Consider the following 288,358-nt stretch of genomic DNA (forward strand, 5'->3'; position numbering starts at 1 on the left):
TAAGTTAAGGGCCAGTGTTGGCACAAGAACAAATGGGTATAAACTGGCCATCATTAAATTTAGGCTTGAAATTAGATGAAGATTTCTAACCATCAAAGGACTGATGTTCTGGAACAGGGAAGTAGTGGGGGCAAAAAACCTGATTTATGAGCTTGATAAGTTTATGGAGGGGATGTTATAATGATGTTGCCTACAATGGCACATGACCCATCCACATCTGCTATTAGCAAATAGTTCCATGGCCAGAGATGAGACCCTAGAGGGGGAGGGCTTGGAGTTAGTACAGTGAATGGTTTGCCAGGTGTCTGGCTGGCAGGTCTTGCTCACATGCTCAGGGTCTTACTGATCACCATGACTGGGGTTGGGAAGGAATTTTTTTCCAGGTCAGATTGGCAGAGACCCCTAAGGGTTTTTTCACCTTCTTCTGCAGTGTGCAGCATGGGTCACTTGCTGGATTGAACTAGAGTCCATGGTGGATTCTCTGTAACTTGAAGTCTATAAATAAAGAGCTGAGGACTTCAATAATTCAGCCAGAGGTTATGGTCTTATTATGAGAGTGGCTGGCCCGAATATGCAGCAGATCAGACTAGATGATCATGATGGTCCCTTCTGGCCTTTATGGGTATGTCTACACTACAATTAGACTCCTGTGGTCGGCCTGGGTCAGCAGACTTGGGCTTATCGGGCTGTTTAATTGTGGTATAGACGTTTGGGCTCTGCTCTGGGGCCCTTCCCCCGTCTGTGAAGTCCCAGGGCTTAGGCTCCAGCTCTAGCCCAAACGTCTACATTGCAGTTAAACAGCCGCTTAGCCTGAGCCCCAGGCGACCACGTCAGCTGACTTGGACCAGCCCCTGGTTTTTAATTGCAGTGTAGACATGCCCGAAGTCTATGAGTCTATGAGAGTGGGCTAACGCCATTAAGGCTTCTTGCTCTGGCATTGTCTCTTAACGATCCTTAACTATATGCTGTTGGGTGCTCTTCCCTTAGGATAAATAGACCCCCTTTGGGTGAAATATCATTTCATTATATGGTACAAACACACCACACTAGTGACAGACCCAGATACAATATTAATAATTATTAAAGAGCAACCCCACGGTATCCCAAATTCCAGGTGACCTCCGTGACCATTCAACATTCAAAGAACATTCAAAGAAAAGAACCAGTGAGATTGGAAGTTATTTATAGACTGCTTCAGCAAATCCTTAGGAGTCATGAACACATTCACAACCATCAGGATTAGTTCAACATAATTCTTTAACCAAAAATGAAGCTACATTTTAATGAACATTACCTGAAAGAAACCGATCAGCCCGCAGTCTAAGTAGCTGATCCCTTTCATTAGATTATTTATAACTAAAAATAATTTATAAGTAGAGGTAGCTGAACACTGGAATTTCCATCATTTCTATTTTGACATTTGGTTTTGTCCCAAATTGCCTGAAACAGACACGTGACTCCCATGATGCACACTGTCAGTTCAACCAGTGGAGATACTAAAGTGTGTTATGGGAGATGTAGTCAAGCCAGGCAGCCCAGCCCACTGAGAACAATAGGGGCACAAGACATCCAAATTACAACTCACATGGGGCATCACAACAGCTCAAGCAAATGTCAAACTGAACTGGAAAACAATATTTCTATTTGATTTAACAAACTAAAACGTTTCAATTTTTCCAAAGGAACAATAAAAAATAATCGTTTTATAGAAACTGCATTGTCTGTTGAAAAATATTTCAGTGGAAAATTCCTCTGTTTAAAAGTTTCACATTTTACTTTTAAAGTGAAGTATTGCCATAAAAGGTAGTGTCTAAAACTTTAGGGTTTTTTATCAAAGAGGACAGGAATCAAAAATTTGTTGGCTGCTATTTTAATATGACATATATTTATGAATGACATTTGTGATTCTTTTTTACAGGGGGAAAAAAAGCAAATAGCTTTTTCTTTTATGCTGCTCTGAGCTGAAATGTGGTTTGAGAGACAAATTTTTGTTTTTGTTTATGCAGGTGCAGTTTTGTACTGAAAATTTAGGTCATTGTACATGAAGGACTTACACAGCTAAGTAATGCTAAATTTCAGGCAAAGATAATCGTAGGTCAAAACTGCACCCTAAAAGATGCAGGCTAGCATCAGAAAATCTGGTATGTGTCAAAGATATGTAACAAGTCAAAAATTGACAAGCATCACAAGTGAAAATGATGTGAAATTTACTGAGATCTACTAGAAAACTGGCAAGCAGATTTCTTTACCAATAGGATCAAACATGCGAGATACACACTGGGGATTTACACAATAGCACTTCAGAGTCTCAGTGTTTATTACAGGTGACAGGTGCAAGGACTGCGGAGATAGAAAGCTGCACGATGAAATCCGGTGCACTGCCTGTGACCTTAGTTTGAAGAACAGCTGTTAAAATGAGTATGCTTAAAAATGATAATGCAACTAGTGTTATTTAGGGTGCAATTGATACTTGCAGGGGGAAAGCAATTACCATTTTAAAATTACTTTAGAGAGAGAGAAAAAAAATCCCAGCAAGGGCAGATGTGGCTTTCAGAAGAGTCAGTGTCATCCAATTGCATTTTTGCAAAGCATTCAGCAAGACTGAAAATTCTCCATTTTATTCCACAGAGTAGATCTCAGAGCTGGTGTTCTGGGTCTGACTACTTGCACAGGACTCCCACGGGTTGACATGTTATGTAGTAGGTGGAACCTTGAGGAGCTCTATGATGCGAGAGAGCGGAACAGTGGAACTGAGATCTGTCATGTGGATCAAAGATAAGGGTTTTAAAATTGTTTTCTACCTTCTGTTTTAAAGTAACTTGGCTATTTTGGGCACAAATTTCAATTGGTACTTTGAGGCACCTTATTAATTAGGGACTCCTATACATCTAAGCCTACACTGCTCCCAGCCCCATTAAAATTAAATTTACCATAAATAAAACCCCATAAATATAACAAAAGTTGTTTGTGTGACCCTCTATCCCAGTGCATTAGCTTCCCATGTGGCTGCATTTGCTCTGCCTTACTTCTTGTTTTTCTAATCTTATCACCTCCACCTGCTGTTCTTGTTTCAACTTAGGCCCTGATCCAGACATTGACTCTGTGGCCCAAATCCTCACCTGGTACAAATCGGCATATTTCTACCAACTTTAGCAGAGCTATGTCAGTTCACCCAGCTGAGACTATGTTAGTCCCCTACATCCGGTCAAAGCCCCAATGACTTCGGTGCATGTGGGTACCAGGGTCTGTCCGCACAGCCAGCTGCACGACCGGGGCCTTAGAGCGTCAACTCCGCAGGCAGGGAATCAGTCTGTATTTGTGCTGCCATGCACGTCTAGAGCAGTATCTGAGTAGTAAATAAAGCATAATGATGATGCTGGTTACTCCTGGGAAAGTGCCTGCAATTCATGCGCTGCTTTATGGACCTTGCGGAGAAAAAGAGGTCCCTGCTCTAAATACGTTACTCATCTGGGTAGGAGACAGCGATGGCATCATCCTAGAAAATTCCAAGTGGATCAATCTCTGGCAAGGTGCGTAAAGTCGTTTGCTTGCATATTCACTTTATATCCATCACTGGTACCATCACGAGCCATCGCTGTTGCCACCAACGCACAGGATACCAGAATGACTCTTTTGCAAGGTTTCATTGGTCATTTTCACCTTGGTGACAAAGAAACTCTTGGGCATTTGAGCTACATGGATGGACAGCTGACCAGATTGTTGCTGGGGGTTGGCTTTGGTATAAACACCCTCACCGCAACTGAACCGGACAGCTCCAGAAGGCAGGGGGATGGAATGCACAGGAGTAATAAACCGTAGTGACTGAAAAGCAAGGGTTCGCCCCTGCCAGGCTTGCTCCATTTTAAAATTTATTTTTCTTCAAATGATCTCAAATAACTTGTTTTACTAACATGCGTCTAGGAAGTACAAATAAAGTGCAACCTTTACAGGATGTACACAAGCAGAAGGCTTTAAAAAATGGAAATCTTTAATATAGTGTTTTTAGTAAATACATTACTCTTTAAGGAGCAGAATTATGACACTTCATGAGAAGTAATAATTAAGGCAATAAAAATTACACATAAAATTAACCAAGGAAATAATAATAAAAAATTGCATAGTATCTGTAGAAAATAAAATGCACAGGGAAAAAAAGGCCTAATTGATGGGTTTTTTAATGTAATTTGAAGTAGATTGATTTATAGTTCACTTGAGAAAATAATAAAACAAACTGAACGGTGCTGAAACTTGTTGCATAAATATAATTACAAACTTTTTACCCTATGAATAGAATCATAGAATCATAGAATATCAGGGTTGGAAGGGACCCCTGAAGGTCATCTAGTCCAACCCCCTGCTTGAAGCAGGACCAATTCCCAGTTAAATCATCCCAGCCAGGGCTTTGTCAAGCCTGACCTTAAAAACTTCCAAGGAAGGAGATTCCACCACCTCCCTAGGCAACGCATTCCAGTGTTTCACCACCCTCTTAGTGAAAAAGTTTTTCCTAATATCCAATCTAAACCTCCCCCACTGCAACTTGAGACCATTACTCCTCGTTCTGTCATCTGCTACCATTGAGAACAGTCTAGAGCCATCCTCTTTGGAACCCCCTTTCAGGTAGTTGAAAGCAAATATCAAATCCCCCCTCATTCTTCTCTTCTGCAGGCTAAACAATCCCAGCTCCCTCAGCCTCTCCTCATAAGTCATGTGTTCTAGACCCCTAATCATTTTTGTTGCCCTTCGCTGGACTCTCTCCAATTTATCCACATCCTTCTTGTAGTGTGGGGCCCAAAACTGGACACAGTACTCCAGATGAGGCCTCACCAATGTCGAATAGAGGGGGACGATCACATCCCTCGATCTGCTCGCTATGCCCCTACTTATACATCCCAAAATGCCATTGGCCTTCTTGGCAACAAGGGCACACTGCTGACTCATATCCAGCTTCTCGTCTACTGTCACCCCTAGGTCCTTTTCCGCAGAACTGCTGCCTAGCCATTCGGTCCCTAGTCTGTAGCGGTGCATTGGATTCTTCCGTCCTAAGTGCAGGACCCTGCACTTATCCTTATTGAACCTCATCAGATTTCTTTTGGCCCAATCCTCCAATTTGTCTAGGTCCTTCTGTATCCTATCCCTCCCCTCCAGCGTATCTACCACTCCTCCCAGTTTAGTATCGTCCGCAAATTTGCTGAGAGTGCAATCCACACCATCCTCCAGATCATTTATGAAGATTTATCCCTTTATGCAGTGCATTTACATCTTTAAACTAAGCCTCAGAACATCCTATTATTCCCATTTTACAGATGGGCAGCCTCAAGCTCTTGCAGGTAGTCAGTGACAAAGTTATGCTTGTATTAGGCTAAGCAGAGACAGAGGAAGGCGATCTCGAGTTCCTAAATCCCAAGGTTTGGATCACACTTACAGTATCAGTATAATTTCCTGGTGTAGCTAAACCTATTGAAACTAACTAGCAGATAGCATACAATGAAAACACCGCTCTGCAACTGCAAATGGCTGCTGCCATCTATAGGTCAAAACCAGTAGTGCACATAGATTTGGAAATCCCATAGAAGCAATAAGAAAAGGAGTACTTGTGGCACCTTAGAGACTATCCAATTTATTTGAGCATGAGCTTTCGTGAGCTACTCACTTCATCGGATGCATAACATGGAAACTGCAGCAGACTTTATATACATACAGAGATCATAAAACAATACCTCCTCCCACCCCACTGTCCTGCTGATAATAGCTTATCTAAAGTGATCATCAAGTTGGGCCATTTCCAGCACAAATCCAGGTTTTCTCACCCTCCAACCCCCCCCACACAAACTCACTCTCCTGCTGGTAATAGCCCATCCAAAGTGACAACTCTCTACACAATGTGCATGATAATCAAGGTGGGCCATTTCCTGCACAAATCCAGGTTCTCTCACCCCCTCACCCCCCTCCAAAAAACACACATACAAACTCACTATCCTGCTGGTAATAGCTCATCCAAAGTGACCAGGTGGTCACTTTGGATGAGCTATTACCAGCAGGATAGTGAGTTTGTATGTGTGTTTTTTGGAGGGGGGTGACATTGTAGGGAGAGTGGTCACTTTGGATGAGCTATTACCAGCAGGATAGTGAGTCTGTATGTGTGTTTTTTGGAGGGGGGTGAGGGGATGAGAGAACCTGGATTTGTGCAGGAAATGGCCCACCTTGATTATCATGCACATTGTGTAGAGAGTTGTCACTTTGGATGGGCTATTACCAGCAGGAGAGTGAGTTTGTGTGTGGGGGGGTGGAGGGTGAGAAAACCTGGATTTGTGCTGGAAATGGCCCAACTTGATGATCACTTTAGATAAGCTATTATCAGCAGGAGAGTGGGGTGGGAGGAGGTATTGTTTTATGATCTCTGTATGTATATAAAGTCTGCTGCAGTTTCCATGTTATGCATCCGATGAAGTGAGCTGTAGCTCACGAAAGCTCATGCTCAAATAAATTGGTTAGTCTCTAAGGTGCCACAAGTACTCCTTTTCTTTTTGCGAATACAGACTAACACGGCTGTTACTCTGAAACCTGTCATCATAGAAGCAATGAGGCTCTATCATACGTAGTAAGGGACTGTATGCAGTTTACTAGCTTGTATTTTAAGTGAATTTAGTGCTGGCAAAAGGTGGAAGGCTAACAGCTCTGGAGGTTGGAATCCTCTATTGATCTGGAAAGCAGGCAGTGGAAGTATAAGCTTTCCTCATATTGTTTCACTCCAGCTTCAAACCTGACCTAGAGGGACTATTTGTAGGGATGAGAGGATAATTCAATTCCTCTGACACACTCATTCCTTGCTCTTTTTGCTAAGGTAGCCAAACAAGACTGCCAGTTGTTGGGGTTTGTGATGTGAACATCTGCCCACTAGGAACTGGAGTGAGCCCGTCAACCCATTTTCTTTAGGCCCCTGAAGACCCAACAGATGGCAAAAACTTTCTGTGACCACTGACCAGGCCAGACCAGACAAGTCAGCAGGCTGCATGTAAGAGGCCCCATTACCAACACCCTAAGCAGTCTGCAATGCACCAGTTCCCCTCCCCATTTAACCATGTAAAATACCCACAGAAAATACTCAGGGTAGTTAAGCAGTTAGGTCCAACTGGCCAAGTTTAGTTCCCTTTGGCACTAATATTCATAGCCCAGCAGTACACATTGTTCTAGTTCTGGCCACAGTTACTAAAAACTACAGTAGGTGGAAAAGAATTGAAGAAATTAGTTTAGAAACAACAGTTCTGTATTAACCTTTGAATTCTAAAGGTCTTGTCTACACTGGGAAATCCAGGAAAATTAATCCAAATTAACTAAAGGAGTGAATTTGAAGTGGATTATTTAACCTGCACTAAATCTCTGTGAGGATGCTGTTATTCACAATTAAAGAGGACATAATTCAGTTTAGTATAATTCACTTTGGAAGTTAATTAAGATAAACCAAACTAAGGCCATTTTAATTCTGAATGAGGATGTTCACACCAAGATTTAATGTGTTTTCACTAATCCGCTTCAAATTCACACCTTTAGTTAATTCAGATTAACTTTCTGGATGCATGTAGACAAATCCTCTAACTGTAGCTTGCATTCAGGAGTTAAGCTGCTTCAGGGAAGAGCCATTGGTTTGAATGGGGCAGAATAATGTATGAATAGGCTTCCGTGGCACCTCTTTGGAGAGGGACCATGTGCCGTGTTCCTATAGCCTGCTGAATGAATTAAATAGCCAGGGACAGAAAACTTATTTTTTAATGGTTATAAAATCAGTAATTTTGCTTAGGGAGCCTATGCTATATAAAGTGTACCTGCGTAAATCAGACTTAATAGGAGCTTAATGCACAGCCCATGCGGAGAAGAGATCCTAGTTTGGCTAGTTACAACAGCATTCAGCTATTCACTTATATAGTTAGTGTAGAAGACCTTATCACCATAAAAAGAGACAAAAAGACCTCTACTACTTAGCAGTTTATTGGCTGTTCCTGCATATTCTTCATACAGCTGGATGGGACCTGCGAGGTATCTTCTGTGTTCTGCTACCTTCTAGATCACCAGAAGCCTGATACTAACATACTGTTCTAAGCTTCATGGAAATGACTCCTTGCCAATGTTCGGGTGAGCAACTAGCAGCTATATTGAATAGATCTAGTTTTGCTTCCCCTTCTCTCCCTGCTCCCAAGGGATTCCTAAAGACCCACTTGTTCTATGAGGCACTCAGGCTATAGAACCCCTTCTGCACTCAGAGAGTTGCATATTGCTCTGTATCACGCCCGCTTATGGGGCCAGACTATACGCTATAAGGGGTAGGGCCTCTTCTTTATCCAGCACATTCACACTTGGTCTAATGCCAGGCATCATTAATAGCACTGTATAAATAATTAATGGTATTTGGCACTGGCTAACTCTTAAAGGGTATGAAAACCTAGGCCGGCTTCTTAATGGAGAGATCTTCACTTCGGATATTCAAGTCCAGGTCCTAGAGTATCTAAGGGCCCTGAATTATTGATGAACATCATCACCACAAATTATAAATACCACAGGTGTTTGCCAGTGTATGAATGTGTGACAGTGCACTCATCTCATGAGCACCTCCTGTCAGCTGGGTGTGGTGCTGCGATCTTCTTTTTCTCCTGGCACCACCTATAGACTGCCGACCTGACTCAGCGGGTCTTCGGTGGCTCAGCCCTCCGTCCAAGTCACACACAGACAGTAGACACAAATGAACCCCTTCTGGGGGTACTCAAGTTCAAAACAAAACACAAAGATCTTCCAATTCCCTGGCTCAAACTGGACTCAGCCCCTCCTGCCTGAAGGTGCCTTCTCTCTTCAGCTCCTCTTGGGCTCCTTTAAATCTAGCCCCTTTTCTTGGGTTTTTAGTAAAGAGTCTTGTCACCTCTTTGGGATTTAGGGCAACTCCTCACTGGCCAGGTCGGAGCAGACCCCGGCCCACTCCACTACTCCAGGTCCCACTACTCTAGGGACCTTGTAAACGGCAGCCCTGGACTACTTCCCTTAATATTTGTTGCTGCATTCCCAGGGCTGTTTCCCTCTTGGTCATAGAATATCAGGGTTGGAAGGGACCTCAGGAGGTCATCTAGTCCAAGCCCCTGCTCAAAGCAGGACCAGTCCCCAACTAAATCATCCCAGCCAGGGCTTTGTCAAGCCTGACCTTAAAAACTTCTAAGGAAGGAGATTCTACCACCTCCCTAGGTAACGCATTCCAGTGCTTCACCACCCTCCTAGTGAAAAAGTTTTTCCTAATATCCAACCTAAACCTCCCCCACTGCAACTTGAGACCATTACTCCTCGTTCTGTCATCTGTTACCACTGAGTATAGTCTAGATCCATCCTCTTTGGAACCCCCTTTCAGGGGTCCCATCACCTTCACCCGTTACCTTAGGGTTACAGTCCTTGGGTTCTCGCTGTCTGTTCCGTTTGAGCAGAGTCTCTCCCAAGCTTCCACGCCTGGAGAGTTTCTCTGTCCTATCCCTGCTTGAGCATGGTCTCACCCAGTATTCCTTGCCAGGAGAGTTTCAGTCTTCCAGCCCTACATCACCCTTCTGGTTCCAGCCAGGAACAGACCTGCTCAGACCCTGTAGCTCCTTTTATCTGAGTCTGTTATGCTCTGATTGGCTGCTTCCTTGCAGCCTTTCTAGGTGGTGCTGGAGGACCCACCTTTATTGCTCCTCTCCTGGGGCAGGGTATGGTAGGACTGCAAGGTCTCCAGGAGGGGCCTCAAAGGGCCTGGTACACCCCTTCACAGAATGCAACATGGACTTGTATACCAATTTCAGGAACAGAAAAACAGTCACTTAGCACCCAAACAGTCCAAAGAAAATAAAATGTTTATTTGTAGATTAAAAACATCTATAAATATAATCATAACATTTATTAAAGTTCATGAAATCTGATTTAATTTAATAAACAAGGCAAAAATCAATCATATTGAAAACCACAGCATTGCAATTATTGTTTAAAAACAGGAATAAAAACTTTACTGAACCCAGGAAAATCCACTGGAGAACAAGTTCTCATTTACAATGGTGGTCTAACCAAGGAAAAAAGGGTGCCCAATCCTGCAAACACTTCTGCACACAACTAAATTTTCTCAAGTGTTTGAAAGACTGGGCCCAATTAACTCATTGTTAATTAAGAGACAGAGACTCAAAGGAGATACAATCATAAGAACATAAGCCATACTGGGTCAGAGCAATGGTCCATCTATCCCAGTATCCTGTCTTCTGACAGTGACCAGTGCCAGGTGCTTCAGAGGGAATGAACAGAACAAGGCAATTTAATCGAGTGATCCATCCCCTGTCCACCAGCCCCAGCTTCTGGCAGTCGGAGGTTTAGGGATAGCCAGAGCATTGGGTTGCATTCCTGACCATCTTGGCTAATAGCCATTGATGGACCTATCCTTCAGGAACTTATCTAATTCTTTTCTGCATCCAGTTATACTTTTGGCCTTCACAACATCCCCTGGCAACGAGTTCCACAGGTTGACTGCATTGTGTGAAGAAATACTTCCTTATGTTTGTTTTAAACCTGGTGCCTATTAATTTCAATGGGTGACCTCTGGTTCTTTTGTTATGTGAAGGGGTAGATAACACTTCCCCATTCACTTTCTCCACACCAGGCATGATTTAATAGACCTCCTTCATATCCCACCCCTTGGTCATCTCTTTTCTAAGATCAACGGTGCCAGTATTTTTAATCTCTCCTCATAGGGAAGCTGTTCCATACCCTTACTCATTTTTGTTGCCCTTCTCTGTAACTTTGCCAAGTCTAATATATCTTTTTTGAGATGGGGTGACCAGAACTGCACGCAGTACTAAAGATTTGAGTCTACCATGTATTTATATGGTGGCATTATGATATTTTCTGTCTGATTACCTATCCCTTTCCTAATGGTTCCTAATATTCTGTTAGTTTTTTTGATGGCTGCTGCACACTGAGCAGATGTTTTCAGAGAATTATCCATGACATCGCCAAGATCTTTCTTGAGTGGTAACAGCTAATTTAGAATCTATCATTTTGTATGTATAATTGGGATTGATTTTTACAGTGTGCATTACATTATAATAAAAATATTCAGAATACCAGACAAATGTTTCTAAGCAACTTTTTAACACTTTAATGTACAATGAATGTTAGTAGTTATATTTGGCTCTTATACAGCACTTGTCATCTGTAGATCTCAAAAGTGCATTAGAAAGACAGGTACGTATCCATATCTCAGTTTTACAGATTGGAAAAATTCAAGGGGACAGAAATGACCAGTTATGATCATCTAGTCTGACCGCCCGCATAACAGGCCAGCGAACTCACCCAGTAGTTTGTGCATCAAGCCCATAGCAAGTCTGAGCTATAGCATACCTTTTCGAAAGAAAACCAGGCTTGATTTAAAGACTTCAAGTGATGGAGGATCCATCAAACCTCTAAATAAGTTGTTCCAATAGTGACCTACTCTCACTCTTAAAAAACTGCGTCTTATTTTTAGTCTAAATTTGTCTACTTCAGCTTCCAACTACTAGATCTTCTCATGCCACCTTCTGCTAGATTAAAGAGGTGTTTACAGTCACAAATCTCTTCCCCACATATGTACTTGTACACCATGATCAAGTCATTTAACTAGAGCTGACTGGAACATTTTGGACTAAATGAAATTTAAATGACATTTTGAGAGATTCATTCTTTCTTTCTATCTATCTATCTATCTATCGCACCTCTATAGCCCGGTGGTGAGGTCACTCGGATGTAGGAGGTCCGGGTTCAAGTCTCTTCCCTGCCTGACTCAGAGAGAACTGGGATGAAAATCTCTTCTGTCAATCAGAGCAGAGACTTGAATGGTAGTCTCCCTCATCCCAGGTCCTCCCCACCATGCTATAGAATGTGTCACACACCTTCTAGGATCAAAAAGCTCAGGGTTTTAATTGAAAATGGACATTTGGACACAATTCTGTTTTCACGAAATCATTCCGAAAAGTTTTGGTTTTGTTCTAATGGGGAACAAAGATAAATTCTAAATGCTTAAAAGTTGCCACAAAATGCAATTATCACCTTCCAGCCATCTCTAGTCTTAACCTCCACTAGGATAAACTAACCTGGGTCAAGGTTAGTCAGCAGGTGAGTAACAGAAACACTACCACCACTGATTTTAAACAAGTAATTTCAATGAATTTTCTACATCGTTGAAGATAATTTTTAGTATCAAGAAAACATTTGAATAGGGGATTCTTTTGCTGATGTGGTTGCTTGGTTTCTTCTCTGCCATCACTTTGAGCTCAGCCTTCCAGTTCACCTTGAAACCTTTAGACTGATTTCACTTCCTGTTTGAATTTCTCATCCTCAAACTTCAAGGCTTTGCAAGAGCTCTCACATTTTTCATCCTCTCTAGATCCTTAGGCTCTTCTCTTTCCTCTCTCCTCATGGATCCTTTTATCTACTTCTCCCATTCTTAACTTTATGCCTTTTTTTAAACAGGCCCCTATGCCTGAACCAGCCTTCTGCATCCCACATGCCAAAACAACTTAATCTCCTCCTTCAAATCTTCCACTGCCCAAAAGTCATTGCTTTGGTGAGGACCTTCCTATGCTTCCACCCCCACAAGGACAAGGTCTCTTTGCCTTTCTAGGCCTGAACTGCCCAGCATTTTATATTTGTCTGGGTTAGATTATAACTTGAGCCAGGAACCTTTTGTCCTTACACATTTTGTAAAGCAGTGCACATTTAAGGCATTCTATAAAATAAATAATCATGATGATAAAAGCTTCTGCCTAAAAGTTGCTGCAGTTCCACCTTTTGTCCACCGGAGGGCGATGTGGCACAAGAACAGCAGCAGCTCCCAGCCAGATAGGGAAGAGAAAGCCATATCAAGATACATGGGGTATGGGAAGACAGACAGCGTCCAGTGCTGCGGAGCGTCAGACAGGGGCTCATAAGGTTAGTGGGGGAGGACAGACTGGGGCAGGGGCTGAATGGGAGTGGAGGCACAGGGCCACAGGGGGGAGAGAGGTGCAAGGACACATGGTGATGGGGGAGGGGCTGCTGAGCTACATAGGGACAGGGGGTGGCTGAGTGGGGACACAGACACATGGGGACAGGGGAGGGAGTACAGGGACACAGGGACAGGGGAGTGGCCGGGTGGGGGCACAGAGACACATGGGGTTGAGGTACAGAGCCACAAAGGAATGGGGGAGGGGTGCAGGGCCACATGGGGATGGAGGAGTGGCCATCTGAGTGGGGGTGGAGGGACACACATGGACGGGGGGGAGGTGCAAGGACACACTGGGGTGCAGGAACACATGGGGACGGGGCAGAAGTGCCTGACTGAATGGCAGAGGCGAGGGGTCAGCCAGGGTCTGCAGGGGGGAAGCTCCCTAAAAATCCCTTCATGCGCCACCAAAAAAACGGTTCCATACGTTTCCCACCCATATCCAACCATACCCTCCACGTTCACACCCAGGCTCCTTCCCAGCAATTTACTTCACTCTCCCTCAGCTCCGCTGTTACCCCTGACTCCCCAAAGCCTTTGCACTGCTTCTGGGAGGTACGGGAAATACAGTTCTGTATTGTAGTTTAAATGAATTATTACTCAGAGTTCTGTATTAATATGCCTAGTTAGGAATCAATTTGTCAAAAAACATTTCCTGAATCTTTTTTGTTGTCTGTATTGTTACAGACATACTTGCTGACTGGTATTTTGAAATAAATGACCAAAAATAATTGAAACTGGTGTGATTATATTGTGCTAGTTTGACAAATAAAATATGCAGAATTTTGAAGAATTTTAAAATATTGTGCACAGAATTTTTAATTTTTTGTTGCAGAATTTTTGATTTTTTGGCACAGAATTCCCCCTGAATAAAAATATTAGGTATTCCCCCTACAGTGATGGGCACTCAACTCCAACAGGAATTTACTGGTGCGCAAAAGCCACAATGAACTAGAAGCAGAAAGTGAAATCAACAAAGCCACTCTCCCTGTCCAAGCTGAATGAAGCATAAAGAGAGTACAATTGGTAGCAAGGTAATTAGATTTCAATATGAAAACTGAGTTTACCAGGCTGGTAATACAGAGATTTTAAAATATTTTTTTAAATTACCTTATATTTTCCTTGCAATAATGACAGAATTAAACATAAATCAACAGGGCTGGGGGGAGGTAAGTGATGTTTGCACCTTACTCTCTTGAGTCCAGCCTACACAGAGATTTGAGATCAGGCACTAATCTTACATAGAGTGGCCCTGATCCGCCAATCTGATCCATGCTGGCAGATCTCACACTTGTGCAGTATCCTATGGACATCAGTCCATGTGAATCAGACTGCAGGATCGGGGCCAATCTGTGGTCACCAATATTCACAGGAGTGTGAATCGAGGATGGAGTCATCTATTTACTGTAAATATACCAGGCATTCTAAGATTAAAGCATGGACGAAGGCCTCTCCAGCACTGCTTCTGCAACCACGATGAAGGTTGTGGCTGATATCAGCAGGACGTGGAGAGATAGGGAGGAAGCCTTCATTCTGAATATCCTTGACTTTGGCTATATTCACTCAGAACTGTAATGTTAATTTAACAGGTTTCTTTTGCGTTTATTTTTTAAATGCTCGTGCAGAGCATTAGCCCCTTGTAAATGCATTCAAAGGACACACATACAGATTAGAATGGCAATAGAATCAGTCTGATTATATATGACTGCATGAGCCATCATTTGTACTGTGTATCAGAACAACAGGAAGAGTTATGTACTTTATACAGCTAGTCACCAAAACCTAATACAAATACACTTCTCTGTGTGTATCAGATTAAAACAAACATTATCAGAGACCTGCAACCACCACACAATATGGGGTGGGAGGACAGGGGGAAAATCAACAGACTTACCTTACCTCTATAGGCAGGCACCAGCATTATTCAATGGTGAATGTGACAAGACAAGCCAGCTAGCATAGCACAGCAAGTGGTGGGAAGCTCATTTTCGTAGGCCCACTAGACAAATAAACACACATAGGAAAGAATGAGTGAGTTTAAGAAGTCATGTTTGCAGCATTTCACAACTATCCTTGATTTTATTAAGATCAGAATGTTCAAATTTTTTCAAATTCATTTTTAGGCACCTAAATAGGTAGCCTTTGATTTTCAGAAGTGCTGAGCATCCACAATTTCCAGTGAAGTCAACTGGAGCTGCACATGATCAGCACTTCTGAAAACCAAGACACTGATTTAGGCGCTTAAATTTTTACTTATTATTATTATTTAAACACAAGGGTTAGAACATTTGGGGCTCAGGTTATATTTCTCCTGTGATCCATCAAATGTAACACAGGCACATTCTGGATCATACTTGAGATGCATACATCTTGCTGTTGTGATCACATTGAACTACCCTAGCTCTGCACTTGTGGGAACTGCGATAACACCAGAGCCCCACAATGTGAGCAAAGACACGTAAGTCATTTACCTGTGTAACGGTTGCTCTTTGTACGCAACAGGGTTACTGTATACAGCTTTATAAAAAGATGTTTGTTACAGTTATGCTACCACTGGTAGAACATATTATATTGTTAAATATATATGCCTCCATCCTGCCGTCTTTTGTGCCCTTCCATAAAACAGAACTAGTGGTTTCAATCGGGTTGCCAGTGGGATACGGGCAAGGCTAGAAGCAGTCCCTGCTACTAAATCATCACAGATATTAGAGTAAAATAATACTCTAGTATAAAAGCTACAGCAGACCAAACAGTCATCATAAAGAAGATAGAGACTGGACATCAGCACAAAAGTATATCTGGATTTCTTATTCCCCACTGACATTAGCTTTCCTGTTTTGTCACATATGAAGAGAAGCAGGACAATGTGAAAGGGAAGAGCAGGAGGGGTTATGGCATCGTGACTACTTCTGCACCCAATACTGTACGTACCTGATGCTGTGCCAGCACCCACTGCTTACAGCCAAGCTGCACACTGTGTGCATGGCTTTGCACGCATTAGCCTACATAACACTTTCGCCACATGAATGGCTGAGACAGCAGAGAGAGAGGAGTGTGGTTGATGTGTGTGGTCTGCCCAGAGCTCTCCTCTTTCCTTAGGATGAGAGATTGTTTTCTTTCATCTGCTAATCTAAAAAAGAGAGAGGCAGAGACAAAAAACATAGAGCAGCCAGTTAAAGATCTAGGGTGACATTCTCCCTCAGATTTGAGAGCCTGAATCTCATTTACAATAGAGCACTTTTACATCACTCTGGGAGTCAAAGCACCTTAAAATGATATACATGTAAACTATGCCCGCTTTAAGGCATATTACCTACATACCGTGCCAGAGTGCATAAAGGGGCCTTAGCGTAAATGAGAATCATGCCCAAGAGTTTTCATCTAATAATTCAGAACTGTACTGAACGCTCTAGTTCATAAAACTGCATGACAGTGAATAATGGATATGGATTTCACAGACTAATGCATGGATCTTTATTCCTGATTTGGCCTTGTATGGCATATTACACCAAGAGAGAGACATGCGAAGATTATGCATCCCTATCCCTTAAATATTTAGGGCCTGATCCTAATCCAGGTGAACTCAGCAAAACTTCTATTGACTTCAAAGGGAGCAGGGTTGGGTATAAGGGCCTAATCTTTCAAGGTGCTGAGCAACCTTACCTCTCGTTGGAATAGTCCTGTACTCGGGTGAAGACTTCAGGCAGAATTGTAGTCACTCAGCACCTTGTGGGAGTGGGGCCTTAATGAGATAATGTGAATGAAGCCACAACCAGTTTGGCCGTATGTGGAGGGGATCGTGTATCAGGTGACTTGTTAAGCATACTGGTTAAAAATAGTGTAGAAGTTGAAAGCGGGCTAAGCAAGCACAGGAAAGCACTATGCATTCGCAGAAAGGCATGGTACAAGTTTCATGTCATGGGTCTGGCAATTACTTCAGTCCGGACATGCAATACTCCCTCTTTTCCCTCTTTAGAGAAGGCGGCATGTGTGTGCAGCAGAGAATTTCACATTCTAAGATCAGATCAGCAAGTTCACTTTGACTTGGGACACAAGTAGGGGAGCCCACATCTCCAGAGGTGAAAGAGTTGGCACACGAAGCCCTACGTTTTCCAAAAGCGAGTAGTGATTCTGGGTGGCCAACTTGAGACACCTTAACAGAGCTTAATTTTGAGAGAGCAAGTCCTCAGCATTTTCTGAAAATCAGGGGGCCCTTTAAGAGATCTCTAAGTTTGACACCCCAAAATCACAAGTTGAGAATTTAGGCCTAAATTGCTGCTCCAATTTCTCACATGCAGCTCATCATGCATGAAACAGCAGCCTTATGTGCTTTTCCTGTAGCCTTCTGAAATTAAGACACTCTGCATTTATTGAAAATATATCATATGGTGTTTAGGCCCAACTTTTGATCTGACAAGAGTGATTGCTAAAATGAGTTCATTTTTCTTTTGAAGGTTGAACCCTCTTTAGAAGGAATAGTTCTGTTTGTTTTTAAGACTTTCTGTAGAAAGTGAAAAAATTGTGGCATTTATGCTCATTTTTGGTCATCACTGTACATTTATATCTTTATTTATAAGCATTTTTATAAGCCTAACACTATAGTATCTGCACGCCTCACAAAAATTAATGGATTAATCCTCACAATACCATGAAACTATTATCAGCCCATTTTTACAAATGGGGAAACTAAGGCACAGAGAAATTAAGAGAGTTGCCCAAGGTCATACAGGAAGTCTGTGGAACAGCTGGGAAGATAACAGAGATCTCTTGAATCACAGCCGGATGCTTTCACCTCAGTATCTGATGGATAAACACATTTTTTTAAACCAACAGTCACTAACTTTTAGAGGGATCCGAATACAGATGGTGGGCTCCGTTTCATGACTCAGAGGTTCAGGACATTTAGAATGATACTCTCCCCACTCTAAAGAGGTATTACGAAAAGCAACAGGGCATAAAATAAATGAGATATAGAGAAAACCCTAAACTAATTGACAACGATCATTTAGCTACTTCACTGCAATTTGGTCCCATTTTTAAAAATACTGCTAAGCATTTTACCACAGTAACATGAGTAATAGCCCAAATGCTACTTACAAGAATTTTAGGAATGCTTAATTATCAAATTAATGTCTTATTCCAATATTTAAAACACTCTGAACATTTGTTCACCTGATATATTTTTATATCTATGGTAATATCCCTATGCAATTACACTAACCCAGAAATAAAAATAATATATTGTACTTTTATAATAAATTTGAACTACAGTTACAGGAGCTAGTTGAAGGGCATTGTATTCAGACCATATACTACATTTAAAATAGAATACCTCTTAATCTTCACTTTATAGAGATGCTGCTAGGAGAGATTTTAAAGGCCTAAATCCGGACTCAGCAAGGTAGGTTAAGTGCATGACTACGTTTAAGATGTGAATAGTCACAATGTACCTTGCTGAGCTGGGGGCATATAGGGTATATTCAGAAGTTCACATTTATCTTTAAAAATTGTACCCTGTACAGCTTTCAGATGACATCATTCGGCTACATATTCTATTTCACAGTCAACCAGACTTTTCTCCTGCTTTTGAAAGTGCAGGAGAAAGGTCCTATTTAGTCATAACCTTTTTCAAACATATCTGTAATGGATATCACAACGGATATTTTAATGTACCACATACCAGGGAGAAAAAGACAGGTGTGCACAGGAAATTCTAAAATCCTCCCTTAAGATACACACTCGTTGCACTCACACAGCACATTTTAGCTGAAGATCACCACACTCTTTACAAACAGTATAGCTTACAATCTCTCTCTTAGAGGTAATTATTATTATACCTAATTTACGGATGGAGAAACTGAAGCACAAGGTGAAGTGACTTCGGCAAGGTCATGTGGCAAGCCAGTGGAAGAACTGGGAATGGAGTCCAGGAGTCCTGATTCCCAGTCCCTCATTCTAACCGTTAGATTATCCTGTCTCACATTGAGCCTACATTCAAGCAGTCTTAATGCAACAATGAAGTTCACAGTTAAGACTGAAAATCTGCCCATAGCTCATTCTTATTGTGCTGATATACAGCAGTTGTCTGTTTAAAGACCCTCACAATATACAAATTTAGAAAAGAATGTGTTACAGATTAAGTCCCCGATTCTGCAATCGCATCTGTGCAGATAGAGCCTTGAGCCTGCATGGAGCACCACAGACTTGAATAGGTCTCCATGCAGATGACATTGTCCATCCATGCAGATCTGATTGTAGAATCGGGGCCTTCATCTGTGCCTCAACTCAAAATTCCCATGCTTCTGTGGGTTCAATTAGATTAATAACCTAAAATTGGCACACTTTCCTTTAGTTATCAACAGTATCTAGATGCTTTTGCAACTAGGGAGGAAAAAAGTGTATGATAGTTGACAGTTAAAAACAGTATATATAGTAAACATGTACTCGCAATACATGGTAAGTATTTTTTTTAAATGGGCTTGGTAAGTGTTTTAAAAATGGACTGTCGTATAAATACCTATTGACACAAATTTGCAAATACAGGCAAATAAATATTTGGAAAAAATATGAACCACATTATTTATATAATATGAATGGCTAGAAAATTATAACCTCTCAATATAAAATAGAGGTCCATATCACATATGTTGGATGAGAACGTTTGATAAGTAGCATGTGCAGCATTTACATGACAGACCAATCATTCTTTTGGTGAGTAGAACAGCATTTCAGAGTCAATTTAACACTCCTAAGGTGAAAGAATGACAGCAAGGGAAACTCCTATCCTCCTTTAGCCAAAGACCTTAGACATCACAGGCCAGTGGTTTTCAACCTTTCTTTGTTGTTGTATGGATCCCTAAAAATGTCAATTGAAGGTGCGGACCCCTTTGGAAATCTTAGACATAGCCTGCAGACCCCCAGGGGTCCGTGGACCACAGATTGAAAACCACTGCCATATGCAGGCACTGTGCATTATCCCCCCAACTCCTTTGCTCATGTGACTCAACCCTGCCATAGAAGGACCATCTGTAAGGGTGCAAAGGTAGTTCCAGTCTCAATGGCCCATTAAGCCCAGGACCTGATAGTAGCACAAAGGCAGCCTGAGAACACCAACTCATTTCATGTACTATAGGACACCAAATATTACATTAGTTCTCTATCAAAAGGATCTAGTTTCATATTGTGAATGAAGAGCTAGTAAAATTTTATTTCTAACCCTCCCCCCAACAAAGTTGTTCTTTTATTTTTCAAGCATTGTTTGTTTGTTTGTTTTTCAAATCAAGCTCTATTCCACCACTGATAGTTGCAGATTTTAAGTAAATTATCTTGAATCAGAGTGGCAATTACCAACTGAAATTGATTTTGCATATGGTACTTTATCAGTATTTTTTAAACTAAAAATTTGGATCACAGCTATGAGAAAAATATACTGGACAACATATGTCTGACAATCAGTTACATGTTTAATAGACTCTCTTTTCACTCAGAACTGAGGGAAAAATAACAGTTGTAAATAATTGGAACCAAAAAACCTAAATATTTTTCACATTCCCCTTAAAAGCCTTTAGTGAAACTGGAACAGGGAGGGTTGGGAATACTGTGTACTTATTTATTTTACAAGATTCTGTATACTAATGGAAGAATAATCAAATTCTCCACATTAATGCCAGTAATATGATTTGGAAGAGACACTGTGATAAAACTCCAAAAGGAATGGTATAGCTACTGACCCATATTTGAAGTACATTCCAGAACAGATTATAGGCTTTCAATTCATGTTGTTGTAGGACTGTTGTGTGTATGAGATTATTAAAAGCTGATTCATACCTACTACCCAATACTTTCAGAAGTCAGGCTTTTTCTTGCTTCCACAGAGTGGGACAAAAATTATTGAGTCATAACATAGTACATCATGGTTAAGAGAGACTACAAAAAATACCGACTTCATAAAGTTAATCAAAACCTCTATTAGAATCCCAGGATAGATTCATCCCAAAGTATCTCTTCTTCTGTTTTGCCATCAGGCTGTAGTTTCCTTTTATCCTTTTTGTGCTTTCTACTCTCTTTCTCAGTGGGTATTTCTTTAATTCTTTTGTCTTTACTGTGCTTTGATTTTTTCTCGTGAGTTGAATCTAGATCAATCTTTCTTCGCTTTTGCATTTCTCTGTCCTTTCCAGAATCTGTGTCTTCACTGTTTTCCTTTCTCTTCTGCTTTGTGGCTTCTTTGTTGTGTTTCTCTTCTCCTTCCCCAGTATGTTTTTCCCCCTCTTCATGCTTCCTTCGAAGCTTTCGGCCTTTCCTATAGGAGCGGGTGCTATTATCAGAAGAGATGTGTTTGTAGCAGTCACTGGATTCTGCAGATGATACGCCATAGCTGTCATCTTTGAAAGAGGTCACCTGAGATGTTTGCATTTCTGAATAATATTCCTTGCTGTCATGACATTTAGCCATGTTTTCTAGTCTTAGCCTATTCTCATGAGCTGGTGACCAGCACAGAGACCTGTTTTCAACAGCATGTGATGACATGTATGTTTCTGAGAAGAGGATGGAATGCTGTCCTTGTTCAAATGTAACATTGGAAGATACAATATTATCAGAATCATTTACAGCTTCTAACTCATAGTTTACAAACTCTTCCTCCTCTGCTTTTCTGAAATATGTTTTTGGTTCCAGTCCTCTAGCTTTTTGCACTTTAATGTAATCTTCTAATTCATCTTGAAAGGAGTCATATGTTTTCTTTGAATTCTTTATGAGGTTGACAACCATGGTTTCTCTGCAAGAATCAGATATAAAATCTTAGTTACTAAAACGAATCTACTTTTTGGCCTGTTTCCTTTTTGAACTATGGTAGAATGTCAGGTAAAGACTTTTATGTCTTCCTGGTTTAGATGTGGCATGTTACATAGTACATTTACACCTAAGCGGAGAAGATGCCTTGAAAAGCACACATAAGTGCTAAGTATTATTATGACCAGCAGTTTTGTCTTGTTTTTTAAAAAGATGCGACTAGGGGAAAGGAAAGGAAAAAATGGTGTGGGGGGGAAGGCAGGAGAGAAGGGGGAAAAAAAAACATCCTGTCTTCCCAGCTTTCTGTGGTACAGAATCCAGATAGTAAAGTATTATACCATTTGTGAATGTAGAGAGAGATTAAAGCCACAAACTGTTAAACTAGCTGGACACAGAGATTTAAAGACTTTCCTCTATCTAGATTGTAAATAAACTAGTTTACTATATTATTTATATAGGTTGTTTAATATTAACAGGGTCTGTTTCCAACAGGTGTTGGGTGTGCAGCAACTTTCATGGAGGCCAATGAGAGTTGCAGGCTCTCCACACTGTTTGGGATCAGGTCCTAAATCGCCACGGCAATGGTAACCTTACATTACAGGCCATTCCCTCCAACGGTGATTGAGCACAGAAGGCTCCATACCGAAGTATGTGGTGCTGCCTCCATCTGGCAAAATTAGTAAGGAAAAACTGTGCAGGCCTTTTCCGCAGGCAAGGAACATCCAGAATTGAGTGTGTGTGTGTGAGAGAGAAAGCTCCGTGAGCTGATCTGGGGAGTGGGGAAGGGAGGGAGATGATGTTATCATCCAGTGGTAGACACATTTTTGATCTGAGTGTGATTTTTAAATTGTTGGTGTCTATTTAAGTCAGCAGAATAAATGTGCAACGTCAAAGCCAATTAACAGAGCAGCCACCAGAGGCTGCGGCACAAGATGGGCACCCCCTCCAATCCTCCTACTCTTTAACAGAAACTTGAACCAGCAGTGCAGTGGTGCAGCCAGAGATGTACAGTAAAAACATAAAAACGGCCATACTGGGTCAGACCAAAGGTCCAGCTAGCCCAGTCTCCTGTCTTCTGACAGTGGCCAATGCAAGTTGCCCCAGTGACAAAAGACTTACTTAATCTGATGTTTATTTCCTTGCATATGGGACTGGTACATTTCTATAGACGTAAGAGTGATGTTACATATAGGACATATGTAGTTACCAACTCCAACTGCTGAAAGAACAGAGAGCTGCAGGTTAAAGAGATTGCAAACAAACAGCAAAACACAAAGCACATTTTGTCTACTCCCTTAAGCAACTGCCATTTTATAGAGACAGCGTCCTCCTAAAATCTTCTACAGACAGATGCAAAGTTTCTGCAGTAAACAGATTTTGTTTTGTTCTAGTTACATGAGAATTTGGGTCTGTGATAGTAAACCTTAAAGCATATAGTATATTATGGGCATGATCTAAATAATGAGATTATTATTTATGGACATTGATAATGAGCTCTCCGTCTATATTTCTAGAGGGTCTATTACCTTGGTACCCAAGTGCTGACAAGAAGGATAACTGTGCTGGAAATTGAAGTATTACTGTAAATACACAGTGTGGATAAAGTATAAAGCATTCACAATATAAACCGGACCATCCAGTCTAAATACAGTAGTATTAGCTTAGACAAGGGCATCTCCTGAGTAGAGAATGCTGGATGATGCCTAGAGAAATTTCAACATGGTACATAATGGATGTAACACATGTAGCCTCAAGTGAATACATGGTAAGGTCTGAGAAGGAAAGGCTTGTGCTTTACTAAGTCACGTCATTCCCCCCCCCCCGCACCGCCCTTTAGAAGCTGAAGCATCAATATTTCCAAACACAGCAAAATCAGTAAATAAATGCCCCACCTCAAAAGCCAACAACCTTATCTATCAGACAAATTCAGCAAATACACCCAATCCCAACAGGCTATTGTTTGGCATCAAAGTGTATTCCTCGAGTTTATTTATGATCAACAGCCTGATTCATCTAATGAGATCTGAAATATATAAACAGCAACATTTGAATACGGAGTCAGATCCAGATCTTGAGTTCTAGTATAGGAAGGGTTGGCAGTTCATTGAGGGCCAGATCCGGTTCCCATTAAAGTCAATGAGAGTTTTGCTGCCAAAGTTCAATGAGAACTGGATTTGGATCTCAGGGCCATCTGGAAATATTTTCCAAAGCAAAGGTGTTCAGAGACCATAAAATCTAACAGTGACAGCGCAAAGGAAAAGGTGAAAACAAACTGAGTCCAAAACAGAAGAATGAGCCCTCACTTCCTTGCACAAATCAGGCACCATCCAACACCCAGCTATAATCAGTGAAGACCCTGGAATAATTCCCCATAGCTCACTTACCATTTGCACTGGATTCCGCAGGAACAGCTTCCTCTCCCATCTCCGCCATCATCTTCTTCCGTGCTTCGTTCCTTTTGTGCTTCTTGCCAACATAATGTTGATGGGCCATCAATGGATTATTGAAGGGAGCTGAGCAGAGCTTGCAATACTTGTCTGGATCATTTAAATCCAAAGCAATGCTAGAGGATGACGTGGACTCTTCAACATTCAGCTCCTGGGGGAGCTTCTCAGCTGAGGGCTGCTGGAGTGCCAGAGATGTAGAAGGCCCAGCGGGGGAACCTGTTAACAGCACAACAAAGGAAAGTCTGGAACAGTTCTTTAGAACCAAGTATTGAACTACTGGAGTTGAAAAGCGAGAGCAGCAGAATGGCAACCCTGGGGCCTCCAGACAACACTGTTCAAGAGAGAAAATAATCCTCAGTCTCTCTCATCTCACAGAGGAGAATGGGCTCACCAGGCATGTGAGCTTCTGTCACCACCAAGTCACCTTCTTCCAGCTCCTGCAGGTATACTGAATGCGTGGCACGAGAACACGAAAGATACTTTAGGTTTCAACCCTAGGACTTGCACAAGATGCTAGTCTCAGTTGTGTGATTTTCTTAATAATCAGTAATACTAATTTAGCAATTAGTATCATGCCTGCTAAGGGCTGCAATCAACCCTCACAATACCCCAAGAGTAGAAGTGGTGTTAGTTGCATTTCAGATGGAAAAATGGAGACATTTGCTTACAGCCACAGTCAGTGGTAGAAGAGGGATTATAACGCAAGGGTCCCTGACTCCCAGTCCTTTGCTATGGACTTGCTGACTCTGATTAAGCAACAGTGTCTTCATTCTTTCACTTGATGGTTGCATCTTGAGTCATCATACCTTCTGCCACACTTCAATAAAAGCACAGTGAAGTAGTAGTGCTGGGAAGATGGTCAATGCTTCACTTTATCTGTTTCAGAGAAGTGACAATAAAATACCTGCACCACGTAGGACACAAAGCCCATTTAGTTCTCACCTGTTTGTGGTTGAGTGTTCTGTGCAGGCACTTGAGGTTGGTCTCCTGATAATTGCTTCAGCTTTTTGGCATGTATTTTTCCCAGGTAATGAGACTGAGCAACAACTGGAGAAGTAAAAACCATGTTGCAAAGATTGCAATATTTGTTTTTGTCCACCACTCCACTCCCATCCACCTGAAACCAAAGACAAGCTCAGTTACAAGGGTTCAACAACAAAGAGCTCATTTAACATCTTAGCCAGAGATCTGAAGAGGAAATGTTACCTGAAAGTTCACATGATCTGGTCTCTTCTGTTTGCCAGGCTCTTGTCCGTCATCTTGTTCACTGCGCATTTGGAAATAAAGGCGAACTTTCTGAGCATGCTTTTTGCCCTGGAAAGAGAAAAATTATTCCTACTCCATTAACAAGGACCCATGTGTTGATTTACCCAGAAATTAAGATTTGTTTTGTCAAAATCTGAGAATCCCCCTGTTCATTCCCTTCCTTCATGGTACACAGAGAGAACAGGAAGCTCTGCACTGCCCTCAGCACACTCATAACACTTGCAGCTCTGCATTAAGACAATGACTATAATCTAAATCTCATGCTTCTAGGCTTCAGCTGGTTACCTGAAGGGGTCAGGAAGGAATCCTCCTCCCCTTCATCCCTGTATCACAATTGGCCAGACGTATTCTGGGTTGGGGGCTTTTTTTGTTTGTTTTGTGTTCCTCTGAAGCATGAGGGATGGGCCACAGCTGGAGACAAGACACCGATACTCTGAGGTGGTTCAGATAATCCCCTTAGATGTTTGGCGGGTAGGTCTTGTTCACACGCTCAGGATCAAACTGGTTGCCAGATCTGTCAGATAATCGTAATAAACGTACTGGTCCATTACTAGATGGAAATGGTAGAATTATCAATAACGATGCAGAAAAGACTGAAACATCCCATAAATATCGGTTCCATATTTGGGAAAAAACAGATGATGTAGTCATATCATACAATAACACTTGTTCCATTCCACTAGTATCTCAGGAGGATGTCGAACAGCAGCTTCTAAAGCCAGACATTTTTAAATCAGCAGGCTCAGATACCTTGCATCTAAGAGTTTTAGAAGAGCTCGCTGAGGAGCTCACTGAACTGTTAGTGTTGATTTTTAATAATTCTTGGAACACTGAGGAAGAAGTTCCAGAAGAAAGCAAATACTGGGTCAATATTTAAAAAGAGAAAATGCGATAACCTGGGTAATTACAGGCCGGTCAATCTGACACTGATCCCTGGCAAGATAATGGAGCTACTCATATGGGACTCTATTAATAAAGAATTACCAGAGGGTAAATAATTAATGCCAACCAACACAGTGTTATGGAAAGTACATACTGTAAAACTAACTAACTTTTTTAGATGAGATTACAAATTTGGCTGATAAAGATAATAATGTTGATAGACTTCTACAACATTTTGATTAAAAAACTAGAATATAAAATTAACATGGCACTTATTAAATAGGTTAAAAGCTAGCTAACTGATAGGTCTCAACATGTAATTGTAAGTGAGGCATCAACATACAGGCATTGGTTCGCTGATTCATGCTATTTAATATTTTTATCAATGACCCGGAAGAGAACATAAAATAACTGCTGATAAAATTTGCAGATGACACAACGATTTGGTGAGCGGTGAATGAAGAAGAGAACAGGTCACTGAAATAGAGCAATCTGGATTGCTTGGTAAAGTGGATGCAAGAAAACAATATGCATTTTAATCTGACAAATGTAAATGTATACATTTAAGAACAAAGAATGCAGGCCATACTTATAGGATGGGGGACTATCCTGGGAAGCAGTGACTCTGAAAAAGACTTGGGGATCATGGTGGATAATCAGATGAATGCGAGTCCCAGTGTGATGCTGTGGCCAAAAAGGCTGACATGATCCTTGGATGCATAAACAGGGGACCCTAAAGTAGGAGCAGAGATGTTGTTTTACCTCTGTACTGGCACGGGTGCAATCACAGCTGAAATACTGTATCTGCTGCTGGGTTCACAATTCAAGAAGAATAGTGATAAATTGTAGAGTTCAGAGAAGAGCCATGAGAATGATTAAAGGATTAGATAACATGCCTTACAGGGATAAGCTAAATATCATAAGCTCCTTGTGTCTAACAGAGAGAAGTTTAAGGGGTGACTTGATCACTGTCTAGAAGTATCTACATGGGGATCAAATATTTGACAATTTGCTCTTCAATCTAGCAGAGAAAAGTATAACATGATCCATTGGCTGGAAGTTGAAGCTAGACAAATTAAGACTGAAAATAAATTTTTAACAGTGAGGGTAATTAACCATTGGAACAATTTATCAAGAGTTGTGGTGGATTATCCACTACTGGCAGTTTTTAAATCAAGATTGGATGTTTTTCTAAAAGATCTGCTCTAGGAATTATTTTAAGGAAGTTTATGGGGTGTGTTATACAGGAAGTCAGACTAGATGGTCACAGTGGTCCCTCCAGACTTTGTAATCTATGAATCTGTCTGTGGTTGGGAAGGATTTTTTCCCCAGGTAGACTGGCAGGGACCTTTGTGGGTTTTCACCTTCTTCTGCATCATGGGGCCTGGTTCTCCTGGTAGGATCTTCTGGGCATATCGCAACTAATCAATTCCGTTATTGCATTGGTCATGTCACCTCAGTCTCTCCTGTTCTCTGCTTAGGGCACATAACTGTTCAGTCTCCTGAGGACTGAAATGCTTTGGTCTAAACCAAATTATTGGGCTCAATATAGGAGTCAGACTAGATGATCTAATGGTCCTTTCTGGCCTTAAACTCTATGAAACTATGAAAAGCTGCTTTCACACTTACAGATTGCATTGATATAGCAAGAGAGCCACAACTGTATAAAGATTGTATAATAATATTTATTAATCATAGAATCATAGGACTGGAAGGGACCTCAAGAGGTCATGTAGTCCTAGTCCTGCCATGAGTGCAGGGAACAAGCATTATCTAGACCAGAGGCTCTCAAAGCCGGTCCGCCGCTTGTTCAGGGAAAGCCCCTGGCGGGCCGGGCCGGTTTGTTTACCTGCCACATCAGCAAGTTTGGCTGACTGCAGCTCCCACTGGCAGCGGTTCGCCACTCCAGGCCAACGGGGGCTGCGGAAAGGGCAGCCAGCACATCCCTCGGCCTGCGTCACTTCCCACAGCCTCCATTGGCCTAGAGTGGCGAACCACGGCCAGTGGGAGCCACGATTGGCCGAACCTGCTGACATGGCCGGTAAACAAACCGGCCCGGCCTGCCAGGAGCTTTCCCTGAATAAGCGGCGGACTGGCTTTGAGAACTACTGATCTAAACCATCCCTGACAGGTGTTTGCCTAACCTGCTGTCAAGGTTCCTTCCCCACTCTCAACTCTAGCGTACAGATGTGGGGACCTGCACGAAAACCTCCTAAGCTTACTCTTACCAGCTTAGCTTAAAACTTCCCCAAGGTACAAACTATTTTACCTTTTGCCCTTGGACTTTATCGTTGCTACCACCAAATGTCTAACCGGTATATTACTGGGAAAGAGCCCATTTGGAAACATCTTTCCCCTCAAAATCCTCCCTTACCTTTACACCCCCTTTTCTGGGGAAGGCTTGATAAAAATCCTCACCAATTTGCATAGGTGAACACAGACCCAAACCCTTGGATCTTAAGAACAATGAAAAAGCATTCAGATTCTTAAAAGAAGAATTTTAACAGAAGTAAAAAGAATCACCTCTGTAAAATCAGGATGGTAAATACCTTACAGGGTAATCAGATTCAAAACATAGAGAATCCCTTTAGGCAAAACCTTAAGTTACAAAAAGACACAAAAACAGGAATCTACATTCCATTCAGCACAGCTTATTTTCTCAGCCATTTAAAGGAATCAGAATCTAATGCATATCTAGCTAGATTACTTACTAAGTTCTAAAACTCCATTCCTGTTCTGTCTCCAGCAAAAGCATCACACAGAGAGAGAGAGAGAGAGAGGCTTTGTTTCTCCCTCCCCCCAGCTTCTGAAAGTATCTTGTCTCCTCATTGGTCATTTTGGTCAGGTGCCAGCGAGGTTATCCTAGCTTCTTAACCCTTTACAGGTGAAAGGGTTTTTCCTCTGGTCAGGAGGGATTTTAAAGGTGTTTACCCTTCTCTTTATATTTATGACACCTGCTCTTAAAAATCTCCAATGATGGAGATTCCACAACCTCCCTAGGCAATTTATTCCAGTGCTTAACCACCCTGACAGTTAGGAAGTTTTTCCTAATGTCCAACCTAAACCACCCTTGCTGCAATTTAAAGCCCATTGCTTCTTGTCCTATCCTCAGAGGTTAAGAACAACATTTTTTCTTCCTCCTCCTTGTAACAACCTTTTAGGTACTTGAAAACTGTTATCAAGTCCCCTCTCAGTCTTCTCTTTTCCAGACTAAACAAACCCATTTTTTTCAATCCTCCCTCATAGGTCATGTTTTCTAGACCTTTAATAATTTCTGTTGATCTTCTCTGGACTTTCTCCAATTTGTCCACATCTTTCCTGAAATGTGGTGCCCAGAACTGGACACAATACTCCAGCAGAGGCCTAATCAGCACAGAGTAGAGTGTAAGAATTACTTCTCGTGTCTTGCTTACAACACTCCTGCTAATACATCCCAGAATGATGTTTTCTTTTTTTGCCACAGTGTAACACTGTTGACTCATATTTGGCTTATGGTCCACTATGATCCCCAGATCCCTTTCCGCAGTACTCTTTCCTAGGCAGTCATTTCCCATCTTCTATGTGTGCAACTGATTGTTTCTTCTTAAATGGAGTACTTTGCATTTGTCCTTATTGAATTTCATCCTATTTATTTCAGACCATGTCTCCAGTTTGTCCAGATCATTTTGAATTTTAATCCTATCCTTCAAATTACTTGCAACCCCTCCCAGCTTGGTATCATCCGCAAACTTTATAAGTGTACTCTCTATGCCATTATCTAAATAATTGATAAAGATATTGAACAGAACCAGACCCACAACTGATCCCTGCGGGACCCCACTTGTTATGCACTTCCAGCTTGACTGTGAACCACTGATAACTACTCTCTGGGAGCAGTTTTCCAACCAGTTTTGCACCCACCTTATAGTAGCTCCATCAGGGTTGCATTTCCCTAGTTTGTTTATGAGAAAGTCATGTGAGACAGTATCTAAACTCAAGATATACCACATCTACCGCTCCCCCCCATCCACAAGGCTTGTTACCCTGTCAAAGAGAGCTATCAGGGTGGTTTGACACTATTTATTCTTGACAAATCCATGTCGACTGTTACTTATCACCTTACTTTCTTCTAGATGCTTGCAAATTGATTGCTTAATTATTTGCTCCATTATCTTTTTGGGTACAGAAGTTAAGTTAATCAATAATGCTAATATGTAGTGCTTTTATAGGGGTTTCTGTTCAAGGATCTAAAAGCAGTCTTTACCGTCACGAGTTAATCCTCACCTTAGTGAAACAACTATCCGTTCCATCTCTCTCTAACAGATGGAGACACTGAAGCCTGGACAGGCTAAGAAACATACACAAGATCTCAGAGAAAGTCTATTGCAGAATGAAGACGAGAACCCAGCTCTCCTGCTTCCCACTCTTGTGCCTTAACCACAAGGCCATTCTGCCTCCCAGTAGGAAGGATCCTACATTTTTCAGTTCCTTTTTAATTCTGGAGGTGCCATCTCATACCACACCCTATCCTGGTAAAACACAGCTGCACATATGTTCCAGGATATGGTAGTCACCTGTTGGCCAACATGTCATTTGCCTGCTCTGAGCGGATACTATCCAAACAGATGCCATGGCTTCAGAGGAGCAATCCCAGGCTGCCCATACAAAGCCACCAAAGAGAACGAGATCCTGCTACACACGAGTTTGATGCTGGCTAAAACATTGACTCAGAAAACATTACCAGTATGGAAAATAGCCTTTCCCCCTGTAATGGTGAAGTCATTAGGATATTATCTGCATCCTCAGTTGAGGTCAGATTCAACAAAGGGTATGTCTACACCGCAAAAAACAAAATGGTGTGTTCTTAGCTCAGGTTAACTATCTGGGTTAAAACAACAGTGAAGACACAGCACCTCTGTTTTTAACTCAGGTTAGTAGCTCAAGTTCAACCTCAAGCTCCCCTAAAGGCTTTAAGTTGAGTTGCTAACTCAAGTGAAAAGCTGACTTGCCATGTCTTCATTGCTATTTTAACCCAAGTTAGCTAACCTGAGTTAAGAATGCACCTTTTTTTTTTTTTTTTCCAGTGAAGACATATCCCAAAAGAGAGAAACTCATGCTGAAGCCTGATCCCTATGAGATACTGAGTGTCTTTGACTCCAACTGAAGTGAACAAGAGTTAAGGGCACTCAGCACCTTGCTGGAGCAAGTCCTCAGTTTCTACTGTAGATAACAATAATGAACTCCCAAGGTAGAAGACATTCTGAACTTCTTTAACTTGTGAAGATTGAGAGTGAAGAGATTATATTGCTTTGGCTGAAACTGGAAGAAAGACTAGTGCCTGGGAACGTCTGTACAGACAAAGGATCCCATGTAAAGGCAAAGTACACTTTATAACAAAAAAGTATTCACCCAAGATATTTATTAGTTCCAAGACTAAAAGCCTTCAGCATGATTTATAGTTCACTGTGTCCTATGTAATCTACTTAGAACAGGGATTCTCAAACTGGGGGTTGGGACCCTTCACGGGTCGTGGGGAGGAGGGGATGTGAGCTGTCAGCCTCCACCCCAAACCCCGCTTTGCCTCCAGCATTTATAATGGTGTTAAATATATTAAAAAGTGTTTTTAAATTTATAAGGGGGGGGTCACACTCAGAGGCTTGCTATGTGAAAGGGGTCACCAGTACAAAAGTTTGAGAACCAAACCAAACTGACTTAGAACATGTGTACAACCCTTCAGCTGCGGTAACTGTAACTGATCCTGGTAGTCATAGTATGCAACTCTGGTCACCATCCAACCATGATGAGGAGTCTTGGATAAGTCACTACAAAAAGCCATAAGTGACCCATATGCAATGCAATTGTCACTGGAAAAAAAACAGGTAGCATTATGTAGGAGGATACTGACATACCCTTATGGCTTACCTCGTAATGTGAAATTCTTTGCGACTCAAACTGCAGCACAGCCCCGCACACTTTACAGAAGGTGTCTGTGAAAAGATCTTTTCTCGTCGCCTCGTCCAACGTACCACCTAAAATCAAAGGTTAAAGAGAGGAACAGTCAGTAGCTAGGACAAGAAAGATTTTCATTTCTTTACTTAAGAGACATACCAGCTGCTGTTGATGTTCACATATTTACATCCAATGCAATAGGATGAAACAAAGGTCCATTCACTGAATTGTGATGTATTAAAGCAAGAAATCACATAGAGCCTGGTTATGTTTTCAAAGGACTATTGCAAAGCTACCTAAACCATCTCACCCACAAAACTGCTGCTCTAGTGAATCATCAAGGTATTAGTTATAGAAAACCATAAGTGTACCTGGCCCTTATAAAAATAAAGAGACAGCAAAGATTCTGCCCCAAGGACTTAGAGTCCAGTTCAGATGGATTGGAAACTGTTTGAAAGGAATGGGATGGGAACAGGCCCTTAAATAGGACTGAAGTAGTACACAGGTCCTGTGCTAGTCCTCTGCACAGGAGTGAATTTCACCATGAGCGTGGGAAGGCTTGGCAAAAGAAGTGCGTTTTAAAGGACAGATTTGAAGGAAGATGAGAAAACAAGATGAGAAAAAATACAACTAAGAGGAAGGCACTGAAGTCTCGTCAAAAAAAGTTGCACTCGTTTACCTTAAACTGGTTTTTAAATGGATTTACTTAAACTGGAGCAAACCCCTACGTGAAGGCTTTTTTCAGTTTAAGAGTGGTTTGCTCTGGTTTAGTTTAACTCTGCTCCTGGTTGATTTAGGATGGCCTACACTTGAAAGTAAACTTGGATCAAGGTATGGTATGAATTTAAAGCACAGTAGCTGGTCCATGTGTGGACACTCTTGTCCCAGAATAAGAGCATTTTATTCCCACTTAGCTTAATCCAAGGTTGACTGTGCTTTAAATTCACACTTTCGCTTAATCCGAATTAATTTTCAAGTGTAGATAAATTCTTAAACTAATCCCAAAAAAGCCACTCTTAAAATAAAGGAAGAGCGTCCACATAGGGGTGTGCATTGGTTTAACTAAATGGTCTTAAATTCACACCTCAATTTAAACCCAGGCAACTTTCTTGTGTCAACAAGCCCTTAAAGGGCAGCATGGAAGTGGAAGTGTAGTTAGGAGAGATGTTTGGGAAGAGGAGACGAGGAAACGAGAGGAAACACAGCCAGGCACTGAACTGGCAGGGCCTTGAAGATCCCGGTGAGGAGACTGAAGCAAAGAAGAAGAGCAAGTTTTAATGTCTCCACTAAGGGGGGCTCTTATAAAGGTTGGAGGAGGAAACGGCCCTTGGCGATTGGATTCACCAGTGGAACTGCAGCTCCCATTCAGGAACAGGAAAGGAACATCCAGAGGAGCATCAGAGAGGAATGCGCCAGGTAATATGTCCAGGAGCACAGGGGATGAAAAAGACCATGTGGGTAGCCAGATGGCCTGTATGACCACAAATTATAGGGGAGGTGTCAGGTCTATGAGATGCTCTCTGTTAAGTGGTGGTCCACACTATGAAAAAGTTTGGGACCCCCTGGCTACCAATGTTTTATTGCTCTGAATCAGAGGTGGGCAAATTACGGCCAATGGGCCACATCCATCCCGTGGGACCATCCTGCTCAGCCCCTGAGCTCCCGGCAGGGGAGGCTTGCCCCCAGCCCCTCTCCCGCTGTTCCCCTTCCACCGCAGCCACGCTGCCGCACGGGCAGTGCAGCTTGCACCCGCTCACCTCCCAGGCTTTCCAATAAGCCTGTCCTGCCGCTCTGAGTGGCAAGGTAAGGGGAGGGGGTGGGAGTTGGATAAGGGGAAAGAGGTCCTGGGGGGCAGACAGGGAGCAGGGTGGGTTGGATAGGGGGTGGGGTCCGGGGGGGGGTGCAGTTAGGGACGGGGTCAGGAGGGGGCGGTCAGGGGACAAGGAGCAGGAGGGGTTGGATGGGTCAGGAGTTCTGAGGGGGGCAGTCAGGGAGCGGGAAGTGGGAGGGGGCCAGGCTGTTTGGGGAGGCACAGCCTTCCCTACCCAGCCCTCCATACCGTTTCGCAATCCCGATGCGGCCCTCGGGCCAAAAAGTTTGCCCACCCCTGCTCTGAATGATATTTCCTCTGCTAACACTAGGGAGAACACAGTCATCAGCTTATCAGTGACGTCAAAATACCCCTGTTATAAAGGAGTGTTTTTAGACATACTCAAACACTTCTACTAATCAAGCATGCATTTAATACAAGCAGTACAACCTAGGAATGAACTGACACAGTTGCAATCATCTCACTGAAAAGGGACACCATTTGTGGCTCCTACAGAATGGAAGACTGAAGCATAGGACTATAAAACCACTTTGCATGTTGCTTTCATATCAGTTTAACAATCCAAAGAAAAGCTTCTACCACAAAGTCTTGATGCACTTGCACAACGTGGGGATTTGCAGACGCACAAATCTTTATTATTGTATCTATGCATATGTACAGTCCTGACTTGCACATAACTACTGGTTGATCTATAACTGCAATTCATAAGCAGAGACATTTAAAAATGTGGTCCTTACAGTCTTCTGTGTTGGGTTCCCACATTGATTGTGTGACAAATGTTGTTTTTCAGCAAGATGTCCACCGCCAGTCACTGGCTCAAAAATATTATTTCCAAATGCAAACTTTATTTTCAAACACTTTTCATGAGTTACATTGGCCAGATGCTTAATTCTAATCATGCTTTTCATTTCTCTAGCACTATCCATCCAATAACTGTAAAACAATTGGAGATTCATGATGTATTTAGTCTCATCCCTGTCAAATGGAGAGAGTAAAATGACTTGCTCTGAGCCACACAAGAAGTCCATCTCAGAGCTGGGAAGAGAGCCAAGATTTCATGATTCTCAGCTCTGTGCTTTAGTACAAGCCTACCTAAGTTTCCAAAAGTTACGAACTTTCTACAAAACTGGATCAGTTTGCTTAAAGGAAGGCCCCTTATCCTGCATAATTAGCAAGAGCATTGAACAGCAAGGGGATGTCTACACTAGGGAAATATACATGAAGGAGATCTCTTTTTTAAAAAAACTGAATTGGAATGTAAGTGAATACATGTGATAATATTACCATGGGCAATGGCTGCCTTATTTACCATTGGAAAACGTTTGTAATATTTCTTTGTTTTGAACAGGGAAACTCGGACAATCTTTCCTGTACCACTCAAGAACATTAATTGTAAATATGGTCTCCTGACCGTAGATCCACATTGCACAGCTTTCTTAGCAGAGGAAAAAGTATGTGCGGTCAGACATTTCTATAGCACACCTAAGAATCCTGACATGGAATGCGAAAGCAAAAAGAAGTTATAGCGTTAGCAGCAGGGAATATGGATCTGGTGGTTTCAAGGAACTGAGCTGAAACAACTAACTGGATGCCATAAAGTTATGTTTTATCATTGTATGCCTACAGAAAACAGACACCGATTTGATATTTGGTTTTATAAGGAATAGCAGGTCTCCTGAACTTCCAGTCCAACAAGAAGTTGCACTATTAATAGGCAGTCACTTCTTAAAGATATGTGTTTAGATTCTCAAGTCAGTGCAAGGGATTGTGACACAATTCTTCCACAACTTTTAGTGGAAAATTTGTCTAAATCCCCCAGGCTGCTTTGGAAATCTTAACCATAGTACTTAAACTATGCATCACCTGAACCGAACAGATGCTGGTGTACAGTGGGCATTTTTTATTTCTTGTCAATGCAATTCGGGGCGGGGTCTGTGTAAAAGTAGAATTTTGTTACCATAGCTTTTCTTATTCTAGAGTCTCATTTTTTCCTATCATTTCAAAGCATACCGACTACATAACAAGGTCTGACTGTGAGCCATCATTAGTATAGTAAGAACACCTAAAAAAGACTAGCCAAAATTTTCAAAAAATGGATGCTGAAGTTCCCATATCCACATTCGAGAATAAATGGCCTGTTTTTCCAAGAGCGCTGAGTGCCCAGCAGCTTCAATTGACTTCAGTGGGATAAAAAAGTCAAAAGGACTTCTGCTTGAGTTCTAAACTTCAATCCAGAGTTTATGAGCAATTCAACGATCTTGTAAAAGTCTTTATCAGTACATCAAACTCAATGTATCTGTTAGATTTTTATGATATGCCTACAGTCATGGTATCTAAGTGCTGCACAAAATTAATGGACATTATTACATGACACTAACATGGATTTTTTCTCTCCATTCCTCTGGGAGCATAAGATGACAGCCACCCTTTTCATAAAGATTGGAGATCAGTGAGGTATGATTTTTTTATGTGCAAAAGACTATCGTAGTCATGTTTCAAGAAACTAGAGTTTGAACTATTGGTATTTTTCCATTTATAATTTCTATGGCTCTGCTTATTCCTAGATTGTCCTTTCCAGCTAAACACAGAAATGAGTGTATGATTTTTAAGCTTCTCAGTCCTAAAAATACTCACACGGAAGACAGGTTTACACCTAAACTTTAGGTTGACCTAGCTACGTCATTCAGGGGTATGAAAAATTCATACCCGTGTAATGTAGTTAAGTCAGCCTAAGCCATGGTGTAGACACAGCTAGGCTGACAGAAAAATTCTTCCATCAGCTTAGCTACTTTCTCTCACAAGGGTGGATTATCTACAGCGATGGAAAGACGATAGCTGTGTTGCTGTAGCGTAGACATAACCTAAGAGTCACCTGAGAAAAGTAACTGCATATCAGGTACACTGTATGCTTCCCACTTCTTGTGCTGGCAAACAGCTAACACCTGCTGGCTGGCTACTCTGGGTCAAGCAACTTTAATTTTACATTATAAGCACTCTGGGGAACAGCAGATAAACATTTCCCTCTGGTGATTGCCAAGAACTGTTGCACTATAAATGGCATTCTTAAACACATGTACTTTTTATTTATCAGAGAATGAATGGAGTGCTGCAAATCAAAGTCAACATTTAGACAGGTCCATTTGCAGCCATTATCTCACAGATAACAAAAATTAAAGGTGGAGGAGGGCTATTAATTGATCTAGTTCATTCCCCTTTAAGAGCGGCTTGGGAGGGGTCAACACAATTTACTGATGCTTCTTGCTAGTCACCCTACCACTCAGCTGTATGCACACAACAAGCAATGATGTGCTATTATGATGTGTTGTTAATTTCACTTTGCTATTAAAATGCTGCAAAGAGAAACTGACTAAACCTACTCAGTTTTTCTCTGTAGCAGTGTCAAACCGTGTCAAACTTCCAAAAGGACACAGACTAGACTAGTCAGCTTCCCCTCTTCATTAAACTCGGATATTGTTTCAAGAAAAAAATGACTAGGACACAGGAATTGCCATACCAGATCAGAATAGTGGTTGATCTAGTCTGGTACCCTGTTTCTGACAGTGGCCAAACCAGATACCTCAGAGGAAGGTGCAAGAAACATTGTAATGGCCAATTACGAAATAACCTACCATAGAAGATTTTTTCTAGCTCTAGTCACTTGTTTATCCCTGAAGCCCGAGGGTTTGTGTGTTTCAGGACAAAAAAAATTCCATAAACTAATGAAGATCAGGAAGCTTTCTATACGGGTAGGTTATACCACAACTGCTCATTGCAGAGTTTCTTGCATCTTCCTCTAACGCAGCTAGTACCAGCCATTGTCAGAAATAAATACTGGATTAGAGAAACCACTGGTCTGATCTGGCATTGTAATTCCTATGTTTTCTCTTAGACCATTTATAATCCTTTTCTGAATCCTGCTATGCTCTTGTCCTCAATGACATCTCGTGGTAATGACTTCCTCTGGTTAACTGCCTTAAATTAAAAAAGAAAAAATCTTACTAGTTTTAAATGTTGCCTTTCATTTTCAATGAGTGTCCCCCTGTTCTTTTATTATACAAAAGGATAAATAGTAAGACATGATTCACCTAGACAATACCATTTTTTATTTTCTATACCTCTATCATGTCACATCTTAGATCCCTCCTTTCTTAGTAGTTCCTATCTTTCCAATCTCTCCGTAGAAGCTTCCATACTTTTGATCAATTTTGTCTTTGCTCTCCAGACATCTCCTCCCTCTCCTATTTTAGCTCTATCTTTTCTCTAATAGGGTAATCAGAATCCAGGTGAGAATACATTGAGGAAGTGGTATAATGTTCTCTGCATTATTTTCTATTCTGTTATTTGCACATATTAACATTTCTAGTATTGCCAACCCCAAGAGTCCAAAAAAGAGTTGAGCTCAAAGAGACTGATATAAATATTATTTTTTTTAAAAAAATAATTAATTCAGGATTGTTGTTTTTTGGAGCCTTTAGGGTTCACATTCTTCACACCATGACGGCTAGAAACTCCCTTCCCGCCCCCCCATAGAAGTTGAGATTTTCAACTAATAACATGACAAGGAACCAAGGCTTTTGGAGAGACACTTAATATGATGAGTGACAATCATAAGAACTGGCAACATTTGTTTACTCTTTACTCTTTTGACTGCTGCTGCACAGTGAGCAGAGATTTATACTGAGTTGCCCACAGTGACAAAGAGGTCTTGTTTTTGACTAGTCATAGTTAATTTAGAAACCAGCCATGTACATACATAGTTCAAATGATGCTTTCCCATGCGCATGACCTTGCATTTGTCAAATTCCCATGATCAGCATTTTGCATTCTGTTACAAAAAGAAACTGAATAGCACTAGTCATCATCATCCCTCTACAAGCTTCTGATATGTGAAGCATGGCAAAAAGGCAGGAATTTAAAAACAAAACAAGAGGAAAAGAGGATATATAGCATGCAAAGTTGCAAGTAATATTTTTAATGGGATTTTTTTAAATATTATCTATATGGTAAATCTGGGTGAGTAGGTTTGCAAATCCGGCTGGCAAATTGTCATGCTCATGTTGCCAGAGAGCTGAATAGTTTGATTGTTTAGTAGAATTAGGCCAACAACTTTTTTTTTTTAACCTAGTTGCCTAAAGTTTGGCTCCTAAATAAGCTTTGTCTGGAGAGGAAAGGTTAAGTTTAGGTCCAACTTAGCTGGTATGAGCTTGCTAAGTCTGACAAACTCAACTGCCCCCCCCTTTTATACACACTGTAGATACACAGAAACACTTTTAGCTTAGTAACCTGACCTGCTGAAATTGAGTTGAAGGCATTAACATGTGTCTGCATTAGGAAATGTGATAGCTAAGCCCAACATAACTGTACCCACTTTTCCTAACCCAGGCAAGGCCTTAAGTGGCCTGATTTTCAAAGGTACTGAGCACCTGCAGCTCCTACTGAAGCTAGTCAGAGCTGTAGATGCTCATCACGTCTGGAAAAACATTGAGCCGTTTCCTGGCGCTTGACTTTAGGAACTTAAATCTGAAAGTTTTGGCTTTAGGCATGTGAAATATATCTTACCTTTGTGTCAACACAGATTTTAAAGCAAAATATTTACCCAGTAATACACCCCATTATCCAGTGTGTAACATGATCACGCAATAGAAACATACAGACCAAAATTCAGGCATGGATGCAGCTCCTATTGAAATCTAATCCAGCTAGTACATCACGAAGGCTCTTCAGGGTGGCCTATGCAATCTGAGTCCAGTTCTTTGTGGGCAAGTGTGCACATCACAAAGCCAATGCACTGTCATTCGTTTTGGCATTCCCAGCAGAAATGGCAAGAACTGGAGAATGAATTTACCCTCATCTCCTTTCAGCAATCCCTCAAGAAGGCTACTGACGCACTGTGGCAGCAGAATGGGGAACCATGCCTTGCCACTGCCTATGATGAACCTGAGAGTACACAGAGGACTTCTGTAGACAGCACCTTTTATGACAACTAAATATACTTTAAAAAACCCAAACTGCCCACCTTTGAATCCAACAGCACCGTTAAGGAGAAACATTACAGAGATACTGAATTCAAAGTGGCAGCCTTGCATGATCGCCATTTTGAACTCAGTATTCTGTCCATGACTACAAAAACTTTGTGAAGCATTCCAGGGCATGGGCTCAGATCGCTCTGAACTAACATTTTGTCATTTAAAGAAGATTCACCCTCACAAAATAGACAAATGATTTTTTCCTACAAAACGATTGGTCCTCATTTATTGGACATTTATATTGATAATGAGAACATCCAAATTTACATTAGATAGGATGAAAAAAAAAGTGTAGGAGTGATATAAATCCTCCTGCTTTCGGGCACAAGTCAAGCAGTAGGTGACTGGGGTTACAAAGAAACTTCCCTCTGGATAGGTTATTCCATAATGGTCCATTATAAAGTTTCTTACACATTTCTCTGAAGCACTCGCCATTGTTAGAAGCAGGACGCTGGGCTAGCGGGACAGTTGGCCTGATCTGGCACAGCACTTCCTATCTGCTCTGTTACTGACTTGTCATGTGACCTTGGATAGGTCATTTAAGTTTCTGCCTCAGTTTCACCATCTGTAAAATGGAGATTGTAATGTTTACTCATCTATCCCTCAAACAGGGGCTGTGAGACTCAGTGTTTTGTAAAGTCCACTGAGATGCTCACAAAGGAAGTGCTATAGAAGTGGAAATATTAATGATCAGAAATATTGGGAGTAAGGAACAAAATAAAGAAGGGTAAGTTTCTCCCAATCATCATCTTCCTATCCCAGGGTGATTTCCTGACCCTGCTGAAATCAGTGGGAGTTTTGCCATTGACTTCAATGGAGCTAGAATTTCACTCCATGTGTTTATATGTGATATTTAATGAGTAGATTTGGAGATTCTCATGGTCATTAACCAATTTATCCTCAGTACCCTTGGGAAATACAGACCATTGATTTTGTTCTGATCTTAGTGATATTGTGCAGTAGTCTTAGGAGACAAAGCAATAATTCTTGCCTGTGATTTCAGGGCTTACTATATTTGGTCACTACAGAACTCAGCCTATCTCCAATAATGTCCCTTCACAAATGAATCAGAAGTATATCTGTATAACTTCACTGTAACTCCTGAATATGTAGCTGAACAAATATTTCCTGACACTGCAGTTACAGCTGGTAAGATCAGTCACCATTGCCACTAGAAGTCACAGGATCTGGAGTGTCAGGTTAGAATGACAGTATTTAGGGGCTTCAGAAAAGATGTTTAGATGAGCCTCTTTGGCTAATGCCTGAGAAAAAGTTTTGACTGCCTCAATATATGTGCCCACACGAAGGCAGAGTTAACAATCCAGTGTGTGATTTGTATTACAGCAATCCTAGTGACACCAACCAAGATTACAGCCTCTTTGTGCAGGGTACCGTACAAACAAAAGAAATAGTCCTTTCTCCTGTTTAAAACACACCTCACGGTGTACAACACAATGGAAGGAGCATGAAGACAAAGGTGATCGTTACAGAACACAAGATTGCATAAGGTAACTGTGGGTCTACCTTCCCACCGGCAGCGAGATTCAGAGTCTGGGTCAACGGACTTGGGCTTGTGCTACAGGGCTAAAAATAGCATTGTAGACATTTGGGCTTGTACTGGAGCCCAGGCTCTGAGACCACCCACTTTGCTGGGTTTCAGAGCCCAGAGCAGTAGGGGGAAGGAAGCCTTCCCTGCTCTTAGCCATGCCATACTCGTTCTGTTGATATAGAATACTTCAATTGGGCAGTAATTACAGAATCCACCCGTTTTGCTGGAAGCGGTGGCTGGTGGGAGAAATGAGGGAATAATTGAGAGTTTTGATTCTCTTGCTTTATGCAAATAGATTTAGATAGATTGCCCAAACCTATCTAGTGACTGCTTTTGCTGTTATGCATTTGAATTCATCATAAGGAGATCTAAAAGCACTAGATGGGTGCTCACTCGTATTATTTTATATATCAAAATGAATATAGCTGTGTCAAAAGAATTGAAATTCACACGCAGGAAGAAAAAATATTCAAGTATTGGTTCAATTATGTAAAGACTAATTGTTGGATATTTGTGCATTTCAGCAGAACAGCGGAAACTAATCAAATGCTATAAATTCAAACCCCAAGTCCTCCAAATAAGTTATTACAGAGGGTTGGGGCCCTAAAGCAGAGAGAAGAGCTGAATCTAGAGATGGATTCAGAAGAGGCAGAGCAGTGAGAAACCTGTTCCAGAAGGTGGAAATAGCAGGGGAAAAGCACGCAACCCCCCCACCCCAAAGAGTAGGGACAGCGAAGTCAAGCAATCCAGGAGCACAGGATCGAGCCAGCTTGTTACAATTCATTATTACTGAAAGTCTGCTCTGTATTTCCCTGTTATTGTTGAATAATCCACAGAACAGATACATTAATAAAGCCCTTTAAAAATGGGCCCAGCAGAGAAACAGAACCATAGGAGAAGGGAAGGAACAGAACAGCTGTCCTCCAACAGTGACCACTTGGCAATGGGCCCCAGAGAACTGGCTAACTGCACATTGCTAACCTTCTTCCATAGTTTCCAGGTGCTACATCACATTAAAGGCAACTAAGTTATACATAATATTTTTGTAACACTACTTATGCATATAATTAATTGCTGTACTTGCCACAGTGATGATGTGCAATTGCAAATGGGAGAGGATGTGGTTTAGGTGACAGGGAATGGGAGTGTTCATGTTCCTAAAGCCTATTAAGATGTGACTGTGCTCCACGCTATGAAAAAGTATTAGAACTCCTGAATGAGGACAATTTAATCACATCCTGAACCTCAGCACTACTTGATTGATCACTGCCTTTGGCATCGTGCCCTGCATGCCATTTATGTACAGCAACGTTCCTGAGTACACACATTGCTGTGCTTCTAATGTAGATATAACTATAGACATTGCCTATTCACCAGAAATATTTACTGCCTTTTTACACCCTTATTATTGAAGTTTACCAGGCATCCGTGTCAATCAGGTTTCAATTCAGGTCATTGTATTTGGCCACAACACCCACAGACAATAACAACACCTTTCCCTCTTATGACCAGTTATGGGAAAAGACTTGCACCGATAGTGTAATAATGGTAGATATGAACATCTTAACGCTAAGCGCAAGAAAGTGCTCTTAAAAGGCTGACACGCCACAGTGGTGCTGTGATGATTCCAGAGAAACACAATGCTGCCATGGCTCAATTAATATATAGTCCCAGGCTCAGAATTTTGGCATGCAAGACAGTTATTTATTACTCTGAAAAATGCAACTCTGCATTAATAAGGAGAACCCATTGGGCCAAACCCTGCTGTGCTTCCTAAGACAAAGCTTGCAGTGAAGCGAGTTTAACTGGACCTTACTGGGGCCAGCTGTAAGGGTATGCTGCTTTGAAGCATATATTCTATGGGCAGTTTACATTTTGAAAACTTTTAAGCACTTGTGATAGATACCAAAGAGGCAGCTCAGGAAAGCAGAGTCCTCTATTGATCAGCAGAAGATACACAGACACTATAATTTCCCTATACAGTCCTGCCATTCTATGTTAGAGGGTCCACCATTAGGAACGTGGGCTGAGAGTCACTACTAGGTCTCTTTAGTGCGTGACTTCTCTCTGCTGGGAATGCTAACAAACAGTGTCTGTTACAATGTAAACTCCTGGTACTGAGACCAGAGTAATTGTGGACCATAAACAACTCATTTCACACAGGCCTCTGAACAGTCCTCAACTGAAGAGATTTTTGTCCATTCTGACCATATTTTGAACTATGATCTGAAGGTGAAATGCTCCAGATTTCATTACCAATCACACCATCCAAATTACTACAGTGACTACTAACTGTATTAATAATGGATTACTGAATGTGTGTATAAACATCAGTATATGTTAGTGGATAGTGTTTAAATAGAAATTTTAGTGTGTTAATGCTGTTCTGCACATTAGTGACAACAGAATAAAAGCAAGACATTTCATACCTGAGTGTGATATACTATACAATACATATGCAAAAGAGGACACAACAGGGTAAATTAAACCAGAACTCAGTTGTATTTAAAAAGGAGAAACAATTGTCTTGTGGTTAAACCACAGGACTTTCATCAGGACAACTTGGTTCTAGTCTAAGCTCCACAATACGCTTGTTACCTTGGAAAAAGAAAAGGAGGACTTGTGGCACCTTAGAGACTAACAAATTTATCTGAGCATCCAATGAAGTGAGCTGTAGCTCACAAAAGCTTATGCTCAAATAAATTTGTTAGTCTCTAAGGTGCCACAAATCCTCCTTTTCTTTTTGCGGATTCAGACTAACACAGCTGCTACTCTGAAACTTGTTACCTTGGGTGAATCACCCTTTATCTGGGCAAAGCTTTTCAAATGCAACTAATTTTATCTAAATTCATACTATATTTAGGTGCCTCACTTTAAGCTTAAAAATGTGTTTCCTCATCTGTACTATGAGGAAAATAGTTACCGACCTCATGAGGGTGAGATCAGACTAATTCATATTAATTTGAAAGATTTCTTTGAGATCTTCAACCAGATGAATGCTAAGAGAAAATAATTAACCTAGTTTTCAGAAAAAAGAAAAGGAGTACTTGTGGCACCCTAGAGACTAACCAATTTATTTGAGCATGAGCTTTCGTGAGCTACAGCTCACTTCATCAGATGCATATCGTGGAAACTGCAGCAGACTTTATATATACACAGAGAATATGAAACAATACCTCCTCCCACCCCACTGTCCTGGACAGTGGGGTGGGAGGAGGTATTGTTTCATATTCTCTGTGTATATATAAAGTCTGCTGCAGTTTCCACGATATGCATCTGATGAAGTGAGCTGTAGCTCACGAAAGCTCATGCTCAAATAAATTGGTTAGTCTCTAGGGTGCCACAAGTACTCCTTTTCTTTTTGCGAATACAGACTAACACGGCTGTTACTCTGAAACCTAGTTTTCAGAGTGAATGTAACTCAAATTCCTTGCATTATTCTTCTCAGTCCAAATCTTAACATTCTCACTGATTAAATGCCTTCATTGTCTTAAAAACCAATGAGTAAGTGTTTTGAAGATCAGAAGTGTTCTGTAATCTCTTCCAAATTCAAATATACATACCAGTTGTTGCACACTAGCACTGCTTGACTACTCAAGAATGTCAATACATAAGTGAAAGAACTGAAAGCTCCATTTCTTCCAGCCTAAGAACTCATGAGATGAAACTCAGCTGGTTTAGAGACCTACACATAAAGATGCCTATTTGACTTCCCTGATGGTTGTGAGAAGATGGAGACTTCCCTGCTAGGAAATGGACTAAAACCAAACTTTTCAGAAAGATCAGAGAGCATCCACATGAGCCCTTATATATTTTATACTTTTAAAAAACAGCTTTTTTTTTTTTTTTTTTTATAAATTACAGATGATTTTTTAAAAATGTGCTGGATGTGCTATTGGCAACGAAGTGTCTCATGTACAAATGATGACCACACTGGCAGATTTATTGGCATGAAATACAGCAGATTGTAGCCATCCTCATCTTTAATATGGGCTGTGGCGACTACAAGTTCCATCATGCAATGCTCTAGTTTGACACAAGCAAAGGCCACTTGGATCAACAAGGAGTATCATAGAATATCAGGGCTGGAAGGGACCTCAGGAGGTCATCTAGTCCAACTCCCTGCTCAAAGCAGGACCAATCCCCAACTAAATCTTCCCAGACAGGGCTTTGTCAAGCCTGACCTTAAAAACTTCTAAGGAAGGAGATTCCACCACCTCCCTAGGTAACGCATTCCAGTGCTTCACCACCCTCCTAGTGAAAAAGTTTTTCCTAATATCCAACCTAAACCTCCCCCACTGCAGCTTGAGACCATTACTCCTTGTTCTGTCATCTGCTACCACTGAGAACAGTCTAGATCCATCCTCTTTGGAACCCTCTTTCAAGTAGTTGAAAGCAGCTATCAAATCCCCCCTCATTCTTCTCTTCTGCAGACTAAACAATCCCAGTTCCCTCAGCCTCTCCTCATAAGTCATGTTTTCCAGTCCCCCAATCATTTTTGTCACCCTCTGCTGGACACTTTCCAATTTTTCCACATCCTTCTTGTAGTGTGGGGCCCAAAATTGGACACAGTAGTCCAGATGAGCCCTCACCAATGTCGAATAGAGGGGTAATGAACACGTCCCTCGATCTGCTGTCAATGCCCCTACTTATACAGCCCAAATGCCGTTAGCCCTGTTGGCAACAAGGGCACACTCTTGACTCATATCCAGCTTCCCGTCCACTATAACCTCTCGGTCCTTTTCTGCAGGACTGCTGCCCAGCCATTTGATCCCTAGTGTGTAGCAGTGCATGGGATTCTTCTGTTCTAAGTGCAGGACTCTGCACTTGTCCTTGTTGAACCTCATCAGTATCCTATGCTGGAACTTTTAAACTCAGTGGGCCACATCTCTAAAACAGGGAAATATGTCCAGCACTTGTCATATGCTTAGCAAGGACATTTGCTTATTTAGTACATCCCTTAGAATCAATTAAAATAGTCTGAGTTTTCGCTAGCTAAGAGATATTCCCAGGACAGAAGGTACAAAGTCAATATAGTTTTTACTTGATGCACAGTTAGGGATAATTGATAATGAATGGCAGCTGAGGTAAAATTAGGCAAATTTACAAGGCTGGAGTTTGCAAAGAAAAGAAGTGAGCAATGTGGAAAAAATAAAAACACACACTCTTCTTCTTAATACCATTTCCCAAGAACTGTAATCTTGAAAGAATATCAAGATACATTCTCTTTGTATCTATTGAACAAAACACCACCCCCTAATTCAGTGCTCTTCTGCTCTCTGGTGCAGAACCTGTCTGTATTACCTTGGAGTCTACTGTTTCCCTTTATTTGCATTTATGGTCTTCTCTCTCTGAGTTAGGCTCAGAAGGTAAGTCTAATAATCTGAACCCAGGACTGGGACACAAAGTATTCACATTCTAAACTTGCTCTGAGCCAAATCTTATGCTTTGATAATCATTACAGAGCTGCTGAAAATGTATTAACTTAATTACTAAAGCATTTTGGAAGCTTTTTGAAGATTCCTTTTACAGCAAAAACAGGCTTCTTAAACTCTTTACCTATGCTTACATCAGTGATTGTTCTCTGATCCTTAAAGGTGACTGCACATCCATATCTCAGATGAGCTTGGATTTAAAAAATATGACTATATGAAAGCTCTACTATACTTATTGCTATCTTATCCTTATGCTTTACCATATTAAAGACCCAGCATAAATGTAATTAATTTATATGCCAAAATTCTAAGCATTGTTCTTTATTAAAAGACATTCACTATGAAAGTCTTTAAATAACCATTCATTCCCTAATGTTTATCTTTATAGAAAGCCCATTCCACAGCAAGCAACGATCTATTATTCACCACTTGAATCTATTATCCTTAGTTTGCGGTAGTATAATTATTAACCACAGCTAAGTGTGGTATCACAAACAAATCATCATGTGAGAAACAAATTCAGATGAAAAAGAGAGACCCAATTGTACCTGAACAGATACATACTCATATAAACCAATCATTCTTGGGAGCAGTATCTCTTGTACATACACCAGCAGCACTGTGCCCAAAGCGATCAATGAGGTACACTAGTTAATGGCAGACTGTCAGCCAGCAGAGCAAACAACACTTTTTGGGGGAACCTCCATAAGAAGTGTCTTAATTTTTCAAAATGATCAGTTAAAAAAAGAAGAAATTTTCTATCTGATTGTAATACCAAGTACAAATATCACCGGTGCCTCTTTATAAGGCCATAATCGACACATTTTTATCATTTAAATTTGTTTTTACTTTTCCACTGTCTGAAAATAGCATTCTTAAGTTTTAAAATAAACGTCTTTGTCCAACAAAGCAAATATCCTGTTATGACTGCTTGAAATAACCATTTAATTTACTTCCTTGTTCTATTTTTATTCATGTTCTTAAACTGCACCCAGTAGATTCAACATGAGCAGTGCAGGAGTCCTGTATGTTAACTGCTCAACAGCCAAAACTGGCAATACAAAGCAGCTTTGGTGTAGAACCTAGTGAATTATAACAATTTAAAGGCAGCTTGAGCCACTTGACTGTAGCTCTTTGAGAGCATTTAGAAACAGTGCAGAAGACTCTAAAGGTTAATATGAAGTGGATTAAAAAGTAATCTGACAACTACTAGTGATGAGACGTCGTGGAATCATAATGGAGAACATCAATTAGTACCAGAATGGAGACACTCGATGAGGGTGGGAATGCAACATCCAAAAGAAGAGGAATTCACACTAATGTACTCATAGACTCAGCATTTATATACTGCTTTTCATCTACAGAACTCCCAATGCTTTTTGATTTAGCTTTATCACCACCCCTATCATACAGGGAGGGTAAGAGGTGAGGAGATGTTAAGGCCCACATTTTCATGAGCAGAGTAATTTTAGGTGCCTCCATTTTCCATTGTCCAAATTTAGACATTTTAGAAAACAATGGAAGCTGGAGGTCCTCACCATCTTCTAAAATCAGGACCAGGGAAGCTTAAATTGGGCATCTCCACCACTTCTCCCCAAAAAAACCAAATGGACAGTTTTGAAAGTTTGGGCCCAGTTGAGTAGTCTATTGCTGCACACTAAGTCTGCAGCAGAATTAAGAGACAAGGATTCAATTCCTGACACTCTGTTCTTAGCTACCCCACTGTAGGAGCATGCTTTGCTGCATTTGTTTTAGCCTTGTAACTATTTGTCTGTTCCTCCTTTGGCACAGTGCTTTGATACAGCAATTAAAGCACTTTATGAAATATTACTGTACTAATTTATTTTTGCTACATGCTAAAAGTTCTCAGACATTTTCTCTTAACTTTGTCCTTACAAAAGTGTAGGGACAGATACTGGAGGTTAAAATTTAGAGAAAACTTTTGGTGATCCCCATGAAAGTTCTGATTGTGTCATTTAATAAGCATCTTCAAGATGATTTTAAAATTTCTCTTTGCACACAGTCTATTTCCACTCCCTTCAGGCTATGTCTACACTACTGCGGTAAGCTGACCTACGCTACACAACTCCAGCTATGTGAATAACGTAGCGGGAGTTGTCTTACCTTAGGTCAAGTTACCACAGGGTCTACACCGTGGGGGGTCGAAGGGAGAAAAATCTCCCATCGACTTACCTTACTCTTCTCGTCAAGGGTAGAATACAGGGGTCAATTTGGCAGGTCTTTACTAGACCCGCTAAATCGACCGCCAGTGGATCGATCTGAGCATTGATCCCCCGCGGTAGTGTAGACCTGCCCTCAGTCTTCAACCTCTAAGAAGTGTAAGATTAAGGGTGGTAGGAGAGTATGTTGTTAAAACATTAGAAAAGTGATATTGTAGACATGCTATAGTTTTATGCAGATGCTTTTTGATCAGAGGGTCAAGGAAAAGGCCCACCTTGATTATCACTACAAAAGGTTTTTTTTCTGTCCTGCTGGCAATAGCTCACCTTACCTGATCCCTCTCGTTACAGTGTGTATGGTAACAGCCATTGTTTCATGTTCTCTGTGTATATAAAATCCCCCTACTGTATTTTCTACTGCATGCATCTGATGAAGTGAGCTGTAGCTCACGAAAGCTTATGCTCAAATAAATTTGTTAGTCTCTAAGGTGCCACAAGTACTCCTTTTCTTTTTAAGGAAAAGGTAGTGTGCTCAACCTCACTATTTCTAACAGCTCTTCTTCCCTGATTCTCAAGGATAACTTGCAAGAGTACAGAAATCTAGAAGAGTGCAAAGAAAAATCCTGGGCCAAATACAGCCCTTGGGCAGGAGGGGGCAATGGGGTTTCAGTTTGAAGGCACCAATAAAACACGATACCATCAAATTCTTCCCTCAAATACCACAGAGACAGGTATAGCATTAAAAGTCAGGAACACAACATTAACATATATACACATTGACTTCAACAAATATATAGAGCAGATGTTGACCCCAAAAGTGATTTTCTTATTTCACAAGCATTTTTAAAGGATTTTCTGTTTGCAGCCTCATAGTAACTGCAAGAACGAAAGGCAGAGGTGCTATTGTAGAAAATACTGGAAAACAAACTCTTTGGCAAGCAGTCTCTTTCTTGCTAATTGTTTTTGGGGAGGCAGAAGGGAAAGCAATGACAGCCATACATAAAAACACACTCACTAGAAGTGCTAGAAAAATCAAATTATGTTTTCTTAACACCTTTCATTCCAAACTACAGGCATACAACACTACAGAAATACCACCACCACTGGGATGCAATGGAGCAGCCAAACATACACACAAGCCACAGCACAGCTGGTTAAAAGGGAACTCTTAAAGGCACATCAGGACAAATGCCCTATTCATGTGAAAAATGCCAAAGGTTTATTTTATTTATTTGTAAACCATGGAGAGCAGAGAGGACCTCAATTTTTAAGGTCTCATTCTGGTGACCAATTTGAAAGATGGCTGCAAGCTCAAGTGTGGAGTCAAAGAGAAAACTGTGTACCTCACAGACAAGACAAATCAGAACTAGACAGATGTGGGCTTCAGCAGCTGGCTGATGAAAGGATGTGCCCCCATGAGGAAAAATCTGAAACTGTTAATATATTTCAGTTTTCTTAAATAATGTAGTCAGTGGAAGTTTGTCAAAACCCAAGAGATTATAAAAAAGTGGAATGTTACAACTGTACTTTGTTGCTTGGAACAGCATAGTATAAAACTGAAATGGCTATACTTGAAATTTCAGTAAGTTGCCTTCATTTTCGAAGCTATGAGATAATTCGGCTGAGAGTTTCAACAGACCTCAGCACTGGCCTGTCTGCTTCCACTGAAGTCAATGGTAAAGATTCAGTTGACTTCAATAGGAGCAGACTTAGGCCAATGCAGAGTGCTTCTGAAAAATCCCATTCTATATTTTCAAAGTGAACCACAGAGAAATCTTTTGTGGTAGTTGTGTAGATAGGATGCTGCACAAAATTAGGCCCAATCCTGCAAACACTTTTGCATGTGCTTAACTTGACTCCTAGGCATAGTTTCGTTGACTTTAATGGGACTACATGTACAAGTTAAGTATAAGCATTTGCAGGTTAAGGGCCTAAAATCCGCTATATACTGATAAAACAAGAGTTCAGTGGGGATTGTTAGAATTGGTGCTGGCCAAGCTAGATCATAACATGGTTTGGTCTTGACTGCACAAACCCTGTTATAACTCGTGGCTGAAGGTGGGCCTAAGACCTGTTCACTTAATACACAGAGCAGTGAAAAGGTATTATACTTGACTTAACATATAAAGGACAGGCTTTTGGCAAGACTTGTCCTAGACAGGGTGTGCATCAATAAGTCTCTTCTCCTCCATACCCACCTCTGAAATGTTTGTAAGTGATGCACAACTTAGACACAAAAAGTTCAATATTGGATTTTAAAGAAAATTAAGATGAAAGCCCACAAAATGAAGTAGTCTACTCTTACCCACAAAGTTATTCTGATTGACGCCGCAGTTTCCATTTCTCTTCCTCTATTTTCCTTAGTCTCATCATTTCAATCCATGTTCTTTTGTTTCCATTTCTCTGGCTCTTGTGCACACTGTTCCAAGTCAAAGTGAACTCTGCTCATTATATTCTATCAAACCAATGACATCTTGATCAGTGCATTACAGCTGAAGCAAATTGAAATGAACAAGATTTTTTTTTTTTTTTTTAAAGTTGGCACAGCAATGAAATTTCTAGGTCTTGTCAGCTTCTAGCCACTTCCACTGTAACACACTGCTCAGGATCACAGGAATCACGCAAAGTCTCTTGGACATCTGCCTAGCAAGTAGTTATGCAGTTTCTGGTAAATGGGACATATAGCATGGTTCGTCCCAGCAAAAATTAACTTCTTAAAGGAACAATGAACTCTAAATGTTATATCCTAGCATTGCACATGAGGCTGCCCAAAACAGGTTTAAAGAATCAACAGCACAGATCAGTGTTTAAAAAATTGCAGGATAATAGACCATGTTACTTCTCTTGCTGAAAGTGTCACTTTATTTTCTTTGGATGGCAGAACCATTTTGCTTTGTGGTTCTCATATCCTAAGAAGGTATGACAATACTAGAAAAACAAACATGGAGTATCTCCTGTTCATATCAAACATTTAACAAAGATGAAAGTCAATGTGCATGTTGTTAGATAGTTTTCTGCTCTTCTGGCATGTAAGAATTCCTGTAAGATGATTGATATTGTATTCACTAGCATTATACTCAGTGCTCCTTGAAGATTGGCTTGTAAAACACTGTGTAATAGCTCTCATTTTATGCCCATTACATGTTTTGGTGGAAGGAGGGGAGATGAATTGTTCAGAGCAAAGACATTAATATACTGACGTAAGTCACACATTCTCTCTCTGTACAGGGGTCATGGTTGTGATCCCAGAAATGGTAAGCTGTTTAGAGTTCATTATGTTTTGTTTAATTAGCAACTAACAGTATGGTCTGGAACCTTAAAATGCCATGAAAGACCTCAGGCTTAGGCTGTGCAAGGATAGATGCCAGAATAGGTCCCCAAAGCTAACAACTGCTGTTAATTTAAAAATAAATAAATAAAATAAAATACACATGAAGAACCCTTTTCCTATACAAATAAATTGTGTCATCACAAGTGACATTCATACATACAGTTGTATACATTTACTTTGACATAGCTATTAATTAGGGCTGTCGATTAATCACAGTTAACTCATGCAATTAACCCAAAAAAATTGTGATTAAAAAAATTAATCACAATTAATCTCAGTTTTAATTGCACTGATAAGCAATAGAATACCAATTGAAATTTAATAAATATTTTGGATTTTTCTACATTTTCATATATAATGTATTGTGTTGTAATTGAAATCAAAGTGTATATTATTTTTTATTCTAAATATTTGCACTGTGAAAACAACAAATTAGTATTTTTCAATTCACCTCACACAAGTACTGTAGTGCAATCTCTTTGTTGTGAAAGTGCAATTTAGAAATGTAGATTTTTGTTACATAACTGCACTCAAAAAAACCAATACAGTGTAAAACTTCAGAGCCTACAAGTCCACTCAGTCCTACTTCTTGTTCAGCCAATCGCTAAGAAACAAGTTTGTTTACATTTACAGGCGATAATGCTGCCCTCTTCTTATTTACAATGTCACTAGAAAGTGAGAACAGCATTTGCATGGCACTTTTGTAGCCGGCATTGCAAGGTATTTATGTGCCAGATATGCTAAACATTTGTATGCCCCTTCATGCTTCAGCCACCATTCCAGAGGACATGCTTTCATGTTGATGATGCTTGTTAAAAAAATAAATGCGGTTTATTAAATTTGTGATTGAACTCCTTGGGGGAGAATTGTATGTGCTCTGCTCTGTTTTACCTGCATTCTGCCATATATTTTATGTTATAGCAGTCTTGGCACATGTTGTTCATTTTAAGAACAATTTCACTGCAGATTTGACAAAACACAAAGAAGGTACCAATGTGTGATTTCTAAAGATAGCTACAGCTTTCGATCCAAGGTTTAAGAATCCTAAGTGTCTTCCAAAATCTGAGAGGGACAAGGTGTGGAGCATGCTTTCAGAATTCTTAAAAGAGCAACACTCTGATGTGGAAACTACAGAACCCAAACCACCAAAAAAGAAAATTAACCTTATGCTGGTGGTATCTGACTCAGATAATTAAAATGAACATGCGTTGGTCCACATTGCTTTCGATGTTATTGAGCAGATCCCATCATCAGCATGGACACATGTCCCCTGGAATGGTGGTTGAAGCATGAAGGGACATATGACTCTTTTAGTGCATGTGGCATGTAAATCTCTTGCGATGCTGGCTACAACAGTGCCATGCGAACGCCTGTTCTCACTTTCAAGGGACATTGTAAACAAGAAGCAAGCAGCATTATCTCCTGCAAAAGTAGACAAACTTGTTTGTCTGAGTGATTGGCTGAAGAAGTAGGACAGAGTGGACTTGCAGGCTGTAAAATTTTACACTGTTTTATTTTTGAATGCAGTTTTTTTGTATATAATTCTATATTTGTAAGTTCAACTTTCATGGTAAAGAGACTGCACTACAGTACTTGCATTAGGTGAATTGAAATACACTATTTCTTTTGTTTTTTTACAGTGCAAATATTTGTAATCAAAAATATAAAGTGAACACTGTACACTTTGTATTTTGTGTTAATTAAAATATATTTGAACATGTAGAAAACATCCAAAAATATTGAAATAAATGGTATTCTATTATTATTTAACTGTATGATTTTTTTCATCGCTTCACAGCTCTACTATTAACATTCGCCCTTCAGGCTAGTTCATGTCCAAACACATAACTAGCAGCCCCTACTATATATGCTGACAAGAACAGATAGTTATGTACGTCATGAATCTAGTTCTTATTGTTACCAGCTAACAGAGATATTTTAATGGTGTGAGAATGTATTGTTTGCAAAATTAACATCTTAAAGGGACATTAGTGAATTGAGGGCCCTTAAACACTCTACTCCCTAGTTCATATGAATGAGTTCTCTTTCACCAGAGAAGTAACCGCTAGCAATTTAAAAATACTTCTTACAGTAGCTGGTGCAGAAGGCTATTGCAAATGAGGACTACCTTCAAGACAACAGTTTCACCCTGAGAGCTTTGGTGTTAATGAGTTTATAAAATGCCAAGTTTCAATTGAAGTTGTGTGGTTACCAAAAAATCTAAAAATGTGAGAAAACAAGACTTTGTACCACTTTTCCCAAACTTACTTCATCTTCAAGAATTTGATTGTTAAAAAAGGCTTAGTGTCAGTTTATCACCCATACTTTAAGCAGTTCTGTTACTCATAAGGAATCATTTTGTCACTATTATTTCTGTTCATCATTGCAGCAGACCTGTACTAATTTGCACTAGCAATGGGGTGATCCATTGTTAATTTAATCACGAATACAAGTTTCAGAAATAACAATAAAACAATTATAGACCACTAACTTAATTCCATTTTAATTTGTAGTATTCAGTGTCCTACCAAGTATTTTGTAGATAAATACATAAATGAATTCTAAGATGGCAGGCTTATTTACTATCTCTGCTACTGAACTTCTGGCAAGATGAGGTAGTAAGTTATGTGTGATTAGCTACATTTTACCACACATGATGCTCTCTACAGGAGACTCTCTCCACGATCACATGATAAGAGGAGGTGAAGTTTTTTTTGTTTTTTTTTACACTTACTGTTTTCACCCTGAGCCACAACCTCAAGATTAAGTTCAGGACTCTATTTCACAGGTCTGATGTATAAAATTTGGTTCATATTTGTTGTTGAGATTTAAAGAAAATTCCAGAAGATTTAGGACAGTGACATGCACTGCTTGACGAACTCTCTACACCTGGCAGGTAGTCTCCCTTCTGTCATTTTTAAGAACTCAAGGTCAAGTAATTTAGATCTCTTTCCATAGCATACCTGTTCTTCAGTGCTGCTTCAAGAAAGGACAGCATCTTTCCACTTACAGCAAAACATATCCAAGTCAGCCTCCTGTTCACATCTTGTTTGTTATTAGTTTCTCTCTTAGGTTTTTAATGCTACTTGCTTTTAGACACTGTCAGGGTGGAAAACATTTTATTTCACAGGGGGAACTGCACTGCCACATTCCTGCCATTTTCTTAATCTTAGTAAGATTTTTTTTCACCCCCATGTGTGGCAATGGATATCATAGCATGTATGGGAAAATTGTCTACAGGGAGGCAAATGCACAGGGTGCATCAGGATCAGTATGTAGATCTCACTGCAAGATAGATTAGGCATCACCAAAAAGTATATAAAATATAGATATGAGTCTCGAACTGTGAGAATTTGAATGAGTGAGATTTTAAATGTCTCACTGAAACATACAGCAAAATCCAGCCTCACAAAGGGGAGACTTCAAACTCTGGCTTAAAATGCATCACAGAGAAGAGAGTCACCCTTACCCCAATGAATGAGACTTGGCAGGCCTGACAGGGTATATATTTACATACACACTAGCTGCACTACAGGTTCGCTATGCTCCAGAGCCAAAAAGCACACCCGTTGCCAAGACTTGCGCACGTGGGAGGGAGGGAGACACCCAGGTTAAAAGGAATGGATTTCAAGGCGGTGTTTGAAATTTCTCTCTCCTGTGACACAGGGTTTTGCTGTGCATGTTTCACTGAGATTTAAAATCTCACGCATTATTTTCTGAAATCTCCCTCATTTAAATTCTCGCAGCCCAAGAGGCCTGGTATACCATTGTTAGGTGTAGTTACTGTCTCCCCACAGGAGAGTCTGAGAGCCCCCAGCCCTTCAGCCTCTGCTTAGTAGTTCCAGCTACTACTCCCATGGCTGTCCCGTGTCCCCTTTTACACCCATCCCCAACCAGCCTCTTCCTCCCTCCAACCCCTACACCTTCCCTTTAACACTGCCCACCAGCGTCTCCCACTACCGCTCCCAACACCTCCCACCCCCAGCCACCTCTTCCTTCCCACAACACTCCCTACCTTCCCTCTCCCTTTCCACCCCGCCCCTCTCCCACCCCAAAAACTAACAGCAACTTTTTTTTTTTTTTTTTTTGAAAAGTACATCAGAAGCAGGAAGCCTGTCAATCAGTGGGGTCACTGGACAATCAAGGTGCTGAAGGAGCCCTCCAGGAAGACAAGGCTGTTGTGGACAAGACAAGTCAAATGAGTTCTTTGCATGGGTCTTCACTGCAGAGGATGTGAGGGAGATTCCCACACCTGAGCCATTCATTTTAGGTGACAAATCTGATTAATTGTCCCAGATTCAGAGATCAATAGAGTAGGTGTTGGAACAAACTGGCAAATTAAACAGTAATAAGTCACCAGAATCAGATGGGATTCACTCAAGAGTTCTGAAGGAACTCAAATATGAAACTGCAGAACCACTAACTGCAGCAGGTAACATTGCTTAAATCAGCCTCTGTATTAGATGACTAATGGATACAAATGTGATGTTGATTTAAAAAAAAAAACAAACTGCAGAGGTGATCCTGGCAATTACAGGCCAGTAAGCCTAATTTCAATACCAGGCAAATTGGTTGAAACTACAGTAAAGAACAGAATTATCAGACACACAGATGAACACAATATGTTGGGAAAGAGTCAATACAACTTTTATAAAGGGAAATTATGCCTCTCATAATGGGTGTCAACAAACAAGTGGACAAGGGTTAGCTAGTGCATATAGTATACTTGGACATTAAGAAAACTTTTGACAGGGCTGCTCACAAGATTCTTAAGCAAAATAAATAGTTATGGGATAAGAGGGAAGCTCCTCTCATGGATCAGTAACTGGTTAAAAGATAGGAAACAAAGGATAACAATAAATAGTCAGTTTTCACAGTGGAGAGAGTAAATAGTGGGGTCCTCCAAGGATCTGTATTGGGACCAGTGCTCTTGAACGTATCCATAAATGATCCAGCAAAAGGGGTAAACAGTGATGTGGCAAACTCTGCACATGATACAAAATTATTCAAGATGGTGAGTCCAAAACAGACTGAAGAGTTACAAAAGGATCTCACTAAACTGGGTGACTGGACAACAAAATGGCAGATGAAAATCAATGTTGATGAATGCAAAGTAATGCACATTAGAAAACATAACCCCAACTATCCTTACAAAATGATGGGTGTAAATTAGCTGTTACCACTCACAAAAGAGATCTTGGAGTCACTGCAGATAGTTGTCTGAAAACATCTGTTCAATGTATCATAATGCCACTAAATAAATGCATGCTATGCCCACACCTTGAATACTACATGCCGTTCTGGTCATCCCATCTCAAAAGAGATATATTAGAATTGGAAGAAGTACAGAGGAGGGCAACAAAAATGATGAGGGGTATGGAACAGCATCCATATGAGAGGTTAAAAAGACTGGGACTGTTCAGCTTAGAAAAGAGACTACTAAAGGGAGGACATGATAGCGGTCTATAAAATCATGACCGGTGTGGAGAAAGTGAATAGGGAAGTGTTATTTACCCCTTCACATAACACAAGTTAACAGGCAGCCCGTTTAAAACAAATATAAGGAAGTACTTCTTCAGAAAACACACAGCGAACCTGTGGAACTCATCACCACAGCATGTTGTGAAGGCCAGAACTATAACTGGATTAAAAAAAAGATTGAGATAAGTTGATGGAAGATGGGTCCACGAATGGGTTTTAGCTAAGATGGTCCGAGGGACACAACCCCATATGCTGGGTGTCCCTAGCCTCCGGGTGGACAATAGGGGACGACAGATCACTGTACACTGCCAGGTTCGGTTCACTCCCTCTGAAGCCTCTGGAACCAGCTGCTGTCAGAAGACAGGAGACGGCCAGAGAGACCATTGGTGGGACCCTGTCCGGCTGTTCTTATGTTCAAGGGGAGGCTGGGGCAGGGGTGTTGATCCCTCCTCCTTTCCCCTGCCCTCTGCCAGCTCCTTCCCGAGCCCAGCACCCCCACCACTTCATTATTACTCCTCTTATTCCTGGTATTACTGCAGGATCCAGGAGCGTCAGCCCCATAGACTGCCCCAAGTGTAGCCCCCCCAGCTCCCCCTCCACCCCCTCCCCAGTGAGCCTCCCCACCCCCTCCCCAGTGAGCCCCCTCCCCGTCTCCTCTTCCTTCCCCCAGTGCAGCCCCCCCAGGTCCCCTGCAGCCCCCCACTCCCTCTTGCCTCCTCACCCTCTTCCCAGTGAGCCCCCTCCCCGTCTCCTCTTCCCCCTCCCAGTGCAGCCCCCCCGTGAACCCCACACCCCGCCCCCTCTCCCTTTCTCACGTCCGGGCCCCACCACGCCTCAGCCCCGGGCCCGGCTCCCCGTCCCCGCTCTGCCTAGCCCGGCTGCTCCCCGCCAGGCTCCGGCCCCGCCCTGTGGGGAGCGGGGGAGGGGCGCCCGCCCGGCCCCTCACTCACTCACTCACCTTCTCTCTGGACACTGGGCACGGGGCGCGGGGCCCCGTCCCTACCCCCCGCCTCCCCCCCCACGGGGGCCGCCGCCATGGGGGAGCCCGTGGGGCGGGCGCTCCCCTCTAGCTGCGCAGGGATGGCGGCGCCCCGCCCGGCCATCTTACAGCGAGCGCGCCTGCGCCAAGCCCAGAGACCCGCCGGCGGGCGGGGCCTCGAGCTCGCGCGGCTTCCCCGCCAGGCCACCTTAAAAAACGAACCTCCGCCCGCGCCCGGCCCGCTTAACGGGAGCCGGATCCGCCCGCCTCAACAGAGCCTGGGCCCCTCCAGGGGAGCCTGGGCCGCCTGAACCAGCGCTCAGCCCCGCCCCGCCCCCTTAAGGGGGACCAGGCCACCTGAACCAGCGCCCTGTCCCCTTCAAAGGGCTAGTCCTCCTTAAATCCTGGAGCACATGGCAGTTACAGGTGCCATGCCGTGATAGCCCGTCTCCGGCTGCACTCTGGCCCCAGGGCCGGCAGGCCCCAGCGTGCCAGGCAGCGGCGCCATCCTGCGGGCCACTGGGCTCAAGCTCACGCTCTGGGTCCCCCCAGCCCCTGCAGCGCCTTCAGCATCCGGGCTGTGCTGGCAGACGGGAGAGGGGTGGTCGCAGACCGTGCTGTGGAGCTCTGGGGTCTGCCTCAGGGCATCACAGGTGGCCTCGGGCTGCTCTGTGAGGTCTTTGGTCCTCTCTTGGTGACATGGAGGGCCCCCAGGACTCTCCATCCAACTTGCCTCTTGATAGATGGGTGCATGCCAGAGCTGCAGTATTGCAAACCCCAAGTGCGCAAATATCATGAGTGCCACCGGCATGCCGGGTTGCATTGCCACTGACTGAAACAGGCCATCAGGCTCGTCCGGCAGTGAGGATTCTGGAAGATGAAGGAAATTAAAAATTGCTTCAGATTAAATTATATTTAAGGTGAGGTCTGTACTAGAGATGGGTCTGACCTACAAAATGGAGACCTATGCTTGGGTCTGGATTTTGAACACTACAAAGGTCAAGGGTTTTGGCTGGGTTCCTGACAGAGGTAGGTGATCAACCTCAAATGTCAGGTTTCAGAGTAACAGCTGTGTTAGTCTGTATTCGCAAAAAGAAAAGGAGTACTTGTGGCACCTTAGAGACTAACCAATTTATTTGAGCATGAGCTTTCGTGAGCTCCAGCTCGCTTCATCGGATGCATACCGTGGAAACTGCAGCAGACTTTATATACACACAGAGAATATGAAACAATACCTCCTCCCACCCCACTGTCCTGCTGGTAATAGCTTATCTAAAGTGATCATCAAGTTGGGCCATTTCCAGCACAAATCCAGGTTTTCTCACCCTCCACCCCTCCACACAAATTCACTCTCCTGCTGGTGATAGCTCAAGCAGGAGAGTGAGTTTGTGTATGGGGGTGGGGGGGTGAGAAAACCTGGATTTGTGCTGGAAATGGCCCACCTTGATTATCATGCACATTGTAGGGAGAGTGGTCACTTTGGATGAGCTATTACCAGCAGGATAGTGAGTTTGTGTGTGTGGTTTTTGGGAGGGGGGTGAGAGAACCTGGATTTGTGCAGGAAATGGCCCAACTTGATTATCATGCACATTGTGTAGAGAGTTGTCACTTTGGATGGGCTATCACCAGCAGGAGAGTGAATTTGTGTGGGGGGGTGGAGGGTGAGAAAACCTGGATTTGTGCTGGAAATGGCCCAACTTGATGATCACTTTAGATAAGCTATTACCAGCAGGACAGTGGGGTGGGAGGAGGTATTGTTTCATATTCTCTGTGTATATAAAGTCTGCTGCAGTTTCCACGGTATGCATCCGATGAAGTGAGCTGGAGCTCACGAAAGCTCATGCTCAAATAAATTGGTTAGTCTCTAAGGTGCCACAAGTACTCCTTTTCTTTTAACCTCAAATGTGGATCTGGATACAGATTTGGATTCCTCACTCCCAGCCTGTCCGCTTTCCTCTAGGACAGTGGTTGTCAAACTTTTGCGTTGGTGACCTCTTTCAGACAGCAAACCTCTAAGGGTAAACCCTCCCTATAAATTAAAAACACATTTAAAAATTTTTAACACTATTATAAAAGCTGGAGGCAAAGTGGGGATTGGGGGTGGAGGCTGATGACGGCATAAGAGTCACGACCATCATTTTGAGAACCCCTGCTCTAGGACATGTTGCCTCCGTGAGATTCAAAGAGTCTCAGGGCTGTTGTAATGAGGCCCCTGAGATTATTCTTTGCCATTTGTTCGCTCATAATTAGAGAATCAAATTCCATAATTAATTATAAGTTAATTATAAATTCTATGAGCCACTTAAACATTGAGGATTCAGCTGTTATGTTGGTGAGCTACTAGCATGTAGTTCATGAAATTATGGACAGCAGATAGTGCTATTTGTTTTATTGTTATAAGGGCAAGAGATAGAGGAAATTTTCCATCAGAACATGCCAGTTAGTTGAAAGCAAAATGTTTCAATGGAAACATGTTGATTTTGCCAAGAGTTCATTTAGAAAGAAAAACTGAAATAAAGCATTTCAAATCTTCCATTTCAACCTTTTTGTAATGGAATGTTTTCTGATTTTCCATTTCAAAATAACTTTTTGTGTCCATTTGTAAAAAAAATGATAGTATGTAATATAAAATGAAAAAGTTGAAATTGGAATGAAACATTTTGATTTTATCAAAGCAAAATGTTTCAATCAACCTGAAATGATTTTTTTTTTTTATTTTTTTTCCACTGGAAATATGAAATATTTGCTTTCATTTCATTTTGGAATGGGAAACAATTTCCCAGTTATAAGGTCAGAGCTATCTGAAGCTTCAGAAAAGCTGAATCTTACATAGGTATCTTATTATTAATATTGGAATTTTAATGATATATTGTGGTACTACAGTATCATGGCCTACCAGTTCACTGAGTGGTAAACTTGTGCAACCTCTGATGAGCAGCAGAGAAATCTCGCTGCTCCCACAAACTCAAGAGCAGATCTTTCTAAAGCTATGCAGAATTCATGCTTGCTATCTGAGGACCCAAAAAGGCTAACAGACTGCTGTTTACTTTCCGTGACCAAGGAAATGGTGCCACAGGTGGCGGTACAAACACTCTAGTAGACACTGTGTTGAGGGTGAGAGGTCCCGAGCATCGGAGGCAGGAGTGGAAAAAGACCACAGTTTTGAGGAGATCAGTTTGAAGTGGAACAAAATCATTTTCGAAATGTTAGAATTTCCCACAGAACTGGAATTCCAACTCTAGAAGTCACTTCCTCTTTTACCCTTTTCTTCTATTTTATATGCTTTATGTGTATAATTTGGAAATATAGTCACAGTAGCCTTGCCCAGGCTTTGGAAATAGGGAGAAATGCCTGGGCAACAGAGCAGGCCTCCTTGCTACTAGGGTCAGCTATCGCACCCCCAACAAAATACCAAGAGTTTTCAGATGTATTCAAAAGGTGAAACATGGACACACTGTCCCTCACTGGGAATATGACTGCCTGATCAACTTACAGTCTGGGCAACAATTCTGTTTGGCGGAATATATTCCATATCAGAACCCAAATGAGCCACCCTTAAGGACTACATCCATGAGACTACATCCCCTGTAAAAAAGAAAGATGGCTCCCTAAGACTCTGTGTGGACTATTGTGTTCTAAACAAGATCACCGTGTGGAACTCATACTCTCTACCCTGATCCCAGAGTTCCTGGATCAGGTAAGAGCAGCCTGGATATTTACCAAGTTAGACCTCAGAAGGGCATTCAGCCTAATCAGAATCTGGTCAGGGGATGAATAGAAAACTGCTTTTTGCACTCAATAGGGACACTTAAAATATCTTATGATGCCTTAGGACTTACTAATGCACCCATGACCTTTCAGCATGTAATTAAAGATGTCTTTTGAGATATGATAGACCACTATCTGGTTGCCTGCTTAGGTGACATCCAAATTTACTCTGAAGACCAGCCTATGCACAACCAGCATGCGCACGAGGTCCAAAAAGGCTCTGCCAACAAAGTCTCTGTGCTAAGCTGGAGAAATGCATCTACAGTCAGCCCACTGTGGAAATTCTTAGGTTACATTCTCTCTGCCGAGGGAGTCTTTATGAATCTGCAGAAGGTAGAAGCGGTTTGAAAGTGGGCAACACCATGAAGCAGTTGGGAAATTCAGCGCTTCATTGGGTTTGCGAATTTCTATAAACTCTGTATACGAGACTACCCCCAAATCCTGGCCCTTATAACTTCTCTGTGGGAAAACCCACCCAGGTCTCTTGGACACAAGAAGCCCAAGAAGCCTTCACTCATCTAAAGGCAGGGTTCGCCTTCATGCCCATCCTCACGCATCCTGACCCAAGTCAGCTGTTTATCCTGGAAACCAATACTTCCACCATCGCCATTAGGGTAGTGCGGTCCCAAAATCAGGGCCTCAACAAAGAAGTTCATCCCTGTGCATATTCCCGCAAGCTCACTCCTGCCAAGTACAATTATGAAATTTCAGACAAGGAGCTACTTGCCGTCAAAGTGGCTTTTGAGACCTGGAGGCATTATCTTGAAGGAGCCAGCCACCCAGTTCAGGTGTTCACTGATCACAAAACTCTAGATTATCTGTGCTCTGCGAAAGCTTTAACCCAATAACAGCTACACTGGGTTCTCTTTAAAAGGAGTCTTAAAAAATCTAGTTTGGATAACACAGATGCCTATTTTAGCCTGTTGGACTATCGGAATACACTGATGGGAGATATGTTATCATCTGCCCAACTCCTCATGAGAAGATGTCTAAAAGCCAGATTGCAGACTTCATCATAGTTGTTGCAACCTAAGCGGATTCAAGGAGACACACAAACTAGCCTAAAATTGAGACAAGCAAAGCTATTTCTTTGATAAAGGTGCAAAGCCTTTATCACCAGTGGAAAATCCAGAGACTGTTTGTATTTGGCATAAAGGAGCATGGAAACCAGCAAAGGTGACAGACCAACACACTGCTCCAAGATCTTATCTTGTTGAGACAAAGGAAGGAGATCTCTGTAGGAAAAACAGAAAGGATTTGATGAGCACTAAAAGAAATAAAAGAAACGTGCAGAAAGGGAATGGAAACATGGAACAAATAGAAACTGTGTCAACATCCAACTCAGAAATGCAAGCAATGCCAGACCAGTTTACTGAATCTCTGAGTCTCAAGTGGTCAGATCAAATTCAGGAAGAAGAAAAAAAAGGGGGGGGAGGAAACACACTGATACTATTATCTCTAAATGCAGAGTGATAGGAAAACCTGCTAGATAAAGAGACTAATTGTTCTAGACTCTTTAAGGATTCAGAGTAGAGTTATGGATGCTAAATTAAATTGATATATTTAAGTAAAAAAGTTGAAGTTCAGTTAAATTGTATGTTTTTATTTAAAAATAAAGGAAGATGTAACGATATTAGGAACTTTGGAGTAGGAACCAAAGTTACCCACAGTGTTGTTGGGGGCGGAATCGTAGTGAGCATTATTAGCAGAAGCATGTGGCTAAGGCACTTGGAGCCAGGCAGGTAGCTGTATGGTTTGACTAGGTAAGTAAATTGTTTACTGTTACTTAAAAAATCTCCAGTATCTTTTTGTATGTTATAATAGTAACTTGGCAGTAGCTCTTACACAAGCTGTTAGTGAACCTGAGTAATCACAGTAGGCTTCCCACCTCATTTGGGCTTTTATCAGTATGTCTGAAGTAGATGACCCAGTACAATTTCTAAAGAACTTTTACAGCACTTCTAGAGAGGGAGAGAAAAACTTTCAAGGAATCCTAAAGTGAGGGGGTTTTCTGTCTTTATCTCCATTAACTGCAATGGGAATGGAGGATGTTCAGTTTCACACAGGATCAGGTCTTATGCTTTCTGTAAATCCTGGCAAGTCCTTGCTTGGTTCCCGAGTCACTCTTTTTCATGTGTTAATGAATATTGTAGTTTATTACTGATTGATATAATAAATCATGCAGTGACCAAGTAGAGGATGCTTTTGAAATGGAGTCAGAGGGGTTGCATGTGTCTTAAGTGAAAGCAAAATGTGGCTCAGTTACTACAAACTTGTGTTTCTCCCAGGCCCTCTGAAACCACAGTGATGGGCATGGTATAAGAACATGAATAGAAGTGTGATTGGGGGTGCTGCAGGGTTCTCCTGCCTAGTGGTCACAGTTCACTACAGTGGCCGTTATGCCTAGTAGTGGTAGTCCAAGGAGGCGTCAGTCCCGCCTAGTGGCACTAGTTCAAGGTGGTGGCAGTCCCGCCTTGTGGCTGCCGTTTGGGTGGGAGCAGGGGAGCCCAGGCCTGCCTTTCTCCACCGGATTCCAACCCATGGCCCTGTGAGGCTGACTCAGCTGCTCACCTGTGTCCGTGTGATGTGCAGCTTCCTGTCAGCTTCCCTGGGTCACTTTGTGCTCCAGTTCACCTCCCATCTGGCTGCTTCCGGACTCTGGAGGATGTCGCCTTCAGGCTTTTGGTCCTTGTCTCCTCCAATGGGTGCTGTGGCTCCCTTCGCTTACCGTCTCGATACTGGCTCGACTCTGGTCCCTCCTGAGAGCTCCCAGGTATGTCCTGCTTCCTGGGTCACCAGCTCCAGATTGAGCTGCCTGACTGGCTTTTAGACCCCAAATCCCCCCCAGCCTCCGCAACACAGCCTTCACAACGTCTTCTGGCAAAGAGTTCCACAGGTTGACTGTGCGTTATGTGAAAAAATACTTCCTTTTGTTTGTTTTAAACCTGCTGCCCATTAATTTCATTTGGTGATCCTTAGTTCTTATGTTCTGAGAAGGAGTAAATAACACTTCCTTATTTACTTTCTCCACACCAGTCATGCTTTTATAGACTTCGATCATATCCCCCCTTAGTTGTCTCTTTTCCAAGCTGAAAAGTCCCAGGCTTATTAATCTCTCCTCATATGGAAGCCGTTCCATATCCCTAACCATTTTTGTTGCCCTTTTCTCAATCTTTTCCAATTCCAATATATCTTTTTTGAGATGGGACGACCAGAACTACACACAGTATTCAAGATGTGGGTGTACCATGGATTTATGTAGAGGCAATATAATATTTTCTGTGTTATTGTCTATCCCTTTCATAATGATTCCCAACATTTTGTTCGCTTTTTTGATTGCCGCTATACATTGAGTGGATGTTTTCAGAGAACTATCCACAATGACTCCAAGATCTCTTTCTTGAGTGGTAATAGCTAATTTAGACCCCATCATTTTATATGGATAGTTGGGATTATGTTTTCCAATGTGCATTACTTTGCATTTATCAACATTGAATTTCATCTGCCATTTTGTTGCCCAGTCACCCAACCATACAACACAATTTCATAACTTCATATGCACTAATGATATACATATTTAGATAGAACAGTGACTTTCAGCAGATCCTAATCTTTCCTGATACTTTACATGGCATGCTTTATATGCAAGATCACAGTTATATATAAATGAGGAATATGGGGGTTACAGAGCAGTCCCCCAAGGAATAGAGTGTCACAGTAGGTCTCTATCCTGCTACAAGGGGGCACTAGCAGACAAAGGCCCCCATATTATGCATTGCAATTGCAAAACAGAAGGGTCATATTGTGCCCGGTCCTTTCATAGGTGCACAAGATGGTGGGATGACACAAGAAGTGCCCTGCACTGTCCAGCAGAGATCTTCATAACTCCCTAGCTAGTAAGTGGGTCCTTCATGTAGCAGCTCCTGTCTGCATTCCAAAGGGAAGTTATTTATTTTTCAATCCAGCCAAGCTCTTGTGTGCCCTACTGCCTCAGGTAGATAGTTACTGATAAAACCCCAAGTTTTATTGATGTGTTGATACCATATTAAAAAATATGAGAAATAAAGTGATTTTTGTCTGTTAAAGAATTGTTTCCATTCATTGCTTCCCAAGGGCAGGATTTCTACTGTAAGCAGAGGTTAGGAGTGTGGTGGGGAGTTGAGTGGTTTTGGCAGGTCCCTCACACAAATCCAGATCACCACAGGAACCTCCCCAAGAACTACTTGGAGATGGATACACTCACATGTCAATGCAGAATAGGAACACTGGGCACATGCAGGTCTCTAGACTTGGGCCTGAGCCTATGATGCACAACTGAGCAGTTCTGGGATTGTCCAGAAGATGGCAGGGGTGTGTACATACGCTCTCTCTCCCTGGCTCATACAACCCTAGTTAGACAGAGTTCATCCTCAAGTGGCTGGGGGTCACTCAGCGGTAGGGTGACCAGACAGCAAATGTGAAAAATCGGGACGGGGGTGGGGGTAATAGGAGCCTAGATAAGAAAAAGACCCAAAAATCGGGACTGTCCCTATAAAATCGGGACATCTGGTCACTCAAAGGAATTAACCACGTCATCTCTCTGTGCCTTTCTTCAGAGTAGCAGCCGTGTTAGTCTGTATTCGCAGAAAGAAAAGGAGTACTAGTGGCACCTTAGAGACTAGCCAATTTATTTGAGCATAAGCTTTCGTGAGCTACAGCTCACTTCATCGAATGCATTCAGTGGAAAATACAGTGAGGAGATTTATATACACACAGAACATGAAAAAATGGGTGTTATCGTACACACTGTAAGGAGAGTGATCACTTAAGATGAACTATTACCAGCAGGAGAGCAGGGGCGAGGGGGGAGAGAAAACCTTTTGTAGTGATAATCAAGGTGGGCCATTTCCAGCAGTTAACAGGAATGTCAGAGGAGCGGTGGGGGAAATAAACATGGGGAAATAGTTTTACTTTGTGTAATGACACATCCACTCCCAGTCTCTATTCAAGCCTAAGTTAATTGTATTCAGTCTGCAAATTAATTCCAATTCAGCAGTCTCTCGTTGGAGTCTGTTTTTGAAGTCTTTTTGTTCTAATATTGCAACCTTTAGGTCTGAAATCGAGTGACCAGTGAGATTGAAGTGTTCTCTGACTGGTTTATGAATGTTATAATTCTTGACATCTGATTTGTGTCCATTTATTCTTTTACGTAGAGACTGTCCAGTTTGACCAATGTACATGGCAGAGGGGCATTGCTGGCACATGATGGCATATATCACATTGGTAGATGTGCAGGTAAACGAGCCTCTGATAGTGTGGCTGACGTGATTAGGCCCTATGATGGTGTCCCCTGCATAGATATGTGGGCATAGTTGGCAATGGGCTTTGTTGCAAGGATAGGTTCCTGGGTTAGTGGTTCTGTTGTGTGGTGTGTTGTTGCTGGTGAGTATTTGCTTCAGGTTAGGGGGCTGTCTGTAGGCAAGGACTGGCCTGTCTCCCAAGATTTGTGAGAGTGATGGGTCGTCCTTCAGGATAGGTTGTAGATCCTTGATGATGCGTTGGAGAGGTTTTAGTTGGGGGCTGAAGGTGATGGCTAGTGGCGTTCTGTTATTATCTTTGTTGGGCCTGTCCTGTAGCAGGTGACTTCTGGGTACTCTCCTGGCTCTGTCAATCTGTTTCTTCACTTCAGCAGGTGGGTATTGTAGTTGTAAGAATGCTTGATAGAGATCTTGTAGGTGTTTGTCTCTGTCTGAGGGGTTGGAGCAAATGCGGTTGTATCGTAGAGCTTGGTTGTAGACGATGGATCGTGTGGTGTGGTCTGGGTGAAAGCTGGAGGCATGTAGGTAGGAATAATGGTCAGTAGGTTTCCGGTATAGGGTGGTGTTTATGTGACCATCGCTTATTAGCACTGTAGTGTCCAGGAAGTGGATCTCTTGTGTGGACTGGTCCAGGCTCAGGTTGATATTGGGATGGAAATTGTTGAAATCATGGTGGAATTCCTCAACAGCTTCTTTTCCACGGGTCCAGATGATGAAGATGTCATCAGTGTAGTGCAAGTAGAGTAGGGGCATTGGGGGACAAGAGCTGAGGAAGCGTTGTTCTAAGTCAGCCATAAAAATGTTGGCATACTGTGGGGCCATGCGGGTACCCATAGAGGTGCCACTGATTTGAAGGTATACATTGTCCCCAAATGTGAAATAGTTATGGGTGAGGACAAAGTCACAAAGTTCAGCCACCAGGTTTGACGTTACATTATCGGGGATATTGTTCCTGATGGCTTGTAGTCCATCTTTGTGTGGAATGTTGGTGTAGAGGGCTTCTACATCCATAGTGGCCAGGATGGTGTTTTCAGAAAGATCATCGATGGATTGTAGTTTCCTCAGGAAGTCAGTGGTGTCTCGAAGATAGCTGGGAGTGCTGGTAGCGTAGGGCCTGAGGAGGGAGTCTACCTAGCCAGACAATCCTGCTGTCAGGGTGCCAATGCCTGAGATGATGGGGCGCCCAGGATTTCCAGGTTTATGGATCTTGGGTAGTAGATAGAATGCCCCAGGTCGGGGTTCCAGGGGTGTGTCTGTGCGGATTTGTTCTTGTGCTTTTTCAGGGAGTTTCTTGAGCAAATGCTGTAGTTTCTTTTGGTAACCCTCAGTGGGATCAGAGGGTAATGGCTTGTAGAAAGTGGTGTTGGAGAGCTGCCTAGCAGCCTCTTGTTCATATTCCGACCTATTCATGATGACGATAGCACCTCCTTTGTCAGCCTTTTTGATTATGATGTCAGAGTTATTTCTGAGGCTGTGGATGGCATTGTGTTCTGCACGGCTGAGGTTATGGGCAAGTGATGCTGCTTTTCCACAATTTCAGCCCGTGCACGTCAGCGGAAGCACTCTATGTAGAAGTCCAGTCTGTTGTTTCGACCTCCAGGAGGAGTCCACCTAGAATTCTTCTTTTTGTAGTGTTGGTAGGAAGGTCTCTGTGGATTAGTATGTTGTTCAGAGGCGTGTTGGAAATATTCCTTGAGTCGGAGACGTCGAAAATAGGATTCTAGGTCACCACAGCACAGTATCATGTTCGTGGGGGTGGAGGGGCAGAAGGAGAGGCCCCGAGATAGGACAGATTCTTCTGCTGGGCTAAGAGTATAGTTGGATAGATTAACAATATTGCTGGGTGGGTTAAGGGAACCATTGCTGTGGCCTTTTGTGGCATGTAGTAGTTTAGATAGTTTAGTGTCCTTTTTCATTTGCAGAGAAGCAAAGTGTGTGTTGTAAATGGCTTGTCTAGTTTTTGTAAAGCCCAGCCACGAGGAAGTTTGTGTGGAAGGTTGGTTTTTTATGTGAGTATCCAGTTTTGAGAGCTCATTCCTAATCTTTCCCTGTTTGCTGTAGAGGATGTTGATCAGGTGGTTCCGCAGTTTCTCTGAGAGCATGTGGCACAAGCTGTCAGCATAGTCTGTATGGTATGTAGATTGTAATGGATTTTTTACCTTCAGTCCTTTTGGTACGATGTCCATCTGTTTGCATTTGGAAAGGAAGATGATGTCTGTCTGTATCTGTATGAGTTTTTTCATGAAGTTGCCTTTGTTTCCCCATCAGTTAAAGTGTATAATCCTTACTTGCCTCTGAGGGAAACGGGGAAGCTAAATTCATGAGTGTTTATAAAGCACTTTGAGACCCTGGGATGAAATGGGGTCAGATACCAGTGTGATGGGCATGTGAGGTTACCATGAACTTTAAAAGTGCAAAGTCTCATTGAAGAACTATAAGATGCTAAATAGCAATATATAGTTGATTGAGAGTCCAGGGCCACATTCTTCACCTCAGCTACAGCAGTGTGAATGTGGAGCAACCCACCAACCTCAGTGAAGTTGTTCTGGATTTACACTGACTGGGTTTGTAAAGGCACCACTCAATGCAGCAAAAACAAGCCTACTCTCAGGACTGCAGGCTAGGAACTTGCTGCTTTATTAAATGCACGCCCCCTAACACAGCTGGGGGAAACTCCCACTAACTAACCAATGATGGGTAGGGGTTGAGCATGGCTCCACCCCCTAAAACTCTGAGTAACCCAATTAACCCCTTGATGACCGTGTTACTACAGTTGCTGTAAGGGGAGAGCAGAAACTGGTCCCCATTTTTGCAATTTAATTGAACTCACAGGTAATATTCTCTTTCTCTTGTGCTCTGTGGCCGCAATTCATCCATCCAATTCAGTGGAGAGGAACTTGGGTGAATTTAATCCTCTGACATGTTACTTCATTGAGCTTAGCCTATTAAACACCAGAGGGAATAGCTGACATGGCAAGCCTGCGCTGAAAGAGACACCGAGTTTCTGCAGTCCTTCCAGCATATTCCCCATGCTTCTACAAGCCACTTGGCTGGCATTTGAAAAGCGTCTTTTCCAGGCCTGTCTTCTCCAGCAGCACTCGGGGCAAGTATTTGACTATGGCCTCCTCTCTCCTACTGTAAATCTCACTGAGGGGGGAAAAGAAAGCAGCATTGTTTCCTTACTGAAAGAGACCAGATGACAGCGCAAGGGATACACACCAGCCCACCACTTACCACTGTCTCAGCTGTTGGCTCCTGACAGACAGAAGCATGTGGTTTCTAAAAATACCCTCCTAAAGAAAATATGTGCTCTTTCCAATGGGAGAGGGTTAATTAGACGCTGTGGCCATAACATATACAAATGCTTTCAGCTTGGGGAAATAATTCCAACGTGTTTTTCAGACAGGCGTATCCTAATGAAGCAAACAGTGCTGGTCACACGGGACCAGCCCCTTTGATTTCCGGGCTTACAACTATATTAAGTAAAAAGCTCCCCCCACAAGTGAAAAATAGTACAGCCTCATGTAGGTGGGTGTGATGGGGACCATCTATTTCTAGGATTGGTCCTGTGGCAACCCAAAGGTGCTGAAAAAGCAGGAGTGACAAGGGACCTGGCTCACAGTGGGACACCTGCGTTGCAAGCCCAGTTTCCCTGACATGACACCTAGGGAGATGGAGATGGTGGAAGTGTTCACTTCGGAAGGCAAAGGCAGGGGGTTGAAGGCAGCCAAGGAATTCTGGGCTGGAGATGTCATCTTTGCGGAGCCAGCCTACGCCGCAGTAGTTTTTGACAGGTAAGAGAGAAGTTATTACACAGCAAAAAGCCAATCTGTGCTTCTTGTGAAGCCTGATCTGGCTGCGGTCGGTGAAGGCTTCCTTAGAGTCTGGATAGCATCAAGAAAGGCTGAGAATCGCAGTCAGCAGCGCTCCACTGTGAGTCATTCTGTGGAGATGCAGCTCACAGCGGCTGTCCTCTTGCTATGATGGGATAGTCAGTCTGCTTGCCTGTTTTAAATACAGTGTGCCTGCTTCTGGGACATGATCTTGGAAGGTGCTCAGCGCCTTTAGCTTCCATTGAGAGCAGAGGGAGTGGAGGGAGCTCAGCGCCTCTCAAGATTGGTCCCCAGCGAATTATTCAAGTGGATTGCAGTGTGCAAGCTGCGATTCTAGTTACAATGGGCCTCTAACTGACTTTGCTATAGGAGGCTTCCACTATATACTGTATGATGCGGGTACAATATGCCATTGTGCTTTGTTTTCACATATAACCTCTTTGACTATATACGTAGAGAGGGCACTAATGCTGAAAGTCAGTAGATACATTCCTGCCACTGATAGTTTGTAGTAACTTGAGATTCCTTCATCCTGTGCCCCTTTAAAACCCATTGCCCCCAAACAAATAGCCTAATACATGGAATTTGGCAGCATTTGGCCTGCTTTAAAATGGTGTTATACTCGTCAGTGGATGAATTAACGGGCTGGGCTGGTGCAGTCATCTTTGAGAGGAGAGATCAGATTTCTGTAACTTTCCTGTGATATTGATGAAACCCGAAAGTGAATCCTGATGAAGATGCATTTTCCAGTGATGTCACTTGTCGTGCGCTTCTTATTTTTACATGAATAATATTTGATCAACTTCTCTTGCGGATGTGGACATTGAGGGCTAGATCTGCAAAGGGATATAGGCACCTAACTGCCATGTTAGGCACCTAAGTCCAAAATGTAGATCCTCACAACCACTGCTCAGATGCCACCTCCCACAGTAGGTTCCAATTTTTGCTGCTAAAGTCCCTTAGGCACCTACATTCCCACCAGTGGCCATGCAAAAAGCTTCCAGATTCCTGGCACCAAGTGTCTAGCTGGTGCTTAAGCCCCAGTGGGATCCTCAAACTAGGCATTTCTCCTGCCTATGTGGCCTGTGGGGTCTGGTCCATGGGCATTTTCAGATGCTGCCTAAGAGCACAGCAGATCAGATGCAGTGGGCCAGGGGTTAGTTGAGATGTGGGAGGCTTAGGTTCAAATCCCCTTTGCAAGGACTTGCACCCATGTCTCCAATTCCCATGTGAGTGCCGTAAGCCTTGGGCTAAAGGTCATTCTGGCCTGGGGGTTTCTCAGTCTCTCCTGGTGAAGCTGTTCCACTTTGTATGAAATCCTTAAATACTCAGCAGGGCAGGAACTGGAAGCTGGTTCTCCCAGGTGAGTGCCCTAAACACTGGCCAGCAGAGTCATTCTCACTCTTTCTCTGGCCCCATGAATATGAAATAATAGAGTTACTCTGGATTTGACATCAGTGAAATTACTCCACAATTGTATTGGTGTAACTGAGAGCAGCATTTGGCCCAAAGTTCTTAAATATGAAACTAACCTTCAGCTGCTGTTTTTCATTCTGCACTTAGGAAGAGTCTAAACTTTCCTTAAGTGCAGCACAAAAATGAATTCTGGGATTGAATTTTGCTCAAAACTGCCATTCATTTCAGTGGGGGTTCTGCACATGAAATAAAGGTAGGATGTGATCTTTCCTATTAAAGCCTTCCACGAACAAATGGTTTCTTTGAATGAGGTCACGGGTAGCATCTAACCTTTCACTGTGCTTTTTAACTCTCGTCATCTGGGATATTTTAAATCACTCGAAGTGAATTTGCTTGGCAGCTTCATGTCACCTGACATGAAAATTAGGTATTGAATGGAAAGAGTAGAAAAGAAATGTGTGGAGTTGTTTGTGTTTGCATCTTTTCACTCCTTCTTTCCCTGCCTTTGCAGTATCAGTGGGAGAACATGTCTGTGAACCAAGCACAATGACAACGTAGAGGTTGAGGCCCAGATCCACAAAAGGATTTAGGCGCTAATTCCCTGAGAGAGGCGGGGCTTAGGCCATACCCTCTCCTTGGCATCTGCTATTGGTTAGCTCTGCTCAGCATGCTGGTTGTTGTGGATTTCATTCTTAGGCACCTATCTCTCCCCATTCATTGTATAGAAAGTCTGGGAGTCTAACTCAGGACTGTGGATTCCACTGGGTGGCAAGACGTCTCAAAGTTAGATGCTGCAACACTGCGCATTGCGATACCTTATCCCTTTGTGGATTTAGTCCCTAGGTTTTATTTTGCATTTTAACATGTCATTGCAAGAGCTGCTGTTTTAAAATGTAACTGCAAATGTAACACCGACAGACCCCGGCTGTCGGCGGGTGAGAGCGAACCTGGGACCTCTGAAGCTAAATGCATGAGCCTCTACTGCATGAGCTAAAAGCTACATAGCCCTTAGCTAAGGCTGTAGAGCAGACTCATTAATCTCTCCCTAAGTGGTCTTGGTGCCAGTAGATGGGACAGAACACCACACCCAGGCGGTGTGTGGGTTACACAAACACAACTGTACTTGAATTATGCCTAAATACCACAGTGGGTAGTGCTATATAAATGCCCAAATAGATTAGACTGACAGACTATGGGCCCAAATTCTGCTCCTGTGACTAGGCCAGATTCTGCCCCCCGTTACATTGGCCCTGATCCAGATCCCATCAAAGTCAATAGGGCTATTTCCACTGACTTCAGTGGGCGTTCGGCCAGGCCCATTGAGTAACTTACTCTGCAATTAGTCCCACTGGAATCAGTGGATCTAATTGTGGAACAGGTAGTACTCACTAAGAGTTGGGGTGGCAGTACCTGGCCTATTGAACTCAGTGGAAAAATGGAAGCAAGATAGGATTAAGAGGTGATTTTATAGTGATTTGTTCCTAAGCATGGTCGTTTGATGCCAGTTAATCATTCTAGCCAAAGCTGAACTAGGCTGGATCTGATGAATCCTTATAATGAACTTTTTTTAAAAAAATAAGCAGCAGGCTAATTAAACTATCTGGAAGAATGTTTTGTCTCAGGCAGAGACAGCAGTAGCTTGCACAGAATGTTCTATCTTGAAAATATCTTTAAAATAAAATGGTTTTATTTAGTTAGGGGTTTTTTTTTAAAATATGTTCCTAGTAAATGGACACTGCCCATTGAGACGAGTCTTAAAGATTGTAGCTGCCTTCCAGACTCCTCTAGAAATGGATGGTTATGATTATACACTGTTCTTGGAGTACTGTTCTTGGGAGCCAGTTATGCTCATGTTAAAGGCCTAGATCTTCTTCAGTCGGCTCTTTGCATACAGATCCTTATCTCTGTGATGAGCCCCTTTGACTACAGCAGAGATACTCCACTTTACACCGGCTGAGGTCAGGCCCTTAGATTGTGTTCTTTGACAAGAAAAGGCTGCTTAGTCTCTTTACAGCTAAGGATCTCAAAGATCTTCACAAGCCCTCATTAATTTGCACAGCGCCTTGTCAAGGTAGGTATTATCCTATCAGTGGTCCATTTATTCTACATTGTTCTGTCTACTGAACACAGCAAGCCACATCCCCACATGGAGTAAATTGCCATAACCTATGTCTGTGTATGCCAGCTGGGGATCGGGACCAATATACGGAGCTTTGCAGGCTTATGTGTGGAAGCAGCGTGAAAGGCGGGGGCGGGCAAACTTTTTGGCCTGAGGGCCACATCCGGTTTCTGAAATTGTATGGAGGGCCGGTTAGGGGAGGCTGTGCCTCCCCAAACAGCCAGGCATGGCCCGGCCCCCGCCCCCTATCCGACCGCCCCGCTTCTTGCCCCTTGATCACCCCCCGTTCCCTTGCCCTATCCACCCCCCCCCCGCTCTCGGTCTAACTGCCCTCTGCCACCCCATCCAACCCCCCGCCCCCTTCCTGACTGCCCTTCTGGGACCCCTGCCCCATCCAACCCCCCATTCTCCCTGATCTCCCCAGGACCCCTTGCCCCTAACTGCTCCCAACTGCCCCCCACCACCCCATTCAACCCCCCCTCCTTCCTGACTGCCCCCCCCCGGGACCCCTGCCCCATCAACCATCCCTGTCCCCTGACCACCCCCCGCCGCCCCATCCAACCCCTCCTCTCCTACCTGACTGCCCCCTGGAACCCCTGCCCCCATTCAACCCTCGTTTCCTCCCCTCTGACCACCCCGACCCCTATCCATGCCCCGACCACCCCCCGAACTCCCCTGCCCTCTATCCAACCCCCTCCCCCCGCTCCCTGCCCCTTTACCGCCCTGCCTGTGGAGCACCAGTAGCTGGCAGCGCAGCTGCACCATGACAGGCAGCTGTGCCACTCCGCACCGCACAGAGCACCGGGTCAGGCTGGGCTCCGCAGCCCTGCCGCCCAGAGCATTGCGCAGCGTGGCTGCGGGGGAGGGGAAACAGCCTCCCGGGCCAGGAGCTCAGGGACCGGGCAGGACGGTCCCGCGCGCCGGACGTGGCCCGTGGACCATAGTTTGCCCACCTCTGGTGTAAGGCATTTGTGTAAAAGTCTTGTGTCTACACTAGATTATTTTTCTTAACATTTCCTACTCTTGCTGCTACCAGTTCAGCTCCCCCTGTGCTAATGACTGTGGGGGGCTATGTGCTAGTGTAAACAGGCTACCTGTTTTGCCACCATGTTTATCTTCCAGGTAAGGCCCATGACTGGGGGTGTGAATTGCCAGTGAAAGTCCTGTTAAAAGAAACTTTCCATTTTCTTCCCTTCCCCCCAACACCCCACGCCCCCAGCAACCCCTTTTTTATTTTTTGAAAAATGATCCTTGGAAAATTTCAATTATTATTGGGACCCTACCCCCCCCCCCCCCAAGTTGTTTTCAGTGTAAGCAGAACATAGTAATCTCTAGCTATACAGCAGTATATTTATAGTCAGACTCCGGGGGCAGCTGTTTCAAAGCCTTGCAGGTTTTGAAATAATAGTTTAAAAAAATCAGTTCTATAAATAATTCCAACATTGCCCCCTCCCCTCAAAAATGTTATCTGGATGCAATAGCTTATACAGCCTGTAGCAAGGGACTAGATTTTACGTTTGCAATGGAATGGATTTTCTAACCTAACAGACCTTTTCCTTCCCGAACTTCTATCCACAGAGAAACAGTCCGTCTAGTCTGGTACTCTGTTTCTAAAAGTATTTCAGAGCAAAGGGGATCTCCTTCTGCCTCTGTATGATGCACCAAACTGTGCTATATTATACCAAAGAAAGACATTTTCCCCTAATCCCAGCTGGTGAGCGGTTCACCCCCTTGTTATTTGTATTACAGTACTGCTTAGAGGTCCCAGCTGAGCCCAGGGCCCCATTGTCAGGTAATGGGCAGATGCATAATAAGAGATACTACTTCACTGCTTCAAAGAGTTTACAATCTAAACAGACCTGGCAGAAAAAGGAAGAGTTGTTATCCCCATCCTACAGAAGGGGAGCTGAACCAAGCCACAGAGGATTAAGCAATTTGTGTAAATTCCGATGAGAGGTTGAAGTGGCTCACTTAAAGTAGTTGTTGCTCAGGTGGCTGTCATTGGGTCCTCAGAGCATATTGGTAAAGTTCAGCCCTCAACTACATACATGTGACTGCTCCCAGTGAGTTGACTAGCTTTGCATAAGTGAAGGACAATAGAGTTCAAAATTCCTCTTGCATTTTCATAAAATCATAGAATATCAGGGTTGGAAGGGACCTCAGGAGGTCATCTAGTCCAACTCCCTGCTCAAAGCAGGACCAATCCCCAACTAAATCTTCCCAGCCAGGGCTTTGTCAAGACTGACCTTAAAAACTTCTAAGGAAGGAGATTCCACAACTTCCCTAGGTAACGCATTCCAGTGCTTCACCACCCTCCTAGTGAAAAAGTTTTTCCTAATATCCAACCTAAACCTCCCCCACTGCAACTTGAGACCATTACTCCTCATTCTGTCATCTGCTACCACTGAGAACAGTCTAGATCCATCCTCTTTGGAACCCCCTTTCAGGTAGTTGAAAGCAGCTATCAAATCCCCCCTCATTCTTCTCTTCCGCAGACTAAACAGTCCCAGTTCCTTCAGCCTCTCCTCATAAGTCATGTGTTCCAGTCCCCTCATCATTTTTGTTGCCCTCCACTGGACTCTTTCCATTTTTTCCACATCCTGCTTGTAGTGTGGGGTCCAAAACTGGACACAGTACTCCAGATGAGGTCTCATCAGTGTCGAATAGCGGGGAACGATCACGTCCCTCGATCTGCTGTCAATGCCCCTACTTATACATCCCAAAATGCCATTGGCCTTCTTAGCAACAAGGGCACACTCTTGACTCATATCCAGCTTCTCGTCCACTGTAACCCCTCGGTTCTTTTCTGCAGAACTGCTGCCTACCCATTCGGTCCCTAGTGTGTAGCAGTGCATGGGATTCTTCCGTCCGAAGTGCAGGATTCTGCACTTGTCCTTGTTGAACCTCATCAGATTTCTTTTGGCCCAATCCTCTAATTTGTCTAGATCCCTCTGTATCCTATCCCTATCCTCCAGTGTATCTACCTCTCCTCACAATTTAGTATCATCTGCAAACTTGCTGAGGGTGCAGTCCACGCCATCCTCCAAATCATTAATGAAGATATTGAACAAAACCGGCCCAAGGACTGACCCTTGGGGCACTCCACTTGTATCGGCTGCCAACTAGACATGGAGCCATTGATCACTACCTGTTGAGCCCGACAATCTAGCCAGCTTTCTATCCACCTTATAGTCCATTCATCCAGCCCATACTTCTTTAACTTGCTGGCAAGAATACTGCCGGAGACTGTGTCAAAAGCTTTGCTAAAGTCAAGGAATAACACGTCCCCTGCTTTCCCCTCATCCACAGAGCCAGCTATCTCATCATAGAAGGCAATTAGGTTAGTCAGGCATGACTTGCCCTTGGTGATTCCATGCTGACTGTTCCTGATCACTTTCGTCTCCTCTAAGTGCTTCAAAATTGATTCCTTGAGGACCTGCTTCATGATTTTTCCAGGGACTGAGGTGAGGCTGACTGGCTTGTAGTTCCCTGGATCCTCCTCCTTACCTTTTTTAAAGATGGGCACTACATTAGCCTTTTTCCAGTTATCCGGAACCTTTCCCGATCGCCATGAGTTTTCAGAGATAATGGCCAATGGCTCTGCAATCACATCTGCCAACTCCTTTAGCACTCTCGGATGCAGCGCATCCGGCCCCATGGACTTGTGCTCGTCCAGCTTTTCTACATGGTCCCAAACCACTTCTTTCTCCACAGAGGGCTGGTCACCTCCTCCCCATGCTGTGCTGCCCAGTGCAGTAGTCTGGGAGCTGACCTTGTTTGTGAAGACAGAGACAAAAAATGCATTGAGTACATTAGCTTTTTCCACATCCTCTGTCACTAGGTTGCCTCCCTCATTCAGTAAGGGGCCCACATTTTCCTTGACTTTCTTCTTGTTGCTAACATACCTGAAGAAACCTTTTTGTTACTCTTTAACATCTCTTGCTAGCTGCAACTCCAAGTTTGATTTGGCCTTCCTGATTTCAGTCCTGCATGCCTGAGCAATATTTTTATACTCTTCCCTGGTCATTTGTCCAGTCTTCCACTTCTTGTAAGCTTCTTTTTTGTGTTTAAGATCAGCAAGGATTTCACTGTTAAGCCAAGCTGGTCGTCTGCCATATTTACTATTCTTTCTACACATCTGAATGGTTTATCCCTGTAACCTCAGTAAGGATTCTTTAAAATACAGCCAGCTCTCCTGGACTCTTTCCACATGACCTGGGCTGCTGCTTCACTTCCTGCCTTTAAAACCTCACCTGGTTTTGTTGTGCATTGTTTAAAAGGCTGCTGTGCTCCTCCCCAGAGGTGGCTGCTTTTCAGCGATGAGTGAAATGCTCCCTGTACATGTTGCATGTCAGTTTTGCTTTGGAATCCTAGTCTCTAAGGTGCCACTAGTACTCCTTTTCCTTCTGCACAGAGATGCTATTAATGTGAGATCAAAACCTTTACTACTTCTTCGAGTAGTGTCCCTGTGGGTGCTCCACTTTGGGTGTCTGTGTGCCCCTGCACCTCTAATTGGAGATTTTTGGTAGCAGTGTCCTCTTGAGCCCGGGCATGTGCTCTCCCTCCCTCCCTCCTGGTCTGCCTCGAGGCTATTTAGCACTGACCAAAGGAGCAGTTGTCCCTTCCTTATCTGTGTCATTAGCATAAGTAGTGTTTTGTTTTGTTACCTTTGTTCTCCCTAAAAGTACTCAGGCTAGTGTTTTGTTTTATTTTATTTTATTCCTTTGGTTTAAAAAGAAAAGAGAAAAAGGAAAGGAGTACTTGTGGCACCTTAGAGACTAACCAATTTATTTGAGCATGAGCTTTCGTGAGCTACAGCTCACTTCATCGGATGCATACCCTGGAAACTGCAGCAGATATTATATACACACAGAGATCATGAAACAATACCTCCTCCCACCCCACTGTCCTGCTGATAATAGCTTATCTAAAGTGATCATCAAGTTGGGCCATTTCCAGCACAAATCCAGGTTTTCTCACCCTCTTTCCCCCCCCCCCCCCCACACAAACTCACTCTCCTGCTGGTAATAGCCCATCCAAAGACCACTCTCTTCACAATGTGTATGATAATCAAGGTGGGCCATTTCCTGCACAAATCCAGGTTCTCTCACTCCCTCACCCCCCTCCGAAAGCCATACACACAAACTCACTCTCCTGCTGGTAATAGCTTATCCAAAGTGACCAAGTGAGCTGTAGCTCACGAAAGCTCATGCTCAAATAAATTGGTTAGTCTCTAAGGTGCCACAAGTACTCCTTTTCTTTCTCCCTACAATGTGCATGATAATCAAGGTGGGCCATTTCCAGCACAAATCCAGGTTTTCTCACCCCCCCCCACCCAAAGAACTTCACTTTCCTTCCCTGTCTGGGGGCATCCCTCCCCCCCCCCCCCCGTCCCCAGGCATCTAGTAGACTCATAATTATTTCTTTTTCAGTTAAAAAAAATAAAATAACATAAAGACGATGTTCTTCTGCATATTCCTCCCTCCTAAAGGATGACAACCCCCTGCCCAGGGGCTTGCCTGGCTCTCTCTGCTCCAAGCAGTGCCTCTCCTGCTGGGATCAGTTCCTGCAATGGCCAGACACTCACAGTGTCTGGGAGACCCTCACAGAAGTGCTTTACCTGCCACATCTAAAACTGCAGCCTCACAGGAGCTGGGAGCTGAAGTAAAAATTCCTCCCTATGGAGAAAACACGTCAGTCTGCAGCGGACTCTGGTGGGTGTTGACCCCAGATCATCCCCGGAGCCTTCACTTCAAAAGGGATTGAGTGGTGAAGAGGAGAAGAGAAAGAGAGAGAGAGAGAGAGAGAGAGAGAAAGAAGAAGAAGCTGCCACCAGCAGACTCCCCCTGGAAAGGCTCCTCCGAGCAACTGGCCAGCCAGAGGGGTGTTCCCCAGTGCGGCCATCTTAGCACCGATACTGGAGCAACTGGCCAGCCAGAGGGGTGTTCCCCAGTGCGGCCATCTCGGCCCCGACCTCTGAGCAACTGGCCCGCCAGAGGGGTGTTCCCCAGTGCAGCCATCTCGGCCCCGACCTCTGAGCAACTGGCCAGCCAGAGGGGTGTTCCCCAGTGCGGCCATCTCGGCCCCGACCACCAAGCAACTGGACAGCCAGAGGGGTGTTCCCCAGTGTGGCCATCTCGGCACCGATCCTGGAGCAACTGGCCAGCCAGAGGGGTGTTCCCCAGTGTGGCCATCTTGGCCCCGACCCCCGAGCAACTGGCCAGCCAGAGGGGCGTTCTCCAGTGCGGCCATCTCGGCACTGATCCTGGAGCAACTGGCCAGCCAGAGGGGTGTTCCCCAGTGCGGCCATCTCGGCCCCGACCCCCGAGCAACTGGCCAGCCAGAGGGGTGTTCTCCAGTGCGGCCATCTCGGCCCCGACCCCCAAGCAACTGGCCAGCCAGAGGGGTGTTCCCCAGTGCGGCCATCTCGGCACTGATCCTGGAGCAACTGGCCAGCCAGAGGGGTGTTCCCCAGTGCAGCCATCTCGGCCCCGACCCCCAAGCAACTGGCCAGCCAGAGGGGTGTTCCCCAGTGCGGCCGTCTCGGCACTGATCCTGGAGCAACTGGCCAGCCAGAGGGCTGTTCCCCAGTGCGGCCATCTCGGCCCCGACCTCTGAGCAACTGGCCAGCCAGAGGGGTGTTCCCCAGTGCGGCCATCTCGGCACCGACCCCCAAGCAACTGGCCAGCCAGAGGGGTGTTCCCCAGTGCAGCCATCTCAGTAGGACAATACCAGCAGAGGAACCTCCTGCTGTGAGCTTGTTCGGCACCCAAGCTCTGGAAGCTGAAACCTGAGAAGGGGCTTCCTGCTGTGAACTCTGCCCTGCTCTGAGCTCTGCTCTCTGCACCGACATGGGGCTTCTGTGAGCTCTGTGCTGCTCTGAGCTCTACTCTGGTCAACTACTGCACCGAGAGGGCACAGTTACCATACCATCTCTAAAAGAGTGCCACAGAGAAGCCCTGCTGTCAGTTCTGCTTCGCACTGAGACACCAGAGGCTTCCACCATCATGCTCTGAGGCAACGGTACTGGTACCGTCCCCTAAGGAGAGGGGACAGTTACCGTACCATCTCTTGTCCCCTAAGGAGAGGGGACAGTTACCGTACCATCTCTCATCCCCTCCTCAGACGTTCTTGTTAAACCCTGGATTTGTGCTGGAAATGGCCCACCTTGATTATCATACACATTGTAAGGAGAGCGATCACTTTAGATAAGCTATTACCAGCAGGAGAGTGGGGTGGGGGGAGAGAAAACCTTTTGTAGTGGTAAACACCCATTTTTTCATGGTTTGTGTGTATAAAAAGATCTTCTGTACTTTCCACAGTATGCATCCAATGAAGTGAGCTGTAGCTCATGAAAGCTTATGCTCAAATAAATTGGTTAGTCTCTAAGGTGCCACAAGTACTCCTTTTCTTTTTGCGAATACAGACTAACATGGCTGTTACTCTGAAACCCATCTCTAAAAGAGCGGCATAGAGAAACCCTTTGGTACCAGGTGCAACAAAACTCCCATCTAGGAAGTGTTCTGCACCTTCCCAACCATTGATACCGACTCACCTTTAGGGAGTGCTCTGCCCAAATATTGGTGCTGACAACGTACCATGGACCCTCCTCTGTGGTACCAAATGAACCCATGGTACTGCATTAGCTCTGGTACCCTGGAAGCTTGATGATTGAGGAAGAACCACAATCCCCATTACTTGGTACCAGGACCCTGGTATCGAGCACATCCCAGCACCCAGAATCGCTCTTAGCACTGGACTGTATACTGCCAATACCCCAGTCAGCGGCACCGTTACCCACTGACCAATCTGACGCTGGCCAAGAGAATATCATTCCCTGGCCCCTCAAGGTGGCCCACCACCACACTACAAGGGTCATCCCCAATTCCATCACGCCAACCGCCTGTGCCTGTCTTCCTGCCTCTCCCTCCCAAGGCCATATTGTAACTCTTCGGGTATATACACACACATGGTGTGACAGTCTCCGGTGTCTCTCAGGGAGAGTCCACCAGATGGTTTGCTACAGCCTGGCACCTGAACCAGGGCAGGAGAAAGCTTTTTGAGAACAGGAAAGAAGGGGGAAGGGGAAAAACAAACAAACAAAAACAAAAAAACCACACCTGAAGAGGAAGCTACCTCTTCAGCACACTTCTCATCTCTCCCAGATGAGACTGTGCTGCCCACCCCTCATCACTAGGTGAAGATTTAAGAACTTTCTGGATCTTACCAAGAGGGTGGCAGACGAGCTGCAGATTCCCTTACAGGAGGTGGCAGATACACATCACAAGTTGGTGGAAATTCTGCACACTACCTTCTCATCTAGAACTGTCCTCCCAATTAATGAGCTAATTCTAGATCCTACCAAAATCATCTGGCAGAGCTAGCCTCTATCGCACCAACCAGCAACAGAGTGTAAACAAAAACAACCCTACATCTCTACCCAAAGAGGCAGACTTTGTTTTCAAAATCCGCAACCCAACTCCCTCATAGTGGATGTGGTTAATGCATGAAGCAAGCAACATAATGCCAAGTCAACTCCATATGATCAGGCTTCACAGGATGGCGTATTCATCAACAACTTTACTGTTTAGAGTCATAAATTACCAAACTGTCATGGCCAAAACAATTTTGTTAATCTTGGGAAACCCAGGATGTTTCTGAAACATTACTGGAAACACAAAAAGAACAAAAAGAAAAGGAGTACTTGTGGCACCTTAGAGACTAACCAATTTATTTGAGCATGAGCTTTCGTGAGCTACAAAGTGAGCTGTAGCTCACTAAAGCTCATGCTCAAATAAATTGGTTAGTCTCTAAGGTGCCACAAGTACTCCTTTTCTTTTTGCGAATACAGACTAACACGGCTGTTACTCTGAAACAAAAAGAACAGATTCAGACCATTCTTAGAGAAGGTCAGTTAATAGCCAGACCAGTCCTAGAGACACCACTGGATGTAGCTGTTACAGCTGCCCGCCAAGTCTCCATGACAGTGGTACTGAGGTGGGTTGTGGTGTTTTTTTTTGTTTTCTACACCTCTCTAGATTGCCCAAAGAGCTACAGACTTCCAATTTGAAGGATCAAACTCTTTGCGGATAAGACAGATTTTTCTCTCCACATCCTGAAGGATTCTCAGACTGCACTACATTCCTTAGGAATCTACACTGTGGAACAGAAGAGAAGATATACCTCTCAACCACACCACAGATCACAATCTTCTCAATACTCACCGTCTCTGTGCTGTTATGAGCCACAGTGTAAGAGGCCCAGGGCTCAAAAGTGAGAACAGTCTGCACCCCAGTCCATGACCTCTCAAACTGCCTCTTATAAGCACTTTGATGAGCTGGTCGGGGGCCTGAACAATGATACTGTACAGTATCAGCTGCCATCTATACACCTGTCACGGCACTCAAAAGTCACCTTACCTTACTTCACAGCAGTTAGGACCAGCTCTAGAGCAAAGAGATTGATTTCTAGCCCTGAACTTACAGGGTGCCTATTTCCATATCTCAATACAACCATCGTACAGGAGATTTCCTACTGCTTACCTTTGAGGCAGGATCATATAGGTACAGACTGCTCCACACAGGGTAGTCTCCAAGGTTCACTTTATTGTAGAGGCATACTGACCCCGGTACAGTGACTGGACTTTATCAGCACCAACCTGATGCAGTACAAGTGAGATCACTCCTCTCACTACTCACATTCACCACCCGGAGACACATGTCTCCCTAATATGCTGGGGAGCTCACCTGCACAACAACAAGGTTCAGGACAAATGGCCTTCCACAGAAATGACCTTCCATACCACTCTTCTCGGGTTAGGGGCTGTCGGGAGTGCCTGTGCAAAAACTCTGCCTTTCATCAAAAACAACCCACAAAGGTTATGATGGACTTAATGTGACCTGTATGTTTTGTATAAACTGCCAAGGAGCTGCCAGATCTCCCTCCCTCTGCAAGACAGCATTCAAACTTTGGAATTGATGCACTCATCACAATGTGCTCATCTCAGCTGTTTGTCTACAAGGGATACAGAACGGAATAACCAACCGTCTCAGTTGGAATTTTCTCACGACAATGAGTGTATACTGAATTCACAGGTGCTTCAAGATATAGCCACCCTTTGGGGAAACATTCACTGGCAGTTGCCCTCATCTTCTCAGCGGACAGGGCCCACTTGTATGTCTTTTCCCAGTTTCCTACCCTATCCAAGATTCTGTTGAAAATTCAATGAAACAAAGCAAGAGTTATTGTGATTGCCCCTCTTGACTATGACAAGTCTGGCTCCCTTACCTGATGCAGATGGCAATATGCCCTCCTGTTCCTCTGACATCAGCCCATTCCTCACCCGCTCTCTCAAAACAATGGGCTGACCCTTCACCCCAACCCATGGGTCCTCTGCCTCCAGGCATGGATCTTTCTTTGTTCCAAGGCTTAGAAGCAGAATGCTCTGACAAGCTGAAACACATGTTGCAACACAACCACAAGTTGACCCCTCCACATACCTATCTACAAAATGGGAACGACTCCCAAGTTTGTACCATTCCCAACGGACAGACCCAACCTCATCTTTCCTCCCTCTGATTTTGCATTACATTTTAAACTCTCACTCAGCTCCCTTAAGGTACATCTCATGGCAAACATGGCTTCCCACTTGGAGTTTGCTCAACAACTAATGCATAGACTCTTTAAGGGCATTGGGACTCTCTTCCCTCATGTGACACCACCCGCTCCAGCCTGGGACTTTAATCTAGTTCTCAGGGCTTGGACTAGACCTCCCTTTGAGTCCAGGGCAACTTTTTCTCTCTTACACCTGTCCATGACGACAGCATTTCTAATTGCCCATCACCTCAGCTAGGCTCATAGGAGAAATAGCGGCCCTGATGGCACACCCATCATTCATGGCCTTTGTCTTTAAAATAAATAAATAAATAAAATAAAAAATAACAACTCTAAGGCCATATCCCAAGTTTCTCCCTACTTTTTTGCACTTTCCATATGAATCAACAGATCCATCTCCCTGTTTTTCCCCAAAACCACATTGTGACAACTGGGAGACAATTGTGCATATAAAAGTTATTAGAAGGACATTAGCATTCTACTTGGACAGGACTAAGGACTTCAGGAAATCCCCTAAACTCTTCCTTTCGTCCACAGAAAGATCCAAAAGCTCTTGATATCTCCTCAAAGACTATCCAAACGGGTCTTTAGTTGCATTAATCACTTAGCAAGGGCACAGCTTGCTTCCGTCCATATGCACTCCATGAGATCAGTTCCTACCTCAGTCACATTCCATAGGGATACCCCTATCTCCCCAATCTATAGAGCAATGATTGGGGCCTCTGTCCATACTTTCACAGAACATTATGCGATCACTGCAGATTTGGCCGCTGACACCATCTTCGATTCCACAGTACTCTCTGTAGTGAAAGACTCCGCTCCGAAGTCCCAGCCTTCAGTGGTACGTACTACTCTGGAGTCACCTAAAGTGGAGCACCCACAGGGACACTACTCGAAGAAGAAGAGGAAGTTACTCACCTTGTGCAGTAACGATGGTTCTTCGAGATGTGTGTCCCTATGGGTGCTCCACAACCCACCCTCCTCCCCTCTACTTCGGAGTTCTCTATAGGGCTCTGTGGTAGAGAAGGAAGTGAGGGGGGTTCACCCATGCAGTGCTAAATAGACTCAAGGCAGACCATGAGGGAGGGAGAGCACATGTGAGGGCTCAATGGGACACTGCTACCGAAAGTCTCCGATTAGAGGTGCAGGGGCAAACAGATACCTAAAGTGGAGCACCCATAGGGACACACATCTCGAAGAACCATCGTTACTGCACAAGGTGAGTAACTTCCTCTTTCTTCCTGCTCTCATGGGGGGGGACCCCAACAGCCATAGGTCAGCGGATCTGCTGCAGCACATCCTCCAGAAAACCTTCCTTTGCTTTGACGGGTACATTGTTTACAAACCTTTTTCAGCTGCTGTCTACATGTGTGCAGCAAGATGGCTCCCCTTAACGACAGTGGGGAGGACCCCTCCATTCCCAGGCATTATCTTTCTCCTTGCTTCCCAGTACAGTACACTTGTGTGTTTTTATCAGTCCTGTGGCTCTTTGCTGCCTTACAAGGAGCGTAATCTCTGCTGCACCTTTCTGCCCCCATGACTTGACAGCTGACAGAACACAGTCTTGCATTTCTGACCAGCACCCAGTTCTGCTGTTTGACTCAAGAGAGCAGGCCACTGCTCCTGCTATTAGCATGGAACCTGCTGGCCAGCCTGCCTATTGTTAGCATTCCAGCATGCCTGATCATTGTCATCCTACAAGCCACAGTTTAACATGGGACTTTACACTCTGCCTATAATCTTGTTTGTAATTGTCGCTTAATAAAGCTCTGTTTGTGTTGCAAAACCTTGGGTGAAGGGAGCAAGGCGTATGTCGTTAGCAGCGCAGGTAGCAATGCTAGACGAATTAGAGCTGGGCTGGCCTTTCCCTTTTAAGTAGCGAGGAAGAATGGCTGTGTGGGCACTGGATGAGGCCTCTGAAGCTCTGGGTTGAAGTCCCATCTCTGGCACAGACCTCCCATGCATATGGCACCTTAGAGACTAACCAATTTATTTGAGCATAAGCTTTCGTGAGCTACAGCTCACTTCATTGGATAAATTGGTTAGTCTCTAAGATGCCACAAGTACTCCTTTTCTTTTTGCAAATACAGATTAACACGGCTGTTACTCTGAAACCTCCCATGCATAGTTTCTCTCAGCCTCGGTTTTCCATTTGCAAAAGGTAGGTGATAATCATAGGACTGGAAGGGACCTGGAGAGGTCATCTAATCTAGAGCCCTGCACTCATGGCGGCACTAATAAATAATGCCTCCTTTGCCTGTCCTGTCTATTTAGATTGTGAGCTCTTTGGAGCAAGGATTCTCCCTTCTAGGTGCATCGCTGTGCCTACCTAGCACAATAATGCATTGCTTGAGGCCTTTGGCTGGTAGGTTAGACCTTGTTACGCTTATTTGGATTCTCTTGTACTCAATAAGACACTCTTAGACTTCTTTACACCCACTGACCACTGTCTAAGCAAAAGCTGTGCACAGGCTAGCCTACCTGAACTAGTTTGAACCCAGCTGGTGCAGGTAACAACAGCATTGAAGAAGGCTCAGTGTGAGCTTCAGTGTGAGCAGTACAAGCTCGACATGGCCCGTCCGTACGTACTCAGGTTTCAGAGTAACAGCCGTGTTAGTCTGTATTCGCAAAAAGAAAAGGAGTACTTGTGGCACCTTAGAGACTAACCAATTTATTTGAGCATGAGCTTTCGTGAGCTACAGCTCACTTCATCGGATGCATACCCTGGAAACTGCAGCAGATATTATATACACACAGAGATCATGAAACAATACCTCCTCCCACCCCACTGTCCTGCTGGTAATAGCTTATCTAAAGTGATCATCAAGTTGGGCCATTTCCAGCACAAATCCAGGTTTTCTCACCCTCCACCTCCCTATACACAAACTCACTCTCCTGCTGGTAATAGCCCATCCAAAGTGACAACTCTCTTCACAATGTGCATGATAATCAAGGTGGGCCATTTCCTGCACAAATCCAGGTTCTCTCACTCCCTCACCCCCCTCCAAAAACCACACACACAAACTCACTCTCCTGCTGGTAAAAGCTCATCCAAAGTGACCACTCTCCCTACAATGTGCATGATAATCAAGGTGGGCCATTTCCAGCACAAATCCAGGTTTTCTCACCCCCTCACCCTCATACACACACAAACTCACTCTCCTGCTGGTAATAGCTCATCCAAAGTGACCACTCTCCCTACAATGTGCATGGTAATCAAGGTGGGCCATGTCCAGCACAAATCCAGGCTCTCTCACTCCCCCCCTTCCCCCCGCCCCCAGGGGCACACACACACACACAAACTCACTCTCCTGCTGCTCCAAACGTACTCAGTTTGCTAGCCAAGGCTGTGCTGTATTCATTGCCTTTGTTACCAGTGCTAACCAGGTTCAAGCTAGCTTGCACAGGTTAGCCTGTGCACATAGTCATATCCTAAGTTTCCAGTTCATTCATGGTATAACTGTATCAGAGACTGGGGTGGAAGGATCCTGAAGGTTCTGGGGCTTACGGCAGAGGAGAGAAATGGCTTCCCCTTTTTTCCAAACAAAGCAAGTGACCAGGAGAGGCAGCTATATGGATGAAAGTTCTAGAGTTAGGTGTATTATGGGTGGGCTTCTGCCTCCCTCTGAAGTATCTGACATTGGGCACAATCAAAGAAAGGGTAGTGTGCTACTGGCACTTCCAATGTGTTTTATGAGAGACACACGTGAAGCCTTTATGCACTTGGAGAGGAAAGTCTAAATCTCACCCTTTGAAGTGTAAACTGTAAGCTAGTAAACTACAGAGCCAGCTGGCTGCACCTGTTGTGTCCTCTGGATATAAATGTCCCTTGCATTTCAAGTGAACTTTCTGGGGACAGCTGGTTCTTCTGAGAAACCTGCCATCGCCAGCCAGTCTGCATGAAAGAGGAAGGTGTTCTAAAGAGCAAACACAAGGGTATAAAATCCTCTTGAAATGTGTGGCACATAACCTAGAGAGGTTACTCGTTACCTTGTAGGTTTAATAGTAGGCTGGTGATGAGCATATGAAGACATCAGTGTCAAGTTCTAAATTGCTAACCTTTCAATTTGCCAAAGTGCACTTGATTCATTACTAACATCCTATCATGGTTGTTAATGCTAATCGCCTGGCTGCATTTGGCTAATATTACAGTCTGTCACCTAAAATCCTACCTGCGGTCAGTAATTTTGCAGTTTTTTAGAATTCTTCTTTATTTCCTAAAAGAAAAGGAGTACTTGTTGCACCTTAGAGACTAACCAATTTATTTGAGCATAAGCTTTCGTGAACTACAGCTCACTTCATCGGATGCATACAGTAAATTGGTTAGTCTCTAAGGTGCCACAAGTACTCCTTTTCTTTTTGCGAATACAGACTAACACGGCTGTTACTCTGAAACCTGTCTTTATTTCCTGTCCTCAGCTATGATTTAATGTTGCTTGTATACTGCTAGACAGCTGACACATTGGATCCCTCTTCAGTGATAGGTAAACAGATTCCTATGTGTATATATGGTTTTATTCAGGAGAAAGCAAAGTTAGCTCCTTTTTTAGTGCCTGATTTTGCTGCCATTGAGCCAATGGACAAACTTCTAGTGATTTCACTGGGAGCACAGTCAAGTCAGTGTGAGGCAACATTTCAATCATTACAGATGTAGGACCTGATCCTGCCTATCCTTACCCTGAGTACCACTTGTGATGATGGAGGACCAGGTGCCAGCTCATGCCGAAGCCCTGGGTTAATTCACTTGTGTGTTAGTATAGATCAAAGTAACTGTTAAATGTAGAAGAGTGCATTTGGTGTTTAAACTTCATGAAAACTAATGGGATGTTAGTTGCGTTGTTTTCACTTATCTGTATCCTGTTACACTATACTAGCAAACGTTTACATTGTGCATATCCCATAACGAAATAACCCATCAAACAGGAAGAGGCCTTGTGGAATACAAATGGTGAAATTTAACAGAAAAGTGCTAATTTCAAAGCAAAAGGTCATTGTGTGTAATGATTGGAGGCAGGACCGGTGTAAGGATCTTTTGTGCCCTAGGTGAAACTTCGACCTTGCGCCCGCCGCCCCCCAGCCCTGCGGCAGCTCCCTACTCCCCCCCGCCCTGCGGCACCCCCCCTGCAGCAGCTCCCCGCCGCCCCCTCCCTCCCTCCCTCCCCTCGGCCCAGGGAGCCGTATGGCAACTCCCTGCTGCCCCCTCTCTCCCTCCCTCCCCTTGGCCCAGGGAGCCGTGCGGCAGCTCCTTGCCGCCCCCTCCCTCGGCCCGGGGAGCCGTGTGCAGCAGCGCCCCGCCCCAGCTCACCTCTGCTCCGCCTCCTCCCCGAGCACGCCGTCGCTTCTCCTGTCTCCCAGGCTTGCGGTGCCAATCAGCTGTTTGGCGCGCAAGCCTGGGAGGGAGAGAAGCAGAGCGGGGGGGTGTGCGCAGGGGAGGAGGCAGAGCAGAGGTGAGCTGGGGCGGGAGCGGTTCTCCTGTGCGCCGCCCCCGCCCATTACTTCCTGCAGGTGGCCCTCCCCGCGCTCCCCTGCCCCAGCTCACCTCTGCTCCACCGCCTCCCCAGAGCGTGCTTTTGGCCGCCCCCAAACACTTGGCGCCCTAGGCGACCGCCTAGTTCACCTAGTGGTTGCACCGGCCCTGATCGGAGGTCAAAGTCTCTAAATGAGTTCCTCACTCTCTGTCCTCAAAGGAAAAGCCCATGTGGGTAGTGACACTGTCAGCTTGTTTTCTGTGAGAAGACACTATAAGAATGGATTCAAAGCAGGATCTCTGGACTGTTCAGACTCTTACAGAGAAATGTACTAGATGCAAACTGGAGATCCCCACAGATAATCGGGGTACCCCGAAAGACATTTGGGAAACTGGCAGTTTATTACATCACTGCCACCATTTGAAATGACAAACCATGACTCACCTGTGAATATAACCTCTCAATAACTCTCACTTCCTTAGCTAATAGACCTTTAGTTAGTTTTACTATAGAATTGGCTGCCAGTGTAAGATCTTTGGTGTAAAATCTGGAGTACCAATTGATCTAGGGTAAGTAACCAGTCTCTTGGGACTGGGAGCAACCTGATGTGGTGTGATTTTTGGTGTAAGTGACTTTTCATCATAAAGTCCTCTTTGTCTGGGTGGGAGAATGAGAGTGCCTCACAACCTTTAATATCTTTATTTGTCCTCACAGTATCTCTTTGATGCAGGGCACTACACCCGCAGCTTCCCTGCTATTGTCGTTTGGCAGCTAGATCAAAACAAGCTCAGGTCGGTTCATGCGTGCTCTGATTACCGTGTAGACCTCTTCTTAGGGTACATCTACACTGCAGCCAGGGCAGTGAATAGCAGCTTGGATACAGGTACCCACACTTCTTTAATCTAGTAGCTCACTGAAAGTAGTAGTGAGGACACAGCGGTGTGAGCTGCTGATCCTCCCCCTCCTCCTCTTCCTCCAGGCATGTGCTCACTTGTGCAGCTCACGCTGCAGCATGCTCACTGCTATTTTTAGCAAGCTAGCGAGATGGAAGCTAGTGCAGGTAATTGCCCATCACGCACCTGGCTGCAGCATAGATGTACCCTAGATGATTCACCCAGGGTCACGTAGGACAGAGAACTGAACCCATAACTCTAAAGTCCCAGGCTAGGACCTGAACCACTGGATCATTCCTCCAGCTGTCCCTAAGCTTGTGGTCAATGTCTATTTCTACCTATTGTCAGCATCATGGCAGAGAGGCCATTACTGTTTTACCCATTTGGTGCCATACCCACTTCACATTACAGACTTTTTTTTAATTAGTGCTTTCATGTTTTCAGTTCCTGCCAGACCGAGGGTGAACTGGATTAAAAAAGTGCATTTGTTTTTCTTATTCCTACACCATAAGTTATATGCTGTGTTTCAGGTGGAACAGTCGGTAAGGTTTCTATGACATTTTCCTTGTTTCCCAATCCGACCTGTGTGCTGGAAACTCTCAGGCTCCTAATATTTCTTTATGCAAAGGATCATGTCTGCAATGCACCCTAACAGTCACAAACCTGTTTTTCCAGGAGTTAGACAGGCTCTTAGGGGAAAGGAAATTGACGCGGTAAACATTAGCCAGGTAGATGGAGGGAGCTACAATTGTGACAAGGATTAATTGCAGAGAGAACATGGTAAATGCTTTGTAAACAATGGTAGTCAGTCATATGGTAACAAGCTGTACCGTTCCCATGGATTGTCCTAAGAGTGTGCACTTTACTCGGACAGGCCCCAATTCAGCAAGGTACATGAGCTAACTTTAAGCATATGAGTGGCCCCTTTGATTTCTGTGAGACAGCTTACATACCTAACCAGTGAAGCAGAGCTGTAGCCATCCATTAGAAGGCAGTGGCGCATATCAACACTAGCCATCTAGTTACAAATATCTCTAGGTGATTTATTGCTATCCAGTGCTGTTGCCATGTGTCTATGGTGGTGGGTGGGTTACGGACGGCTTATGCCCTAGGCAAGTTCTCTGTCTCAGCCCATCCAGTAGAGTTGCCACCTGTTCAGGTTTTTCCCAGTATTGTCCCCTTTTTGGAGGTAGCTCTCCTCAGAAATCTGTGAGGATGCTCAGTAAACACTGTCCCGTTTTATGGTCCCAGGATCATCCCAGATGTCCCCCTTTTTTGTACCTCAGAGGTGACCAGTTCTTAATTTATGCTGGGGCTTGCCAGGGCTGAGCCCTGGCACCTCTAGGCTTGGCAGCTCATAGTCCTGGCTCCTCTGCGCTTCCCGTGTCAGTTATGAAAGTAAAAAAACTGCTTGAGCCCAGGTACCTCTTTCATTAGAAATTAGGCACTGGAGGTGGCAACCGTACCTCTCAATTAAAATGGAAGATAGAAACTGGTATCCCCAAGGGGGTGCCGAAAATCAGGACCCTCCCAACTATTGTGGGAGACAGAACAGCTCTGGCTGGGGCCTTTGGGTACTATCTTGTGGAGAGGGAACCAGGGAGCCCCATGATACGTATTGCTGGGGTGTGTGAAGGTGGCAGAAATGTCCCAGTGGACAGAGCAAGCACTCCTGTCTGTCAAGATGGATTTGCTAGCAGCAGCCCCTTATGGGAGACTTGTAGAATCATAGTAATCACTTTCATGAATTCATGGCTGAGGGAGGGTGAATCAGTGGGGAGGGAGGAAGGAGAGGGAATAAGAGAGAGAAAATAAGTGGGGGGTGGGGACTGGCTGGGGCAGCACTCCTAGGTTTTAAACCCTCAGCTTGGCTGCTTTTCATTCGACACACAGGGGAAAAAAATTTGGGAACATTGGTGAGTGTGTGAGTGTCTTTACCTGCTTCCAGAGAGAGTTGGAGAGGGTGAAGGGGGGAGTTCTCACCTCCTGCCTCCCACTCCTCTTTGTTCCCAGTACACTGAGGGATTTAGGCCTGCCTGTCCCACCCCTGCCATTGCATGGGGGCTAGAGGGGGTGAAAATTAGGGCTTCTCTCTTGCCTGTGAGAAATGTCCCCCATGGAGCCACAGAGAGCTTGGCAGCTGGGTTCTCACGCAGGTTTGAAATCAGTGTAATCTGTTGAATTCAGAGGAGTTACTCTTGAGTTACACCAGTGTAAAGAGGTTCCGCTGAGTGACAGACTCACTAAAACAACGAGGAGTCCTTGTGGCACTTTAGAGATTAACAAATTTATTTGGGCATAAGCTTTCATGGACTATAGCCGATGCCCAAATAAATTTGTTAATCTCTAAAGTGCCACAAGGACTCCTCGTTGTTTTTGCTGATACAGACTAACATGGCTACCCCTCTAAAGACTCACTAAATGAATTTTTAGAAGGAAATTCTCAGTGGACAGGCAGCTAATGTTTTAACAAGGGCCTACCGGGAAAACAGTGTCCCTTTAGCAATGATGATACGAACCAGGAGTGCATATGCTGAAGACAGGAAGATTGGAGGACTGGGGAATGCATCCATTTGTTCCCTCTTTTAAACAAAAAGCTCTCTCATACTTATAGCCCAGGAAAGAGGCAACAGCACTTGGCAAAGACATTGATAATAACTGCACTTTGCTTGAAATGTTTATCCTTCTTTCCTGATAGGCATGTGGAATATATTGCTCAGCATTATTCAGTTTATTGGGTGTGATGACCTCATGGGGTTGGTGTGATGGGTTCGGTCACAGAGACCCCCTTGGAACTGTCACCTGATGTGTTGAAATTACTCTGAGCCCGTTTTCCCTGCCAGCTTGGGACTCCAGAGCCCTGCCTTGTTGAGCCAGACATGCAAACCTGCTGCAGCACAGACTCAGGGTCTGGACCATGCTCCCAAAGCTGCAGACTTTAACTAAAATCAGCTCCTCATGTTACCTACCTCCAGCACCCGGACACCCAGCTCCCAGTGGGATCCAAAACCCAAATAAATCTGTTTTACTCTGTATAAAGCTTATACAGGGTAGACTCATAAATTGTCCGCCCTCTATAACACTGATAGAGAGAGATGCACAGTTTTTTGCTTCCTCAGGTATTATATACTGTATATTATATATATATATATATATATATATATATATATATATATATATATAATATTACTCTGGGTATATTAATAAACAAAAGTGATTTTATTAAGTATAAAAAGTAGGATTTAAGTGGTTTCAAGTAATAACAGACAGAACAAAGTAAGTCACCAAGCAAAATAAAACAAAACATGCAAGTCTAAGCCTAATACATTAAGAAACTGATTTCAGGTAATATCTCACCCTCAGAGATGTTCCAATAAGCTTCTTTCACAGACTAGACTCCTTCCTAGTCAGGGCCCAATCCTTTCCCCAGTACTTGTTAGTTCCAGCAGACATCTTAGGTGGTAAACAGGGGTTTTCTAATGACTGGGATTCTTTGTCCTGCTCCACCCCCTTTAATAGCTTTGGCACAAGGCGGGAATCTTTTGTCTCTCTCGGTCCCCACCCCTCCTTCTAAATGGAAAAGTACCAGATTTAAGATGGATTCCAGTGTCATGTGACATGGTCACATGTCACTGTAAAACCTCATTCTTCATTACCCATGGGCTGGCCCACACATACACAGGAAGGCTTGCAGGTAAATAAACCATTTACAACCAATTGTCCTAGTCAATGGGAGCCATCAAGATTCTAAACCACCATTAATGGTCCACCCTTTGCATAATTACAATAGGACCTCAGAGTTATACTTCATATTCCTAGTTTCAGATACAAGAATGATACATTCATACAAATAGGATGAATACATTCAGTAGGTTATAAGCTTTATAATTATACCTTAAAAGAGACCTTTTGCATAAAGCATATTCCAGTTACATCATATTCACACTCATAAGCATATTTCTATAAAACATATGGACTGCAACGTCACAGTTGGGACCTAGGCTATCCTCCCAGGGAACATCTCCATGGAGCTAGGGACCAGCTGGGAAGTTTGGATTGGGATCCAATGGACTTTTCCTGGGTGCTGACTGCCATCTCCTTTTGTCTTTTTAGCCTTACTCACCTGGTCTGCCACACCTGCTTTAAAAGGCAGGAGAAGCTCCACCGCTGTGGTCAGTGTAAGTTTGCCCACTACTGTGATCGAACCTGCCAGAAGGATGCCTGGCTGAACCACAAACATGAGTGCTCTGCCATCAAGGCGCATGGGAAAGCGCCCAATGAAAACATCAGGTGAGAGGGCGAGAGTGTTGATTTTGGTCTGGTTCTTGAGTAGGCCTGAAGAATGTAGGCTTGAGAGGGGCCTTCCCTTCTATGGTTTGGAAATCAAGATAGAGCCTAAATCAGATCTAGGCAGGAGTGATGCCTCCACAAAGAGCTGGTGACAAAGAGCTAGGAAGAGCCCAAGGATCATAGCCCTAGGCCAAAACCAGTACCAGGTTTACAATGGCAACAATGGCTCCATCGTGCTGGGCCCACACTCATATGTTTGCCAGGCAGCAGTGCTGGAAGCTCCCTAGAAGTGTGTGTGTGGGGGGGCACCGGTGCCTGGACTGTGACCCTGCCCCCCCACCGGCTCCACCCTTCCCCCCAAGGCCCTGCCTGTGCTTCGCTCCAAGGCCTCATCCCCATTCAGCCTCTTCCCAAGGCCCTGCCTTTGCTCCGCCTCTTCCCACTCCCATTCTGCCTCTTCCCCGAGGCCCTGCTTGCCGCTCGCTCCTCTCCACCCTTCCCTATCTGTCGCTTGCCCTTAAGGTAGGGAAAAAGTGGGAGGGCATTGCTTCCCACTTTTAAAGGTGACCCCTGATGCCCCTGTTCCAGCGCCCCTGTTGCCAGGTGTCCGGTTTTCGACTGGAAAGTCCAGTCAAAAAGCAGACCTGTAGCGTCCAGTCAGCAGTGCTGACTGGACACTAAAAGTTCGGTTACAGGAGTAACCACAATCAGCCTCAATCAGCCTCCCCGCCAGGAGGGCAGGAAGAGCAGCTGCTGCTGCTTGGAGGAGCTGCAGCTCAGCTGGAGAGAGAGAATTGGCTCCCAAGAACCCGGCTCTGGTGGAGAGAAGTCGGTACCGGCTCTGCGCCACTCTGGGGGGATCCTGTCTCTCCCCCCGCTCCCAGCCCTGCTATGCATGTCCCCGGCCCCTTCCTCATTCTGGGGACAGACCCCTCCTTCTGCCCCACAGTGCTTGCTCCCAGCCCCTGCCTCACTAAAGGGACTGAGCCCCTTCCCACTCCATGGGGGCCCTCAAATATGTTTGGTACCAAGCCCACAAAAGGTTAAAACAGACTTACAGGGTGTCACTCCATCCTCTGCCTACCAAGTCCCTACCTTTCTGTGTCTTGCTATTATTTGTATCACTGTGGTTCCTAGCACCCTTAGTCACGGACCAGGACCCCACCCCTAAGAGCTTACAATCGAAGTATGATGCAAGGAACAACAGGGAGATACAGGCAGACCAACTGGAGAGCGCAAGGAAACAATGAGACAAGATTGGTCAGCAGGATAGGCTGCATCTGCTCCCAAAGCATCTCTCTTAGCAGAGCCTACCAAGCCAAACCCAGCCTGAATGGTTTGGTCAGGTGAGGAAATGTGGAGAGAGATCCAAGCAGAAATTTCACTTGTGTCCAACTGGACACACTGATTTTGATTCCTGTCTGAATCCTGGAGGCCAAATCCCAAGGTCAGTGATTTATTTGTGAAAGTCCTGGGTGACGGGAAGCCACAAGAACGTTTCAAAGACTAGGGGAAATAGCGTAATGTAGTATATAAAATATGGCTGTGAATTGGTGAGTGTGTGCACCACTGCCCTTTAGAGCAGTGGTCTCCAACCTTTTTACCCAAGATCACTTTTTGAATTTAAGGGTAACCCAGGATCTACCCTGCTCACTTCCCTGAGGCCCCACCCCTTCCCCAAAGCTGCATCCTGCTCACTCCACCCCCCACCCCATCTCTCACTCTCCACCACCCTCACTCACTTTCACCGGGCTGGGGCAGAGGGTTGGGGTTCAGGAAGGGGGTGTGAGCTCTGGGCTGGGGCTGAGGGATTCGCCGTGTGGGAGGGGGCTCTGGGCAGAGCCTGGGGCAGGGAGTTGGGGTGCAGGAGGGGGCTCTGGGCTGCGGCAGAGTGTTGGGGTGCAGGAGGGGGTTTGGGGTGTGGGCTCTGGAAGGGGGTTAGGGCTGGGGCAGGGGGTTGGGGTTCAGGAGGGGGTTTGGGGTGCTGGCTCTGGGAGGGGGCTCAGGGCTGGGGGTTGGGGTGCGGCCTCCCGCCGGGCGGCACTTACCTCGGGTGGCTCCCGGGCGGAGGTGCAGCAAGGCTAAGGCAGGCTCCATGCCTGCCTTGGCCCCATGCTGCTCCTGGAAGGGCCAACACGCCCCTGCAGTCCCTGGGTGGGCGGGCGGGCAGGGGGCACATGGCTCTGTGCACTGCCCCTCTCTGCAGGCACCACCCCTGCACAGTTCCCCATTCCCGCCAATGGGAGCTGCAGGGGCTGTGCTTGCAGGCAGGACAGTGTGCGGAGACCCCTGCTCCCTGGGGCTGAGGGGGCGTGGGGCCAGGGCAGGCAGGGAACTTGCCTTAGTGGCAGTGGGCAGCCCCGCTGCACCACTGGAGATTGCGATCTACTGGGAGAGTCTCGAGGATTGACCAGTCGATCGCAATCGACCAGTTGGTGACCACTGCTCTAATGTATGGAATCAGAACTGCTCACTTGTGTGTCCTAGATTCTACACTGGATAGAGCAATAGGAAATTCCCTTTTAGCTCAAGTGGTAGGGGCCTGTGATTTTTGGAGCAGGCAGATCAGAGTTATTATTATTTATTATTTGTATCGTGCGAGCACCCAGAAGCCCTCATCCTGGACCAGAACCCCATTGTGCTAGGCACTGTACAAACATAGACCGTCCCTGCCCCAAGGGACTTACAGTCTCCATCCCTGCTCTCTCTGTGAAGGTCTGAATGGCTGTGGCATGCAGCATGGTGAGGATCATTGGCAGCTAAAGGTCCGTCTACAATACACAGTGGAGAGAATGCAAAACAAAGAATTAGTCAGCCTCCTTCCCCTCTCAGACCATTTCCTCACTCATCCCTAGAAGGAGCTGAGCCCTCAGAGGTGCACATGGCTGAGTGTGCTTTGCATTGCATCATGCTGTACTGACCACACACAGTATTTCAGCCAGCAGGCGAGGGCCACCAAGGAAAGGAGACAGAAGGGGTTTCTGAAGATGCTCTGGGAAGGGGTTATGCTCTGTGTACTGCATCACCCAGAGGGATAGTATGGGGAGAGTCCCTTTTCTCCCTTCCCTGCTGAAGTTGGAAACACCTCTGCTGTGACTCTCAGTTCTTGGCTTGCCCCATGCACTGACCACCAGCCATTTGCTGCCCTGGGTGTTTCAATTCAGCACGTAAACATGCTGGGCCTTACAGAGTGCCTTGGGTAACGTAGCGCTGTAGTATAACCCACTAATTCAAGGAGGATATGAGTTGTTACAGCCCCCAGCTTGGGAGCTGGGCTCTAGCTCAAACTGTATCAGTTCGTGCTTGAAGCTGTGGAGGCCCCCGGTGTGTTGGCTAAGAGGGTGGCTGTCACAGAAGCACACTGTATTCAAACACTGGGCAGCTGAGTCCAGCCTGACCGCAACTGAATCCCTGTCCTCACTTTTCTCCAGCAGTCGGGCCTCCCGCGATGGAACTGGGGCTTGAAGTTCTGTTGGGCCCTGGACTCTGCGTGTGATCTGCCGTTGCTTGGAAGGGTTTTGGGGGCCTCTGAGGCCTAGGGCCTCTTGGGAGATGGACCTGTAGTACCATCTGACCCTGACCGTATGCCACTCTGTGTTTGTTTTGTATTGTGTCACACTGTTGTACCCATACATGCTCTTTGGGGCAAGGAACTGTTATTTGTCCAACCCCAAACACCTACTGAACAGTGCTGTGTATGCTTCCAGCCCTGTATAAATAACACAGCAGAGGAGAGGAAAATCCATTCATTGCTTGGGAAGCTACTGAATATTTGGAGCTGGGGGGACAGACAGCTTAGAGCGGTGAGGGGATCTGGGAATAGCTTTGGCCTTTCACTTGCCCACTCCAAATAAATTGGGGAATCTGCTGGTAGCCCTAAGGAAGGTATGTCTAAAAGCCGTTCCTTCCAACAGCAAAGTTGACAGCTCTCACCATCCAGAAAATAACAAACATCTCTACAATGAAGGAAGTTAATCTCCCCTTAAAATATGAAGTTAAAAGGCAGGTTGGCTTTCGCTAGGACATGGAATTGCCACCTGCTTTCCCTGCGTTTAGTCTTTGCCTCACTGTAGAGTTTCTTCACTTATCAGGCTAGCTATTAATAGCCTCTGTATAAAAATAAACCTTTGTGATACATGAGACTGAAAGGTATTGTTAGCTAGTGGCAAACATAGCTCCAGGGGTTAGCAATCACTCAGACGGCGCTGGCATTGGAGTGTGTGTTGCCAACCACCAGTGTGGGTGTTCAGCCTGCAGGACAAGCAGAGGAAGGATGGAGCCTGCATTGCCACTTTTAAACTAACTTGTTAACAGATGCACTCTGCACATCGTCCACCCACGGGGCCTGTGGAGCTTAGGGTGTATTATCCTTCGATGGCTCCACTCCACAGCGGGATCCCCCTTCATGGGGGGTCCACTGGGCAGCCACTAGCTGTGGGAGTTCTGTCAGGCCTTCCATGCTGCCGGTGTGGTGCTGGAGCCCCAGAGGATACACATAGAGTGGAGAGTGGGTGTGGTGAATAAGAAGGTGCCATTTCTCAGCTTAATGACTCTGTAGAGGAAGGATTGACTAATGGTTAGAGTGAGAGCTGGCGACCCAGGTTCAATTCCCTGCTCTGCCCTGGACTTTCTCTGTGATCTTGGACAAGTCACTTAGTCTGTTTCAGTTCCCCATCTGTAAAATGGGGGTAGTAGCACCCACTCCCTACCCTTGGAGGATGTATACATTAAACAGTGTGAGGTGCTCAGATACCCAGGTGATGAGGGCCAGATGAGCACAGTAACTATAGTCACAAGTTGATACATTTCATACCATATTTTAAAAATGAAAAAATTACTGAACTCCCTGGTTTAAAAGTTTCGTGCTTTACACAACTAGAGAGAGGACACGAATAACAGAAAAGTCTCATCACTGTTCTGCTTTAAGACTCTGCATTGTTTTCCTTCGGTGCTTTGAAGGCCATGTTATATTGGTAGCTACCTGCGAAGGGAGCCAGGAGCCATTGATTGAACTAATTCCAGATGAGAATCATCAAGGCCAAATCCTACCCCTGCTTTGCCCTAGTGCAGTGTGATGCCTCCATTTGGTCCCTGCCGCCTTGCTGGGCCTGGGTTTGATTGTCTGTGGATTGCACAAGCACACTGGAGTTTCCTAACATGCTTCTGTATTGGCCAGGCTGGCAGCCCGCATCATGTGGAGGATAGAGAGAGAGGGAGGTGGCCTTACGGAGGGCTGCTTGGTCTCCATCGACGACTTGCAAAACCACGTGGAGAACTTTGGAGAAGAGGAGAAGAAAGAGCTGAGGGCCGACGTGGAAAGTTTCCTCAACTTCTGGCCCCCACAGAGTCAGCAGTTTGGCATGCAGTACATCTCTCATATATTCGGAGTGGTATGTCAGCCTACCGGGAGAACAAAGTGAGAGCTATTTATAATGCTCAAGGACAAGGGCTATGCTGAGTTCACAAAGAAGGTTGAAAATGAGCCTTCTGCCATTGACTCCTGTAACCAATTAGTTCATTTTATCATCCATTTATCATTGTGCTATGTGGTGTTCTGGTCAATGCATATGCTATTGCATATATAATCAGTGTATGTTAAATAGATTTAAATTGTAGGATTATAGAAGTGTAAGGTTGACAAGTATTTAGGAGTGATGAGTGTGTATTAGATACATAAGTAAAGCATGGCTGGAATGCAAGGCCTACAGGTTGAGGCCTGTAAGATTTTTGTTTAGCCAAACTAGGCCATAGACTTAAGAACACTTGACATGAGTGGATGACCTAGGAATAACCCTATGTCAGTAAGGTCACAAGATTACTGAAAAAGATGTGCCAATAGTTAACATTATGGAAACCTAGATGGCAATAAACTGCAAGTTGTTGTCCAAGATCATGAGACACCTGATTGTAATATCATGGAATGTCCTGTCCTGACCGCAGGGTCCATGTTATGTGTAGCTGCTATGAGAATAAGAGGAACTAAGAAACAACCTATGTAAAACGGGCCACCCCAGTATTCACAGGGTGTGGATGTATAGATAAGGAAAAGAGGGTTGAAACCCTCATGCATATGCATAAGCTGTTAGGTGTGGTCAGAACACCATTTCCCAGTAAAGTAGTTTGCTCTTTTTACCAGAGGCTCTCCAGACCCTTTACAAACAGTGAGGAGCTTCCCCCAATACCAGAATTCCTATGTGACCTGGAGCAAGTCATTTAGTCTCTCTTTGCCTCAGTTCCTCATTCGTAAATGGGGAATTGAGGCGCAGAGAGTCCAAGTGACTTGCCCAGTGGTAAACTGTGCTCTGTTTGGTGTAGCAGAGAGGGAGGCTTCAGCATAGGTGCTGACACTGTGGGTGCTCCGGGGCTGGATCACCCAAGGAAAAAAAACAGTGGGTGCTCAGCACCCACCGGTGGCCCTGTCGATCAGCTCCTCCCCCTCCCTCCCAGCACCTCCCACCTGCCACGGATCAGTTGTTCAGCAGCGGGCAGGAGGCACTGGGAGGGAGGGGGCAGAGCAAGGGAGGGGCGCACTCCAAGGAGGAGGCAGAAGGGGGTGGGGTGGTGGCAGAGTGGGGGTGGGAAGAGGCAGGGTGGGCTGGAGACCTATCAGGGGCGGGAAGAGGCGGGGTGGCAGTGGGGTAGGGACAGGAAGAGGCGGGGCGGGGTGGGGCCTTGGGGGAAGGGTTGGAGTGGGGGCAGGACCTGGGGCGGAGCAGGGGTCGAGCAGACCCGTGGAAATGAGAAAGTCGGTGCCTGTGGGCCTCAGTGAACCAGTTATGGCTCTGATTCTCTGTCTGGCCCTGGTACTGGTGAGAGTTGACATGAGGATGCTGTAACATACACCAGTGGGCAACAGTCCCAAAGAACCATCGCCAGCTGAGGCTAGATGCATAGAGTGTGCTCCAGTGATTCCTTCTCCCTGCACCAGGGGCTGATGGGAGGGTTGCATAGGAATTGGCTATGCTAACTCTCAGCCTGCTGGGGGAATCCCCAGCTAGGGGGATGCAGCCAGTCTCTGCTCCCTCTGTGCTGCTCCAGCAGAGGGAACGTGTCCAATGGGTCAGTGGCAGAGCCAGGAATTACAGAGTCCAGACTCGCTCTCACCTCTGCTAACTGCTAGACGATGCTCTGCTAGTCCTTGGCTGGAGGATAGGGTCAGGGAGGCCAGCAAAGGAAATAAAACAGATTGTAGTTGAGTGAATTATTTCCTAGTGAACAGTTCATTTGACAGATTTCCGCTCCTTTTCTGTCTCTGAATTGTCTGAAAACACCTTATGGTTTTTTTGGTTTCAGAGTAGCGGCCGTGTTAGTCTGTATTCGCAAAAAGAAAAGGAGGACTTGTGGCACCTTAGAGACTAACCAATTTATTTGAGCATAAGCTTTCGTGAGCTACAGCTCACTTCATCGGATGCATTCAGTGGAAAATACAGTGGGGAGATTTATATACACAGAGAACATGAAACAATGGGTGTTATCATACACACTGTAAGGAGAGTGATCACTTAAGATGAGCTAATACCAGCAAGAGAGCGGGGGTGGGCCATCTTTTGTAGTGATAATCAAGGTGGGCCATTTCCAGCAGTTGACAAGAACATCTATGATTTTTGTTACTGAAATTAGTCCCTGAATAATGACTGCAAATAGTTCTCAGTTTGTTGGTCATTTGGGAGTTGCCAGGATGCGATAGGCGAAAGCCATTACAAATGGTGTTATTTTTATTTGGATGCATAGGTCACGTGTTCTCAGATTGGCTGAGGGTGGCATGTAGAATTAGGTTGACACACATACTCTCACAAATTTGGAATTTGCTTCCTGTGACTATTCTGCACAAATTGCTTAAAAGTCCCTTTCCCCATGAGACTTGTTTGCTGGAATATTTGCAAAAAGTGAACACAAAAGGGGCTTGAACACGCTCAAAGCAACAACATTTAAAAATGGGAATAAATATTAGCAGACAGTGTTTTGCAATATTTGCTCTGCTCTGCTCATTAGATCATGCAGTCTATCTGCTAGAGTTCTGCACTGTGAACTTCCTCTTGCTTTGTCCAGGCTAAAGGATGCTGTTTCTAGCACTCCGTGTGTGTATCTCTCCCTTGTTCCCAAAATTTGAAGACCACGCCCCTATGCCTAGAGCACAGAAAATATACATTTTATGAAGAATCAGTGGAAAGTATTCTAAAATCTAGGGTGCTATCTGGGCCTCAGTGAAGTCAATGGCAAAACACCCGTTGAATTCAATAAGGCCAAGATTTCACCATTATTCTCCTCCACTAACACTTTTTTTGCCTATGTTTTGCGGCCTAGATAAACTGCAATGGCTTCACCCTGAGTGATCAAAGGGGACTGCAGGCTGTTGGCGTGGGCGTCTTCCCCAATCTCTGCCTGGTGAACCATGACTGCTGGCCTAATTGCACTGTCATATTCAACAACGGCAAGTGAGTACATTTCCATTAGAAGAGACAGGGGGGAGACGTCGGCCCCAAGGATTGACTCATTTCCCAGAGTTGGTTCCAAGCCTCGCATTGTGCACCTAGGGAGAAAATCCCTTGGTTTCCTCTTTTTCTGGCTTGTTTGTGGAAAACAAAATATTAGACGCAGGAAAGCCAAACCCCTTAGTGGCGAGCTGCTGCTTTTTCTGTCTTTTGTTGTTGTTGTTCTTGTTCTTATTGTTTTTTGGTGCACAAAACAAATACGCAAAAGACACCTAGAAGGCTTGGTCCAAACCCATTGAAGCCAGTGTTTCAACTGATTTTAGTGGGCTTTGGATCAGGCTCATAACACTCAAATGGAGTAAAATAGTAACAAGACATATGGGTTACACTTTATATTAAGGTTCCACTTAGAAATAATTTACAGTTAATGGATGATTATGGTAAAGCAATTGTTATAAGAGTCCAGGTCAATAAGTTGCTTAGAACTGTGGCTTGTAACCACTTATAATACCTTGATGAGTTTACAACCATCTATAACACAACATACTCATGTGGCTGGCATGCTTATAATATCTAGTAATCATTTATTAACCCTTAATAAACCATTTATAAATGGAACCTTAATATAAATTGTGACTGACGTATGTGAGCTGAGACCCCCATGCAAATATGGTGCTGAGCACCCACAATTCCTCCTGAGGTTACTTAAAGATAACAGCTGAGGCTGAAAGGGATTGTGCAAGTTACAGTGGAAAACACAGCACCAGCAGACCAGTTGGACAGGGCTGGTAGGTTGCCAGCTGCCAGAACATTTGTCCAGCCAAGTCAAAGGGGTGTGTGTGTGTGTGTGTTCAGAAACCTCTTGGGATCATGCCCGCAGATTTTAACATACAAGGAAGGCCAGATCCTCAGCTGGTGTGAATGGGCATTGCTCCACTGACTTACACTGACTTATGCTAAGTTACACTAGCTGGGGATCTGGTACACAGTGTTTAAATCTGAGCAAAAACTGCTGTCACTTTAATTAAAATAAGAAAACCTCAGAGCATCTGTATCGTTTGTAGGGTTTGTCACATCTTGTTCTCACAAAAACTAAATGTTGGGCCTAAATCAACCCAACAGTGTCCTCTTAATTATCTTCCTCGTGCACCAAAACAGGGAGCTTAAGGGGTGCCGGGAATCGGATTGAAACCCTCGCAGCATCTACCGACCATTCAAGCTTCTACGCCCACCAGTGGGGAATGAGAAAAGAGCAGGAAACTGCTTTGTAACTGTTAGATTTGGGGAGATAGGGCCTGATCAAAGACTCTCATGTCAATGGGAGTCTTTTAATTGATTTCAGTGGGCTTTGGATCAGACCTATGTCATGGCAATGGGACTGTATAAGAACCTAGATAGATAGTGAAGTAGTGAGGTCAACAGCTCTCACATCTGATCTTGGCTCTTTGGCAGCTATGTAGGGGAGTTATTGATAGTTTTGTTTATTTGGCAGTATGTTTATTTTAAGTTTGTATGCCCGTAGACACATTCTGTTACTGAATTTAAACCATTTGGTTATTTTTTTAAAAAGGCATTTCAGTTCACTTTCAATAGGCACTGCACACCAGGCCTGGGTTACTTATAGTGCTATCTGTCATGTCAAGTGTTTGCCTTCAAAAGATGGAGACCATTTTGAGCTGCATTCTCATCTCATATGTGTGGCAAACACTGGCTTATTTCTTTAGGACTCCACTACTGTGCATATACCCTACATACTCCCCCATGAATGAGGGTACATGCATTGTTTCTTAAATCTGTGGCAGGAAGAGGGCTGGGGATGTTCTGAGGCAGACACTCTCCAGGGAAACAAAGAAAGAGTAGATTTCAGGACAACACTGTTTCCCTGCTCCTAATAAATGTCCTTGTTCAAGAAAGTGACTCCTTCTGTGATTATATGCCATTGCCACATGACACGGCTGCAGAGACCTGGGCTGCACGCTGCAGATCTACCTAGGGCCTGGGCTGCAGGAACTTTTCCTCTCTGCCCCCAGGATGGCAGTGGAGCGTCTCTACGCTTGCTACTCCAGCCACAGGTGTAGGACCAGCTTCCATACATCCCTCTCCATTCGGAGGGATGGCCCAAGAATCCATGTGACAACTGATCCCCTCACCCTGATCCAAAATGCTGACTGTGCAGCCATGGGCAAGGACTCCTTCTGGAGCTGGCCTCTGCAAGGCACAGGGGAAGTGCACTTGCCCCATGGGCTCACCAGAGCCTGCCCCTCTGTATTGTGGCATAAGTGAGGTTCTGCCACAGACAAGGTCTCCTGGGCTCCCATACTCTGGGCTGTGCTGAGAAAGGAGTTGCTCCAAAATGTGCAAGCACACTGGCAATCCGTTACATAGTCACACACATCAACGCCCACCACATGTCTGAGCTTAGAATCTGCTCCTTTGCTTTGAACATTGCTGTTTCTCATGTGTCCTGAGGCCTATTACTATTTTAGTTCTAAATGTCCAGGGCCCTGTGCAGAGTGAGTTGGAGGTCTCAGTTCAATGCTTAGGAAACTAGTGTTCATATGGCAAATCAAGGGCACTACAGCTGGCAGCTTCACCTGAGTTTCAGAATTAACTTCCCTGGAAAATGTGGAGGGTTTTTCTCCATGAAAAGTCATACATTTAAGATGGTTTAAATCATGACTTTCCAGATGATATATTATCTGGTTAGTTACTGCTCTCCCAAATCCCCTCTCAAAGAAAATGTCCCAGACACTGGTATTCTCCAGATCTCTATGCACAGTTTCCCCCCGCAATGAATTTACCAAGACTTGCAAAGTGGGTAAACACGTGAACAAATATCATGTTCAGGACATCTGCTGACCACTTGCGGGAGTCAGGAAAGACACTCTCCACCCCTCTTGCAATTGGCCAGGTGCATTATGGCAGTTTCTTGTCTTCCTCTGAAACCCGAAATAGGTAATGGGGCCTGCTCCCATGAAAGTCAATGGGTATTTTGCCATTATTTTTAATTAGGCTGATCAGATATGATCATTTCTATGTTTCTAATAACTGGGGCTGATTTTCCTTTCACGCTGGTTTTAAGCCAGTGCATATCTATTGGTGTCAATGGAGTGATTCATGATTTATGGAAAAAAAATCAGATCCATTCTTTTCATAATGTAGCAAAACATGAGTCTCTCTCATCCAGGTTATCCATATATGCCCAGTTCCTTGCAGATAACACCTGTCGGTGGCTAAACTAACTGCAAACAGAGCTGATTTCCCCTTGACACTCACATGCACTCTTGTGCAGAATGCTCCTTAAGTCACAGTGCCAGGACAGCTGCCAGCTGAAATTGCCCTGGGCCTAGGGTGACCAGATGAAATGGACAAAATATCGAGACGCATGGGGGGAGCAAAAAAAAAAAAAAGGCAGCTGGAGCAGCCAAAGCTGCAATATCGGGACAAATGGCGTCCCGACCTTGCATCAGTCGGGACGCGAGACAAAGAACTAAAAATCAGGACAGTCCTGACGTCCGGTCAACCTACCCGGGCCACCGATGGCTGATTTGGTTACAGCTGCTGTATAGTGACAGCAGAGAGCTACATCACTTCAGACTCCACCCTGCAACTGTCTGTCTCTGGGGCCTCTGTATGTCCCCCGGACCGTGAGCAACGAATGTGCCATATACTGTATGTGCTGATTCCATTTTGCTTGTGTCGTACGTGTACCTGTGTAAACTGCAGATGTTTGTTTTGTCTTTCAGTCATGAGGCTGTAAGATCAATGTTCCACACACAGATGAGGTGGGTTGGTGTTGTAAGCATAATCCTTCCCCTTTGACCTTCCCCTCTGACCCTGTGTTAACTAAAAGCCATAAGTGACAATGATGAGGCTTGAAGTTGCCTCCGTTTGTGAATAGTTTCACTCTTCCCACTGTCGGAATGTAAATGTTTTTTCACCCCCATGTGTAAAGCCCCACTAAACCCGAAGCCTCGCTTTGTAACCTCTGCATTTTGTAGTAGATTAAAATAAAAGCTGACATTATTCAGTATGCTTAGACCTGCCACTTGTTAATGCCCTCTCTGTCTCCTCATTCCTTCCTTCCCCTGCCCTCCTTCTGTATTTGCCTTCTGCACTCTTCACTCCTGTTCTCTCAACTACAGCAAGGGCATGAAAGTCCAACAAGGCCTCGCTAACCTTGCCCAGCCCCAAATAACTGCAATAAAACCTGGTTTATTATGAGATGAGAAGTGATTGCATTACTGACAAACTAAATACTCTCTGTTTCTTTGTAACAAAGAGTTCCCTCTGGATGCACTGATTACAGTGGCAACACACTGAGATTTAGATGTCATCCATTTTTACCTTTACAGTTGTTCTTGTTATGCCTTTTTATGATGCCACTGTTAGCTGTTCAAAATATTTTTCTGTGTGGTGTTTTAAAAGGATTTTTAAAGGTGTATTTCGTTTTTTAAATTCTCTGGTTACCTCATTGCACTTGATATATTGCAATCTGTTTAGTTTAAAGGGACACTGTTGTCTTAACCAGGGCTTTGGAGCTGTGCTCCGGCTCCGCTCCAGCTCCAGGCAAAAACCTGCAGCTCCACTGCTCTGGAGCTGCTCCGCGGGCTCTGCTCCAAAGCCTTGGTCTTAACATATAGGATCCAGAGTCTCAACATATGTAAACCAGCATAGCTCCATTGGATTCAATAGGATCTGCATGCAAAACAAGCAGGCAATGCATTGTCATAAATTAGAACTGAAATATTTTAAAATGATTTTCACCATTAATGTTGTTTGTGTCCTCAATGTATTTCCATGAAAATAGACTAGTGAGTTTCATGTTTGTTTACAGACATTATATCTGGTCAACTTCACTTTCTGGCTGTTTTGTGTCAGCACACTGGGGCAATGCTCCAGGTATAAACACTGCAAGTTCATTGGAATTTTGGCGGAAGAAGGGAAGGTCATGGGAGCAGTTTTGTTGATCTTAAAGTCTTGTAAAAACCTTGTTTTGAGCCCTTATCAAGCAGACAGTGTCCCTGTAACTGTATAGTTCCAAACAATTCCTTGTATTTCTTTTTTCCCCTAAAATGTTGCCAGTTCCTGCTATGGTACGGCTGGCTGGTTAAAAATATCTAAACCTCTACTGTGCTTGGGCTACCAAAGCACCATCAGAGTTCAAAAGCTTGATTTTGTTTCTCTAAGTTTATGAAAGGCCCTAGATAAGGCCCCACTAAGTCTGAAAAGGGATGTGCATATATGTAAACCTTCACCATGGATACTGTACCTGATGCATTTTTCTCCTTAGACTCACAGCTGGTTGCATCTTACTCTATGTATATGTAGTACTTTCTCGTGACATAACTAATAGCTGTCCTTTTTGACGGCATGTTCAGTGGTGAGTCTAGTCTGAAGGAGCCTGCTGATATAATCTAATGCCAACAGGTGGTCAGGGCCAGCTTCACAGGATGAGTAACTTAGGTAGCAGCCCTAGAATTTTATGGCTGAGAGATTCAAGATGGCAATCCCTGCATAGTTATGGTCAAACATAGTTATCCTCTGCAAATCTTCATCCTCTTGGAAAAATGCAGTAATGAAAATCACTGAAGTAGATTTGCTCCATCCCTTGAAAATTCTCCAGGTATGCTTTTGGCTGTATTTGCCTTAGGTGCCACTGTTTAAATGAAAGCGAGGAGTTCTCATATGACCTACCCTGTTCTGCTGAAGTCAGTGGGAATTTTGCTATTGATTTCAATAGGAGCAGGCTCAAATCTTTACTAAAAGAGGATAATTGTTTGAATTGTTTCAGTTCCCACGGCCCCACCTTCCTCCCGCTCAGGTTTGGTGTGCTGCTCCATTTAGCTCTGCCGTTTACAAACTAATTTAATTACGGCTGCTCTCAAGGCAGTGAACACTCCCGATAGTGCTTTATCCTGCTCTGGCAGCTGGGGGTTCTCTGGACATGATTTGCTGAAGAATAGACTTCATTCGCTACAGATCCCCAGGCCTCGTAGAGAGGTACGCAGCCCTTGATGGGTCATGCAACTAACCAGCTGAGTCAGAGCAGGATTGGGAGCATGGCGATAGATTAAAACAGGGTAAAATGTACTGTAGATCCGGTCACTGGACTAGCTCCATCTTGCTGATATGTAAGCATGCTTAGCTATGCACAAATACATTTTGCTTGCTAACTGGGGCTCTGTTCCCAAAAATGTAGTGATCTAGTGCTAAGGATGGCCAGAGTTGCTAATAGGTGGATGGGGAGAAGGGTCAAAAAGGGTAGAATAAAGGAGATATATATATATATATATATATATATATATAAACAACCTAGTACTTTTAACCATCTCCAAGGGCCTTATTTACAGTCACTTGGTGGAGCTTTCCCCACCTTAGATAGTAACCCCACAGCTGGGCTAAATTCTCCTCTCACTCACACCAATGCAGCCTGTTAACTTCAGTGGGGTTTGTACCAGTGTAAAGCAGAGGAGAATTTGGCCTGCTCCAGTGAAACAAACTATGGTGGACTTTTGAGTATCCCGGGTCTTTTAAACACATGGTAGGGGATGAAATGATGATGCAAAGTACTGGCTCTTTAAGGGGGTGGTCTGGCATCGTCCCACAGCTTTCACCACAGTACTGTAGTAGCAATTGGTATTTTCTGAATGGTCAGTGAAGACAATAGTAACACGCTGGCAGTTAGAGACATGGGACAGTTTTGTTAGGAAACCTGAAGCCCATGCGGGATTGGCCTCACTGTACATTTGAAGCATGGCCATCTTCACTGAAGGGTTTGCCAAATCTTTGAGTAGAGATGGGTGAAGCGACGTGGAGAAGTCACTTTCAGATTCCTGATCCAGGGCTTTGGAAAAAACAAAGAGTCTCCCACCTTTCAGGGATCCACCCCAAGTTTTACACTGAGTCCAGTTTGGCCAGGGTGGGGTGGGGTGGGGAGGCAGTTTAGTCAATGCTTTGTGAATATTCACATGGGGCAGACAGGATCAGAAAGGCTAGTTTCAGTGGTAGCCGTGTACTATCAAGCATCAGTGCCTTCATCTGAGGAGATTCCCCAGTAAACTGGGACACATCAATGGCCCGGAACCAAAGACCCACATCCAGCTCCCCTTAAACATAATAAAAGTTTGTATCTTAGATTCAGCCCCTAACTATATAAGCAGATCCAGATCTGAAGATCACAGTTCATTTACTACTTTCAAGTGAACTTCTGGTTGGGACAGAGGGAGGGGCAAGAGGCGGCGAAGGGTTTGGATGAGGCGTTTTGTAGTGGGCGTTAGAATAGCTGAAGTGCTGCACAGCTGTGTATTTTCTTCAGCATTCGAAGGGTTCAAGTGGTTCTTTAAGACAACAGTTTGCCTACCGGAGGCAGGATCTTTAGTGGAAATTGTCCCTTTCAGTTTTACAAACAGTGTCCTGGACTTGAGATGTCACTGTCTAATTCCACATCTCTTCTTGTCTGACACCAGAATCGAGCTGCGTGCGCTGGGCAAAGTCTCACCGGGGGAAGAGCTGACTGTCTCCTATGTTGATTTCCTCAACGTCAGCGAAGAGCGGAGGCAGCAGCTCCAGAAGCAGTACTATTTTCGCTGCACGTGTGAGCACTGCCAGAAAGGGATCAAAGATGATCTGATGCTGGCTGTAAAAGAAGGTGAAAACAAGGTACTTCACTGACTTTGTTAGCTGCTCGCAGTCATGGGGCGATGCTTCTTCTTTACTATTTGTATTGCAGCAGACAAGAGGGGCTACCGCCCAGGCAATAGGAGACAGGGTAGGCCAGAGCTAGCCCAAGCAGGTTAAAAGGAAGTTTCCCTGGTTACAAACACGGGGTCTAGGTCAGCGTTTCGGCTGCCAGGGGCTTTTCTTGGGTAGTGACTGGGGGAAGGGGCAAAGCAGCTGTCCCTCCTCTGGGGCTGCCAGGAGGGGATGGGCCCTGGCCTCCCCTGGAGCCACAAGCATTGGAGGAGCAGACAGCCAGTGTGAGTTCCCCACCTTCCCGGGGGAGGTGGGACTCAGGCTTCTGGCTTCGGCGCTGGGGTGGCGGATGGCAGGGTCCGGCTCCGCAGCAGTGGGCTCCTGCCACTTGCTCTGACTGTGGGGCTTTGAGCTCCAGGCTTTGGCTGCACTGCGGCGGGCTCCATCCCCCGGCTGCAAGACTCTATCCCCAAGCTTATCACCCCCCTCATCGCCCCTGCTGCCTCCCTACTCACCTCCTCATCCAAGGCTTAATTTGTGCCCCAGCTTGCCAGGGCTGAGTAAGTCTGCTGTGAAAAGTGATATTTGAATATTTGTCAATATCACTTTCACTGCCTCCCTGCTAGCTAACAAGTCTGCTGCTGTGAAAAGTGATATTAACAAACGTACAAATATCACTTTTCACAGAAGCAGACTTACTAGCTAGTAAGTCTAAAAAAATGCAACCAAAATAAGCAAAAGAAACAATAATTAAAAAAAAGGACAAGAACATGTAAAGCCCCTATATTTGTGTTTCTATTCTGTTTAGGTCCAGTAAAGAATAGAGACAACTTACATTATTTTTATTATTGAGTCTGCAAAAAACCCCTACATCGAATCATAGAATATTAGGGTTGGAAGAGACCTCAGGAGGTCATCTAGTCCAATCCCCTGCTCAAAGCAGGACCAACCCCAACTAAATCATCCCAGCCAGGGCTCTGTCAAACTGGGCTTTAAAAACCTCTAAGGATGGAGATTCCACCACCTCCCTAGGTAACCCATTCCAGTGCTTCACCACCCTCCTTGTGAAATAGTGTTTCCTAATATCCAACCTAGACCTCCCCCACTGCAACTTGAGACCATTGCTTCTTATTCTGAATGTAAATAAATAAGTTGCTATGATTTGGACATGTATATGTGCATATTTATTTGTTTTTCATAAAGTTAATTAAGTATTTTAGGAAAAATTGTCTGAGTGACCACCAGCAAGAGTTGGTGGCCACACTCTGAGGCCACCAAAAAAACTGTTGTGAGAACCTCTGGATAGGTCTTTGTGGGTGACCGCATTGGGTCAATTCTCTGTGGGGAGTTCACACGACAGGCTATTTATCTTTTGTGCAGAAGCATAGTGACTTGTATTTGTTTATTATTCAGCTTCACACGAGTTCTTGGAAGAATGGATTATGATAGCATGGCAAGTTTGTGGGGTGTCTTGTAGGTATTAAGCTGTTTTCCTTGACAGGCTGTTTTACTTTGAGACGGTGCTGATAGCTCCTGATTGCATGTAAGTGGGAATTTTTTCCCTTGATTGCTGTTCTCTTTCTGAGCTAGCTTTATTCACACAATGATCAGCTCCTCTCTAAATCAAATCACAGCTGAACTACGTTAAGGACCTAGTCCTGCAACTTTGCACTCATGCAAGTAGTATCCCTGTAATCAGTAAAAGCTTGATCCTGGAATGTGAGTCTTGCACTCGATTTTGTTAGGACTACTCCCACAAGTAAAGGTTTACAGGATCAGGCCCTAATTGAAGTCAAGGGGACTACTTGTACAAACAGGAACTACTCACATGAGTAAGGGCTGCATGCAGCCCGTAACTCCTACTAACTTCTGGGAGACCACTGCAAATTAAACTGTTGCTTAGTTTCTATTATTTGCTATAGTAATTCATCGTGTACGAGTAAGTTACCTCTCTTTATTCTGTATCTGTGGCCACTTGTACCACGCTTATCACCGTGGCGTCGGACCACTTCCAGCAATGTCTTCAGAAATATAAGATCTTTCTACAGCACCTGCTGTTAAACCTTTAGGCTACATCGACACAAGGAGTGAGGGGATGCGATTCCCCTGCTCATGTACATATACTCTTGTTAGTTCTTATCCAGGTAGCATGTGTAAAAATAGCATTGTAGTCATGGAAACACTGACACAGGAGTGGAGGTGCAGTTTAGCTGTACTGAATACCTACCCACTGGTTTTCAGGTGGGCTCATACTCAGCCTGGCCTCTGCGGCTGCTCATAGTGTAGACAGAGCCTTAGTGAGCAGCGAGGGCTTGTGTGTCTCTGTGTGTGTGTATGAGTGGGGATCTGCTGTACACACAGTCAGTGTGTGTCACTTTCAGGGTGAATATTTTCCATATCTTTTAGTGCCCTCATGGAAAAATCTCCCTGTATCTATGCAAGGCCTGGGATTTTACGTATTAAAAATACACTCCATACATAGGTAATAAATCTTGGTATTGACCTTAACAGGAGACAGTGCCTGCTTGCTGCCCAGCTTGTCTACATTCTCCGAATTCAGGCTCAGTCCCCGGTTAGTAGCAGCCCTCACAGCTGCATGGAAAATGCCCTCTGAATGTATGCTGGAATGACAGTTTACATACTTGACAGCCGTTCCGTTCTCTGATCCTTCACCCCTTCAGATTAGTGGCAAAGCTTCCCTTGATTTCAGTGGGACCGGAATTAGGCTCTTAGTGAAGGCAGGAAACAGCTTTCATTTGACAATTCATGTAGGCAAATGGGATAACCCCTCTTCCCCCCCGCCCCGCATGCATGTGCTGCTACTGTTTAAGTGACATTTCAAGTGCCCATTATAGGACAGTGCCCTTACTCAGACAAAACAACTTGCATTGACATCAAAATTCTTTTTGAACAAAGTCTGCAGGACAGGATAGGACCCCAATAGGTCTACACAGCAGCTGGGAGGTGTGATTCCCAACTGGGCTAGAAAGGACATACGCTAGCTCTGCTTGAATTAGCATGCTAAAAATAGCCGTGTGGGTTGTTGAGGCACAGGTAGTGGCATGAGCTGGCTGGCTGAGTCCAAGCCTGCCTGGGCCCCCTGACCACACTCCGGTGGCTAGCCCGTGTCACAATGTCCATACTGTTATTTTTAGTGTGAGTTTTAGCAGAGCTAGCATGTGCCTGTCTACCTGGGCTGGGAGGCATGCTTTCACCTGCAGTGTAGACCTATCCCAAAAGCACTATTCAGGCTTAAACCCTGGTTAAAATATTAAAACCTGGTTACCTTCAGTAGTTTCAGTCTTTTAAGCTATAACTCTGTATATAGGCTCCGAGTAAAAGACCATTCTTGTTCCTTGTATTGTAAACTTTCAGGGCCCTTTCTAGCCTGGCTGTCATTAGGATCACAGGTTTACAAATTTAGCAGAAATCTAACACAAAGATTCCCCAAGCCTCCCGCAGTCCAGATGTTAAAAGCAAACAACAGGACAAACCTAGAGCACTGAATCCAAACCCCTTCCTCTTTCAGGAGGGATCAAAATCTATTCCTCAGGTCCAAACCCAGGATTACTGCTTTGGTTCTTGGTCATATAACAGTGTTGTCAATTTTATCATGAATTTCACAATAAAGGGTGGTTGGTTTTTTTTGAAGCCCCACCTCAGGGCACCATGTGATTATAAAACAACTTCAGCTTTCCTTAGAAACAAAAAAAAAGTAGATTTCTAGCCCTTGTGATTGTGGGGAAAACTGTAGCATTTAATTTCAGAAAGGAGGACTACACAAAAATGAGGAAGTAAGTGAAACAGAAATTAAAATGTACAGTGCAAAAAGTAAAATCCTTGCAAGGTGCATGGAAACTTTTTAAAGACACCATAATAGAGGCACTTAAATGTATACCCCAAATTAAAAAACATAGTAAGAGAACCAAAAAAGTGCCACCGTGGCTAAACAACAAAGTAAAAGAAGCAGTGAGAGGCAAAAAGGCATCCTTTAAAAAGTGGAAGTTAAATCCTAGTGAGGAAAATAGAAAGGAGCATAAACTCTGGGAAATGAAGTGTAAAAATATAATTAGGAAGGGCAAAAAAGAATTTGAAGAACAGCTAGCTAAAGACTCAAAAAGTAATAGCAATTTTTTTTAAAGTACATCAGACGCAGGAAGCCTGCTAAACAACCAGCGGGGCCAGTGGATGAACGAGATGCTAAAGGAGCACTCAAGGACGATAAGGCCATTGAGGAGAAACTAAATGAATTCTTTATATCGGTCTTCGTGGCTGAGGATGTGAGGGAGATTCCCAAACCTGAGCCATTCTTTTTAGGTGACAGATCTGAGGAACTGTCCCAGATTGAGGTGTCATTAGAAGAGGTTTTGGAACAAATTGATAAACTAAACAGTAATAAGTCACCAGGACCAGATGGTATTCACCCAAGAGTTCTGAAGGAACTCAAATGTGAAATTGCAGAACTACTAACTGTAGTATGTAACCTATCATTTAAATCAGCTTCTGTACCAAATGACTGGTGGATAGCTAATGTGACGCCAATTTTTAAAACGAGCTCCAGAGGTGATCCCAGCAATTACAAGCCAGTAAGCCTGACTTCAGTACCAGGCAAACTGGCTGAAACTATCATTAAGTACAAAATTGTCAGACACATGGATGAACATAGTTTGTTGGGGAAGAGTCAACATGGTTTTTGTAAAGGGAAATCATGCCTCACCAATCTACTAGAATTCTTTGAGGGGGTCAACAAGCATGTGGACAAGGGGAATCCATTGGATATAGTGTACTTAGATTTTCAGAAAGCCTTTGACAAGGTCCGTCTTTGACAAGGCTCTTAAGCAGAGTAAGCTGTCGTGGGGTAAGAGGGAAGGTCCTCTCATGGACTGGTAACTGGTTAAAAGATAGGAAACAAAGGGTAGGAATAAATGGTCAGTTTTCAGAATGTAGAGAGGTAAATAGTCATGTCCCCCAGGGGGCCTGTACTGGGCCCAGTCCTATTCAACATATTCATAAATGATCTGGGAAAAGGGGTAAACAGTGAGGTGGCAAAATTTTCAGATGATACAAAACTACTCAAGATAGTTAAGTCCCAGGCAGACTGCGAAGACTACAAAAGGATCTCTCAAAACTGGGTGACTGGGCAACAAAATGGGGGATGAAATTCAATGTTGATAAATGCAAAATAATGCACACTGGAAAACATAATCCCAACTATACGTATAAAATGATGGAGTCTAAATTAGCTGTTTTACCACTCAAAAAAGAGATCTTTGAGTCATTGTGGATAGTTTCTCTGAAAACATCCACTCTATGTGTAACAGCAGTAAAAAAAGCTAACAGAATATTGGGAATCTTTAATAAAGGGATAAATAATAAGACAGAAAATATTATATTGCCGCCGTATAAATCCATGGTACACCGACATCTTGAATAATGTGTGCAGATGTAGTCTCCCCATCTCAAAAAAGATATGTTGGAATTGGAAAAGGTTCAGAAAAGGGCAACAAAAATGATTAGGGGTATGGAACAGCTTCCATATGAGAAGAAATTAATAAGACTAGCACTTTTCAGCTTGGAAAAGAGACGACTAAGGAGCGATATGATAGAGGTCTATAAAATCATGACTGGTGTGGAGAAAGTAAATAAGGAAGTGTTATGAGAAGGAGTAAATAACACAAGAACTAGGGGTCACCAAATGAAATTAATAGGCAGCAGGTTTAAAACAAACAAAAGGAAGTATTTCTTCACACAACACACAGTCAACCTGTGGAACTCTTTGCCAGAGGATGTTGTGAAGGCCAAGACTATAACAGGGTTCAAAAAAGAGCTAGATAAGTTAATGGAGGATAGGTCCATCAATGGCTATTAGCCAGGACGGGCATGGATGGTGTCCCGAGCCTCTGTCTGCCAGAAGCTGGGAATGAACAACAGGGAATGGATCACTTGATGATTCCCTGTTCTGTTCATCCCCTCTAGGGCACCTGGCATTGGTCACTGTCGGAAGACAGGATACTGGGCTAGATGCACCTTTGGTCTGACCAGTATGGCCATTCTTATGTTCTTATTTCAAAGAAGTGGGAACCCCAGAAACTCAAAAACCAGAAGGCAAGGAAAAAGAATCCAACATTAATTAGTTTTTAAATCTCATGACAATCTCAATATTTTGGGGGCCTGACTTGTGGTTTTGGAATGCTTGCAGCTGTCATTCCAGCATGGAGAGCTGGAAGGGGCCAGCTTTTAAGGCCAGGTGGGAAGTCATGTTTTGGCCCAAATGCTGACATTTTTTCAAGTATGTAAATGAAATAAAGGGTTAAATTCCTCCCTGGTAGAACTCTGTGGAAGTCTCAGTCGATGGCCCCAATCCTGCCATACGCTGTGCACATGCAGTACCTGGTGGCTCCGTGGAACCCCACTGAGGGCGGCCTCTTCTCTGTCTCCCATGCTCAGTCTCTTCCATTCCCCCGTGAGGTTTGCAAGAGTCTCCCAATTGCCAGTCACTAACTTCTGACATTTTGCAGGAACAAACAAACCAAACCAAGCCACCCAAACCACTCAGGTCCCTTCCTGTCCCCCTACCCTGCTACACCCTCGTCCCAGCGAGAGCACAATCAGGTCATATCTATTCAGTAGCAGCACTGAGTGACACTGTAGATTAGTACAGGTAGGGGCTGATCCTGCTCCCATTGAAATCAGTGGAAGTTTTACTATTGAGTTCAATGGTAGCAAGCTTCAGGACCTCAGTGTGGCAGCTGGTTCTATTCCGGGGAGCATGGGTGTAACTTCAGAAGTGAATTCGTTTCAATAGCTTTCCAATGCTGTCCCCAGCCTTCCCAAGACGTAGTGAAGGAAGTTCTCCAGTTCTCCAAGGACACCCTGGAGAAGATCAGCAAGGCCCGATCCGAGGGGGTCTACCACGAAGTAAGTCACGGTGTCTTTGGTCTCTCGTTGCTGTGGAACTTCAGGGGAAGGAAGCAGGCAGCTGATCTCACCAAGCCACTGGGCAGACTCAGTCAGCCTTTGTGTTGTCATATTAATGAAACAGTCCTGCAGACAGGGGCACTAGTTGCACACTCAAGCTGACGGGTCAGTTTGCTGATGTCAGTGTTTATGGGGCAGACAACGAATGAATACACTGAAATTAATTCACCAGTGTTCACTTCCTTCCTCCCTGGCTCATTCATTCTCCTCTGCCCATCTTGGCCTCCTCCACCTCTCTATCCACAGCCTGGCAGTGGGTGATCCTTCCACCGGGGCTGCCTATCTCTCTGGAGTGCTCTTTTTCTCTCTCCGTGGCAATAAAATAGGGATGGGACCAAGTCACAAGGGTTCTGGGGTGGATCCAAACTCCCCCAGAGTCCAAGGGAATCAGATCCAGTCCTTCTCCTCAGATCCATCTCACAGAGGATGAGCCTGAACCTCCAGGGATGACACTGGATCCACCCTTCACCAGCATGTGAGAGGTTCAGAGCTGGTGTCAATCTGATCCCACCTCTCTGCTGATGCCCTTTAGTGAGGTGGGGAAGTTAGTGTGATGGCAGCCATCTTTGCCAACACACTAGGGATCTCCAGAACTAAAAGCATGAACTAAGAGCCAAGACTCCCTAGGTGAGGCTGCAATAATCTCATGTCCTTTGCAGATGGGGACAAAGGGGAAACCTGTGACTCACTCACCAGTGGGTTCCATTTGCACCCTTCACTCTTACTTTCCTCGCTTGTTTATGACTGACTCTCTCTGTTTGGCGAGCAGCTATTGAGCAAATAGGATAAACGTGAAACATACAAGATACAGCGCTCTGTCATGGCGGATGTGCAATTCTAGGGCAGGTGGTCCTGTGACATTCTCTTGAACTAATTTGCCTTTCCTGGGTGCCTAGGTTGTGAAGCTCTGTCGTGAGTGTCTGAAGAAACAAGAGCCTGTGCTGGGAGACACTAACATCTACCTGCTCAGGATCCTGAGCATCGCTTCGGAAGTGCTCTCCTACCTCCAGATGTTCGAGGAAGCAGCAGGCTATGCGAAGAGGATGGTTGATGGTTACATGTATGTGATCAAATCACCTGTTTTCATGGTGGCTCTTTTTGACTCAATAATTTAATTAAGACATTTCTACAAAGAATCTGGACCTGACTCTGCTCTCACTTTACAGTGGTGTAAAACAGGAGTAAGTCCACTAAGGTCAGTGGAGCAACACTGGTGTAAAACCTATATAACTGAGCTCAGAATCAGGCCCTGCTTTTATCACCAAAGAGAGAGAGAGAGTTTTGCTCACTTTGTGAATGGAAAGCTCCAAAACAGGATCATTTTTCAATTTGTCTACATATAACTTCAGAGGGCAACTGGACAGGTTTAATTAACCCATCTCTTTTGTCTGAGAAGCTGCCCAGAGCTGCTTAGATGGTGTCAGAGAAAGTAGACATGGAGAAAACCTATCATTATGTAAAGAACACACTGTGCTCCTGTAATGTGATCTCTGACTGGTAAAGAGATGCTACTGTGATAAGAAAACTGCTGGTGGATTGCACAGGTGTCCCCAAATGCAAATTTTTGTCTTGCCCTTTTACTTTACACCACTTCAGGTCACATCTAGCCCTTGCTCCTGCTAGTAACTGTTCCTTGCAGTTTATTCCTGAGTGTCACAGTCAGTGTTTAAGGCCAGAAGGGACCACTAGATCATCCAGTGTGACCTCCTGTATGGCACAGACCACCAACACCCACCCAGGACTCGCACACTAAACCCAACAGCTGAAGTCAGACCAAAGTAAATGAAACCCATGGAAGACTAGAGTATTATGTGCGACAGGCAGAGAACAGGAGGGACTGAGGTGCACCCATGCCCAAGGCCCCCACAATGGCAGGGAAATAATTAAATGAGATACACCCAGATAATCCTGGCAAGTCACCTGCATCCCCAGCTGCAGAGGAAGGCACAACATCCCCAAGGTCCCTGCCAATCCAACCTGGGAGAAAATTCCTTCCTGACCACACACATGGTGATCAGTTAGACTCTCTGCATGACGGCAAGAACCAGTCAGCCAAGAACCTGAGAGAGCAAATGCTTGATGCTACCCCAGAGCCCTGGCCCACCTCGCCCAGTGTCCCCTGTGGCATCCCTGAAGCTTCAGAGGAAGAAGATAAAAAAAACCCTCCCAGAATACACTGGGGGAGGAGGAGGAGAATCCCGTCCTGACCCCCTGCAGCTGGCTTGGCCCAGTCCCATTTTAAAGGAGTCAAGTGACGGGGGTAGGGGACAGGCATTTAGGAAATAATATATATTCAACTTTGTTTTGGCTGTTGACATTTTCCATTGTGAAATAGTCTCTTGCTTTGCTGGGGCATCTCCACCTGGAAGCTGCTTGCCTTCCTTCCAACAGTTGGCCATCAAGAAGTGATTGGCCAGAAACACCCAGTTGGTCTAGAAAGAGCCTCAAACCGTCTAGAATTTCCTTCCATCTTAGCAGCCCAGCAGCATCTTATCCAGGCGCTTCCCCCATGTTGTGATAATTTTAATGTGATCTCCTTTTGGACAGCCCAATCATACATGATGGAAATTGCTGTCTCCTTTGCACACTCTGTAGCTACTTCTTTACTGAGTAAACCAAGTTTCTACTGCAAAGCCAGGAAAGCTATGGATTGGGTTTTATTCTGTTCAGGCTAAGGTGCTCCAATTTCTGTTTTTCCTCCCTCATGCTAAGTGTAGCTCAAATGATAAAGTGAGCACAGATTCTTAGAAATCACAGGTTTTAAAATCATAGACATTAGAAGTGGAAAAGGCCTATTGCATCACCTAATTCATCCTCCCTTCAAAGAAGAATTGTTCCCAGGAGTGTGTTGTTTGCCATTTTGTCCAGTTTCATTTTAATGCCTTTCACCACTGTTGTTTGATGAGAGGCAGCGTGGTCCAGGGGAAGGGTCATAAGCCTGGAAGTAGAACCTGCATTCAAGTCCTGTCTCTGCTGCTGATCTGCTAGGTGACATGGGGAAAGTCATTTCACCTTGCTGTGAGTCAGAGTCCCCATCTGTAAAATGGGGACAATGATACTTTCCTTCCTTTGCAAAGTGCTTTGTGATCCACAAATGAAAAATGTTACATAAGAGCTAAGCGTTAGGTTTAAACGTAATTTCAAGCAATGGCTCACTGTGCTGGAACTGCAATGTTAGGGGCATAGCGTCGGATCCTGATTGCAGTTATATCGATGGAATGTGGTGTTACAAACCTTCGGAGCCTGTATCAGACCCTGTCAGCATGTTGTTCCTGCCCAGCCAGGTTCTGCCACACCGTGTGGTAGCTCCCACTTCCAGCAGTTCGACTGATTTCAGTGGGGCTACTCATGGATTGAGGTACCGCTCAGTGTGAGTAAGCGTGACAGAATCTGGCCCTCAGTAAACAGTGTTTTCAGGTAATATTTGGAAAGTTAAACGCTCCCCACAATGAAATTTCTCAATGTTTTCCCAGGAAAATATACCATCCCAACAATGCGCAGTTAGGGATGGCAGTGATGCGGGCAGGAGTGACCCATTGGCATGCCAGTCTCATTGAAGCAGGGCATGGCATGATCTGCAAAGCCTATGCTATTCTTCTGGTGACCCATGGACCTACCCACCCAATCACCAAAGACCTGGAGGTAGGTAGCCAGCGTCTCTTGGACAGTTCCTACGTTGACATGTGTCTGTGTAATCTGGTTTGTTGTCATTGTATATGAAAAGTTAAATTTAAATAAACAGTAGAAGCAGATGCCTAAAAAGCTGGGAACTGATCATATAAAGCTTGCTTCGTGCAGTGTGATGTTAATATGTTTTCCATTAGATGATACTGGAGCTGGTTAGAAAATGGAATTCCTATCCTCTGGGACATTCCAACGTTTTAACATTGGTTTTCATCCCAAATGGGGAGAATAAGTCAAAATACAGTACTGAAAACCTTCATGGAATGAAAAGCGATAAAAAATTGGAAATGTTGAAACAAGATGTTGATTCGAAATGAAGTGTTTCATTTTGGAATGTCGATTTGAAACGAAAATGTTCATATCTAACAGACATTTGGACTAAAAGTTGACATTTTGAAGTAAAAAATTGTCAATTCAAAACAAAGTGTTTCACTTCCAAATGCAGCGTTGAGAAACTGAAAAATGTGACATTTTCCGATGACGTCGTTTCGCTTACCTCTATATTAGCCACAGAGCGGGATGCAAGCTTTGCTGTGCCTTTGGAGAAGTGACATGTTCTCCTGCCAGCTCTGTCCTCACCTGAACTTGGCTGGTGGCACTGTGACTGCTAGGTCAGGGATGTGTGTGTGTGTGTGTGTGAGAGGGAGAGAGAGAGACATGCATAGGTCTTTATGCAACTGCCCCAGTAGTATAGGGCTAAAGCCACTGCCAAATGTGCATTTTATTTCCTCGGCCCATAATAAGGGGCAGTGGGTTGCTGTGCTCTCCCAGGAAAAGAATGGTCCTTTAGGGACCCACTTCATTCCATTGTAACGCTGACGGGCCCCAGTCTTCGGTGGGCGGGATCGAACCTGGGACCTCTGGAGCTCAGTGCATGAACCTCTACTGCATGACCTAAAAGCCATAGGCTCCTTAGCTAAGGCTGTAGAGTAGGCTTATTTTCTCTCTCTCTCTAAGTGGTCTTGGTGCCACTCAATGGGACAGAACCCCACACCCAGGAGGTGTGTGGGTTACATATGCTCTCCCTTTGCTCCCGGGATAGTAATTTGTTGCTGGCCTACAGAAGCAGCAAATTACAGGCCTCCTTTCTTCCTGCCCGCACTGACTTAGCTCAGTTGTCTGGTGTACTGGAGGATGGAGTCAAGGCTCTGCCCGTTCCCTGTTGTTCCCTGCCGAGCTTCTCCAGGAGGAGAGCAGTGGGCTCACAGCACCCACTTACCCTTGTGTGCCTGGATCCAAGGCCAGCTAGCCTGCAGAAGGGTGTAAAGGGAATTCTTAGCACCCCTTCTCTGCCTGTGCAGGCACAGAGGCAGCCCTGTAATCTAGCGCTGGCAGTGAATTTGTGCTCATGAAGAACTCTGGGTTGACAACTTTGGGAATGGGAACCTGTATTTGTCTGCAGAAGAACCACAGCAGACAGGCAGTGCAATCTACCCCACACTGCCTCACCACTAATCAGCCTGGTCTAGAAGGGACCATGATTGGGTTTGGGAGAGCAGCTGAGTCTCTATGTCTAGGCAGCCTTTGGCCTCCTGGATGAGGGACAGGTTATGGAACTGGACTGATGTCATCCTCCCTTGTCACATGGGCCACTGAATACTCATTAGATGGCACCGATGTTCAACCATCTAACAGAACTGGGGAGCAGGAGGCCACTATCCTACCTTAGAAGGTACTTTATTTCTTTACTTTGAGAGATATTGTAGAGTTTTCACCACTTGGCCTGCCCTTCATCCATGCAGGTCATGCGTGTCCAGTCGGAGATGGAGCTGCGCATGTTCCAACAGAACGAGTTCATGTATTACAAAATGAGAGAAGCAGCCCTGAAAAACCAGAAGATCCAAGTTATGCCTGAGCCCACCAATGAAGCTTCATCGGGCCTCTTCCACACGAAACAGTAACCCCAAAGCTTCCAGTTATCTGTATTCCTGCACATCTGGTAGAACATCCACCCTTTTCTTCCAGATCTGAAGAGGTTATTTGTAATAAGCACCGTGCTATCTAATTAAGAACACTTATATCTCCTGAGACAAGTATTCTTCCAGGAGCTCAGGGCACCAGCTAAGAAATATTTCACAGGAAATAGATCTTGTTTCCACAAATAATAAAAAGGTCATTATAGCTTCGCTTCCACAATAATTCATTTTAGGTCTAGTTCTCTTCATATAAGGCCAAATCCTGAAGTCCCTCACTTAGACTTTCAATCAGTTCTTTCTCAAGTGAAACATCCACTGGAGTCAGCAGGTGCTTGCCCAAGTGAGGATGGGGATAGACCCCAGTAAAAATGAGGATGGACGACAGTGTTTGACCCAAAGGGAGTCTTGTCTGTGTGAGGACTGAGTGAAAACTGAGGAAAGCTATTAGGATTTAGCACTGAGGAAGTTTTAAGTAAAGGCACTTTTCCTGCCATTTTTCTATAGTTCAAAAACGATTCTGTAGTGTAGGAACTAACCTGCCGAATGGAGCAGACTTTAGGCAGTACTGTGACCATTTTGCAGATTAATTAGAGATCCTACCTTCGGTAGAAGAATTTAGGTACCATTAGGACCGTATAAACTAGGGTGACAATGGCTCAGCTGACATTGCCCTGCCAAGTAAAAAGTGCATAGACAATGGTTTAAATCTCAGCATGAATGAAGTCAAAGCAGGTTAGGTTTCAGAGTAACAGCCGTGTTAGTCTGTATTCGCAAAAAGAAAAGGAGTACTTGTGGCACCTTAGAGACTAACCAATTTATTTGAGCATAAGCTTTCGTGAGCTACAGCTCACTTCATCGGATGCTGAGCTGTAGCTCACGAAAGCTTATGCTCAAATAAATTGGTTAGTCTCTAAAGCAGGTTAGGACAGTGATCAGAAATGGAGCTCTGGTGTTGGTCCAAACCAGTGGCCAAAGCAGATTGAAAGAGAATTGGGAGCTTCCATCACACCAACCAATGGGGCAGGGAGTGGCGGGGAAGCACTCGGCCACAGTGTGGGAACTCCCATTTGGAGTGATGTGGAGGATGGGGAGTTGTCCTCCTCACTGCTCCTACTTCCTTTAGTTCCCAGTCCCAACCTGGACTGGAGCAACGTCGGTGTTCTAATGTGCTTTGGACCCCTTCATGCTGGCCGACCAAACTGTGTCGTGCTTACCCTGTTTCAATACAAGAGCATTTAAATCATGCTTAAGCCTGGTGTGTAAGTTAATTTATGAGGCATGTGTAGCTGGGGCCTGCAGTGAGTACCACAGATGGATCTAATGTAGTATATAGCCAGGGGGTGGCTTTAAGGCTCATGTGCCATAGGAACTGAACCCTGATGGGCGGGGAGTGGGTAGAAGGACAATTCTTTTAGGAAGAGAACGACAGATGTCGTTGCCAATATCTTTCCTGCGTACTTGCTTTGATTCAAGAAATGTCAAGTTCAGCTTGGACTTATCTGGTGGTAAGGAATATGGTCTAGTGTAATGGGCAAGGGAGCCATCATCATCTGTGTTCCAATCTCGCCTCTGTCATTGACTTTGGTAAAGTCAATTACTCTCTCTAGCCAAGTTCAGAGTTGAGTCTAAATTTCAGCTAAAAAAATGTGAACTCTGGTGAAGCTGGAAAGAAATGTAGATTACATCAGTTTAGATTCACCTTTGTATTTGACTTTCTGTGCCACCATTTAATAGGCAGCAGGTTTAAAACAAACAAAAGGAAATATTCTTCACACAACGCACAGTCAACCTGTGGAACTCATTGCCAGGGGATGTTGTGCACGCCAAAACCATAACTGGATTCAAAAGAGAATTAGATAAGTTCATGGGGGATAGGTCCATCAATGACTATTAGCCAAGATAGTCAGGAATGCAACCCCATGCTCTGGGGGTCCCTAAGTCTCTGCCAGAAGCTGGGAATGAGCGACAAGGGATGAATCACTTGATGATTGCCCTGTTCTGGTCATTCCCTCTGAAGCACCTGGCATTGGCCACTATCAGAAGACAGGATACTGAGGTAGATGGAACATTGGACTGACCCAATATGGCTGTTCTTATGTTCTTTTGTTCACCATCTGTAAAGTGTAGGTTCATAGATTCCCAGGCCAAAAGGAACCATTGTGCTCATCTAGTCTGACCTCCTGTATAGCACAAGCAGAGGATTCCCCTGAATTAATTCCTGTTTGAATTAGATCATGTCTCTTAGAAAAATGTCCAGTCTTAATTTTAAAATTGCCACTTATGGAGAATCCACCCCAAACCCTTGGTTGGTTGTTCCAACTGTTAATTACTCTCAAATTCATAGCCTGAATTTGTCTAGCTTCAACTTCCAGCCAGTGAACCTTGTTCTACCTTTGTCTGCTAGATTGAAGTGCCCAAGCAGGTACTCACAGGTTGTGATCAAGTCACCACTTACCCTCCTCTTGATGAAGCTAAACAGACTGAACTCCTGGAGTCTGATTGGATACCAGTCCCATCTCACAGGAATGCTGGGAAGATCAATTAGATAATGTTTGCAGGGTGTTAAGTGGTGTTGATTTTCACTGCTGTGGAAGATGCACAGCAATCTGACAACCAGCTTTGCCCCAGCGTGTATTAACACAGTGTCTCTTTAAAACTTCCTGTAACTCAGGCTCTACAACAGATGCACCTACAAAACAATTCTCATCCGCTGTTAATGAATGCTAGACCGTGACCATGCTGCTAACATCATCCTTGGGACTGGTTTGGCTTCTGTACAGTGCCATTAGCAGGTTATGTCACTGAGGCTTTCGGTTTTATGTTAAAAAGGAAATACATTAGAAACAGCATTTTTAAACAAAAAGGTGTTTTCTGTCTGTCTGTATTTCAGAAATCAAATTCTCCAAATCTTCAGTGGTGAGTAGCAGATAAAATTAATGGCATATTCAAGAAGTTTCTCATTACTCCTGACCAGATAGGCCAGTGAAATAAGGCCAGGTTCTTATCTCATATTATCCATTGACTTTGCTGCAGTTACTCTAAATTAAAATGGGTGTAATGCAGATGAGAATCTGTCCCATAGGGCCCACTTTACATTAGTCCATTGTGTGTGTGGAATCTGGACTCCAACCTGGCCAATCCCTGAGGATTCAGGGGGTGAAATTCGTTCTTGAGCCCTACAGTGAACACTTCACATCTTTAAGCATGAGAATTTCCTACCTGTTGCTATTGTCCACAGCTGCTGACGTTATTAAAAGTCATAAAACTATTTAGGGAGACAAGGTGGGTCAGTTAATATCTTTTATTGGACCAACTTCTGCTGGTGAGAGAGACAAGCTTTCAAGCGTTACACAGCGCTCTTCTTCAGGTCTGGGAAACACAGGGCAAAGTCTACACTTAAAATGCTGCCCTGGCGCGGCTGCGAGGTTGTAGCACTTTAGTAAAGATGCTCTAAGCTGACGGGAGAGAGCTCTCCTGTCGGCATAGTTAATCCACCTCTGCAAGAAGCAGTAGGTCTGCTGGTGGGAGAAGCTCTCCTGTCAACACAGCGCTTTCTGCATAGTTTAGGTCAGTATAACTACGTCACCCATTAGGTGTGGATTTTTCACACCCCGAGCGATATAGTTTGGGTGATCGGACAGCAAATGTGAAAAATTGGGACGGGGGTGAGGAGTAATAGGAGTCTATATAAAAAAAAGACCCAAAAGTCAGGACTGCACCTATAAAATTGGGACATCTGGTCACCCTAGATATAGTTGTACCGCAGGGGTTCTCAAACTGGGAGGTCGTGACCCCTTAGGGGGTCGCGAGGTTATTACATGAGGGGTCACAAGCTATCAGCCTCCATCCTAAACCCTGTTTCACCTCCAGCACTTATAGTAGTGTTAAATATAAAAAAAAGTGTTTTTAATATATATGGGGTGGGGTGGTCGCGCTCAGAGGCTTGCTCTGTGAAAGGGGTCACCAGTATAAAAGTTTGAGAACCACACTCATATTGGGGCCATAATACAGGATAGAGGTAGGGGGACAACTTACCACTTTGGAAACCATCTTGTTTGGCACATGGTCAACTGTAATGGGCATGCCTAAGTGTTTCCTTTTAGCCCAAAGCTGCCCATCCATATGGGATGGTTTAGGTTGTGTTCCTGTGTTCTACTGCCCTCTGCTGGCCTGGATATCACACCTAGTCGGTATTCAGCATACTGGACGAGTTGACAGTGTTACTTCCGAGTTTTATGACTGACCGTGGTAACTTTTTCCGCTTCTTTAGTGCCTGCCATTGGTTGATGACCCGGGTCTCTGTCTGCACACGTCTCCACTGATGGCTCGTTACATATCATTCTTTATCCCCACATAGCTGGATGAACAGAATGTTGGGAATCATTAAGAAAGGGATAGATAATAAGATAGATAAAGGGATAGATAATAATATCATATTGCCTCTATATACTTCCATGCAGGGTCGTCCCTAGGGGGCCCAGGGCATAGGCGCTGAGTTTCCTGCGTGCTCCCCCTGGCTCCGTCCAGGCCCCGACCCCACCCCACCCCACCTCTTCCCCCAAGGCCCCACCCCCACCCCACCTCTTCCTGCCCCCGCCCTACCTCTTTCCTGCCCAGTTCCGCCCCCTCCCCTGACTGTGCTGCACCCTCGCTCTTCCCTCCTCCCCCCAGTGCCTCCAGACACCGCGACACAGCTGATCAGTGGTAAGCACTGGGAGGGAGTGGGCGGCGCTGATTGGCGGGGCCAGCTGGCGGGCAGAAGGCACTGGGGGGAGGAGGAGGTTGGTAGAGGGGCACCGCCTCACCCGCTGGTGCCCTGCCTCACCTCCCCGCCAGCCTTCTCATGAAGCGCGGGGCCCTCCAAAGCACGGGGCCCAGGGCTGTCGCCCCATTTTGCCATACCCTAGGGATTGCTCTGCCTCCATGGTACACCCACATCTTGAATACTGCATGCAGATGTGGTTGCCACATCTCAAAAAAGATATGTTGGAATTGGAAAAGGTTCAGAAAAGGGCAACAAAAATGGTGAGGGGTATGGAACGGCTGTATGAGGAAAGATTAATAAGACTGGGACTGTTCAGCTTGGAAAAGAGATGACGAAGGAGAGATATGATTGAAGTCTATAAAATCATGAGTGGTGTGGAGAAAGTAAATAAGGAAGTGTTGTTTACTACTTCTCATAACACAAGTCACCAAATGAAATTAATAGGCAGCAGGTTTAAAACAAAAAAAAAAGGAAGTATTTTTTCACACAATGCACACTCAACCTGTGGAACTCTTTGCCAGAGGATGTTGTGAAGGCCAAGACTATAACAGGGTTCAAAAAAGAGCTAGATAAGTTCATGGGGGATAGGTCCATCAAAGACTATTAGTCAGGATGAGTAAGGATGGTGTCCCTAGCCTCTGTTTGCCAGAAGCTGGGAATGGGCGACTGGGGATGGATTATTTGATGATTACCTGCTCTGTTCATTCCCTCTGGCATTGGCCACTGTTGGAAGACAGGATACTGGGCTAGATGGACCTTTGATTTGACCCAGTATGACCGTTCTTGTGTTCTTATGTTGATGGGCTGACAGATACAAGCACCTGTCTCAATTGGCATGGGAGATCACAAGAATTTCTCTGAACCTAACTGGTATTGTTGTTAGGGCTGTGGGAACAAATTCTGCCCACCAGCAGAATCAGCAAAAACTCACATTTCATCAAACATGCATCATGATTTTTCCCCATGGCAAAAGGGAGGTGAAAGAAATGATTCTCCATTTGTTTGAAAGCACATATGAAAGATGAATCAGGCACAGCTTTGAGCTAGAGGCATGAACTAATACCCCTGATCCCAAAACTAGGGGCCAGGAACTCCTGAGTTCAAATCCTGGGTCTACCACAGTTTGCTGCCTTGGTCAAATCACTCACCACTGCTTTATCTGTGCAAGGGACATGATATTCACAACTGGATTAGGGAATCTTGAGGATTGGCCAGGTAATATCTGTACAAGATGCTGAGGATTAAAAGCGCTAAGTAGTCTATGAAGGAACAGAACAAAAGAGAGAGAGGAAAAAACAACCCAACTTCTGTGGGCGGGGGTCATCAGAGCTACAGCTGCGGTGAGCTAGTGTCAGGAGTAGATGAATCAGTTAGAAAAAGGAGCTGACAATGGACACTAGAAATCAAAAAGATGGACCAGAGAAGAGATGAATCTTGTCTGAGTAGAGTCCCTCCCTTCAAACCTGATTGGCTGGGGGGTGTGCCGTTTAGGATGACCAGATGTCCTGATTTTATGGGGACAGTCCTCATATTTGAGGCTCTCTCTTATATAGGCACCTATTACCTCCCATCCTCTATCCTGATTTGTCACCCCTGCTATCTGGCAGCCATCTGGGAGGGTTTGAGCTAATAAGAGATTGGGGAAGGGGCGGCAAGGTCGCAAGCCTGGGAAATTTGGAAGGAGGAGAAGAAGGAGCAGCTGTCCCTGGAGGAGCAGAACCAGCAGCACAGAAGAAGGGGCAGGCAGGCACCAAACAGCCACCTGGACAGCTGAGACCATGCAGCAGGACTCACCATTCTGAGTGCATGGTGCATGCTAGCTAAGTCTGGGGGCAGTGTGCTGTATGGTGTACCGGGGCAAGGGACTCTGTGGAACCTCTGCCAGAGATCTGTCCCTGGGCTGATTCTTTATGGTATACTGGGGGCAAAGCAGTCTGTAACACCACCTAGAGGTCTTCCCCTGGGTTTGCTACTGGGTTTGCCTGGCATAAGGGAAGGTGGTGTTCTATCATTAAGCATGGTACTTTTCCCAGAAGCTTAACTCTGATGCACCTAGGAGGGAGGGTTCGCGTGTGCACGGGGCTCGGACCCCTTCCCCAACCCTGGGAATCCCCAACCTGACACTTGCAAGTAAATTGGAGAAAATTCCTCTGCAAGGTAATTAAGGTTTAAAAATAAATTCTGGACTCTCCAGCAGAGAGTCTGAAACTATGGTTCTGAATGGCTGAATTCATGTCAATGGGTGTAAACTCAGAGGCCAATGGAGACACTTTAAATCCCAAAACTGTTCACTGTTTGAACGCCCATCACATGTAAGGCAGGAAGAGGGAAGATTGTATTATGAAGATCTACCATAGTGTTTCCCAAAGTATGGGGCATGCCCCGCTGGTGGGTGCAAAGGACTAGTGAGGGGGAGAGGGTTGTGGAAGATGTGTACATTAAGATGGGTCAGGCCTTTAACAACCCAGTGAGGTTCAAGGGTGTGTGTGTGTGAGATTGGTTTCATCTTCCTGAAGCTGTGTTCAGCTGTATAAATGTTTGGAAACATCATCTTAATGGGACATTTGATACCTGAAAAGATACTGGAACAAATTATTCAACAACTAGTTTGTAAGCACCTAAAGGATAATAGTGTGATAAGTAATAGCCAACATGGATTTGTCCATATCAAATGATACCAAACCAGACTAACTGCCCTCTTTGACAGGGTTATTGGCCTAGTGGGTTGGGGGCGTAGCAGACATGATATATCTTGATTTTAGTAAGGCTTTTGACACAGTCCCACATGACATTCTGATAAGCAAGCTAGGGCCGTGAGGTCTAGAGGAAATTACTCTAAGGTAGGTGCACAACTGGTTGAAAAAAAGATGGTCAAAGAGTAGTTATCAGTGGTTCACTAACAAACTGGGAGGATGGATCTAGGAAGGTCCTACAGGGAGGTCTGTCTTGGGTCTGGTATTATTCAATATTTTCCTTAATGGCTTGGCTGATGCCGTGGGGAGGACACTTATAAAATTTGTAGATGACACCTAAGCTGGGAGCGGTTTTGCAAGCACGTTGGAGGACAGGCTTAACATTCAAAATGACCTAGATGAATGGGAGAATTGGTCTGCAATCAACCAGATAAAATTCAATAAAGAGAAATTCTTAGGAAGGAAATAAATCAGCGGCACAGCTACAGAATGGGACTATCTGGCTAGGTCGTAGTACTGCAGCGTCTGGGGATTCTGGTGGCTCACAAATTGAATATGAACCAACAATGCGATGACTGTGTTTAGCAACAGAACAAATACAGCCTGGGCCACAGCAATGGGCCTCAACGCTGACCCGGAGGAACCACTTCTGTGGAACAGAGGGTAATTCAGTCTCTATAGCCCATTCATACTGAGTCCTCTGTGTAGAACTTGCTCGCCAGTTTGTGCCAATTGTGGTGGTGGCTTTTGTGATATGGACAGTTGTTCACTAGGAAAATGGATAGAAACCACGGCCAATACAGCTCTTACAACAGGCATCTGCGAATCACAGCATTGCCACCAAATGACAAGGAGGATGCTAATAATAATAATAATAATAATGAATAACAACAAAGGGGCTTTAATACAAACTGTACTTTATTGGGCACACTTTACACAGTATAGGAAATGCACAGGCTAGCTAGATTCTCTTGCTGATTCGCGTGTAGCTGATGTCTCCCATGGTCATTGTCTAAAAACCACACAAAAAGCACAAAGTGTTAAGTCTTTCACTGAAGTAGTCTGCAAATATCACACATATCAAGGCCCTGATCCCACAGACCAGAGACCCACACTTCAGGGTGGGGCCCAAGTCCAACCATTTAAATTGAAATTTATCTCATTTAAATTGCACTGCTAATCCTTTAACTATATTAATAAATACTCTAAAACGTGTGTGTCCAGTGTGACCTTGCTTATTTGAAACCAGTCAGCTAACCCTCCCTTTTTTCCGACACCGAGTCATGCCCCACAACTTCTACTATAATGAGAGTGAAAACATTCTTCACTTACCTGAAATCTTAATTATTAACACTTTTCATTGGATAATTAAGGGTGTACAGCATGTAGCGTACTGCACGTTCTCATTGAAAATGGCCTTAAATGGCCACTTGATTGACCAGCCAAACTTAAGCACCTGGGGTAGACGTTGGTCATTACCAAAAGGCCAAATTACGCACATGCTTGTACAGGATATATTTAAAATAACTGATTCTCACAGATTACTACATAATAGGCCAGATCCTTAGCTGGTGTGATTCGGCATAGCTCGACTGAAATCAGTAGAACTATGCTGATTGATACCTGCAGAGGTTCTGGCCCAATGTATAAATCAGTACTTTGGGTCAGTGGGTCTATGCTGATAGCTACTTGCTCTTGCTGGTCTCCATTAGAAACTCCCACTGTAGTTTCATGCTATAAGTGATGACATTTTTCTAATGTTATATAGAACCTCATGTACTTACATTGGTGACTATGTCTCCCTTTATTTCAGTGACAGATTTGATTTTGCTCAAGTTCGTGACCAGTTTATTGTCACCGTCCATTTGAACAACAGCCTGAAAGAGAAGGGGTGCGGGGGAAGAGAGACATGAACATTATTGCCTGTGGAATAAAGACCAATTTGCACTCTCACGTGTTTAATTACTAGATACATTAGGCAAGTGTAAGACTCCAAATTAACTAAAGGTGTGAATTTGAAGTGGATTAGTAAAATCACATTAAATCCCTGTGTGGATGCTGTTATTCAGAATTAAAAGTGGCCTTAATTCCATTTAGTTTAATTCACTTTGGAAGTAAACTAAATCAAGTTAAGGCCACTATCATTTTGAATGAGGGTGTTCACATGGGGGTTTAATGCGGTGTAACTAATCCATTTCAAATTCACACCTTTAGTTCCTTCAGCCTAACTTTCCCAGGTGTCCCCATGTAGACAAGTCCTAAGTGGTTTAACATCACTGCTAACTGAAATTACACAAGTAAATCCCTTCAATAGGAAAACATTATTTATCTGTCTACCTCCTTAGATTTGTACTCTTTGGGGCAGGGAATGACCTTTTGTTCCATGTTTGTATAGTGCCTAGCACAGTGGGGTCCTGGTCCATGGCTATGGCTCCTAGGCAGTATGATAATACAAATAGTATCGACCTACATGCTCCCTAGTGGCTGTTATATAGAAGGTAAAACTCTTATAGCCACACTTGCAGAGAATTCTCCTTTAGCTCAAGTGCTGGTGGCCTGTGGTTTGCTCCAGAAGTTCATGATGCTATCCCTAGTGCAACAAGTGTGGGATATCAGTGACCTCTAGGTGTGTAGCCTTGCAGTGCTATTTCAGGTGACAGAGAAATTCCTCCAGTCTTCAGAAGATCTAGAAAGCTACCTGCTGATGAGATAAAGAAGGTGAGGGGCAGGATTTGCCAGTTCCTGGGTTTTAAATGAACCACTGGATCTGTCCCTTTCCTTCCAGGAACAGGAACCATCCAGTTTTAAGAGCTATGAACCCCAATTCCACAATCACCCACCAAATGCAAACAAGGGGAGAGGAAGGAGCAGTCAGAGCTGCCAAAGAGCCTGTGCGTGTTCCTTCTTTAAGAGGGAAGGTTTTTGTTTTATGACTGTACATCTCCTCCCACATTTCATCATCCCCTTTTTTAAAAATAAAACAGAACTCCATGTCTCTTTTGTAATGCAACAGACCACATGAAGTCAAACCCGATTCAGCTGGCTAGTCTGAAAGAACAGTATTTAGCACTTTTACAGAATTGTTCATCTGTGGCTCTCGAACATGTTACACGGGGAAACTGAGGCAAAGAGAGGCTACCGCCCGCATTTTCAGGGGCGGCCTATAGTTTTGGGCATCTAACTTTAGAACTCCAAGGCCTGATTCTCAGAGGTGCCAAGTGATGAGTTTAAGTAGGAATCTAGTAACAGTGAGCAGCCACACATCCAACTGAAGTCAATGGAAAGTGCTTAGCACCTCTGAGAATTAAGCCCTGGGGCTCTAAAATAGGGCACTAGAAACAGAGGCACCCAACATTCGAGGTCACTTTTGAAACTTTGCTGACACACAGCCAATGGCAGCCTGCGGCAGTGAGCGCCGCACCCAGGACGACAGACTCGGGCTCATGCCACAGAGCTAAAAATAGCGGTAGATGGCACCCTTAAGCTGCAGTTTGGGTTCTAAAGCCCAACCCATCCCTAGGTTTCAGAGCCTGAGCACCAGCCCGAGCTGCAATGTCTACACAGCTGGTTTTAGCGCTTTGGCGTGACTGAGCCCAGTGAACCTGAGTGTGGTGACCTGGACTCAGAGGCTCACTGCCACGGGCTGTGTAAGAGACTTGGTGACGTCCTGTCTAAAGCAGAGCACGGCATGGCCCCCAAGTGGCCAGACGTCCTCTCCATTGTGCAATGCTTCCCTCGGCTACCGTGTGGAGCTTTACTTCCCCTCCACTACAATAAATCACACATGGCCAAGCTGTGAGCCAAGATCAAGCCATGAAGTTACACACTACAATCCATGGCCACCTAAACTTTACTACCTGGGACTCAAGCCACAGCAATTACAGGTCCCAGCATGCAGTGCTCCATTTTGATCCATGTGTATGCTGGGAGCTCTAATCGTTGAGGGCCACTCATCCCTATTACACACCAGGGGCCAAATTCTTTGCCAGTGTAAATGGGTGCAATCCCACTGAAGTTAGAAGAGCTGCCCCCGTTTACATGAGCAGAGAATGTAGCCCAGCAGCAGTTATGGGCTTTGATGCATCTTGCAGATCTGCAGGCAAGCTGATGGTGTGGCTATTAGTTGAGCAAATCTGGGGCACCTCTGGGTTAGATGAAAGGGAAAGAAAGTGCTACAAGTCCACTAGAAATCAACTGCCGTGTACTGGGAGCAATGTCAGTTCAGCCCTTTCTGTGGGATAGTGTAGCTGGGATGCGGTGTCAGGGCAGGATCCTGCAAGTTGTGGAAGGCCCCTTCCAAGGGACTGAGCACTCTCAGGGCACTCAGCACCCCACAGGAGATGCTCAGCAACCCACAGCCCTACACGAAGGGAGGACCAGGCATCTACCTTGACCTTCTCTCCAGTGGGGGTCTCCAGCTCGGCCTCCTCTCCAATAGTGAACTCATTGGTCAGCACTTTGCTGCCAGTTGTCACGGTGACCTTGAACTTTTTGCCATTCTGCACAATTTCTGAGATGCTCTTGAGGTCCTTGCCCTTTTCGATCAATTCATCAGAAAGACCTGGCCAAAAATAAAAGTCTAGGCTTAGCGAGCGTTCTGAGAAGCGCTATTTCTGGGGCAGATGGGGAAGCCACACAAACAAAGCCAGCTTTCAGGGCTGTTAAATCCACGGCTGAGAGGGCTCCTTGACTGGTACACGCTCTGAGGGACACTTCCTACATTAACATAGGACCATGCGGTTGGCTGCTGTTTGAGTGCAATGAACAATGTCATTCATAGTCGAGTCTGGGGAAAGTTTCCAACCCAAGGATTTGTCCCCTGTCCTACATGGCTGGTTAGAAAGAGAAGAAATGCAATCCCCGCCCCCACCTTGAAAATCTAAGGGGAAAGAAAAGATCAAGCAGAAGAAAGTGGATGGAGGAGAGGAGAAGACAGGAGTTTTTGTGGGAGATGTGGGAGGAATAGGGACCCCAAGAATATCCTGGTTGGGATCCCTCAAAATCCTTAAGCCAATTGTACATATGAAAGGTAAAAAGAATATCACAATACATGGAAGAAATGATACAGCAAATCACTGATGAATACCTAATGAGACTGGAGAAAATACAATCCCTGGTTAGAAAGTGATTGAAAATGTAAGCCAACATTTTTCAAACTTGAGTGTCTAAAAGTAGGCACCTAAATCTACCTTCAGGCACCTAAATAAGTGGCCCATTTTATCTAGTTCTTGGCAAGCAATTGAATCAGAGCTTCCATACAAAACGAACACAGTGACAGATTAGCAGAGTCAAGGCAAAATCAACAGAGATTCATTTAATAGATTCCTAGGACCAGCTCCTCAGCCAGTGTAAATTGGCATACCTCCACTGACTTAGGGGGAAATTCACACCGGTCTGCAGTAGAGGAGGATCTGGCCCGCAGACTCTTAGGGAGAAGGGACCATTATGGTATTTTAGACTGATCTCCTGCATAATACAGGGCAGAGAATTTTATGCAGTGTTTTCTACATATCAATCATAGAGAGAGACTCATTCTATTATGTGTTCTTTTCACGAATGCACAAGATCACATGTACACTATTATGTATTTTTAAAACATATTAATGTATAAAAATTAAGGACAGTAACATTTAATATTAGAAATTAAAATTATTTTCATCTAAATCCTGAATGCCTGCAAGCAATAGACTAATTTTAACCAATGTTGGATACTACATACAGACAGAGGCAATACACACTAAACATAGTTACATTTATCTAATACTTACCAAGGGCTTTCATGAAAGGCTCAAAATTTTCATGGGACTGGAGTTCAAACTTTCCATTGAAGCTCATGATGGAGATGTTCTCTGTGGCCCTGTCAGGAGAGAATGTAGCTTGTCAATAACCAGCACTTGGGCTTTGTAAAGATTCATTGCCTTGAAAGTTGGTCAGAGGTAATATGATGTAATTCTTTTATGGCCTTGCTCAAACATTAACATATGACTGAGCAATGGTCAGTGATAAACTGCCCTCAGCTGCTGACCTAGGTTTACAAAGTGGGGGTAGGTTATTTTTGATAAAGACACAGAATTACAGATGTAACAAAATACAAAGCAGCATCTGTAAAACCAAAGAAATGAAAAAAAGTGCAGAGAGATCTTGCCTGCTGATTGTCAGAAAAAAACCCCAAATGATTCAAATCAGCTAGAGCAGTGGTTCTCAAACTGCAGATCAGGACCCTAAAGTGGGTCATGAGCCCATTTTAATGGGGTAACCAGGGCTGGCTTTAGACTTGCTGGGGCCTGGGGCCAAAGCCCGAGCCCCACCGCCCGGTACCAAAGCTGAAGCCCGAGTCCCATTGCCCGGGGCTGAAACCCAAGGGCTTCAGCCCTGGGTGGCAGGGCTCTGGCTTTGGCTTCGGCCCTGAGCAGCAAGGCTCAGGCTACAGGCCCCCCGACCTGGGGCTGAAGCCCTTTGGCTTCAGCTTTGGCCCCTCCCACCCAGGGACTCAGGCTATAGGCCCCGCCCACCTGGGGCTGAAGCCCTTTGGCTTCAGCTTTGACCCCTCCCACCCAGGGTGGCGGGGTTCAGGCTTTGGCCCCCCCACCCGGGGTGGCAGGGCTTGGGTGGGCTCAGGCTTCAGTCCCCTCTGGGGTCATGCAGTAATTTTTTTTGCCAGAAGGGGTTCGCAGTGCAATGAAGTTTGAGAACCCCGGGACTAGAGCTCTGGAAACATGTTAGAGAGAGTAGGGCAGCTGGGAAGATATTTTGACACCTGAGTGTGGTGCTGTGTGAGACGCTGGGATTTTCATTTCTTCTTCCCAACATATTGGCACAAAGAGCAATGGTTGTGGTCCAGCAGCTACACATATCACCCGGTTGTAATGCTTGGCAGCATCAGTGTAACTGCAACTTGTGTTGCAATCCAGGGCTATCCCTGGATCTCACAATAGTATTAAAAAACCGTGACCGTCCTCCAATAGGTCAACGAAGATACAGATGAGTCTGAACCAACACCCCAGATCCAACTTGGAAAAACGTCGTTTCAGATCCAAGCTTGATCACTGGCCTTTGTCTCCATATCCAGGCTGAGCTTATGAACAAAAGAGCTAGTTGCCACTAAATCAGTGATGGCAGCGGAGGTGATAATGCCATGTGCCACCATACATGCAAGGGGAAAGAAACAGGAACAAACCATCCGTAGACTCCCGCTTCTCTCCCCGCCCCCTGCCCCCTTCCACTGCCAGATCTGCATATTAGTCTCTCTAAAAAGCTGCATAATTTGTGAGATGAGCAGCAACCTCCATGCTGAACTGTTGCATGATCCATCCATCCAAAATGCTGCTGTCAAAATCCTCCTCACTGCTTGGAATCATCCTCCCTTGGCTGGTCTCTGCCTGGTTTGTGCATCAAGTCCAGGCTTCCATTTGTCACCCTTAGAGCTCTGCCCAGCTCTGCTCCTTACTCCATCTCTGATCTCATCTCTTCCTATGGCCCCTGAGGATTTCTGTCATTCTCCCTAAGCCACCAGCCTAATTACTCTCTGCTTTTTCCATCTTCCATTCTCACCCCTGTTGCTCCTTACGCTGAGAAGAGTCTCCTTGTTTACTAGATGACCATTAGGGCTAGGAAAAATTTTCTATCAAAACTTTTCTCTATGGAAAATTGAAGGGTTGACTCAATGTACATTTGTGCAGTAAGTTTTTGCTTCCCTCTAATTTTTTTTGTCCGAAAATCAAAAAACCAAAAACCCCAATTTTGTGATTTTCAGCCAAAAATTTTCAATTTTTCAATGAAAAGTCACACATTTCCACAGAAAACAACCCCATTTTCCAACCAGCCCTACTGACCAAATTCGCTTCATCTGAACCCCTCCTTAAACCTCACAGCTTCCATTAAGCCTTTCAGGGATGACCTGCTAAAGAAATCCATAAGTCTTCACTGTCTGCGACAAGACCTTTCTTTGTTCAGCTGGTTTATCACAGCGTGTGTCTGAGCGGCATTGTCTGGGCTATATTAATCCAGTTAGCATCTGCTGGGGTAAACTTTGTGTTAGCCCTTTTGACCCAAGCAGTTAGTTAAAAACCTGGACTCTTGCAGGCTGTTCCAGTTACAAGAGGAAATTGGTGATGGGCAGGTATCTTTGATGCAATCCTATTTATGTACAAAGTCCTGTTTCCCTGAACACAGGATGAATCAAACCGCAGGAACCAGCTGTTTTTCTCACAGCTCCAAACCTCTTTCAGCCAGCTCTCAGCCCCAAAAGCTCGGTCTCTCTCGGCTTTTCTCAAGGCCATGCTCCCAGTTCTTGTTCAGGCTTTGTCTGTTGCTTCCTTGCTGCCTTCTCTCTCAGCTTCTCTGGTCTTTCTTCTTTTTCTCTCACACACACAAACCTGCACAAAACAATAGCCACAGAACCCGCTTCTCTCACGGGTGCCTTTGTTTGTGTTCTGTCCCATCTAGTGGTACCGAGACCACTTACAGAGACATTAATGAGTCTGCTCTACAGCCTTAGCTGAAGAGCTGCATGGTTTTTAGCTCACGCAGTAGAGGCTCATGGATTTAGCTTCAGAGGTCTCAGGTTCGATCCCACCCACTCATGACCAGGACCCATTTCACCTCCTCCAGCCAGCTTCAGGGCATCTGGCCCTCTGCGTAATTCAAGTAATGAGCCTCTCTGGGCAGGGGACATGTTGCACTGAGCAGGGGTGAGAACACCAAGAGTGTTGCTGCTAATATTTATGCATGCCTGTCTCCTTTGTGAGAGAGGATCCCCCAAATGGACTCTGAAGCAAGAGGTTGCAGCCCTGCCTGCATGTGTTGTTGGTAGACTGTTATCAGAAACAGGCTGTCTCCTGGGTGTAATTTATTACTCACTCTTGGTGGAAAGACTAGTATTCCAGGATCTATGGTGTTTGACCAGGCCCAGCCTCTGATTTTAACACCAAACTCCCACCCACTTCTGCGCGTCGGTGGAGGACAAAATGTGGATTTTGAGTCACCAGGGCTTTGCCAGGCCGCAGGAGTTTTAACGAGCCTCTCAGCCAATTTGAGATCCATTTACAACATCCTGCACTCAGGGACCTTGCATGCGTGTGCCACTCCCTGGGAGATTTGGCTTCATTACCCAATGGGCAGATCCCAGTGAGACAGCAGAGCTGGGCCAAATGAAGCCAATGGCCCAAGCCTTTTCTGCCTGAGAAAGGGCCATGTAAAAACACCAGGATCTGACAGATAGTGTTTTAAATTGTGACAGGTACAAATCCTAGTGAATCAGTCGAACTTCAAGTGTAGACTAGGACAGATTTCTGAAACCATGGTTAAAGCTTGCTCTAGTCTTGCACTCATAGGCGTGGGAACTAGGCGTGCAGGTTTTGTGCAGGGTCCTGGCTGCCAGCCCCACGCCTGGGGCTCTGTTCCTGGCCCTGCACCCGGAGTCCCGGCTGCAGGACCCACGCCCAGCTGTGGTCCCAGCCTCAGCCCCTTTACCCCTGTCCATGTCCTCCCCACCCCCCGGAGCCATGGCCTGGTCTTGGCCCCAGCTCTGGGGAGAGGGCACAGACAGGGGTAGGGGTGGGTGTGAAGTAAAACATTTGGGGATCCCTGGCTTTCAGCACCCCCACTGTAAAAAGTCTTCCAGCGCCTCTGCTTGAACTACGATGTGTCCATCCCCATTTCAATTTCATTCAGCCCTGACACCCAAGGCCTGCTTATGAGTGTGTCTTCACTGCAAAGTTAAGTGGTGATTGTCATGTGGGGGCTGGGTACGCATACCTGTGTTAGCTTTAATCCAGCAATAGCCATGAAGATGTGGTGGCATGGCTCAGCTTTTCCCCACCCTCTCCCTATTGCCAGTCTTTCCCTGGACCCTTGCCCGCTGCAGGGAAAGACTGCGGCAGTAGGAAAAGACTCTGGCAGCAGGGAGCTGCTGAAGCTTTCCCTTGCTGTCTTCCCCTGCCAGAGCCTTTCACTGCCCCATGTAGCTACACTCCATAGTGTGGACGCAGCAGGCTTTTCACTGCGGTATGTAGCTTGACATACTCTACAAGCACCTCCAGTGCAGGGCAGTGTAAAATCAGGTGAGTTGAACCAGATTTAAAGCAGTTAGAGTTTGGGGGAAATTTCCCCAGTGTAGGCCCCATCATCAGCAACTGGTAGTTTTCCTAGTGTAGACCAGGCTTTAGAGAAGCATTTTTGTCTCATCTTGGTATTTACTACAGTGGATTTCACTCTAACCTGATTATCTCAAGGCTGTTCAAATAAATTGCTGTTCATGAGTCTGGAAAACCAAACCCAAGCCCCTATTCATATTTGTTGTAAGTGGTTTACAATAATTGATTGATCACAATGCTAACACCACTATTGAGTGTTTACATCCTTTGTCTGCAAATCCTTTGGGGGCTTTAGGTTCTTTTATTATACTCAGTTATACCATACAGAAGAACATTCTTTAGAAAAGAAAGAAGACTTGACTGAATGAATTTTGACTTGGGTAATTATTATCTAGATAGGCTTGCTGACAAGTGAGATAAACTTAATCTCAATAGCAAAGGTCAGCCAACTTCTCCTTGTTGCAATGTGGGTTATTTTAAAAAATGAGGTCAGTTTAACCTCTCTAGCCCAAGAAAGGGTGTCCTGAGCTGCATTATTATGGGATCCATAATTGATTGTTGGGTTAAAATTAATTCAGTCCTCCCTAAGCTTGAAATCTCAAGGTCAGGTTCCCAGTTTGGGTGAGGGGTGGGGAAAGGGATGGGGAGAGAGAAAGAGAGAGACGGATAGGCCAAGATTGTCAAGAGTGGCTAGTGATCTTGGGAGTGTCCATTTTTGGGTGCCCACCTTGGGACACTTTAAAGTGGTCTGATCTTCAGAAAGTGGGTACTCACCCCTTTCTGGAGATGATGATTAAAATTTTCAAAAGTACCTAATACTGTACATATTGTAGTTGTAGCCACATTAGTCACAGGATATTAGAGAGACAAGGAGGGTGAGGGCATATCTTTTATTGGACCAACTTCTGTGCTGAGAGAGACAAACTTTGGAGCCACACAAAGCTCTTCTTCAGGTCACCCAAAGAAGAGCTCTGAGTAAGCTCGAAAGCTTGTCTCTCTCACCAACAGAAGTCTTGGCCATAAGTTTGGTCAACATATTCGTAAATGATCTGGAAAAAGGGTGAGGTAGCAAAATTTGCAGATGATACAAAATTATTCAAGATAGCTGAGTCCAAAACAGACCAAAGGGATCTCACTAAACTGGGTAATTGGGAAACAAAATGGCCGATGAAATTCAATGTTGATAAATGTAAAGTAGCGCACTTTAGAAAATATAATCCTAACCATACATACAAAATGGTGGGGTTTAAATTAGCTGTTACCACTCAAGAAAGAGATCTTGGAGTCATTGTGGATAGTTCTCTGAAAACATCCACTCAATGTGCAGGGGTAGTCAAAAGAGTGAACAGAATGTTGGGAACCATTAGGAAAGGGATAGGGATAAGACAGAAAATATCAGAATGGCTCTATATAAATCTCTGGTACACCCAAACCTTGAATATTGCATTCAGTTCTGATTGTCCCATCTCAAAAAAGATATGTTGGAATTGGAAAAGGTACAGTGGAGGGCAACAAAAATGATGAGGGTAAGGAACAGCTTCCACATGAGGAGCATTTAAAAATAATGGGAGTTTTCAGCTTGAAAAAGAATCAACTAAAAGGGCTATGGTAGAGGTCTAGAAAATCATGACGGGTGTGGAGAAAGTGAAAATGAAGTGTTATTCATTCCTTCACATAACACAAGAATCAGGAGTCACCCATTGAAATTAATAGGCAGCACGTTTAAAACAAAGAAAAGGAAGTATTACTTCATACAATGCACAGTCAACCTGTGGAACTCACTGCCAGGGGATGTTGTGAAGGCCAGAATTATAACTGTGTTCAAAAAAGAATTGAAAAGTTCATGGAGGATAGGTCCATCAATGGCTATTAGTCAAGATGAACAGGGATGCAACCCTATTCTCTAGGTGTCCCAAGCCTCTAACTGCCAGAAGCTGGGAATGGATGACAGGGGATGGATCACTCAATACGTGCCTTGTTTTGTTTATTCCCTCTGAAGCACCTGGCATTGGTCAGAACACAGGATACTGGGCTAGATGAACCATTGGTCTGACCCAGTATGGTCGTTCTTATGTTCTAAACCATCAGTTTGTTCACACCAGGAGGATAGTAAGGTGATAAGTAATAACCACACTGGATGTGTCAAGAACAAATCATGCCAAACCATTCTAATTTACTTCTTTGGTAGGGTAACCAGCCTAATGGATGGGGGGAAGCAGTGGATGCCTGAACTTTAGTAAGGCTTTTGATACTGTCTCTAGTGACATTCTTATAAACAAATGAGGAAATATGGTCTAGATGAAATTTCTATAAGGTGGGTGCACAACTGATTGCAAAACCATACTCAAAGAGTAGTTATCAATGGCGTGCTGTCACACGGGGAGGATGTGTTAAGAGGGGTCCTACAGGGTCAATGGATGACACCAGGCTTGGGGAAAGGGGAGGTTGCAAGCACTTTGGCAGACCAGGTTAGCCAAACTCCTGTCAGGGATGGTCTAGGTTTATTTTATCCTGACTCAACACAGGGGGATGAACAAGATGACTTCCCAAGGTCCCTTCCAGCCTTACATTTCTATGATTGCCCCCACTTTATAGATGGGGAACCTGAGGCAGAGAGTGGCAAAGCAACTTGCCCAAGATTATCCAGTAGGCCAGTGGCAAACCCAGTATTACAACCCAAAGCTTCTGAGTCCCAGGCCAGTGCTCTGGCCACTAGATCATACTGCCTTCCCATGTTTTAGAGGATGTCACCAGTGGATTTGTGAGAAATTTAAAGGGCAGAACCCCAAATCTGGTGAAATCAGGTAAGGTGAGCTATTACCAGCAGGAGAGCGGCGGGGTGTGTGTGTGGAAACTTATTGTAGTGATAAACAAGGTGGGCCATTTCCAGCAGTTGACAAGCACATGTGAGGAACAGTATGGGGCAGGGGGGAGGGGCAGAAAGGGGGAATAAACATGGGGAAATAGTTTTACTTTGCATAATGACACATCCACTCCCAGTCTTTATTCAAGCCTAAGTTAATTGTATCCAGTTTGCAAATTAATTCCAATTCAGCAGTCTCTCATTGGAGTCTGTTTTTGAAGTTTTTTTGCTGAAGAATTGCCACTTTTAGGTCTGTAATCGAGTGACCAAAGAGATTGAAGTGTTCTCCAACTGGTTTTTGAATGTTATAATTCTTGACGTCTGATTTGTGTCCATTTATTCTTTTGTGTAGAGACTGTCCAGTTTGACCAATGTACATGGCAGAGGGGCATTGCTGGCACATGATGGCATATATCACATTGGTAGATGTGCAGGTGAACGAGCCTCTGATAGTGTGGTTGATGTGATTAGGCCCTGTGATGGTGTCCCCTGAATAGATACGTGGACACAGTTGGCAACGGGCTTTGTTGCAAGGATAGGTTCCTGGGTTAGTGTTTTTGTTGTGTAATTATAACATTCAAAAACCAGTCGGAGAACACTTCAGTCTCTTTGGTCACTCGATTACTCTCTAAGGTGCCACAAGTACTCCTTTTCTTTATACCTAAAAGTGGCAATTCTTCAACAAAAAAACTTCAAAAACAGACTCCAATGAGAGACTGCTGAATTGGAATTAATTTGCAAACTGGACACAATTAACTTAGGCTTGAATAAAGACTGGGAGTGGATGTGTCATTACACAAAGTAAAACTATTTCCCCATGTTTATTTTCCTCTTCCCGCTTCCCCCCCCCGCAAACTGTTCCTCACACATTCTTGTCAATGGCCCTCCTTGATTATCACTACAAAAGGTTCCCTTCCCCCCCCCCCACCCCGCTCTCCTGCTGGTAATAGCTCACCTTACCTGATCACTCTTGTTACAGCGTGTATGGTAACACCCATTGTTTCATGTTCTCTGTGTAAATAAAATCTCCCCACTGTATTTTCCACCACATGCATCTGATGAAGTAAGCTGTAGCTCACGAAAGCTTATGCTCAAATAAATTTGTTAGTCTCTAAGGTGCCACAAGTCCTCCTTTTCTTTTTGTGGATACAGACTAAGACGGCTGCTACTCTGAAACTACACATGGAAGTTATTCCAGAAGAAGGTAGAGTATGAATTTAAAGCAGAATAGGTATTCCTGATTTACTCCATGCGTGAACAGTCTGATTCTGTAAGAAAAGGCTTCCCCACATGGTGTTATTCAGGAATAGACAAGCTCTTAATATGGGGTTTCTTGTATCACTATCTTCTTTGATTTCACCCTATGTTAATTACCGAATGCCTGTCCCTGATGTATATTTCCTAGATTAGATTACATCATTATCAGCTGCCTGATAAGTCCTTGCAAGCGCAGAAGCTTGTTCAGAAGGCTGCAACATGATTTACTTCAGTGATTAATGCTCATAAGGGGTAAAATTCACCCCTGTGCAAAAGGCCAGTCCCAGGCCTACATACCATTTAGGTTCCTATTTTGAAGGCTTAAAGGGGATTTATGCAGGGTGTAGCCGTTGTGCTGGCTCACGGTGAACAGGGCTGAATTTCACCCAAACAGTGTGACACACCAAATCTTAACTTATTTTCTTAGCTTCTGTTTACCCAGCACTCATATTTGAAAGCAGAACATATAGAGTCAGTGGCCTCAAACAGCAGGTTCTCCTCGAGAATCTTCTCTCCTCTTACAATGGATGAATGTGACAAGGTGGGTGAAGTAATATCTGTCATTGGACCAACTGCTGTTGGTGAGAGAAACAAGCTTTCGAGCTTACCCAGAGCTCTTCTTCAGGTCTGGGAGACGTACTCCGAGTATCACAGCTAAACACAAGGTGGAGCAGATTGTTTGGAGTGAGTAGTTAACACATATTTCAAGGGACCATTCAAGGTGAAGTGGCCCATGAACTGTGACATTAAGTACATTTCCCAGACCTGAAGAGGAGCTCTGTGTTAGCTCCAAAGCTGGGCTCTCTCACCAACAGAAGTTGGTCCAATAAAAGATATTCCCTCACCCACCTTGTCCCTCTCATATCCTGGGGCCGACACAGCTCCAACAGCACTGCATACAACAATGGAGCGATGTGTGCATTCAAAGTTGTTGGGTATTCTCTTGTACCCTCCAGTGTCCTGTAGATTTGCCTTGCTCGTTTTAGCATCTGCACTGGTGAGATGTCACTGACTGTTGGGATGGAGATGCCCGGCGTCCTGAAATTCACAGAACAGTTCTGACTTCCCTGGGGCTGTCCCTTATTCTGCAGTTGGAGTCCTTCCTTTATTTCGGGAGTGCTGGGGCTGTGGTGCAGTGACATGACGTGATGTCACTGCGTAGGGAGGCTCTTTCCTGATTGCAGGAGGAGAAGATCATGATTTTGTGGTGGCACTGCTTCGCATGCTTGTTTTGTTCCACCAATCAATGGGAAAGGCACTGAAACATTCTACGGTCTCATGTTTGAGTAAGATGGGCTCCCCCAAAACCTGCCCTTGTTGGGGTTGCCTTAATCCGAATGCGGAATCTGAACTGACATCTGGAGTTACACTCTATGTGGAATCACCCTGGGACAATTTTACAGGGCACAATGGCATTTTCCTTTTGAGAAGTTCTTATCTGTGAAGCACCCTCACCAGAGGGTCTTGGAGAAGCTGGAACATATTAGTGTTAATGAATCACCATGATGCATGGGCAGTCAGTAAGAGCCAGATTGTCCCTGGTCCTTAATGGGGGTGCAGAAGGGTGTGTGGGAATGAGGAGACTTGCCACCCCTTGAATTCTATGAGCAAGGATCAGGGACAAGTGCAATCTCTGCCCTTTGGGGAGCATAGAACCTGCTCACTCTGTGCATCTAAATGTACGATCTAGCCCTAATTTATCCTCTTCCCTGCTATGTCACTTGGATAACTGTGCTGTTACGGTCTCGTGCACTACTTGATATTCAGTGAAACTTGGTGATTCCAGGACTTCACGTGCTGGGAGCATCACTGCTGTCATCAGTAGGGATCTTCTCAAGCCCCACCATTTGCATCTGGATTTGGAGCATGGACCGTCTTTTTTGTCTGTTTGTACAGTACCTAGCACCATGGGGTCCTGGTCCATATCTGGGGCTCCTGGTTGCTACCACAACACAATATAATAAATAATAATAGGTTCTGATTTATATCTGCCCCCTAATTCAGGAGGGTCAGCTCTGCGCCCAGTCCAAGTCATGAGCTTGATTGTAACCTCCCTTACACCAGTTTGACTCCAATGCAACTACAGTAACTGCAGCAGAGTCACTCCTCATTTGCACTGGTGCAAGTCAGACCTGAATCAGGGCTTATATATGTAAAGTTTCCCTTTTAAGGCTTGCATATGTATAGTCATTAACTACTATTAAGTGGTTACTGTTATTAATCACTATAATTAAATGTACAAGTGTTAGTAATCAAATTATTTTCCTTCTGGATGTCAGTTGGGAAACAGCATGATCTAAAAGATGCTGTATGGATAAAGATGACTTGTACATGTCCTCTCTTTGCATTGGAACACCTCATTTCCTACCCCAAACCATGCTCTGTGGACCCCATCACTAGGATCTGAGCACCTCACACTATTTAACCTATTTCTCCTCAAAACACCTCTCTGAGGTAGGAAAGTGCTACTGTCCCCATTTTGTAGGGGGGAAATGACACACACAGAGATGAAGTAACTTGCCCAAGGTCATAAGGGAAGTCTGTGGCAAAGCAAGGAATTGCACTGGGGTCTCCCAAGTGTTAGATTATTGGGCTAGCCACTGGACTCTCCTTTCTCTCTGGTTTGGAGCACAGGGCCCAACAGGCATTCCTCACTCATTTTCATTCACATGCAAAAACAGCTCTTGAGATAAAATTTAGCCCTTGGATTTAATGTAATTGCCAGACTTTTAGGGCTGGGTTGTACAACCCTTCCTTTGGTGAACCCTTACCCACTCAAATAGTCCCACAGATGGGAGTAAGAGTTGCACAATTTCTCCCTCAAGCTTCCTGTGACCTCTGTCTCCACAGCTGTGTCTTGCACTTTGCTCTACTGAACACAATCGGACGCAGTGGTGCCTTGGAACCCATTGTGAAACTCATTTCTGCATTGAGAGTCTACAGTGAGAAGCTGAGATGAAAGGACTAGAATCCTCTTTCAAATTCTGCCAGCTTGTCTTTTTCCACACAGTGATCTTTAGCCTGATTAAGTATTGCCCTCCAAAATACAGAATAACTGTGGAGGAAGTGGGAAAAAATCACCCACGTGGAAATGTTATCTCTGAGTCCATGTCAGATGATAGTCATTCTTTAACACACACTGTATCTGGAAGACGGGATGTATATTTGTCATGCCAAAAGGGCAATTTTGTGCACTTTGGTTTGTTTGCAGATTTATTAATATATCCATTGTGACAAAGTTCCTCCTCTGCCTTGGCGGGTCCTGCACTTATTGGCGGATATGCTTGCCTCAGAGATACACAGCAGCCCTCAGTTTGGCCACTTTTGCTAGTGGCTCAAACCTGCCATTCACTCAGCTAACCTCATCCCTGGCCAGCATGGGGAAAAGGAAGGAGAACAATCCCCACAGTCTCTGCTGGTCCACCTAGTGGGTTGGGGGACAGGCCAGGGACCTTCCCCTCTGGTGGGACCCACAGTCCAGGTCAACTCCTCCTGTATCCAATAGGGAGTTGGGGGGATGGGGGGAACCCGGGCCTGCCCTCTACTCCGGGTTCCAGCCCAGGGCCCTGTGGATCACAGCTGTCCACAGTGTTTCGTGTAACACCTGTGTGACAGCTACAACTCCCTGGGCTACTTCCCCATGGCCTCCACCCAACAGCTTCTGTATCCTCACCACAGGACCTTCCTCCTGATGCCAGATAGCATTTGTACTTCTCAGTCCTCCAGCAGCACACCCTCTCCCTCTCAGCTCCTTGCGCGCTCCGCACTGACTGAAGTGAGGTCCTTTTTAAACCAGGTGCCCTGATTAGCCTGCCTTAATTGATTCTAGCAGCTTCTTAATTGGCTCCAGGTGTCCTAATTAGCTTGTCTGCCTTAATTGGTTCCAGCAAGTTCCTGATTGTTCTGGATCTGCCCCTGTTACCTTACCCAGGGAAAGGGGACCTGCTTAACCTGGGGCTAATATATCTGCCTTCGATCACTCTCCTGTAGCCATCTGGCCTGACCCTGTCACACCATATAAATATATCAATAAAAAGGCATTAAAAGAAGATTAAAGGTGCACAGTGACATGATCCAGAGGATATATCTACACTGCAATCACAGGATGTGATTGCATCTCATAGAGACATCCCTGAGCTAACTTTAATCCAGATAGTCCAAGTAATTACCTAATGTCCTGGGCAGGCATTGTACACACAATGTTTCCCTATAGACGTAGATACAAATGCACAGAATCTTCCAGTGCTGTCTATTTCTCAGACAGAACCAGAGGAAATACCATACTGGATTAGACCAGTGAATCATCTATTTATTTATGTACTGTTTAGATTTGTTTGATTTTAGTTTGGGGGTTTAACATCTATCTAGCTAGTACTTACCTGAGGGGAAGGCTGGGGTTTGTAGTCCCTGTGCTGAGGCATACCTGTCAAATTTCTTTATGATGTGTGAACTGTAGAAGAACTTAAAATATGTTTCTGACATGGATGGATATTCTGACATATCCATCAAGTGGATTTCTAATGACACTTGAGTTGAATATGTTATGTTGATGGATGACTGCACAGAAAATTAGTATTTAACCTACAAGATCTTAGAATCATAGAATATCAGGGTTGGAAGGGACCTCAGGAGGTCATCTAGTCCAACCCCCTGCTCAAAGCAGGACCAATCCCCAACTAAATTATCCCAGCCAGGGCTTGGTCAAGCCTGACCTTAAAATCCCCAAAGGAAGGAGATTTACCGCCTCCCTAGGTAACCCATTCCAGTGCTTCACCACCCTCCTAGTGAAAAATTTTTTCCTAATACCCAACCTAAACCTCCCCCACTGCAACTTGAGACCATTACTCCTTGTTCTGTCTGTGGCCTTGTGTTTAACTCTGCTCCTGATGGATGAGTTATTAGTTATTTTACTCTATAAAGGGGAAAACATTGCAAGCTTTTTAGGCCAGGGACCTTGTCATCTTCTGTGTTAAGAATGGGCCCAATTTTCTCAGATCTGCAGTTTCTGCTGGAATCGCGGTAGGTGCTCATAGTCATTGAAAATCAGGCCCCTCTGATTTTACACGTCTACAGAAACTTTAACTGAAGGTTTTAAACAACACCAAGTTAGATCTCACAACAGGAAAGGGTATTGGATATGGTGGGATTGCTTTCTCCCACCCATGAAATGCAGCCACCTCTGGGGAGGGGAGGGAATAAAGCAGCTCTGCACCTCACAGCAACACTACACCAGCAATTAGGACAGGAGGTGGAGAATATCTTTTCCCAGTCAAAACCGATGAGGGAGCTGAGGTAGGGAAAATGTAGTTACCTGAGTTTAGCCAGAATAACGGAGGTGACACCCCTTATTTTAGAAAAAGTGCCGTGGGAACTTGAATACCACAGGAGGTCAAGACCTGGATTTATGTCTTAGCTACAAGAAAGAGGAACAGGACAACAAAGGCTGGGTTAAAGCAAAGTCACAAGTGTATGTAAAGCCACTGCGGAGTGGTCTCCTGCATTCTCAGTTCTTGTGGTCTCCAGACTCTACTGGAGTGAGGAATCGAAGCAGGGGAAAAGTCAGTGTCTGAATTATCCCACCTAGGGGAGTTGGTAATGCTGGTTATACCTAGACGGACACCGCTGTTGGGATCCTGCTTGCCTTTCCATCAGCTCCTTCCAGCCCTGTCCATACTCAAAAATGGCTCTGATCCAAGGCTAAGTGTTACAAGTAAGGGTTTCTAGCACCCATTGGACTTGCATTACTAGCCTGGCTCTGTAAATCAGTTCAGTGTGTCCACATTCAGCACTCTGTGGCCTGGGCTTAGTGGTTCCTACCCCATAGTTGAGGGGGCGGGCCTTTAGTTTTGTGTGGGCCTGGACCCGACTGTCCTAGTATCTGCAAATAGTACACAGCACTCCTATGCTGTAGCGGGTTTCCCATTCCACAGTTCCCAGCACGGCTCCCCAACAAGGGGTTGTGGGAGAACCTGCAAATCACTGTGGGAGCAGAAGCGTATTCTGAGAAATAGGGTGAACATCCTACAACCTCCCTCCAGCCCCCACTGGATGCACTAGGGCAGCTGTAGATGACTGCAGGGCATTATGGACAGGTACAAGGCATTTCATTTACTGCACGTAATGACCTGGGAAGGGGCCCACAAAGTTCAGGCAGGTTCCTGCAGGGTGAGGCAAGAGTCGCGAGGGATTGTGCCAGAAAATGGCCGCAGTGCAGCTGTGACACCTTCCCAGCCTCTCTAACTTGGGAATGGTTTGACCAGAACCAGTTTGGGTGGAGGTGCCCATAAGACCAGCCCGGAGATGGTGCAGTCATTATCTGGCAACAGGTGCTTGTGTGTGCAAACATCAGCCTGCCCATGTTAGCACACAGGATGTCCCTTTCTCTAGCAGGGGGTGCAGGAGTCTTCCATGTCATGCTTAGAAGTGAGATTAAAGCTAACTAGACCCGCATATTCCAACCCAGGCAGAGAACAAGGAGTTCTGATTGCTCTCTTCAAACTAACTAGCTCCTGAGGAGGGAAATCCCAGTCATAAGGCATGGTGAAGAGTTACACCATGGGCCAGCTCTGCAGATGGCATACACTGGTGTTGTTCCACTGACTTCAGTAGAGTCTTGTTGACGAACTACACCAGCTGGGGATCTGGCCTATGGCATCCGAGCACAGAGTCAAAGCACGTTTGGAGAGTGTGGCTGCCGGCGGTGGTGGACTTGGGCCTCATCAAAAGCACGGCTTTGAGCCTGATTCTGAGGGGTGAGCACTCGCAGCTCCCACTGAAGGCAACTCATTGCCACCTGTAAAGTTCAGGCTGCTAGTGATCAAGCCCTCATAATCCATTCCTGTGCTCTTCTTCTCCACTCACCTTCCTCTCAGGGAGCTCTGAAAGGCCTGGGAATTTGGAGGCCGGCCTGAGAAATCTCTGAGAAGCCCGAGTGTGTGGTTGAAAGCTGGTACAGTGTGGCCTAGTGGCTAGGAACCTAGACTAAGAGGAAAGCTTAGTTTTATTGCAGGTGCTGCTGTGTGACTGCCCTGTGCCTCAGTTTCCCTAGCTGTAAAAATGAGGTTAATGATACTTACCTCCTTTCTAAAATGCTATGTAAGAACTCAGCAGGATCATTAAATGTGTATGCAGGCACCCATGTTCTGTAAGTGCTGTATACTCCCAGTGCGCTCTGTAAATGATACAAAAGACAGAACAATCATTGGTAGGGTCAGCACAATACAGAGAACTTGAAGGTATAAGAGAATTAAAAGGGAAGGGGGAGAAATCTGGGCAGAATCATGCCCTGCTCCCCAAAATTTTATCATTTACAGGGTGGCGAATAAACCACCTCTGCCCAAGGAAACGCCCTGCATAATTCTCACAGGGGGGAATTAGAGGGACAAAAGGATCTGTACAATGAACAGCTGGCCGGACCCCTGCACTTGCATTTCATTGTTTGCAATTTGTAAAATAGGTACAGGATAGCAAAATGCTAGAGCCTCATGGCACTATGTGTGGAAGTAGAGGTTGCTGTCACCTACTCTTTAATAAGAACAGTACATGTTGCTCTGGTAGAATAAAGCATATGGAGCCTGCTGGGTTTGGTTCTTGTGGGTTACATTATTTGATCCCTGCAGCATCTTTTCTTTGGGGTTGACACACTTTTGGTTTGCTTGGTGTTTATGGTTCAACTCACCCTAAATCTCCAAGGGGAAAGTCCCCAGGCATTAGCCCTCCCCACCCTTGCTCCTTCCTTCCTAACTTTGCCTTTAGATGATTCTGGAGGATGGAGGGACCGAACAAATCAAATCCATCTTAATGAAAGCCAATGCAGTATTTAAAATGCTATGGATGCCTAACAGCGACTAGATGCTACTGCGACTGGTGCTCTGTACATACAGAAGATTGTAATCAGCAAGCACTGCAATCGATTTAACTCCTGTGTACTCTTAATGGCAAGCACCAGGTACGTGCTCCAGAATAGAAATGCAAACTCAGCCTGAAATCAGGGTTGCCGGGTGTCCGGTTTTCGACGACCCTGGTGGCTCTGGGCTGCACCACTGACCGGGCCGTTAAAAGTCCAGTCAGTGGCGCTGCAGGTCTAAGGCAGGCTAGTCCCTATCTGTCCTGGCACCTTGCTGCACCCCAAAAGCAACCAGCAGGTCTGGCTCTTAGGTGGGGGGGGGGCATGGGGCTCTGTGTGCTATCCCCACCCCAAGCACTGGTTCCGCACTCCCATTGGCTGGGATCCTGCCTTAGCCCCGCTGCACCGCTGATTGGGAGCCGCCCGAAGTAAGCCCATGCCCATGCCCCAAACCCCTGCCCCAGCCCTGAGTTCTCCCACCAAACCCCTCATCCCCGGGCCTACCCCAAAGCCTGCACCCCCAGATGGAGCCCTCACCCCCCCTCACTCCAACCTCCTGCCCCAGCCCAGAACCCCCTCCTGCAGCCCAAACCCCTCATTTCTGGCCCCACCTCGGAGCCTGCACCCCAGTTAGAGCCCTGACCGCCTCCCGTATCCCAACCCCCTACCCCAGCCCAGTGAAAGTGAGTGAGGGTGGGGGAGAGTGAGCCACCGAGGGAGGGGGAAATGTTATGAGCAGGGGGCGGGGCCTCGGAGAAGGAGCAGGGCTAGGGTGTTGGTTTTGTGCAATTAGAAACTTGGCAACCCTACCTGAAATACTGGGACACTAGCCAACATTGTGGAATCCATCGCTGGAGATTTTTAAGAGCAGGTTAGACAAACACCTGTCAGGAACGGTCTAGATAATACTTAGTCCTGCCATGAGAGCAGGGGACTGGACTAGATGACCTCTCGAGGTGCCTTCCAGTCCTATGATTCTACGATTCTAATATCTTGCTGTTAAGTGTTCAAGCTTGTAATTTACTAACGAGGTTGGTAGGGAGCCTGGTAATACACCTAGAGAACTGAGCACTTCCCCCCCGACCTCAACCCATGTGCCCACACTTTTTTTTGTAATCAAGAAAAACACCTAACAACCTAGGAAATTAAGTGCACAAATACATTAATCCAACATGAAGGGTTAAGCACTAAAAGGTCAGGAAAGGCAAAAGTTATGACTGGGTGCACAAACCACTTCCTTTTGTGCATAGGCTTTATGATACACCCTTTAAAGACATGAACACTGATTATATGAATTACTTGGGGAGTATGTGAGGTTGTAGCAAATGGTGAATTATTCACAGTTATCAGAGAAACCGTATGTAATCACATAGTCAGAGACTACCGTCATCATGTAAAGGTGCAAGGACAGTCACAGAGGAGCTGCCAGAACAGCCCTTGCTTCTGCAGTTCCTCACTTTTGCATGCTGAATTGTGCAACTTTAGGCCTGGTCTGCACACAGTGTTTGTACTGATTTAGCTATTTCGGTTAGGGGAGCTGCTTTTATACTGCCATAGTGAAAACAGTACAACACCTGCTGTGAATGCAGTGACACCAGTGTAAAGGTGTTTAGACCAGGATAACTTTATTTCCCAAAATTTAGGGGAATAAGTTATACAGGTATAACCATCCCCACACTAGGAGGTTCTGCTTTAACTATAGCGGTGTCTATAGTTAAAGCAGCAACACAGCTGTGTGTTGACCAGCCCGTAGTGTTGCACTGTCACAGGTTTTGCATTCAATAGCCTGTGGTCTGTTGTCAGTACGGCTGCAGGGGTATAAGCACCCGGCCTATGTTGCTGCCAACCAACTCTCACTGGCAGAAGCGTTACACACGAGTCGAACTTGGCTGATCATTTGCACAGTCGCTCAGGCTTGCCTTCCCTTCAGCGTTCGATCCAGGTGTAGCTCAAGCGTTACCCCTCACCTGACTCTGGTGCGCACACAAAAGTTCGGTGGTGCTTTAAACTCAAGCTAGCTGGCCTGTGAGGGGTACGAGTTGGAATTCAAGTGGGGCTGTTCCAGCTAAGAATGCAATGGGGATGCAGCGCTTCTGTGCTGCTAATGCAAACACTCTGCTGCGAATCGGATCAGTCTGTGCAGCTCGGAGTGTTGTTTTGCCGTGTGAGCGCTTTCACTGGAGCTGGCTAACTCAGGGAGAATTAACTCAAGTGGAGATAACTTGAGCTAACGCTGCAGTGAAGATGAGCCCTTAGTTACACTGGAGCATATTGATATCCAGCTGGATGAAAGGTCCCATACAAACGCAGTATCGATATCCCCACTTGGTGCGCTCAGGTTTTTGCCAGCCATTGCTGGGCGGCCCATTCGTCGCTTCTTGATGTTTGCTTGTTGTGTCTGCTAAAGGAGCTGCGTAGACTTGAAAATGCCCACATGCATATCTAAGCCGGACAGTTTAGCTGTTCTTTTAAGTGATGGTCAAAAGCATCTAGAGTTTGCGAACTGTGCCTCTTTTTGGTGCATTATAAATCTAAATAAAACTAATTCAAAGCTGAGCTTGACATCCGTCTCCAAACAATGGTTCAGGAATAATGAAATGAGACACACGTTTTTAACATCAAGGGCAATTAATCATTGGAAGGGTTACCAAGGGATGTAGTAAATTCTCTACATCTTGGGAGTCTTTCAATCAGGATTTGATGTCTTTCTAAAAGAGAAGCTCTCATTCAACCACAAATTGTTGGGCACCATGCAGGAATTCCTGGGTGAAATTCTCTCTCTGTGTTATGCAGGACTAGCTGATCAAAGTGGGCTCCTCTGGCCTTAAGATCTATGACAGCTAGGAAACCATTTTTACCACAATGTACCGGGGAAAGACGAGACAACCCGTTAGAGCAGAACTTTCTTGCAGTTCTAATCATTCTGTGACATCACAGCACTAATGACCAAGGCAGCTAGATGAACCCTGATGCTCTTTTAGGCTCTAATCCTGCAAACTTTTGTGCATGTGCTGGACTTTACTCATGTGCATAAATGAAGTACTTGCATAGGTGTTTGCAGGACTGAGGCTTTAGACTCAATTGCAGTTGTTATCAGCATTGCTCTGTACCTTTGGATCTGATTTTTCTGGGTCGAAGTCCCATTAGGTGCCATAGCAGTGCTTGGGCTGATATATGGTGACACTGATCAGCCATGTGCTGATCACAGCAATGTGGCATTATCCTGATTCTTGATCCTATAGAAAAGAATGAGTATTTTTCTCAAAAACATAAAATTAGAGGTGGAAACTATCTGTTAAAACCAATCAGGGAAGCACAGAGTCACAGACAGAGGACATATAACATGCTAAACTGATTTAAAATTTTGTATTAAAGCTAATGCTAAAATTATATAATACACAGGTTAAGGAAAGCATGTCTGTACATCTGGGTATAGTGCTTATATTATCCAAAAGTACAAAGTTTGGCTTAAAAGTCATAGAACACTTATCGTACATAATCTGCAATATTCCAAATTAAGGTTAATAAATTTAACAATACAATTTAGATATTAGCATACAAATATCCGGGTACATCACTCATGAAAAGTTATACAGAGAGTTGGTTGTGGAAAACAAATATAGCAATGAGTGAAGATTGTTTCTTGGTAATTGAGAATTTAGGATAGGTTGTCTGCTAGAAAATACAATCCATCAGGAAAGTATTCCAGTTACTTTCCCGATTGCGCTTCTCATCAGCTCTCCAGCTCATCTCCGATGGTATTGCTGATGTCCGGTGATGTGTTCTAGGTAGATATCCCTCCACTACCTGATGGCATCCAACACATGATTGGCTGCATCAGCCGAGTGTAACGCTGACCAATTCTGCATTCCTGCAACACTCGCTTGTTGCTGGGGTCCTATTTGCTCAGGGCTCCAACGATCAGAGCGTGAGTTTGAACCTGGTAATCCCTAGCTCTTAAAGTGTCAGCCAGAGGAGTGTATTTCTCCACCTTTTGAGCTTGAGCTTTGGAGAAAGTCAAGGTCCTGTTCTCAAAGGGCACTGTGATGTCCACCGTGACGATCTTCTTTTGGTTCTCATTGGTGATGACAATGTCCGGTCGCAATTGGCTGTCTGTTCCAGGGATGGGGGAGTTCACGGCCACCTAAACTGAATCTTAGCCTAAAAGGTCAACTATACGTAAAATGGTTTCTACAGTCAACTCTATGAACTCTTGCAAATAGACTGTATGAGACTCTCAGGTGAAATCTTGGTTGATCCAGAGCTGTCTATGTACCAAGGATGTCCCTGTCTCAGTTGTATGACAGCTGAACATAATCTAAATAAATAGTGTGTGTAGCACAACTCATTTCCTTATGCAGAGTTTATGATCTACCTGTTCAAGACATATGGATTCCCTTAGTTACAAATATGTTATTGTTCAGAGTACTTGACCAAACATAGACAAGAACCCTGCCCCTAAGTACTTATCATCTAGTGATGCCTGAGGTAACAGCTAAGGTATAAGGACTTCTGATAGCAGTGGCCAAGTAAGTCCCACACTATTTGCACCAGGCACATGCATAACTCACTGGGAGATGTGATTATACACAGTTATTTATCTATGGAGATTTTTATGCCATGCACCTTGCTGTAGTATCTGAGCACTTTACATGGAGATTGTGGAATAATTTCCTCTCTACTTTCCCTGGGCTAATCGTAACAATTTGCAAGTCAATAGTTATTTCTCTGTGTCTCTCTCTGGTCCCTGTGCATGCATACATACACACAGAGGAAACGTCCTGGAAGACTTGGGAGTGCATTTTTCCAAATATCCAGTGTGAAGCTCACTTTGAAGCATCCATTCTGTACTCACCTTCTCCCCAAAATACAGCCATGTAAAAACAAACTTATTTAAACTGATGCAAGAAAAAGAAGATAGAATAGAGAGGAAGGATTGTCTTGTGGTTAAGGCTCTAGGAAAGCTGGGTTTTAGCCCTGCCACTGCCACTAACTTGCTGTCAGACTTTGGGCAAGTCACATCACCGCTCTGTGTCTCGGTTTCCCCATCTGTACAATGTGGATTTTAATTGCTTACCTACCTCCCGGGGGAATGTGTAGCTTTATTCATTATTGTCTGCAACGAGTCCAGAGATCTACGGACGGATCGAAGTGCAAAGGTTCCTTATGCAGATTTTTGACTTACAACTGGAGTCCTGTTGACAGCGGAACCTGCCGTCCCCGTGTGAGTTGGCGCGGGGAGCGTTTTCAGGGAGCACACGCAGGCAAAGGCTGGCTTGCTGCCTGGGCAGCGGGTTGGTACCGGCTGGTAAATAAAGCAAAGCTCCCGTGGCTGGCTGGCTGGGGGCGCCTGGTTTTGCTCTGTTCCGGAGTCTAGCCGGCTTGTGCATTAGGTGGCTGACGCCTTGCTAACCAGTAGGTAAAGCCCAGCCGCTTTGGGCAGGGCCGGGGCGGCCTTCTGGGGCTGCTTTGAGCCCTGCTCGGAGGTGAGCGGGCATTGCTTTCTGCTGCCGGGGCGTCCTTGCAGCCCGCTGGCTGGGGCTGGGCTCGCCTTCCCCGCTCACGCTCCGCGGGATGGGCTGGATCAGCTGCCAGGGGGCTGAAGCCGGTAACTGACCAGGGGGGTATTTGCCTGGGCTCCTGCACCCCACAGCCCGCCTCCTGCTGGGGCCAGCGGCTCTCAGGGCTTGAGTGTCTGCAGGGCGCCCTGTTGCCGGGTGGTGCCCGGCTCTGATTTCCGCGGCTGGGGCCGGCGGCAGCCGCCTCGGATTGTGCGGGGCTCCTGCTCCTGGCTGGGAGAGGCTGCAAGACGCCGCCCCCGCAGCGGCAGATAAACATGGCGCGGGCGAGCGCGCCCCCTGCTGGCGTAACAGCGCTGGGCTGCGCTTTGATGGTTCGGTTCCCCGGCCAGGCTCATTGTGGGGCCCTCCAGCGTGTTGTATTCTCCAGCTGTTTGAAGTGTTTTTTTTCAAATCAGATTGAAGGAGATTTTGAAATAAAACGTAATTTTGAATTAAAAAATCGAATGCCACTATTCCCCCCCACCCCCCCGACTGAACCAATCTGGTGAATTTAACACAGTTTGGGAAGTGTTCTGGTCGACTCAAATCTGTATTTTTTTGGGGGGACAGGGTGTTTAACTGAAAAATCTCACCCCGCTCTGCCTGAGAGCTTTCCGGGTGGTGCGGGAACACCTCCTCCTTCCAAGGCTGCATGCCTGAATCGGAAAGCCATCAGTTTGCCTACGCTGTATGCTGATTTATTATTTGTATTGAAGTGGCGTGCCTAGGGGCCCCAGTCATGAACCCATTGTGTTAGGCTCTGTACAGACGCGGAACAAAAAGATGGTCCCTGCACCAAATTGCTTACAGTCTAATAGTGTGTGTGCAATGTTGTCCTCCCCAACACTGAAATATCATGATCCAGGCCTCTTGAAAAATCATGAGCTTTTAAAAAATAATGAGTTTAGGCTCTTTTTATCTGCTGTGTTTTTAAAGTCTTTAGTGTTCACATTTTCCAGCATTACTCCACAAACATGAGGGCTAAAAACTTTGAGCGTGCAATAAAAGCTGAGATTCCGAGGCATTTGTACATTCTAGGGATGTAAAATATCATTTAAAAAGTTAACCGTTTAAACAATTAAAATTATATTGTTTAAATGGTTAACCAATTAAAGGGAGAGGGGCTGGGGCTGCTCTGGCCAGCCCGGGGCTGGGGCTGGGGTTGCTCCCGCCGGTACGGCTGGGGCTGGAGTTCAGTTCAGCCAGCGAGGCTGGGGCTGCTCTGGCTGGTGCACCTGGGGCTGGGGTTGGCCGGTTGGCATGGAGCTGCTGGAGACGGCGGGCCTAATGCTTACCGGCTAATATTTTACATCCCTAATATATTCCAAGGCCAGAAGGGACCATTGTGATGATCTAGTCTGACCTCCTGCATAGCTCATGTCAGGGAACTTGCCCAAAATAATTCCTACAGCAGATCTTTTAAAAAAGCTATTGAATTCTCTTCCTATTGCATTCAGTGGGAATCTGGCCATTGACTTCAGACAGTGGGCCTAGGCCTTGTGCTAGGATCATTTTTAGAAGGAGCTGTGTGTCAGTGTCTGGGAGTGCTAATGTGGTCCCCTGGGATGCTGTAAGCAGGGTCTCTCTGATCCAGTTGGTTTCCACGGCTTGTGAACTTTACTTACTGGGCAGTCCCCTTGCCGGGTCTCTGGTGTGGTGTCATCTTCTGTTTTGGCTGTGCTAAAGTTATATAGGCCTAAATTCTCAGGATAAAGTTAGGGGCCTAATTCTCAAAATGCTGACCCCCACAGCTCCCTCTGGCTTCAGTAGGAGCTGGAGTGGTGCTCTGTGGACAGGAGTAATACCAAGAGAAGTGTTTCCATAGTGAAATAAGTTCTCTCCTTCCCCAGATAAATCTCCCAGTCCCCATGGAACGTGCAGAGTCCCACTAATGTCCTCAGAGAGTCCTGGCCTGAGAATACCCCATTGCACTTCCAGATAACTAGTTGCCTTGGTGAATCAGTCTTGAAGCCAATCTTGTTCCCAGTTTCCATGACACTGATCAGTAAAGGGCACAACAGCAGCATCCACAAAATACCTGTCTGTCTGTCTCCCTGTCATGTGATACCCCAGACTTCTCCCCCAGGGCACCCTGGTGTAACTGTCACATCTCTTGCAGCGACGCTGGAAACATGAGGTATATCAGCACTCGAGGAGAAGCCAGGAGCGTTGACTTTGAAGGAGCCCTCTTTTCTGGCTATGCACCGGATGGTGGCCTTTTCATGCCCCAGGAAATCCCTACCCTGGACTATAACACCCTGCGAACATGGAGTGCCTTCTCCTATCCAGAGCTGGTGAAAGAGCTGAGTTCACTCTTCATCTCGTCTGAACTAATCCCACGGAAAGAGCTGAATGGTAAACACAAACCAGACAGCAATTCAAGCAGTGTGCTGTAGGGTTTGCTCTATTTGTATCAAAGCTTTTAGATGACTATTATTTTATCCTGTATTAACCCATCAGCCTAATAACCCTGATCCTCACTGGACCTCTGAAGGCTCTTAGTGGCCAGAATCTCCATGGTTATTATAATGTTAGCTTGTCCTTTCTCTCCTCCAATTGTTTCATCCACTGGATGTGTCTTGTTGTTAAACTAGATTGTTGGAGATCTGCTTCTCTTCTGAAGACTAGCAGAAGATTCTCTTTAAATGAACACAGGGCCAAATTCTGTCTATGTCTATAAATGTCATTCTCGTAGAGGGCTAATGCAGTTTCCAAGGTTGCTGTACGAAGGCAGATCTCTGCTGCAAGTGGGTGCAAATACAGTGTATATAACGTTTCAGAATCGGTGCTATTTTGTGCTGGCTGCAGCAGCCCCTGCCCACATGGCTGTTCCATGTAGAACATGGGAGCATATCAGATGAGACCTTTGGTGTATCCTAGGGTGTACATGGGAAAGATAAGCAGGCTCTGTCACCTTTGTGGCTCCTATCATAGAAGACCTGTGAAGCCCTAAGTGGTTTTTGATTGGTGTAGACAGGATTAAGGAGGAAATTTCCTCTCTTCCTGTGTGTGTAGTTTTTCTCTCCCTTTGGGTAGCACCCTGTCAGAATTTGGCCCACACTCTTTTAAGTAACACATATTTGTAAACAGAAGTAAAAGCAAATGTGGCAAATTGATTGCTCCTTCTGCCAGGTGTTCCTGGTTCTATATTTTCCCTTTGCAAAATGGATTACAAAACAAGCATGTAACATGAAGCCAGGTGTAGGTTTTGGTAAAGAAAACTTGTAACAAATCGGTGGCCCCTTGGTGCTTCAGAGCTGTCACTGTGGTGCACTCCATGGATGCCCAAATTTCTCTCCGACAGTGGGAAAAGAGTTTGGATTCTCCTGCTGTAAAAGCAGCATCTCCTTAGCTGTCAGCTGTAAACGGCCTCTGACAGACAGTTGCGCAGTTCTGTTTATACAGTTAGATTTTATTATAGCACCTATCCAAAGCCTCACTGCGTCCATTAGAGAGCAGTGGGGACCATCCACCTGAGCTGGTTCACTGCAACATTGGTTGATTCTTGTTTTAATTGTTCAAATAGTTCTGACTGGGTCAGATCCTCAGTTGGTATAAATCAGCACGGCTCTGTTAAGGTCAGTGGTCCTGTCCAATTTACACTGAGGAGCAGACTCTTAATTTGTAAGAGAATAATGTGTTGGGCTTCTGTCTATCACTTCCTCTGTGGTACTGGAGAATCTTTGGTTTTTCAGTAAAGATTCTCATGAGCTTGGCAAACCATGATCATGCAGGTGATGTGTTGGAGGTTTGTTCCTGGTACCTGTTCTAACAGTCCCCTTCAACTGCTTCCCTCCAGATCTGATTGACAGCGCCTTCCGGAGGTTCCGGCACAACAATGTTGTGCATCTGGCCAGGCTGAAGGATGGGTTGAATGTTTTGGAGCTCTGGCATGGTGTAACTTATGCCTTTAAGGACTTGTCCTTGTCCTGCACAGGGCAGTTTTTACAGTACTTCCTGAAGAAAAGGAAGCAGCACATCACTATTCTAGTCGGTAGGTTACAGCTAAACAGATGGGTGCAAGCAATGTACTTGGAATTTATGCCAGTGAGAGGTTGTGTGTGTGTGTGTATGTATATATATACACACATAATACCATCCTATTCGTGCTTATGAGTGGAACTGGATTGATAACCCTGGAGGCTTACATCCTAGATATCTCCGGAACAGGGCAGCCAGTATTCCTCACTTGACCTAGAGGGCATCTTTACTGGTTCAGCCTCCCATTCATTCCTTGGTGCCACTGGTGGTAGTGGTTTGTGATGCAGACACTTGCCTACTGGAAGGTGTTCATTTTCCAGTATTAAATGCCACACAACCGGCACTAACCAAAAGTATCCCGGACTGAGAACTGCACCCTTCTTCTGTGTGAAAACACAAATGTGGCTGATCTTTCAGTCTTTAAATAACTCTTAATTAGTAGATATAATTATTTTCTCCTTGATTATTTTCATGTGAAACAGGAACTTCGGGAGACACCGGTAGTGCGGCAATTGAAAGTGTGCGAGGGGAAAACAACATGGACATCTTTGTTCTGTTACCCAAAGGTCTCTGCAGCCAGATACAAGAACTGCAGATGACGACGGTGATCGAAGAGAACGTCCATGTCTTTATTGGTTTGCGTTTTGTTGAATGATCTACTTTATACTATTGCTGGGTTGATGTTATTGTCAATCCCAATGTGAATTGGCCATTAATTCTAGAAAGCCTTGGGGGGGATTGTGTTACACGCTGCTCCCACTGTGGATGTACCATGTTGGGCCATCAATCACCATGACTTGTGTGCAGTATTGTTGTAGCCATGTGGGCCCCAGGATATTAAAGAGACAAGGTGAGTGAAGTAATACTTTTTATTGAACCAACTTCAGTTGATGGGAGAGAAAAAAGCTTTTGTGTTTGCACAGAGCTTTTCTTCAGGTCTGAGTAGGTTTCCCAGACCTGAAGGAGAACTCTGCATAAGCTCAAAAGCTGGTCTCTCTCACCAACAGAAGTTGGTCCAATAAAAGGTATTACCCCACTCTCCACCCCGTCTCTCTGATCAGCATAACTGTTACTTCAGTGTTTGACTTTTCAGCACCCCAGGCCTCTGACTAATGGGAGGCTAGTTGGAGTTGCTTTACTCTCTTGACTTGTTCACCAGCTGATTCAGAGCTGCCCAGGATTCCTTCTCTTCTAGTGATAGTTTTAAAGCCATTCCCCTGCAGCTGAATGGGTATTTAGCTGTGCTGCACAGACTGTTGGTTTGCACTAAAAGAATGAGAATTTATCCTCCTTTCTGCTCAGTTTTTCCCTCCCTTGTAAGTGGTTTGAGTTGTTCTGATGAGTTTCTTCTTCGAAGGATCTCTCGTGACAGGGGCCCTACCAAATTCACGCTTGTAAATAACATGTCATGGACTGTGAAATGAGCCCTCCCCCCTGAAATCTAGCTATTGGAGGGGATGGGGGAAGGGAAGGGCTGAGGGTTTTCCCCAGGATCCGGCTGCTAGTCCCAGCCAGGTTGGAGAGGAACGGCATTTACTCTCCCCCTGAACAGCTGCTCTCGGTGGGAGATCAGACCCACGTCCACCTCCAGGAACCTCCTGTGGCTGCAGGAAGCTCTGGGGCTGCTGCCTTCAGAGTCCAGCTCTGAAGGCAGCACAGAAGTGAGGGTGGCAATTCCGTAACACCTCCTATAACAGCTTTGTGACCCTCCCACAAACCCCTTTTGGGTCGGGATCCCCAGGGTTACAACACTGTGAAATTACAGATATAAACATCTGAAAACATGAAATTGACCAATTTTCATATCTGTGAAATTGACCAGAATGGACCCGGAATTTTGTCGGGCCCTACCATGACTCACTTTGGACCAGGCAGCGCTCTGAGTTACTGAACAGAACTGGGAGCCATAAGACATTGGTTCCAGACTGACTGTGCTGCTGGTTCATTTTATGACCTTGGAATAACCTGTAGATGGGCCCAAACCAAAATCCCAGATCCAAACATCCTTAAAAGTTGGGAATTCTGAGTAATTCAGAATTGAAACCCACATCTGGATCCAAATATTGCTGTTGGACCCTCTGTATGTGCGATGGCTGAACCAAAACCCCAGCTCCCACAACTCCAGTTGGATGGCTAGAATAACCCGTCAGTTTTGAATCCTCTTTGGTAGGCGAAAACAACTATTTTATGCCTAATTCACTAATTTCAGCAACACTTCAGTTAATACTCCTGATTGTTCCTTCCTCTTTTCCACAGCTGATGGAAATAGCGATGAAATTGACGAGCCGATCAAAGAATTGTTCGCTGATGCAGATTTTGCCAGACAACACAATCTGATGAGTCTGAACTCAATCAACTGGTCTAGGATTATGGTGCAGATCGCTCACTACTTCTATGCTTACTTTCAATGCACCCCATCCATGGACATGACTCCACTTCCGGCTGTGGAAATTGTTGTGCCAACAGGGGCTGGAGGAAATATCACAGGTTAGGTGGGAAGGGAAAGACATTCTTTGGGTCTAAAAAACCAAACACTGGTTTGTGATAAAGATGGAGGTTGTATTTTTTTTTCTGAACCACTTATATCATGATTAGTAATATTTAAGTACGAACAGCATCGTTGGTGCCATACAAAACACAGAACAGTGCTATGGTGCTATGTGTAGATAATACGGGGATGAGCATGTTAGAAATACACGTGAACAGAATGAGTCGGAAACTGAAGAGAGAAAATACTGAGGATCTGATTATTTAAATTAGACACGAATACAGAATCATAGACTCATAGGACTGGAAGGGACGTCAAGAGGTCATCTAGTCCAGTCCCCTGCACTCATGGCAGGATGAAGTATTATCTAGAGCGCCTCTGACAGGTGTTTGTCTAACCTGCTCTTAAAAAAATCTCCAAAGATGGAGATTCTACAACCTCCCTAGGTAATTTATTCCAGTGCTTAACCACCCTGACAGTTAGGAAGTTTTTCCTAATGTCCAACCTAAACCTCCCTTGCTGCAATTTAAGTCCTTTGTTTCTTGTGCTATCCTCAGAGGTTAAGAAGAACAATTTTTTTCCCTCCTCCTTGTAACAACCCTTTACATATGTGAAAACTTTTATCACGTCCCCCCTCAGTCTTCTCTTTTCCAGACTTTTCCAAAACAAACCCATTTTTTTTTTTTCAATCTTCCCTCATCGGTTATGTTTTCTAGACCTTTAATCATTTTTGTTGCTCTTCTCTGGACTTTCTCCAATTTGTCCACATCTTTCCTGAAATGTGGTGCCCAGAACTGGACACATGACTCCAGTTCAGGCCTAATCAGCATGGAGTAGAGAGGAGGAATTACTTCTCGTGTCTTACTTACAACACTCCTAATACATTCCAGAATGTTGTTTGCTTTTTTTGCCACAGCATTACACTGTTGACTTGTATTTAGCTTATGATCCACTATGATCCCCAGATCCCTTTCTGCAATACTCCTTCCTAGGCAGTCATTTCCCATTTTGTATGTGTGCAACTGATTGTTCCTTCCTAAGTGGAGTACTTTGCATTTGTCCTTATTGAATTTCATCCTATTCACTTCAGACCAGTAGTAGTACAACTAATCTGGCCTGTGTGTACCCATGGCTCATTATACATCCATTTGCACATGAACGTTATCCTATTTGGGAGGGCGGGGGAGGGCAAACATGGTAACAGCTCTCTCCTAACTTTACAATTCTGGCCTTTTTAACTTTAGGGGAATCTTTTCTACTGGAAAAGCAATACAAGGGGTGATGTAAAAAGTTGCATTCATGGTATTTCAGGAGCATCTGCCTGAAGCTGCATTAGCATGTTGCCAAGAGTTCAAAAGTCACATCCTATCTGAATGAAAAGCATCTTCCAGAGGCCCCTCTCTTCACAACATCTCTTAATAGGATGGTGGGGGCTGCAGAGAATCCAGGAGCAACCATGCGGTGGTCTCTCTGGCTGTGAGGCTGCTCAAATGGAGCATTGTATACAGGGAGCTGTAGTTTCTTTGCACTATACCCGTATTATGAAACATAATTTTTGACCCTTCCTGATAAATTTGCACAAATGGAGGAGCAATGATTTCATTGGTAAATCTGACTAAACAGATAAATCTGGTAAATCTGTTTTATGAGTGTTTCATCGCAGGGCTGAAGCCCAGGTGTAATTGCTTTTTTTCCCAGCTGGATATATCGCCCAGAAAATGGGACTTCCAATCCGACTCGTCGCTGTGGTGAATAATAACGACATTATCCACAGAGCAATTCAGCATGGAGATTTCTCATTCTCTGGGAGCGTTAAGCCAACTTTAGCTTCTGCAATGGATATTCAGGTACGTGTCTGCTTAAGAAGGAGAGATCACGTATACTATATGGACTGATACAGCTACTAAAATTATTTTGCTGTCCGTATTCTGTTCTACAGTGTTCTGACACCACCCTCATTACTGCAGAGTCTGAGTGCCTTCCAGTAGTGCATGAAGTGATGTGAGTAACGTGCCACGTGTGGTTCATTCTCCCTCTGATTGTCTCCCTAGTGGGAGAATTGTGTGTGCAGTGTGGTGTTTTGTTACGGATTTTTTTGTTTGGTTTATGTGTTGTTGCTCTGTGTTTATACTACCAACGGCAGGCTGGAGAAGTGTCCCTGGCATTTGGAGAAGGTGGGGAGGTTTGTGATGGTCTGTAGTTCCAGATAGGTCATTCCACAGTCTCAGACCATCTTTGAGACAGCTCTGTCTCCTGTATAGATGAGCTTTTCCCCTCTGGTAGAAAGTCCCATTGTGCCTGAGAAGTGGTGTTGTCGACCATGTTCTTCATCCAGGAGCGCAATTAAAAAATCCTGGGTCTCTGCCAAGATGTCAGTAAATCTGCTAATCTTCTTCCTGACCTCTAGCCAGGTCACCACTACATCATCCCCCTGTTCTGGGGTAACAACGTCACCCAGACAAGCTGTTCGTATGTTGCCTCAGGCAGTCTTCTCTTCCAGTTGCAGGACGTGTGTCGCTTTGCCAGTGGCTGGTAGGGGAGCCTCGGCTCACCTACTCCTTAGCTCCAGCCCAGGGACCCTGTGACTAGCAACCTAGATCTGTTCAATCTAGGACTCTGTTGCTGTTTCCCAGGGTTCCTACTCCACCTCTCTATTTCCTTGCCTATCTCTGGTTTACCTCCAGAAGTTCCTGTGCTCTCTATAGCTAATTTACCTTTCTTGGGCTCTTGCTGGAACCCCCAGTCTAGGGTAGGACCCCAGGCTTACTCTCCACCTGTATCTCCTCCTTTCTTTTTCCAGCCCTATTTATTTTGACACAAATATACAAGGCCTGATCCTGCAAGGAGCTGAGCATCTCCAATTCCCACTGAGCACACAAGAGGTGCTGAGCCGTGCGGTACAGTAGTATCTACCGCACTAAGTATCCAACTAGAGCTCAGCAGTGCTCCAGATTCTGAATTTGATCCTTTGTGGATGGAGGTTCATGTGTGTAGTGTATGTTTTTATAGGAACCTTACAATATGGAGAGAATCTTGTGGCTGCTTTCGGACTGTGATGGCAGCTTGATTAAAACTCTGATGGAACAGTTTTACACGTCGAAAAACCTTACACTCCCAGAAGAACTGCAGAGAAAGGTCAGTCACTTCATGTGTGTTTAGTAAATACTTTTCCATCACAATTTTTTTTAAATCAGCTGTTTTCAGAATAAATATTAATATTGCAAGTGCATTGAAGGGATCATGCCACGTCATCTCAAACCTAAAATGAAGGTATCTTAGGTCGGTTGGTGGAAGACAGGTGTTTACAAAACCTATGTGCATAGGTATCTTATCAAATAAGCCTTTCTTTTAAAATTACAATTACAGTATTTTGTTGGGATTTAAACATTCCCCTGCTGTCCTAGAAACCCCAGTCCAGTAGCATGTGCATTATTTGTACATAGGACCAAAACGCTCCCCGACAATGTAATTTCACTGTCCAACACCCTGAGCCAGCAAAGCTTTTAATCAAGTCCGTAACTTTAAATATGTGAGTGGTGGTATGGATTTCTGTGGAACTGTATTCATGCTTAACCTTTTAAGCAAGAGCTTTGGTGAATCAGGCACCAGGCTGGAGAAATACAAAAAGGAGAAAAATTAAAGGTGAAAAGTAAACTAATGGTTTCAATGTTTATCTCCATGGGAAAGAAACACTAGCAAAGTCCTTGTTAAATCATAAAAGTTATGTATTAATGCGTCCATCACATACATCAGGGGGTTCTTTAGGCAGTTTGGGATCGATATCCTCAAATACCAGCATCAGTTGCATTGTGTCCACCAACAAAGGGCAGTTATTAACTGATAGCTGGACTGACTCTGGTGATGATATTAATGTGTCTGACAGAAGTACCCGTCTCTCTTGCATTCAAGATACTAACAAATAAGAAGGTCTTATGTACAAGTGGTAGCATCACAGAATGAACTTTTAATACATTTTTAAAAATGATTTAACATTGATCTGTAAATTCTAGTGTGGTTTTTGTCTATGATTTTTGGGGATTTGTTTCCATTTCCTCCTCTCCCCCCTCCCCCTTGGTTCTCCAGCTTTCTGAAGCACTGAGCTCATGTTCAGCATCTGACGAAGACATTGTTCAAGCAATGAGACGCTGTTGGGAAGATAATCACTACCTGTTATGTCCCCACTCAGCTGTGGCTGTTCACTACCATTATCAGCAGTTGGACTGCCATGTCAGCAGGTAAGAAGCTACTAATGGAAGGCCAGATTTCTTTCAGGAAATGGCTAACGTGCTTTTTATGGCGCCGGGGGGTTGGAGGGGAGAAGCATCCTTAAAGGGCCCTAATTTTTAGTAGGAGATTTTGGCATTCTGCTTTTGCTCAAGTCTTTCCAATTCTTAGAGGAGGCTGTTTGACACTGATGATGCACATGTAGTTGGCAGTAGGATAATTTTGGTTATAATTGTTCAATGAGAGGCAGTATTTAAGGAGAGGTGTAACACACATGTTTGAGGCTGGAGCTCAGCCAGCTGGCCTGGCTGGGATTATGGGCTAGAGTCTGCTGTTGCTTTCACTCAGTCTGGTATCCCACACAGTTTGTAGTGAGGATGCAGGCTAAACCACTCGAGTGCTGATAGTCCTCAAAGCCTCCCCTCAGACCCTCCCACCCCGTGTGCCCAGATTAACAAAGAAGTTCTCCCACCATTCACTGAGAGAGAATCATAGAGTGGTTTGGTTTACTTCAGCACAAGGAACTAGGGGAGTTTTAGCAACACACATGTAAGAAGGCAGCACCCATGAGGACAACTACACTCTAAAACCAGGGCCGAGTTACTGTATCCTCACTGATGCTGCTCACTTGTGTGTATGTTGCTAAAACTCAGGGTAGGCTAACCTCATTGGCTGCATGACATCCAGCTGGTCTGCCTCTGAACTGCGTCCAGGAAACATCTGTACGTGCTCGTGCTCCATCCTGTTTATTTCCTCGCCCTCGTGTCCCGCCCTGACACCAACTGGTGGGACGTATTGCCACCTGAAGAGGCAAGGAACTCCAGGACCTCCACTCTATTCCCACGGCCCTCCAGGGATAGAAGCTGGCGGCTCCTTCATGGAGCCATGAGCATGGACATGTACCTGGTGTGGTTCATGAACTCCCCTGCCCTCTGTTCCTTCTGCGGCAAAAGGGAGATCCTGGCCCACATCAGTATGGGTGCATCAGGTTGCAGCCTCTCTTCCAGCTTCTTCATAACCTCTTACTGAGGTTGTGGCTGCACCTCCTGATCCAGTCACACCCCATCTGTGCCCCACAGGGTTGCGGGACCTTCTTGTCAACCTCAGTGGCCAGGTCAACCATCCATCACAGTGGGAGGAGGAAGCTGGACAAGGGGGTGATCTGCGACCATGGGGCCTATTTCCAGGGCCTATTTCCGGTCCCTTCTCAGATCAGACCTCCAGACAGAGTTCCTCTGGGCAGTGTCCATTGACTCCTTAGACACCTTTGAGGAGCCGTGGGCGCTGTCTGGAGTTCTCTGCTCAGTGTCTCTTTAATTGTCCCCAGAAATCACTAGTAGCCTAGGCTTGGTGGTTCTTCCCCTTTAGCTGAGGGGACGGGCCCTTTATTTTGGGTGGGTCTACACCCAACTGACCCCAGAACTACTAATAGTAAACGACATCCTATGTCTGTCTATCTGTCTGTCTCTCTTTCGCAGCAGACCCAGGTGCTGCTTAGCACCCGCCTCAGCTGCAAAGTTCCTGGATGCCGTGCTCAGAGCAAACCTTGTTCCTGAAGTTCCACCTGAGATCCAAGCTTTAAACATGATGGAGACCAGATCCACAACACTGAGGAGAGAAGATGACTGGGCAAAAACCCTAAGAGACAGAATAGAAGCCATCGCCATGCGCAGACACACATAGGTGGAGTTCGTCTGATCCTGAATAATGCCATGCCTGGGCAGTTCCATATAAAAGACAAGGCTGACTTAATGATGCTTAAGCTTTCTGGTGATTTCCCTCCTAAGAAAGTCCTAATGAACTCAATAGAGGATTATAACGTCTCCACATAGCGTGTAACCTAAGCGATAGAATTCTGTAACAGGAATATAATTCTCAATCAAATTCTATAGAATGGTCTAAAAAAATTATAGAAAGGATCTGTCTGTCAAATTCTATAGGGTTTTTAGAGTAAGTTTGATAGAATCCTATTTAAAGTCTCTGGACCCATATTTTATCCCTGCTAACCCTTATGGAAAAGTTCTTTTAAATTTATCTTCAAAGTGCCTTACAAACATGAATCATTAACTGACTAAGGCTTTACACAATTATTATAAGCCCATATCTTTTCTTCCCTAGTAAAAAATCTGTAGAGGAATATAACACAAATTGCTGTAATGATTTTTTTCCCTAAAAAGTTATGTTGTAATTTGAATAAGTAATACAAATGAACTGTTGTCCAAAGTACATTAAATAAAATCAGTGCTGCATTCTGGCTTCTGTATCCATTTTTTGATATCTTAATAATGCTGAATTTTATCAGTTTCTTTACCTGCCCACCAGAGGGCACTTCTAATTTTTTTTCTGTATTTTAAAATAGATCATAAATTGAAAGAGTGAGGAGGAGTTGTCACCTGTATACTGTTCAAGCAGCCTTAGAGGGTCTTTGGAGACTTGGATCTCCATTTAGGTGAACAAAAATGCCAGACGATGCTTCAACAATACTTCCAGGGACTAATCTTCACAATTCAGGATGTGAATTTTTCCCCTGGCAATTCCATGCCTTATTTGCATGCACAGACATTCAATGCCTGCAGATGGGGTACTTGCACAGTCGGTAATGCAGCTAAGTGGCCATTTGCAAACACAAATAGTGGAACTGCCCGGGCAGTTGGGGGTAATAGGGCCCACAGGCTAGGCAGGCAGTTTGGCACTTGTGAATGTGGGCAACTAACTTTTAAATGTGGAATAAGTCACATCTCTGAAAATAACAGAGGGTAGCCAAATAATAAGACTCTCCGCATGTGGAGGATGAAGCCATTCTGTGTCCAAAGAGGAGAAGCTGTTTCAGTTAAGGGAAGGTAGGTGCTATGGATGTGCTCACAACAAGGTGGCATTATCCACGGTGAGAAAAGATTCCTGGTCCTATAGAAAAGAGTCAGTGTTTTTCTCAGAAAAACTTAGTTTCTGTCTCTAATTTCTATTATTCAATCTGTGAAGACCAATCAGGGAAGCACAGAGTCATAGACAGGCCATATAACATGTTAAATGGATAATCTTAGTCTAAAAGATCAACTATATGTAAAATGGTTTCTACAGTCAACTATATGAACTCTTGTGAATAGACTATATGAGAGTCTCTCCGGTGAAATCTTGGGTGATCCAGGGCTGCCTTTGTAAGTATGAAGGATGTCCCAGTCTCAGTTATTCCTGTATCACAGCTGAACATAAGCTAAATAAATAGTGTGTGTAGCACAACTCATTTCCTTATGCAGAGTTTATGATCTACCTGTTCAAGACATGGATTTCCCTAGTTACAGGTATATTGTTGTTCAGAGCACTTGACCAAACAGACAAGATCCCCGCCCCTAAGTACTTATCATCTAGTGATGCCTGAGGTAACAGCTAAGGTATAAGGACTTCTGATAGCAGTGGCCAAGTTAGCCCCACGCTATTTGCATCAGGCACATACATAGTTCACTGGGAGAGGTGATTATACACATCGGTTTATCTATGGAGATGTTTGCACCATGCACCTTGCTGTAGTATCTGAGCACTTTAGATGGAGATTGTGGAATAATTTCCTCTCTAATCGGAACAATTTGCAAGTCAATAATTACCTCTCTGTGTGTCTTTCTGGTGCTCAATTGCATGTGTATACATACATAGGAAAAGTCCTGTAAGGCTTGGGAGTGCATTTTTCCAAATATCCAGTGTGCAGCTCACTTTGTAACACTGAGGCATCCCTTCTCAATTCACCTCCTTTGTTGGGATGGTGCTGAATTATTATGAATTATTGTGGTTGACATGAGTGTGGTAAGCTTGATAAGTTTTGAATTTGCTAGAGGATTCTGGGAGCAGGATTCTCATCGTCAGACATGCCATGCGGAAATTTCCTGAGAGTGCTGACATTGCACTTGGACGTTGACTCGATGTGATACTCTGTGCCCCATATTCACCACAGTGATATGACTATGATGATGTACCTTTTACAAAATATGTCATGTGAGGTGTCAATGGAAAAGTTAGGGTTTGCTTAGTATGATTATCCTATTTGTATGCATGTATCATTTTGGTATCTGGAGTTATGAATATTGACTATGCATCGGTATCTCAAATGTACTTGCTCCTAGGTAACTCCCACAAGTTAGTTTACATCCAGTCTAGCCAGCACATTGTGAATGTTCTATTCATGGTAAGTGCCCATCAACAAAAACAGTGGGCCATGGAAAAAGCTTATCCTCATCTGAGGAGCTTTCCTGTGGATGCTTCAGCCCATATATGGCTAATGGCTGCTATGACTCATCGAAGCATGCAAAGGCAGGTGACCAGATAATGTGATTCTAGAGGCCATCTAGTTTCTGTATTTTTCCATAAATTGTGCTGGGAACTTTGCTTGGAACAATGAAGTTCCCTCCACATGAAGCTATAAAAGGGGGAAGTGACATCATCACTGGGCCTCACTCTCGCCCCCTCGCAACTCAGCACCTGGAAACACCTTAGGAACAATGACTGAACAGGGGAAGAGGGTCCCAGGCAGGAAAGAAGAAAGCCCTACATGCGTATGGAAGATTGGTGGACTGTTTGTACCATCAGAGTGAGACATTGCTTAATACAAATCATGTCTGATGTATAGAACGGGGTGGCCAACCTGAGCCTGAGAAGGAACCAGAATTTACCAATGTTCATTGCCACAGAGCCACAGTGATATGTCAGCAGCCCCCCCATCAGCTCTCCCATCCTGCTTCTAGCGCCTCCTGCCCACCGGCAGCCCTGCTGATCAGCGCCTCCCCCTCCCTCCCGATCAGCTGTTTTGTGGCATGCAGAAGGCTCTGAGGGGGAGGAAGAAGGTGCGAGGGCATGGCAGTCTCAGGGGAGGGTGCAGGAAGGGGTGGAGTGGGGGCAGGGCCTGGGGCAGAGCCAGGAGTTGAGCAGTGAGCACCCCCCCCCGGCACACTGGAAAGTTGACGCCTGTAGCTCCAGCCCTGGAGTCGGTGCCTAGACAAGGAGCCGCGTATTAACTTCTGAAGAGCCGCGTGTGGCTCCGGAGCCCCAGGTTGGCCGCCCCGGTATAGAACTTTCATTGTGATTTTGTTTATTTCTTAGGCAACTAACTTTGATCTGTACACTATTACTTATAGTCACTTAAAATCTATCTTACTGTAGTTAATAAATTTGTTTGACATTTTTTACCTAAAACAGTGTGTTGCTTGAAGTGAACAAAAACTGGTGCATATCCTCTTCACATTGAGGACTAGGCATTAATCTTATACTGGTCAGGCTTTTGACCAGGGCAGGACGGTACAGTGCAAGTCTAGGGAGCTTCAGGGAATTGGCTGAAGTCTTTCTATTGTTAGGTCATGAGTGGTTGAGGAGAAGCATTCATGTAACTGCAGCTGGGTGCGCCCTGCCTGTGTCAATGTCTGTGTGAGTGCAGGACTGGGAGCAGTCTGCAGCTTTTCACAGCCTCACAGTCTGAGAGGGGACCCAGATTCGTATGCCAGAGGGCTCAGCATTCAAAAATAAAACAGTGTAAAACTTTAGAGCCTACAGGTCCACTCAATCCTACTTCTTGTTCAGCCAATTGCTCAGACAAACAAGTTTGTGTACATTTGCAGGAGATAATGCTGCCCGCTTCTTGTTTACAATATCACCTGAAAGTGAGTACAGGCGTTCACATGGCACTGTTGTAGCTGGGCATCGCAAGATATTTTCATGACAGATACGTTGAAGATTCATATGTCCCTTCATGCTTCAACCACCATTCCAGAGGAATGTGTCCATGCTGATGACAGGTTCTGCTCAATAACGATCCAAACGATTGATGCATGTTCATTTCCATCATCTGAGTCAGATGCCACCAGCATAAGGTTGATTTTCTTTTTTGGTAGTTTGGGTTCTGTGGTTTCCGCATTGCAGTGTTACTCCTTTAAGACTTCTGAAAGCATGCTCCACACCTTGTCCTGCCTAGATTTTGGAAAACACTTCAGATTCTTAAACCTTGGGTCGAGTGCTTTAGCTATCTTTAGAAATCTCACATTGATACCTTCTTTGTCAAATCTGCAGTGACAGTGTTCTTAAAATGAACAATATGTGCTGGGTAATCACCTGAGACTGCTATAACATGAAATATATATTCCAGAATGCGGGTAAAACAGAGCAGGAGACACAATTCTCTCCCAAGGAGTTCAGTCCCAAATTGAATTAACAAATTTTTTTTTTTAACGAGCGTCATCAGCATGGAAGCATGTCCTCTGGAATGGTGGCTGAAACATGAAGGGGCATATGAATGTTTAGCATATCTGGCATTTAAGTACCTTGCAACGCCGGCTACAAAAGTGCCATGTGAACACCTGTTCTCACTTTCTGGTGACATTGTAAATAAGAAGCAGGCAGCATTAGCTCCCGTAAATGTAAATAAACTTGTTTGTCTTAGCGATTGGCTGAACAAGAAGTAGGACTGAGTGGACTTGTAGATTCTGTTGTACATTGTTTTGTTTTTGAGTGCAGTTATGTAACCAAAAAAATCTATATTTGTAAGTTGCACTTTCACAATAAAGAGATTGCACTACAGTACTTGTATAGGGTGAACTGAAAAATACTATTTCTTTTGTTTGTTATTTTTACAGTGCAAATATTTGTAATAAAAACTAATATGAAGTGAGCACTGTACACTTTGTATTCTGTGTTACAATTTAAATCAATATATTTGAAAATGTAGAAAAACATCCAAAAATACAGTATTTAATAAATTTCAATTGGTATTCTATTGTTTAATAGTGCTATTAAAACTGCGATTAATCACGATTAATTTTTTAAATTGCGATTAATTTTTTTGAATTAATCACATAAGTTAACTACGATTAATCGACAGCCCTAAAAACCACATATAGATGGTAAACTTGAAACGGACTGACGTTGGTCAACTGACTGTGTAAGACCTGCACAACCACAAAGCTGCCTCAAAGAGCGATTGATTACTGAGTTAATGATTGATGAGAGAGTAAATGTCAGCTGGCCTTCAGTCTGTCCATAGTGTCCCTTCTGAAAACATTCATTAGAAAACACAGGTTATGTCATGCCAACGTAGCATATTTTGGGGACATGTGACTCCTCCGAAAAAGGGGTATAAATACCGGGGAATATCATCTGCTCAGTTCTCACCCCAATTAACATTTGAAGAGGCCCGTGATGCTGTAAGATGAAGGACACAGGGTAGCCAACACCCTGCTACAAGGGACTTGTGGGGATTTTTGAGCCAGAGGGTTTCAGGGTAGCCAGCACCCTGCTCCAGGGGATATTTAACAGACCAAGTGCTTGAGAGGAAGAGAAGAAAGAAAGGCCTTCATCTAGGACTGGTAGCTATGCTTGGTTTGTTTGCTAATGAGGATACTGTGTAGGGCCAACATAGTTACTCGGGGTTAATGCTTGGGGACTTATTAGGAAGAGGCATTGTATAGCCATTTTGCTGCCTGTTTGTGATTCTTTCAAATAAATAGCTTTGCATTCAAGAAAACTGAATCCAGGTTTTTACTGGTTTCAGAGTAGCAGCCGTGTTAGTCTGTATCCGCAAAAACAACAGGAGTACTTGTGGCACATTAGAGACTAACAAATTTATTGAGCATAAGCTTTTGTGAGCTACAGCTCACTTCATCGGATGCATACAGTGAAAAATACAGTGGGGAGCTTTTATATACACAGAGAACATGAAACAATGGGTGTTACCATACACACTGTAACAAGAGTGATCAGGTAAGGTGAGCTACTACCAGCATGGGGGGGGGCGGGGCGGGAAAGCCTTTTGTAGTGATAATCAAGGTAGGCCATTTCCAGCAGTTGACAAGAACGTGTGAGGAACAGTAGGGGGAAAAAATAAACATGGGGAAATAGTTTTACTTTGTGTAATGACACATCCACTCCCAGTCTTTATTGAAGCCTAATTTAATGATGTCCAGTTTGCAAATTAATTCCAATTCAGCAGTCTCTCGCTGGAGTCTGTTTTTGAAGTTTTTTTGTTGTAATATTGCCACTTTTAGGTCTGTAATAGAGTGACCGGAGTATTCTCTGACTGGTTTTTGAATGTTATAATTCTTGACGTCTGATTTGTGTCCATTTATTCTTTTACGTAGAGACTGCCCGGTTTGGCCAATGTACATGGCAGAGGGGCATTGCTGGCACATGATGGCATATATCACATTGGTAGATGTGCAGGTGAACGAGCCTCTGATAGTGTGGCTGATGTGATTAGGCCCTATGATGGTGTCCCCTGCACAGATACGTGGGCACAGTTGGCAACGGGCTTTGTTACAAGGATAAGTTCCTGGGTTAGTGGTTCTGTTGTGTGGTGTGTGGTTGCTGGTGAGTATTTGCTTCAGGTTAGAGGGATGTCTGTAAGCAAGGACTGGCCTGTCTCCCAAGATCTGTGAGAGGGATGGGTCATCCTTCAGGATAGGTTGTAGATCCTTGATGATACGTTGGAGAGGTTTTAGTTGGGGGCTGAAGGTGACGGCTAGTGGCATTCTGTTATTTTCTTTGTTGGGCCTGTCCTGGTGTAGGTGACTTCTGGGTACTCTTCTGGCTCTGTCAATCTGTTTCTTCACTTCAGCAGGTGGGTATTGTAGTTGTAAGAATGCTTGATAGAGATCTTGTAGGTGTTTGTCTCTGTCTGAGGGGTTGGAGCAAATGCGGTTGTATCGTAGAGCTTGCCTGTAGACAATGGATCGTGTGGTGTGGTCTGGAGGAAAGCTGGAGTCATGTAGGTAGGAATAGCGGTCAGTAGGTTTCCGGTATTGGGTGGTGTTTATGTGACCATCGCTTATTAGCACTGTAGTGTCCAGGAAGTGGATCTCTTGTGTGGACTGGTCCAGGCTGAGATTGATGGTGGGATGGAAATTGTTGAAATCATGGTGGAATTCCTCAAGGGCTTCTTTTCCATGGGTCCAGATGACGAAGATGTCATCAATGTAGCACAAGTAGAAAAGGGGCATTAGGGGTAAATTTTGCCCAGCTGTGAGCCAATAAAGGTCCCAGTTCTTCATCCTCCCCCAAATACAGCCATGTAAAACCAAACTTATATAAACTGATGCAAGAAAAAGAAGCTAGAAGAGAGGAAGGATTGGCTTGTGGTTAAGGCAGAGGAATGGGCTCTAGGAAAGTTGGGTTTTAGTGACTCTGCCACTAGCTTGTTGTCAGACTTTGGGCAAGTCACATAACTGCTCCGTGCCTTAGTTTCCTCATCTGTATAACATGGATTTTAGTTGCTTACCTACCTCCCAGTGGGAGTGTGTAGTTTTATTCATTATTGTTTGTGAAACATCCTGAGATTCGTGGACGGATGGAAGTGCAAATATCTTTATGCAGATTTTTGGCTTACAACTGGATGGAGTCTGCAGTCCACATTTGAGTTGAAGTGGGGGGCTGTTTTCACACACAGGCAAAGGCTGAGAGCAGTTTGCTACTGGCTAGTAAATAAAGCTTAGCAGAGCTCACTGACTGGGGACTCCTGATTTCGTTCCACCTCGGAGTCTAGTCGGCTTGTGCATTGGGTGGCTGATGCCTCATGCCTTGCTGATTAGCAAGTAAACCCCAGCTGCTTCGGGCAGGGCAAGGATGGCTGTATGGGGCTGCTTTGAGCCCTGCTCGGAGGTGAGCGGGCATTGCTTTCTTCTGCTGGGGCATCCTTGCAGCCCACTGGCTGGGGCTGGGCTCTCCTTCCCCACTCACACTCCAGGGGATGGGCTGGATCAGCTGCCAGTTTCCAAAGCTCCAAGAGGCTGAAGCCGGTAACTGACCAGGGCGGTATTTGCCTGGGCTCCTGCACCCCACAGCCCGCCTCCTGCTGGGCCCTGGGGCCAGCGGCTCTCAGTGCTTGAGTGTCTGCAGAGCACCCTGTTGCCGGGTGGTGACTAGCTCTGATTTGAAGGCCAGTGTGATTTCTGTGGCTGGGGCCAGCAGACGCTACCCTTGGCAGAAGCTTTGGATTGTAAGGGGCTGCTGCTTCTGGCTTGGACAGGGTGCAAAACGCTGCCCCAAAGCTGAAAATAAACATGGCAAGGGCGAGCGCGCCCCCTGCTGGCGTAAAAGTGCTGGGTTGCTCATTGATTGTTCGGCTCTCTGACCAGGCTCATTCTGGGGCCCTCCAGCATGTTGTATTCTCCAGCTGTTTGAAGAGTTTTTTCAAATGAAATTAAAGGAGATTTTGAAATAAAATGTAATTTTGAATTAAAAAATTGAATAGTTTTGTTTTTGAAAATGTCCATTTTTTCCCCCGATTGAACCAATCTGGTGAATTCAACACAAATTTGGAAACATTCTGGTCGACCCAAATCTGTATTTCTGTGGGGGAGGGGGAGTTTAACTGTAAAATCTCACCCTGCTCTGTCTGAGAGCTTTCTGGGTGGTGCGGGGACACCTCCTGCTTCCAATGCTGCATGCCTGAATCGGAAAGCCAACGGTTTGCCTACGCTGTATGATGATTTATTATTTGTATTGCAGTGGTGTGCCTAGGAGCCCCAGTCATGAACCCATTGTGTTAGGTGCTGTACAGACGCGGAACAAAAAGATGGTCCCTGCACCAAATTGCTTACAGTCTAATACTGTGTGTAACCCCCCAAATTGAAAAATCATTATTCAGGCCTCTGAAAAATCATGAGATTTAAAAAAATAATAAGTTTAGGCTCTTTTTCTTTGCTGTTTTTAAGACTTTAGTGTTCAGATTTTCCAGTTTTGATCCACAAACATGATGGCTACAAATCTGATTTTTGCAATGAAAGCTGAGATTCTGAGGCATTTGTACTTTCCAAGGCCAGAAAGAACCATTATGCTCATCTGGTCTGACCTCCTGCATAGCACAGGCCAGACAACTTCCTCAAAATCATTCCCAGAGCAGCGGTTTTAGGGAAAAAAACATCCAATCTTGATTTCAAAATTGCCAGTGATGGAGAATCCACCACAACCCTTGGTAAATTGTTCCCATGGTTAATTACTCTCACTGTGTAACATGTATGCCTTATTTCCTGTCTGAATTTTTCTAACTTCAGCTACCATCCACTGGATTGTGTTACACCGTTCTCTCCTAGATAGAAGAGCCCATTATTAAATATTTGTTCCCCATGAAGGTACTTACAGGCCAAAATCAAGTCACCCCTTAATCTTCTCTTTGTTAAACTAAATAGTTTGAGCTCTGAGTGTATCACTGATGAGGCATGTTTTGTATCCTTTAATCATACTTGTGGCTCTTTTCTGAACCTTTTCCAATTTATCAACATCTTTCTTGAATTGTGGGCGTAGAACTGGACACAGTATTCCAGCAGCTATTACCCCAATGTCAAATATATTGGTAAAATAACCTCTCTACTCCTGTTTTAGATTCCTCTGTTTATGCATCCCAGGATCGCATTAGCTCTTTTGGCCACAGGGTCACCCTGGTATAACATGATAATCATGTTCAGCAGATTATCCACCATAACCCCCAAATCTTTTTCAGTCACTGCTGCCCAGGATAGAGTCCCCCATCCTGGAAGTATGGCCTCCATTCTTTGTTCCTAGATGTATATATTTACAGTTAGCTATAATAAAACGCATAGTGTTTGCTTGTGCCCAGTTTACCAAGCGATCCTGATTGCTCTAGATCAGTGACCAGTCCTATTTATTATTCACCACTTCCCCATTTTTGTGTCATCTGCAAACTTTATCCATGATGATTTTATGTTTTCTTCCATTGTTTAAAACATTAAATAAAGTAGGGCCAAGAACAGATCCTTGTCAAACCCCACAACCCCACTAGAAATATTACTTTTCTTCAATTCTTTATTAATTAACTTCTGTGTCAGCTGCTCCATTATCTTGCCTGGGATGATGTCAGAGACTGACAGGCCTATAATTACCTGGGTCATTCTGTTTACTTTGTTTAAATACTGGCACAACATTAGCTTTCTTTCAGTCTTCTGGAACTCCCCCAGGCACTAGGAGTTATTGAAAATCAACATTCATGGGCCAGTGATCTTGTCAGGCAGCTCTTTTATACTCTTGGATGAAAGTTATCTGGATCCACTGATTTTAAAATGTCTAACTTTAGTAGCTGCTGTTTAACATCCTCCTGAGGCATTAGTGGAATTATGTTATCATTAAGGCTGAGAGTCTGTCACGGAGGTCACAGATTCCGTGACTTTCCATGACCTCCGTGACTTCTGCAGCGGCTGGTGCTGGCTCAGGGACTGCCTGAGCTGGGCAGCCCCAGACGAGCAGCAGCAGTTTGGGTGTGTGGGAGTGGGCTTACGGCTCGGGGCAGGGCTTTGGGGAGTGCAGGGGTGGCGTGCTTAACTGGGGTGGGGGGCTTTACTCGGGGGGGTGCTTAACTTGGGGGTCCAAGTGTAGACATGCCCTGGGTCAAATTAATCCTTGGTGTAATCCATTGAAGCAGATTAAGTTACATTCTAGAGGTGAACTTGTCCCACTTTTAAATTTTAAAACACACTATTGCTCATGTCAGAATAAGTTATGTTACTCAGGGAGTGAATAAGCCACCCTCCAAGTGAAGTAACTTACACCGATCTAAGTGACGGTGTGGACAGCCCTATATTGTTGGGAGAAGCAGGTATAGCACTAGAGCGATCCCTATAGGCCTAAGAGAGTAGTTCAATCTCCAGTCCCATCCAGTCCTTGGCTTCCTGCTGGAGGCCTCAGGGTCTTGCTACCCCCTGTCCCAGGGAGGAGCAGAAGAGAAGTCCTCCAAGCAGCCTAGAGTGGCTGCAGGGGAAGCAGCCAATCAGAGGAGCTGCAGGAGCTGGCAATCGGCCATTTAAAAAGGAGCAGCGGGGACAGAGTCCGTCAGTTGCTGCCCAGAGCTGGAAGAGAGGGGCCTGAGTTCCTGCCTGGCTGAAAGAGCAGCAGATCCCTGGACAGCCCAGTGTGGGCAGGGACCGGGGGGGAGCTAGGAAGGAGCTCCGGGCTGGCTGCTGGGACTGAGCAAGGACTGAGCCCAGGGAGAGCTGCAGGAAGACAGGGAGGAAGCTCTTGGTTATGGCCCTATACCAGGGCCAGGAAAAGTTAAAGACTGAGTACCCCGGAAGGGGTTTATTCTGTTCTACCTACAGACACCGCGTGTGACTCAGCCAGAAGTCTGATAGATGAACACATTGATTTTAGCCTGGCTCAGTAGAGGCAGGCTCAGAATTTTCCCATACAGCTGACAGGCACAAAGCCCATGTTCCAGGTCCAGGCCTCTCATATGGGTCAAACATTGTAGCTGCTCTTATGCTGTGCTTGAGGGAGGACTAGAGCAAGGTTCTGTCCCTTATCACTCCCACAGCTGCAAAACCAAACAAATTCCTGGCTTTAAACAGCACTGCTGAAGTTCTGAAATACTGTAACTCCTGCAAATAGTTTTCTGACTTGCAGGGTCAATAGTTCTCTGGGTGGGGCCATCATGTCCCTTGTATCAATTTGGGATTTTGTTTGCAATGAAAAGTCCTTTCAGGTTATGCTAGAAAGGCTCAGTGAAAGGGTGCAGAAAATGCAGCTCTTTTACATAGATTACAAGGCCAGAAGGGAACACTATGATTATTTACCCTGCCCTCCTGCGTAACACGACTGTGGCAGTAATAATCATGCCGCCTTCGTGCAGCCAATCGAGTGGTGTTTCTAATGCCCGCTAGATGCTGAATCCACTTCTGCCTTAACAGCGTCAGAAATAGGCAGTGAACCAATGCACAGCAAATAATACTGCTCGGCCACCTCTCAAAGAACGACCAGCAACTGGGATCCTACCACTGTGAAGGGGACTCCAACAGGCTGCTTAGAACTGGACACAGAAGGAAACTGAATTGCAAAGCATTTGCTGTGGGGAGGGAGGGAATGTTTTGGATGGGAGTTGCTGGGAGCATTGCGTCAGCCAGGAGGGAGAGTCTAACCAGAGGCTTGGGGGCCATTACTCAGGCTGTCCTGTACTGCTTCCAAAACTGTACGTCTTTAGGCTGCACTGCAGCTGTGGCTGCCAGAGGCACGTCTTGGAAGAGAGTGGAGAGATGGGTCTGGCCCAGGCAGGTTGCCTGGGCCCTGTTGTTACCTGGGTCCTTTTAAAGACGGGGAGACGTTTATTTTTCTGATTTGAAAATAAGTGAATTTAAATATATTTGGGGCATGTACGGAGGGGAGGGGGTTCAAGCTGCAGAGAACTAAATGTTGTAAGAGGAGAATCCTCTGGAATTTTGGTTTCCCAGTGTTAAGTGTGTAAGGCTCCCCCTGCCTTGTTGGCTCAGGACACACTGGGGCTTGGAGTTCCTGTCTGCACTCTGGGTCTCATTCTGAGGTGTGGGTGCTGAGCACTTCTTGGAATCAGGCCCTGCATTCGGAAGCCATTGAATTCTCTTCTTCCCCAAATAAATTTCCCAGGCCCCATGGAATATGCAGAGTACCTCTAATCTCCTCAGAGAGTCCTGGCCTGAGAATACTCCTTTTTACTTCCACAGAACTAGTTGCCTTGGTGAATTAGTCCTGTTCCTTGTTTCCATGACACAGATCAGTAAAGGGCATAACAACAGCAGCCACAGAATACCCGTCAGTCTGTCTCCCTGTCTTGCGATACCCCAGACTTCTCCCCCTGGTGTAACTGTCACGTCTCTTGCAGTGACGCCAGAAACATGAGGTACGTCAGCACTCGAGGAGAAGCCAGGAGCGTTGACTTTGAAGGAGCCCTCTTTTCTGGCTATGCACCGGATGGTGGCCTTTTTGTGCCCCAGGAAATCCCTACCCTGGACTATAACACTCTGCGAACATGGAGTGCCTTCTCCTATCCAGAGCTGGTGAAAGAGCTGAGTTCACTCTTCATCTCATCTGAACTAATCCCACGGAAAGAGCTGAATGGTAAACGCAAACCAGAAACATGCTGTAGGGGTCACACTATTTGTATCAAAGCTCTTAGATGAGACTATTATTTTACCACAGCGGTTCTCGAAATGGGGGTCGCATCCTATCAGGGGGTTGTGAGGTTATGATGTGGGAGTCATGAGCTGCCCAGCTCTGAAGGCAGTGCCGTAAGGGTGGCGATGGGGCGCTAAATCTGCTGTGAAAAGTGATATTGGCAAAGTTTCTTCACACCCCCAGTACTAAACAGTAATGATTTAAAAAATTCTTTTCTGCTTATAACAATAATTCAATAAAAATGTGTGTTAGTCTTAATGTGAAAGTGATGAGAAAAGGTAAATCCATTTTGAAGAACAGGGTTATAAAGTTACCTTTTAAAATAATGTTAAATATTAAAAATGTTTTTAATTTATAAGGGGGGGGGCTGCACTCAGAGGCTTACTGTGTAAAAGGGGTTGCCAATACAAAAAGTTTGAGAATCACTGTGACCCTGTATTAATCCATCAGTCTAATAACCCTGATCCTCAGTTGACCTATGGAGGCCCTTACTGGCCAGAATCTCAATAGTTATTTTAATAAAAAGAAAAGGAGGACTTGTGCCACCTTAGAGACTAACCAATTTATTTGAGCATAAGCTTTCGTGAGCTACAGCTCACTTCATTGGATGCATACTGTGGAAAATACAGAAGATGTTTTTGTACACACAAACCATGAAAAAGTGGGTGTTTACCACTACAAAAGGTTTTCTCTCCCCCCACCCCACTCTCCTGCTGGTAATAGCTTGTCTAAAGTGATCACTCTCCTTACAATGTGTGTGATAATCAAGGTGGGCCATTTCCAGCACAATGTTTTTAATGTTACCCTGTCCTTTCTCTCCCCCAATTGTTACATCCACTTGTCATTGAACTAGATTGTTGGAAATCTGCTTCTATTCTGAAGACTAGCAGAAGAGTCTCTTTAAACAAACACAGGGCCAAATTCTGTCTCTGTCTATAAAAATCATTCTCTTAAATGGCTAATACAGTTTCCCAGGTTGCTGTAGGAAGGCAGATCTCTGTTGCAAGTGGGTGCAAATACAGTGTGTATAAAGCTGCAAAATCAGTGCTTTTGGGCACCTTTATGCTGGCTGCAGCAGTGCCAGCCACACACTGCTGTTCCATGTAGAAAACTCCTAGGAACATGGGATCGTATCAGATGAGACCTTTGGTGTATCCCAGGGTGTGCATGGAAAAGATAAGCAAGCAGGCTCTGTCACCTTTGTGGCTTCTATCATAGAAGACCTGTGGATTCCTAAGTGGTTTTTGATTGGTGTAGACAGGATTAAGGAGGAAATTTCCTCTCTTGCTGTGTGCGTGGTTTTTCTCTGCCTTTGGGTAGCACCCTGTCAGAATTTGGCCCAGACTGTTTTAAGTAACACATATTTGAAAACAGATGTAAAAGCAAATGTAGAAAATCGATTCCTTCTTCTACCAGAAATTTCTGGTTCTATATTTTCCCTTGGCAAAATGGATCACAAAACAAGCATGTAACATGAAGCCAGGTGTAGGTTTTGGTAAAGAAAACTTGTAACAAATCAGTGGCCTTTTGGTGCTTCAGAAATGTCACTGTGGTGCACTCCATGGAAGCTCAAGTTTCTCTCCGACAGTGGGAAAAAAGTTTGGATTCTCCTGCTGTAAAAGCAGCATCTCCTTAGCTGTCAGCTGTAAACGGCCTCTGACAGACAGTTGTGCAGTTTTGTTTATACAGTTAGATTTTAATATAGCACCTATCCAAAGTCTCACTGCGTCCATTAGAGGGCAGTGGGGACCATCCACCCGAGCTGGTTCACTGCAACATTGGTTGATTCTTGTTTTAATTGTTCAAATAGTTCTGACTGGGTCAGATCCTCAGTTGGTATAAATCAGCACGGCTCTGTTAAGGTCAGTGGTCCTGTCCAATTTACACTGAGGAGCAGACTCTTAATTTGTAAGAGAATAATGTGTTGGGCTTCTGTCTATCACTTCCTCAGCTCTGCGGTACTGGAGAGTCTTTGGTTTTTCAGTAAAGATTCTCATGAGCTTGGCAAACCATGATCATGCAGGTGATGTGTTGGAGGTTTGTTCCTGGTACCTGTTCTAACAGTCCCCTTCAACTGCTTCCCTCCAGATCTGATTGACAGCGCCTTCCGGAGGTTCCGGCACAACAACGTTGTGCATCTGGCCAGGCTGAAGGATGGGTTGAATGTTTTGGAGCTCTGGCATGGTGTAACTTATGCCTTTAAGGACTTGTCCTTGTCCTGCACAGGGCAGTTTTTACAGTACTTCCTGAAGAAAAGGAAGAAGCACATCACTATTCTAGTTGGTAGGTGTGACAGGTGTCGGTCGGTCCTCCGAGCCCCTAGGGGCGGTGGAGAGCTATGGTCTCCCTGGCAGGCCTCAGCCACACCTTCCGGGCGTTGGGGAATTAGCGGGGAAGGTGTGCCGCCGGAGTCAGTAGCGCGCCCCTCAGGCTGGGGAGCGCCGGGGCAGGGGAACGCAGGCCCACCCAACTCCACTGCGTTTCAGCCCAGGGCCCTGACAGTGGCGGGAGGCGAAAGTCCCGCCGCTGGGTCAGCGGGGCCGTCCGCACCCGCTGACCAAACACACCCACCCCACGGTGTAGTTCGGCCCCTGGGCTACTTCCTACCCGGTCTCTCAGGCGGGTCGCTCTGGTGCCTCCATCTCCTCCGGGTATTCCGCTGCGGGCAGCTCCGGTCCCTCCACCTCCTCCGGGTATTCCGCTGCGGGCAGCTCCGGTCCCTCCATCTCGTCCGGGTATTCCGCTGCGGGCAGCTCCGGTCCCTCCACCTCCTCCGGGTATTCCGCTGCGGGCAGCTCCGGTCCCTCCATCTCCTCCGGGTATTCCGCTGCGGGCAGCTCCGGTCCCTCCATCTCCTCCGGGTATTCCGCTGCGGGCCGCTCCGGTCCCTCCATCTCCTCCGGGTATTCCGCTGCGGGCAGCTCCGGTCCCTCCATCTCCTCCGGGTATTCCGCTGCGGGCAGCTCCGGTCCCTCCATCTCCTCCGGGTATTCCGCTGCGGGCCGCTCCGGTCCCTCCATCTCCTCCGGGTATTCCGCTGCGGGCAGCTCCGGTCCCTCCATCTCCTCCGGGTATTCCGCTGCGGGCAGCTCCGGTCCCTCCATCTCGTCCTAGTATTCCGCTGCGGGCAGCTCCGGTCCCTCCATCTCCTCCGGGTATTCCGCTGCGGGCAGCTCCGGTCCCTCCATCTCCTCCGGGTATTCCGCTGCGGGCAGCTCCGGTCCCTCCATCTCCTCCGGGTATTCCGCTGCGGGCAGCTCCGGTCCCTCCATCTCCTCCGGGTATTCCGCTGCGGGCCACTCCGGTCCCTCCATCTCCTCCGGGTATTCCGCTGCGGGCAGCTCCGGTCCCTCCATCTCCTCCGGGTATTCCGCTGCGGGCAGCTCCGGTCCCTCCATCTCCTCCGGGTATTCCGCTGCGGGCCACTCCGGTCCCTCCATCTCCTCCGGGTATTCCGCTGCGGGCAGCTCCGGTCCCTCCATCTCCTCCGGGTATTCCGCTGCGGGCAGCTCCGGTCCCTCCATCTCGTCTGGGTATTCCGCTGCGGGCAGCTCCGGTCCCTCCATCTCCTCCGGGTATTCCGCTGCGGGCCACTCCGGTCCCTCCATCTCCTCCGGGTATTCCGCTGCGGGCCGCTCCGGTCCCTCCATCTCCTCCGGGTATTCCGCTGCGGGCCGCTCCGGTCCCTCCATCTCGTCCGGGTATTCCGCTGCGGGCAGCTCCGGTCCCTCCATCTCGTCTGGGTATTCCGCTGCGGGCAGCTCCGGTCCCTCCATCTCCTCCGGGTATTCCGCTGCGGGCCACTCCGGTCCCTCCATCTCCTCCGGGTATTCCGCTGCGGGCCGCTCCGGTCCCTCCATCTCCTCCGGGTATTCCGCTGCGGGCCGCTCCGGTCCCTCCATCTCGTCCGGGTATTCCGCTGCGGGCCGCTCCGGTCCCTCCATCTCGTCCGGGTATTCCGCTGCGGGCCGCTCCGGTCCCTCCATCTCGTCCGGGTATTCCGCTGCGGGCCGCTCCGGTCCCTCCATCTCCTCCGGGTATTCCGCTGCGGGCAGCTCCGGTCCCTCCATCTCCTCCGGGTATTCCGCTGTGGGCAGCTCCGGTCCCTCCATCTCCTCCGGGTATTCCGCTGCGGGCCGCTCCGGTCCCTCCATCTCCTCCGGGTATTCCGCTGTGGGCAGCTCCGGTCCCTCCATCTCCTCCGGGTATTCCGCTGCTGGCCACTCCGGTCCCTCCATCTCCTCCGGGTATTCCGCTGCGGGCAGCTCCGGTCCCTCCATCTCCTCCGGGTATTCCGCAGCGGGCAGCTCCGGTCCCTCCATCTCGTCCGGGTATTCCGCTGCGGGCAGCTCCGGTCCCTCCATCTCGTCCGGGTATTCCGCTGCGGGCAGCTCCGGTCCCTCCATCTCCTCCGGGTATTCCGCTGCGGGCAGCTCCGGTCCCTCCATCTCCTCCGGGTATTCCGCTGCGGGCCGCTCCGGTCCCTCCATCTCGTCCGGGTATTCCGCTGCGGGCCGCTCCGGTCCCTCCATCTCGTCCGGGTATTCCGCTGCGGGCCGCTCCGGTCCCTCCATCTCCTCCGGGTATTCCGCTGCGGGCAGCTCCGGTCCCTCCATCTCGTCCGGGTATTCCGCTGCGGGCAGCTCCGGTCCCTCCATCTCCTCCGGGTATTCCGCTGCGGGCCGCTCCGGTCCCTCCATCTCCTCCGGGTATTCCGCTGCGGGCCACTCCGGTCCCTCCATCTCCTCCGGGTATTCCGCTGCGGGCAGCTCCGGTCCCTCCATCTCCTCCGGGTATTCCGCTGCGGGCAGCTCCGGTCCCTCCATCTCGTCTGGGTATTCCGCTGCGGGCAGCTCCGGTCCCTCCATCTCCTCCGGGTATTCCGCTGCGGGCCGCTCCGGTCCCTCCATCTCGTCCTAGTATTCCGCTGCGGGCAGCTCCGGTCCCTCCATCTCCTCCGGGTATTCCGCTGCGGGCAGCTCCGGTCCCTCCATCTCCTCCGGGTATTCCGCTGCGGGCCACTCCGGTCCCTCCATCTCCTCCGGGTATTCCGCTGTGGGCAGCTCTGGTCCCTCCATCTCCTCCGGGTATTCCGCTGCGGGCCACTCCGGTCCCTCCATCTCCTCCGGGTATTCCGCTGCGGGCCACTCCGGTCCCTCCATCTCCTCCGGGTATTCCGCTGCGGGCAGCTCCGGTCCCTCCATCTCCTCCGGGTATTCCGCTGCGGGCAGCTCCGGTCCCTCCATCTCCTCCGGGTATTCCGCTGCGGGCAGCTCCGGTCCCTCCATCTCCTCCGGGTATTCCGCTGCGGGCAGCTCCGGTCCCTCCATCTCGTCTGGGTATTCCGCTGCGGGCCGCTCCGGTCCCTCCATCTCCTCCGGGTATTCCGCTGCGGGCAGCTCCGGTCCCTCCATCTCCTCCGGGTATTCCGCTGCGGGCCACTCCGGTCCCTCCATCTCCTCCGGGTATTCCGCTGCGGGCCGCTCCGGTCCCTCCATCTCGTCCGGGTATTCCGCTGCGGGCCACTCCGGTCCCTCCATCTCGTCCGGGTATTCCGCTGCGGGCCACTCCGGTCCCTCCATCTCGTCCGGGTATTCCGCTGCGGGCCGCTCCGGTCCCTCCATCTCCTCCGGGTATTCCGCTGCGGGCAGCTCCGGTCCCTCCATCTCCTCCGGGTATTCCGCTGCGGGCAGCTCCGGTCCCTCCATCTCCTCCGGGTATTCCGCTGCGGGCCGCTCCGGTCCCTCCATCTCCTCCGGGTATTCCGCTGTGGGCAGCTCCGGTCCCTCCATCTCCTCCGGGTATTCCGCTGCTGGCCACTCCGGTCCCTCCATCTCCTCCGGGTATTCCGCTGCGGGCAGCTCCGGTCCCTCCATCTCGTCCGGGTATTCCGCTGCGGGCAGCTCCGGTCCCTCCATCTCGTCCGGGTATTCCGCTGCGGGCAGCTCCGGTCCCTCCATCTCGTCCGGGTATTCCGCTGCGGGCAGCTCCGGTCCCTCCATCTCGTCCGGGTATTCCGCTGCGGGCAGCTCCGGTCCCTCCATCTCCTCCGGGTATTCCGCTGCGGGCAGCTCCGGTCCCTCCATCTCCTCCGGGTATTCCGCTGCGGGCCGCTCCGGTCCCTCCATCTCCTCCGGGTATTCCGCTGCGGGCAGCTCCGGTCCCTCCATCTCCTCCGGGTATTCCGCTGCGGGCCACTCCGGTCCCTCCATCTCCTCCGGGTATTCCGCTGTGGGCAGCTCTGGTCCCTCCATCTCCTCCGGGTATTCCGCTGCGGGCCACTCCGGTCCCTCCATCTCGTCTGGGTATTCCGCTGCGGGCAGCTCCGGTCCCTCCATCTCCTCCGGGTATTCCGCTGCGGGCAGCTCCGGTCCCTCCATCTCGTCTGGGTATTCCGCTGCGGGCAGCTCCGGTCCCTCCATCTCCTCCGGGTATTCCGCTGCGGGCAGCTCCGGTCCCTCCATCTCCTCCGGGTATTCCGCTGCGGGCAGCTCCGGTCCCTCCATCTCGTCCTAGTATTCCGCTGCGGGCAGCTCCGGTCCCTCCATCTCCTCCGGGTATTCCGCTGCGGGCAGCTCCGGTCCCTCCATCTCCTCCGGGTATTCCGCTGCGGGCAGCTCCGGTCCCTCCATCTCCTCCGGGTATTCCGCTGCGGGCAGCTCCGGTCCCTCCATCTCCTCCGGGTATTCCGCTGCGGGCCACTCCGGTCCCTCCATCTCCTCCGGGTATTCCGCTGTGGGCAGCTCTGGTCCCTCCATCTCCTCCGGGTATTCCGCTGCGGGCCACTCCGGTCCCTCCATCTCCTCCGGGTATTCCGCTGCGGGCCACTCCGGTCCCTCCATCTCCTCCGGGTATTCCGCTGCGGGCAGCTCCGGTCCCTCCATCTCCTCCGGGTATTCCGCTGCGGGCAGCTCCGGTCCCTCCATCTCCTCCGGGTATTCCGCTGCGGGCAGCTCCGGTCCCTCCATCTCGTCTGGGTATTCCGCTGCGGGCAGCTCCGGTCCCTCCATCTCCTCCGGGTATTCCGCTGCGGGCCACTCCGGTCCCTCCATCTCCTCCGGGTATTCCGCTGCGGGCCGCTCCGGTCCCTCCATCTCGTCCGGGTATTCCGCTGCGGGCCACTCCGGTCCCTCCATCTCGTCCGGGTATTCCGCTGCGGGCCACTCCGGTCCCTCCATCTCGTCCGGGTATTCCGCTGCGGGCCGCTCCGGTCCCTCCATCTCCTCCGGGTATTCCGCTGCGGGCAGCTCCGGTCCCTCCATCTCGTCTGGGTATTCCGCTGCGGGCAGCTCCGGTCCCTCCATCTCCTCCGGGTATTCCGCTGCGGGCCACTCCGGTCCCTCCATCTCCTCCGGGTATTCCGCTGCGGGCCGCTCCGGTCCCTCCATCTCCTCCGGGTATTCCGCTGCGGGCCACTCCGGTCCCTCCATCTCGTCCGGGTATTCCGCTGCGGGCCGCTCCGGTCCCTCCATCTCCTCCGGGTATTCCGCTGCGGGCAGCTCCGGTCCCTCCATCTCGTCCGGGTATTCCGCTGCGGGCAGCTCCGGTCCCTCCATCTCGTCCGGGTATTCCGCTGCGGGCAGCTCCGGTCCCTCCATCTCCTCCGGGTATTCCGCTGCGGGCAGCTCCGGTCCCTCCATCTCGTCCGGGTATTCCGCTGCGGGCAGCTCCGGTCCCTCCATCTCCTCCGGGTATTCCGCTGCGGGCAGCTCCGGTCCCTCCATCTCCTCCGGGTATTGCGCTGCGGGCAGCTCCGGTCCCTCCATCTCCTCTGGGTATTCCGCTGCGGGCCGCTCCGGTCCCTCCATCTCGTCCGGGTATTCCGCTGCGGGCCGCTCCGGTCCCTCCATCTCGTCCGGGTATTCCGCTGCGGGCCGCTCCGGTCCCTCCATCTCGTCCTAGTATTCCGCTGCGGGCAGCTCCGGTCCCTCCATCTCCTCCGGGTATTCCGCTGCGGGCAGCTCCGGTCCCTCCATCTCGTCCGGGTATTCCGCTGCGGGCAGCTCCGGTCCCTCCATCTCCTCCGGGTATTCCGCTGCGGGCAGCTCCGGTCCCTCCATCTCGTCCGGGTATTCCGCTGCGGGCAGCTCCGGTCCCTCCATCTCGTCCGGGTATTCCGCTGCGGGCAGCTCCGGTCCCTCCATCTCCTCCGGGTATTCCGCTGCGGGCAGCTCCGGTCCCTCCATCTCGTCTGGGTATTCCGCTGCGGGCAGCTCCAGTCCCTCCATCTCCTCCGGGTATTCCGCTGCGGGCCGCTCCGGTCCCTCCATCTCGTCCGGGTATTCCGCTGCGGGCCGCTCCGGTCCCTCCATCTCGTCCGGGTATTCCGCTGCGGGCCGCTCCGGTCCCTCCATCTCGTCCTAGTATTCCGCTGCGGGCAGCTCCGGTCCCTCCATCTCCTCCGGGTATTCCGCTGCGGGCAGCTCCGGTCCCTCCATCTCCTCCGGGTATTCCGCTGCGGGCAGCTCCGGTCCCTCCATCTCCTCCGGGTATTCCGCTGCGGGCAGCTCCGGTCCCTCCATCTCGTCTGGGTATTCCGCTGCGGGCAGCTCCGGTCCCTCCATCTCCTCCGGGTATTCCGCTGCGGGCAGCTCCGGTCCCTCCATCTCGTCCTAGTATTCCGCTGCGGGCCGCTCCGGTCCCTCCATCTCGTCCGGGTATTCCGCTGCGGGCCGCTCCGGTCCCTCCATCTCGTCCTAGTATTCCGCTGCGGGCAGCTCCGGTCCCTCCATCTCCTCCGGGTATTCCGCTGCGGGCAGCTCCGGTCCCTCCATCTCCTCCGGGTATTCCGCTGCGGGCAGCTCCGGTCCCTCCATCTCCTCCGGGTATTCCGCTGCGGGCAGCTCCGGTCCCTCCATCTCCTCCGGGTATTCCGCTGCGGGCAGCTCCGGTCCCTCCATCTCCTCCGGGTATTCCGCTGCGGGCAGCTCCGGTCCCTCCATCTCCTCCGGGTATTCCGCTGCGGGCAGCTCCGGTCCCTCCATCTCGTCCGGGTATTCCGCTGCGGGCCACTCCCGCTCCCCCTCGGTATCAGACTCATGCTGGCCCGGGCTGCAGTCAGGCCCCTCCAGGTCCTCGGCGGCTGGCAGCCCTGGTTGCCACAGGCCTTCCTCCCGGTCAGGCTCCTCCTTGCCCAGGGCTTTGCCTGGGTCAGCAGCAGGATCGCGAGGGAGCAGCCAGCAGCCTGTATCTCCCTCCCTCCCTGATGCTCTCTTCACTGGGCAGAGGGCCCCGCCCTTTATACTTCCTGTCCCACCCTTCCCCTTCCGGGGATTGGCGGAAGCTTGATCCCCTTCTGGGGATCAGGCTGAGAGGGTGGCTCTTTACCCTCTGGTTCAGAGGGGAGCCACCCTGGCTCCCTACAGTAGGTTACAGCTAACAGATGGGTGCAAGCAATGTACTTGGAATTTATGCCAGTGCAGAGGCTACCAAAATGGTCCATATACTCTAGCCTCATATTAGTGCTTATAAGTGGAACTGGATTGTTAACTAGTATGTAAGTCTCCAGGGTTATCTCCGGAACAGGGCAGCCAGTATGCCTCACTTGACCTAGAGGGCATCTTTACTGGTTCAGCCTCCCATTCATTCCTTGGTGCCACTGGTGGTAGTGGTTTGTGATGCAGACACTTGCCTACTGGGAGGTGTTCATTTTCCAGTATTAAATGCCACACAACCGGCACTAACCAAAAGTATCCCGGACTGAGAACTGCACCCTTCTTCTGTGTGAAAACACAAATGTGGCTGATCTTTCAGTCTTTAATTAACTCTTAATTAGTAGATATAATTATTTTCTCCTTGATTATTTTCATGTGAAACAGGAACTGCGGGAGACACCGGTAGTGCGGCAATTGAAAGTGTGCGAGGGGAAAACAACATGGATATCTTTGTTCTGTTACCCAAAGGTCTCTGCAGCCAGATACAAGAACTGCAGATGACGACGGTGATCGAAGAGAACGTCCATGTCTTTATTGGTTTGCACGTTGTTAGATTATCTATTTTATACTATTGCTGGGTTGATGGTAAAGTCAGTCCCAATGTGAACTGGCCATTAATTCTAGAAGCCTCGGGGGAATTGTGTTACATGCTGCTCCCACTATGGGTGTACCATGTTGGGCCATCAATCACCATGACTTGTGTGCAGTATTTTGTAGCCATGTGGGTCCCTAGAAATTAGAGAGACAAGGTGGGTGAGGTGATACCTTTTATAGGACCAACCTCTGCTGGTGAGAGAGAAAAGCTTTCGCATTTACACAGAGCTTTTCTTCAGGTCTGAGTATGTTTCCCAGACCTGAAGAAGAGCTCTTTGTAAGCTCGTCGCTCTCACCAACAGAAGTTGGTCCAATAAAATATATTACCCTCTCCCGCTTCTCTCTATTCAGCATGACTTACTTCAATGTTTCACTTGTCAGAATCCCAGGCCTCTGACTAATTGGAGGCTAGTTGGAGTTGCTTTACTCTCTTGACTTGTTCACCAGTTGACTCAGAGCTGCTCAGGTTTCCTTCTTTTCTAGTCATAGGTTTAAAACTATTCCCCAGTGTCTGAATAGTATTTACACAGATAATTGGTTTGCACTAAAAGAATGAGACTTTCCCTCAAAGGTAATTTATCCTCCTTGGTGCTCAGTCTTCCCCTCCCTTGTAAATAGTTTGAGTTGTTCTGGTCAGTTTTCTTCTTAGAAGGATCTTTCATGACTCACTTTGGCCCAGGCAGCACTCTGGGAGCCATAAGACATGCATTCAAGTCTTGACTCTGCTGATGGTTCATGTTATGACCTTGGAATAACCTAGAGATGAGCTCAAACCAAAGTCCCAGATCCAAACACTCTTAAAAGTTGGGAATGCTGAGTAATTTAGAATTGGAACCCACATCTGGATCCAAATATTGCTGTTGGACCCTCTATATGTGTGATGGCTGAACCAAAACCCCAGCTCCAGTTCGATGGCTAGAATAACCTATCGATCTTGAATCCTATTTGGTAGGCGAAAACAACTATTTTATGCCTAATTCACTAATTTCAGCAACACTTCAGTTAATACTCCTGATTGTTCCTTCCTCTTTTTCCACAGCTCATGGAAATAGTGATGAAATTGACGAGTCGATCAAAGAATTGTTCGCTGATGCAGATTTTGCCAGACAACACAATCTGATGAGTTTGAACTCAATCAACTGGTCTAGGATTATGGTGCAGATCGCTCACTACTTCTATGCTTATTTTCAATGCACCCCATCCATGGACATGACTCCACTTCCGGCTGTGAAAATTGTTGTGCCAACAGGGGCTGGAGGAAACCTCACAGGTTAGGTGGGGGGGGAAAGACATTCTTTGGGTCTTAAAACCAAACACTGGTTTGTGATAAAGAGGGAGGTTGTATTTTTTTTCTGAACCACTTAAATCATGATTAGTAATATTTAAGAACGAACAGCATTGTTGGTGCCATACGTGATACAGATAATCCCAAATAGTGCTATGGTGCCATATATAGATAATATGGGGATGAGCATGTTAGAAATACATGTGAAGAGAATGAGTTGGAAACTGAAGAGAGAAAATACTGCAGATCTAATTTTTCTAAATTAGACGTGAATACATTTGTAGTAGTACAACTAATCTGGCCTGTGTGTACTTGTGGCTTATTATACGTCCATTTGCACATGAACTCTATACTATTTTGCAGGAGGGGCAATCATGGTAACAGCTCTCTCCTAACTTTACAGTTCTGACCTTTTTAACTTTAGGGGAATCATATCTACTGGAAAAGCAATACGAGGGGTGATGTAAAAAGTTGCATTCATGATATTTCAGGAGCATCTGCATGAAGCTGCATTAGCATGTTGCCAAGAGTTCAAAAGTCACATCCTATTTGAATGAAAAGCATCTTCCAGAGGCCCCTCTTTTCACAACATCTCTTAATATGATGGTGGGGGCCGCAGAGTCCAGGACCAACCATGCGGTGCTCTCTCTTGCTGTGAGGCTGCTCAAATGGAGCATTGTATACAGGGAGCTGTAGTTTCTTTGGGCTATACTTGTATATTAAAGATAGAGCTGCATTATGGAACATAATTTTTGGCCTCTCCTGATAAATTTGCACAAATGGAGGAGCAATGATTTCATTGGTTAATGCGCTTTCTGAGCGTTTCATCACGGGGTTGAAGTCCAGGTGTAATTACTTTTTTTCCCAGCTGGATATATCGCCCAGAAAATGGGACTTCCAATCCAACTCGTCGCTGTGGTGAATAATAACGACATTATGCACAGGGCAATTCAGCATGGAGATTTCTCGTTCTCGGGGAGCGTTAAGCCAACTTTAGCTTCTGCAATGGATATTCAGGTACGTGTCTGCTTAAGAAGGAGAGATCATATATACTATGTTGAATGATGAATCTACTAAAATTATTTTGCTGTCCGTATTCTGTTCTACATTGGTTCTTACACCACACTCTTCACTGCAGAGTCTGAGTGCCTTCCAGTAGTGCATGAAGTGATGTAACTAACATGTCATGTGTGGTTCATTCTCCCTCTGATTGTTTCCCTAGTGGGAGAATTCTGTGTGCAGTATGGTGTTTTGTTATGGATTTTTTTTGTTTTGTTAACGTGTTGCTCTGTGTTTATACTACCAACAGCAGACTGAAGACGTTTCCCTGGCATTTGGAGAAAGTGGGGAGGTTTGTGATGGTCGGTAGTTCCAGATAGGTCATTCCACAGTCTCAGACCGCCTTTGAGACAGCTCTGTCTCCTGTATAGACGAGCTTTTCCCCTGTGGTAGAAAGTTCCATTGTGCCTGAGAAGTGGAGTTGTTGACCATGTTCTTCATCCAGGAGCACAATGAAAAAATCCTGTGTCTCTGCCAAAATGTCAGTAATTCTGCTAATCTTCTTCCTGACCTCTAGCCAGGTCACTATATTATCCCCCTGTTCTGGGGTAACAACGTCACACTGGACAAGCTGTTCATATGTTGTCTCAGGCAATCTTCTCTTCCAATTGCAGGTCCTGTGCCATTTTGCCAGTGGCTGGTAGGGGAGCCCTGGTCCACCTGCTACTCTGGGTTCCAGCCCAGGGACCCTGTGACTAACAACCTAGGGCTTCTTGCTCTCAGACCCTGTTGCTGTTTCCTACGGCTCCTACTCCACCTCCCTACCTCTGGTTTACCACCGGCGGTTCCTTTGCTCCCCATGGCATAACAAAGGGCAGTTATTACTTTACCTTTCTTGCCTGAAACCCCAGTCTCGGGCAGGGTCCCAGGTTTACTCTCCTGCTGGATCTCCTCCTTGTCCATGGCCAACACCCTTTCACTCTAGGGAGTGACTGCAGATCTCCCTGCAGCTGTCTTCTGCTCTCAACTTCCTGGCTTTATACTATCCAGCCAGCCCCTACCCAGCAGGCTTCATGATCAGCTACACCTGAGTCTTTTGCCTCTCAGGCCCACATTAACCCCTTCAGGGCCTATTAGGATGCACACCCCATCACTGGGCCATATAATGGGGTCCTCTTCCTCTTTTTTGTCCTCCTGCTAACTCTAAAACGTTAGGTTGACCCAGCTACATTGCTCAGAGGTGTGGAAATCCACACCCCTGAGCAATGGACTTAAGCAGCTCTAAGCCCTCGGTGTAGACAGCACTAAATTCTTCATCAGCCTACTTACCAGTTCTTGGGGAGGTGGATTAACGAGGCCGAGGAGAGAATCTTCCCCTCGGCATTGGTAGTATCTACCCTGAAGTGCTACAGCAGCGCAGCTGCAGCTGTGCCACTGAGGTGTTTCAAGTGTAGACAAACCCCTAGACTCTGAGCTCGCTTGGGTCAGGACTATCTTCTTTCTTTGTCCAGACAACGCCGAGCACAAGGGGGCCCTAATCTTGAACTTCCCATGGCACTGGTGGTTTTCGTGGTGTGGTTTATAGGTTTTGATTAGCAACTAGACTGAGACCAGTCCCTTAAAGAATTTCTTCCACATAAGCCACTAGATGGCTACTTCATTATGACAGGTTTCAGAGGGGCAGCCGTGTTAGTCTGTATCCGCAAAAATAACGAGGAGTCCTTGTGGCACCTTAGAGACTAACCAATTTATCTGGGCATAAGCTTTCGTGGGCTAGAACCCACTTCATCAGATGCATGGAGCGAAAATACAGGAGCAGGTATAAATACATGAAAGGATGCAGGTTGCTTTCAATAAATTCGTTAGTCTCTAAGGTGCCACACGGACTCCTCATTATTTCTACTTCATTATGTTTCTCCATGTACAAATGAAGATTAAGAGAAATATCGAATGCTACTCATTCAGCGAGCACCCTCCATTGTTTGCCATGGAATGAGGCTGGAATCCTGTGGGGGGTGAGAGTGAAGGCCGACAAAACTGAAGCTATACCAGAAAAGTGTCTCATGCAGGCAACCCCTCTCAATGTGAAATGAGCTGTGAATTGTTTCCTAGGAGGAGAAATTCCAGGACAATAGTGACAGCAATGTACAGGCCAGTAAAAGCTCCCAAATGTGCTGACGTACCTTTATAAATGGCCTGGAATAGAGCCAGGTAGCTGGGTGTTTCCAGCCCTATTTATTTTGACACAAATATACAAGGCCTGATCCTGCAAGGAGCTGAGTATCTCCAATTCTCATTGAGCACACAAGAGGTGCTCAGCCGTGCGGTACAGTAGTATCTACCGCAGTAAGTATCCAACTAGAGATCACCGGTGCTCCAGATTCTGAATTTGATCCTTTGTGGATGGAGGTTCATGTGTGTAGTGTGTGTTTTTTAGGAACCTTACAATATGGAGAGAATCTTGTGGCTGCTTTCGGACTGTGATGGCAGCTTGATTAAAACTCTGATGGAACAGTTTTACACGTCGAAAAACCTTACACTCCCAGAAGAAGTGCAGAGAAAGGTCAGTCCCTTCATGTGTGTTTAGTAAATACTTTTCCATCACAATTTTTTTAAATCAACTGTTTTCAGAATAAATATTAATATTGCAAGTGTATTGAAGGGATCATGCCACGTCATCTCAAACCTAAAATGTAGGTATCTGTAGGTAGGGTGTTGGAAGACAGGTGTTTACAAAACCTGTGTGCATAGGTATCTTTTAAAATTGCAATCATTTTGTTGGGATTTAAACATTCCCCTGTAGTCCTAGAAACCCCAGTCCAGTAGCATGTGCATTATTTGTACATAGGACCAAAACACTCCCCGACAATGTAGTTTCACTGTCCAACACCCTGAGCCAGCAAAGCTTTTAACCAAGTGCATAACTTTAAATTTGTGAGTGGTTGTATGGATTTCTGTGGGACTACCTGCATGCTTAACCTTTTAAGCAAGAGCTTTGGTGAATCAGGCATCAGGCTGAAAGGGAGAATAATCAAAGGTGAAAAGTAAACTAATGGTTTCAGTGTTTCTTATCTCCATGGGAAAGAAACACTAGCAATGCCCTTGTTAAATCATAGAAGATATGTATTATTTCACCCATCACAAACATCAGGGGTTGGGATCTATATCCTCAAATACCGGCGTCAGTTGCATTGTGTCCGCCAACAAAGGGCAGTTATTAACTGATATAGCTGGACTGACTCTGGTGATGATATCAATGTGTCTGACAGAAGTACCCGTCTCTCTTGCATTCAAGATACTAACAAATAAGAAGGTTTTACATACAAGTGGTAATATCATAGAATGAACTTTTAATACATTTTTAAAAATGATTTGACATTGATCTGTAAATTCTAGTGTGGTTTTTGTCTATGATTTTTGGGGATTTTGTTTCTGTTTTTTCCCTCTCCTTGGTTCTCCAGCTTTCTGAAGTGCTGAGCTCATGTTCAGCATCTGACGAAGACATTGTTCAAGCAATGAGACGCTGTTGGGAAGATAATCACTACCTGTTGTGTCCCCACTCAGCTGTGGCTGTTCACTACCATTATCAGCAGTTGGACTGCCATGTCAGCAAGTAAGAAGCTACTAATGGAAGGCCAGATTCCTTTCAGGAAGTGGCTAACATCCCGGGTGATCTTATGAGAGCAGCATTTGTGCTTCTTTCTGCAGCAAGAGGGAGATCCTGGCTCACATCTGCATGGGTGCCTCAGGTTGCAGCCTCTCTTCCAGCTCCTTCATAACCTCTTACTGAGGTTGTGGCTGCACCTCCTGATCCAATCACACCCCATCTGTGCCCCACAGGGTTGCGGGACCTTCTTGTCAACCTCCTCCTGGCACTGGCCAGGTTGACCATCCACCACACTGGGAGGAGGAAACTGGACCAGGGAGTGCTCTGCGACAACGGGGCCTATTTCCGTTCCCTTTTCAGATCAGACCTCCAGCCAGAGTTCCTCTGGGCAGTGTCCATTGACTCCTTAGACACCTTTGAGGAGCCGTGGGCGCTGTCTGGAGTTCTCTCCTCAGTGTGCCCCTCTGGCTCCCTCATTATTAACCTTTGACCCCACTCCTGTTTTCTCTTTAATTGTCCCCAGAAATCGCTAAGAGCCTAGGCTTGGTGGTTCTGCCCCTTTAGCTGAGGAGACGGGCCCTTTATTTTGGGTGGGTCTACACCCAACTGACCCCAGAACTACTAATAGTACACGACATCCTAGGTCTCTCTCTCTCTTTTCACAGCAGACCCAGGTGCTGCTTAGCACCTGCCTCAGCAGCAAAGTTCCCAGATGCCGTGCTCCGAGTGAAGCTTGTTCCTGAAGTTCCACCCGATATACAAGTTTTAAAAGTGATGGAGACCAGATCCACAACACTGAGGAGAGAAGATGACTGGGCAAAAACCCTAAGAGACAGAATAGAAGCCATCGCCATGCGCAGACACACATAGGTGGAGTTCGTCTGATCCTGAATAGTGCCATGCCTGGGCAGTTCCATATACAAGACAAGGCTGACTTAATGATGCTTAAGCTGTCTGATGATTTCCCTTCCTAAGAAAGTCCTAATGAACTCAATAGAGGAATATAACGTCTCCATATAACTTGTAACTGAAGCGATAGAATTCTGTAACTGGAATATAATTCTCTATCAAATTCTATGGAATGGTTTAAAAAATTATAGAAAGGATCTGTCTGTCAAATTCTATAGGGTTTTTAGAGTAACTTCGATAGAATCCTGTTTAAAGTCTCTGGACTCATATTGCTTTTATCCCTGTTAATGCTTCTGGAAAAGTTCTTTCACATTTATCTTCAAAGTGCCTTACAAACATGAATCATTATCTGACTAAGGCTTTACACAATTATTACAATCCTGTATCTTTCCTTCTCTAGAAAAAAATCCCTAAAGGGATAGAATACAAATTGCTGTAATGATTTTTTTCCCCTAAAAAGTTATGTTGTAATTTGAATAAGTAATACAAATGAACTGTTGTCCAAAGTACACTAAGTAAAATCAGTGCTGCATTCTGGCTACTGTATCCATTTTTTGATATCTTGATAATGCTGAATTTTATCAGTTTCTTTAACTGTCCACCAGAGGGCACTGCAATCTAATTTTTTTTCATATTTTAAAATAGATCATAAATTGAAAGAGGGCTCACCAGTTGTCACCTGTAGATTGCTCAAGGAGCCATAGAGAGTCTTTGGAGACTTGGATCTCCATTTAGGTGAACAAAAGATGCCAGATGATGCTTCAACAATACTTCCAGGGACTAATCGTCACAATTCAGGATGTGAATTTTTCCACAGGCAATTCCATTCCTTATTTGCATGCACAGACATTCAATGCCTGCATATGGGGTACTTGCAGAGTCGGTAATACATTTAACTGGTTTTAGCCCATGAAAGCTTAGCCCAAATAAATTTGTTCGTCTCTAAGGTGCAACAAGGACTCCTCGTTGTTTTTGCTGACACAGACTAACACGGCTACCCCTCTGAAACCTGTCACAGTTGGTAATGCAGCTAACTGGCCATTTGCACAAAGAATGGAGCTGAACGGGCAGTTGGGGTAATAGGGCTGTAGCGAAGTGATGACTCACCGGTGTGGCACCTCCTGCTGGTCGTTTGGGAATTAACTCTTTTTCAGTTCTGGAGTGCCTCCTTCTGGCCGGTGTCTCGCCTGCCACTGGCCCCATGTCCCTCCCGGACCCCAGTGCCCTTTTCCTCAGGGTTCTGCCCCAGCAGTACCCCCACGCTCTGGGTCTCCCCTTCCAGGGGAACCTCCAACCCTCTAAACCCACCTTGCCTCAGTGGCTACTGCCAGTTGTCATCTAGCCCCCACTCACTGGGGCAAACTGCAGTCTGTGAGAGCCACTCATCATTGGCAAGGAGGTTGGACCAGGTGCCTATCTCTGGGCTGCACCTCCCAGCGCCAGTACCTGCATAGGCCTTTACCAAGCCCTCAGCCTGGGGAGTTGCCAGGCTAGAGCTCCCCAGCTCCTCTGGCCTTTCCCCAACCCTGCTCTGCTCTGCTCCAAGTGCCCTTTTCACTCTGGCAGCTAGATTCTTCTCTCTACAGAGTTAGAGAGAGACTTCCTCAGCACCTGGCTTACAGCCCTTTTATAGGGCCAGCTGTGGCCTGATTGGGGTGTGGCCCCACTGTGGCTGCTTTCCCCAATCAGCCTAGCGTTTCACAGCCCCAGCCCTCTCCAGGGCTGCTTTTAACCCTTGTTCTACTGGAGTGGGGCAGTTGCCCCACTACAAGGGCTCACAGGGTAGGCAGGCAATTTGGCACTCGTGAATGTGGGCAACTAACTTTCAAATGCGGTATAAGTCACATCTTTGAAAATAACAGGGGGTAGCCAAACAATGAAACTCGCCGTTCTGCGTCCAAAGAGGAGAAGCTGTTTCCGTTAAGGAAAGCTGTAGATGCTGGGGAGAGGTTTTTTTGTCTTAAAATGTGGATGCGTGCATGACCAGAACAAAACAAAAAACCGAACCCAACCTCCAAAAGGTAAATTTTAATTTATGGAGCACCCAAGGCTTGTAGTAACTTCATGAACTCAAGCATGGTTTGATGTCACCATAGCCTGATGATGGGAATTACAGTTTTGTGTGTGTCCATGTGGAAGACAAATGATCATCATCCAGATCATTAAATGAAGATGTTGAACAAAACCGGCTCCAGGACCAACCCCTTGGGCACTCTGCTTGATACCAGCTGCCAACTAGACATCAAGCCATTGATCACTACCCATTGAGCCCGATGATCTAGCCAGCTTTCTATCTACCTTCATCCAATCCATACTTTTTTAACTTGCTGGCAAGAATACTGTGGGAGACCGTATCAAAAGCTTTGCTAAAGTCAAGGTATATCATGTCCACCGCTTTCCCCATATCCACAGAGCCAGTTATCTCATTATAGAAGGTAATCAGGTTGGTCAGGCATGACTTGTCCTTGGTGAATCTATGTTGACTGTTCCTGATCACCTTCCTCTCCTCCAGGTGTTTCAAAATGGATTCCCTGAGGACCTGCTCCATGATTTTTCCAGGGACTGAGGTGAGTCTGTAGTTCCCCGGATTCTCCTTCTTCCCTTTTTTAAAGATGGGCACTATATTTGCCTTTTTCCAATTGTCCAGGACCTCCCCCGATCGCCACGAGTTTTCAAAGGTAATGGCCAATGGCTCTGCAATCACATCAGCCAGCTCCCTCCTCGCAGGAACAATGTATTAGTACATTGTAGATTGGAAGCTGGAAGGTTGGAAGCTGGAAGCTTTGGCAGCTGGACAGATTTATTTTATTTTATTTTTTTTTGGTCAGCATGGGAGTATGTGGAATTGGTTTGGGATTAGAACTAGGGAGGTCCTGGTCTTGGCTCCAGATGCGATTTAGTTGAGTTTTGCAGCTAAAACCGGGATTCTCTGTTAATAGTGTATTCTCCCCCAATTTACTGCACTTGGACCCCAATTCCAGAAAGCACTTAGAAGCATACGCTTCGCTTTCCGCACATGTGAAGTGCTTTCTTGATTCAGAGCCCTACTCTACTTAATTGTACAGGAATTTACAAATAAATCCGTTAATTAGCTTGAGTTAAAATTAATTGAAAAATTAGTCCTTTCGGTAATTTGAGTCTTTTGTTCTGAATTACAGTAATAAGAGAATAACATAGGGCATGTCTACACTACAACCTTTTGCCCATGCCAGTTGCATGGGCATAAAGCCCCCTCAGTTAGTATATCGCTTGTGCGTGTCTGTACTTGGCTCCTTGCATGGCACAGTGTGTACTCATCAGAAGTGCTTGTATTGATGCACAGTATGGTGCACCATGGGGTAGGTATCCCAGGGTGCAACTCACCGCCATCCAGTGCACTGACATTTGGGAAGCTTTGGCAATGCATTGTGGGGCAGAAACGAGTCGCACAGGGGTGACTGGGACTGCAGGGTCAAGTTCCCGTCCTGTAACTTTCTGCGCCCCCATAATGCCACCTCTAGCCCATAATTTTCACTCCTATTTCGAAAATCCCATGAACCCGTGCAGGATTTGTCACGGGCCACTATCTCTGACAGAAGCATGGAGCCTGCCCAGCTCTGCACTATTGTCAGGAGCGTTGCGGGCACGGGACGCCTTATGCTATTTGCAGAGCCGCTGGAAGACCTGTGAGGAACGTGACGATTTCCTGGAGGGCAGTCTGCTGTGGGATGTAGCAAGAACCAAGTCACGGCTGGTGGTGACATTCGCATAACAGCTGCAAACAGTGGAGCCTGAGAAACCAGCATCGACTGGGGGGATTGTAACCCACACACCTCCTGAGTGTGGTGTTCTGTCCCCTCTAGGGGCACCGAGACCACTCAGAGATTAATGAGTCTGTTCTGCAGCCTGAGCTAAGGGCCAGTTGGCTTTTAGCTCATGCGGGAGAGGCTTGTGCACTAAGCTCCATAAGGCCCAGGTTTGATCCTGCCTGCCGACGACCGGGGTAATGACCGGCGACTGCATCGTAATGCAGGCTTGGGATGACGAGCAGGGGTTGCAGAACTCTGGGATGTGCCAGGCTACGTTCCTGGCTCTGTGTGCCGAGCTCTCCTCAGCCCTCCAGAGCAGGGACACCCGCATAAGAGCTGCCCTGACAGTGGAGAAGCATGTGCTGCATCGGTGCCGACTTTCCAAAGTGCCGGGAGGTGCTCAACCCCTGGCTGTGCCTCAGGCCCTGCCCCCACTCCACCCCTTCCCCCAAGGCCCTGCCCCTTCCCGCCCAGTTCCGCTCCCTCCGCTGGGCGTCATGCGCTCGCTCCTCCCCCCAGAGCCTCCTGAATGCTGCAAAACAGCTGATCGTGGTGGGCAGGAGGTGCGGGGAGGGAGGGGGAGGTGCTGATCCACAGGGCCCACCGGAGAGCAGGGTGTGCTGGGGAGGAGCTGATGGGGGGCTGCCGGCGTGGCTCAGCACCCGCCATTTTGGAGCACCCACGGAGTTGGCACCTGATCACGTGGTGGAAAATTGACTTTCCAGATTGCTACCAGTCAGTGGGAAACCATTTTGGAGTTGGAAAATCCACTGTGGGGGCCGTTGTAAATCATGCGAGGGTGCATTTTGAGTTGCGGGGGGCATGCCAGGAATATGTGAGAGGAGGAGGTTAGAATAATCCAGAGAGGTGTTGAGCAGGGCATGGCCAAGTGTTTTAGCTGTTGGGATGGGAGGAAAGGTTGAACATTTTAACTGCCGTGGAGGAAGGAGATGGATACATTTTATGCTAAGTATCAGAGGGGTAGCCATGTTAGTCTGTATCCACAAAAACAACGAGAAGGCCAGTGGCCCTTTAAAGACTAACAGATAAATGACTTCTCGACATTTTATACTACTACACACTTGCAATTTTACTTCAGTGCCATGCTCTCGGGGCCACACTCTCTTGATTTACATCTGCTCAATTCAGCTGATTCTGACTCGCTGCATGGGCATAACTGAGGGCAGAGTCTAGTACTTAATGCTGAATATGCACGTAACTGGCCCTGGCATTCCTGTAAACAACAATTGAGACAGTTGTGATGCTGGAGTGGGCAGGGATCAAGCAGCAGCCAGGCATTATTTACACCAGAATGAGCTCTTTGGTGGCAATGGAGTCTGAGCGTCAATCAGTCAAGGTGAATTACCTATGAATCCTTTACCGTTAAAAGCACCACCGTCACTGAACCACGGTGCTAGAAGTGCATTTTCCCAGTCACTAACAGAGCCATTATTTACTAACGTGACCATTTTTAGCAGGACTTTGTCATTTACAAACGAGGCTCTTTGTTTTCCGTTTTTATTTTTTTAAACATTTCCCAGGAATTGACCAGTATTTATTACAAACATTTAAAAATGGGTGAAAATTGGTGCAAAAAAATTAACATCACCATTTTCTGGGTAAATATCAAGGTTAATACTGTAGGACAGGAGGGCAGAGTAAAAGCAACAAACAGAAAACAAAGACGATTGAAAGTAAAAGCAGTTTAACGCTGCGTTATATTTAATGACATCTACATTCACAGTACGTACACGTGCATGTGTGTGTATCTTCTACTACATGGCCTTACTGTAACAGACAGCCTAACTGATTATTGACACACACATGTGAGTGTAAATGCAAGGCTGTCTGTTGTAATGTATTGGGGGTTTCTTAATAGAATCAGTATTTTCATGTACGTGAGTGGTCCAAAATTCAGGAGAAAAATCTGTAAAAACCAAATAGCAGCTTTGGTAAAACTCAGGACTCTTTTGGAAAAAATCAGTAAAAACACTGAAAACGAAGGACCTTCTCTCCAGGTGACAATGCCCAGGCCTGATTCATAGATTTAAGATCAGAAGGGACCATTCTGATCATCTAGTCTGACCTCCTGTATAGCACCGGCCACAGAATTCCCCCTCAACAAATACACAGCATGTATTTGAGAAAGGCAGCTGGTCTTGATTTAAATGACGTTTCTTAAAGCAGATTGTATCTATAAATTGGTCTAAGTGATGGACACTAGGCCTCTTGGCATTGTGCCTTTCTACACTGGATCCTATTTACCAGGTACATGTTGGATCACAAAGAACCTCTTTACACCTGGGAGACAATACTAATATTTCACTCTTAAAATTGTTTCCATTTTTCAAAGCCTAGTGCAAACATTTAGATGCCTAATACTGATGGTAAAGGGCAGCAACTGATGGCTAACTGGGTAACCTGAGGGCTAGAAAACCTGCCCCAGTGTAAGTAAGCTGATTTTAAAATTGATCTAGTTAAACTGGTGCCAGGCCCTAACCAGTGATGAGCTGCCAGAAGCTGAAGAACCGGTTCCTTCAGTCACTCCGGGTCTTCGGCGGCACTTCAGTGGCACGTCCTTCAGTCGCTCCGGGTCTTCGGCACCACCGAAGGGCCCGCTGCTGAAGTGCCGCTGAAGACCCAGAGCGACTGAAGGACCCGCCGCCGAAGGACCGCAGGGCTGCCGGGTGAGTAGAAATTCTCAGGGGAGCCTCCCCAGCCGAGAGCTCAGGTGGGATGGACAGGATGGTCCTGTGGTCCGTGTGTGGCCCGCGGGCTGGAGTTTGCAGAACCCCTTTAACAACCGGTTCTAAACTGGCTTCAAAATTTAACAACCGGTTCGCGCGAACCGGCTCCAGCTCACCACTGGCCTGAACAGAGATCCACCTAAACTGGGCTGAATCGTGCTCACGTTGATTTAGCTTAGTGTTCAGTTGGTGTAAGTGCTCTACTAAGGGTGTGCACTGCTAGGGTTTCTGTAATTGCTCCAAGTTAGCGCCAATGCAAGACAGGCCAGGCCTGGTCCGCCTTGTGCTGCGGAAGACTGTTTCTCAGTGTGTCAGTAGCTGGACTCGGCACCTATTTAACTTTGAAATGAAAATACTGGAGAGGAGCCTGGGAAGACTGTCGGCTAGTCCCACCTTTCCCTGGGTTTGCCACCTGTGCTGACTTTAACTTGGAGCCGGTTACAGAAAAGATTCAGCCTGTCCCTGTTGTCTAACGTCATCAGGGATGGGGACGCTGGACGTTTCTCCCTTTTCCCTTTGGGGTGGCACCTCGGCACCCACATTTTCTGTTTTTTATACGCTTTAAAGAAGAAATAGACCCTTGTTATTGCCTGCTCTGGCATCTGCTTAAGCCATGGAGATGGATGGAAAGCTGGTCTTAACACCCATTGATTTTCTTTTCCATTTTTCCCTCCAACATTTGTTTCATTTTGATAGCGCCTGTTGGAAAATGTCTGCCAAGCATGTTGGCTTAGGACCAGCTGGCTGCAATATTCTCCTGGGAGGAACTTGTAGCTACAGCATCTCTGGGTTACCTTGGACTAGTAACTTCACCTCTTTGTGCCTCAGTTTCCTTATTAATAGAACAGGGATGACTCTATTTCCCTAACGCACAGGGAAGTTGACCTTAAATCACTAACGTTTGTAAAATGCTTTGCTATGTTAGGTTAGAAAGCACTATAAAAATATGAATGATTGTTACTTTACCCTTGACCCGGGACTTTCTGAGGGCTTGTCTACACAGCATTACAGTATCTGCACCACTGTAACTAGCTCAGTTTAAAACCAGTATAGTTAAAGCAGCACAAGCCCAAAGTATGGACTCGTTTATACTGGTCGAGCTAATTCCCTTAAATGTAGGGCTAGAGCTGGTTGAACATTTTCCAACTCAACATTTTTTGTGAGAAAATGTGGGTTTGTCAAAATCAAAACTTTCCAGGGGGAATGAATCTATTTCAGTGAAGTTTTGTTTAAAAAAATCTGGAAAAAGTTTGTTTCTAAACGACTTTTCACTGGGAAATATATATGATGCATTCATTAACAGCCAATAAAAATCAGGATGAAAATTGGAATGAAACATTTCAATTTAATTGAAACAAAATGTTTTGATTGACCAAAAATAATTTTTTTTCCCCAAGATCTTGTGCTGCAGGAAATGTTGAAATTGTGTGTTTGTTTTTTTCCAGTTGAGAATTAAAAGAAAATTTAAAATTTTGGAATTTCCCACAGAATAGAAATTTGATATTGTGACCAGCTGTATTTACACGCCTAACCGCTGGACCCAACTACTTCCTTCCAAGTCCTTGGACTACACCAGCTTCTCAAAAAGAAAAGGAGTACTAGTGGCACCTTAGAGACTAACCAATTCATTTGAGCATAAGCTTTCGTGAGCTACAGCTCACTTCATCGGATGCAACTTATGCTCAAATAAATTGGTTAGCCTCTAAGGTGCCACAAGTACTCCTTTTCTTTTTGCGAATACAGACTAACACGGTTGCTACTCTGAAACCAGCTTCTCAGTTGTTAATTCAAAGGCCTAGTTGGGTTCTGTCTACTATAAAAAGAGAGGATCCAGCTCAAACTTTTAAGCCAGATCCAATTATCTCCCAAGTTCTGAGATGTTAAATCAGAACCAAAACCACAGATCCAGTCTCTCTTTACAACAAAGACTTTCTTTGTAAGGTGGGGTCTACTAGTGATGGCCATCAGCGGCTGCTGATATACTGGCAGAATTAAAGTGATACACTTAACAGCTGACCTTACCCTTCGTGGGCCCCAGGCTACTTCAGTGGAATGGGATCAGGTGGGGATGCTCCATCTGCTCATGCTCATCGAAGGGGAGAGCAGGCCAGCCTGTTTGTTGCAAGTGTGCGTCCCAAAAGCTTTGGGCCCAAGCAATCACTTGCATTACTGGTGTAGGGGTAAGCATAACACTGTTGCTTAGGGTCAGCACTGGCTCATCATGGTCCAGACCTGTCGTTCTGTGTGAAGAAGTGAACACAGTTCAGTGGGAGGCGATGGCAGATTAATGTAGACTAGCTGCTACTCAAGAATAATGTGATCTCCACAAGTGTCAGAAATATTGTCACTGCTCTTAGACTATGATAAATGACTTAAAAGCAAGTGCTGTGCATATTTCAGGGGCAGACCAGTCAAAAGAAGCTCTCAGATATCTCTACCATTCCTATCCTGCCCTGCTTTAGGAAGTGTCATCCTAGCAGTCCACCTAATGGAGATGGATTATGGCAAAACACTAGCAGGAGCCTTTTGTTTGGGCCCATCTGCCGTATCCAAGTGTAAACAAACGAGCACAGCACTTGGGGTCTTGTGACTGCCGTGGGCATGTTGGGGGGGCTTTGCGTTCCTGTCTCACTTGATAGATGGCTTGTGCATCGCCCAAAGGCACTATACATCCTGACTGAGATATTTTTGTTGGGATAATGATGGGGGGGACCCCCCCTCTGGCACATTTGCTAATTCTCAGGGTTTAAGCAGTTTCTTGATAAGAAGAAGTCTCATAAATATAATCTTGGGTGACCTTTAGCACTAGTGAGAAAATGGATCTTTTGGCTTTTGACCTGGTTTATAGAGGTTTCAGCAGTTCCCCTCAATCCAAACTAGAAGCAAGAGAACGCTCCTATTAGTTAATGCATCTTATTTTTAAGAAATCTAATAACCCATGGCAGTTAATGTACAAAGTTCCCACAGTCCTCAGCTAGCTGAATATGTACATCATGGGGAAAAATACAACAAAGGGTCATCGGCTTCCAAAACACAGTTCTCTAGCCTTAACGCAGCACAATCAGCCCTTGTCCTATATTCCTGAGCTGGACTGACATCTCCCATTGAGAAAACCATATACAAACAAACCAGTTTGTTTCAACAGTCGAGGTATTTCACATAAGGCTTCCATATACAGTAGCTGTGGCAATGCTAGTCACCAACCACAGTCTTCTCTGAGACCTTCTGAGTTAGAGGCATTGTTGGCTCTAAACATAGTTTGTGTCCATGCACAACATGGTCAATGCTCTAGTCACACCCCTGTCTCCCCAGGCCTAGACTGACACAAGGTTTCCTTATAAATTTGCAGGGATCCCTAACACTGTCCCTTTGTCTGGTCTCCCTTTCTCCTAGCTCTCTGGCTCTAATTTAGGAAAGCAAGTGCTGTGCTTAACTCCCATTGACTTCAGTAGGTCTTAAGCATGTGCTGGATGCTTTCCTGCAGATGGAGAAGGCCTTCCTGAATTGAGCCTTCAGTGTTGTAGAACATCCCAAATGCATTGCCCCTAAGGCCACTCTGCATGCACAGCCTCAGGGCACGCCATCCTCTTCAAAGAGCTAGCGAAGTAGCCTGAGCCATGCCTTTTGGTATGCTCAAGGCTCTGAGGCCTGTTAAAGAAGGATGGATGAGTGTCATGTGAATGCATTCCTCAGCTCAATTATGAGGCAATAGCGTGAGTTCTGCCCTTCTCCTGGTGAAGACCTGGAGGTTCTGCCCTTCTCCTGGTGAAGTAAGGGAGTGTTCGGAAGAGGTGTTTCAGTGCTTTATTCTTTAAAATACACACATGTCAAAGCCTGAAACAGATAGATCAGCGTGTAGGAAATGTAAGGATGAGGTCCCAAGATATGAGAGACAAGGTGGGTGAAATAATATCTGTTACTCGACTGACTTCTGTTGGTGAACGAGACAAGCTCTTGAAACCTTGTCTGGTTCATCAACAGATGTTGGTCCAATACAAGATATGACCTCAGTCACCTTGTGTCTCCCATTATTTGTAAAAGTTCAGATGAAAACAGGGAAGGATGGGTAAAGAGGGCTGTGTGTATTTAAACAATCCGCAGCGGAGTTTGCAGCCTAGCGATTGCAGCTTTGGGCTAGTGCATGAGACCCAGAAGGTGAAATAACTAGAAATGAGTGAAACTGATTAATCTGTTTTCCTTGCCCAAGCAGAGTGAAAGGCAAGGAATTTCTGATCAGTGCCAGAGGTTAGGTCTACGCCACAGACATTACAGAGGCACAAGGTCTGCGCTGCAGCTGTGTTGCTGGAGTGCCATAGTGTCGACACTCGCTGCAGTGCTGAAAGAGGCTTTTACATTGTTGTAGTTAATCCACACCTCCGAGAGGCAGAGTTCTCCCATTGACTTAGTCGGGTCTCCGTTAGGGCTCAGGTCAACTTAACTACATCTCTCAGGAGTGTGAATTTTTTTCAAACTCCTGAGTGACATAGCAAGTGCGACCTAAGTTTTAGGTGTACACCTGGCCTACCTGAAGTGCAGTTAGTTGAATCATGCATTCAACTAATAATGGCAAAGCTTGGGAACTTCATTATTAGGCAAATAATATTCAACCAGCATTCACCTGGTTTTAGATCTGGCATGTGGTACAATGCCTAGTGACAGTGATCTTAGTTTCCAATCTTGCATTGTCAGCTGCACTGCAACCTTTGACCAAATCCCCCAGCAGGCTCTTTTGTAGGGAAACTCCCACTGAAATAAATGGGAAATTGGCATTTCCCCCTGCCTAGGGATTTCACTTTCAGCTCTTTTAATAGCACTTTATATACGTATATATTGGTACAGTAACACAATGTGTAAGTGAGCTGGGGAGCTGCCTCTACAAGTCATAGATTTTGAGGAATAGTGTATAACTAAAAAGAAAAAAAAAAGGAATAATTACACTGGGGGAAAAAAATCCCCTTTCAACGTCAAAATAAGTTCCGTAGTAGGAGGATTAATTTTAAGATTTGGTGGCATTTGGCAGGTTAAAAGTAAGTGCTGTGAAGTGAATAAGCATGGGATTTTTTAGGCCGTAAGAGAATACGAGAACTTTGCTTGGGCTGAAATCCCTACTTTCTAGCTCTTTGGCCGCCTCCCACTGACTTCCTCTGCCTGCCTAATACATGCAGAGAACTTTCCCCATCTGTCTTCCCCGAGATATGTCTACACTCCAGCTGCGACAATGGCCCAGTTATGGCACTGCAGCTGTGCACACACAGCACCATAGTGTACACACTTGCTACAGCAACAGAAGGGATTCTTCCATCGCTGGAGTTAATCCACATCCTTGAGAGACAGTAGCTAGGTTAATGGAAAAATTCTTCTGTCAGCCTAGTGCTGTCTACACTGGGCTTACGTTGGCTTAACTATGTCTTGCAGGATGTAAATCAGTGGTGGGCAACCTGTGGCCCATCAGGGTAATCCGCTGGTGGGCCACCAGACAGTTTGTTTACATTTGCACGGCTGCCCGTAGCTCCCAGTGGCCATGGTTCTCCATTCCCAGCCAATGGAAGCTGCGGGAAGTGGTGCGGGCCGCAGGGATGTGCTGGCTGCCACTTCCCGCAGCTCCCATTGGCCGGGAATGGCGAACCAAGGCCACTGGGAGCTGCGGGTGGCCATGAAAATGTAAACAAACTGGCGGCCCGCCAGTGGATTACCCTGAAGGGCCACGTGCGGCCCGCAGGCCACAAGTTGCCCACCACTGGTGTAAATGGTTCATACCCCTGAGCAACATATGGCGGTTGACCTAAGGTAAGGTGTAGACCAGGCCTAAGTCTCTGACCAGGTCTACACTGGAAAATTAGGTAAACCCAGCTCTGTCGGTCAGGGATGTGAAGAATCCATACCGCGGAGCGACGTAGTGAAGTAGACCTAAATCCTGGCATAGGGAGCAATAGATCGGTGAGAGAATTCTGAACTAGCTCCTGCCTCTCTGGACGGTGGATTAACTGTGGCCACGGGCGAGGTTTTCCTGTCGCTGGAGTGAAGGTCTACGCAGAAGCGCTACTGCTGAGCTGGTGTGGCGTTTTAAGTGTTGACTGACCCTCTGATATGGAGAGGTGCTGGGATCTGCAATTCCAGATGAGTTCAGGGACAGCTGAGTCTGCCTGCTCCCTTTCGCAATCACGCGCGGTTCTCTGGCCCGCTCCTTTGAAAAAATCACATCAAAGCCCAGCTCCTTGCCAAACCGGCTCTGAACACATTTGGCATCAAACACGGCTGGGCCAATTCACCGCTGCGTTAGTGCAGTTTTATGCCAGAATAACTCCATAAAACTGGAGTGGTGCCGTGAAGAAGCAGGCCCCACATCCTTTGGAATAAAAATTTAGAGCTAGATGAACAGCTGGCATAAATCAGTGTATCAGATGGCGTAAGTGATTTAGATCTGTCCCTCAAAGTGCTGAATTAGCTAATGAATGATTGTTTTGTTCTTTAAATCATCAAAATATCCACTTAATGCCCTCCCCCGTTATTGATAATTTGTTCACCCCTAAGTTGTTATTTTCCACTAAAAGTGTTATCTGGTCGTTCACTATGAATACTACCCCATTCATGATTAAACAGACTGGTAACTCCATTGAGCGCTATAGCCAGATTCCTCTCTCATTTATGCCCATCTAAACACCAGTTTTGCTCCACTGAATTTAATGTAGCACCTCGTGAATTTCTCCCCATTATTGTCCTGCATGAGCACATAGTTCAAGTAACCAATTAGCCCTTAATCTTTGTTCATTTCATGATGGGTATAAAACCCCTATTTAATCAAATGTATCCCAGGTTTGCATCCAAATGCAAAGTTTGCAAGTCTGGTCCATATCGGTGAGAAAAAAAAATGCAGCGAAGATCGCTAATTACCCAGGTAGGCCAGTAGCAGAGGTGAACAAATAAAGCTGTGAGAATATCAGTGGAAAGAAAACTGAGATGTATAAGCAAACCATTCTTCAGTTCTGCCAGTGGATTTGTTATTATTAATAAGTATCATTTTTATTACTGAAAAGGAACGATGGTCCAATGTCTAGGATGCTAACTTGGGTGATTTGGATTCAATACTCTGTCCTGTCTCAGACTTCCTGTATGATCCTGGAAAAGTCATTTAGATCCAGATCCTCAAGGGTATTTGGGATGCTCACTTCCCCTGGAAAAAAAAAAAATCAATGGGTGTTAGGAGCCTAAATACCTTTCACGTGGGCCAAAGACATTTGTCATCGATCACATAGCAAATCAGGAAAACACCCAGGAACAGGATCCAGATTTCAGTACTCCCCGTTGTTTTGCCATCTCTGTGCCTCAGTTCTCCATCTGTGAAATGAGGATAACAACACTGCCCTGGCTCAGAGGGGTGTTGTGAGGTGCTCAGATACTGAGGTAACAGGGGCCATATAAATATATAAGATACATAGAAGTATTCACCTAATAGTTTGGATAAATTATTTTCAGACTGTGGAAACTTTTTAACTGGAAAAAATGATGATCAATATTGAATAATGAATTATTATAATGAATACGGCCCTCAGTAAACTTCTAGGGCAAATATTTTCATGAATACCAGTGATCATCCAAATATCACAAGTAATGACTAGCACAAACGCACGAAGAGCAATGAATCATTCAAGTCACTTATTCACAAATATATTTCCAACATCTATTTTTCGCCCCATTATTCAACCGGTTCTAGAAACAAGTAGCATTGTCACAGTGTCCCTTCCAGATGTCGGATACTGAAGAAACAACCATTTTGTGGCAGGAATGGGCAGAGAAAATCATTTAAAGATATTTAACCAAGGCTGAAAATCAAAAGGCCTCAAGCTCAAACTACTACATGACGGCAGAAATATTTCCTTCCAGTAGAGGGCAGTCTTCTGTAATGTTTGCTTGGCTGGAGCCACCAAATGAATACTAGAGATTTTGGTAAAAAGAACAGGAGTACCTGTGGCACCTTAGAGACTAACAAATTTATCTGAGCATAAGCTTTCGTGAGCTACAGAAGTGAGCTGTAGCTCACAAAAGCTTATGCTCAAATAAATTTGTTAGTGTCTAAGGTGCCACAAGTCCTCCTGTTCTTTTTGCGGATACAGACTAACACGGCTGCTACTCTGAAACCAGAGATTTTGGTGATAACCTTGGCGTATTAGCATCTTTAAGTATTTGTTGAGTGTTGTAATCAGATGTGATGGGCCTGAATATTATTCTTAGTTTATTTGATTTTAAGGCCAGAAAGGACCATTGTGGTCATCTAGTCTGACCTCCTGCATAGCACAGCCAGAGAATCCCACACAGTGATTTCTGCATCTAGCCCAAAAACTTGTGGTTGAAATGACATCATGTTTCCAGTTTGAACTATGCTGGCTTCAACTTTCAGCCACTGGCTCTTAGACTGAAATGCTGCAGGGAGGGGTTTGGTAACAACTGTAATAACTCACATGGGTTACAAGAACCACCATATTAATTTGACCGAAAATATGGTTGAAAAAAACTCCAAGGAGAAAATCCTCTTTGCAGCTAGAGCCCTGTCCCGCACGATACCGATCACTTCCCACAAGGGGCGCTGAGTGCCTTTACACCACCTTTGAGTTGAATGGGAGGTGAGGTCTCACAGCAGCTTGCTGGATGGACCCCTATCAAGAATAGTGGCAAATGAAAACACTGGGGCAACATGGATCAATTAGAGTGGAACGAGTGTATGTGTACAATACTGAGAGGCAACGTGTAAAGGAGTCCTTGTGGCACCTTACAGACTAACAAATTTATTTGGGCATAAGCTTTTGTGGGCTAGAACCCACTTCATCAGATGCTTTTGCAAAACATTTCCTAGGCTGGCTGTGGAGTGATGTTCTTCTGACCCTAATCCTAATTACGTAACATTGTCCTTGTGGGCTGGAGAGAAGGAGGCAATATGGCGGTGAATTATAGGCCAATTCTTTAAAACTGTGTACTGAAGGTTTAGGAATTGAATTATTATTTATAGTGCCCACAGGATACTAGGTAATTTATGGACAAGTAGGTGCTCAGATGCTATGGTGGTGATGAATACAATAAAACTGCCTAGATAGAAAGATAAATAGACAGATGAAGACAGGGCTCTTGTCCTCAAGAGTTGACAATCTAGAGGCTCCATCCCACAGATACGTACTACCCTCACATAGCACTTACTCTCCAGAGTGGTCCCACTGCATCAAAGGTTCACAGATCTGGTGCAAATGGGTTATTTACTCATTTTTTAAATTAATTTATCCCAAGTGAATGCTTTGTTGTTGCAATTTGCTGCTAGGCATTCCTACATGTGCTAATGATAAGTATTAATTAAATACCTCACTGTTGTCTTTTAAATGCAGTTCTTCCAGGGTGTAATTAAGCACAGACACCCAGCCCTTTCTGTCTGCATAGAGAGAGGCAGGCAGGCAGGCCTTTTTGGAGCTGTATGTTTCCCTTTGTGCAGCAGGAGAGAAGTAGAACATGAGACAAAGCCAGTTTCACCAGTATACATATCCTTTGTGGGGAAAGCGACCAGGTAAAGAAAATTAAAGGGATACTCTTGTGTTAAGATACAAGCCCCACATATTGTGCAAAGGGTGTGCCACCTTAAGATTTTACTCTTTCATAGTCTCATAGATTTTTAAGGTGAGAAGGGCTCTTTAGATCACCTAGTTTGACCTCCTGTGTATCACAGAACACAGAATTTCACTCAGTCACCCCTGAATACAGCCCAGTAACTTGTATTTGGCTAAAACATATCTTCCAGACAGGCATCCAGTCTTGATCTAAGGGCTTCAAGAGATGGTGAATCCACCACTTTCCTTGGTAGTTTTCTCCAACGGTTACTCACCCTCACTGTTAAAAATATGTGCTTAAATTAAATCCTCCCCTGCTCATGGTAAACATACTGTATGCACTTTGTTCTCATCCCATGCAAAGAAATGCAGATTGGATCACAACGTAGGCACCTTTCATCAGCAATCTCAAAATATACACACAGCATCAAGGCCTTCTGGAAATTAATATAAAAAATAACGTAGGTGCACATTAGTGACATGTAATCATCCAGCACAACTCCACATGGGGACATAATTCTACCTTAAATCCATAGGGCTTAGCAATGTGAAACTACACATACAATAGGTTTCAGAGTAGCAGCCGTGTTAGTCTGTATCTGCAAAAAGAACAGGAGGACTCGTGGCACCTTAGAGACTAACCAATTTATTAGAGCATAAGCTTCCTTGGGCTACAGCCCACTTCATCGGATGGAACATATAGTAAGAAGAAATATGTATACATACAGATAAGTTGGAAGTTGCCAGGCCCATGAAAGCTTGTGCTCTAATAAATTTGTTAGTCTCTAAGGTGCCACAAGTCCTCCTGTTCTTTTTTCACATACAACATTATTCCAAACAAACAGCAATAACGAGTTATTTATTTATTTAAAAAATTCTACCAATCCATAAATATATTGACCGATATTTGCCACTGATAACAGGTAACTACATTGAGACAGAACGCCAGACAATGCAGGAGTCAGATCTGCTTGTTGTGATGAAATATGCATTTCTTTGTACTGTGTTCTCAGCCAGCATTCACCAGGTGCAGCTGCATAGGGACTGGGTGTAGTTCCCTGGTAGGTTCTACACCTCCAGCCTGCTCTAAAGTACGCTGCTCAGCTATGAGCCCAGACCTGTAATACACTAGCTCAGTATAGCCAAGGAGCCGTAGGGCTGCAGTTATTCCCTCATCACGTCCTCCCCATGAGGGAGCCTGGGTGCTGGCTGGCTCTATCCTAGCTGGAAACTCCCTTTTGCTCCCCCAGCCTGGAGGATCCACCAGCCTTACAGCCCCTCTGTGCCACTGAGGCTGTGAAAAAGAGCTGAACCAGAGCAGAGACTGGCCCTCTGGGTCAGCAGATTCACTAATGTCCAGGGTTTAACAAATCATGAGATTGGCTTAAAATGCACAAGATTTGAAAAATAAGGAATTCTAGATTTTTTTTAATCTGCTTTCTAGTTTTTGATCCTTCTGGGTTCACATTTTCCAGCTTTTCTCAGCAACCAGAAACTCTCTTTTTAATAGCCAAATAAAAGCTGGGACTCTCACATGACTCCAGGACCTGGGGCTTTGAGAAAAACACTCAATATTGCAAGAGTTGGCAACACCAGTTTATTATGTGGCCAGTGGGAGATTTATGATGTCCTTAGCTATTCATTTCCTTACTGTTAGTTGTAAAGTTCCTTGGGGAAGGGACCACGTCTTCATATATGTTTGTACGGCACTATTCACAATGGGGCCCTGCCTCCGGGCTGGCTCTCTGGCTAGTACTGCAATATAAATAGGAAATAATAAACAGGCACTGGGCTGGCACAGCGATGGTATAAGAACCTAAACAGAATAGAAATTATTATTATTGTGCTATCCCCTAGTAGCCCCAGTCACGGATGCAGAACTCCATGGTGCTAGGCGCTGTACAAATGCAGAAGAAGATGATCCCTGTCCCACAGAGCTTACAATCAAAAGCTAGGAGAGGAGAGGAAGTACTGTCCACTGGTTAGTGTGCTAGCCTAGGACTTAGGAGACCTGTGTTCAGTTCTGTGCTCTGCCACAGACTTTCTGTATGACCTTGGGTGGGTCACTTAGCCCCTCTGTGCCTCAGTCCTCTTTCTGTAAAATGAGGGCAATAGCACTGCCCTGTCTATAAGGCGGTGGGGAGGATCAATGCACTAAAGAATGTGAGGTGCTAAGCGTGGGATCCAAGAAGGGCTTTATCTGGTGGTTGGAGCACTCACCTGACTATTTCCGAGAGGGGCGGGGCCTAGCACACACCCCTGTTGTCGGTATCTCCCATTGGCTAGTTTAGGTGCCTCCTCCCTAGCGTGCTGGCTTTTGTGGATCACATCATAGAATGTCAGGGTTGGAAGGGACCTCAGAAGGTCATCTAGTCCAACCCCCTGCTTGAACTCACAACCGTTGGTTTAGCAGGCCAATGCTCAAACCACTGAGCTATCCCTCCACTCCATCCTTGGCACCTATCTCTCCCCAGGGAGCCTGAGCAACTAACTTGGGTCTGTGGATCGCAGTGCTGTTCCTGTGATTCTCTAAGCACTTAAGAGCTAGGTGCCATGACATTCAGCATTGCAATGCCTACGTCCCTTTATGGATCCCACCCTAAGATCCTACAGTGACTGGGGCCAGGGAAGTATATAAGGCAGACAGACTATGACAGCTGTATGCAGTGTTTGTAGCAGTGTCGGTCCCAGGACATTAGAGAGACAAGGTGGGTGAGGTAATATTTTCTATTGGACCAGCTTCTGTTGGTGAGAGAGAGAAGCTTTCGAGCTTACACAGAGCTCTTCTTCAGATCCTCAAAAGTTCGTCTCTCTCACCAACAGAAGCTAGTCCAATAAACGATATTATACGATATAAACCCACCTTGTCTCTAGAATATGACAGTTGCCAGCCATTTAGTAGCCTCAACAGGGTTTTAAACCCAGGTTTTGCGAGGGCGGAGAGGGTTAGAACAGAATTAAAAACGGTGCTTGATCAATTTACCAAATTCCTATAAATAGTTAGCAGAGAGGAAAAGGACTGAACAGGTTTGGAGACTGAGTTACCCCTGCTCCCAGGGCAGAAAGACAGCCCCTCCAGGGCACTGTGATAGGGGCAACACGGGGAAGCTTTCGCCGGCTCCCGCTGTACCTGTTCTGTGCAGAGATGCGCATGTCATCACAGTCCTCTCTCTGGCACCGTTCTGGAGTGCTGCAGGCCTTTGAAACTAGTAACAACTGCCAGCCAGAAAGCTGCCCTCAGCTCTGACTGAGCTTCCAGGCTTCACACTCCTGCTGGCTCTGCAGGTTTGTGGGGATTGCCTAGTCCATGCGCCGTGAACCCATCACATGTATCTCAATAGTTTAATTGTTACCATTAAGATAATTACAGGCTGCAGACGGCAATGGGAATGGCACTGTGGATTTGCACGGGCGCCAGAAAACCGAGTTGCATACAGTACATGAGATGGGACGTTTATCACTGTTTTCGTAAAGGGATGTGCGGGCAGCTGGGTATTTGTAGCTATTTCCACACCCACCCTATGGATAGGGTCGTGTTCCTTCCTAACCGCACTGTGCCCTGAGCAACCAGAATGCGGGAATCTGCTGGATAAACACAGCAGAGGCCCAGGCTTGAAGAGCCCATGGTTCTGGGTCCATTCCCCACAGAGGACCCCTAAAGGGTTCTGAACTGCTGTGGAGCTCTGATGCTCAGGGTGAGCTTTCCCATGCTGGGGTGGGCAGGGAAGTGCAATGCACATTAACGCCGCAGGGGTGTCTGTCCCCCTCCAGTGGTTGGTTCACATCAGATGTTTATGAGTCTGGTCCTGCTTCTAGCTGATGGATTTAGGCCCAGATCCACAAAGGTATTTAGGCACCTGATTTCTATTGATTTCAATGGATGTTAGGAGCCTATATAGCTTTGGGATCTGGGCTGGGCTCCATTGGCTCATGTTTCTCCACTGAGTCATCCCAGGGGTACTTGTGAAAGATTGTCTCCTTTTGTGAATATTCATGTGCACCAGCCATGAAACTGAAGGCTCTGGTTTATTTGCAGGACAGGTACACAGGGATTCCATGGGCTGCACCCTGGCTATAGAAATGGCCATGAGCTCGCACATTCCTCAGGCACACTGGAGTTGACAATGCAAAGAGTTCAGACTAGCAGCTGTGTTAGTCTGTATCCGCAAAAAGAAAAGGAGGACTTGTGGCACCTTAGAGACTAACAAATTTATTTGAGCATAAGCTTTTGTGATCTACAGCTCACTTCATCGGATGCATTCAGTGGAAAATACAGTTCACGAAAGCTTATGCTCAAATAAATTTGTTAGTCTCTAAGGTGCCACAAGTACTCCTTTTCTTTTAGTGCAAAGAGCGAATCTTGTAGGGCAGGGGGGGTATCCACCAGGATAATCCACGAGAAAGATCATTGATTTTAACCATCAGAACAAAATGTAGAGGCTCATCATTTTGCAACAGCTTTGCACAGTAATGGCCTTCCCTGAGACAGCAGCTGCTAAAGGCCCAGTTCTCTGAACAGTAGAGGCACCCACATGGAATCACACTGACTTCTGTTTGCAGGCCTGGGGTCTAGTCCAGCAACGATAACAATGACCAATAAACATTCACAGGCGCAATCGGTAGTATAGGAAGAGGAGGATGCATTCCCTGGTGCCTTATGACTGAGTGGTTGCTGTATGTAAATGTGTTGGTGCTCAAACACCACAGATGGGGGCATTAGAAACACCCCTCTAGACAGATTAGATCAGACAATGGAAACTTCTCCACAGGCCTGGCTATTATGCCTCAGACCTTACCTGCAGACCTCTTGGCATGGCCCTATGTATTTTGAGATTCTTCTGCGGCTTTGTCCCAGAATTCCTCCCTAGCACTGATTTAAGCTCCAGAATCTAAGTTTTTCTTTTCAAATTGTACAATACATGTAATGTGTTTATTTCTAGACCATACAGTTATGAAGAATACCATGAAATCAGGGAGGGAGTGGTGGAGAACCTGGGCTCTGAGACTTGTTGCTGCAAGGTTGTTTGTTCGTTTGTTACAGCGTAGACATGCCCACAGACACTACAATGACGTGCGGTTCAGTAATACCATACAATACATAGAGATTTGAACTAACCTGAATGAATTTCCAGCTTGCCGCACTGAAAAGCCAGGCACCCTGCCATAGCATTTAGGCCCATCTCACCACAGGGCCTTGCCTACAGGTGATAAGCAAGCAATTTAGTCTTCAGCCTTCAATTTTTTATTGAAATGTCAATCAAGGTTTCCAAGTGGTTGCACCTGAGACAGAAGTGAGACCAGTGCAAGTCACACAGCCTGTGTATGGCTTTGGGTGCTCTCTGAACTGGATTAGAACCAGGGACAATCTCTGTACCTCAAGGCATGAAGCAGCTTGCATTGGGACTCTTGAGACTAACAGAAGCGGCCTTCAGGCAAATGGCTTTCCAGAGAGACCTGAATCAGCCCTGATAATTCCTCTGCATTGTGCTTTTTTCTCCGTTTTTCACAAGATGCTTCCTTTGAAACTTCCCAGCCCTCTGATGTATGTCCCACTGTCAGAAAACTGCTCAGATTAGCAGCAATCGCTTTATTACTTTCCACCCTTACTTCTCTTCTGGGGCATCCCAATTTCTACAAATTCTTTAAATATCTGCTAATAAAAGCTGGTCCAGTAACTACATGCTCTCTCCTGAAGACAGAATTGCTGGAACTTGGTGTTATCTAAAAGAAATTCATTTTGGCACAAGGTGCTCTGCATATGAACCACTTCTGCCCATTCAGCTTATCAGCCATCTCTGCATCCAGCACAAGCCCTCCTCTCTCATTCCTAGTTAATTGGTGTGAAATTGGAGCAAGTTCTCAGGTGATAATGTGTTTGCATTTACTGCTTCACTGAACCACCCTAGCTACTCAATCCCAGCTTCATTAAATCCTCAATTTTAGCTTTTGCTCCTAGCTGTGAGCTTCAAACCCTATTTCCTGTGTCCTAGACACACAGTGTAACACATGTCAGGAAGACAGCTTGATTGTAGCTGCTGGTAACAAGGGGGCGACTGCCCAGTCAACGTTAAAGAAAATTCATTTAACATTAGAAAGATACTTACAATCCCTGCATTGGGCAGAGTGCATTTCAGAACACTTCAAAGGAAGTTGATTGGTTCCCATACTTGAAAAGACATATTTAATACCCTTTAATTATCTTCTATTAATTAATTAATATTTCCACAGCACTTTGGATATAGAAGGAGTTAAATGCATTCCATTATTAGTATTTCAAGCTGCAGCCACAATCAAAAATTAAATATTTGTACACACAAAGGAATGTCAATTTTCAAGCATTGTAGAAACTATTCACAGATCCTGATGTGAGCTGTAGCTCACGAAAGCTTATGCTCAAGTAAATTGGTTAGTCTCTAAGGTGCCACTAGTACTCCTTTTCTTTTTGCGAATACAGACTAACACGGCTGTTACTCTGAAACCTGATGTGATGGTTATTATTAGTAATAGGGCTATAACTGCAATTAGTTTTTTTGTTTAGAATGTGCCACTGACAGGGAAAATGGAGGAGAAAGGAGACAAAGTAGAAAACTTATGAACATTTTCACGAAAAATAATAACTTTTCATGAAAAAAGTCATCATCATTTCAAATTTTTGAAAAAATTGATCTGATCAAAAAGGCAAAAAAATCAGACAAATTAGTAAAAATGTGTAATACATTTAGATCTAGGGCTACCTGTGAGATATTCTTTGGGAACTCCCCAGCCCCATGATACACTTGTGATGGCCTGGGGGAAGAAAGAATTTGTTCTTAAGAATGAGCCGAGACCTGGTCAATACACTTTTTGTATTGGTAGAACTATGTCAGTGAGGAGGTGTGGGTTTTTTTCTGTATAAACTACACTGCTATAAGCACATTTATACTGGTATAATGGTCACCACAACCTGGTAAGGTTGTATTGCTTTAACTGGACCGGTACAGTTAAAATGGTACAACCTGTGTTTGTAGATAAGCCTTGCTCTCTTGAGGGGATGGTATTCCCTGCCGAGCTGCAGCTGAAGAAAGAAAAGAAAACGTAACTCTTTATACTGAGGCGACGTCTACACTATAGACTTCTGATGCCATCGGTGCAGGCAGGGGCTTGACGAGGTGTGATCCCTGACGGACATAGCAGTGCCGGCAAACGCCTCCAGTTGTGATGCAGTTATAGCAGCAAAATGCCTGCGCATTTGTTGGTGTACCAGAGGGTATGTCTACACGGCCAGTGGCACCGCTGGCAGCTATGTCGCTGTAGTCTGTAGTGTAGACACTTGCTGCAGTGACGGAAGCGATTTTTCCATTGTTGTACCCCCTCGAGAGCTGCATCTACAGTGGGAGTTGGGTCTACCTAACTACGTGTAATTGTAGCACCCTTGTGGCCTTTCCGTCATCATCCGTGGATCAGTTCCCTGGGTGTGCTCCACATCTTGATCCTTCAGTCTGGGAAACTGACAGTCCTGAACTCTAGTAAAAGTTGAATAGTCTGTGGGTATTGTTTCCGATGGTGCCCCTAGACCAGTGATACTGAATTAGATGTATCCCCGGAGTGATTTGAGAATGTTATGACAAGAGGCAGGCCATTTGCACAGAAGGCTGATACCCCTGCCCCCGACCCAGAAAACTTCAGTTGCCAATAAATAAAGATCTTGATTGCGTATTAAGTTTCAGAGAGACAGCCGTGTTAGTCTGTATCAGCAGAAAGAATGAGGAGTCCTTGGGGCACATTAGAGTCCTTGGGGCACAATAACAAATTTATTTGAGCATAAGCTTTCGTGGGCTAAAGCCCACTTCATCAGATGCATACATATTAGTGTTTCTATCTTTTAACAAAGTTTATAAATCAACATTATTACCTGTGTTTGTGACTAATGGGAGAAGAGTCATCGATGATCTCTGGCAAGCTTTGTGAAGAGGGGTTTTTAGGAGATCAGAGCAAGGCACATGCACTGGTAAAGATGTTCATATGTCAGGCGATTGCAGGATTGTTTTTTTATAATGTTCATGGTAGGAAACCCAGATTCTCAGAGGTATGGTGCTCTGAATATCATTAAAAGATAGATGGCTAGATTCTGGCTATTCTGAAAGTGGTCAGCATATTGAGTCTAAGAAATCACAAAGTCCCATTTCTCAGAATTTTGCCTCCAAGACAATTTCTAATGGAAAGGCACCTTCGCCAATTAAAATCAAGAATGTTCTTTGCTTCAGAAGGGAAAGGTCTATTGGCAGAGCCAACCAACCGATCATTAACAAATAAAAACAAATCCTTTGGAATTTTAAAATTCTCAAATCGCCTTTTAAAATTTTCAGTCAGATTGTCTAGGAATTCTTGCATCATTTGCATGGATGTTTCACCTGTCACAACAACATTCAATGTGGGAAAGTGCAAGATCTTTCCTCTAAAGTCTGTATGAAAGATTTAAAGATTCCTCTGAAAGATACACACTTTTTCAAACAGATCCCCAACACCGCTTGCACGGCCTTGGAGCTGCAAGTTGAGGGAATTCAAGTGCCCAGTCGTATCACACAAAAAAGCTACCTCTGACATAGAGGGGACATCATTCATAAATTTCAGGAACACGCAAGCCTTGTTGATCTTGTGGTTTGGAAGAAATTCTATTATTTCTTTTTGAAGCGCATGAAAACTCACCGACCTGGGCCCCCTCCTTAACCAGTGAACATCATAGTGCTGCATCAGGTCACTGTATTTGGCTGAACTGTCTTGCAAAAGAGCTTTAAACAGATGATGTTGCAAGCTAGAAGTTGAGCATATATAGTTCACTGATTGCATCACAATACCCACTGGTTTTTTTCAAGTCCCTAGACAACTAACTACACAGGACAGTCAGATGAACGATGCAGTGAAGTGATGCAGACTGCCAAATGTGAAGCAAAGCCCTTCTCTTTCGCTGTCACGGAAGGAACAAACAAATTTACTTTCTGCAAATCTAAAACATTTTTTTCAAAAAAACCTTTTACATTTTCAAAATTACCTCTCCTGTGCTGTAGGTTTCTAATGGTATTAAGCACAAAAATTCTTCCTTGAAAATTTCACCACCAGAAAATTCAACAAATGGCGATCACTAGGCAGTGTCACTTAAATCGCTTGATGCATCCACTGCAAGAGTCATGTATTTGGCATTTTTTAAATCGGAAAGCAGTGCTGACAACCAATCCTCAAAAATTACCTCTAATCTTCACACTGTTGTGGAATCAGACAAGGGAACTTGCTTCACACGGTTCCCAACAGGGGCACTGGAACATAGGCGCTGACTTCCTGTCAATTCAGGGGTCCCCGCATTCATCTGATCATTGGGCGATAAATCCTTAGCGTGAAGCCTATGAGACAAGGGATCTGCACCCATGTTTGTTTGCCCAGGGCCAGTATGGCAGGGTGAAATCATAGGCAGAGAGTGCCACTTACCAATGGTGCCCCACTATGGATAATTTCGCTATTGTCTTGATGTATGTCAAAGGGTTATTATCAATCTTTATGATGAACCTGGCCCCACAGATAGACATGGAACCTCTTTGCCACAGCCCACTTTAATGCCAGGAACTCCACTTGATGAGCAGGGTAGTTTCTCTCAGGGGGCGTGAGGCCTCGACTCTCAAAAGCTACTGGTCAGAGTTCGCCCTTGTGCTCTTGTTAAAGGATGGCTCCTAACCCAGTGTAGCTTGCATCAATGTAGGGCTCATACGGCTGGGTGGGATTGGTATACACCTCCATCTGCAACAACTAGCCCTTCCTCTGCCTCAGGACAAGGTTTGAAAGGGGCCATGCTCTCTAAACCCCAAGAGTGTTACATACATCGGGCAGGGCATGACATTTGTCACAACTCTGAGCTAGCTTGACCTAAATTCTAGGTGTAGACCAGGTCTAATTTGGCTTGTGGGGTCGGAGTTGGCTGGTGCAAACTGAGTCTCCACTATGGGGATTTGCTGTTATAGCCACATTCGTATAGTTATGCCAACAAACTCTTTCTAGCATAGACAAGGCCTTACATATATATAGGGTAGATTTTTAAAGTTCTCAGTTTTGGCTTTATTTTGCTCCCATGGAAGTCAATGGTAAATTCTTATTGACATCAGTGGGAGGAGTATAGGTGCCCACTTCCTCTCTACCCAGGGCGTGCTAGACCATGACCCCCCCACCCCAAGCCCACCCCCACTCCACATCTTCCTCCAAGCACCCACCCCTGCCCTGCCTCTTCCTGCCCCCATACCACCCCTTCCCCCAAACCTCCGCCCCAGCCCTGCCCCAGTCCACCACCAGCCCTGCCCCCACTCCACCCCTTTCCCCAAGGCCCACCCCTTCCCTGCCTCTTCCTGCACCCTCCCCTCCCCTGAGCATGCCCTGTCCCCGCTCCTCCCCTTCCCCCTAGCGCCTCCTGCATGCTGCTGAACAGAGGTTCGGGCGGGAGGGGTTGGGGGGACAGAGGGAGCTTGGCTGCTGGTGGGTGCTAAGCACCCGCTAATTTTTTTCAATGGGTGCTCCGGCCGTGGAGCACCCACGGAGTCAGTGCCTATGGGGAGGAGAGTCATGTCTACACAGAAAATCTTTTCAAAATGCCTTGCAAATCACACCCATGATGGACCAAATAGCACCCACCTTTAGCTCGAGGCACTGTACCAACATTAAAAATACAATCCAACGAAGAGGAAAACCCGCAGCTGCTCTGCACCTACGTGCCAAGAACAAGCAATTACAACAGACCCAGCACACTCCCCTTCTGAGAATAAGCTACATTGTCAAGATGACTTTTCCACCGGTAAACATGTCTCTATGGTAAGGCTTCGCCGGCCTAGCTGTGTTGGTTCGGAGGGCGATTTTTTTCACACGCCTAGGTGACCCAGCTGGGCCAGCAAAATTTTACATATAGACCAAGCCTGAGGGCTTGACTACATTTGAAGTGCTGCAGCCACGTAGCTATGCCACTGTAGCACATCAGTGTAGATCCTACCTCTGCTGACGGGCGGGGTTCTCCCATCGCTGTAGTTAATCCACCTCCCTGAGAGGTGGTAACTAGGTTGATGGAAGAATTCGTCCATTGACTTGGCGCGGTCTACACCGGGGGTTAGGTTGGTTTAACTATGTCTTTATGGGATATGGATTTTTTTGAGTGACGTAACTGGGTCGACCGAACTTTTTAGTGTAGACCAGGCCTAGGGAGGTTTAGATTGGATATTAGGAAAAACTTTTTCACTAGGAGGGTGGGGAAACACTGGAATGCGTTACCTAAGGAGGTGGTAGAATCTCCTTCCTTAGAAGTTTTTAAGGTCAGGCTTGACAAAGCCCTGGCTGGGATGATTTAAGTGGGGATTGGTCCTGCTTTGAGCAGGGGGTTGGACTAGATGACGTCCTGAGGTCCCTTCCAACCCTGATATTCTATGATTCTGATACACTCAGATTTTTGTACTTGTGTAACTGTTTTGTTAGGGGCATGATTTTTTGACTGAAATACCCAGTACAACCCCTAGTAGGGGTGCAATTATATCAGTATAAAGGTGCTTATGTCAGCATAGCTATTCCTGTACGGGAAAGGGAATAAGCTATGCCAGTATAAGGCTTGGTCTATGCATAAAAGTTAGGTCAGCATAGCCATGCCACAGCAGTCAGGGCATGAAACAACCACCCCCCTGACCACCGTCTGCCAACAAAACCCCCGAATGTAGAGTGCTTCTGTCCATGCAGCTAATGTTGTTTGGGGAGAAGGTGTTCCTACACTGACAAAAAAACTTCTTCGGGCAGCATAAGTTGTGTCTACATTAGGGAGCTATGTCAGCATAGCTATGCCGGTGTAGGCTCTGTAGTGTAGACATACCCTTAAGTTACAGCTTATTCCCCTTCCCATATGGAAATAGCTATGCTGATACAAAGCCCGGTCTACGCTTAACATTTAGGGTGACAGAGCTGTGGCGTTCCGGGGTGTGAAAAATCCATCACTGAGCCCAAGAGGTTCCTCTACACCTCACCGGATCAAAGCCGTTACTAGTCCAGACAGGAATAACAGAAACTACTGCATAGGGCATTGTTACAGCTAGCACAATGCTGCGCCAAGGGCCTTTGAGTTCATGGTAGTTGTCAGCTATTTCGTGATGTAATGACGAAAAGTGACTTTGGGGGGAAAAATTGGGACGGTGCCCTTTTTGCTTCTTTATGATGGATGAAGAAAGTCTGAAAAGTTTGCTGCCTTTTTAAAACCTTTGTTTTTTGCATTAGCCATTCGGGTCTCATATAACTTCAGATTTCAGAGTAGCAGCCGTGTTAGTCTGTAGTCGCAAAAAGAAAAGGAGGACTTGTGGCACCTTAGAGACTAACCAATTTATTTGAGCATAAGCTTCCGTGAGCTACAGCTCACTTCATACCTTCAGAGACTCTCTGAGGCTAGTGAAATGGTGACGTCATAAAAGCCCTGGGAGTGAAAGCTGAGCCAATGGGAGAGGGCGGGGGTTTTAGTCAGGCGGCTTATAAGGTCCGGTTTTTTGTTTTGGTTAGCACTTAGTTAGCTTTCATGACTAATGAACTTTGTGGAGAAAAGAAGCCTTGGATAAAGATTCAGCAACCCTTCTTCTTCTGTTTAGGTGTGAGAGCTAGCAATGCCCACCCTCCATCAAGCACTCCTGCAAAATCAGGAGAGAGAAAACTTCATTTTCCTGGCATTTTTAAAGCCAAAAAAAAACCAAGCCAAAAAAAAAAAAAATTTACAAAACCCCAAACCTTTTTTCTGGGGAGAAACTCAATAAAATACCCTTCCAGCACTTTGTTATGCATCTGAAATAAGACAAAGAGGACACGATCCCAATTTCAAATCCCTATATGGGCGACTGCTCATCTGTTAGTGACTGGGTAATTCCCTGGCGCCCTAGCTCCTGCTCTACTGTTACTTTCGTAAGCCAGTTCTGTTTCCTAAAGGAATAGCTCAAAAGTCTTCACCCTCTGCCATACCCTGTGGAGATGAGCACCTCACCGCTGCAGCCTCTAAGCTCTCCAGCAGAGCCAGGACCTGCCATTTGTTTACCACTAACGCATTCAGCACCTTGTCCTGTGCCACGTACACGAGTGACGCTATGGATGTACGGGCAGGGCATGAATCAGATTGCTCATATGGAGGTGCGCAGGGTATTACCGATCCACTAACTCAGCCCTGTTCCCATCCTTTACTAGACTCCGAGCGCTAGACTCTGGTCTCATTTACACTCATGAGGTTCTTCACTGACACCATGAAGGGAATGACTCTGGATTGGCTTTGGTGCAAAGGAGATCAGACTATGACCCCAGCTTTCTGGCAATGCTGGGATTTAGCCAGTAGATGGCACTGCTTCTTTCTGCGTTAAACAAAGCTGTTCCCTAGGGTTCCTATAATGAAGTGGGTCTGCAAGAAATGTCAAGTGAGGGCTGCCTATAATGCTGGTTGTGTGCAGGCTCCTAGCAGTTGATCAGTTGCCTGTCTGGGTTCTTATACTGAGCCGATTACTGTAGCAGAGAGGAGAAGATGCAAGAGAAAATGAACCACATGTGACAGATGTTAGTCATGTAGCTTAACGCCCCACTGGAAGGTGCTCAGGGCTAGATCCATAATGGGATTTAGGCACCACAGTCCAACACTAAGACATCACTGAGATCTTTAAAACCCCTGCTCAGCTGCTGGCTAATCCTGTAGGCACCTAAATTCCCTCGGTAGCTAAGTTTCTGCATGCACAAAACCGCCTAAATACCAACACTGCCATGCTGCTCAGTGTCCTGGCTCACACCTAAACTCTGGCAGGAGTCACAAACTGGGCATTCTCCTGCCTATTTCACCCCAGTCTGGTCCTACCCTGCCCAAACTATAGCTGGGAACTTTTTGGAGGCTGGGTGGTGTCCCAATAGCCCAGCAGCGAGGCCATTCACTCAGGGTGTATGGGACCCACGTTTCAGTCCCTTCACTGCTTTGCAGTAGGCATTCCACAGCTCCTTCACTTTAACCCTGCACTGCAGAGTGTCCCGGTCATGGCCCCTTTCCAGCATGGCCCTTGATATCTGCCTGAAGGTATCGTAGTTCCTATGGCTGGAACGCAGCTGGGACTGGACAGCTTCCTCCCCACAAACACTGATGAGGTCCAGCACCTCGCCATTGCTCCATACTGGGGATCGCTTGGCACATGGAGGCATGGTCACCTGGAAAGATGCGCTGAGAGCACTCCACGCCTGGCTGAGCAAACAGGAAGGGGATTTTCAAAATTCCCAGAGAATTTAAAGGGCGGGTCTGATATTTGGTCACCTGAGGGCAGGGCAGTAGAGTTCAAAGTGATGACCAGAGTGGCTAGCACAGGCATTGTGGGACACTTCTGGAGGCCGATCAGAGCGCATTGACAGGCCAGGGCGTCCACACTCCAGTTATCTAACGTTATTCCACTCGCCGAGGTGGAGTACCAGGAGCGCTCTAGCCATGGAGTCAGAGCGCTCTACGTGTCTTGCCAGTGTGGACACCTCAGGAGTTAGGGCACCTCAGGAGTTCGGGGCTGATTTAATGTGCTCTAACTTGCAAGTGTAGACAAGGCCACAGTAATGCTTCAGTGTAGATACCATCTATACAGACGGGTGGGGTTCTCCTTTCAGCGTAGGTAACCACTTCCCGGAGAGGTAGTAGCTTGGTTGAGGAAAGAATTCTTTTGTTGACCTACCGCTGTTTACATTGGGGGCGAGGGTGGTTTAATTATGCCACTCAGGGGTGTGAAAAATCCATACCCCTGAGCAGCATAGCTAGGTCAACCGAGCTTTTTAGTGTAGAGCAGGCCTGGGATAGATAAGCAGCTATCTATCTTCAAGCAGGTGTAAATCACCGTTTGTAGTAGCTTTGCCTGCTTGTATTAGAAATTTGCACTGGTGTAGTCAGCTATACCAAAGACTGGTCCCCCATCACTGTAATTTAGGGCATGGCTACACAAACATTTTATAGCACTCTAACTTGCTGGCTCAGGGGTGTGAATCCCCCGGTGTAGGTGGATTACCAGCTCTCTCCCAGCGCTCGGAGCTATTCCCCTGGTGGAGGTGGATTACCAGCTCTCTCCCAGCGCTCGGAGCCAATCCCCTGGTGGAGGTGGATTACCAGCTCTCTCCCAGCGCTCGGAGCTAATCCCCTGGTGGAGGTGGATTACCAGCTCTCTCCCAGAGCTCGGAGCTAATCCCCTGGTGGAGGTGGATTACCAGCTCTCTCCCAGCGCTCGGAGCTAATCCCCTGGTGGAGGTGGATTACCAGCTCTCTCCCAGCGCTCGGAGCTAATCCCCTGGTGGAGGTGGATTACCAGCTCTCTCCCAGCGCTCGTGCGCGATCATACTCGCGCTTCAAAACGCTGTTGCGGGAGCACTCCTGCGGCAGTTTTTTTGAAGTTTCCAGTGTAGCCATGCTCCCAGACACATCCCCAGGACCGACTGGGCCTCCATTAGGCCTTGGAGCAGTGCAGTGCCGTCTTTCCTGATGCCTTCTCTTCTCCAGAATTGAGGCCAGGTCTACACCAGACGTTTTTGCCGGTACACTGGTGTCAACTAGAAATGTGATTTTTTTGATAGAGAAACAAGGTGGGTGAGGTAATATCTTTTGTTGGACCAACTTTTGTTAGTGCAAGAGCCAAGCTTTAAAAACTGCACCAAGCTCTTCTTCGGGTCTGGGAAAGGCACTCAGGGCGTCAAGCCGCAAAAGCCCTAGTGTAGATGCAGCTATCCCAAGTGGGAACGTCTACACTGCTATATTGAGGCCCATGAGCCTGAGTCAAGTGATCTGGATCTAAGATTCACAGCTGAGGGATTTGTTTGGTTTTTTTGCAGTGTAAATGTACCCACTGGGGAGCCAAGCCCGGAGATTTTGTGTGCTTGTATTTTGAACCTCTGCCCATTCTGCTGTCAGTGGCACCTAATGTGGGCAAAGTTTATTCTGTGGCAGAGTTTGTAAAAGTAACACTGTCTTTTCCTCCCCCTGATTTGACCCCCCGCCTCTACTTGGATGCAGTTTTGATTGGTGGAATTGTAGCCCAGGCTTTGTTAGAGCAGCTTCATTCATTGTTTCTGTCCCCAGGACACACAAGAGCACAAAGACACACAAAAGCATATGGTTTGTAACGCCACCAGAAAGATTGTAAATTTCAAAGAGACCTTCAGAGGATGGAAATCTTGTCAATTTTGCTTTGCTGCTCCCCCATGGAGTAGAATGATGGCTAGGGAAGGGGAGCAGGACACAGACTGTTCCTTGTAGCAGCCCACTTTAAGCACTGAAGAATCCTGTTATGCAGAGGCCACTACAGGTTCGTCTACACCTCACAATAAGCCTGGCTCCATGTGACCCAGGCTGGTGGACTCAGTATTTCCAAGTCCATGCTTGAACATCCACAATGCATTGCAAACCTGGGTTTACCATTTCTGGACCCGGTCTCACAGCCATGTTAACACATCGACACTGCACTGCGCAGACCTTCTGACTCAGGTCACCAGGTTGGCCTGTGTCCACACTGCACAATGACAGGGCTTGGACCCAAGGCACAGCAAGACTCGGGCTCTAACCCACCCCTTAAGCAGCATCCTAGGACGCCAGTCCTGAGTGCTTGTGGACCCAAGTCAGACTGATTTGCATGTGAACGGAAGGTGGGCTTGCGCTCAAACCTGAGTCAGAGCCAGGTTTAGTGTGCAGTGTAGACATCCCGTATAGACTATATCCTAGTTTGCTGAGGTTCAATAAAAACACTACCCAGTTACAGGGGTGCTGGTCTGTGTGATCCCCTCTAGCTCCCACTCTCACTGGGACTCCTTCCACCCTGGAACCACTTCCCTGACCTGGCCACTGAGCCCATGCCTAGGTCTTTAAGCTCCTCCTTAAAAAGCATCTTTTCTTAAACTCCTATAAAGCCAGTGCCCCTAGAAAGGAAGGCTGTCCCTGTGGTGTATGCACAGACTGCCCAGGTGACCTTGGGCAAATCACTTAATCTCGCCGCGCCTCTGCTCCCAATCTGTAAAATGGGGCTAATACATCCTTCCTGCTATGTCCGCTTAGACTGGCTCTTACTTTGCGTTTGTGCAGCACCTAGCACAAAGGGGCCCTGAGCTCAGTCGCCCCTCTCAGTGCTATGGCAATATAATTAATACCACAGCCATGTTAACTAACAGGCCAGGGAAAATTATCGTCCGGAAACTCAGGGTAAAAAATTCCCAAACAAACGTTGGCAGTAATTAGGCCTTGTCTACACTGGGTTGTTTACACCAATGCAACCCCACAGAATAGATGCACCACCCCAGTGTTAAAATTAACTGGACCCGTGCAGTGTGTCTTGCTTGTTAGGCTGTTGTCCTGTCTCTGTTTAACCCACTGGTGAGTGTGTGTTATAGGTCCCCCCTCCATTACAATACCCTAGATGCTTGCACGAGTGGAACTGCACCCGTGCACCCTCCCCCCAACCCCAGAGACAAGTCCTGAGACGTGAATTGAGCTTTATCACCACCCATTACTTTGCTTTGTGTCACTGTCCAACCCCCTTCCTTTTGTTGGTATCCCATGAGCTCCATAGGGCGGGCAACTTGGGCCTGATTCCCTTCTAAATGTCTCCTCTGGGGGCCCGATCCTGCAAGGCGTTGAGGTCATCTGAGAGTTGCTGACTACCTTCAGCTCACATTGACGTCCATGGGACAGGAGGGTGCTCAGCATCTCTCAGAAGTGCTCAGCGCCTTGCAGGATTGAGTCATAAATCAGGAGTAACTCAACGGAAGTCAACAGAGTTACACCGGAATAAATCCAGTGTAGGTGAGATCAGGATCAGGCCCCTTCACATCAGTAAAGAATCACCACACACCCTACAAATAATAATAATAATAATAATAACAATAATAAACTATATAGGGGCCTGTTCATGAAAGTTCTGATCTTAAAATCCCTTGATGCCAATGCTCATCGTCTTCCCATGGACTTCAGGGGGCTTTGGCCCAATTCCTAATAATAAAAACAGAATCTCACAAATTAGAATCACACCCTTAAAAAGAAAAGAATGTGAACAGGTGTATAGGGGTGGGAAATTGCCTATGAAATCACATATGGTTTTGTTTTCAGGGGTATGGATCTCCTGGAGATACAACGCCGTGTGTGAGTCAAACCACTCTCTTACAATTCCATTATCTGTGGATCACTTTATGTTAACGAGACACATGTATACTGCAGGGATGTGCGTGTGAGAGAATCAGCACTGTCTTCAAGCCAAGATAGAAAAATCATTAGTTACAGTCTCGGCAGGACTGAACTCGATGGCGAAGTGACGGCAGTGCAGACACATGATCCTGTTGGTGGGTGTGTTGCTTTGTGGATCTAATCGCTCTTACCACACACACAGAAAATTCATTGTAATAAGGGCCTCGTTGATGGAGAAAATTAGAGCTAAAGAAGGAAGGTTGGTCACGTGGTTAACTCAGAAAAACTGCGTTCCAGTTCCCAGCTCTGAGCTTCAGTAAGTCAGTCAAGCCGTGATTAAAGAAGCGCCGGCCACCCATTGAAGTTAGCGGTATTTAAGCATGCACTAAACAGAGGGAGATGTAAGTATGTGCTTTGCTGCACACGCACTGGCTTCTAATTTTCCCACGGGTGCGCAACTCCTGCTCCACCCTGGCAGCTCCCATTGGATGGGAACGGCGAATCGCGGCCACTGGGAGCTGCGGGCGGCCAGGCCTGTGGACGGTCAATGTAAACAAACTGTCTCGAGGCCCGCCAGCGGATTACCCTAACAGGCCATGTGCGGCCTGCGGGCCGCAGGTTGCCCACCACTGCCCCACAGGCTGAGCTAAAGAGCCAGGATCTGTAGCTGAGGGCTGGGAAGGCTTGAGGCTATGGACCTGGGCTTGGAGGGTTTCTCCCAGCTGCAGTGTAGACATACCCTAATAGCCTCCTGTCCTCTGTTGCTGTGTCATGGAGAGGGACATGTAACAACACACCAACCAGTGGTTTACACAAGCTCATCAGGTCTGCTGCTAGGGGACTGCGCAGTGTCTAACCCATTAGGGTTCTCGGTTCAGCTGTGATCTTTGTCATAACAACTTTTGGTAGTAATGCAAATGTAGTAATGTAGTAATTATGTTTATTTTGTTTCTTTTGATTGAGAAATAAACAGCAGCCAGGCATAGCTCAGGCTGATTTCACTACACTTAATCCAGTACTGAGTCTATTCATTCATCAAAATATCACAGTACAACGCAATGTAATGGAAAGGAAAAATAACAACAGAAACACAGACTTTTCAGGCTGTCCCTTTATATCACAAAAAGGCAACAACAACAAAACACCCAATGGTGTGGTCTCCTTTAAGGCACATTATCAGAGCAGTGGGGTAAACAAAGTGTGGGCTGCTGCTGTTTGGACTCAACAGAGGGCTTCCGTCTGCAGGGCTATCCACCTGCACCTAGAGATCCTCAAAGGTATTTAAGTGCCTAACTCCTATGGGAAATGGGCCTTTCCCATGAGAATCTGAACCCTGGTCCATTTTACAATCCCTACATTCACTTTTCTTTTTAAAAGAGTGTTCCTGGGTTCTGCCAATGGCAGCTACAAGTGGCTCCTCGGTGCATTTAAGCATTTAAGGTTAGTGGCATTTTACACAGCAGTTTTTTACCTTTGGGTCAGATATTAACTCTGCAGGAGTTCCTGGGGCGCGGCCTTCCAGGACAGTCTCTTGTAACTCAACTAAACTTGGTGAAAGGAGCTTTGTTTGAAACTGTGCTTTCTGATATGTGACAGCTCATACTTGGACCAACTTTCTATTAGCCCCAAATTCAAAACGAGCCATCCTCCATCACAACCATTGTCTGGCTTCCTCCCCGCCCACCCGCATTTGGCAAATGCTGGGCAGATCACACAGTCGCAGGGAGAAGACATTGGCAGACCACAGGTCTTAGGATTGTCTACTTCTGTGTTAAGCCTTTTTAGACTCTTGCGTAGTCTGTTAATGACTTGGGATCAAGTTCCAGGATACACACCTCTGCTTCCTTCCATGCTGCATGAGGCTAGGAGACTTGGAGCCTGGCTATCAGATATTAAACAAATGCTACACTTGATATGCCCTCTGTCAGAGCCTATCTGCTACTTCTTTCAGGAAAATGGATGTGATGATCCACTAGGTCTTTCCCATCTTCAGCTGCTAAGGGTCTATAAAAGCTTCTGAACACAATCCTGGGGGACTGAACAGCTGACTAAAGCCCATGAAAATGAAATGCCCTTGTTGTTCTACATAAACTTTGCTTGGGCAACATCCCATCAGGCTTAGTGGGCTTGATCTGATCCTGGCCTCATTCTCCACAGCTTTAGACCACGTGCAGGCCTTTACACCTGGACAAAGTGAATGAATCATTACGACCTAGATGTAACCCACTGGGGTATTACAGGAGTACCCCCTTTATGTGATGGCTAGCTTAGCAGACACCCTGGGGGCTGCACTGGGGTCTTTCAGAGCTAAAAGCATGAGCTGCCGCTACTGTAGCTCCAATTAAAGTTCTCTGGGGGCTTGTTTACCCTTAAAACGCTACACTGGCCCTGCTGCAGATGCGCTGCTATAGCACTTCCGTGTAGACATTACCTACACCAGCAGGAGGGGTTCTCCTGTCAGTGTAGATACTCCACCTCCCCCAGAAGTGTTAGCTAGAATGCTGTCTACCTGGGGATTTAGGTCAGTTTAACAACACTGCTCAGGCGGGTGGATTTTTCAAACCCTAGACAGACATAGTTAAACCAACCTAATTTTCTAGTGTAGGCCAGGTTTAGCAGTTATATCCTCTGCAGATGGGCACAGAGAGGGGCCAGTAGCACATTTGCCAGTGGATAACAACAGCAATTTATACCGTCTTTGTCCGGTGTCAATGACATCACCCAGCTTGAGGCAGTGGAGAATCGGGACCTGTGTTTTACCCTTTATTAACGCTGTTCATTTCTGTAGAGTTACTCCTAATTTTCCCCAGTGGGGGAAATGCATATTTTATTCAACCCCCTGGAGCAAAGAGCTGTGTGATGCCTCCCCTTTTTCTGAAGGTTGGGTCAGCTGATAACTGGAGGCGTGGCACCTGCATTAAGTGCACCGGGCTGTATCGAATTACCTGACCAGCACTCTCTCCTTTTGATCCTGGACCTTTGAATGTCTCTTTTAGCCAGTGCTGTCTCCATGTTAGGATGCGCTGAATAGCTCGCCTTTAAATGGGATTTAAGAGGGCATTAGGGACTGATTAGGCCTAATCAACATTAATGGCTGCTTTAGACAGAATGCCTCCAGTTGACATCAAAGGGATGATGGGATATGCTGGGGGGAAGATCAGGCGTTATCAGGAGCAGGAAGGATTTAGACAGTACAAGGTCTCACCCATTCTTTAATGGAAGGGTGCATTGTGTCTCTAATCCTTGTTGGTCCAGCTGGCTGTTAGACAAAATGGTACTTTCCCACTGGAGCTAAACTGATGGGATAACCCTGGCCGTTAAGTACCGGCAGCAACAGAATTTTCTAATATGTGCCAAACAGGTGCACAGTGCTCTTGTTTTCCAACACCTTAAATATTCAGCAGCTTGCAGAGGGCAGCCAACATCTGTTGACCGGCAAGCAGAACGGTGGGTTAGTGTGGCAGCGGGACTGGCTGAAAAGGGTGCCCCTGGCACTGCAGATGGTGCCAGGAGTCAGCAGGGCAGGGTGGGAGTGTGTCTGGTATTAATGAAAGTGACAAGATCAGTAATATCTTTTATTGTACCAACTGTTGTTGGTGGAACACGCAAGCTTCGAAGATTAACAGAACTCTTCTTCCAGTCCAGGAAAGGAAATCCAAGTGTCTGAGATAAATACAAGTTGAGACAGGCTGTTAAACGTAAGGGGTTAACACATGTTGTGGGAGACCACTTAAAATGAAGTGGATACTTAAGGATTAGCGGGGGGGGGGGAAGGGAAGATGGGGGGGCAGTGTTGCAAATTGTTGTAATGAGCCATAAAACCAGTCTCCCTGTTGAGTCCATGTTTTTTAGTGTCTAGCTGAGTCATGAATTTAGGCTCCCAGACTGGCCTTTTGAAGGTGTTGTGCAGGTTTCCTTTGAGGATGAGGACTGAGAGGTCAGATATGGAGTGATCACTTTGTGAAAAGTGTTTACCCATTGGTAAAAGTGTGTCCTTGTCTTTTATCATTTTCCTGTGTGAAATGAAATGAAACTGGCAGTTTTGTCTTTGGCTTAGTTACTTCCTATGACTTAACAGCAAAAACAGTTTGCCTATAGCCTCTTACACCATTTGGCCCTATTCTCTTCTAGTATAAATAGGTGTAGCTCCACCAGTTTACACCAGATAAGGATCTAGCCCATGGCATTTATGTAACACCAAAGGATCCCAAAGCACTTTAGAAGCTAAGGTTCAAATCTTGAGGTCCTTAGTTCAATGGGAGTTTACCAGACTGAATAAAAATGGAACAAGGACCTGGAGATTGATTTGTCTGTCTGTAGCGATCACCACTAATGGGAAATGCACCATTTAAAAAACATGTCAGTGTAGTCTGGGACAGGAAGTAAAGAAGAATAGACCAGGCATCAATGGCCAGTGCTTAAAGTTGGTGGGGTCACAGACCTGGTCAATAAATAAATTAAACAAACAAGCCATGTTGCTGAGGAGCGCACTTTAAGCACTGTCTTACCAAAGCTGCTGCTCCCAGCCTGTGATAGACCTCCCCCACAAACACTTTTTCAGACCGTTTTAAGCACTGCCAATAGAGTTACGCCAGAGAAATGGAGACCATATATTGGCACAAAGAATATGTATAGCATACTACTGCATAGTATACACGGGTCCACGTACCCATGCATGCAAGCTCATGCTTTCCAAGCTCACCTGTGAACGTTCGCGCTGCAGTGGTAAGCGTGGCTCATACACGTCCCATGCCTGGGGTAGATGCGTCCATGCCTTAAGCATAGAGCTTGCTGAGGAGGAGTCATTGTAAGTGGACTAATCTTCTCCCTGGGCAACCCATTTTGGTGATTCGCCAAACTCTTTGTTAATGCTGGATTTGTAGCAAAATACAAAAACGAGCACTTGCTTGAAGTTTACCTATTGCTGTGTATGTGGGGTTAAACTCGTAAGGTAAAAACGGCCATACTGGGTCAGACCAATGGCCCACCTAGCCCAGTATCCTATCTCTGGCCAATGCCAGAGCTTCAGGAGGAGTGTCCAGAACAGGGCAAGTTGGAGGGATCCACCCCTGTCTTTCTCTTCTAGTTCCTGGCAGTCAGAGGTTTAGGGTGGCCCTCAGTACAGGGTTATGTTACTGACTATCTTGGCTAATAGTCATTGATGGACCTATCCTCCATGAACTTATCTAGTTCTTTTTGTGAAACCAGGTATACTTTTGGCCGTCACAACATCCTGTATTGTGTGGAAAAGTATTTCCTCTTGTTTGCATTACACCTGCTGCCTATTAATTTCTTCCAGCTCCTTGGCGTGTGGTCAGCTTAGATGCCCTTGCACATAGATGGATCATGTAGTCTGACTTCCTGCATAACATCGGCCAGAAACTTCTCCAACATAATTTCTAGAGCAGATCTTTTAGAAAAACATCCACTCTTGATTTTAAAATGGCCATGGATGGAGAATCCACGACGACCCTTGGTAAATTGTCCCAATGGTTAATTAGTTTCACTGTTAAAATGTACACATAAAGGAGTCTGAGCGCAAGGGGGTCTGATTTATGCTGCCTGCCATACACAACACCTTTGACCAGGGCCACCTGAGAATCTTAACAACGAGAGGTGAACACAATTAGCTATGTTTGCATGTGGTAAATTTCAGGTCAATGCCCAGGAAGGCAATTGTGGCAGTTAAAGAATTGGTTCCTTTAGAATTTGTTTGCAATAGATCATAACTGCTTTACAAAAGTGCAAACTGGGGACAATTCCAGTTGTTCCTCCCTTTATCCAGAATGCTAAGGGTTCTCATAGGGTTGTAAGCTCTTATTCTGTCTGACAGAGGGTAGTACACAGTATTTTCACATGCCTTGCATTCTTAACATTATGCTAATAGGTTATCTGTATCAGAGTGGAGCAGCTTCTAAGGATCCAGGAGACCTGCGTTTGATTCCAAATTCCATCACTGAATCACTCTCTGTGTGGCTTCAGGCAAGTCACTTCACCTCAATTTCCCCTTCTGTAAAATGGGAATAACACCATCCATCCTTGTAAAGAGCTTTGGGGTACTCAGATGAAAAGAACAATGGACATGCAAAAAACAATTGATCTAATCCAGTGGTTCTCAAACTGAGGGTCAGGACCCCAAAGAGGGTCATGACCCTGTTTTAATGGGGTCACCAGGGCTGGCGTGACACTTGCTGGGGCCTGAGGCTGAAGCCCCACTGCCTGGGTCCAAAGTCGAAGCCCGAGGGCTTCAGCCCTGAGTGACGGGTCTCAGGTTACCTGCCTCTCTGCCCAGGGTGGTGTGGCTCGGGCTTCGATCACCCCTCCTGGGGTCATGTAGTAATTTTTGTTGTCTGAAGGGGGTCACGGTGCAATGAAGTTTGAGAACCTCTGACCTAATCTGTCTATCCAAAGTGTCAATCAACATCGTATCCAGGCAACACCTGATCTTGTGATGAGGACACCCATAGAATATGGATAATAAGTAACCGTAACATGCATCTCAATGGATCACAGGTCTTACCTCCTGACACAACAGCAGAAGTTTTTTACGTTTTGCCGAAGATGCATATTGAGGATGATTAGCCACAACAACAAACTCTGTGATTTGGTTTATTCTGAAATATTGAACAAATGGTTTAGTCAGTGGTGACGTTATGGAAATAAAATCCTTTTTCCTGAGAAATCAGACTTAAATACGGAAAGGATTGGTTTCAGAAACTGTATGGAAAAATTAAGACTATTTAAAGCATTATAGACATAGATGTCTCAGAAGGACACAATTAATTTTAAGAAGTTCTGCTGCTAATTAAGTGTAACCGCAGCATTTAAAGATAACATGTTTATTTTAAGGAAGAAATGTAATTAACAATGAGCACACTTAGCAGATAATGAACAAAGGTACCTACTGTTGTATGAAAGGCTGGGTGGAACTAATGCTGAAGCCAATATATGGTGAAAGTCTTGTAGGTAAACTCAACCAATGGACTTGCCTAGATTAGAAGAGTTTTTTGGTTTTTTAAAACAAGTTTAAAACAAGCTAATATATCATTTAAAACTTTCATAGAGACAGGGCAAGTTGTATTGTAAGAGGTATTAGCTGGGAAGTGCTCTCTTCAGGGAGCAGCATGATCATTCTAGAGGATACAGCATACATCTGGGAGTCAGAACAACCGGGTTCTACTCCTGGCTCTATCACTGAGCTGCAGTGTGACTTTGTCATTTCACCTCTGTTTCCTGTTTATCCCCTCCCATCCCTGGTCTGTCCTGTCCATTGAGTCTCTAAGCTCTTTGAGGAAGGGACTTTTTTTCACTCTGTGTTTGTACAGTGCCTAGTGGAATGGGGCCCTGATTTTGGTTGGGGCATCTAAGTGCTACCATAAAATAAATAATTCATAGCTACATAGAGATTAAGGCCAGAAGAGACCATGCAGACTGACCTCCTGTATATCACAGGCCATTAAATTTCACCCAGCTATGCCAGCATTTGTGTCTGGCTGTAGCACGTCTTCCAGACAGGCATCCAGCCTTGATCTGAAGATTCCAAGAGATGGAGAATCTACCACCCTCGTAGTTTGCTCCAATGGTTCATCCCCCTCACTGTTAAAATGTTTTGCCTTATTTCTAACTGGAATTTTCTCTCCAGGAAGGTACTTCTATACACCGTAATCAAGTTACCTTTCAATCTCCTCTTTGATAAGCTAAACAGCTGGAGCTCTCTAAGACATTATCTCCAGCCTTTGAATAATTTTTGTGGTCTTTTCTGCATCCTCTCTAATTTTTCAGTATCCTCTTAAAACTGTGGACATAGGAACTGGATGCAGTATTCTGGTGTGGGTCTCACCAATGCTGTATACAGAGGTAAAATCCCCTCCCTACGCCTCCTCACTACTCCCCTATTTATACATCCAAGGATCGCATTAGCCCTTTTGCCCACAGCATCATACTCAGAGTTCAGGTTGAGTTGCTTGTCCACTGTGACCCCTGAATTCTTTTCAGAGTCACTACTTTCCAGGACACTGTCCCCCATTCTATAGGTAGGGCCTACATCCTTCTTCCTAGATGTATAACTTGGCATTTGGCTGTCTTAAAACATATTTTGTTTGATTGAATGGGCCCAGTTTATCAAGAGAGCCTGATCACTCTGGGTGACCACTCTGCCAATCCTGTTTTATCAGCAATGATTTTATATCTATTTCCAGATCATCAATTCAACTGTTAAAGAGCATCCAGCCTAGTACCGATCCCTGAAGAACCCCGCTGGAAACAACCCCATCTGATGATGAGTCCCCATTGACAAGTACTTTTTGAGATCTGTCAGTTAGCCAGTACTTATTCCAGATAACGTGTACACTACTGACATTAGGCAGTGCCAGCTTTTTGTCATGAGGTATTACGTCTAATAAATTAGAAAAAATCTAAGTATAATATATCTGTGCAGTTTCCTTTATCAGCCAAACTTGTAATCTCAAAAAATGAAATCAGGGTTGTTTGGCAAGTTCTGTTTTTTATAAAACCATGTTGACAGCCATTAATTATATTTTATCCTTTTTATTTTTTTTTATCAGTTGAATCCTGTATCAGCTTTTCCATTATTCAGCCTGTAGCTGATCTCAGGCTAACCAGCCTACGTTGCCCATGTCATCCCACTTGCCCTTTTTGAATATTAGCATAACATTAGCACTCTGCCAATGTTCTGCCTTTTCCCTGGTATTCTAAGATTTATTAAAAATTAACATCAGCAGGCCAGGAATCGCCTCGGTCAACTCATCTACGATTCTTGGTTATTTGGCCCCGTTGATTTTTAAATGTTTGTCCCTAGTAGATAACAATAATGGGAGTAACTCCACTGAGGTCAACAGAGTTAACACTGGTGTAAAACAAATGTAAGCAAGAGGAAAACTGGGCCTTTTGAAACTTCCTGTCCTCCATGGCTCCACAAATATGTATGGCCAGGATTAAGGTTAAATCAGCTTCTTGCAGCAGTCTGTGCAGCTCTAGTAATTGGAATGCCATATTTTAGCCTGTCTTTTATTAAGGAGTCACATGGTTCCCCAGTTTCATATGTCTGAGCTTTAAGCCTGTCTCAGATGCACTGAATGACTCATTGATGCAGGGCCTACAAATGTATGTCACTGCGGACATTTTCCCTGGGGTTCTAGTACCTCTCTAGTGAATCGCAAATCTGTGCTAAATCTTCTTCACCATCCTTCTCCCTTTATGTAAAAACATCAGCTACCTGCCATCCTGCTGAGTTTTTTACACCTGGTAAATTGTGCTTGGCAGGTGATTGCCTGAAATATGAGAAAAATGTCAAACTGTTGCTTTAACTGATTTCATTTTCCAGTGAAATTTCCTTGAAATACAGTAGACTTGGAGGAGGCAAACTCTCTGCCTTTGGTTCTATCCAGGGCTGCCTTCAGCAGCTGGCGGCCTCTCGGAGCACGGCAGGGTGGTGCAGTGGAGCTGACTCAGTTTCCCCAATCCTACCAATAATCATTTAGCTCTGTGTCAGGGGGTTTGCTGTACTGACTCCAGCCTGGTCATTAGTTGTCTCTTCCCTACCAGGACAGTCAAGAGTCTAATAGACAAGGAGTCTAATGACCCTAGCCAACTAGTTCCAGGATCCAGTAGGCTACTGACCCCTTTGCTCCAAACCCTTATTATCCTCTCTGCTGGTGACTGTAGGGGAGCCTGGGCCCACCCACTCCTCTGGGTTCTGGCCCAGGGACCTTGCGTGAAGCAGCTGGAACTGCTTCCTCCCAGTCCCTTACAGCTTCCTACCTCTCGTCTCCTGCAGGCTTTTCCCAGGATCACTTTCTGATTCTCCCAGTCTGGAAGTCTGACTTCTGAGGCCTTGTCTACACTGCAGCAGCACCACTGTAGCATTTCAGGGAAGACACTACCTGAGGTTCTCCCATCCACGTAGGAACTCCTTCTCCCCTTGTAGCTAGGCTGATGGGAGAATTCTCCCATCGACCTAGTGCTGTCTACACTTGTGGGGGGGGGGGTCAGGTTGGTTTAACTGCATCGCTCAGGGTGTGGATTTTTCACACCCCTGAGAGACGTAGTTATAGAGAGATGTAGTTATATCATCCTAGTTTCCTAGTGTAGTCCAGGCCTTAGTAGTCCCTCAGTCTCCTTGGTAGCCACTCCTGTCCTTCCAGCTGAGCCTTTGTGTCCTCCCAGCTGTACAACTCCAGCAATTAGCCTCAGCTGGGGAGCTAGCCAGTCTCCTGTTAACCCCTTAGTGGCTGGAGTAGCATGGGTGTCTATGCACCTCATGACAGGTTTGCTACACATCTCACACCATCGTATGTTTCACAAAGACTTGAGAGAATCAGATTTGGCTGGAGAGAAAGCACAGCACTTCAACTGCACAAGCATTCAGCTCTCACTGAATTTGCTCAGGCTGCTGGAAACATCTAGTCACCATTCTTGACAGGTGTGGCCATGTGTATATTATTTGTTTAAAAAAATAAATGGCTTCCTATTTTAATATATAGGCAGGAGTCACAAAATGATGACAGCACGCATTCAGAGGGTATGTCTTCACTGCAGCGTTAACCCAGGTGATCCGTATCCGGGTCAGAGCGCCCAGTTAGCCTCGCTCAGGTCTAAGCAGCCACACTGCAAAGCCAGACTTGAGTTACTGTGTCCTCATTGGAGCAGCACTCATGTCACCTAGGTGTGTCACTAGGACTTCAGGAGTCATAGCCCCGGGTCTTTGTGCTGCAGAAAACTGAGCTGCTCAATGCATCTTTCCCAGTGAATTGTGGGAGAACTTGTCAGGTCCATATTGGCACATGGGGGGCAGGGTGAATTTTAGGAAGGTATTCCAAGGACTAGCGGCACTACAGGAAGAAGAGCTGAAGAAGAGCTCTAGGTCTGTGTAAGCTTGTCTCTCTCACCAACAGAGGTTGGTCCTATGAAAGACATTACGTCACCCACCTTGTCCCCGTAATATCCCGGGACCAATGTGGCTACAATACTGCATATGTCAGCACTCGAGTGATTTAGCCTGTGTCCTCATTGCAAAGTCCTACCAAACTCAGGTAAGAGGGTTTTGTGTGTGGATGGGAGAGAAGTTAGGACCAATGCCCAAGTAAGAGCCCAAGTTAATTCTGCAGTAAAGACATATCCATGGAATAACTGTAGATTGCAAACTCTCTGGGGTAGGCAAATATCTTCTGTGAAGTGTCCAATGCATTTTAATAAATAAATAAATAAAAATATAATAATTAATAAATATCTACTCTAAGAAGCCCAGACATGACACAAACACTGTATAAATTCAACCTAAACAAATACAATTGCCTGTTGTTTCCTGTGCCTAAGTCACTATGTTTTTTTTAAAAAAGAAGGACTTGTGGCACCTTAGAGACTAACCAATTTATTTGAGCATAAGCTTTCGTGAGCTACAGCTCACTTCATCGGATGCATCCGACGAAGTGAGCTGTAGCTCACGAAAGCTTATGCTCAAATAAATTGGTTAGTCTCTAAGGTGCCACAAGTCCTCCTTTTCATTTTGCGAATACAGACTAACACGGCTGCTACTCTGAAACCTACGTTTTTAAAGAAATATTACAAAAATATTATTTCTCCTAATGCAATTTCCTCTTTCAATATCGCATGCGCATAAGTCTGCACAGCAGATATGACCTGCTGCATTATGCTCTGCTCCATGTATGTTGGGAGTGTGGAATATTGGATGGGAGTTCAGAGTTCCTAGCTTAGCGGGAGAACAGTGTTAGTCTAGAGCAGCTGGGTGGATCTGAGGGCAGAATTTTTCCCTAAGTATTTGGCATTAAACCCCATTCTTGTCTGTTGGAGCTTTTCTATGAAGCACTCTCAAAGGGGGTGAGTCATCATTTCATTTCCCTGGCTTATCTCGTACTTGTGGTTGAGTGCTGCATGGGAAGATAAATCCTGCAAGGAAAGCATTGATCCCATTGAGTTTTTTCCCATGGAAGTGCTTCAGTGAAGATTCAGGCTAGGTTTAAGGGAAGGTGTGTCTCCTGATTAGATCAGAGCCCTAGTAATCAGGAGCTTGGGTTCTGGTCCTAAGGGTGCCACTGCTTTGCTGTGTGACCTCGAGTAATCACCGAGTCTCATTTTCCCCCTTTGTAAGATAGGGATAATACTCACCTACCTCTGAGAGTTAACGTGCTTCCAGTTTCTCCAGGGGAAGATGCTAGAGCAAGATAATGTTACGATCTCTGTGTACCTCTGCCCTAAACACAGCTGAGGGTACTCTGGAGATCAGCGGTCACCTACATGGAACAAAAATGGGTGTTTTGCCCTTGTTTCCTTGTGCATGAAGAATAGAGTAAGAAAACCTGGCATGTCAAGTCCGGCGTTCCCTAGTTTTGCTGGAGACCATGCGGAAGGTCTTAGATGTGCACTCTGGGTATGTCTACCCTGCAAATAAAACCCTGTGGCTGGCCGCCGCCCAGGGCTCAGACTGTGAGCTGCTTAATTGCAGTGCAGATTTCTAGGCTTGGGCGGCAGCCCAAGCTCTGGGACCCTTTTACTTCACACGGTCCTAGAGCCCAGGCAATGACACTGCAATTAAACAGCCTCTTAGCCAAAGCCCTGACAGCTCCAGAGAGCTGGCCTGGGCGAGCCACAGTGTTTAACTGCGGGTTAGGCATACCCTGTGTGTTCTCAGCTCTTCACGGAAGAGGCAAAGTGTTGCATCTTTAACAAAGATATCTTTTCTTCCAAGTGTTTTTCAAGCATTTGTGTTAAATAGGTTGAGACAAAACACAAAAACAAAAGAACATCCGTAATATTTGTAAAGACATATTTGTAATGGATGTAATATCTGTAAAGAGAATTGAGATCCGAGAGGAAAGGTGCTGTAGAAGTGCATAGTCATTGGTAACACTTTAAACATTCATCACTGGAGCCATTCATCCGCTGCTGGTGAAAGGGTAGCACTGTAGTCTAGTAGATAGGATACTGGGCTGGGTGACCGGAGACCTGGGTTTTATTCCTGGCTCTGCCGTGTGACCGTGGGCACATTGTTTCACCTCTATTTTCCCTCGTACACTTTGGCCCGTCTGTTTATACTGTATTCTGGCCAGGACTTGCTCTTATGATGTGTCTGTATTGTGCCTCGCACAAAGAAGCCTGATCTCGGTTGGGTCCTAGGCGCTATTCTAATACAAACAGTAATCGCAGGAATTGAATGAGAGTTTTGCCATTGAGTTCAGTGGGGGCAGGCCCTGAAATGCCATAAACACCAAGTACTGGCTATTTGAACGGTAACAAACAAAAGCCAGCCCATGACATTACATTTTCCAAAGCAGCAGCTTTGCCTAAGAAGCATTTTCTTGTGCTGGAAACTCCATGAATAAGAATGTTAGGAATTGGCTCAAGTCACCAGTGACATAATTAGAAGGCTTTTGATATGCCAATTTGGCTGATCTCAGTTACTTCCCCCTGGTGCTGGGGAGTGTCAGCAAAGGGATTAGCCTGCAGTCACTTCCTGACACTGTGTTAAATCTTCTCCCTCTTTGTTCTCCATCCAAGAGAGAAAAAAAGTTAAAATGGGAAGGCGTCTAAGAAGATACTGAAGCAAGACTGCATCCACCAAGTCGCTGACCTGCCTTCAGTTTACAATGCAGGCTCCTCTTACTGTTGTAATGCAATTACTCCCAGAACCGTGTACTATACATTTTAATCCCACTGGAAACAGCTCTTTAATAGCTCACAACCTGCTGCAATGTGTAATCCCATTAGAAGCACCCCCCTTTATAGCACAGGCACATTATAGCATCCCAGCAGAAAAGAAAAGGGTGTTGTCGTAAGAGCAACTCTCTTTTTTCTTTTGTTACAAAGCTTTTTGCCTATTGGTGCCCATGGAAGGGAGGGCTCGGAGCGCCGGGCAATACAGCCAGGCAGATATTGTGTGAGCAGTCTAGACATTGCCACACCCCATCATTCCCATCCTCGGTCTTCGTGTATATCTCTGCCAAAGCACCTCAGTCCATGCCTGCAGTTCTGGGCACCCATGCACTGCTCTGCCGTTGCACTTCAAAGCAAACCTGCAACCCTCTCTGCTATACTAGTGTGGCACAGCTTTGCCAGTGTAGCACCCTGACCTACCGTACCTTTTGCTATTCTAATGATGGACTGCTACACTGGTCTGCCAATTCACGTATATTCTGACCTATACCACCCCCTAGTAACTCAGTCCTGGGCTTTCATGAACAGTTTTGTCAACGGAGCCCTGCAAAACCCTAGGCTGGACTCATTCTCTGGATAGGAAAGTTCAGTTTCTGGTGTTATCCACCCTAGCACGTCTCACAAACTCTAAGATCACTATTAAAAACAACAGTGTTCCTTTACTCTGCCCCGGGCTGCTTGCTTTGCAGTGCAGGGGTGATCCTGCATCATAGAATGTGCGGAATCCTGCAAATATCGTTGTTGCTCACAGCTGGCATCTTTGTTTCACTTCTGACACGGAGCAAGGTCTCCCTGCCCCTTTTAAGTGTGGAAAGTCTTCCTTGCGAGTGGGCATGGACTGGCTTGACTGTATGAAAACTAGAACCAAAGAAACTGCATTGGCTGTCATTTCCACCTTTAGTTTTTTCAGTGCAAGTGTGTCTATGGACACTCTCATTTCTGATGAAACGTGTCCTATTTTGAACTGAATCAGGTTGGTAGGAAATCAATTTAAATTGCATTGAAATAGGACACTCTTAATCCAAATAGGGGGATTCAAAGGAGGTGACAGAGTGCTAAGGGGAAATGCACACAGAGTGCCACCAGAAGCATGTGGGAAAATCCACTCTGCTGCACAAAAACCTGGGTGGAAAAAGGACCAGCAAAACCAGTCACACCAGGACAGCACGAAAGTCCCAACCCCACCACAAAAAACAGAGAGCTGAGCTAAGAAAACAGCCATGTACCAGCCTAGGTCTCTGTCAGGGTAAAATACAGTCAGTTTCAACAACTGAGCCTTAACCTGGTAGTGGGTAGACACAACCCACGTTGAGAGCCAACCGTGCTGCCAGCTGGCTACAAATTCAATCAAAAGTCGGAATTCTGGGGTCACTGTTCTGCCGGGGATACTTGTCTTTCAAATGGAACTTAATAAATCAGATCCTGATCACTTGTGGTCTTTACTGGCCCAATGGCATTTTTTACAACAGTAGGGAAGTTAATCCCAGAAGATTTAGAGGCGAGATAAAGCAATTTATTGAATGGTCCACAGTAATTGCAACTTCTGAGAGCCAGATAAAACAAAATTTAGTCCTCAAAAGCGTCCACCCCAGTCGTTGTGAGGTTGAAATCAGGGTTTGTATTGAAATGCTCCTAATGAGCACCTACAGCAAATGGAAAAGACATACAAATCGGATGTCTAACAGAACAGGTCTTTGAAGGGAGATCCCAGGCCACTGTGTAATTGATGGGTAATCTTCCCAGTGTCTTCCCTTGATTGCATCTTCCACATTTATTCTTTCCTAGGAGTCTGGTTTTACAGGAAAACATGTGCACTGGGATTAAGAGGATCTTCTTCACAGGCTGAATGAGTACATTCGCTGCCCTTCAGTAAGGCCCTTTTGTAAGGCAGTCATTATTAAAATCTTTCTAGACAGATGTTTCTTCCAGGCAGAGAAGTACCTTCATTTGTTGAGCACATTGTACCTTAATGTTTTGTTTACTGACTGAAATGCCTTATAACTTGTTTTGCAAAGTTAAATCATGAGAGATTAGCTACTTTTTGTATCAAGTTTCTTAAAGATATAGGGCCAGATCCTCAGCAGGTGTAAATCAGTGTTGCTTCATTGACATCAACGAAGCAACGCTGAATTACAGCAGTAGAGAATCTGGCCCATACTATGTACTTATGGTTGCCTTGCCAGCCCTGTGGGGACTTCTTAAATGCATTGGATAGGTTTTCTGATGTTCTGCCTAAGTCAAATAGTTTTATATACAACCACCTAGAGAGCCAGTGAGTAGCACCATTCATTTATTGTCGTGACAGAGAATAATCCTCTGTTCAAGAATGGATGAGAACATTTGCCATTTGATAAGGGCCAGGAAACCAAGAAGATTCACCATTCAATGCCAATAGCTATTCGCAATCTGCATTTATTAAAGGTGGAGCAGAGGTGCAAAATTTGGTGCTCTCCCAACTTTATCCCACAGTTTGGGGACCCCTACTGTAGCTAGTGGCTGACCTCGAGTGACTCTGTCAGCCTGCTTCTTACCCATGGTTAAAGGAGCTCTCTTTTAGCTCAGATAGTAGAGGTCTTTGGTTTTGGTGCTGAAACTCTATGGTTCAATGCCTGGGGGTGGCAGTGGGGTCTGTATGTTTTTGGCCATCTGCCATTACATGTGCTTCCGGGTTTTTGATTCAGCTCAGTGTCTGTGAAATTCAGTTCTGGATCTGGATCTGGAGTCAGACCCACCCAAGCTTGGGGATGGGAATGTTTTGGCTGGGGGGGATCTGTTCCAGGTCGCTCTCTTATTGTTATATTAGTAGAATACCAGTGCCGTAGCAATTTAAAGGCCATAATCTCTCAGATTTGAAGTAATCAGTGCTGGATAATTCAGAAATTAAATTCTATTTAAGCTATTACCAGCAGGACAGTGGGGTGGGAGGGGGTATTGTTTCATGGTCTCTGTGTGTATATAATGTCTTCTGCAGTTTCCACGGTATGCATCCGATGAAGTGAGCTGTAGCTCACGAAAGCTCATGCTCAAATAAATTGGTTAGTCTCTAAGGTGCCACAAGTACTCCTTTTCTTTTTGCGAATACAGACTAACACGGCTGTTACTCTGAAACCTGTCAGAAATTAAACTGAGTTCTAAAAAACCTGCTTTTGAGAAAATGAAGTTTTGCAGATCTAGGTGCTGCGGGACCATGGTGATGGACACAACATAAGAACCTAAACATCTTAGACGAAAAAAAAATATAGATGTGATTGAACTTTGAACATATTTGACCACATACGTCTGCAAACTCTCTCCCACCCCATGAACTTCCAATGGATCTGGTGAGACATAAGGAATAAATCTGGCACCTGCCAAAGTGAGATTCTAGGGATATGGAACTCCCTGTTGATCTGATTCAGTCCCTTAAAGTGGATGAACTGGGTTCAACAGGCTGGTTTCTTCAATGAATGCCACTGTTTCTGCTATTAATCACTGGCTGGCAGACAATATGGGTGCTGCTTTGCTACTTGTTTAGCTCCGAGGATGACTGGAATACTCCGGGGACAGATTCTGTTGCAGAAAGTACACTAAGGCTATGTCCGCACTGCAGCCTATGACAGCAAAACGTATGCCACTCAGGGGTGTGAATATTCCACCCCCATAGCGACATAAGTTACACCAGCATAAGCACTCGTGTGGACAGTGCTATGTGGGCAGGAGAGCTTCTGCTGTTGACATAGCTTTTGCTGCTCATGGAGGTGATTTTTTTACGCTGACGGGAGAGAGCTCTCTCCTGTCGGCATAGAACGTCTCCACCAGACGCTCTGCAGGGGCACAGCCATACCGGTACAGCTATGCCGTTGCAGCGCCGTATGTGTAGACAGACCCTTAGACTGGAACTCCAGGCTGTCTCAAGACAGGTCTCTGTTCTGGGCGAGCAGCGAGAAGGCTCTCAAAACTATCACAGAGAGAGAGAGAGAGAGAGAATTCAATTTGTTCTCTCCTTGGCAAGATTCAGTGTCCTGGCTTAATCCGTCTTCTGTGAGACAGGGCCAGATACTGCAGTGCCGGCCTGGTCTAGTGTATGCTCAATAGTACCAGGGAGGAGGGCTTCTCCCAAGGCTTTGATTGTCTTTGGCTTATCCTGATGATCCCCAGACTCCATCAAACTTACTTTAAACATTTGTTTTTCAAAAAGCTAAATGAAGGAACCTGATTTTCAGACACTTAAGCCAGCAGGAGGCTGGTGCTGCTCACACCATCCGTCACTGGGAATGCCCTGGCCTGTCTATCTGTTTCTTTGTTAAGATCCCCATTCCAATTCTGCAGAATCTAGTTATATCTCTGTCTACTCTGAGTACTTACATGGCTACCAGCAGTGTATTATCTCAACATGGAGCTCTTTCCATTCACTCCAATGGGAGCTGAATTTGTGAAAGACAAGCTATACCGAGGCAGCTCCCGGCCCCAATGGGGCATCACAGTCAGATGGGTGCCAGGTGCAGCTGTGGTGTCCGCATGCCCTTACATCTACTCTTGCACCTTGGTTTTTCCATTTGCAAAGCTCTAGCAGCTCCTGGCTTAAGCAGCTCTAGAGCAGTGAAGTGTCACTATTCCACCCGACCACCTCCTTTGCCGCTCACCCTCCACATGGAGCCTCTGTTCAGTTACAGTCAGAAGCTGAAGCAGGCTGCTTTGTAGGATACCAGGCAAGACCCCTGAAAACTTACCCTCTTCCTGTTTTACTATTTCCTATTCCTCCTCTTGGCTGAAGCACTCAGCTCTGTGGGGTAGACTCAGTCGTCAATTACCTACTCTGGGATGTGAGAGAGCTCCTTTCTTGTCAGCTCCAGATGCATGGCAACTAGCCTGGATTGTGACATGAGGCCTGATCTTGTGAGGTGTGGAAGCAGGGCTGTCCCTAGCTATTCTGGGGCCCTACGCAGCCCCCCTCTTGGGGGGGGGCAGCCCTCCGTGGGGTGGGGAGCTGGCTTGGAGGACAGGGGGGAACCACCCCCCAGCACTCACCGGCAGCACGCCTGGGGCCGGGCCGCTGCACTTCCTGCTGCTGGTGAGTGCAGGCCCAGCCCTACTGCACTCCTCAGGGGCGGGAAGGGGAGGGCTAGGGTGGAGCAGGGGTGGGGGCCCTGGGGAGGAGGCGGGGCAGGGGCTGGAACAGCATGCAGCTGCGCAGGGCACAAGGAAATTTGGTGCCCCAAATTTCCTGGTGCCCTATGCAGCTGCGTACTTGGCGTATGGGTAAGGACAGCCCTGTGTGGAAGGTCCCTATTTGGCCAAATACATAGCTCCGTACTCATTTCATCTTCAATCCTTACTCCGACACGACTCCCTAGGAAGTAAAACTAAGTAAGGAACTGTCATAAATATAAAGGGAAGGGTAACCACCTTTCTGTATACAGAACTATAAAATCCCTCCTGGTCAGAGGCAAAACCCTTTCACCTGTAAAGGGTTGAGAAGCTAGGATAACCTCGCTGGCACCTGACCCAAAATGACCAATGAGGAGACAAGATACTTTCAAAGCTGGAGGGGGGGAAGAGGGCGGTAAACAAAGGGTCTCTCTGTCTGTGGGATGCTTTTGCCAGGAACAGATCAGGAATGCTCTTCAGAACTCCTGTAAAAAGTTAGTAAGCAATCTAGCTAGAAATGCGTTAGATTTCCTTTTGTTAAATGGCTGGTAAAATAGGTTGTGCTGAATGTAATGTATATTCCTGTTTTTGTGTCTTTTTGTAACTTAAGGTTTTGACTAGAGGGATTCTCTATATTTTGAATCTGATTACACTGTAAGGTATTTACCATCCCGATTTTACAGAGGTGATTCTTTTACTTTTTCTGTAATTAAAATTCTTCTTTTAAGATGCTGATTGTTTTTTTATTGTTCTTAAGATCCAAGGGTTTGGGTCTGTGTTCACCTATGCAAATTGATGAGGATTTTTATCAAGCCTTCCCCAGGAAAGGGGGTATAGGGCTTGGGGGGATATTTTGGGGGAAGACGTCTCCATGTGGGCTCTTTCCCTGTTCTTTGTTTAACACGCTTGGTGGTGGCAGCATAGGGTTCAAGGACAAGGCAAAGTTTGTACCTTGAGGAAGTTTTTAACCTAAGCTGGTAAGAATAAGCTTACGGGGTCTTTCATGCAGGTCCCCACAACCGTACCTTAGAGTTCAGAGTGGGGAAGGAACCTTGACAGGAACTCAGGAAGTTTTGGCCATTGCTTTCAAAGGGAGTTGAGTACGTGCTCCATCGCCTAGGATCAGGCCCTGTTTGACTTTGTATTCCTTACTCTGATGCTCAGTCACCCAGACTCTGCAGTTAGCTGCCTTTGTCCTTTGTGAGAGAGACATGGTAGGGGAGGTAATATCTTTTATTGGACCAACTTCAGTTAGTGGAAGAGACAAACTTTTGTTGTTTGTGTCAATCCTAAATCATTCAGTTCCTGGCTTCATTCTTGCCTGTTATTTACTGTTCCTTTCTAATGTATGTCTAAATGCCAAGCTTTGCTCTTTGCCTTTCATTTTCCAGGCCAAAACAACAGATTAATACTATTCATAATCTTCTAGATATCCATGATCCCAAACTTGCATTAGCAATTCCATCCTTTTGTGCTGGTACCCCCCAGCTTTTCTCAAAGACTTTTTTTTTTATCACTAGACTCATTTCCCATCTGCTTCAGTGGGCTGCTACCCATTTCCCTTTTGGGATTAAAGCAGAACGAGAGGCCTGCCACATGCCCCTGAACACTTATGCCCCTAACTGAAAATTGGCGTAATGTGTTCATGCCATGTTGACTAAGCTGGAATCTGCTCATACCTCAGGGACTGCTGATCTCTGTTATATTCTGCTCTGGTTGAGGCTATACAAAGAAATGGTTTCGGAGCCCCATCCTGAATTGAGCAGTGACAACAGGGCATACAATGAACAAAGGGCATGTAAATAACTTTCACAAGACTGCAGGAAAGAAGACTGTAACCAATCAAAGCTGCAAGGGGACGGGGAAGTGGGCAGCATGTAATAAGCCAAGGTGGAGTTTGGCCTGTACCCTGAAGTTAAAATCCTTTCAAACCTGGCCTATGACCCAGTATTCATGAGAGAACCATGATGGCTGGACCTGGGATTAGATTTGAATTAACTCTAAACTGCAGGTGTTTGGAGTTGGCTTTCCAGTTTGGGCTCAGTAAAGTTGGGAGCTAGCCCCAGGTTCAGAAATGGGATTCTAGTCTGGACACATTTCTGGATCTATCCACAAAAATAATAATCTAGGTATTTGACTTTTCTCTGCCCCAACCCCTGCCTCCCCCAGGAGGCAAAAGACCAGTTCCTGTGGCAGGAAACACCTTGTACCATTTCTGCCCCTTTGTTTGCTGCTTGTTATTGTCACTAGTGTCACTTAACTCACCTGTATAGTTCTTCACCATCCCTCTCACCTGACTGGCTGCTCTGCTACAAGTGTTAACTCTGCAGTCTTGAACTTAGTTGCAGCCATTGATCCAGTTTTGCTTTGGTCAGTTCACTGAGCTGTGTCTACCCACCTGGTTATCAAGTCAGCTGTTTTCCCTTTCTTGATCCTAACTTCCTCCCCACCTCCACCTCCCCATTCTGCCCTCACTGCATGCCCTGACAACCCTGACTTCCCTGCTCTCCTGCTTTCTCTCTTCCCAGTCTGATACCCATTCTGCTCCTCAACCTTTAGGGTTCATGTCAAAACACGCCTGCTGCCTTTGACCCCTAGACCATTCTATTAAGGTGTGAGCAGTACCATTGGGCTGATCCATGATCTCACCTTTGTTAAACCTTGGTTTCGCTTTGCTGGTCTGATCATGTCTCTTCTTACGCCCTGATCTTGCACAGAGCTCCAGACAGGCCTGGATGCAGCTCAGCACTGGACTGGGGCCTTAGACAGTAAGCCCAATGGGGCAGGGACCATTTCTAGTTTGTTAATAAATAATTATTTCAAATTGTATTGCAGTAGCCCAAGATGCTGGGTGCTGTACAGACATATGGGAAGACACAATATCTGGTCTGTATAGCTTACAAAGGCCCTGATCCAGGGATGCTGGAATTTGTATCATGGGGGTGCTAAGATCCATTGAACCAAACTGTAAACCCTGTACATGATGGAAAGCACTTTAAGCCAGGGGGTGCGGCAGCACCCCTAGTTCCAGCAGCTATGCCCTGATCCTGCAAGTGCACATGTAAGTGATTGTACTCATGTGGGTAGTTCCACTGAACTCCAGGGACTCCTGACGTGAACCAAGTCACTCCCATGTGTAAGCCTTTGCAGGGTTGGAGCTTAAATTAATCTTGGCAGAAAATGGTGCGTGTATCCCTTGTCTTTGTGAAGATGCTGGAGATACTGCAGGAGAGTGGGGCCCTAGAACCACCTCCTGGGGTTAGCATTAGCCAGCAGTGATGGATGAAAGGCTAGCGATCTGCAGTCAGGATCTCTTCGGTGGACTGGCTGAGTGAACCCTCCAGCACAGCCTTTCAGGAAGATATGCATAGCCCAACCCAAGTTATTGGGCTCAGTACAGGGCCTATGAGATACAGGAGGTCAGACTAGATGGTCTAATAGGCCCTCCTGGCCTTAAACTTGATGACTCTAGGAATCACAGCTCTAATGGAAAAGCTGGCCTTAGCAAGCAGGAAAAAATGATGCCAACATGACACTCATGAAGGAAACAGTTCAAACTGGGTTGCCTGAAGCCAGGTTTCTAAACCCAACTTTGAAAATTTTAGCTTCTTTAGGTTCCAGATCCTACACCCTTTGAAGTTAGCGGGAACTGTTCAACTGAGTTACATTATTCTATCAGCATCATTTATTATTATTATTCTGGCAGTACCTGATGGCGACAAGTTGGGTTGAGGCCCCACATTGTGCTAGGCACTGTACAAACATGGAATAGAAGACAATCTCTGCCTTGAAGAGCTTATAACCTGAAAGGCAGACAAACAGCTTGTCAGGGCTACCTCGAGTACTTACATGGGCCTTCTTACCACAGTATTTGAGGGCCTCACAATACCACTGTGAGGTAGGGAAGCACCTTTTCAAAAAGCAAAAGCAAGACACATGCAGGAGCCCTGCTCCCTTGGTGGCCCCACCCCTGCTCCTCCACTTGCCCCTGAGATCCCACCCCAACCCCTCCTCTTCTCCCAAGCCCCCTTCCCACTCCTCCTCGTCCTACTGGTCAGGCCAGAAGCCAGAGCTGGGCCGGGGTATGAGCCCGCAGGGAGCCCAGGCCACTATAAGAAGCCTTGGATCTCCACCTGCCCTGGGCCCAGTCCATGTCTGCGCCCCTTGGGGTGCAATTAAGGTGGCCAGGTGTCCTGTTTTCAACTACAAAGTCAGGTCAAAAAGGGGACCTGATAGTGTCTGGTCAGATCTATTGACTGGACACCCAAAGCCCGGTTACTGCTGGTAGGGGCGGTGGGGAGACACTGAGTCATCACCCACTCCAGCCCCTACTCAGCCGGGGCGACCTCCTACCTGCATCAGGCGGCTGCAGCTCCCAGCCCCGGGTCTGCAGGTGAGTCCTTCCCAAGCATGGAGGGAGGGACACTTGTAAAGCCGTGAGTGATGGAGGGAGGGGGAAAGAAGAGTGATCGGGGTGGGGCCTCGGGGAGAAGGGGCAGGGCAGGAGTGGGGCCTTGGGGAAGAGGTGGGGCAGGGGTGAGGCCTGCAGGGAAGGGGCGGGAAAAGGGAGGTGGAGGGTCTGGGGCTCACAACAGAGCGGCCAGTCTGGATTCCCTGGGCAGCTCTTACTACTACCCGGCTCTGACTTCTGGCCTGACCAGGGGATGGCGCCTGGGGGGAAGGGGGAGAGAATGATCAGGGGGCAAGGCCTCGTGGCCCCAGCCCCCTCCAGGAAGAGGCTGGTGCCACCCCTGAACCTCAGGCAGGCACAGAGAAGCACCGCAGGGGATCCAGGACAAATGCTGTCCTGTGATCATTCAGCCCAGGGCTGGGACTTGAACTCTGCATTTCAGGACTGTCCCGCCCAATTCAGGATGGGTGATCACCCTAATAGTATCCCCATTTTACAGGTGGAGAACTGAGACTCAGAGAGACTTTCCCACTTTCCCACAGGTAGCTAGGGGCAATACGGGGAGTTGAGCCCTAACCAGGGGACCATTCTTCCTCTGTACATCTGAAGAGCCTCCATGTAATGAGGTTATAGCCATGTGATCCCCCCAGAGCTCATATGCTGTGCTGTCAGGGACTTTGATGGGAGCAGGATCAAGCCGCAAATTGCAAATGCACGTAGCCAGTTTCATCCCTGTGTGATTCCCTTGAGGCTAATAGGGTTACACCAGGGATGAGTCTAGCCTGCAACATTCTGTTGGTTTGCTGTCTCTGGATCCTTTCTAGGCATCAAGTAAAGAGGTTGCACATAACCCTGCATTTGTTTATTTCTGATAATACTTGTCTTTGTACAATTTATGCTGAAAGCCATAGAAGTTCTGGGCACACAAGGCATGCAGAATCAGGCCTTTATTATGACAAATCTACCTTATACCTCCCCATGACTTCCTACAGTAACCAGATACTTACTACACCTATTCTACTTTTGTTTGAAGACAAAAATGAAGCAATGTTTTACCAATAAATGTGCCGACTGTCAAGACGTGTGTTACTCAGAGCTACTGAATAACTCAAAGGAGATCAAAAGATAAGAATAGTACCTTTTATGAAGCTTACAGATTTATTGTAAAACAGCCTATGGGACCACACAGATCTCCTGCTCCAACTAAAAATATCCCAAATTAACTCCCGCCACACCTCCCTCTCTGAAAAAATCATGTGTGGTCTTGAACAGTCAAAAGCAGCAAGACTGTGTTTGTAAGGCTAATATAAGCATAATCATTATTCTTTTTAGAATCTAAGTTAAGGGCCAGGCCAGACTTTTCCACCCTTACTCACATAAAGTAGTACCTCACTCCACCAGTAGATTCACTGGTTTCAGTGGGGTGACTCTGTGTAAGGTAGCAGGATCTGGTACGAGTAGCATACAGCATTATCGGAATGGATTACCCAACCGGTCCATCAGTTTCTTTGTTCTCTGGCAGTTACCAATGCCTGACCCTTTAGAGGGGGGTTGAAAACCCAGTTGTGCAATGTTTGAAAGAAATCCTTCCTGACTCCTGTAGATAGTCAGTTTATGCCCTGAGCGTGAATTTTCTTTTCAAAATGGCTCCACTGATGGCAGCTCATAAGACAAAATTGTGCCCCTTACTTATATTCATGCAGTCCCACTGAAATCAAAATTTAGTCCTGAATATGCCTTTTGGCAGTTAAAAACAAACTCATTCTAGAAGCGAATTGATTTCAGTGCAAGGATCCGAAATAGAAATTAGGGGACTAACTCCTTTTGAGCATGCGACCCCGAGTCATCTGCCTCTTTCCCCTTCCTCCACCATTACAAGATATTTTTTTTAAAAAGAATCTATGCAATAAAAACTATTGCAAATGAGTCAGCGACGTTCCTGGCTGAGGTCAGTGAGCTGCATTGGAATGGCGGGATGGGTTTGTGAGCACTAGATGATGACCTAGCAGCTCTGAGGTCAATTTCTCAGACTGCTACAGATTTCCTGTGTATCCCTGGGCAGGTTCCTCAGCACCTCTGTGCCCATCTCTAAAATTGATAAGCTATTTAAATACTTCCCTGGGGTAGCTAAATTCATTAATATTTGTGGGGTGCTTAGGTGAGGTCCAATGGTGATTAACCTTAGAAGTAGATAGATAGTGTGTTGTTGTTTCAAATGGTTATGACAGTGAACTTACAAGTATGTGGCCCTGGCATTTAAATGTGACTCAAAATGCCTTGCAAACTTCACTGAGCCTACACACACTTAGGCCATGTCGGCATACAGCCACCGCAGTTATTAAATCACTTGTGTATGTGTGCACACTTGGCTTCTTGTGCCCAGAGGTGGATTAGGAGTTTGTGGGGCCCTAGAGCAAATGGGGACCCCTTCCCACCTCTTCTGCCTACAGCCCCCACCACAGCCCACTGGCACTCCTGCCAGGGAGTTGGGTTGGGGTGGGGGGAAATTCCCCGCCTACCCAGCGCTCCTGCCGGGGAGTGGGGTCGGGCTGCGGGGGCTTGTCCCACTCCGCCCGCGTGGTGCTCCTGCTGGGGAGTGGGGTCGGGGTGTCGGGGCTTATCCCGCTCCGCCCACCCAGTGCTCTTGCCGGGGAGTGGTATCAGGGCACGGGAGCTTCCCCCACTGCCTGGCAGGAGTGCTAGGTGTAGGCAGTGGGGCAAGCCCTCATGCCCCAACCCCGCTCCCCAGCAGGAGCGCTGGGCGGGCGGAGCGGGTCGGGCTGCCCATTTTTCCAGAGGCCTCCAATTGGCCGGGGCCCCTGGGCACAGGCCCTGTGGCCCAGTGGCTAATCTGCCACTGCTTGTGTTGGGGGTATGTGTCCTCACCAGGAGCGCTGCATCAATTGTTTTGTCAGTGTGGACAGCTCCTAGTGGCCAGTAACGGTCAATGTAAGCAGTGCCGTGTCTACACAGACACTGCGACAACCTAATTACATCGACCATGACTCTACGCCACTCAGGGAGGTGGTCTTACTAAATTGGTGGAGAAAGGCGGAAGCCAAATTTAAGTGAAGACACTTCCACCAACAGGTCAACCCAAGGCAGCTTCCATGGACCTAACCCTGTAGGGTAGACCAGGCCTCACTACACTACCCAGAGTAGTTCTATTTAAATCAGTGGGTCTGTTCACTGCAGTAAGCACTAAGCTAAATTATAGTTACCAAATAGCAGCGGTAGAGACAAATTAAGTGGTATGACAAGATTAAAATTGATATTTTAAGATGATATTTTAAAGTAATGGGAAGTCAGGAAGGTGGAATGATGCAGGAAGGCAAAAGGTATCAAAAACTGTGTCGTCCACAGCACAGATGGACCTGAACCAAAACCTCAGATCCTAACACTCCTGAATCGGGGTGTTCAAAATTCAGATCTGAGTGCTTTCTACCCACCTTCTAGCCAACTTTCCTCTTGATGACCCTGCACTCACACTGCTGTATCCAGTCATTTTAGCCTAGCCAGTACATTTGACTGGAAGAAATCAGTGACTGCAAACTAACCTGGTTTTATTATTTGGGCTCTGGGATACGTTTCCTTGCTTTTACAGTCTTTATTATCACTGACAATTCTATTAAAACAAAGCCAAACAGTCGACTGAGGCCTGCCAGGCAATCTACTAACACTCAAGTTTTGCCAGGTGAGAGGTAGGCGTTCAATGCTAAGCTCTCTGTCTGTGCAGGAACGAGCTCAGGTAGCAAGGTGAGGTGCGCAGTTACTATGGGGACTGGCTTGGCAACAAAATAAGAACCGACCTAGAAAGATAGATATGTTTCAGAGTAACAGCCGTGTTAGTCTGTATTCGCAAAAAGAAAAAGGAGTACTTGTGACACCTTAGAGACTAACCAATTTATTTGAGCATAAGCTTTCGTGAGCTACAGCTCACTTCATCGGATGCATTGAGTGGAAAATACAGTGAGGAGACTTATATACACACAGAACATGAAAAAATGGGTGTTTATCACACACACTGTAAGGAGAGTGATCACTTAAGATGAGCTATTACCAGCAGGAGAGCTGGGGGACGGGGGGCGAAGGGGGGAGGAGAGGGGAAGAAAACCTTTTGTAGTGATAATCAAGGTGGGCCATTTCCAGCAGTTAACAGGAACGTCTGAGGAACAGTGGGGGGTGGGGGAAATAAACATGGGGAAATAGTTTTACTTTGTGTAATGATCCATCCACTCCCAGTCTCTATTCAAGCCTAAATTAATTGTATCCAGTTTGCAAATTAATTCCAATTCAGCAGTCTCTCGTTGGAGTCTGTTTTTGATATAACACTCCAGCGGCAATAGACTTAGCCCTGTCAATGGGATACAGAGGTCAGAGTGTAACAAGCATAGTAAATACCTAGAAAGATGAGATGGACTCTCAGGTACCCCCATTTTTCCAGTCCAGAGGAGCCATTATCCAACTCTAGAGAGTCCATCTTAGTCTGGAGAACAGATTCAAAGGTTGGAGGCTAGATCTGAAGGATGCTTGTCCCAAAGAGAAATATTAAGGGGAAATATCAGAGGGAATCCCTGAGAAAATGGCCTTTGGCTTATGTAAGGCTAGCCTCCTGTTTTAAGAGCCCTAATGCTTTTTCCACATAAGCAGGTGCAGATGTTTTCTGGCTTGTGCATGCCACGGGGCATCGGGTTTTAGCAGCAGTGTTATCACTCTCATCAGATGATCCAAGTTCTCAGGCTCATCTCCTTCCAAGAATGCAACTGACTTCAAATGAGTTCAAAAGAAGCTTAGGTTTCAAGGTAACTGGAAGCTATTCAGTCAAAGCCAAGCGGTATAAAGTGAGGGGATCCTCATTCTACTTCCATGGAGGTGAGAGGCAAGTGGGAACATGAGAGGAGAGCTGAGAAAATGCGTGTCTTCTTCACAGACACAAACAGGACTGCAAACTGGAAACAACTGCTACAAGACGCTTCAGAAATCATTGCTTGCCAATGTTCCGCTTATAGCCAACCTACCCTTTTTGCCATCCATTATCTTTCCAAAGCTAACAGAAATAAACAGGCTCTAATTGCTCACCTCCAGTCCCCTTTTAGGATTGAGTGGGAGTGGGAAAGGAGGTCTCCTAAGGATCTTAGAAATTTGCATGTGGGGGAAGGGCAAGGAGTCAGGCCACATCAAATGAGGAGGGAGTCACTGAAGAGAAAATCTCCCAGGGAAATAAACTGCAAGGTCAGTGAATATTATTGTTTCTTGCTCTCCCCCATCTATTCGTTGTATCTCAGCTTAGACTGTATGCTCTCTGGGGAAGGGCGCATCATTCCGTTGTGTGCATATGTACAGTGCCTAGCGCAAACGGGCTCTGAGCCTAGTTTGGGCTCTACTACAATGTTGCTACAACTACTGCTAATTATTTTATTGTTCAGAGGTCAGTTCAGTTTAGGTATGGGGAGTCAGGACTCCTGGGTTCTGTGCCCAGCTCCACCATTTACTCATTATGTGACCTTGCGGCAAGTCACTTAACCTTTCTCTGCTTCATAGAATCATAGAATCATAGAATCATAGAATATCAGGGTTGGAAGGGACCCCTGAAGGTCATCTAGTCCAACCCCCTGCTCAAAGCAGGACCAATTCCCAGTTAAATCATCCCAGCCAGGGCTTTGTCAAGCCTGACCTTAAAAACCTCTAAGGAAGGAGATTCTACCACCTCCCTAGGTAACGCATTCCAGTGTTTCACCACCCTCATAGTGAAAAAGTTTTTCCTAATATCCAATCTAAACCTCCCCCACTGCAACTTGAGACCATTACTCCTCGTTCTGTCATCTGCTACCATTGAGAACAGTCTAGAGCCATCCTCTTTGGAACCCCCTTTCAGGTAGTTGAAAGCAGCTATCAAATCCCCCCTCATTCTTATCTTCTGCAGGCTAAACAATCCCAGCTCCCTCAGCCTCTCCTCATAAGTCATGTGTTCTAGACCCCTGATAATTTTTGTTGCCCTTCGCTGGACTCTCTCCAATTTATCCACATCCTTCTTGTAGTGTGGGGCCCAAAACTGGACACAGTACTCCAGATGAGGCCTCACCAATGTCGAATAGAGGGGAACGATCACGTCCCTCGATCTGCTCGCTATGCCCCTACTTATACATCCCAAAATGCCATTGGCCTTCTTGGCAACAAGGGCACACTGCTGACTCATATCCAGCTTCTCATCCACTGTCACCCCTAGGTCCTTTTCCGCAGAACTGCTGCCTAGCCATTCGGCCCCTAGTCTGTAGCGGTGCATTGGATTCTTCCGTCCTAAGTTCAGGACCCTGCACTTATCCTTATTGAACCTCATCAGATTTCTTTTGGCCCAATCCTCCAATTTGTCTAGGTCCTTCTGTATCCTATCCCTCCCCTCCAGCGTATCTACCACTCCTCCCAGTTTAGTATCATCCGCAGATTTGCTGAGAGTGCAATCTACACCATCCTCCAGATCATTTATGAAGATATTGAACAAAACCGGCCCCAGGACCGACCCTTGGGGCACTCCACTTGACACCGGCTGCCAACTAGACATGGAGCCATTGATCACTACCCGTTGAGCCCGACAATCTAGCCAGCTTTCTACCCACCTTATAGTGCATTCATCCAGCCCATACTTCCTTAACTTGCTGACAAGAATACTGTGGGAGACCGTGTCAAAAGCTTTGCTAAAGTCAAGAAACAATACATCCACTGCTTTCCCTTCATCCACAGAACCAGTAATCGCATCATAAAAGGCGATTAGATTAGTCAGGCATGACCTTCCCTTGGTGAATCCATGCTGGCTGTTCCTGATCACTTTCCTCTCGTGCAAGTGCTTCAGGATTGATTCTTTGAGGACCTGCTCCATGATTTTTCCAGGGACTGAGGTGAGGCTGACTGGCCTGTAGTTCCCAGGATCCTCCTTCTTCTCTTTTTTAAAGATTGTTACTACATTAGCCTTTTTCCAGTCATCCGGGACTTTCCCCGTTCTCCACAAGTTTTCAAAGATAATGGCCAATGGCTCTGCAATCACAGCCGCCAATTCCTTCAGCACTCTCGGATGCAACTCGTCCGGCCCCATGGACTTGTGCATGTCCAGCTTTTCTAAATAGTCCCTAACCACCTCTATCTCCACAGAGGGCTGGCCATCTATTCCCCATTTTGTGATGCCCAGCGTAGCAGTCTGGAGCTGACCTTGTTAGTGAAGACAGAGGCAAAAAAAGCATTGAGTACATTAGCTTTTTCCACATCCTCTGTCACTAGGTTGCCTCCCTCATTCAGTAAGGGGCCCACACTTTCCTTGGCTTTCTTCTTGTTGCCAACATACCTGAAGAAACCCTTCTTGTTACTCTTGACATCTCTTGCTAGCTGCAGCTCCAGGTGTGATTTGGCCCTCCTGATATCATTCCTACATGCCCGAGCAATATTTTTATACTCTTCCCTGGTCATATGTCCAACCTTCCACTTCTTGTAAGCTTCTTTTTTATGTTTAAGATCCGCTAGGATTTCACCATTAAGCCAAGCTGGTCGCCTGCCATATTTACTATTCTTTCGACACATCGGGATGGTTTGTCCCTGTAATCTCAACAGGGATTCCTTGAAATACAGCCAGCTCTCCTGGACTCCTTTCCCCTTCATGTTAGTCCCCCAGGGGATCCTGGCCATCCGTTCCCTGAGGGAGTCGAAGTCTGCTTTCCTGAAGTCCAGGGTCCGTATCCTGCTGCTTACCTTTCTTCCCTGCGTCAGGATCCTGAACTCAACCAACTCATGGTCACTGCCTCCCAGATTCCCATCCACTTTTGCTTCCCCCACTAATTCTACCCGGTTTGTGAGCAGCAGGTCAAGAAAAGCTCCCCCCCTAGTTGGCTCCTCTAGCACTTGCGCCAGGAAATTGTCCCCTACGCTTTCCAAAAACTTCCTGGATTGTCTATGCACTGCTGTATTGCTCTCCCAGCAGATATCAGGAAAATTAAAGTCACCCATGAGAATCAGGGCATGCGATCTAGTAGCTTCCGTGAGCTGCCGGAAGAAAGCCTCATCTACCTCATCCCTCTGGTCCGGTGGTCTATAGCAGACTCCCACCACTTCATTATTCCTTATGATACATTCTGCACCCAGAAGCCCGAGTCAGGATTGGGGCCCCACTATGCTAGTGGTTGTACACAGAGTAAAAGACAGGCCCTGCCCCGGGGAGCTTGCAATCAAACAAGACCCAAACAGGTTTCCCAAACTAATTGCTCCTATTAGCTGCTGATGCTGATAGGGGCAGGAAGGGGGTGAGGCAACCTGGGTTCAATATGGCACATGGGTGTATACCAGCTGTTTCTGAGCCCTGTGTAAAATGAGGACCACAACATCGGATGCACCATCCCCAGGAGGGTGCTGTGAGGCTTACCTAGCGACTATACAGAACACTGAGACCACAGGCTGAATGCTGCTGTGGTAGGACAAAGTATTATGATCCACAATACAGTGGGTAAAACCTCAATCATCTGAGCCGGATTCCTCTGAAAACCTGTCATTCAAAATGAGGTCACCTCACTCAACATGCATCATTCGCAGTAAATGGGCCTGATTTATCTGAATTAATTTCATGTCCCCCATGCCACCAAGAGAAATTGAGGTTTCACTGCAATTCTATTCAGACAAAATGCCTTTAGAGGAGGGATAAGAAGGGTTCTACCAGCTAGAGGTGTCTCTTTATTTACAGTATAAACAGTTTCTCTACTGGAGCTCTGGAAAGGAACCACACATTTGTATGGTAAAATCCCTTCACACTGTATGTGGTTTTCTCACATGATCTGTGCTGTTGCAATATGGCAGGTTTACTCCTTATCCCTCTGTCTCCACAGGCTCAGCACAGCAAGGACCTAGCTCAGGCTTTCCACCAAGGTGTTAAGAATTAGGGAAATGCAGCAGCTCCGCTCAGTTTAACCAACAGGGCAGTTTAACCTTTGACACTCTGTTTCTCTCCTATGTTAAGTGTTTAACTAACTTTTTTTTTTCTTCTTCATTTTTACTTGCACATAGTTGAACTGGTACGATGTTTTTTCTTAATTTGGAGGAATTTATTTATCCATTTTTGTTGCTTTCCCCTAAGATTTCTCATTACCCAGGAGCCACATATGGGGAAAAAAGTAGTGTTCACTTTCTACTCCGCTCACAATCCAGGCTCAGTTACAGCACCCGATAGAAATACCACATGCAATGGATTCTGCAGATCTTTGTAATATATGGCTGTCTCTCCTCTTGTACATGTTCTTTGATCAGCAGTGATACATTAACAATATTAGGTTTCAGAGTAGCAGTCGTGTTAGTCTGTATTCGCAAAAAGAAAAGGAGTACTTGTGGCACCTTAGAGACTAACCAATTTATTTGAGCATAAGCTTTCGTGAGTTACAGCTCACTTCATTGGATGCATAAAGTGGAAAATACAGTGAGGAGATTTATATACACACAGACCATGAAAAAATGGTGTTTATCATACACATTGTAAGGAGAGTGATCACTTAAGATGAGCTATTACCAGCAGGAGAGTGGGGTGGGGGGAGAGAAAACCTTTTGAAGTGATAATCAAGCTGGGCCATTTCCAGCACATTTCCAGGAGTTAACAAGAACGTCTGAGTATTTAAAGTGTTATCATTAGGCACCAGGGTCAACACTGAGTGGCAATGAATGGGAAATGTTTACACACCTCTCTGGGCTACAGCTTCAAGGCTATCACCACAACATTAATTATAATAACCGAAAGACAACGAACCTGATTCTCCACTGCCTTGCACCCTGTGGAGTTATTCACGCCTGTACAAAGTGTGTGTAACTCATTAGCCCAAGTGTAATTGACTGCCCAAGGGACAAGGGAATGGACAATCAGGCCCCGTGTTCAACAAACCTTTCAACTGTGGAGTATGAGATAGCAGCCACCAAGGAAAAGGACGGTCTCATGAGCTTCTGGGAGACAAGGCACCCCACTGATACCTAACAGGCACTAGGGACAACAGTGAATTGTCTCAAAATGGCATCTGGGGACTGATGTACAGGTGCGAATAACTCCACAGGGTGCAAGGCCGAGGTGAATCAGGTTCGTTGTCTTTTGGTTATTATAACCAATGTTGTGATGAGAGTCTGAGTCTTTAGTCAGCTTAGAGTTGTAGCCCACAGAGGAATATAAACATTTTTCAAAAGCGTGGACAACACATCGACATACAGAGATTTCATTAAATCAGTTTCACTTGTCTACACATGAAAATTGTTTTGGATTAAGGAAGGGTGCGAATTTAAAGCACAATAGCTATTCCACAATAACTCCATGTGTGGACACTCTTGTTCTGGGGTAAGAGTGCCTGGTTCCTGCCTAGTTTACCCCTCTTTGGGTATGTCTACACTATGAAATTAGGTTGATCTTATAGAAGTCAATTTTTAGAAATCGATTTTATACAGTCAGTTGCGTATGTCCACACTAAGCACATTAAGTCGGTGGAGTGCATCCACAGTACCAGGGCTAGCATCAACTTTTGGAGCATTGCACTGTGAGTAGCTATCCCACAGTTCCCGCGATCTCCACTGCCCATTGGAATTCCGGGTTGAGCTCCCAATGCCTGATGGGGCAAAAACATTGTCGCAGGTGGTTTTGGGTACAAGTCGTCAGTCGCCCCTCCCTCCGTGAAAGCAATGGCAGACAATCGTTCTGCGCCTTTTTTCCATGCAGACACCATACTGCCACCATCGTCATCTACCACTTCCGCTGCAACTCTGCTCTGCTGCTCTTGTCTCCATAGCAAATTTCCCCATGTTGTCTGTCATGTGCTTCCGGGTACTTGTGTTCTTCCTCAGGAAATGTGCGCGGTGCTAACCATCGTCCTCCACCGCTTTCGCTGCAACTCTGCTCTCGTGCAGATGCCAGACCACAGCAAGTATGGAGCCCGCTCAGCTCACCGCTGCTGTTGTGAGCATTGCAAACACCTTGCACATTATCCTGCAGTATGTGCAGAACCTGCAAAAGCAGGAAAGGAGGCGACTACAGCGCGATCACGATAGTGATGAAGACATGGACACAGACTTCTCTCAAAGCATGGGCCCTGGCAATTTGGACATCATGGTGGTAATGGGGTAGGTTCATGCCATGGAATGCCGATTCTGGGCCCAGGAAACAAGCACAGAGTGGTGGGACCGCATTGTGTTGCAGGTCTGGGATGATTCCCAGTGGCTGTGAAACTTCCGCATGTGTAAGGGCACTTTCATGGAACTTTGTGACTTGCTTTCCCCTGCCCTGAAGTGCAAGAATACCAAGATGAGAGCAGCCCTCACAGTTGAGAACTGAGTGGTGATTGCCCTGTGGAAGCTTGCAACGCCAGACAGCTACCAGTCAGTCGGAAATCAATTTGAAGTGGGTAATTCTACTGTGGGGGCTGCTGTGATCCAAGTAGCCAAAGCAATCACTAAGTGGCTGCTATCAAGGGTAGTGACTCTGGGAAATGTGCAGGTCATAGTGGATGGCTTTGCTGTAATGGGATTCCCTAACTGCGATGGGGTGATAGACGGAATGCATATCCCTATCTTGGGACCGGACCACCTTGGCAGCCAGTACATAAACCACAAGGGGTACTTTTCAATGGTGCTGCAAGCACAGGTGGATTACAAGGGACGTTTCACCAACATCAACGTGGGATGGCCGGGAAAGGTGCATGACGCTCGCATCTTCAGGAACTCTGGTCTGTTTGAACAGCTGCAGGAAGGAACTTATTTCCCAGACCAGAAAATTACTGTTGGGGATGTTGAAATGCCTATAGTTATCCTTGGGGACCCAGCCTACCCCTTAATGCCCTGGCTTATGAAGCCATACACAGGCAGCCTGGACAGTAGTCAGGAGCTGTTCAACTACAGGCTGAGCAAGTGCAGAATGGTGGTAGAATGTGCATTTGGACATTTAAAAGCGCGCTGGCGCAGTTTACTGACTCAGTTAGACCTCAGCGAAACTAATATTGCCACTGTTATTACTGCTTTCTGTGCACTCCACAATATCTGTGAGAGTAGGGGGGAGACATTTATGGCGGGTTGGGAGGTTGAGGCAAATCGCCTGGAAGCTGATTACGTGCAGCCAGACACCAGGGCGATTAGAAGAGCACAGATGGGCGCCCTGCGCATCAGAGAAGCTTTGAAAACCAGTTTCATGACTGGCCAGGCTATGGTATGACAGTTCTGTTTGTTCTGTTTGTTTCTCCTTGATGAAAACCTGCCTCCTTGGTTGACTCTACTTCCCTGTAAGCCAACCAACCTTCTCCCTTTGATCACCACTTTCAGAGGCAATAAAGTCATTATTGTTTCAAAATCATGCATTCTTTATTGATTCATCACACAAATCAGGGGAAAACTTGCAAGGTAGCCCAGGAGAAGTGGGGAGGAGGGAAGGACAAGGCCATACTACAGTTCAAAACTTATTGAATGCCAGCCTTCTGTTGCTTGGGCAATCCTCTGGGGTGGAGTGGCTGAGTGCCCGTAGCCTCCCCGCCCTGTGTTCTTGGGCGTCTGGGTGAGGAGGATATGGAACTTGGGGAGGAGGGCGGGCAGTTATACAGGGGCTGCAGTGGCGGTCTGTGCTCCTGCTGCCTTTCCTGCAGCTCCATCAGATGCCTGAGCATGTCAGTTTGCTCCCCCATTAGATTCAGCATTGCATCCTGCCTCCTTTCATTGCGCTCCTCTATCCTCTCATCGCATTCCTCCCTTCTCTCATAGCGTTCAGTTAATGCTTTCCTGGTCTCTGCCATTGTTTGCCTCCACGCATTCTGCTGAGCTCTTTCAGTGCGGGAGGACTGCATGAGCTCTGAGAACATTTCATCGTGAGTGCATTTTTTTCGCCTTTTAATCTGCACTAGTCTCTGGGATGGAGATGATAGGGGGAGCATAGAAACATTTTCAGATGTGAGAGGAAAAAAAGGGAGAGTAGTATGTAAAAAGATACATTTTAGAGAACAAAGGAAAGACTATTTCACACCGAATCAAGCAATTCACATTACATAGCACATGTGCTTTTGGTCCAAGGTCGCATTTTGCCTCTTATATTGAGTGCCTGCCGTTTTGGTGTGAGACATCACATACGCTCGGCTGGGCAACAGAATTCGGCTTGCAGGCAGCCATGGTAAGGCAAAGGGTTTGGGCTTCTTCAACCTTCATAACATGTGGGAACGGTTTCAAACAGCAGTGCCCTCCTTTCCCATATCAAGCAAAGCCCGTTGGGTTGGCCATTTAAAAGGAGGGGCTGCAGTTTTAGGGTGAATGTGCAGCACAACCCAACCCCCCCTGACCCCTCCAATTCTCTGGGATGATCGCTTCATACCCCCACCCCACCTCCATAGTGTGGCTAGTATCAGGGAAGATCCCTGTCAGACAAACGCAAACAGCTCAGCATGAATGGGCCTCCCCCACTGCGTGGCTAACAGTGGGGATGATTTATTTTCAGCCAAAGGCAAACAGTCCTGCAGGAACGGGCACCTCTGAATGTCCCCTTAAACAAATTTCCCATATTTGAACCAGGTGACCATGATATCACTCTCCTGAGGCTAACACAAAGAGATAGAGAACGGATGTTGCTTGAATGCCACCAAAGCCCAGGCCAATTCGCTGCAATGCTTTGTTCTGCTATGATTCCAGACTACTTGCTACTGGCTTGGCGTGGTAAAAGTGGCCTACCATGGAGGACGGAATAAGGCTGACCTCCCCAGAAACCTTCTGCAAAGGCTTTTAGAGTACCTCCAGGAGAGCTTCATGGAGATGTCCCTGGAGGATTCTCGCTCCATCCCCACACACGTTAACAGACTTTTCCAGTAGCTATACTGGCCGCGAATGCATCCCAAGTCTTCAGGGCAAATGAATCATTAAACACGCCTGCTTTTAAACTCTGTATTATATTTACAAAGGTACACTCACCAGAAGTGCCCTCTCTGGCTTCATGGTCCGGGAGCCTGCCTTGGGTGGTTGGGATGGTATTGGCTTCAGGGTGATGAACAGTTCCTGGCTGCCGGGGAGAAGGGATTCTCCGCTTGCCTGCTGGGAGCTATCCTCCTCCTCCTCCTCATCATCATCTTCCTCATCCACAAAATCCTCATCCCTGTTGCTTGAGACTCCCCCCTTGCAGGTGTCCATGGGCAGTGGTGGGGTAGTGGTAGGGGTGCTTCCTAGAACTGCTTTCAGCTCATCGTAGAAGTGGCATGTATGGGGCTCTGACCCGGAGCGACCGTTTGCATCCTTTGTTTTTTGGTAGGCTTGCTTCAGCTCCTTAACTTTCACACGGCACTGCTGTGCATCCCTGTTGTAGCCTCTGTCCATCATGCCCTTGGAGATTTTGGCAAATATATTGGCATTTCGTCTTTTGGAATGGAGTTCTCCCTGAACGGATTCTTCTTCCCATACAGTGATCAGATCCAGTGTCTCCCGTTTGGTCCCCTTTTGCGATTCTGGGACTCCATGGTCACTTGTGCTGATGAGCTCTGCATGGTCACGTGTGCTGATCAGCTCGCCACGCTGGCCAAACAGGAAATGAAATTCAAAAGTTCTTGAGGCTTTTCCTGTCTACCTGGCCAGTGCATCTGAGTTGAGAGTGCTGTCCAGAGCAGTCACAATGGAGCACTCTGGGATAGCTCTTGGAGGCCAATATCGTTGAATTGCGTCCACACTACCCCAAATTCGACCCAGCAAGGTCAATTTTAGCGCTACTCCCCTTGCCGGGGAGGAGTACAGAAATCAATTTTAAGAGCCCTTTAAGTCGACAAAACAGGCTTGGTCGTGTGGAGGGTTAAATCCACCTAACGCTGCTAAATTCAACTTAAACTCATAGTGTAGACCACAGCTTTGAAAGTGGATTAAGCTAAACAGGATCAAGGCTCTCTTATTCCAGGACAAGAGTGTCCACACAGAGTTTTTCTGGAATAGCTATTCCCAGATAACTTCATCTGTAGACAAGTAAATCAATTTAGTTAAACCAGTGCAACTGCTTTGTGTGGAAACTGATTTAACCTGAACAGTTTAACTAACAGAGGCCATGTCTACACTTTGGGGACTATAGTGGCATAGCTACCAGGCAAGACCCCATAACATAGGTCCAGCCTATAACAGGGGTCGGCAACCTTTTAGAAGTGGTGTGCCGAGTCTTCATTTAGTCACTTTAATTTAAGGTTTTGCGTGCCAATAATACATTTTAACGTTTTTTAGAAGGTCTCTCTCTATAAGTCTATATATTATAGAACTAAACTATTGACATATGTAAACAAGGTTTTCAAAATGTTTAAGAAGCTTCATTTAAAATTAAATTAAAATGCTGATCTTACGCAGCCGGCACGCTCAGCCCGCTGCCAGCCTGGGGTTCCATTCACGTAGGCCGGCAGCGGGCTGAGCGGGGCCGGCGGCCGGGACCTCGCCTGGCAAGGGGCTGGCAGCCAGAACCCCAGACCAGCAGCAGGCTGAGCGGGGCCTGCGGCCGGGACTCCGGCTGGCAAGGGGCTGGCAGCCAGAACCCCAGACCGGCAGTGGGCTGAGCGGGGCCGGCGGCCGGGACCCCAGACTGGCAGTGGGCTGAGCGGCTCAGCCTGCTGCCACTCAGCCTGCTGTCAGTCTGAGCTTCCATCCGCCGGCTCCTGCCAGCCAGGGTCCCGGCTGCTGGCCCCGCTCAGCCCATTGCCGGTCTGGAATCCCAGCCCTGTCCACATGGAGTAGGTACCTACCTTCTCCTTGGTTCTAGCCATTCTCTTCCTCTCTCTGCACTGAGATGAGGATGGAGTGCACTGAGCCCAGGGCTGGGGGTGAAGGAGCAGGCTGGGGGTTGGGGTGCAGGGTCTGTCCAGGAGCTAGAATGAGGGAGGGGGCTCAGGGTTGGGGCAGGAGGTTTGGGTGTGGAACGCTTACCAGGGCAGCTCCCATTTGGTGCTAGGGGTGCAGGTGGGAATGGGGGTGTGTGTGAGCAGGAGCTCCCGTTTGGTGCTCAGAGTGGGAGTGGGGATGTGGGGGGTGCAAGAGTCAGGGCATGGGGTGTGGGGGGGCTGGGTTTGTGTGGGGGGTGTCAGAGTCAGGGCAGGGGTTGTGGGGGGGGTGCAGGGGTCAGGGCGCAGGGCTAGGGTGTGTGGGGGGTGCAGGGGTGAGGGCAGAGGGCTGGGTGTGTGTGTGGGGATGCGGGGTCAGGGCAGAGGGCTGGGGGTGTGGGCTGGGGTCGTGGGGGTGAGGGCAGAGGGCTGGGTGTGTGTGAGGAGGGTTCAGGGGTCAGGGCAGAGGGCTGGGCGTGTGGGCTGGGGTCATGGGGGTGCTCCCAGCTCCCTGCCCTGAGCAGCTCATGGCAGGGGGCTGGAGGGGATATGCCCTGATTCCACCCTCTTCCCCAAGGTCCCAGGAGCAGAGAGCGCACTGCGGCTCCGCTTTTCCCTCTCCCGCTCGGGAGCAAGGGCCATCAGCTGATCGGCCGCAGGGAGGGAGAGAAGGAGGGGCAGAAACCCAGCATGCTGGGGGAAGAGGCAGGGGGAGGGGGAAGCTTGCCTGCCCTGCAAGGAGAGAGCGGTGGGCGGGGGGCGGAAAAGAGCGGGCCGGGCCGGGCAGGATTTTTAGTGGCACGCTACTGTCTGCCCAGGTCCGGCAGGCCGCAGCGTGCCATTAAAAATTGGCTCGCGTGCCGTGTTTGGCACGTGTGCCATAGGTTGCCGACCCCTGGCCTATAATGACAGAGGGATGTTTCAGAGGTGGATTTTTCACACCCTGAGCAATGTAACTGTGTCAACCTAAATTTTAAGTGTAGACCAGGCCTCAGTTCCGAAACCAGTTTAAGTCTGATCTATACACAGCTTTTGAACCAATATAACTGTATTCGCTGGGGGTGGGATGCTTTACTGATATAGTGATACTGGTATAATCCTTAGTGTTGGTCTTACACCCCTATGGCTTCCCCTTACTGTGCAGGAATAAGCTAGATCAAGATAAGCACTTTTATACTGATCTAACTGTGTCTGCCCTGTTGGGGGGTAGCGGGAGGGTTTGTGCCTCTTTTATTACACTGGTATAGTTAAAGCACTATAACTTGTGTTTAGACAAGGCCTTAGGGTGCCTACAGGGGAGACTGAGGTTATATATATTATATTTTTTTGTTGCCTTTAGATTTAGGATGTCTTAAAAAGAGGCAAAATAAGATTAAAAGATGTTGCTCCTACAGCTATTAAACACACACACACACACACACAGAAGCCGTGTGAAAAGGAAAACGTCTTCCAGCAGGATACAAAGATACCAGACTAGCTTTGAACTTGGGGAAACTCCACAGCATAACTGAGTGTGCTGCCAACAAACCACAGGTGTACATACCACAGGAGCAGGTGAAAGAAAGGGAAGGCCTGATTCCGCAGCCCCTCTGCACCCCAAACTCTCGCTGGAGCCAGTAGGAGCTCGGAGTGAACAAAGAGTGCTGGATCAGGCCTGGAATGTGGTGACAAAATGGGTGAACTCCAAGAGGCCTCATGTGCGACCCCATATTGTGAACTCCCTGTATCTGTCTTACTTTAAAGGTAATAGGGCCAGATTCTACCCTGCTCTACCTCACATGCAGTCACACTGACAGAGAAAAATTTAACCCAGTCAAGAAAAAGATTGTTTATTTATTCTCTCACAGTGATGTCCAGATCTAACTGCTGCCACTGCAGACTCAGCCAGGGATCTGAAGATCAAACTGTGCTCTTCCTGCCTCTTACATCCTCCGCTGAGGTACCAAGTCTGGGAATGGGACTTACATGGCCACTTTGTTTTGATGTGTCAGGTAGAATAGGATTCAGCTCGCTTTTCTGCAGATGTGTGGGCTCCAAAATTCAGCCATTAAACCTTATGTGTATAATGTGTGTATAATTATGTGTATAATTACACACACATATATCTATAACTATAATTGTGTGTATAATTAATAACTAATTATGAAACCAGAGAGTCACAAATATGGGGTGGGACGGGACCTCAACAGGTAATTTAGTCCAGCACCCAGCGCTGAGGCAGGACCAATCAAACCTAAACCATCCATGACAGGTGTTTGTCCAACCTGTTCTTTAAAGCCTCCAGTAATGGGGATTCCACAACCTCCCTTGGAAGCCTGTTCCAGAGCGTAGCGACCCTTCTAGTGAGAAAGTTTTTCCTGATGTCTAAACTAAAACTCTCTTTTGCAGATTAAGCCAAACATTACTTCTTGTCCTAACTTGTCAGAGCACATGGAGAACAATTGATCACTATTCTCTTCGTAACTACTCTTAACGTATTTGAAGACTGTGATTTGGTCCCCTCTTGGTCTTCTTTTCTCAAGACTACACATGACCAGGTTTTTAAACTTTTTCTTATAAGACAGGTTTTCTAAACCCTTCATCATTTGTTGTTGTTGTTGTTGCTCTCCTCTGGACTTTCTCCAATTTGTCCACATCTTTCTTAAAGTGTGGGGCTCAGAACTGGACACAGAATTCCAGCTGAGGCCTCCCCAGTACCATGGAGAGAGGGGCAATTGCCTCCCATGTCTTACCCCCTCCAATGACATTAATCTTTTTTTTGCGACTGCATCACATTGTTGACTCATCTTATATTTGTGATCCACTAGAATCCCCAGGTCCTTTTCAGCAGTACTACTGGCTAGCCAGTTATTCCCCATTTTGTAGCTGCACATTTGATGTTTCCTTCCTAAAATGTAGTACTTTGCACTACCTGGATTACTTTGTACTTTGCATTAATATATTATTTGTTATTATTTGCATCGTGGTAGTACCTATCATCCCCAATCACAGACTGTGCTAGGCATTGCAAACACACATATTCTTTTAAATGATTTGTTTGCTTGTAAAAGGTACCAGACTGATAGTGGGGCAGACTGAGGCCTTGGTTACGTGGAAACTGGAGCTGAAAAAACTAGGGGCTTATGTATGTGCACACAGAAATTGAACTGGATTTACTTACATTGGTTTAGCTTAACTGGTGCAGTTGTTGTGTGAACTCTGATATTGGTTTAAAACTAGTTCTAGCATTTTAACTTGAGCCTTAAACTGGCAGATGCAAGTTAAACAATATAAGCCAGGTTTTAACCAGTAGACGTGCCCCCACAAAGCTGTACTGGTTTAAGTTGATATAAAAATTACACTTTTAATTAAACCAGTACTACTTCTTGTGCAGAAGAGGCTTAAAGCACTTATAATTCACATCTTTAGTTATCTCAGTGTAGTGTGGACAATAAAGCCCAGAGCCCTAAGGATATTTAGGTGCCCCTATGAGAGTTAGACACCTAAATACCTTTGAGGATCTGGCCATAACATCCTGTCTATGCATAAAAGTTGTAGAGATTTAACTATGCTGGTCGAGTTAAAGTGGTATGTTTCCCCATCCCCATCATGTGGGCACAGTTCTTTTTCTTAGCATGTGAGCAATGTGCCTCAGGTGACTGGGATTAATCACCGAATTTGGGCCGCTGGTTGGATCATTAGCCTCCCCGGCTTGGGCGGGGTACTGATGGGGAGTGTGATGTGAATGCTGATCCGTGCCCTCCTAGGCACAGTTATACAGGAACAAAGAGAGGTTACGCATTCCCATACAGGAGGGGGAATAAGCTATACTGGATAAGGCACTTTTATACTAGAGCCCAGGTGTAAACGCGTGCAACTCCATTAACTTCAATGGAATGGTGACTGCTTTCAGCAGATCTGTATTTGGCCCTATGACTTGCAGGCACAAAAGGCCTGATCGCCAGCCCTTTGGAGACAATGGAAAGATGCCCACTGACTTCAACAGGATTTGGATCAAGCCGGCGGGAGCTAATATGCTGCAGAAGGAGAGACCATTTTCATGGAGTGGCGTTTCTGACTTTTACAAGAATTTGTAAAGGGTCTAATCAAGCACCGCATCCCTGCGCAATGGGCCACCTGAGAGGGATGGTGCTTGTGCAGAAAAATTTGCTACTGTGAAATCAGTGGAAAGTTAGTAAGGACTGAGGGCCATAGGTTTGCCCCACAGAACTAAAGCCCTATAACAGGTCTGCTGCCATTCCCTAAGGTTTCTTTTACCCAGCTATTTTCTCACAGGGGCATGCATGGGGGCGGGGGGAAGCAGGGGCATGGGCCTCCCAGTAATTGTTGGGGGCACTGAACTCCTCCTGCCACAGAGCTGTGGGGGTGGTGGAGAGGATAGCTAATGTGATGCCAATTTTTAAAAAGGACATCCCGGTTAGGGCTGGCCGGAAGGGAGAATTCCATTTTGCGAAATATGGTGCAGTTTTGGAATTTGGTTTCCCTCTGCACTGGGAGGAAACTTTTGTTAACTGAAATTTTTTCATGAAAAATTAGAGTGAGACTCACCGTAGGACAGTCAGGGGCCCAGGGGTTAAGGTGCACCCCTAGGGTGGGGGTGAGCCAGGTGCAAGCTTCATCTCCTACGTTTCAGGTGAGTGGGCTTTTGTCTGTTCTGGGTGGGTCTCTTTCTCTCTCTCTCTCTCTCTCCCAGAAAGTCCAGCCTGCACTTGAGAAATAATTTGGATAAACTGGCATTTTCCAATGAAAAATCCCCACAAAATTCATGTCCAGCTCTAGTCACAGCCTAAAGGTGCTGAGAGCTGCCGTCTTTCAAAGACAAACATAGGCCTATTGAGGCTCATGCCTAGTGCACTGTGTGTATTTGGCTTTGATTTAGAGCAGCAGCTGGCAAGCAGCTGGGTTGCAGGGGAGCATCAGGAAGGAAAGGAGCCCAGGTCACGGGAACCCTAAGCTGGTTGGCACACATTTAGCAGCTGCAGCCGTGGTGGGCGGTCTAAGGGAAATGTTGCTGCACTGGTTGTGCTCAGTGGAGGAGCAGTGGGCTGGATGTTGTGGAGGCGGGGAGTGAAGAGACAGGTCTGGGATGCTGAAGACTAGCAGGGTCATGGGAGAAGTCCAGAGCCCATGGGCAAAGAGAATCAGCTCTGTGAAAAGAGATGGCTGCAGAGGAGTGGGAGCAGTGGGACCCTTTGATCTTCATGCCATTGCTGATGGACCACTAAAGGCATGTTTTCACTGCAGTTAACTCAGGTGACCAGTACTGGGTTAGCCTGACTGGGTTAGCCTACCCCGGGTGTGAGCACCTACCCTTCAAAGGCATATCCCATGGTTCTTTGTGCCCGCAGGAAACTGAGCTGCTCTATGATTCTTCCCCAGTGACTCAGGAAAGGACTTGTCTGGCCCTCTGGGCACATGGGAAGAACTGGGGGAAGGCACAGGGGATTATCAGCACATGCGTGGTTTAGCCTCTGTCTAGATTTTCCAAAGTGGGTGGGTTCTGGACAGAATGAAAGCAACACTTGGGCTTGAGCCTACATCCCCAGACAGGCCAGCTAACTCGGGTTGAAAGCACCACTAAACTCAGCCAGAGGGTTTGGTGTGTGGATGGGAGCTGGGTTGTGGGCAACACCTGAGTAAAAGCACGAGTTAATTCTGCAGTGCTAACAGATTAAGAATATGGCAGATGGTACATGAAATTGTAGGGCCTGTTGATCCAGCCTGACAAATAGTAAGTTTTATTTTCTGGCCCTACATTAAATAAGGGCTATGCCAGCAAATTGCCACCTGGGTTACAGTGAACAAATGGCAAACACAACTGGATTAAAAGCTTCCCGCCCTGAGAATATTCTTCCAAGTTTCAGTCCAATGCTGAATTTGACAAATGGCTCCTTTCTCTACAACAGACCGATCCAAGCTCTCAGAACCTGAACATCCCTGAACGTAGGCCTTTGGGTTTGAAAGCTAGACCCACATTTTGCTGCTTTGGATTTTCCAGCTATTATTTTGGCCATTAACCCATTGCTAACAGGACCCCCTAGCTTTCCCTGCTGGATTTTGCAAGAGTAGCTAAGAGTAGCAGGCATCCCCCTCCTTACTGGGAAACAAACGCAAAGCAGAGGAGTGATCTTTGGGTGCAAAAAGCTCACAGCTTTTTTGGTCTAACTGGTAGTGAAATAATGTCATAATCTGAACACAGCAGCATTAATTAGCTTAAAAAAATGAAGAGAAAATCCCCTTTTTCTTTGCAGTGAGAGGGAAGTCGTCTGGGTGCTGTGTGGACCAAACACCTGTTGCCCCGAGGGGGAGTGAGTTGCCTGAAGATGCATGAAAAGTGTTTCCCAGAATGGAACATGTTGAAAAGCTAAAAGGAAAAAAAATGGCTGACGAGATACATGAATATTAAGATGATTATAGTGCTTAATAAAGCGCCACACGGGGAGAACAATAACCGGTATTGTTGGCAAGCCTGATTTCTGCTTCCCCTTCATTTTTATGTCTCGATAACAATCGCAGTATCTGTTTAATGATCATTGGCTCAGCATCTCTTGCAGCCAGGTAGAGCCACACGCATTCCAGACGGGACTTTGATGTCTGTCTTAAAGCACAAACCTGCCAGCTCCACGCAGGCTTCACAGAAATGAGACTCCTTTCGTGTGGAGGTTTGCAGGTAGGGGGGTGGGGAGAGCCAGGCACTGTCTGCGCAGCTTCGCGCTCTCTGCACTGCTAAGCTTCTCTCCTTACCAAGCAAAGAGAAGCTGCTTGATGCCAGCGGGCCGGGATTACCTGGGTTTGCACCTGGAGGTGCCACCAGAGGGGCCCAATCTTGCAAGTAGCTGAGCGCTTCCTGTGAGAGGCGAAGTGCCCTTCAACCACTGTGGGTGCCTCAGAGGATCAGGCCCACTCTTGCAGCAGCTCTCAGACACCACAGTCCTCATCATCCTCATTGTGGCAAATCCCAAAGGGACATGGTGTCCTTGCAAATTGAGCCTCACCCGGATCAATCGCTGGCAAGGTGCTTAAGGTGGCCTGCCAGACACCACAGTGGCAGGTGTTAGATTTTTTAAAAAGCCCCTTCGATAGGTAAAATAGCTCAGGGTATGTCTACACTATGGAATAAGGTCGAATTTATAGAAGTCGGTTTTTTAGAAATCATCATCACCGTCATCGTCATGTCCGAGGTGCTCCTGGTCGCCTCTGTGAGGTCGATCAGGAACGCCTGGGCAGACATGGGCGCAGGGACAAAATTTGGAGTGACTTGACCAGGTCATTCTCTTTAGTCCTGCAGTCAGTCCTATTGAACCGTCTTATGGTGAGCGGGCAGGCGATACGGACTGCTAGCAGTCCTATTGCACCATCTTCTGCCGAGCAACCATGAGATGTGGATGGCATGCAGTCCTTCTGCACCGTCTGCTGCCAGCCAAAGATGTAAAAGATAGATGGAGTGGATCAAAACAAGAAATAGACCAGATTTGTTTTGTACTCATTTGCTTCCCCCCCTCCCCTGTCTAGGGGACTCATTCTTCTAGGTCACACTGCAGTCACTCACAGAGAAGGTGCAGCGAGGTAAATCTAGCCATGTATCAATCAGAGGCCAGGCTAACCTTCTTGTTCCAAAAAGAACGATAACTTAGGTGCACCATTTCTTATTGGAACCCTCCATGAAGTCCTGCCTGAAATACTCCTTGATGTAAAGCCACCCCCTTTGTTGATTTTAGCTCCCTGAAGCCAACCCTGTAAGCCGTGTCCTCAGTCGCCCCTCCCTCCGTCAGAGCAACGGCAAACAATCGGGCATCTGAGAGTGCTGTCCAGAGCAGTCACAATGGAGCACTCTGATGGGGCTAAAACATTGTCGCGGGTGGTTCTGGGTACGTATCGTCAGGCCCCCGTTCCCTCCCTCCCTCTGTGAAAGCAAGGGCAGACAATCATTTCGCGCCTTTTTTCTTGAGTTACCTGTGCAGACGCCATACCACGGCAAGCATGGAGCCCACTCAGGTAACCGTCACCCTATGTCTCCTGGGTGCTGGCAGACGCGGTACGGCATTGCTAAACAGTAGCAGCAACCCATTGCCTTTTGGCAGCAGACGGTGCAATACGACTGGTAGTCGTCCTCGTCGTGTCCGAGGTGCTCCTGGCCACGTCGGCTGGGAGTGCCTGGGCAGACATGGGCACAGGGACTAAATTTGGAGTGACTTGACCAGGTCATTCTCTTTAGTCCTGCAGTCAGTCCTACTGAACTGTCTTATGGTGAGCGGGCAGGCGATATGGACTGCTAGCAGTCGTACTGTACCATCTTCTGCCAGGCAGGCAAGAGATGAGGATTGCTAGTAGTCGTATTGTACCATCTTCTGCCAGGCAGGCAAGAGATGAGGATGGCTAGCAGTCGTACTGTACCATCTTCTGCCGAGCAGCCATGAGATGTGGATGGCATGCAGTCCTTCTGCACCGTCTGCTGCCAGTCAAAGATGTAAAAGATAGATGGAGTGTGTCAAAACAAGAAATAGACCAGATTTGTTTTGTACTCATTTGCCTCCTCCCCTGTCTAGGGGACTCATTCCTCTAGGTCACACTGCAGTCACTCACAGAGAAGGTGCAGCGAGGTAAATCTAGCCATGTATCAATCAGAGGCCACGCTAACCTCCTTGTTCCAATAAGAACGATAACTTAGGTGCACCATTTCTTATTGGAACCCTCCGTGAAGTCCTGCCTGAAATACTCCTTGATGTAAAGACACCCCCTTTGTTGATTTTAGCTCCCTGAAGCCAACCCTGTAAGCCGTGTCGTCAGTCGCCCCTCCCTCCGTCAGAGCAATGGCAGACAATCGTTCCGCGCCTTTTTTCTGTGCGGACGCCATACCAAGGCAAGCATGGAGGCCGCTCAGCTCACTTTGGCAATTAGGAGCACATTAAACACCACACGCATTATCCAGCAGTATATGCAGCACCAGAACCTGGCAAAGCGATACCGGGCGAGGAGGCGACGTCAGCGCGGTCACGTGAGTGATCAGGACATGGACACAGATTTCTCTGAAAGCATGGGCCCTGCCAATGCATGCATCATGGTGCTAATGGGGCAGGTTCATGCTGTGGAACGCCGATTCTGGGCTCGGGAAACAAGCACAGACTGGTGGGACCGCATAGTGTTGCAGGTCTGGGACGATTCCCAGTGGCTGCGAAACTTTCGCATGCGTAAGGGCACTTTCATGGAACTTTGTGACTTGCTTTCCCCTGCCCTGAGGCGCATGAATACCAAGATGAGAGCAGCCCTCACAGTTGAGAAGCGAGTGGTGATAGCCCTGTGGAAGCTTGCAACGCCAGACAGCTACCAGTCAGTTGGGAATCAATTTGGAGTGGGCAAATCTACTGTGGGGGCTGCTGTGATGCAAATAGCCCACGCAATCAAAGATCTGCTGATATCAAGGGTAGTGACCCTGGGAAATGTGCAGGTCATAGTGGATGGCTTTGCTGCAATGGGATTCCCTAACTGTGGTGGGGCTATAGACGGAACCCAAATCCCTATCTTGGCACCGGAGCACCAAGCCGCCGAGTACATAAACCGCAAGGGGTACTTTTCGATAGTGCTGCAAGCTCTGGTGGATCACAAGGGACGTTTCACCAACATCAACGTGGGATGGCCGGGAAAGGTGCATGATGCTCGCATCTTCAGGAACTCTGGTCTGTTTGAACAGCTGCAGGAAGGGACTTTATTCCCAGACCAGAAAATAACTGTTGGGGATGTTGAAATGCCTATATGTATCCTTGGGGACCCAGCCTACCCCTTAATGCCATGGCTCATGAAGCTGTACACAGGCAGCCTGGACAGTAGTCAGGAGCTGTTCAACTACAGGCTGAGCAAGTGCAGAATGGTGGTAGAATGTGCATTTGGATGTTTAAAGGCGCGCTGGCGCAGTTTACTGACTCGCTTAGACCTCAGCGAAACCAATATTCCCACTGTTATTACTGCTTGCTGTGTGCTCCACAATATCTGTGAGAGTAAGGGGGAGACGTTTATGGCGGGGTGGGAGGTTGAGGCAAATTGCCTGGCTGCTGGTTACGCGCAGCCAGACACCAGGGCGGTTAGAAGAGCACAGGAGGGCGCGGTACGCATCAGAGAAGCTTTGAAAACCAGTTTCATGACTGGCCAGGCTACGGTGTGAAAGTTCTGTTTGTTTCTCCTTGATGAAGCCCCCCGCCCCTTGGTTCACTCTACTTCCCTGTAAGCTAACCACCCGCCCCTCCTCCCTTCAATCACCGCTTGCAGAGGCAATAAAGTCATTGTTGCTTCACATTCATGCATTCTTTATTAATTCATCACACAAATAGGGGGATGACTACCAAGGTAGCCCAGGAGGGATGGTGGAGGAGGGAAGGAAAATGCCACACAGCACTTTAAGCACAGCACTTTAAAAGTTTACAACTTTAAAATTTATTGAATGACAGCCTTCTTTTTTTTGGGCAATCCTCTGTGGTGGAGTGGCTGGTTGGCCGGAGGCCCCCCCACCGCGTTCTTGGGCGTCTGGGTGTGGAGGCTATGGAACTTGGGGAGGAGGGCGGTTGGTTACAGAGGGGCTGCAGTGGCAGTCTGTGCTCCAGCTGCCTTTGCTGCAGCTCAACCATACACTGGAGCATACTGGTTTGGTCCTGCAGCAGCCTCAGCATTGAATCCTCCCTCCTCTCATCACGCTGCCGCCACATTTGAGCTTCAGCCCTGTCTTCAGCCCGCCACTTACTCTCTTCAGCCCGCCACTTACTCTCTTCAGCCCGCCACCTCTCCTCCCGGTCATTTTGTGCTTTCCTGCACTCTGACATTATTTGCCTCCACGCATTTGTCTGTGCTCTGTCAGTGTGGGAGGACAGCATGAGCTCGGAGAACATGTCATCGCAAGTGCGTTTTTTTTTCTTTCTAAGCTTCACTAGCCTCTGGGAAGGAGAAGATCCTGTGATCATTGAAACACATGCAGCTGGTGGAGAAAAAAAAAGGGACAGCGGTATTTAAAAAGACACATTTTATAAAACAGTGGCTACACTCTTTCAGGGTAAACCTTGCTGTTAACATTACATACATAGCACATGTGCTTTCGTTACAAGGTCGCATTTTGCCTCCCCCCACAGCGTGGCGACCCCCTCAACCTTCCCCCCTCCCTGTGGCTAACAGCGGGGAACATTTCTGTTTAGCCACAGGCAAACAGCCCAGCAGGAATGGGCTCCTCTGAGTGTCCCCTGAAGAAAAGCACTCTATTTCAACCAGGTGACCATGAATTATATCTCACTCTCCTGAGGATAACACAGAGAGATAAAGAACGGATGTTGTTTGAATGCCAGCAAACATACACTTCAATGCTTTGTTCTACAATGATTCCCGAGTATGTGTTACTGGCCTGGAGTGGTAAAGTGTCCTACCATGAAGGATGCAATAAGGCTGCCCTCCCCAGAAACCTTTTGCAAAGGCTTTGGGAGTACATACAGGAGAACCGCAAATGCCAGGGCAAAGTAATCCTTTCACATGCTTGCTTTTAAACCATGTATAGTATTTTAAAAGGTACACTCACCAGAGGTCCCTTCTCCGCCTGCTGGGTCCAGGAGGCAGCCTTGGGTGGGTTCGGGGGGTACTGGCTCCAGGTCTAGGGTGAGAAACAGTTACTGGCTGTCGGGAAAACCGGTTTCTCTGCTTGCTTGCTGTGAGCTATCTACAACCTCCTCATCATCATCATCTTCTTTGTCCCCAAAACCTGCTTCCGTATTGCCTCCATCTCCATTGAAGGAGTCAAACAACACGGCTGGGGTAGTGGTGGCTGAACCCCCTAAAATGGCATGCAGCTCATCATAGAAGCGGCATGTTTGGGGCTCTGACCCAGAGCGGCTGTTTGCCTCTCTGGTTTTCTGGTAGGCTTGCCTCAGCTCCTTCAGTTTCACGCGGCACTGCTTCGGGTCCCTGTTATGGCCTCTGTCCTTCATGCCCTGGGAGATTTTGACAAAGGTTTTGGCATTTCGAAAACTGGAACGGAGTTC

General features: G+C 45.9%; 5 protein-coding genes across 14 annotated transcripts; 3 read left to right on the top strand and 2 right to left on the bottom strand.

Annotated features, from left to right (window-relative positions):
* Positions 1-14,897: 14,897 nt before the first annotated feature.
* KRCC1 (lysine rich coiled-coil 1) lies at positions 14,898-59,252 on the bottom strand. Of its 4 annotated transcripts, none has more exons than XR_013346032.1 (9): positions 59,108-59,252; positions 32,290-32,396; positions 25,447-25,554; positions 25,183-25,357; positions 24,178-24,456; positions 22,913-23,012; positions 20,834-21,779; positions 15,938-16,136; positions 14,898-15,005 (listed from the first exon to the last, which is right to left on the bottom strand). XR_013346032.1 is itself a non-coding variant. In XM_077816008.1 (7 exons), the coding sequence occupies exons 1-7, from the start codon at positions 59,250-59,252 to the stop codon at positions 20,975-20,977; spliced, it is 1,719 nt and encodes a 572-aa protein (XP_077672134.1). In that variant the 3' UTR covers positions 20,450-20,974. The 4 variants fall into 4 exon arrangements, 2 of the variants coding, with proteins under 2 accessions (XP_077672134.1, XP_077672135.1); XR_013346031.1 differs by having other exon boundaries at positions 20,737-21,779; XM_077816008.1 differs by lacking the exons at positions 14,898-15,005; positions 15,938-16,136 and having other exon boundaries at positions 20,450-21,779.
* A 12,598-nt stretch (positions 59,253-71,850) lies between these two features.
* Positions 71,851-125,516, top strand: SMYD1 (SET and MYND domain containing 1). Of its 2 annotated transcripts, XM_077814684.1 has the most exons (10): positions 71,851-71,987; positions 96,650-96,826; positions 102,003-102,216; positions 105,131-105,261; positions 109,005-109,043; positions 112,728-112,920; positions 119,779-119,871; positions 120,828-120,991; positions 123,405-123,573; positions 125,358-125,516. In XM_077814684.1, exons 1-10 carry the CDS (start codon positions 71,851-71,853, stop codon positions 125,514-125,516), a joined length of 1,476 nt encoding a protein of 491 aa, XP_077670810.1. The 2 variants fall into 2 exon arrangements, with proteins under 2 accessions (XP_077670810.1, XP_077670811.1); XM_077814685.1 differs by lacking the exon at positions 109,005-109,043.
* Positions 125,517-133,950: 8,434 nt separating this feature from the next.
* Positions 133,951-138,940, bottom strand: FABP1 (fatty acid binding protein 1). The gene is made up of 4 exons (XM_077816186.1): positions 138,758-138,940; positions 137,378-137,550; positions 134,774-134,866; positions 133,951-134,001 (listed from the first exon to the last, which is right to left on the bottom strand). The coding sequence occupies exons 1-4, from the start codon at positions 138,822-138,824 to the stop codon at positions 133,951-133,953; spliced, it is 384 nt and encodes a 127-aa protein (XP_077672312.1). The 5' UTR covers positions 138,825-138,940.
* A 21,195-nt stretch (positions 138,941-160,135) lies between these two features.
* Positions 160,136-173,545, top strand: THNSL2 (threonine synthase like 2). Of its 5 annotated transcripts, none has more exons than XR_013346034.1 (9): positions 160,136-160,535; positions 162,730-162,965; positions 164,410-164,604; positions 165,074-165,226; positions 166,848-167,078; positions 168,778-168,926; positions 169,019-169,080; positions 170,089-170,214; positions 171,163-171,297. XR_013346034.1 is itself a non-coding variant. In XM_077816010.1 (9 exons), exons 2-9 carry the CDS (start codon positions 162,743-162,745, stop codon positions 172,984-172,986), a joined length of 1,434 nt encoding a protein of 477 aa, XP_077672136.1. In that variant the 5' UTR covers positions 160,136-160,464; positions 162,730-162,742; the 3' UTR covers positions 172,987-173,545. The 5 variants fall into 5 exon arrangements, 1 of the variants encoding a protein (XP_077672136.1); XR_013346035.1 differs by having other exon boundaries at positions 160,136-160,468; XR_013346033.1 differs by having other exon boundaries at positions 160,136-160,464.
* A 12,376-nt stretch (positions 173,546-185,921) lies between these two features.
* Positions 185,922-203,228, top strand: LOC144263720 (threonine synthase-like 2). 2 transcript variants are annotated; one of them, XM_077814686.1, is made up of 8 exons: positions 185,922-186,144; positions 188,290-188,484; positions 196,020-196,172; positions 197,269-197,499; positions 198,383-198,531; positions 200,951-201,076; positions 201,975-202,126; positions 202,786-203,228. In XM_077814686.1, exons 1-8 carry the CDS (start codon positions 185,922-185,924, stop codon positions 202,988-202,990), a joined length of 1,434 nt encoding a protein of 477 aa, XP_077670812.1. In that variant the 3' UTR covers positions 202,991-203,228. The 2 variants fall into 2 exon arrangements, with proteins under 2 accessions (XP_077670812.1, XP_077670813.1); XM_077814687.1 differs by having other exon boundaries at positions 202,789-203,228.
* The last annotated feature ends 85,130 nt before the right edge of the window (positions 203,229-288,358 follow it).

The sequence above is a fragment of the Eretmochelys imbricata genome, chromosome 4, assembly GCF_965152235.1.
Source record: "Eretmochelys imbricata isolate rEreImb1 chromosome 4, rEreImb1.hap1, whole genome shotgun sequence".
Taxonomy (NCBI): domain Eukaryota; kingdom Metazoa; phylum Chordata; order Testudines; family Cheloniidae; genus Eretmochelys; species Eretmochelys imbricata.

Excerpts from the sequence above, each read along its gene's own strand:
- LOC144263720 (XM_077814686.1), top strand. The coding sequence starts at position 185,922 with ATGAGGTACGTCAGCACTCGAGGAGAAGCCAGGAGCGTTGACTTTGAA. Across the intron at positions 186,145-188,289 it reads CCCACGGAAAGAGCTGAATG|ATCTGATTGACAGCGCCTTC; the intron begins GTAAACGCAAAC and ends GCTTCCCTCCAG. Across the intron at positions 188,485-196,019 it reads GCACATCACTATTCTAGTTG|GAACTGCGGGAGACACCGGT; the intron begins GTAGGTGTGACA and ends CATGTGAAACAG.
- SMYD1 (XM_077814684.1), top strand. The coding sequence starts at position 71,851 with ATGACACCTAGGGAGATGGAGATGGTGGAAGTGTTCACTTCGGAAGGC. Across the intron at positions 96,827-102,002 it reads GCGCCCAATGAAAACATCAG|GCTGGCAGCCCGCATCATGT; the intron begins GTGAGAGGGCGA and ends TGTATTGGCCAG. Across the intron at positions 102,217-105,130 it reads TCTCTCATATATTCGGAGTG|ATAAACTGCAATGGCTTCAC; the intron begins GTATGTCAGCCT and ends TTTGCGGCCTAG.
- THNSL2 (XM_077816010.1), top strand. The coding sequence starts at position 162,743 with ATGAGGTATATCAGCACTCGAGGAGAAGCCAGGAGCGTTGACTTTGAA. Across the intron at positions 165,227-166,847 it reads GAACGTCCATGTCTTTATTG|CTGATGGAAATAGCGATGAA; the intron begins GTTTGCGTTTTG and ends TCTTTTCCACAG. Across the intron at positions 170,215-171,162 it reads CAGAAGAACTGCAGAGAAAG|CTTTCTGAAGCACTGAGCTC; the intron begins GTCAGTCACTTC and ends TTGGTTCTCCAG.
- FABP1 (XM_077816186.1), bottom strand. The coding sequence starts at position 138,824 with ATGAGCTTCAATGGAAAGTTTGAACTCCAGTCCCATGAAAATTTTGAG. Across the intron at positions 137,551-138,757 it reads GCCTTTCATGAAAGCCCTTG|GTCTTTCTGATGAATTGATC; the intron begins GTAAGTATTAGA and ends ATTTTTGGCCAG. Across the intron at positions 134,867-137,377 it reads CCACTGGAGAGAAGGTCAAG|GCTGTTGTTCAAATGGACGG; the intron begins GTAGATGCCTGG and ends CTTCTCTTTCAG.
- KRCC1 (XM_077816008.1), bottom strand. The coding sequence starts at position 59,252 with ATGGCCGGGCGGGGCGCCGCCATCCCTGCGCAGCTAGAGGGGAGCGCC. Across the intron at positions 24,457-25,182 it reads GAACACTCAACCACAAACAG|GTTCCCCCGCTGGGCCTTCT; the intron begins GTGAGAACTAAA and ends TGCTGTTAACAG. Across the intron at positions 23,013-24,177 it reads TGCGGAATCCAGTGCAAATG|CAGTTGGAGTTGGTAACTAC; the intron begins GTAAGTGAGCTA and ends CTGTTCTTTCAG.